The 267,434-nt window shown below is 40.5% G+C and overlaps 2 protein-coding genes across 2 annotated transcripts; both read left to right on the forward strand.

Moving 5' to 3' along the window:
- The first annotated feature begins 69,066 nt into the window (after positions 1-69,066).
- LOC121518454 (myb/SANT-like DNA-binding domain-containing protein 2) lies at positions 69,067-78,099 on the forward strand. The gene is made up of 4 exons (XM_041800765.1): positions 69,067-69,498; positions 72,816-73,071; positions 73,150-73,213; positions 75,948-78,099. Exons 1-4 carry the CDS (start codon positions 69,067-69,069, stop codon positions 76,834-76,836), a joined length of 1,641 nt encoding a protein of 546 aa, XP_041656699.1. The 3' UTR covers positions 76,837-78,099.
- Positions 78,100-93,913: 15,814 nt separating this feature from the next.
- On the forward strand, positions 93,914-239,742 carry esama (endothelial cell adhesion molecule a). Its single transcript, XM_041800606.1, has 7 exons — positions 93,914-94,332; positions 226,066-226,217; positions 232,809-233,010; positions 233,089-233,244; positions 237,285-237,407; positions 237,568-237,703; positions 237,819-239,742. The coding sequence occupies exons 1-7, from the start codon at positions 94,266-94,268 to the stop codon at positions 238,357-238,359; spliced, it is 1,377 nt and encodes a 458-aa protein (XP_041656540.1). The 5' UTR covers positions 93,914-94,265; the 3' UTR covers positions 238,360-239,742.
- The last annotated feature ends 27,692 nt before the right edge of the window (positions 239,743-267,434 follow it).

A 267,434-nucleotide genomic window follows, 5' to 3' on the forward strand; every position in this document is an offset into this window, starting at 1 on the left:
AATGTCTCCATACTTTAGCCGCTGCTGTATATTCATCAGATAACATTACTGCATGCATGCCTGTGTGTGAACGTGCATATGGATGAAACTCGCATGCCTTTAATCATGCTGAAGCATGTTACAGCCTCATGCATAGTCTACATATCATCATTGACGTGCACGTGCGATCGCTGCAGCATGGTCGCATGTGGCGCCAGGACGCCCCGCTGACAGCCGCAGTGTGACTCCTATTAACAATGCCCGTCCCCCATCAGGGCCCTGTCCTCCTGCTTCATCAGGGGGACAATGGGAGCCATCCCAAAGACAAAGTTGCCGTGACGACCCCGTCCCGTGCCCTATTCCTGGGGTCTTTTCCGGTCCCTCCTCATTTCAGAGGGTCTTCCATTCATGGGGTATCGGTGCCAGCTACCCGGCCGCACATATGGAGACGAAGGGGAACAACACATACGAAGTATGGAAGGAAGACAAGTGTGATAGATGAATAGACACTACTGTCCTGTTAATGTCTGTTTGCCTTATAATGAATACGTTATTTATTTCCCATACAGACAAAGATTTGATTTCTCTAAAACAGTCGTGCTGAAACACGTGGTCTGATCTGTTCTTCTTGAACTGGTATGCACACTCACACTCAGAAATTCCGCTCCAATCCCCTAAAGAGCAGCTTTCCACCTCCTTAGTCAGGTCTCTAGCCGGGAGATTAACTACCAAAGAGAAGAACCCATCACTCCACATTAAGAGTCAGGAGAGTTTAAAGACGTAAGAAGAAAAGTTGGAATTCCCCTCTCCTCCTGTGACCGGCATATTAATGTTTCTCTATCCTCATATTCATCTGAAACAAAACCTCTGAGAGGAGAATCCGACAATATGGCAAGTTATACTGGAGGTTTGGATATGAGCAATAAGGTAGTCCCCATAGTTAATATAAAAGTAATCATGTATTGACCATATTCACTAAAGGAGTGCATCACTTTTGCACTTGCTAAACCTGTGCAAATGTGAGAAAAATGTTGCGTATCCACAAAACACACACAAGGAGAAATCAATGCAAACTGCACACAAATTGCTCAGCAAAGCAAACAGCTTCCTGGTGCACCTGTCCCATTTACAACATGTAAAGGTGAAAATATGTAAAACTTCACACAGAATATCTTCCTTTCTGTGCAAATAAGCCTTATTGCAAATTGCAATTTATCTGCAAAGGCTTGCACAAATTGCCACAGGCAGTGAAAGTGACGCAGTCTGTGGGTATTTGTCATTGGTGCAAATTTATATTTGGATTTTTACAACAACAGGGCAAATTGCAAACTCTGTGCAAATCAGGGGCACAGTCTATTGAATCTGGTTTTATGTAATCTTTCAACTTTATTTTTTTTTATTTTTTTATCCCCCTGCACGTTTTCATTTGTTCAGATTTTCTTCCAAAGCAGGTTTTTAATTAATGTTATATTTAGGTAACCTGACACGTCAGATAGATAGATGTTCGATATATCTTTTGTGTGGATAAATGTCATTTATCTGGGGTAGGTCACGTACAACATGCAACTCAAACCCACCTGTAACGATTGCAAACTCTTGTCAAAGAAGTTCAGGAGAGGAGCAAAAATATCTTTTCTGTCAAGAAAAATTGTCAGTGTTCTTTTCTCTTAATTTCATGAAGAAATGTGCTCAAGTTCTGACTGCTGATGTTATGCTATAGCTACCCAAGCTAACTGCTACACCGGTGCACCATGAAAATAATTTTCATGTGTAGTTAAATCATATTTAATCTAATTGTTTAAATTATACCAAAAGAAAATAATAACGAAAGATAACTTCATTGTAGTGGGTAACTTTTATCCATTTTAACAATAATGGTAGCAAGACAAATCAATTTAATGAACTCTACCCAATAACATTGGGTATGTTCTGCCATGTGCAGCTCATTTCCTGACGTTCGCCAAGGAGGTTATGTGATCAGGTGGGTTTGTTTGTTAGCAACATAACTCAAAAAGTTGTGGATGGATTTTGATGAAACTTTCAGGAAATGTCAGAAATGGCATAAGGAAGAACTGATTAGATTTTGGGACTGAGGAATTTTTTAAAGGATTCTGTACTACTGGGAGATAGGGCTAATGGGGGTGGTCTGTGCTGTTACCACTTTACACCAGGAGATAGCGGACATGAGTAACTTCAATCCCAGCAGCATTTTTGGGTGTGTTTCTATTCAAAGTTTTAGAGTTTATAGAGTTTGAAAGGCGCACGCCTGGTCAAGGAGACGAGTCGGAGTGTAACAGAGAGAGAGAGACAGTGAATTGTAGTGCAAATACTCACAATGCTAGGAGGAATAGAGGAATATTCACCCTCTAACAAGACTTCCAGTTGTCCAGTGAGGCCATGGGTGACACTGTCAGTGCGTCTGTTGGCACCAGCAGGCAATGCTTCCACCATGACAGTCCACCCATAGTGAAGCCAGTGCTTTGCCTCACCATGTTTCCACCCACAGGGGAGGGAGTAATCGGCAAAATCCGTGGTGGGGTCACATGGGGACAGATCCAGGAATTTTAACAAGGGTTCTTCACGGAGGTCTACACTCTCTGAGTGCTTTTCTAGTTCTGAATGTGGTAGAGGAGGACTTCCTGCTTCATCATGCACCTTTCAATTAAGTTTACCTACATAAAGTGGAATGAATGTTCAAGATTAAATTATGATATGGTTTAACTTATAAAAGTAAAATTAACAGCATAAATGTTATTTTAAACTTATTTGGTTTTACAATATGCTCCTGGAAGTAGTTAGTATTTACTCAGTCAGTGACACTCTGTCTTTAGAAGTGTCTGTGTGAACTTTATATGACAGGTGTGCTATTTAGAGCCTTTCCCAGGTCAGAGTTCACCTGTCTGCTCTTCTGTGTGTTGAGCCACTCAGGCTTCATGGTAGTACCTCATCTGAATGGAAACAGAATACAAAATGTTATTGTGTAAAGCCAATTCAAAAATTGCGCAAGATGATAAGTTAAGTAAAATTAAAGAGTAAATATTACTCATCATTATAAAGTAAAACATTGTAGAATGGAAACCCAGTTTATTTGGGTATTTTGCTGTTGTTTATTTACTTAAAATATCAGGTAAATTTTACACAGTTAAAATGCAAATTGTGCAAATTGTTACCTCAGTTTTACTGAATAGATTCAACTTTTCTATAGCACGACAGCCAGTGCTATTGATTTTAAGTTGCCTGTAGCTGCCGCCTCGTTCTCCTAAAATGAAGCTGATTGGTCAGAACCACTTTCTGATCTGGCACAAAGTTGTAGATGGAGCTTTGCAAGATTGGTTTCCCCAATGACAGTCTGATAAATCCATCTGTTTTGCAAGGTTAAACAAGCAAGTGAATCAATTTTACTCAATGAAGTTTAATAAGTTAAAAGTCAGGTTTACTTCATGTGTGGTGTAATCTTTATTTGCATAAACATTATTAGAACACTTGTTTGCAATTTGGCAACTTTTTAAGTAGTTGTACAGTTTTCTTTTTAAGCTGTGGAGTTATAACGTGCACAAGCATGATCTGCATACTGCCGGATGGAATCAAGGCCATTTTTTTTAAGTTTACACCCTGGAACCCTTTTTCAAAACTTTGCATTTTAAGCCACCTAAAACACCTCCTTCCAAAACAGCCAAAACTCAACAACGGTTGCCATTATCAAGCTGAAATCAGGTCAAGGCGTCCTGACTTTTATGAGAAATTCCCTTGACAAGTGGGCCAGTCTTTGCACCCATAAAATCAAATGTCCTTATGCAATAAGTTACATATCCTGCTGTTAGTACACTTATATGTATCTATCCTATGGTTTCATAGTACAGACCCAGATCCTGATTCTTAGGCTTTTAAATTCCCCCTTTGTTCAGTTTAATCCAATACTGCATTGACTCTTGTGTTCTTTTAAAATAAAGCTAACCTCAATGTGCACTCTACTTTTGTTTATCTGAAAATACAGACACAATTTAGCCAACGGTGTCTGCACAAGAGCCCTCATGTTACACCCATTACACAAGAATTCACAGACTATTCTCAGCATTGTTAGCACCTGGTTATAGTATGTTTGAAGAAAATCAGATGAAGCTGTGGATCATAGCTCATACATGGTGATAATGTTGTTGCAATTATTCTCAGCCCTAGATTGTCGTTTTTTTTTTATTTCTGCCATAAACCAGCCATAATGAGGCAGCGCTGAAGAGCCACTACTAAAACTATGTGTATGATTGCACGCTCTCTGCTTTCTCTCCCCAGCCACTCATCACTCTCTGATAAGACTCTCCTCAGCCTTGTTATCATGACGACCGTGTTTTTGGTGAATACACTGTCAGCTCTGCTGGGTAAACATGTTGCACAGTGAAAAAGTGCATCTCAGGTAAAAAAGATCCCTCACTTATCACTAAGGGTGCTAGTTTTGTCATTTTCTGTTTCATAAAAAATAAGAAAATTTCTGTGCATCTAGTCTCAAACACACCCTTTAGTAATGGTTTCTCTGCAGTTAAAAAGTGAGAGCATTTTGTTATTCAGCTTAAAAACTATTCTTTTAAAGTTGAGCATAATTATCATTTTAATAAGCAATCATTTGAGAGGAACCATACAGAAAAACAGGTAGCTGCCTGTGACCCTAAAGAGGCTTTTGTCATCTGCATGGAGACCTCTATTTAAAGCATGAAACCAAATTTCATGCAAATCCATCAAACAGAGGGCTGAATGGTGGCCCAAACAGTGTTTGGCCTTACATACAAATGTAAATGCAGGGATGGATGCAGATGGGTCATTAATGTCGGCATCCCGTTAGATGGATGCCTTTGTGACCCTATGACAGTTATTACCAGATACTGTCCTCTTTGAATTCCAACACAGATATAAATATGCAAAACATTAAACAATCTAACACCAGGGTTGTAGGTATGATTGCTTGATTCAATAGTTGCTTCATGTTAAGGTTTAAAGTCACACTTTAGCTTAAAACTGTGAGAAGGATTATCCAAATTACTACAAAAAAAAAAGGATAAGTATTTTCACTTACCCCCCGTTCCACTGAAAGGCCCCGAAAGTGATCAGGCTGTCACTGTTTGGGCCCTAAAGGTGAATGTACCTTCTCTATTTGGGCCCTAAAGATGATCCAAACTGGTCCTAAAGGTAATAAGACCCCTGCTGTAAGATCATGGGGCCCGAAAGATGATCATAGCTTTGTTGTTTGGGATCTCAAATAACCATACCTTTGCCATTAAGGCTCTAAAGTGATCCAACCTTGTCCGGTGTTTGGGCCCTAAGGTGATCATACCTTTGCTGTTCAGGCCCAAAAGTAATCCAGCCTTTGCTGTCCAGGCCCTCAAGTGTTACAGCCTTCACCGTTTAGGCCCTAAAGTGATCATACCTTTGCTGCTCAGGCCCTACAGTGACCCAGTCTTTGCTGTTCAGGCCCTAAAGTGATCCAGCCATTGCTGTTTAGGCCCTAAAGTGATCCAGCCTTTGTTGTCCTGGCCCTGAAGTGATCAGGCCTTCACCATTCAGGCCCTAAAGATGATCAGAACTTTGTGGTTCAGGTTCAGAAGGTGATTGAGTCTTTGCTATTCAGACCCCAAGCTCAGCAGACCACCACCACTCTAGCCCCATTATTTTTAAATTACTTTACATTTGTTTTCTTGTCTTCTTACATCTTATGTGTTTCATCTCAGTTGTAGTTTGTGAACATCTCCATTTCCATGGCTCTGGTTAATTGTCCTGTACTGTTATTGTCTGCCTGTGAAGCTTCTTGCAACTTTGGTTTTAAAAGCTGATTTATAAATGAAGTTATCTATTATGATCATTACCATTGTTGTAGGAGGAGCCCAAAGAGCTCTTATTTGTGAGCAAAGCCAAATGATCCAGTTAGCTAAAAAGAGACGGTGTTCAGCCATTACTTTAAACAGTTTCACGTATAGAAACATTCCGACAGGAGCAGAACAGCTGATAGATGGAGACTCATTTGATCAACACACAGGGATATGAATATTCCAGAAATAAAACTGGTGAAAATGTTTGAAACTGCATCTTTAATGAAGGCGCTGAATCATATCATGCAAAAGCTATGACCGTTTTAGATTCATTAAACTTGAATCACAGCCCCCTAGCCCATGCATGTTTCATGAATCTCACTCTTTTTTTTGCACATTTCATCAAGAACATTTTCTTTCTAAAAACATTCTGATGCATGAGCCTAATTTTTCATCTCACTCACAGAAACTGGGGGGGTGTTTGTGCTGTTGCCTTGGCATCTGTAGCTGTATTTCCAAGGTAACAGGGTCGTGTTTGTGCTGTCCAGAGAGAAGCGTGGCAGCTCATTGTCACATCAGCTGCTTTGGCTGTCAGAGTAATGACAGGTCGGGGGTCCTATTCCCCTCCATGAGTGTCAGCCGAGATGAAGTGTGGTTAATGTCTGACTCTTCCTGAGCAGCGAGACGAGATTCCTCCCAGCACCTGCACCAAGACGGGCCTGGTGAAGGTAGTGATGTGCCAGTAGACGCCACACCGAGGTGGAACATCTGGTCTGCTCATGTGCACGTCTGGGGTCTGCTGCTGCAGTTTGCCCCTTGGGAACCTCTGAGTCGGGGCAAAGACAGCCGGATACTTCCCTTGCCCCTCTCTCCCAGCTGGGTGTTGGGGAGTTAAAGGTGGGCAAACAGCCAGCTTCAGCGTCGTCACCAGGCTGCAGGTGTAGCTCACTTCCCCCCCGGTCGGACTTACTCACACAAACTGCCATCAGGAGATGAGCTGGCAGTAATTGGGCTGTGTTTTTTTTATATTTTTGGCAGTAAACATGATGTGCCGCTGACCTGGACCAGCGAGCAGTTGGCAGGGTCCGTCATTAGCGCCGGGTTTCTCACCACTGCCCATATGCCAAAGTGCCATAATTGGTGCCTCAGTCCTATGCATTTAGTGTGCCGGCCAGAAGGACAGGCCCCCAGAGCAAAATGGCCGCTGTCTCCCTCTGGGGTGCTGTGTCCAATCACGCCTCTCACAAACCGGCTCTCCAGGAAACCCTGCGGACAATTTCCTCATTTCCTCCAATTGCCTCATAACTTCAAAGCCGACTTCAAAGCGTTCGGACTGCCCCGCTATCATGGCTGAAACCTCGACAGCCGAGCCCCCCAGGAGAGCGAGGAGGAATCCTTGTCGGTTATGGATCTGTTTCTTCTCATCGACCGCAGCAGCATTTGTGTCAGGTTAGGAAATAATACACATTTCATCTGCTCAAAGTGTAAAGTTTATTAAATCAGTGATGTCAAATGGTATTAAAACTGCAATTAGATCAGAAAGATCGTCTATCAAGGCTGATTAAATCCAAAAATATTAAATCAATGTCTTTCTAAAACCATAACCTATCTACAGCCTGGTTTATTCTTCTGCATCTACGTTGTTCCACTGCCAACACTGAATACTTGTGCATTGATGGCGGCTTTTCCAGGTCCAGTTGCCACATTTCCTACTTAGTGACTGAAACTAGCTGAACTATGGAGTCACTATTGTTGCAAAACTCATAAAAAACCAACATCCTGAGAGATGAGAGATAGATTTTTATTTTAAGTTTTTATTGAAACCTAACCTGATGGATGTGTTTCACACATCCATCGGTAAACCTCCCGTAGTCAGTCTTTGGGAAAGGGCAGAGCCTTTGAAAAATAACTCTGAGGGTGACTGGACCAATGTTTTGTCTGTCACATCTTTACGGGCCAATCAGAGCAACGAACACTTGACGTCATAAGTGTGCACCACTACTGTGAAACTTGTGTCATGTCAGTACATGACTTTTGTCATTTTGAAAAGCAAAGAACTCACTGCTGTTCTTTGTTCTTCTTTTAATGAAGAAATGTCGTCAAGTTCTGATAAAACTGACGCTTTAGCAGCATCCACGCTGATCTCTTCTGCCGTTACTGGACCAGACTCTTGTCGCCGCTTGCTTTCATCACGACTCTGCCGCCCCCGATGCTGATTTGTCCTGTCACTTTCTAACCGGGCCCAAACTGTTCAGACAGGAGCTTTGCATGATTCTAATGATGGTAATTTAGACTCTTTTCAGTGATCAGCTCATTTGGCTCAGCTCAGGAAGAAGAATCAGCTCTTTCGGCTCCAAAACGGCTCTTCATTGAGGTACCTGTTTGGCTTCATTTGACCTGCCAATTTTTGCAATGTTACAACATATGACTGATATTTGTTCAGATATTATACCCCAACTATCCCCCATTTTTCAAAATTGATGAAAATATCATGTAATTTTTTTTTCAAAATGTACTCTCTCCCCAACACACCTTGTGAGTGAAATCTGCTCACTGGTTGGGCTGTATGACACACCTGACGTAAAACATGAATGTTACACCATCAAACATGAGTCCTTAATGCAAAGTGTGCCTGTGGTAGGGGAATAAAGATCATACCCACTAATCAATCAAACAACATACAGACAAAAAAAAAGATAATAATAGTTATAAAAATGTAAAAATGGCTCTCTAACGGGATCTGGCTCTTATCGTTCATGTAAAACTGAACCGGGGCTAGACGACCGCCTGTGTCATGAAGGGGTCGAAAGTTGGGCTGGTCCAGGCCTGGATCATAGCCAGAGCAAGGTTGAAGCAGCTACCTTGGTCCTGTGCTGAACTGGAGTATGCTCCCATACCTGACCTGGACCTTGGTCATAGTCAAGTCTAAAAGTCCAGACCAAATGGCATAGGCGTGAAAGCAACCTTAGTGACTATAATAGAGCTACATGTCTGGTTGGGGAGGCTTCTGCATCTTCTCACTCTCATTGGCTGATGCTGTTACTCCATTGGCAGCATCCTGATCTCGAATTGAAAGCATCAAATGTGTTTGATACCTATGATTTGAGGGGAGGCATTAAGGCAATCAAGAGCGGGAAAATAACAGTATTGATGCCCCACATTGGGGATGATTTGGAGAAATAATCAGTTGCAATAAGCCATGAATTAGGCCACACCCCTTTGATGATTTGGGAGGAAATCAGGCCCAAAATCAGTCAGTGTGTAACAAGTTTGTAACTATTAACTGAATCAGAGAAGAACAACATGTGTGCTGATCTGTAAAGAATGACAGAGGTTAAGCAAGTTAAAATAGTAGCTCATTTATGCAAATGTGATACACTATATTGCCAAAAGTATTCGCTCAACTGCCTTGACTTGCATATGAACTTAAGTGACATCCCATTCTTAATCCATAGGGTTTAATATGATGTCGTTCCACCCTTTGCAGCTATAACAGCTTCAACTCTTCTGGGAAGGCTTTCCACAAGGTTTAGGAGTGTGTTTATGGGAATTTTTCACCATTCTTCCAGAAGCGCATTTGTGAGGTCACACACTGATGTTGGACGAGAAGGCCTGGCTCTCAGTCTCCGCTCTAATTCATCCCAAAGGTGTTATATTGGGTTGCAGGCCAGTCAGGTTCATTCACACCAAACTCTCTCATCCATGCCTTTATGGACCTTGCTTTGTGCACTGGTGCACAGTCATGTTGGAACAGGAAGGGGCCATCCCCAAACTGTTCCCACAAAGTTGGGAGCATGGAATTGTCCGAAATCTCTTAGTATGCTGAAGCATTCAGAGTTCCTTTCACTGGAACTAAGGGGCCAAGCCCAGCTCCTGAAAAACAAGCCCACACCATAATCCCCCTCCACCAAACTTTACGCTTGGAAAAGTGCAGTCAGACAAGTACTGTTCTCCTGGCAACCGCCAAACCCAGACTCGTCCATCAGATTGCCAGATTGAGAAGCACAATTCATCACTCCGGAGAACGCGTCTCCACTGCTTTGCATTGCACTTGGTGATGTATGGCTTGGATGCAGCTGCTCGGCCATGGAAACCCATTCCATGAATCTCTCTACCCACTGTTCTTGAGCTAATCTGAAGGCCACAGGAAGTTTGGAGGTCTGTACCAATTGACTGCAGAAAGTTGGAGACCTCTGCACACTATGCACCTCAGCACCTGCTGACCCCGCTCCATCATTTTTCGTGGCCTACCACTTCGTTGCTGAGTTGCTGTCATTTTCAATTGCTTCCACTTTGTTATAATACCACTAACAGTTGACTGTGGAATATTTAGGAGTGAGGAAATTTCATCACTGGACTTGTTGCACAGGTGGCATCCTGTGACCCAGAGTGACCCATTCTTACACAAATGTTTGTAGAAACAGTCTGCATGCCTAGGTGCTTCATTTTATACACCTGTGGCCACGGAAGTGATGGGAACACCTGATTTCAATGATTTGGATGGGTGAGTGAATACTTTTAGCAATATAGTGTATGCCTAACATCTTCAGCAGACTCTAATTATGAAAAATGTACATCAATTCCATATAAAGTCCTGCCTTTTTTATTCTACCTTCCTGTTAATGAGAAATGTCTTGAATGTTCATAAAATTAAGTTTGACTTATAGGGCATATCACAGGATTATTCCCGCATTGTCTCTTTTTCAGCTCTCTGAGAGCAATAACCAGGAGTGACAGAGCCAATATGCTTCAGTCGGGGGATTATCCCATCTCCAGAGGCCTAAGTTACACGGGGGGCCACGAGGGGAGGAAGTTGAACAAAGCGGAGCCACACCCCTCGGCCTGACTCTCTAAACCCAGAGCAAACTCTGGATAATTGCACAACAAAAGCACAATTAGCCACAACCCCACGGACATTAAGTAGGCAAAGATGGACCTGTGGTTTATCCCATCAGACATTTACATCTCATGAATTCTCTCCACACACCTTTCCACGTCAATTTAATCAAGATTTATTTTCATATCATTTCATTTTCAGATGAATGCAGATACATGCAAAGTACTCATTTAAATATGCATTAAGTATAACACAGGGCCCCTCCTCCCCAAATAGAAGATAATTTGAGTGAGACCCAGACCACGGCGCTCCCTCGGGTTAGACTCCTTCAGTTCTGAGGAGGAGCGCTGCCGTCCTCAAGAGCTCCTCAGAGTCTGACCCGAGTGCCGAGCTGCAGCCACACTCTGATGTGACCTGCCTTAAAAAGACCTCGCTCCCCTCATATCAGATTGGTCCATATTCTCATAATCAGCGTGTTTGGACCTTCGACGGCCCCGAGTTCAGTCCAATCAGTGTCAGAAAGAAAATATCTCAGAGAACCAGTGAAGAGGTCTGCGTCTTATTGATTGGAGCCACTAAAGATGAGTTATTTGTCAGCCGCAGAATTTGAAGCAGGAGAGAACTTTGGAGCTTGATTGCTTTCCCACAGTGATGTGCACAGCAGACAGCCATCTTCAAAGAGGCCACACAGTCCAGGAGAAAATCAATGGAGAGAGCCAGTCACAGCTTAATAAGAGCTTTAACCAGCACGGCTCACCTGGAGGGACCGAGCCTCCCCTGCTCTTCTCCACCAGGTCCTAGCTCATGAATCTGAAAGAAAATGAGGATTCATTGCACACTTAGAGCTGCATAAATGGTACAAAACTCAGAGAATCAGGCCAATTAAGAAACTATAGCCCCAGTTCCAGAAAAGTTGGGGCGCTCTGTAAAATGTAAATACAGAATGCAATAATTGTCAAATCTCATAAACTCACATTTTATTCACAATAGAACATAAACAACATATCAGATGTTGAAACCATAAAATTTTACTGTAACAAAAAAAAGCATTTTGAATTTGATGGCAGCAATACATCTCAAAACAGTTGGGACAGGATAACAAAAGGCTGGAAAAGTAAGTGGGGGGAGCATTTTGCAACCATCCATCCATCCATTTTCTATACCGCTTATCCTGCTTGAGGTCACAGGGGGGCTAGAGCCTACCCCAGCTGTCATTGGGCAAGAGGCGGGGTACACCCTGGACTGGTCACCAGTCAATCGCAGGGCCGACATATAGAGACAGACAACCAGGCATACTCACACTCACCTACAGTGAATTTAGAGTAACCAGTTAACCTAACGTGCACATTTTATGGTGGTGGGAGGAAGCCGGAGTACCCAGAGAGAACCCACGCATGCACGAGAGAACAAACTCCACACAGAAAAGCCCTGACCGAGAAGCGAACCTTCTTGCTGTGAGGCAACAGCGCTAACCCCTGCGCCACCATGCAGCCCTCCTGCGCCTACAACTGCAGTACTTTAATTAATTGTCAACAGGTTGGTAACATGACTGGGAAAAAAAGGAGCATTTTAGTGAGGCAGAGTCTCTCAAAAGTAAAGATTGGCAGAGGTTTACCGGACTGTGAAAAACTGCATCTAGAACAAAGTCAGAAAAATGTTCCTCCTTTAAATATCACACCTACAGTCCAGAATATCATCAAAATCAGAGTGAGTAAGAGAATCTGGAGAAATCTCAGAGAAATCATGGACTCAAACACAAGTCATAATCTGTCAACACAGTTCACCATGCCATCCGCAAGTGCAAGTTAAAGCTGGATCATGCAAAGAAGAAGCCATATGTGAATACGACCCAGAAACAGAAACACCACCGTCTACTCTGGCCAAAACTCATTTAAAGTGGACTGAGGCAAAATGGAAAACTGTTCTGTGGTCAGATGAATCAAAACTATACAGTCTTTTGGGAAACCATGGACGCCATGTCCTGTGGGCTTAAGAGGAGAGGGACTGCCAGCTTGTTATCCTGGCTCAGTTCTAAATGCATCTCTGATCGTATGGGGTTGCATCAGTGCCATGGCGTAGGCAGCTTACACATCTGGAAAGGAACTATCAATGCTGAAAAGAAGAGGGAGGTTTTAGAGAAGCATATGCTCCCATCCACACCGTCTCTGTTGAAGGCCTTGACTGTCTCTGCAGGACAATGATGAACCACATTCCACATCCAGCACAACAGCATGGCTTCACAATAGAAGAGTCCGGGTCCTGAACTGGCCTGCCTGCAGTCCAGACTTTTCCCCATTTGGAGCAATATACAAGGAAAAATCCAGCAAAGAAGACCCAGGGCTGTTGAACTAGAATCCTTCACCAGCAAGAATGGGACAACATTCCTCTCTCAAACCTCCATCAACTTGTCTCCTCGCTTCCCAGATGATTACAGAATATTGTTAGAAGAAGAGGGGATGCTACATGATGGTTCATATGGCTCTTTCCCTACTTTTTTGAGATGTGATGCAGCCATTAAATTTAAAATGAAATCAAATTTTCATGTCTCGGCTCCAACATCTGTTATGTTGTTTATATTCTATAGTGAATAAAAATTGGTTTATGAGATCTAACAGTTGTTTTGTTTTAGTTACATTTTACACTGTGTCCCAGCTTTTTTGGAAGTTGAGTTTTAAAACTGCAACTAAAGAAAAAAATCACATTTTATTGGTTATGCATTGATCATCATAAATCATTGAGTGCAGTCTAGACCTGCCCTCTTTCTAAAGTGTCTTGACACTGTAGGTATCAGTTGAAATCTATATATCACATGGTTTTAGTAATTTATGACTAAACATAAATTTTAGTGATCAACTCAGGCATTAAAGTGTGAATTTCCTACATATTTTCCCTCTAAAACTTACATTAAAACAGAAATGATAACATCTTTAGTCATCAGGGTCACCATCAGAGTTCAGTGTAGGATTTGTTTCTGATCCACCGATCCTTCCTGGGTAAGAGAGTTTATATGTATACCCTCTGCTTCTCCCCTCAGACCCACTGAGGTGTATCTTTCCTGAAGTGCCCTCCAGGCTGCTAAAACAACTGCATCACGCTCCAGCAGCTCCGTCCCGCCTCTTCTCTAAGTGTGAGCCAGCTGGGCCCCTGTCCCGTCTGCCTCTGTGATGATCCCTACCCGGTAACAGGTAGAACTCCCCAGGTGCTGAGACCTCCTCCCCACTCGCTAAGCTATCAAGGCCCGGTTCCCCAAAGCTGAGCTTCATTAACCGAGGAGGTGGGCTACTACTGGCCAATAATGAGCCACGGAGAGAGCACTGCCAGTGCATGAAAGGCTGTGAAAGTGGGGGTCCGAGGGCCTTTTTTTAAGGGGAGGGGGGTGAATTATGGATTTTAGCCATCTGGCTGAGCAGGAGGGGTGGGGAGAGGAAAATGATATGCCTGACGGATGACTTTAACAAAGATGTGGCACGAGAGAGGGGCGTGTCTGAGATCACAAGCTGAATTATAGTGAGCGTGACTGAGCCTTTGTGTGCTGTGATGGGCTGCTTATTCACAGCTGGGGCAGCCCAAATTGTTCTTTTATATTCTTTTATTCTGCTTTATTGGAGCCAGAGGGGTTTGGGGAAATGATTAACAGACAGAACAACAAGACAGAGCCATTGTCAAGCTTTCCCTCTCAATTTAGTCTCCATCCATTTATTTCACCACTGTCTCTGTCATGCAAATGCACCCAGGCCTGCTTGGTTAACTGTGCAATCTCTGGCCAGAGCCAGAAAATTGGTTGGAATAACAATTTGTGTGCTAAAATGAAAAGGGTCACTTCTGTTATCATGCAAAACATTATCATGTGAGATATTTCTGTAGGAAACTTTTTCAGGGAGCAAAAAGTTTTCAATTTGGCCTCATGTAAATCAGCAAAAACATGACTTTTCTATGGTCAGATCTCCTCAACTTTATTTACAGCATATTTCAAAACAACTAAGGTTGACCAAGGTTATTTACAAAGGTCAAAGTTAAAGCAAAAAATAAGAATATCGGGTCACAGTGGCTGTAGGCTGAGCAAGTAAATCCAGTCATCCCTCTCCTCAGCAACATTTTCCAACCTCTCCCAGAGGTTCACAATGCACACCCAGGCCAGAAGTGATATACCGCCTTCAGCAAGTTCTGAGTAGGATCTCCTCCCACTTGGACGTGCCCTGATAACCCCTAGAGGACCAGCATGCATCCTGATCAGATACCTAAACCACATCAACAGACCTCTATTAGTGTAAAGGAGTCTTAAGGCTCTTGCACACCAGATGCAGAACAGTCTTGCTGCAGACCGTTCATCCCTGGCGACTGCTCTCAGAGAACATTGGTCTGAGATTGTGTATCTCAGAAAGAAAATGCATTCTGACATTTTACAGACAAAATTAGACTGAACTTTGGTGTTGGGTTAGGATAAGGGTTAAGGTAACAGCCAGGATACCAAAAGTTAAAAGTCAAAAATCTTACCTACAAAACTTGATTACACATTTTTAATAATCAAGAGTGTCTAATGTAGCTCTTTTAGCTGTGTAAGCTATGTAGATAACAAAGCTAAGGAGCTACAGCTAAGCTCACAAAGTAGCTACATAAGCTTTGTATCTCTGTTATCTGTGTCGCTAAGTTAGCTTAAGCAATGTGAGCTACATTTGCTAAAGCTCACTTCTTAAAGCTTTATGTGCTACAGATAACAGAGCTACCAAGCTAACATAGCTAAAGCCAAGCTCACAAAGCAGATACATAAGTTATGTTTCTTTGTTTTCTGCGTAGCTAGGAAAGCTTTAGCAACACTTTATAAAGCTCATGTTGCTAAAGCTCACATTGCTAAAGCTAACTTAGCTATACATAACAGAGCTATGATGCTCACGCAGCTAAATCTAAGCTCTCAAAGCAAGCAACGTCAGCTTTGTATCACCGTTATCTGCATAGCTAAGCTTTAGCTAACATGCTAAAGCTCATGTTGTTAAAGCTAACTTAGCCATAGATAATGGATCTAAATTGCTGACTTAACTAAAGTTAAACTCATAAAGTAGCTACATAAGCTACATACACTATATTGCCAAAAGTATTTACTCACCCATCTGAATGATTAAAATCAGGTGTTCCAATGGCCACACGTGTATAAAATCAAACACAGAGGCATGCAGACTGTTTCTACAAACATTTGTGAAAGAATGGGTCGCTCTCAGGAGCTCAGTGAACTCAATCGTGGTACTGTGATAGGATGCCACCTGTGCAACAAGTCCAGTGATGAAATTTCCTCACTCCTAAATATTCCACAGTCAACTGTCAGTGGTATTATAACAAAGTGGAAGCAGTTGGGAACGACAGCAACTCAGCTACTAAGTAGCAGGCCACATAAAATGACGGAGCGGGGTCAGTGGATGCTGAGGTACATAGTGCGCAGAGGTCACCAACTTTCTGCAGAGTCAATTGGTACAAACCTCCAAACTTCATGTGGCCTTCAGATTAGCTCAAGAACAGTGGTAGAGAGCTTCATGGAATGGGTTTCCATGGCTGAGCAGCTGCATCCAAGCCATACATCACCAAGTGCAATGCAAAGCATCGGATGCAGTGGTGTAAAGCACGCCGCCACTGGACTCTGGAGCAGTGATGATGCGTTCTCTGGAGTGACGAATCACACTTCTCCATCTGGCAATCTGATGGACGTGTCTGGGTTTGGTGGTTGCCAGGAGAACAGTACTTGTCTGACTGCATTGTGCCAAGTGTAAAGTTTGGTGGAGGGGGGATTATGGTGTGGGCTTGTTTTTCAGGAGCTGGGCTTGGCCCCTTAGTTCCAGTGAAAGGAACTCTGAATGCTTCAGCATACCAAGAGATTTAGGACGATTCCATGCTCCCAACTTTGTGGGAACAGTTTGGGGATGGCCCCTTCCTGTTCCAACATGACTGTGCTCAGTGCACAAAGCAAGCTCCATAAAGACATGGATGAGAGAGTTTGGAGAGGATGAACTTGACTGGCCTGCACAGAGTCCTGACCTCAACCTGATAGAACACCTTTGGGATGAATTAGAGTGGAGACTGAGAGCCAGGACTTCTGGTCCAACATCAGTGTGTGACCTCCCAAATGTGCTCCTGGAAGAATGGCCAAAAATTCCCATAAACACACTCCTAAACCTTGTGGAAAGCCTTCCCAGAAGAGTTGAAGCTGTTATAGCTGCAAAGGGTAGACCGACGTCATAGTAAACCCTATGGATTAAGAATGGGATGTCTCTTCAGTTCATATGCAATTCAAGGCAGGTAAGCGAATACTTTTGGCAATATAGTATCTCTGTTACCTGTTACCGAACCACCTCTGGGCACCAGGCCTACTTGGGGAGGCGGTCTCGGGCATGATTCAGGTGGACTCTGGCACAGTTCGGATGAGATGTGGATGCAACCAGACATGGGACAGAGTGTTGCATCAGCTTTATGATGTCATCATAAGAACAACACTTCTTTCCACAGCAGCACTTTGTTCACATTTTACCTCAATAAAAGGTGAAAATCTTCAGAATTAAGACAACTAACAGTCTGTTATGGCTCACCTTAAGGATGAATACAAGTTGGACTCAGTAAGAGGAGATGTTAATACAACAAAAGTCTACTGTCTCCTCTTAAACCTCTATTTCCTTGCAGCACGAGCCAATATAATCCTCTGCTCTGCACATAGATACTGTATGTAGATACGTTGCTGGAAGGTGATTTTAAAACATCCATGGTGGCAGAATTTTCTTCTTTGCCAGGCTAAAACAAAAACAATCTTCTCTCAGATCATCACCCAAGTTGTTGCCATGGTAGCTTCTTCTTCCTCCTCCTAGGTGGGTTTGTAAACCAGCTACCTGCATACTGCATACCTGCTGTATCAGACTGAGGACATTTGCAAGTGGGCACAGATCAATGCTGCAAGTGTGAAAGCAAGCTGATGGGCAGGTTTCCCTTTTTCTGCACCGGAGGAACAGTTAACCTGTAGAAATGTAAAGCAATACTACAGACTCACTAGTTTAGTGTTTGAGTCTTGAGTAGTTTGTTTTTCTGATGATCTATCATGAAGTTTTGTGTTTTTCATCGGCTTTGCTCTACAGAGATAATTGATTTAAAATCTATGAGCAGCACTCTGATTGAAAGCACTTAATCAAATGTCTTAGATTCTAAATGTTACATTTATTTGGTGTTATAATCTATGACAAAGCTTTACAGGTAACATAAAGGTTTGATGGCCGCTGGTCTACACCCTTGTTTTTCACACATGCAGGATCAGCTGATTGGTAGACATCAGTGCTTTAACTAGAGTGTGAACATGGGGAAGTTTATCTAGTTAAGACAGGTCTAGTCCATTAAGAGCTTTAAAAGCCAATACCAATTTTAGAAAATCAATCCTTTAATGGACAGGAAGTCAATGGAGGGAGGGCATTATGGGTAATGTGGTTATACTTGGAACTAACTGTGGATGACCGCTCTACCTTAGCTCTTTAACAGGGATGTTTGAGTCAAAGACTAGATGTCTGCTGGATTGTAGTTGAAGAAATGTAAAAAAAGGCATGCTGTAAAAACAGAGAAAAAAATATTGTCCACAAATTTGAACTTGAAATCTACTGTTCCAATCATTTCACATGATCGATGCATCCTTGGAATTCTTCAGTGATTATATATCATGGAAAATCTGTTGATTAATAAAATATATAAGCTAACTTTGCATTTTATTTATTTAAACCTTAAAATGAATATTCCTTATGAGATGCAAACTCTTTTCACAAAAGAGTCCTGGTAAAGATGGCTGCATAAACAGTTCCACCCAAATAACAAACAAGACATCTTCAGCCATCAATCATCAGAGTTCAGCAGTACGACCTGCAAACACGGGTCAAATGATCCTGAAATGAACCAGTTTAGTGCAATGTTTCAGCTCAGGCTGCAAATATCTTTTTTACTTAGCTTAAATAAATTGTTTTTTTATTGTTTATCAGGATCCTCATTAGCACTGGCACATGGCTGCAGCTATTCTTCCTGGGGTCCAGAACATAAAATAGTTTACATACAAATAGTTCATACAATATCAAATGAAATAAAACATACACACACTTTCATCCCAACCTCACCACTCAAGACACAACAAACAAAACACGAGTTGATAGACAATCCTAGATGATACCACATGTGCCTTAAACATTGAAAAGATAATTAAAAAAAAAAAACAACAACTGCAAAGTAGCTTTTTAAGAGCAACAAAAAAGCAAACAATCAAAAAAGTTACAAAATTTTAAAGTACCAAAAACTGTCCTGAAGTTTTAGAGACATTTTTAATCCAACCTTCATCTGTTTACCCACTTATTATTGTTACTTTAACACTTTGCAATATTCACATTTTCATTTAAATCAGGATTAAACATATTACATGTCTTTATGTTGTGCAAATTTTTACATCTATAAAAAAAGTCAAACTTTCTTCAACCAGCTACTTTTTAGTCGTTTTATAATACACCCACTGTACTTGATTTTCTGATATAATCAGGTTGTTTATTCCAGCTTAAATAAATGTAATAATATTAAAAATGACTCTATTTCTATAGCACTTTTAAAAACAGGTACTTTGACAATAAGCAGACTCTAGACAAAATATCATAACACAAGCATAAGAACACAACAAGACTGTATTCTCAACAAGAAGAATTTATTGATGTGTTTTTTGGACATGGTAAAAATACTGGCAATCAAAATTATATCTTGTTTTCTAACTCCCTGATGAGTTTCAGTGGCAAATACCAGTACCAATAATATTCAGGGGCAGAGCCAGTAGCAGTAAAGGCCAAACATGGCCCCCTGAAATTTGATTGGCATTCCCAAAAACCTGGAAATGATTGTCAATGTGCCTTATCAACCATTAAAGTGAGCACTTGGCATTAGTTCAGGCAGGCCATGGAGTCAAGCTCTGCCCAGACCAGCTGACCTAATGCAACCCCTCATCAGCTGACAGCCAGCTGATTTACTCCAAGCACTCTGTTGGCCAATCTCACTCATGCTGCCTTATTGAAACTGCTCCTGCCTGGCCACGCTCTGTCGCTCTCTCTGCAACTGCTCTCACAACCCTCCTCCACCCCAGCTCCTCCTTCATCATAACTCTGACTTAAATCTCTTGGCACTGATGCCTGCTCTGCTCTGGAGTTTTTGCTGCTTCTCTCCCTGCCTTATGCCTTCCTTATCGGGATGGGAAGAACAGAATTGTGTGCTGCCTGCTTGATACTTTCCATCTAGGCTAGTGGGAGGGCAGGGGGATCCTGGAGCAGCCACACTGCCAGATAAATACAGCAGTAAATGCTTATCAATAACTGCTATGAAGAAATATTTATAGCTGCAAATTATGTGTGTTTCCTGACTGAACTAGCCATTTAGGAATAACCGAAGCAACTCTGTCTTCAGGAAACAGTAAGGTCTTAGTCTGTTTTCTCGCTTTCTTGCAAAATCACACCACTAACTACTGGCTTGGCATGCATTTAATTTTATCAAAAAATGACCATTTATATAGATAGTGATCTGCTACAGTGACAAATGAGCCAAATATTTTTGTCCAGTTTTGAATAAATACAAGGTTTGAAGGCTGGTCCAATCTTTTCTTTATTTCTGCACAACATGAAATCATTTTTTCAACCAGCAATAAAATGCCCAGCATTTTTCCCGTAATTCCTAAACAACATACTTGCTCATACTTCAGGGAACTGCTGGACTCGTGCAGCAGCCGCCAAGTCTCCCACCATGCCCCTCCTCCTCCTCCCCCTTCTTGTTATGATTCTTCCATCTGCTGTCCATTTTGCAGCCCACCTCTTCTGGCCCTTGAGGGGAGGGGGTTTGGAGGGGAAACCGGGACTAGCTTAACAAACCCCCTCACAGGGCACCAGTCCCCGCTGCCTCTCTATAAACCAGACTGGATGGAGTTTTCATGGCAATTAGGATGGAGAGAAGAGTGGCTCTTTTCCAGGCACCCAGTGGTCTTCCTCCTCCTCCTCCTCCACTGGTACCAACACTCTCACATCTTTCACACTGAAGCCATTAGCACGCCGGCCCGCTGGCAGGGACTAATTGTCGGCCTCTCAGGAAATGACAGTGGCTGTGATGGTCGTGGCGTCATTTAGAGGCTCCAGAGATCAGACAGAGTTTACAGCAGGAGTTCACTCCAGCAGACAGACTTATTTACTAGGAGAGTTTAGGATGTTTGTCCCACTAAACTTACTTTGATCTTCCTTTTACACGTCTAAATGACCCAGATCTGGATTATATGAAGAGCTGGCATCAGTATTCAAGCAAAACTAGAACTCAGGCCCTACATCAGAAGTTAAAATTTAAAGATTTATTGAGTTGAGACATCAAAAAATACATCAAAGCTATAACATTTTTCCTCATCTTGATCCTTTATTGACACGCTGTTGCTCAGTGAAGTCCTGGAAGTTACGGCTGTAAACCCTGTGAATAAACGGCTTTTTTACGGTGATAACTGAAGACTTTCCTCGAGTTTTTAACTAAGAGAAGTTGTTTTTTTGGGGGGGTCTGTTTGTGCTACGTTTAGCGTTAGCACCTTAGCTAAACTTTAGCTCTGCCGTCTCAGCAGGTGAGATTTACGCGCTGCTGTTGTCCTTGATCGCTTTTCTCCAAAGCGTACAGACAGGCAGACATTTCCAAAGTCATCCTTCCTTCATATAAAGTCCTCATGACCTGACTTCTGAGGTGGAGAACTGTAACTGAAAGACGTTTCAGCGATCCAGCTACTTACCTAGCACCTATGGCTCCCATTTAAAGGTAAAAGGTCATTGCAGGATTACAGATGCTAAGCCAGATCATGGCGCAACAGGCTATGATAACGAGTGGAGGCTCAGTGAACTGATCTCTAACGTTAAAACCAGACCAAAGACGATTCATGCTTCATTTTTACTGATCCAGGGCTCTACGGACTGATGCACTTTGACCTTTGACATTAAGATCCATTAACCGATCCATATCAGTTTATCGTTACACCACTAGTAATCAGTATTAGCTAATCCCATTCAATCACATCCATAACCATTCACACCCCACAGATGAAGCAGAGGGGGCAAACTGGGGTCAGGTGTTTTACCTATCAACATGTGACCTCTGGGGAGCAAACCCTCAACCTACCGGTTCACACTACCAACTGAGTCACAAGATTTCTCTTGTTTTGTGTCCAAAGTGAAGAAGAGTTATCAGTGTCTCCCCTGTATGGAGCATCGTTCTCATCCTGACCAGGGGTAGAGCCAGTGGTAGCCCAGGCTACCTGAAGTCTAACCCAAATCCTTAACAGGGATAAACTATTTGCTTTGTTAGCCACTGAAATAATCTATATAGTCTGTTTGTAAATGTATTCAGTGACCAGTTTTACTAACTGTAATACACTAAAGGTGAAGTATATTGAATTGGCTCTTGGTATAAAAAGTTTGGACACACCTGTGGAAGCCATTTTTTATAGTGCCAATATAAATACACGTTTGACTGTGAATGCAAGGAGCTCAAAGACTCTGAACCAGGGTCTGGGTTGGACCAAGAGAAAAAACATCAAATGCTGCTTACCATTAACCTGAGAATCTTAATAATAAGACCGTCAGTTTTCCATTTTAATTCATGAGTAAGATTCTCACTGAAGGCCTGTGATACATGGATTAGAATACAAAGAAACCCAGAGACCCTGCACCCAATTAAAAAAAGCTAATTAATTCACAGAGCATTTCATTGAGATCATTAGACAGTCTTGTTAAGATTTGATGCTTGATCAGCTCTCAAGCTGCAGCCTGTTACTGTGGACAATCTCATTATGCATCTCCTCCAAAAGAAATCATCAAATTAAAGAGGAGTGCTTCATATCATCCTTCATTTCATTTCATTTGGTGCAAAACGGATTTCTGTTCTCCAGCTTAAAGTCCTAAAATCTGATGGTTAATATTCTTTTATCGGCTTCATTTACAGGAAAAGGCTGTATCATGGGTTCATAACTCTCCTTTGGGATCAATCACAGCCTGGTCTGGTGATCAAAGCTTCATAAATGACTCTGTGGCTCCTTCAGTGATATTTCTGGATGTTGTCCTCCAAGGAATGAAGATGGAATGAGCATAAAGTCATTTAGACTAGACTATGATGGTGAAACTAACAGAGACATTATAGGCCTAAAGGAGACAGTTGTATTCATGAGAAAACCTGAAAGTCATTGTAGACTTTTTAAGAAGTGTAAAAAAAATAACCTGTAAGATCTACTCAATTACATTAAATTATAATTTGTGTAAGAATGGCTCGCTCTCAGGAGCTCAGTGAACTCCAGTGTGGTACTGTGATAGGATGCCACCTGTGCTACAAGTCCAGTCGTGAAATTTCCTCGCTCCTAAATATTCCACAGTCAACTGTCAGTGGTATTACAACAAAGTGGAAGTGGTTGGGGACGACAGCAACTCAGCCATGAAGTGGTAGGCCACATAAAATGATGGAGCGGGGTCAGCGGGTGCTGAGGTGCATTGTGCGCAGAGGTCGCCAACTTTCTGCAGAGTCAATTGGTACAGACCTCCAAACTTCATGTGGCCTTCAGATTAGCTCAAGAACAGTGGTAGAGAGCTTCATGGAATGGGTTTCCATGGCTGAGCAGCTGCATCCAAGCCATACATCACCAAGTGCAATGCAAAGCGTCAGATGCAGTGGTGTAAAGCACGCCACAACTGAACTCTAGAGCAGTGATGACGCGTTCTCTGGAGAGACGAATCGCACTTCTCCATCTGGCAATCTGATGGACGAGTCTGGGTTTGGCGGTTGCCAGGAGAACGGTACTTGTCTGACTGCATTGTGCCAAGTGTAAAGTTTGGTGGAGGGGGGATTATGGTGTGGGCTTGTTTTTCAGGCTTGGCCCCTTAGTTCCAGTGAAAGGAACTCTGAATGCTTCAGCATACCAAGAGATTTTGGACAATTCCATGCTCCCAACTTTGTGGGAACAGTTTGGGGATGGCTCCTTCCTGTTCCAACATGACTGTGCACCAGTGCACAAAGCAAGCTCCATAAAGACATGGATGAGAGAGTTTGGTGAGGATGAACCTGACTGGCCTGCAACCCAATATAACACCTTTGGGATGAATTAGAGTGGAGACTGAGAGCCAGGCCTTCTCGTCCAACATCAGTGTGTGACCTCACAAATGCGCTTCTGGAAGAATGGTGAAAAATTCCCATAAACACACTCCTAAACCTTGTGGAAAGCCTTCCCAGAAGAGTTGAAGCTGTTATAGCTGCAAAGGGTGGACCGACGTCATATTAAACTCTATGGATTAAGAATAGAATGTCTCTTAAGTTAATATACGAGTCAAGGCAGGTGAGTAAATACTTTTGGCAATATAGTGTATTTAAGAAGCACTGCGGCCCCCGGAGAAGTGACATAATGTTGTCAAAAATTCACATAAATTTGAAGCCAAACAGAATAGCCCATACTGCAAGTGTTAAGACTTTGGTATGAACCATTGCCTATAGCTATCGGCTGCAACTGTTTAGTACAGAGAGATGCTGGATAGAGCTGTGGCTCACCGATCAGCTGACCTGATCATTTCCCTTTCTAGTTCAAGGAATGTTTTTTTCTCAAAGAAATGCAACCAAACCACAACAAGACAAGACAAGACTGATTCAATAAAAGCAGTGCATAATCATTCATGAACATGGATGTGCTTGATGTAATGTTAGCTACACCGTCATGTCCGCAGGTTAATTTAGGAATGTCTTCTAGTTCAGTGTTTCCAATCCATTTATCTTGGAGCCAGCCTTACATGTACCTAAGAAAAGCCACCCCCACCTCTCCCAGGATCCAAGAGAGAAGAAAAAGTGACGCATTGCCACCAAAAATCAACACAGATTTTAATTGTTTAACTGATAAAACCCTACAAAGGCCTATGCATACTTTTATTATCAAAATACTTCTGTATAAACTACTTTATAACTGCTTTATCGTGGTTTTAGTCAATATTTGCAAATCTTATTTTGGCAGACAGAGCCTCATATTCTCCCTAAAGATATTTTGCGCCTCCACTGGGGGTCCCGGGCTGAGGTTCAGAACCAGTGGTCTAGTTCATCCTCACATTTCATGTCTCCTCTCCTGAGCTCAACTGCAGGCTTGGCCTTGCACAGATAGCCAGCAAACTGATTTAGCATACTTCATACATCAGACACTCTGACCCCATGTTTAGCCAAGTAAAAAAAATAAATAAATAAAAATTTACTTAAAATATTTTTCTTTTGACTAAATCAGCTGTTGAAAAAAGTAAACTAGAACATTCCTCCTCTCCATTTAGAAAGTCTAACAGGACGTCTCTTATATTTCATCATCATTCTTCATTATTGCCTTGACGCTGCTAATTTATTTTTGTTAACTTCACAGTAAAGTCCAGACATCCAGGCACAAAGCAAACACTAAAGTAGCACAGAGACTGTTTATTTCTAAGCACAGGGTCTCTGTCTAAGCTGCAGTATTTAAGAATAGAGAGTGAGAACATTTTGACATTAGAACACAAAGAAATCAAGGATATATCTCTTTAGGGACCCTCCACCCAGGAAACTCCTTCATCCCCTTAATACCCATTCACACCCACACATGCACTTACTCTCTCTTGCACAATGCTCTGCATTCCTAATTAATTCACTGAGCATTTCATTGAGATCATTAGAGAGTCTTGTTAAGATTTGATGCTTGATCAGCTCTCAAGCTGTAGCCTGTTTCTGTTCAGCAGACTCTCTACAAATGCATGTGCCTGGGTTAATGGTGGTGATTTATAGATTGATTTTAATGACAAATAATGTGGTGCAACTCTTTACTTGTCATGCTTCTACTAGAACTGGCTCTAATGTTTATTTTTATTCCATATTGGTCATGTTGAGGATGCAAAGTTCAGCAGAACAAACATCCCTGCATGAGTAATGCCTATTACTTCATCCACAATATTGTGTCTGTGTTTAATTCCAGGAGTTTTGCTTATTGTAGGGGTCATCTGAAGGCCAATTAGGTCATAGTGTTGCGTCAAAGGCTGTCCCATTTTGCGGGCTTCTTCCAGTGAAAAGGGCACAAGCTCCCCTAAAAGCCTCAAATGAGACGTTTAGCGGAGCTCTGTCAACCTGCAGGTTATTGTATTATTCTATATACATTAAGTTTCCTGAAATATAAAACCTTGACGTTCAAAACTACAGTGGTGCTGACTGACTGTGTTTGTGTGGAGTATTACCTCCCCTGGCGGGAAAGGAGCCGGAGTTAGCGCAGAAGATTGAGCAATACCGACTAGATATAGTTGGGCTCACTTTCACACACAGCTCTGGTTCCAAAACCAAACTCCTGGAGAGGGCTGGACCGTCTCCTTTCCAGAGTTTCTCAGGGTGATAAGCACCAGGTATAGTCCCCTTTCTTGCCAGTGGCAGAGGGTGAGCCTCTGACTGTGGTATGCACCCTTCTTGAGGTCTCTGGATGGGGTCCTGTAGGGGGTCTCACCTCGTGACTCTATAGTTCTACTGGGGGACTTCAATGATCACATGGGCAATAAGAAAGAAACCAGGTGGGGGTCACTGGGAGAAACGGCCTGCCAAATCTGAACCTGAGCGGTGTTTTGTTGTTGGACTTCTGTGCTAGCCGTGGACTGTCCATGACAAACCTGGTACCAGAGTGGGCCCAAGATCTATGATCAACTTAGTTGTTGTTCCATCAGATCAGAGCTGTATGTCACTCAGGTGAAGAGAGGTGCAGAGTTGTCAGCTGATCATCACCTGGTGATGAGTTGGATCAGATGGCTGGGGAAGCTGCCAGACAGACCTGCTAAACCTAAACAGGTAGTGCAGGTGAACTGGAAATGTCTGGCTGAGGCTCTGTCCATGAGAGCTTCAACTCCCACCTCTGGAAGAACTTCCTGTGCATCCCAGGAGAGGCTGGAGACATGGGATTTGAGCTTTCCATGTTCAAAGCCTTTATTGTGGAAGCAGTTTTAAGGAGTTGTGGCTTGAAGACTGTCTGTGACTGTCATGGCAGCAACCTGAGACCCACTGGTGAAGAATCAGGCCAAAATAGGAGGCCTTTAAGGAATGGTTTACACAGGGTTCTCTAGAAGCAGCTGACAGGTACCAGGTGGCTTGGAGGGCTGCTGCTTTAGCAATTGCAGAAGCAAAGGAGGGAGGCTGTGGGAGGACTAGGGGAGGCTATGGAGAAGGACTTTCAGTGGGCCCAAAGATGTCCGGGCAAACTGTCCCATAATTCAGGAGGGGAAGGGGAGGGCTCTTCGTGGGCTGTTCTCTGACCTGCTGACCCAGACTGGGAATGTTGTTTTGCAGTGGAAGGAACACTTTGAGGAACTCTTTAACCTGGCCAACATGTCCTCCGAGGTGGAGGCAGTCTGATGATCTGGGGGAAGGTTCATCTACTGTATATCCTTACAGGTAGCCAAAGCCCCCTGGTGGCAAGGCACCAGGTGTAGATGAGATGAGATGCTGAAGGCTCTGGACGTTGCTGGGCTGTATCATGCAAAGAGGAAACCATATGTGAACAGGCTCCAGAAATGTTGCTGTCTTCTCTGGGCCAAAGCTCATTTAAAATGGACTGAGGTGGAATGGAAAACTGTTCTGTGGTCAGAGGAAATAAATTTTGACATTCTTTTAGGAAACCACAGACATGGTGTCCTGCATACTAACAAGGAGAGGGACCATCCAGCTTGTTATCTTGGAACAGATCTAAAGCCTGCATCTCTGATGGTATGGGGTTTTAGTGTGTGGGCAGCTTACACATCTGGAAAGGAACTATCAATGCTGAAAAGTAGACAGAGGATTTTAGAGCAACCTTTGCTTCCATCCAACCAGCATTTCTTGCAGGGAAGGCCTTGACCGTTCCAGCAAACAAAGCTGAACCACATACCACATCCATCACAACGACATGGCTTCACAGTAGAAGAGTCTGGGTCCTGAGCTGGCCTGCCTGCAGTCCAGACCTTTCACTAATAGAAAACATTTGGAGCATCATGAAAGAAAAAATCCAGCAGAGAAAACCCAGGAATGTTATGCAGCTAGAATCCAAAATCAAGCAAGAATGGGACAACATTAATCTACCAAAACTGCAGCAGCTGGTCTCCTCACTTCCCAGACATTTACAGACTGTTGTTTAAAGAAGACGGGATGCTACACAATGGTAAACATGGCCCTGTCCCAGCTTTTTTGAGATGTGTTGCTGCCATCAAATTCAAAATGAGCTCATATTTTTCATGAAATCATAAAATGTCTATTTTTCAACATCTAATATGTTTTAACGTTCTATTGTGAATGAAATATGAATTAATGAGACTTGGCAATCACTGCATTCTGTTTTATGTACATTTTACAATGTCCCAACTTTTTTGAAACTAGGGTTTTTATCCCTTCTTCCTTGCTTTATTCTTTTTTATTCTGTTAGTTTCTTTTTTAATGTATATCTGTTGTTTGAGGAGCAGTTTGCTAATAATCTGGTTTGGGGCAGTGTCATAGGCCTAGCTACCAATCAGAAACCATCAGCACTTTAGCCCCGCCCCCATAGATCCTAGGCTTTTGGACAGTGGTACCCCTGAGCAGGCACTTTAAGGGTAGATTTTATTTTCCCAGAAGTAAATTTGGACCCTGGTTCCTATGGTTAAAAAGTTCCTTAAAAGGTTCCTAGTTCCTGGATTTAGTTCCTACTGTTTAACAGTACCTAAAGAGGGGTTGGATGCTAAAACAGCATCAGAGAGTAGACAGTAGAGGAAGGTATGCTTCTAAATGTTTGGCAACAGAAATAAGACTTGTTTGAGACATGATCTATGTTCCCAGTGTAAATAAAACTTCATAAAAGCTGTCAGAGTATGAACACTTAAAGAAAGGAGCTTTTCGTTCATGACGCTACTCAGTGTTTCATCCCTTTAAAGTCTTAACAGGATACAAAGCCTCATACAAAGAGAGCTCATGTGTTTGTGTACCCAGGGCTGTGAGTGATTACTGCTCATAGGAAGGGGCAGCCCTTTAATTAGTCAGGGGTCTCTGGGGGGCCATTACCACGGGGGAATCTTGCCCCTCTTTATTAGCCCATTTTAATATTGACTAAGTAAAGAGATACACAGAGAGGGACCGTGTTGTGTCCTGAGACGGGACACCAGCTCATGTGAATATGCATGCTGGGACGTGGGCCGGGGGAGTCGGGGGATGCAGAGAGGTGTGACGGGGTGATGGACGACTGGGGCCGGGCATCATCTGGGGTCCCTCACACCAGAACAAAAGAGGCCGCAAGTTCCATCGGACGTAATAAAGAGACTGTGGAAATGTAGATCAAACAATGAAGAGGAGAGGAACATTTCTGTAGAAAAAGGAGGTGAAGGGTTTGGAAAGTCTGAAAGTATTTCAGATGGACAAGAGTTATTTTAGCTGCTGCAGATTTATTAAATATAAGAAAAAAATCCCAGGCGATGTGCTGGGGATTCTTTTGTCTTGAGGGTTTGGTGTGAAGTCACCATAAAATTTAAAATAAGCTCTCTGAACTTGCTCCTTTCCTTTTATTATATTCTAATATAATCAATCATGGTTGCAAGAGTTCAGGCTGAATATTCTTTATGTCTGGTATTCATAAGGATACCCTTCAGTCAGAGCCGGCCTCAGGCATCAGCAGCATAGGCAAATTCTATGGGCACACTCCATTTCATTGTCTCTTTCACTTGGACCTGCACCTGCAGCCCCCTCATTCAATACCCTTATGACAAGGTGTGCACAGGGGAGATGTCATAGTTCAGACTGGCTGAAGAGGGTCATAGTGTTTTTTTGTTTGTTTGTTTGTTTGTTTTTTAAATGTTTGCACTGAGCTAAAAGTATCAAAACAGAGAGCTTTGTACCAGAAAACAGTAAAATTACCCCCAACTCTGTTTCTCTAATCTGGCACAGAGCCAGGCAGCTGCACTGTAACCAGAGTTTACTGTAAGGTCAGGAGGCAGGCTAATTCTTGGAGTGCTTGTCTATTTTTCACTTGAACCAGATGCAGCAGGATCAAACATCTTACCTGCTGAAGGTGTGTTTTAATTCACATTTCACTGTCTTTAGTCCTGGATGATTAAAAGAAGCAGACTGTGGCTCTCTCTACAAGCAGAAACTGTTCAATCTCTCATGTCTGTTGATGTTTCAGTTAGGGCTATCTCCTGCTATAGGCGGACTATGCAAATGCATAGGGCCCCACAAGCCACTAGGGGGCCCCAAAGCTGAATGTTCATTCTTATCTGATGAGAATTAAAGGGGACATATGCAAAAATCACTTTTCTAACAAAAATATATGCCCCTGGCCTGTCCACAATCCCCAGTACCAGAACACCCCCCCCCCCCCAGGTTCGTTTGGCCCTCCCTGCTCGGAAGAAGGTTCCAATCTCCACATCCATCAAGCCACATCCATTTCCTGAGAGGGGCGGAGTCAGACAGCTCAGTAACATTTAAAGCTACGCACACAGAAACAGCTAATTCTGAGCAGGGCTGAAACAGACGGGCTTTTAGACATGTAAAAATCAATCCTGGAGTGTTTGTTCAGCAAAAAACTTCACAGACATGTTTTTGGGATCTCCGAAACCAAAATAAACTCGCCAAAAAAGGGTAAAATATGTCCCCTTTAAAATGGCCTGTCTTTATCTCTTATATGCTCAAAAATAAATGCAGGGTATCAGAATAAAATGAGCCACAATGATTGTTATTATGCAGATGTACGCTATGTTATCGTCCACTGAAAGTTTTTTCCGATATTTGCCACTTAACATTACTTTAGGATTACTGATGATGTATTTATTGAGTTTAGTGTGTATTTTATTGGACTAAAATACATAACACTAGTTATTTATTAAGTTACTAATAAATATTTAGCCTGTTGTTGATTATTTTGGACTATTGTGGCTGTGGATTATTGCTCTGAGTGGATTATTAACTTTTTTTTTTGAATCAAAAGAACCCTATTATCACAAACTGAAGTAAGTGTAATGTAAACGCTGCTATATATGACTGTTAGCTCTGCCCACAGAAATAAACATAGGTTAAGAGCATAAACCTTTTAATATGAGAGGTCATCATGTCTATAGCCTGTGCACTCATGAAGTGTAGTAGATTGTGACCTGTTCGTTGATTTTCTAATTAGGAATCTCTCCATCATGGTTTCACAAACTAGGGGCCCCCAGACAGCATCTTGCATAGGGCCCCAACAAAGCTTAAACAGTCCTGGTCTCAATGATATAGTATAGTGAAGTATCCACTGATGGACACGTTCTATCCCAAGTCTGTCATAATAAAAACTTTCTTGGTAATCATCATTGTATCATCATTTCTGTAGCAGTTTACCAACAAAGACAGAGACTTAACTTCACATAACTCAGAAAATTAGATATGAAGAATACCTGAGGAGTTAAATACAGGATGAGAAAATCAAACTGAGACTTTTAAACTCTAAAGCAGTGATACTCAGCGTGTGGCTCTGATCCACATGTGGCTCATTTGTGATTATTTGTAGCTCTTTTATGTCTTAATTTGAAATATTATTCCCCCAGAAACCCTTAGAAAGGAACATTTTACCTTGAAAATTACCCATTGCCAGAAACATTAATCAGTTTGTTTCCCACACTTACACAGTAGGCTTTAATTGTCAAACTTAATTCTCAATCTTAATTTTGTCTGCATATTTCCATTGCCCTTATTTGCATTTTTTTGCTACTTTAATTCCATTTTTTACTGCTCTTAGCCCATTTTTGACACTGTTATCCACCTTTTTGCAATGTTTTTGCCCATTTTGTGTCGCCTTTTTTCCACTTTTTGCCCATTTAAGCTGTCGTTTGCAGTTAAATGCCATTCATTTCCAATTTGCCACTCTTTTAAACTTTTTGGCCATTTTCCACACCTTTTTTCCTGATTTTTGGCCATTTTAGTCGTTTTTCACCCATGTTTTTTGACACTTTCTGCCCTTTTTTGCCACTTTTCTCCCAGTGTTAGTCGCTTTTCTTCATTTTTTTGCCACTTCTTTTCAACACTTTTCTCCCCATTTTGACACTTTTCTCCTGCTTTTTGCAATTGTTTGCTCTTTTTTTACCACTTCTCACCAATTTTAGCTGCCTTTTGCAATTAAATGCCACATTTTGCACATTTTTCACATCTTTTTTTCTGATTTTTGCCCATTTTACTCACCTATTTTTTGTCACTTTTAACTCATTATTTGTCCACTTCCCACCCATTTTTGCCACTTTTCTCTCTGTGTTTCCCACTATTTGACCATTGTTGCAACCTTTAACTTATTTTAACCTCCACTTTTCACCACTTAGATTGAGGGTCTTGCAGATGTGTTTTTCAACAGTTTGGCTCTTTGGGTGAGCAGGGTTAGTAACACTGCTCTAAACTGTCTATAATGGCATAAATGTGATTGTTTGTAGCCACTGAGAGAAAAGATCCATTAGAGCAGACGGATGATTCCTCCAATCAAGCTGTAACTTTTATTTTTAATTTGAGGCTTGTATTTCTCGTGAGTGGGCGTGGCCTTATCTCACTCAACCGACACGCCCACACCATCCTAGAGCAGATATTACTGCCTCATTGTTCATGATTTTGAAGTTTTATAAACTTAGAGATGTTTTTTCATGACTGAAATTTGGCCTGATGGTTCATAGCACAGTTGCCTGTCATACAACAAACCCAAATACAATTTTTTTTTATCACTTTACAGGGACTTAAACTTCAATATAGCCGACTAAATACAACAAAAATTTGCATGTAACTGGACTGTTAGTCAGGGACGTCCCTAGGTTTAAATCTCATCTTCTTTCCTATTGGATTACAAGTCTATGAATCCTGTTGTACAGTCAGAGTTTCTTTGTCTTTGGAGGATTATAGCATTCATTTCACTACCTTTATATAAAATGACTCTGAAAAAACGATCTAGCACAAACTCTTATCCAGAGAATTTCAAATTAAGGTTTTAGATTTAGCTGTGCTAGTAACCATAATTCTTGTCAAAGTCACTTTTTCCTCGGGTACCAAAGTTAGAGACGGGTGAACTGGAGAGCAGACACTAATTCCTGCCAAGGACAGACTTGATCTCTTCCAATTTCATCCCCACACCTCTCTGAAAGCTCCTTTAATTAAAAGTCAGACTGGAAAATGAACACATTTCTCTCCCTCTCTCTCTCTCTGAAGTAAATATTCAAATGTCATTGTTTTCGGACTCAGCTGCTCATTTCACATGGAGTCAAATGAAGAGCAGTGTCACAGCGGCTGGCTAATTAGCCGCCCTGATGCATGTGTTTTAGCCGTGTTGTTTGGGAATAGAGAGATTACTGGATTGAGAGCCATATGTTGTTAAGCAGCGACCTTGGAGAGACCAGAGACACATCTCTCTCTGCTAAAGTGGCTTCACCGCTGTATCAAGCCTTTCAGAAAGCTCCCGAATGCAATTACAGCCAGGGATTATGTCCCTTACTCCACACTGGGATAAACTCAAATTGGCCACAGTGTGTGTTTAAGTGTATGTTTTTGTGCATGTGGGAGTGGAAAGGCTTGTTATTGGCAGCTGATCCTCCCTCAAGGCTTCTGTTTCATCACTCTGACCTCCTGTTTGGGCTGCAGAGACGAGTAAACACAGACGAGAGCTTCATACGCTGTTTTCACCAAAGACAGAGAGTTCCTGCTGTTTTCAGATGTGACTACAGACGGCAGTAGTAGTCTACTCACTTAACTTTGGTTTGAATGGTGTCAGAGCTAGAAAACCACAGCTGATACCCTGAGGATTCTTTATGAAGGAATAATAAATATAGGTAGTATGAAGTATTATGACAAAGAGATCCACTGCATGGATATAGTTAACATCCATCTGGGCTACAGGCTTCAGACGGTGTTTGAATAGGGCAGGATTTCCAAAAACATCTCAAAGGATGACTGGACGAATGTTCTGTACGGCACAGTCGTTAAAGACCAATCAGAGCAGCAAAATGTGTGACGCATTGGGCATGCAGCCCAAGAGTTAATCCTAATATGTGCTCAACAGACAGTTTCAATCATAGTTCACTATCAGAGGAGCAGGTTGAATCAAACTCAAGGAAGGGCAAAAAAAATAATAAATAAAGCTTCTGGCACCATTCTTCTTCTTTATTCAGTCTCAGTCCGGGCCTGATTGGAGATTGGAGATTAGAGATTGGAGCTTTGCAAAATGGATGAATGAATGCCTGATGACAGACAAGGAATCTGGCTAATGCATGTATGGGAAAGACACAAAAAGTGAATTATTTTCCATCCCATACATGCAAAATGGGGGGTTGGATTATCAGAGCCTGGGAGAGGCAAAGATTGGATGAAACAGTGATTTTTTTCCATTTTGATTTTTTGTGCAGCTTCAGATTGTATAGAAAGTGCAACATCTTTGTCCCTGAGGGTAAAAACACCCCAGTAAAGACTGCCATAGAAATGTTATACATTAACTCACTGAGTGCCAGCCCTTTTATAAAATGGAAAGTGGACCTGCTCCGCTCACTCGGCAGCCATTCCTCAGAGTCTGGGTCGGAAAAGTCCGTCTCTGAAGTGTTGTCGCTGTATGCATCCAGCTGGATAGCGGGTGCCTTTTCTCTCCGACACACGGGGGAGATCTCGCGGTGTTCTTTAGCCTCTTGCCAGCCGAGGCAGATGAACGAACGCGCCGATCGCTGGATTCACTGTCGGTTTCAGTGAGTAACCGATTTCTCACGCAAAAGTTTGAAGTTTCTTCCAGTGCCCGCTGGCGAAACTGGCCTCTTGACTCCCTCAGTTTTCTGGGGGGCATTTTGTGCCAAAAACTGAATATTTTAGAACTTTTATCTTAGATTACCTCCATCCCGGCGTCTCCACTTCCTGCTCTGACCTCAGTGGCTTTGATCTACCGTCTCTTCCGTGTTCTGACTACGTATCCCAGAAGCCCCAAAATTACTCACAGGGAGCGTGAGAGCGCCCCCTTGAGCCAGCCGCCAAAAAAACACTTTGACGTATATATACGCCAATGGCACTCAATGAGTTAATCTATCTCTCCAGTTGTTTTTTAATGAATACTGTTTGTAACTTCGGTACTCACATACAAAGCAAATGTTCACTTTTTTTCTAAATTTTAACTTTTCAAATGCCATTTTGTGTTCCTAGGATTTTTTTTTTTTACTCTTTTGGGCTGTATTTTTTTGTGGATAACTTTGGTTGTGTTGATGCATATGGCATACATTTTGCCAAGGGTGTGTAGATTGAGAAAGGAAATTTGTAATTCTGGGAATAAAAATGGTGATAAACAGTAAAAATAAAGTTTTGAAGGGATTTCAACACCAATGAATGAAAAAAACAGAGAGAAAAAGAAATCAAACTTCAAAGAATGTGTCAGTGGGGTAAAAACTACCCTTAGGTTCACAGGTGTGACTATTTTTTTAAACACTGTATCAAAGTCTTCAAAAATTCCTGGAATAACAAAATCCCCCCCACAATACAAACCCTCATCCAAAAGAATACCTTTTGCCTCAAAACAAACAGATTTATCCACAAGAAACAGTCCAGAAGGTAAAAATACCTCCAGGGGCACAGGAAGGTTCATTCTGTGTTTATCTCTCTGAATAAACAATTGTACTGGTTCAAAACCAGAAATGTTGGTATGATTGATTATCAACACAACATCTTCTTCCTTTAATTGAATTATTCGTTTTCACAAGTGTTAAATTAAGAATATGGAACTTTTGCCCTTTGTCACTGACAATAAATGTGACATGGCCTCTTGGTAAACAAAGTCGCTGATCCTGTACTATGTGGACATACAGATGCATCTCAAGAAATAGAGTATCATGAAAAGTTTTTGCTCTGATTTTATTTCAAAAATTGAATCTTCCATTTGTTCTAGGTTTATCTTAGAAGACGTGAAATACCTCAAGATGTTTTTTGTTCTAATTGTGATGATCGGATTACAGCTCATGAAAATAATCAATCAGTTAACTTTTATTTATACTGGAGATTTCATTGAGGAGCATTACAGAAGAAAGTTAGAGAATACAAACCAATAGAAACAGAGGAGAGACTGACGAAAGGACTTTGATGGTCACACTTACAGAAAACAACTACAGACACAAAGTTGGAGGTTTAAAATAACATCTCTAAAAAGCCCAAAAGGTAAAAGCTTGATCATCTTAAGCAGCTGCTGTAACCTGTTCCCTGAGTCAGGAGCAGAAAAGGAAAAGCCGGTCTTTCCCAGGTCTGACCTGACTCGTGGAACATTCAAAAGCAGAGGAGCGTGTGTGACAATCGTTTATAGAGAGACGGAGAAGCTCAGTGAGGTATGATGGTAATTTTACTAAAACGCCACTTTACAAAACATTAGAATATTGTGGGAAAGTTTAATTTCTCAGTTATTTCTCTCACTCTGGTTCAGTACACACAACCACACTCATGGAGAAGACTGCTGACTTTATAGTTGTATGGAGGACAATCTGACACCCTCCATGAAGAGGGTAAGCCACAGAAGGTCACTGCTGAAAGGTCAGGCTGTTCTCAGTCTATATCAAAGCAGATTTATGGAGAAAAGTTGGTAAGAAAAGGAGCACAGGCAGCAGGGATGAGCTTAGCCTTTAGAGGATTGTCAAACAAAGCAGATTCAAGAAATTAAAGCTGGCTCCGACTAATTCAGTCAGATTTTGGCCAGACTGCATCATTGCAGCTCATCGTCAAAACTCAGGCTTGATCAAATGGTTCCAGCGTGACATAATTAAAGAGGAATCCAAGACAACGCCACAACCTCGACTCCACGGGACAAACATGTCTGGAATTTTCTTTCATTGTCGTTTAGTTTGACACTCTGACCTGACGCCTAACAACAGTAGAGTATTTACTCCTTATCTTTGCATCATCATTCACAAGAATCCCTACTTTTCTTCCTCCAGGGATCTAATGAGTGCAGTTTATTTTATTTATGTTATCACGAGCATACCTTTTAAGTTCTATCTGAAGGAGACAGTGGTGTCATCAGCATACGATAAACGGTTGGGATCACTCTCGTAGTGTGGCCAGGCTGTTGGCCAAAGCAGGACAATCTTTAGGTGCATAGTCTAACATGGTGCTGTTGTGAATGAGCAATCCTGTAGTCTGAGCCGGCCTTTAGGGGAGTCAGTGGATCAAGAGCCCCCACACAGACTGGTCCAGGAAATGGACCACGAGCGTCATGTTCCTAGTGTTGAGCCAATCCTGAACCCCAGACCATGGTATAGGCATCTCACCTGGACTAAGGAGACAAAGAAATGGACCGTTGTGGTCTCAAAGTCCTGTCTCCAGATGAAAGTAAATTTTGCATTTAATTTTTAAATCAAGGTCTCAGAGTCTGGAGGATGATCAGGGAGATACAGAATCCATGGAGCTGGAAGTCCAGTGTCCCTAGTCTCCACAGACATGGTTTCAGGTACCATGTCATCTGCTGCTGTTGGTCTACTAGTCTTTATCAAGTCCAGAGTCAGCACTACAAAGTAAACCACAGCCTTGTTGGTCACGTTTCTCTATGCAGAAATCCCTACTAGCCCTCGAACAGGAGTTGTCCACTAGTGCGTGATGTCATCTGCAAAGAAAGAAGGTTAGATTCTCCAAATCAGTCCTCTGTCTTACTTTTTCTCTGATTAAAGATCCTTTTTTACCAACACCTCCTGAGTTTTATGCTGCCTCTCTTCCCACTCATGAGCTTGGTCTTAACAATATTTCTCTGTTACTTTAAACTGCAGCTGTGCTTTTAAATGTTGTCCTCTTCTAGGCTGCCTTTTTGGGAGGAAAATTATATTTTCAGGGACACATGAAAATGCACTGAAATATTTCACATTGCACCTTTTCTTTTGTGATCTCAGTGCCACATTTTTAATGTTAAAGGCAACAAAAGCAGGGATGTGACCTTGGAGGAGCTATTGCTAGGCGTAGCATACTCAAGATCTTTGTATGCTGCAGATCTGCTTTCATTTACATTCTGTAGAATTATTCCATCTTATTTCTATGTCCACGCCATAATTATTTGATTTTGGCACTTAGGGCACTTTCACATTAGGCCCAGTTGTTTCGAACTGAGCCGCGGTACGTCTGCATTCACACTACCCAAACGAACCGGACTTTGGGCTCAAGTGTACTCGGATCCGGGACCAGGCCCCTAGTGTGAAAGCACCCTAATTGTTCCTCCTGTAGACATCTGGCAGAGTGACCTGGTGTTACATCCTGACCAGGAAAAGTCTGATCTTTGAGTTTTTCTTTAATTTGAACTCTAGTCATCATTATTCTCCTCGATTCATCCTCTAAAATGTCTTTAAAGTCTGGACTTTGGTATGTTTCAGAGACACGGAGACCTTGAAACACAATAAAGGTCATAAAATGAAATCCCTGAATATATTTGACTCTTATTATCTCTTTGTTTGACAAAATGTCGCTGATTTACCTGAAAGAGAAACATCTCCTCGTCACCTCTGTGCTCCCAGACACGTCCACTACAGCAGACATCCAAACCTTTAATTCAACAGAGGAATAATGAGGCAGAAAAAGGTGTGTGACTGTCACTTTCTGTGACTGTGTGCATGCGTCTGTGAGTGATGAGCTCTGGGTGTGTGTGTGTGTGTGTGTGAGCAGCGTCCCTGCTGTGAGCCTAATTAAAAGGCGCTGCGTGCAGAGGGGGCAGCTTTGGCGCCCAACCGAGTCCCTTTATACCCCATCTTTCCTGCCTCTCTATCCCCGGCCTTTGATTACTGCCGAGCGCTAATGCCCCTCGATCGCTGCTGCACATGTGACCCGGAGAGGCTGAGAGAGAGAAGATGACAGAGATCCTTCCTCCTGGGTTTGCTTTAGAAGAGGAAAGTCCTGTTTCATCAAATGATTGTCAAGCTGAAGGAAAAAAAAACTAATTTTTAGGAAAAACACTGCAGGAAAAATGAATAACTTCCTTTAATTACCTGGAAGGACTTATCAGGTGTTCTAGATACTCAGATATCCCTTTTAATTAGTTAAGCTTTCAGTATGAGTAAGTATTTTTATCCCACTGCAATTAAATAAAAACAATCAGTTCAGTAAGAGCAGAAACTGTAAGAGGATGTGCATAATTTTGTTTAATCTTTTTAAGTCAATTTCCAGTTTGTTTATCAGGACCTTCACTGATTTATCTTTGGAAAAGAACACCTAGTAATAACATTTATTCACATGTACTTTATTATGGAGTTGCCCTGTTATGCAACAGCCTCCACTCTTCTTGGGAGGCTTTCCACAAGATTTTGGAGTGTTTCTGTGGGAATTTGTGCCCATTCATTCTGTAGCGCTTTTATGAGGTCAGGCACTGATGCTGGAAGAGAAGGTCCGTCTCAAGATGTCCAAAATGTCTTGGTATGTTGAAGCATTAAGGTTGGCCTTCACTGGAGATAAGAGGTGTAGCCCAAACCCTGAAAAAAGCCCCATACCATTATCCCTCCTCCACCACATTTCGCAGTTAGTGCATTGCAGTCAGGCCGGTAAAGTTCTCCCAGCAAAATATGGATGAAATGAATGACTGAATACATGAACAGACAGAGAGTTTGATCCATATCCATATAGGCCTCTATCTTGGAGCATAAATGACCCTCTAGGGCAGGGGTACTCAAACGTTTCAGCGTGCGCCCCTCAAATTAAAGGTGCCAGAGACCGGGGACCCCCACTGTACCTGAGGGTGGTTGAACACAGACATGTGAGAACAAGCTCTGATCTTTGAGATAGGAAGGGAGAAGCTACTTGGTAAGAGGAATCTGCTTTTGGTTGTTTCAGTTGGAAGTAGGTTGTTGGCAGTTTTTGCTTAGGCTGAACGTGTTAGTTTCACTCTCTCTGCAACAATAGGTGAGGCAGTTGACGCGTGTGGCTCCCTCTATTGATTGCTAAAAGTGTAAACTGCCGGGGCGGAGTTTCACTGTAGTCCAAGCTTTAAGAGAGTTTGAATCTAAATTTGCCAGCAGAACAAGCTCTGATCTTTGAGATAGGAAGGGAGAAGCTACTTGGTAAGAGGAATCTGCTTTTGGTTGTTTCAGTTGGAAGTAGGTTGTTGGCAGTTTTGCTTAGGCTGAACGTGTTAGTTTCACTCTCTCTGCAACAATAGGTGAGGCAGTTGACGCGTGTGGCTCCTCTATTGATTGCTAAAAGTGTAAACTGCCGGGCGGAGTTTCACTGTAGTCCAAGCTTTAAGAGAGTTTGAATCTAAATTTGCCAGCAGAACAAGCTCTGATCTTTGAGATAGGAAGGGAGAAGCTACTTGGTAAGAGGAATCTGCTTTTGGTTGTTTCAGTTGGAAGTAGGTTGTTGGCAGTTTTGCTTAGGCTGAACGTGTTAGTTTCACTCTCTCTGCAACAATAGGTGAGGCAGTTGACGCGTGTGGCTCCCTCTATTGATTGCTAAAAGTGTAAACTGCCGGGGCGGAGTTTCACTGTAGTCCAAGCTTTAAGAGAGTTTGAATCTAAATTTGCCAGCAGAACAAGCTCTGATCTTTGAGATAGGAAGGGAGAAGCTACTTGGTAAGAGGAATCTGCTTTTGGTTGTTTCAGTTGGAAGTAGGTTGTTGGCAGTTTTGCTTAGGCTGAACGTGTTAGTTTCACTCTCTCTGCAACAATAGGTGAGGCAGTTGACGCGTGTGGCTCCCTCTATTGATTGCTAAAAGTGTAAACTGCCGGGGCGGAGTTTCACTGTAGTCCAAGCTTTAAGAGAGTTTGAATCTAAATTTGCCAGCTGGGGCGGTTAGCGGCTGTGCACAATCAACTCAATTGTGCACATCTGTGGCATATCTCTCTATATAAGTACACAGACTGCGCTGAAGCGTCAGCGTAAGCGTCAGCCCAATTGTGTGAAGACCACATTGGGTAAAGACCACATTGGGTAAAGACCACATTGGGTAAAGACCACATTGGGTAAAGACCACATTGGGTAAAGACCACATTGGGTAAAGACCACATTGGGTAAAGACCAGCGAGTCTACCTGTGCGAGTCCACCGAGCAAGGCCACCGACAGGCAGCACTGCCTCATAACAGTCTAACGCACCCCAGCAGTCTAACGCAACATGTGCAACCAAAAAATACAAGTCATATATGGGAACAGAAAGAAGCACAATAGTTACAGAAAACGAAACCTGCATAATCTATCCACTTTGCAGAATGCCTCTTTTCCACAACCTTTTATCACAGTTGGCCTCTGGAACTGCCAGTCTGCAGTTAACAAAGCAGAATTCATCAATTCCCTCACTAAACTGTCTAACATTCAGGTCCTAGCCCTGACAGAAACTTGGGTCCGTCCTGAGAACACTGTAACACCAACTGCTCTATCAGTTGATGCAGTGTTCTCTCATACACTCGCTCTTCTGGCCGAGGAGGTGGCACAGGCATTATTCTCTCTCTCATAGCTGGAACTTCAGCCAGTTCAAACCCTTGGACAATAACACCTCATTTGAATATCATGCAGTACAGGTCACTGCCCCAATAAAGGCTTACATGGTTGTGGTATACCCACCTGGGGGTCACCTGGACAACTTTATTGTGGAACTGGACATGTTACTCTCAGACATCCCTGATGATGGCACACCATTGGTTGTCATGGGTGACATGAACATCCACTTGGATAGAGCCCAGGCTACTGATTTTATTTCACTACTGTCCTCCTTTGACTTGAAACTGGTTCAAACGCCTCCTACACACAAGGCTGGTAATACACTGGATTTGATTCTAACTCGCAATTGCTCCACGGCTAATTTGAGTGTAACACCACTTCACCTCTCTGACCACTACTTCATTCAGTTCTCACTTGGCTTACCTGAACTTCAACAATCTACTACTCAGTTAAGATCATACCGCAGAAACCTTCAGTCACTTGACCCAACACAGCTGTCTGACGAGGTCTCAGCTGCACTAGCCTCATGTAACGAGTCCTTCACACTCACTGTTAACGAGGCCACAGACACATTCTGCTCCTCACTGACCTCCTCTCTGGACAAACTCTGCCCTCTGGTGTCTAAGCCTATTCGTAATACTCCACCTTGTCCCTGGCTCACTGAGGTCATCAGAACCCAAAGGGCAGGGCTCAGAGCGGCAGAGAGAAAATGGCGTAAATCCAAACAAACCACTGACTTGAGTGCTTATCAGCAAAAACTGTCCTGTTTTACCTCTGCTCTAAAATCTGCTAAGAAGGCGTTCTATCAATCAAAGATCTGTGCTGCCACTGATGCACGCAAACTCTTCTCTGCTTTTAACTCGCTCCTCTCTCCTTCAAACCCACAACCCTCCAGTATGTTGACTCCAGACATGTTCGCCTCCTACTTCACTGACAAGGTTTCTGCCATCCAACCAATTCTCTGAGCCTGTCCAACTCAGTTTTCTGCCACCAGCTAGTGATGCATCACTTAGCTCATTCTCTCCACTAAGTGAGAGCGAGGTCACCAGGCTTCTGCTTGACTCTAAGCCCACAACCTGTCCCTCGATCCGATACCATCACATCTTGCAGGCGATTGAGCCCACAATCAGCCCTGCTGTGAGTTGTATCATTAACTCCTCTCTGTCCACAGGTGTTTTCCCAGCTGCTTTCAAGCAAGCGCGGTTACACCACTGCTCAAAACCCACTCTCAACCCAGCCCTGGTTGAAAATTACAGGCCGGTCTCACTTCTCCCATTCCTATCAAAAATAATGGAGCGCACAGTCTTCAACCAGCTCTCAGAACACTTGCAGAACAATGATATACTTGATAAGAATCAGTCTGGCTTTAGTCGTGGCCACTCTACTGAAACTGCACTTTTGTCGGTAACGGAATCACTTCGCTTGGCCAGAGCAGCTGGTCAGTCCTCAGTTCTCTTACTGCTGGATCTGTCTGCTGCCTTTGACACAGTAAACCACCAAATCCTCCTCTCCACACTCTCTTCACTTGGTATCTCAGGATCTGCCCTACAGTGGTTTAAGTCCTACCTCACAGGGAGATCTTTTAGAGTATCATGGAAGGGAGGAGTGTCTAAACTGCATGGCTTATCAACAGGGGTGCCTCAAGGGTCTGTGCTTGGTCCCCTACTTTTCTCAATATACACCACCTCACTTGGTGCAATCATCCACTCCCATGGCTTTTCTTATCACGGCTATGCAGACGACACACAGCTATTCCTGTCCTTTCCACCTGATGACACAACTGTCTCAGCTCGGATCTCATCCTGCCTTGCTGATATTTCTAAATGGATGAGGGAACGTCACCTTCAGCTCAACCTGCCCAAAACTGAGCTCATTATCATCCCAGCCAGTCCCACTATTGAACCGCAGATCAATATCCAGCTTGGATCAAATAATCTCTTGCCCACTAAGACAGCCCGAATCTGGGTGTCATGATTGATGACCAGCTAACCTTCAAGCTCCATGTGGCCTCGGTCCTGCCGCCGCCTCTACAACATCAAGAGGATCAGACCCTACTTGACAGAGCATGCTACACAACTCCTAGTACAGGCTCTTATAATATCATGCATTGACTACTGTAACTCATTACTGGCAGGCCTACCTGCATGCACTGTTATACCTCTGAAGTTGAACCAGAACGCAGCAGCACGTCTGGTCTTCAACCAACCCAAGAGAGCTCATGTCACGCCTCTTTTAATCTCTCTACACTGGCTTCCAGTTGCAGCTTGCATTAAATTCAAAACTCTAATCATTGCTTGCAAAGCAGTAACCAAAACTGCTCCTGTTTACCTGGAGTCCCTCATCCAGGTCTACACTCCTTCTCGCCCACTACGCTCAGCCAGTGAAAGGCGCCTGGTACTTCCAGCTAATCAGGCTCCTAAGTCAATGCCCAACTCTTCTCCTCTGTTGTCCCTAAGTGGTGGAATGAATTACCCAACTCCATTCGATCTGCAGACTCCCTCTCTACTTTCAAGAGAAGGCTAAAGACCCAGCTCTTTAGAGAACACTATGCACTTAGCTAGGCAATTCTCTACTGTTGTCCCCAGTAGTAGATTGAGTCTCAGCCAGACTATTCCCCACTGCTGTCCCCAGTGGTTGAATGAGTTTCCCAACTATAGTGTTCTCGCACTGTCCTGCTCTACTTCTGGGATTTCTTTGCCCAGCTCTTTGGGAATGATCCAGCACTTGGTACTTGGTAAATAGTTGTTGTGAAGCCTAATGAATGGCAATTAGTGATCCCACATTTTCCTTGATTCATTGTTGCTGTCTAAAAACAAAAAAAACAAAAAAAACAAAAAAAACACAAAAAAAAAAAACCCAAACAAAAAAAAAAAAAAAAAAAAAAAAAAAAAAACTACATAAACAACGTATATTTTAGGTACTCTGCCTTAAACTCTACACGGCAGCACTTGCGTCCAATTGAACCTGAAGCACTTGATGGCACTTACTGATGTTGTTTCTTCTTGTCTAGATCATTGCTTGTGTTGTTCTTGCTCTCAAATGTACGTCGCTTTGGAGAAAAGCGTCTGCTAAATGACATTGTAACATTGTAACATTGTAACATGAACATTCAAGAAAAGTTATGTGCAGACAAGGCATATAAGGGGGATCAAAAAGAGACATTCTGGGGCCCACCCAGCCAAACTGGGGGTCTATGGAGTCAGTAAAACCATGGTCCATCAGCTATGATACCCATATTTGATTTTTTACTTGAATAATAACCACTCTTATCAAAGCAACAAGTATCATTTTTCATTCATTTATGCCTCAGTATATAACCATCTTAAAATTGCAAATCCCTTTTCAGAAAAAAAAAAAAAAAAAAAAAAAGTAGAACGATAATGGGTAAAAAATTGCAAAATTGGCAGAAAGGGTGGTGAAACAGGATTTTATAAGTAGCAGAAATGAGTGAAAAGTGGCAAAAATGAGTGGAAAAAGTGGTGAAATAGGATTATAAAATGGCCAAAAATTGGTTAACTGTGGCAGAAAATTGGCTAAAAAGTGGCACAAATGAGTTAGACTGGCAACAAATACTGCAATGTGGTTAAAATGGGTGTAAAGAGTGGTGAAACATTTTAATTAGCGGCAATAATGGGTCAACAGAGGCGGAAGTGGCCGGAAAGTAGTAAGACTTGGAAAAAATGGGCAGAAAAAGTGGTAAAAATGGTTTTTAAGTGGAAAAAAATGACTTAAAAGTAGAAGAAATTGGCAGGAAAGTTTGTGAAATAGAATTAGAAAGTGGCAGAAATGGGTCTAAAGTGGAAAAATATGATATAACTGTTAAAATTTAGTGGGAAAATGTCATGAAAACTAATTAAATAAAGACAAATTGCTGTAAATTGTGCAAAATTGATGAAAGTGGCAAAAATTAGGTGGGAAAAGTTGTTAAAATTTGCATTAATAAAAACTTTCAACATTAGAACCCATTAATCGTTTGACACACTTTTCAGCTCCAAAGTGAGGAAACTGTTAGCCAGGATGCTAGCACTAATGCTACTGAAAAGACACACATGCACTGATGTCATCAATAAATCACAGCTGGAGAGGGTTCGCTCTCTGGGTCTATCAGGGGCCCAGATAAATCTGTTGGCAGGTCTGTGTGCAGATTTAATTTTTACTGATTTCTGGAACAACCCTTTGATTCAAGCATAAACCAAATGACCGACTTTTATTTTACATGGTAATTATCTCATGCATGTATTTTCACAATAATGGGTAAATTGTGCCATTTTTTCTACGGTGACCCCCTCTCAGTGTCTTGGACCCCCAGGGGGGGACTGACCCCTGTGTTGAGAACCATTTCTCTGGTGCTTGTGTGAGTTTATATGGAAAAAAAAAGACATTTGAAAAAAAAATTACCTCTTTAATGAGCAGAACTTCTCTCATCTTATTTTGTGTAATCTTGAAAATACTTTGAATGATTGATTGATTATTGATCATTTAAGGCAGTGGATCAGGAAGAATTCCTCTTTTTAATGAACAACACCAACAAAGGTAAAATCCTCTCTCTGTAACACTAAAGGGGGAATAAACACATAAATCCTCCTCTGCCAATGAAACCAATCACAGCTGTTTAGTTTCAAACATAAACTTTAGAGTCTCAGCTCATTAGATGTATTGACACGATCAATACTGTTAAAACGGCGGCACTGAGGCGAGGCTCACCATCTGCCTGGTCACCTCGGTCTGCTGACAGTTGGTCAGAGACCTTTGACCGTGCATGCTGGGAAATGTCACCTCATAAAAGTCCCTGATATTAAAACAATGCTCCTGGAAGATTCGATTTTACAGGCTGGATGAGAAACACAAATATCTCTAAATATATCTTCACCAGTAGAAATATCGCTCAGGATGTAAAATGTTTTAGTTACTTTTTAAAGGTCTGTGAGAATTTCAGGTGAAATGTTTTTTTACATCAGTTTACCAGATTTACTGTAGGTTTATTATCTTATCAAAGTAGATTAGTTGGATCATCAGTGTAAAAGTCATCAGCAGATTCAGATTTATAAGGTGAAATAAAAAACTCCTGTGTAGAGGAGCGTGTATATGGAATAGTTACAGTTTAATAATAGAGATCAGATTTGACTGTGTCAGTTTCAGCCCGTTAGCGGGCAGAGGAGTGGGGCGTCATTGATTTACCAAGGTCAAAACTGAACCACTTTTATCCTTTTATATTAGTCACATTAAAGATGGATTTAGTTTGAACTCACAGGATATCATCAGAACATTTCTTTACCTGGTCATAATTTGAAAAAGTCCTTTGGGTGACCTGAGCGAGACGTGAATGTTCAAGAATAACAGCGTGTAGTTATTCAGTAAAGACGTTAGCATCGCCGACGGCCCAGCCAGTGACTCTGAGGGTGAACCTCAGTCAGGAGGAGCAGATACAGTCTCTGAGCTGATGATTTATAGGTTCTCTGGCATTAATTGAATCAATCTGATAATTCCATGTCCTTCCTCTGTACTCTGAAATCTTTACACAAAAGATCAATTTAATTATGTCACATTAAATAAGAACAAAGCCAGCTAAAAGCAAGGCGTGAGTTCATACTGACTCATGTCTGACAGCTAATAACTCATCCTTTCCTTTACATTACTGAGAAAAGTCAATGCAATTTTGTTTAAAGTTTTCCACTGACGTATGCTAAATGTCAAAGGTCTGAAGTTTATTCTTGATTTATTCATGCCTCCTTTCAGGTGAGTTAGACTTTATTAAGGATATTCTACATCTCATTTACAAAGGAAAGCTGCATCCCTTCTCACAGAAAAGGCCAGAGTAAAACAAACAAAAGATAAAAAACATCTGCAAGGAAATGTCTGTTTTAAACCTCCAACTTTGTGTTAGATTATAGCCTGAAAAAAACACCGGTCAAGTTTTCACAATCAGTATCCTTGTCTTAAAAGGAAAAAGTCCCAGTAACATTAAAAAAACATTATCTTCTACAATAATGACTGTGATTTGTTTTACCTGTCTGAAAATCATTATTCATTCAAAGCCAGCAGCACACAAGATCATTTGAAGCCTAGTTTGGGCTTAGTTTTATAATTCCAATTATCAATGTTCCTTCTAATTTTTAAAAGTCCTGAGCAGACATTCAACTCCCCTGCGTGTCTGACTCAGCAACTGTGGGCGACATCTGACGCGTACGTCCACATGGCAGCACCATTCTTCTTTGCTAAACTGCTCAAGCTCTAGAAGCACTAGAATCAGGCACAAACAGCCTTTTTCAAATCCAGCCAAAAATCCTCTGTTGGATTGAGGTCTGGGCTTTGACTCAGCTGCTCCAGAACAATCAACTTGTTGTCTTTAAACCATTTCTGTGCAGCTTTCTCTGTCTGCTCAGAGAAATTGTCTAATCGTCTTAATGGAAAGCCGTAGTTCTCTGTCAGATTGCATAAGATTGTTTTTCAGGATTTTCCAAAATTTTGCTGCATTCATTTTATTCTTTACCTTTACAAGCCTTCCGTTGCCAAGAAGCGTCCCCACAGCATGATGCTGCCACCACTGCTTCACAGTTGGGATGGTGTGTTTGTGGTGATGTGCAGTGTTTTAAGGGTCTTGTCTGATGGCCAAAAAGCTCCACTGTGGTCTCATCAGACCACTTGACCATAGATTCTCCCACATGCATTTTGGTGAACTCTAATCCAGACTGAATCTGAGTTTTCTTCAACAGAATTTTTGTCTTTCCCACGCTCCCATAAAGCTTTGACTGGTGAAGAACAGTTGTTGTCTGCAGAGTCTCTCCATCTCAGCTGCTGAAGCTTGGAACTCCTTCAGAGTAGTCATAGGTGTCTTGGTGGCCTCTCTCACTAGTCTCCTTCTTGCACGCTCACTCAGTTTGTGAGGACGGCCTGATCGGCAGATTCACACATGTTCCACATTGCTTCAGTTTCTTGATGGATTAAACTGAACTCTGGGGGATGTTCAGTGCATTGGAGATGTTTTTTTTCTATCCATCCATCCCCTGACTGATACTAAGAGTTGGTGGGAGTGTTCTTTTGCTGTCATGGTGTAATGGTAGCCAGGAATGCTGATTAAACAGTGACTGGACCTTCCAGACACAGGTGTCTTTATAGTACAATCACTTCACTGCACTCAGCTGACCCTCATTTCACTAACTGTGAGACTACTAGCACCAATTGGCTGCACCTCTGTTTAATTAGGTCAGTCACTTTAAAAGGGCTAAACATTTATGCAGTCACTTATTTACATTAAATACTTTTATTTAATTGACATTACCTTGTAGAAATCTGTGCTCACTTTGACATTAAAAAGAGTTTTTTAAATAAATTTTTTGTGTTAAAAAGCCAAATTATATTGACAAAGATTCATTTATAAAATCAATAAAATGACAAACATCTAAGGGGGAAAATATGATTTATAGGCACTGTAAATATGCACTCAAATATGGACATTTCACTGCAAATATTCTACATTCTGTAGCTTTAAACAAGATTTAGAATATTAAATGAAACAAGCATGAGTTGAGCAATAAAAACAAAATAAACATATATGATATAATATGAGCTTAAATGATTCAGCACAGTGGGAAATAAAACAAGACAATAGTTTAGTTTAAGGTAAAACAGAACAACACACTTTCTGGTCTTGAGGGAAATTTTCTTTGACCACACTGAGCATCAGTATGGGATATGTAAATATATATTTACATATATTTACATATGCTATGACAGGCTGCCATTGTTTGTTGGCACGTGAACGTCTTTAGGAGTATTTCATCTCTTCTAACAGAAAACTTTCTCTCTAATGATTCATCGTCCACAGCAGACAGTCTGCAGTCCTCAGCTCGGAGGTCACCTGCAGAGGCTAATGCTGTATTGAGCTGTGGACAGACTGAAGGTCAGGAGGCCTGAGAGCCTCAGCTGCTCCACACCTGGGCTCCTGGGTGGGAGGAGGTGGGGGAGTGATTGGATGACTCCCCTCCAACATGAGTAGACCCCAGCTTACCTTAATGAGTCTCCAACCTCTGACAACGATGACCATTATCAAGCCTTCATTCATTCATGTCCACTGTTTCCTTTGTCTTCTCTGACACCTGACATTTGGAGGACCTCAAACCCACGCAGCCTGGTTTTATTACTCTCTCACTCACATAACAGAGGGTCTGATATGAGACAGCATCTGTTTTCCATCTGCATGAAATATCAGAAATGTCTCTTTCACAATAAAAGTCAAACAAACCAAACAAAGGCTCCATATTTAAATGCGATTTATGGATTTCATTTGTGATGACACTGCAAACTACATCATCACAGACCAATTATTTGCTGCTGGATTTAACATTCATGAGATGTTAATGAGCTGAGAAATGCCTCTAATTCAGAAAGCTGTCTGATATTTAGACTTAATTGGATAATGGTGCACAGCTGCTGACCATTTTAGGTTACAACAAAACTTTCAGCTGCACCAGTTATGAAGCATTTCCTCTTTACTGGATGTAGAACAGCTTTAGAAACATTAATGGGTGGAAAAACATCAACTGTACAATCCATAGAGCTGAAATAATGTTACAGCAAACAAAGATCATGAACCAGTCAAGACAAGAACCTCCAAGCCTGCAGAGACGGTTTGATTTTTAAGCATCCAAGGGTCTGCACTGTTATATGCTATTGTGAGTATAAATTTAGAATTGTTTGCAGTTTTCAGATTTACAAAAATAATTCAATAGAAATTACAAATATAAGTCAAAAGTTACATCTTATAAAAAGTTGACCTTAGAGATAAATATCTAGAATGGCATTGATAAAGTGGCTCCATAGTGCAGAGGTTATTACTGTTGTCTCATAGCTAGAGGGTTGCTTGTCTTAAGTCTTTTCAGTTGTGACTGAGAAGGAAATATTATTTTCACAAGATATCCAGTGAGGTTGCAAAGGAAAGCTTTTTGTGATTACAAATATGTGTAAATGTTAAAAAAAAAAGTCTCTGTAGGTGGATACACAAATTTACGACGGAGTATAAGGGCCACACAAAGAGAAAAAAAAAATATATTTTTTTTTTTGATATAACAAGAATAAAGTGGTAATATTACGAAAAAAAGAATTGTAATATTATGAGAAAAAAGTTGTAATATATGAGAAAAAAGTTGTAATATATGAGAAAAAAGTTTTAATATTATGAGAAAAAATCGTAATATTACGACAATAAAGTCGTTATATAATGAGAAAAAGTCCTAATGTTACAAGAAAAAAGTTGTAATATTACGAGGAAAAAGTCATTCATAATATTACCAGAATAAAGTCATAATATTACAAGAATAGTCGTAATATTACAAGAAAAAAGTCGTAATATTATGAGAAAAAAGTTGTAATATTACGAGAAAAAAGTAGTAATAATATGAAAATAAAATATTACAGTCTGCCGAGGTGCTGCGGATCTACAATGCGAATCTATTGTCCTGATTCTGATAATAATTTGAAGCTGATGTGCCAAAAGATGAAGTATTTCCCTATTTGTGAAACCAACACTAAAGTATAGCTTCACAAGATGCTCAACATTGTTCATTTTAACGGAGGTGGCGCCCTGGCAGACTTTCTTTCTTGTAGTAGTTTATTCTCTTAATATAACAATTTTTTTGTAATATTACGACTTTATTCTCGTAATGTTATGACTTCATTCTCATAATGTCAAAAAAAATAAAAAATAAATAATAATTCTCTCTTCGTGTGGCGCTAATACTCCTTTGTACTAAATCTACATTAACTTGGGATTTGATCATTTCAAGTTTGCACTAAGTCACAGTGGTCAAATTTTTCTTAGTATTTAAAATGTCTTCAGTTGTATCGTAACGGTAACACAGGAGCCTGCACAAATTAAATGCAGAAAACAGAAATGAGCCTTATACACAGTACATTTTTCTTTAAAGGGGATATATTATGCAAAATTCACTTTTTTCAGGCTTTTCTAACAAAAATGTGTACCCCTGGCCTGTCCACAATCCCCTCAAGTACCAGAAAAATCCACCCCTGTTTTTAACAGTTTATTTAATTTGGAAGGTGCTGTTATCTTGCATCTTCTTCCTCTCATTTCTGTGTGTCTTCTGTGTTTGCACACAGCCCTGCATTCTCATGCCTTTATATGGGTATAAAGGGGCGTTCCTCTGCGCTAATTAGGAGGAACACACATGCGCCTCTAGCTTACAACCACCTGGCGTTCATCAACTCAGGAGCACAGATGAGAGCCACTCAGCGGCTTAAGAAGACGTCATGAATCCCATGAAGGATTTACTTGGAATCTTTCTTAAGAACAAATTAAAGGGGTTATATTTTACTCCTTAAAGACAAAGTGATATTGTTCTCAGAGATCTCCAAAACATGCCTGTGAAGTTTGTTGCTGAAAAAACACTCCAGTATTGGATTTTTGCATGTCTAAAAACCCCTCTGTGTCAGTCCTGCTCAGAACGAGCTGTTTCTGTGGCTTTAAATGTTACTGAGCTGTCTGACTCCACCCCTGACCACGCCCCCTCAGGAAATGGATGTGGTTCTCCTGATCCGAGGCAGAACTTTCTTCCAAGATGACATGTGAGGGGAAAATCTGAGAACAATCAAACAATGCATCCTTGATTTAAAACGTGACCATGTTAAATTATGCATTTTGTAAAACTATTTTATTATAAAAGTTTTACAATGATAAGAAATAAAAATGCACAGATAGCCCAGTGGTTAGGTCGCCCTGGTGGCCCAGGTTCAAGTCTGGCCAGTGTTTCTTTTCCCACACTTTTCTGTCATGCCTTTCTAAGGTACCCCCCCCCCCCCCCCCAAATAATCCAATCTAATCTGATGAGTGCAGAAATAAATATTTTATTTTCTTGTATCAGCAATGAAATAATTTTATGAGTTACTAGTTTATGAGTTATGAACAAATCAGGGATAAGAACACTGGTTCATGCCAGAATAGTCTTGGGTTTTAAGAACAAATTCCTTTGACAGAACAGAATGAGGCTCTGTCCTGTGCCAGTTTAAAGATTTACACTCTGATAGACGGATTTGGATTAAACATAAATTAACTCTTACCAGGACTGATGTGTTTTCTAAAATCATTTTTATTCAGTTCAGTTCATCCCTGCCGTGCATCTCTCCTCTTTCTGCTTCTCAAGAGCTTGACCTTGGATTCCCTCACTCCCCTCCCCTCATTCTCTCTTCAGAGGCGGGGGGCGTGACATGACTTTGGCCCTGACCCCAGGGCCTACCTGGATGTTTTGTTTGGACCGGGTGGAGATCAGATGTTTTTGGTCATTACACCGCCTCTCATTAGGTGTCCCATCTCGTCCAAACAAACCTAATGAGACAGTGTTTAATGTCCAAAGCCCCCCACCCCCGATCCCTGATGTAAGCAGGGTGTGTGTCAGGACGCGTCGGGCCAAATTACCCCGACGTCTCGTTCAGTGAAGGCACCTGGGCCCACTGTCGCTCGGGGGGAGGTGAGCTCAGGGGGGAGAATCCACTGAGGGGCCGAGGCCGGGCCCAGCTGGAGGAAGTTAAAGAGCTAAATGCTGATTGGGGTTTACTGGATGAGAGGCCGTTTGGGTTTAGAGATCAGGGGAGTCAGGGGGGTCTGATGAGGCTTCTTTTGTTTGAGGACGTGTGGGAGAATCTACCAAACAGAGCTGTGGAAAATTCCAGAGTTAAAGAGAGGATATCCATGTAGTGTTTAACCTCTGAAATTTCATCCATGTTAGATTGGCTGCACACAGAATCATTTTCAGATCTGAACCAAGCAGCATCCTAAAAAATGAAGCCAATGCGGAAGTGCAAAAAAATTGCTTCCTCCTGTCATCACCACAGAGCTCAACAGTTACAGCTCACTTTTTCGAAGACTGTTAACTTCACTCGTAGCAGCCCACAGCTGAAATTCATTCCCCACCAATCAGAGACGTTGCTGTTACTCTTGAGGATTGTGGGTAATGTAGTGCTGTTGCCCTGAGATCAGGAATAAACCGTGTCTTTCTTAAAACCAGATCAGTAATATACTTGTTTTTTATCTTTTACATGATTTTGTTAAAAAACAAAAACTTAAAAATTTTTATGAAAGTTTTGCACCAACATGTGCGATCATCTAATCAGACACGTCCCTATAACATCCTAGGATTGTGGGTAATTCACCGATATTTTTCACCACAGTTTAAATGATTTAAATGGTGTGGAGTTGATCAATATCACAATCGCTCAGTCCTGCAGACCTCCTAGCGAGTCTAGAGGAGTCTTGTACTGAGCTAAAAGGCTAGCTGAGTCCCCTGTCCATATAAAAATCCTCATTTTGTCACAAACTTGCTTTGACTTGAAACAGTGATGAACTATAAACTGAATAAACGTTGCTGGGTGTGTGACCAAATGCTGATGAGTCGTTCATAAATTAGCCTGTTTCACGAAACGTCTCTGTTATGTTAGCCACAGTAGCTAGCTCCCATTTGAGTGCCAGTTTCCTGTCCTCCATCTTTTGTTAGTATGAGCCAAATGATCTGGATCTCTAAAAAGACAGATTTCCATGGCAAACCTGGACTAAACCAAACCAGACTGCTTTGGTCTCTTTAAAGCAGAACAAATTGAAACTGCTTCCGTCAAAGTTTATGAGGTAGTGGAAATACATCTTTAGAGCAATCATTTCTCGTACATTTATGTTGGGTTGACTTGACTTTTTTGAAGTTAAACCAGGGGTTTCAACCCTTTTTCCTTGGAGCCCCACAACAACTCTTATCTAAGGAAATAAGCTAAACTCCCAGGACCCACTCAGTGAAACTTAATATCAATTTTAATTTTTTTCATCGACAAAATCCAAAATTAAAAGGCCTTCACAGACTTGTTCTGTTTTCCATTATTACAGCGACATATTGAAGGAGTTGTAACTTTGCATGTTACCAGTGAAATTATTGGTGTGACATTACCTGATCTGTCTACAACCGTTTGTAAGAGGGTGAACTCTAAGGCTCAGGACATCATAAAGTGTCCTGATCATCCTTTCCATGTAGAGTTTGAGCTCTTAACCTCTGACAGGAGATTTAGATTGCCAAAGGTTAAATCCAACAGGATGAAAAATTCATTCATAACTCAAGCCATTACACAACTGAATTTAATTTTTAAAAATGAAGAGTTATGATGCATTTTATTTTCATTACAATGTAATGATGGCTGCCTTCAGTTGTCCTTCAAGGTATCTGTGTACTTATCCATTTCAGTGTTGTTTCTAAATTTATGTGATTGTGATTCCTGTTTTATGGTTTTACCTGCCTGCAAAGCAAATTTCCCTCAGAGGACAATAAAGTTGAAGTTGAAGTGTCTTGAGGCTGTGGGTGAGCAAAGAGCATGGGGGCAACTTCTGTAATTCTTCTTGAACACTTTAATGGCTCGCTTTAGCTTAGCATGACAAACTTTTTCTCTCGTGTCCACAGGAACAATGCCTTCACGTCACTACATGTCTTAAAGCTGTATCACTCCACTAGCTGTAACCACAGGCAACCTTAAAGGGAAAGTGTACCATTTAAACTAATTAGTACCTTTTTAAACCTCAAACAATGAATGTAATTCAAATTTACTTACATCAAATACTGTTAATTACCGTACATGGTCAAAAAAAAAAAAAAAGAATAAAATAAAACTTTCTAAAAATAAATCTCATCTTACAGTATTAGGGCCATTTTAAAAAACAATAAAGACGATCTCTTGATTTACAAAAATAAACTCAAAATTCTCTAGTTTAAAAAGTTGAGATATAGAGTATTTTCTTAACTTTTAAAGTAGTAAGTGTATGTGAACTAAAACTTAGGGTTTTTGAGATTACAAAGACAAAAATCTGACCACAGTTTTCACTTTGATTCCTTGCAAATGTTTGACTTTATAATGTTGATAATTCTGACATTATAAACTCAAAATATCTGACTTTCTGATGTTAAAATTTAAGATTTCATACGGAGTCCAGGAGATGACATGAACCTGTTTAATTTTTTAATATGCACATGTGATTTAGTATCTCACACGTACGTTTTATTATCTCCCGTGTACGTTTTATTCGTATCTCACACATGCGATTTCTCAGTATCTCACACACTCACAAGATACTAAAATGCGTGATTTGGTATCTCGCATGTGCATTTGAGTATCTCGCACATGCAAAATTGCACGCATGAGATTTGAATAAAACGTGTTCGCAAGATAATAAACGAATGTGCAAGATACTAAATCGCATGTGCTCGATACTAAAACACGTGTGTGTTAAAAAAATTAACATGTTCATGTCACCTCCCAGGCTCCGTACTTTTATACTCTGAAATTGCATTTTTTTTTCATGTAAATTTACAACTTCTAAAAACTACAAAATTCTGAGTTTGATTTCTTGTACATATTCAACTTCATTATCTCAAAAATGCTGAATTTCCTCTCAAAAAAATAATAGGTCCTCTTCTGTTTTTATTTTGGCCTTAATTCACTGTCGTACATTTTGTTTTAAACAGGATTTTAATAAGATACATGCACATCTATATTTGACTAAATCAGAGCAGACAGGGCCCTGGGCATGCCCTGAGATAGTTGTACACAGCTCAGAACATTACCTTTTTAGTGACATTTTTCTATGCAGAAATCACTACCTGCCCCCCAGAGGATGTTCTCTGCTACTCTGTGACGTCATCTGCAAAGAACCTATCGTGATATCCTCACTATTAAGAACAAACTCAACGTGTGGAAAAATTTAGCCCACTCATCACTTGTTTCTTTGTTCTCTCTGTTGACACTTGTGCCAACGTGGGTAAGGAACAAGCAAACAGGGAGATGATAAGGCATCAGGAGAGTCAGACAGGGATATTTTTTAAGAGCCTGTGAGCCTGCTTTACAAATTAGATACAATCATTTATTAAGAACATCCAAAAACTTTAATCTATGATAAATGACAAACTAACGGTTATATGTTGTGACTATTAGACATTTTTAGGGTTCTGTGACTTTTTTTTCTCATGAAGCATCAAAAACGATATGATGATAAAATTCAAGATTAAGCTATTTTTAACCACTGGTTGTTTGTCATTAGTGAGTCTTTTCCAGACTGTAAGAATGAACCTCGTCCTCCCGAAGGGGCTCACTGAAGTGTTGGTTTTAGCAGCCTGGGACGGGAACATGTTTGGTCCCTCAGGACAGATTCAAGCTTCTCCTGGAGGATCAGGAGATGCTCCCAGGCCAGATGAGATTTGTAATCCTCCAACCCAGTGGACATGCCCTGAAACCATGCAAAGTCATGCACCCAGGAGGCATCCTAATGAGAGACCAGAACCTCTTCAGCTGGTTCTTCTTTAATCAGAGGGGGGCACAAGCATGGAGTCAGAGATGGGAAAATGACGGTCAACTTGTTAGCTCAGCCAGCAGCCTGAAAGAGCGTGCTGGAGGTGCAGCATTGACACTTCAGAATCAGTCTGTTTGGTCTTTGGTTGTTTTTTTTTTCCCTCACAACTCTTTTTAAACATATGAGTCGTGTCTACAGCCACCATTCTTTATTTGCTGACAGCTATCATTTTCCTCTCAAAACCAGTGTAGTCCAGCATTTACAGCGCTCAGCATCCTGTCAGCAGGAAAAGCCACAGGAGTCAGCTGTTTTATCACTGCATTCACAGTACCCTCAAACATGATGGAAAAGCATGGCATTTAAAAGGTCACCTCTCTCTCACTGACCAATCAAAATCAAGAAGGGGCGGGGCATCTGATAGCATTTTTGTCAAAAGGAATGGCAGAGGAGAAAATGATGCTACTCCTCTTTTCGATGGGGAAAGTTTCCACATCTACAGCTGCTGTTTATGTGAGGACAGGATCACTTTGTTATGTTTTTGTCTTTTTCTTTGTGATATTTCAGTGAATAAAGGAGAATTAAGAGTAGGGGTTCACAGAGTTTCCGCTAAACTTTCTTGTCACCAGCCAGTGACCAACAGTCCTCAAAAATTTCAGCCAAACAGAACAACTCTAGCCGCAGAGAGGAAAAATAGGAACAGAGCAAAGAGGGGAAAATGACTCACCCATCACATGCAGTTTCATACAGTTGCACAATATATGCCAATGTTTAACACATAAACAACAATAGCACTTAGCTTCACATTAGCACCGTTAGCTCCAAGTTAGTTGGATACCATCCTACACTGAAAACACCAACATATCATCCAGTCAAATAACCAACCAGTGCTCTGTTAACTAGACTCCACCTTATACTCTGCATAACTAGTAAAAATTGAGTCTTTCCGTCAGTTGCCCAATATTAACATATTAGTGGACTGGTGATCTCAACTGTAACCTCCATTATAACAGTAAATCTAACCATGGTGGTTTCTTTTGAGTGGTCCTGAGCAAAGACAAACTTTCCTCCGTGGTCAGAGCAGTCCTTTCCTTATTGATGGTTCTTCCCACACTGCTGCTGCTGATTAGCCAGGACACCTGGAGCATGAACACCCAGCTACAGGGAAGTGAGGTGGTACTCTATCCAATAGCCCCAAGCGGTCCATGCCTTCTGCACGGCATGATTCTGTGTTGAATAGAGTTGCATGTCATCCGATATAGGTCATAGGTAGATTTACCCACTTGTTGAAGTCCACTGCAACTCTGCTCGGCCATAGCCTGTCCTAGTTTTGGCGTGTGTTTATGCTTTTATTTAACCTGTATTTAACCAGGAAAACCTCATTAGGATTACAAATCTCTTTTTCAAGAGTGTACTGGCCAAGGTTTTGGCCAGGAAATATTGCGTAATTCTGAACTCTCTTGGATATTGCTTTGTTTGATGCCATCTCTCTCTGATCTCATTAGCCAAGCTGTCTACGTACGCAGCACCACATGGGAAGGAGGTTGTAGTAAAATAACTTTGAGTCTATATTAAAGGATACTTGCAACACACCTTCAAGGTTAAACAGTATATGAACTGTTCTGATTCACCATTTACTTATTTGGTAATTATCAGTCAATGAGTTCAGTCCAAATACCAGCAAAATTAAATTTGGGATCCCAATGCCCAGTGCTCAAAGGCTGTTGTCTTTAAAGCTGATGGTTCAAATCTGGCCTGTGAAGATCGTTCCCAACTCTATCTCCAGCTTCTGACTCTCCCCACTCTCCCATCTCTCCAACAAAGGCATAAATTACCCAGCGGTAAGTCTTTACATTCTCTAATGTGCCTTGGTGATTCATCCTCTAACAGCAGAGAGCAGAGACGTTATTTCTACAATGATGACTCTCTCAGTGATCTTGGGATGACCGTCTACTGCCAACAGAATGAGGGAAGCAGCTCATGTCATGGTCATTTCACAGCTCTCTGCTAATGATGCGGTCAGAGCAGACATGATGGGAACGAGACGACAGAGAGTGATGGAAGATTTGAGAAGCTTTCTGCAAAACTGACAGCTAGTTCTCACAGACTTCATTAGAAGCAGCTACATTACCAGCTGTGAAACATACAGATAATCACCAGTGCTGTTTCACTTTATAAAAATGTCTAAAACAGCCTTTAGTAGCATGGTAATCTCTAATGTGATATAATGGGAGCTTGTCTGGCTGTGGACCAGGAGAGCTCTCAGATAATGGCTTGTTTTAGACTCATTCCTGCAGCACATTGGATTCATTATTGAATTAGTGTGCCTGACATGACAATTTAGAAGAAGTAAAACCAGAGAGTCCAGGCCAGCTGGAGAATATGTGATAACAGAAAACTTTTAATAATTCAATTATACATTCACAGAGACACATTGAGATGCATAGAGGCTCAGAAGAATGGCTGAAAATTGAATCTGATGAGGGTCAGTGTTTCCTAATTCCTACTCCATGAATATTACATTCCTGTAGAGCATTATTAAGGCCATGCAAGGGAGCTAAGGCTTAGAAATCATTACACAAGACTTTTGAGTATGTATGAGTAGAATCTGCCGTATTCAATTAGCTGAACTGTAAAACACTGTCAGATTATTTTACATAAGAGGACAGGAGTAGTGGGCATCCAGCAGGTTATTACAGCAGGAAGATCTACAGATGAAGCATCACTCTGTCTCTGCTGTGGTGGTGTTATCTACCTGTGGTGGGAAATAAGTCCACCACTGCTCCTTATTGTCTCATTTCACTTTAATAACTCACAAACAGCTCAGTGGACGAGTTAAAAGTAATCGACAATGTGTGTTAGGAAAATTCCCTTATTCCCCTTTCAATCCATAACAAATTCCTTTAACCTGGTTTAGTAAATGTCAGTTTTAACTCTACCAAAAGTTCCTTATTTCCTCTCAAACTGAAAGCGTGTCTGCATAATCATATGTAAGTTTGTACGATTCAGTTACTCGCCCTTAGATTAAACTACAGAAATCCAAAATGAATCCATAATAGAATTATTCAACAAAGCAGCATAAATTATCAATGACACCTAATTCAACAAATTAGAGAGAGAGAAAGAAGATGTGTGGTCTTAAAATATCTGAGTCACTTGTGGTTTCACACGTGACCTTAAAAATCGTGGACTTAGACAAAGGATGGAGAAGAAAACTTCAGCTCTCAGCTAGAAAATGGCCAAACGGCAGTCGCGTGGGCTATTGCGTAGGTGAAGCAACTGCACCGGATATAAATGGACACAGCACAGTAAATCAGCAGCACTCAAGCAGAGATAACAAGACAACAAATGCAGCTTTAAATGAATGCAAATGAAACTGTTCTGCCCAGATCAGAGCCTCTAACTGATCAAAGTGCATAACTAAAGCTTGATGCCCAACAGGTCCAGAAGTAACCAGAGGTCAGTCCATTAATGTTCCTTCCACTGTGCCAGCAAGTTTAAAGTCTTATGGTATCAAGATTCAGCTTTAAGGCCAAAACACACCAGCGTTGGACTAGTTTGTTGCATCATTTGACGCGGCTCAATTGCCCAACACACACTGACAGCAGCTACCACTGCTGGGCCAGGTGCTTGCAGGTGGGGCCTCCTGTTAATTCTACTCTCTACTACTACTGCTGCTCAGCTTCTACGGCAGTCAAGATGGACAAAATAGCTGTTCTCTTGGTGTAACACTCTACCACGTGCGCCTGGTGGTGTCACGAATAGAGTCGTGGCCCAAAGTGCCACAGTGAGGCGTGTTCACAGGCGTCGGGCTGCCGCTGGTATGGGCTTGTATTCTGAGAATAACAGGGTCAATCGTTTTGATGCGTAGTTGATGGCGCCAGTGTGTAATGGGCTTTATGATTAGAGCAGGGATCGAATCGTCCTTCTGACGTGGGAGAAGAGTTGTATGTCTTTCTTCAGATACCGGTGGGCTTTCTGCAGGACCTCTGTCCCAGTAATGTCAAAGGAAGAAGTGTTTGTACTCAACCGGCCGATAGGTAACAGTGCTAAAACTTAAAGTGAAACTGGGAATATGAAGTACACAGCAGAAGGAAACTGCTCTGCTGCTTGAAAGGTGGTGGGATGGTCACCTTTTTTCATAAAGCTTCTCAGCAGATGGAGGCATGAAGTTTTCTAAAAACCTCAAGTAGACGGATGACAGCGTTGACTCTGGACTTGATAAAGACCGGTGGCCCAACAGCAGGAGATGGCACGGTACCTCAAACCATCACTGACACTGGAAACTCAAACCCTGGACTTCAAGCACCTTGGATTCAAAGGCCTCTCTGATCCTCCTTCAGACTTTGGGGCCTTGATTCCAAATTAACTTTCATCTCAAAACAGGACGATGGACCACTGAGCAACTGTCCTGTTCTTTTTCTCCTTAGCCCAGGTGAGACACTGATGGCATTATCTATGGTTCAGTAGTGGCTCCACATTAGCAACACAACACCTGTAGTCCATTTCCTGGACCTGTCTGTGTGTGGTGGCTCTAGACCCACTGACTCCAGCCTCAGTCCACTCCTTGTGAAGCCCTCCTAAGTTCTTGAACCTGCTTTGTTTGAAAATGATTGTGATGATTGTGTGTACTGAACCAGAGTGAGAGAATAAAGGTCCAGGAAACCTTTCCAAATTTGATTTTCAACAACATTCTAATATTTTGTGTGGGGGTAAATAAATGGTTACTTTTGGAGTCTTTTTTAACAGAAATGACAAATGACAAACCACTGAATAACGAGTCAACCAGAAATGGATGCATTAATGTGTCTGTCAGATTTTTCTGATTTGAACTAACGCAGGTGTTTTCCTGATTGTGACGGCTGAAGCATCCTCAAATTCAAGGTGACGGCCGCTCTTCAACTTCATAATCATGGTGTCACTTCTCACATGTAAAGTAATGAGTCTGGGGGAGTGATGGACTCAGATACGCCTAAATGAAAACACTCCAGGGCATCTCTGGCTCTGTCATTAATACTGAGGATCATCGGCAGCAGATGTGACCCAATCAAAGATAAGCATGGAGACAAGAATCAGTCCATCAGCCCACTGAGGGGGATTCATCATCCAGACCTTAGCAACACAAAGGTTGACTTTGAACCCTTTTTTAATGCATTCAGGAGCATTATCTCCTTTATCTGAAACCCAGGGGTTTAATTTTGACGTAGAGGATGCCCTCTTTCTGTAAATTATCATTTTAAGTGTGCTGTTGTTGATCGCTCCTGTAACAAACTAAGTAAAAATGATCATCTTAAGTATACCTTAGATGAAGAGAAAATCAGCTTTCAACAAAAAGGACCTTCACGACTTTGACTCCGCTCCCCTCCATCCATCTCTGTCAAATCCAGTCTCTTAGCAATCAATTACGTCTTCACATCGTCCCTCTGATGTTTGATCCAGGATTATGATCACAGTCACTCTTTAATAATGAGAAAAGACCTCAAACTTCACATTCATGAGCCGTTCACTGTGCTGAAAGGTGAAGTAAGTGTCCTGAACATGTGCAAATAAAGTCCCAGCTCATTAGCTTTAAGTTATGTCTGTACATGTCCCCAGAATATCACGGCCGTCTCCTGATGGTACGCAGATTAACTCACATCCTCGCTGTTTTGTCCGATGTGCTTTCAGGAATATCCAAGCACAGATGAGGCCACAGAAGACCTGACCTGGTGATTCTGAGTCTGACTGCAGTGAATCCTGGAAAGGTTTTCCTAACATCGTCAGCATTAATCAGTGAGATCCCAGCTGATATAGACACCATGAGCAAAGCATCTGGTTAGAATTAAGTTTATTTTGAAAGGTCATGTCTTCAGTTTAAACCATGACTGTTCAGAACAGATCATAGGTGAGGGGAAAGTTGAGCTCCAGTCCTGGTTTCTGGATTAGTTGGAGTTTCTTCTCTTAGTCCTGGTTTCCCCCTCGAATCTGTACTAAATGGGTGGTGATCTATTAGGCCAATTAACTGGACGAATGAAGCTCAGTGTGAGTTCAAGCAGAAAGACAGTTTCATTTATCCTTTTATTCATTAGTCTTAAAGGTCCACAGGCTAATTTTGCTGTTTTACTAATTATTTTCTTTTGTGAATATATACCATTCATAAAATGTTTACCATGCTCATGTTTGGAGACATTTTTTTCAGCACAATTTCAACTTAATGTAATCAAAACTATTTTTCAGCTTAACCATACGATATTAGATATAGGACCTCCAAAAACACAAAAAATTAATTGTATTTTTTGTCAATTGTTTTTTAAAAATACAGTATGTATATCAAAATGAGATGAAGTTGTCATTTCAAAAGTTATAATTTTAGAAAATGTTGTAAACTCAAGGTCTTAACACACTGGGTCCGTTATTTTCAGATCAATTTTTTCAGATCCGCAAAAATGTAGCACACTCCGACCTTGCGAACTGGGCCCTATGTGTTTTTATTTGCCTTTACTGTGAAACTTCATAATGTGGGAAATTGTTTCGTATTGTGAGCATGTGGCTCTGTCACTCCTTTAAAATCTTGCTGGATCCATCCTAACAGAGCTTCATACAGCACCCGCTCATGCATCATAGCGCTGAGCCAAGTTGGAGAGATGAAGAGTCAGTTTTTAATTCAGCCTCTGTTATGACCTGTGAGTAGACTACAAACTTCTGCACTTATCTGTTATGTTTCCATATCTGATATCCACATAATACCCTGGCAAACTGCAGTGTTTGCAGTGAGGTTTTGGTGCGAGAGAGCGAGCGGGGAAAGGGTTGGGCGGGCTTGAGCGAGCAAGAGAGAATAAAGCAGCAGGCACTGACCTGAGTCATCAGTCACCCATCTATCTGTTATATTTCCATGGTTGATCCACTAACCTGACACGCCAGATGGATTTGTTTCACACGTCCATCTGGGAAAGCTTCAGTAGGAAACGTTTGAGAAAAGGCAGAGGCTTTGAAAAAAACTCGGAGTGTGATTGGGTGAATGTTCTGTCTGTCACATCTCTACGGGCCAATCACAAAAATAAAACACGTGACGTAGCCGCTATCGAGCTGCGTGTGCGCAGCTACTGAGGAAAAACGTGAAACATTGCAACTGTAGACATGTAAGTACTCAACCTTTGTCGTTTTTGAAAAGAAAACAACTCACTGCTGTTTTTGTTTTTCTTTTAACGAAGAAATGTCATCAAGTTCTGCTAAAACTGGCGCTTTAGCAGCATCCACGCTAATCTCTCCATAACTGCACCAGCTCCTGCTCCTGCTGCTGCTTGTCTACGTCACGACTCTGCTGCGCCTCAAAGTACTGCCCCTCATCGCTGATTGGTCCTGTCACTTTCTAACCGGGCCCAAACAGTTCAGATGGGAGCTTTGCAAGATGGATTTGTCAGTGAAAAACAAGGAAACGGGCATATTTATCTGCTTTGCAAGGGTAGATATCCACATAATAAATGAGCAAACGTTGGTGTTTAAAGTGAGCTATGATGAGAGAGAGAGAGAGGGGAGAGAGGAGGGGTGGGGAGGGGTGAGCAACCAAGGAGGACGCAGTGGGCACTGTTGTGAATCATCACTCACTCATTTAAATGACTTGGACTGATGTGAAATTTCACATAAAATCGAGCCTGCTCTGAAAAAAAAAAAATATGATAGACTAACATTTCGGCGTCAGAGAGCAAACATGATGATAAAAAAATGAGCTGGAGTTTCTTTTTAAACGTGCGGAAAAATTCGGACGAAATAAACGGACTCAGTGTGCAAAGGGCTTTACACAAAAGTGGTAAATTACATATATCAAGCTAAAAATACATATTTTTTACACAGAATATCCATGTATCTATAGGTGTTTTGTCCACTAATCAATGCCCAAGTTTTTTTTTTTGTTGTTGTTGTTGTACTTCAGTATACAGAGAGCAATGTGGCAGTTAGGCATTTTAAGACTCTGAGGGCTCCACAAACAGTGCAAATTAAACATTAAAGAGATACATCAGTGAGCTAAAATCAAGCTAAATGCATAAAAATACAATGATACTGAAGAGGATTGGGGCCAATTTTGCAGACACAATTTTTTTTTTTTTACTCGTGAGAAAAACGTCAGGATTCTGAGGAAAAAGGCAGAGTTAAAATCAGTAGACATTTATTCTGACTTTTTTTCTGACTTTTTTTCTCAGGATTCTGGGTGACAGCCTATCCCAGCTGTCATTGGGCAAGAGATGGGTACATCCTGGACTGGTCGCCAGTCGGTCACAGGGCTGACATACAGAGACAGACAACCAGGCACCCTCACCACTCAACCTAATGGGCATGTTTTTGGTGGTGGGAGGAAGCACCCAGAGAGAACCCAGGCAGAACATGCAAACTCTGCCCAGAAAGGCCCTGACCGGAAAGCGAACCAGGGTCCTTCTTGCTGTGAAGGAACAGCGCTAACCACTGTGCCGCAGTGCAGCCCATCCTGCTGCTGTCACATTTTAAAACCTGCTCTCCTGTCTCTCCTCCACAGTCTGTTGTTTCAGTGCGACCGCAGCAACCCTCCTCCACCCCAGCCACCTCCTTCGCATCTCATCTGTGTCTGTTTCCTTTGTGCCATCCTACATCCCTTCTTTGCAACCTCTAAGTTATCTTACTAGTGTGTTTGGCTCCTCAGAAATCCATTCCTCATCTTATCCGACTCCTTCCATGACCACCACCAGTAACAAGACCCCATGGAGGGGTATCCCATTCCACTACCCCTCAAGGCAACAAAGACATCACAATGGATCTATTTTAAGACATTTCCAAACTTGTAAAATAATTTTTGTTCAACTCAGATTAAGACTTTCCTGATTGAATTGTCTTTGTCCCAGTTAATATAGTTAAATATAATATTTAGAAACTATACGGACAGAGGCAAACTGGATTTAAGAAATGACAATTCAGGAAAACAGTGGCAACATCCAGCAATATCCTAAGAAGAAGCCACTTAGCAGATTATCACCTTGCAAAGATTCGTGAAGATGCGGGCCGGGCCCAGAGACTCTTCTAGCGTGTTTTACTAGCCATGTAGTTCAAGCCCAACATGCACCACATTTACATAGAGGCTACAGCCCACATGTAATCAGTTCTGAATAATAAAAGTGATTTCTGACAGCAGAGCTGACAGCTGCTGACTGACATGAAAAGGCCCGGCTGTCCACTGTTTCCTGTCTTTGACCTTTATCGGACAGCTCCGGTGTAGAGGAGATCCTGCTGTCCCTTTGGCCAGGTCAGGACCTGAATGACCACACAGAGTCAGAAATAACAGCAGACAGATGGCAGAGCCGGCTGGATGGTCTTGTAGTCCCTGAGGGGGGCCAATCAAACATTGTCATGAAGAAGATGAAGTAAACAATGACACAATCCATCAATGGGACCATCAAATGAGCAATTATACACTCCAGATCAATAAGAGGTCTCACTCAGAGCTCGGTGAGGACTTAGAGAGTCTGTGTTCAGACTCTTTGATTAATAATGTCAGAAATATGAAGTCCTGAGAATAAAACAGCCATCAATCAATCTTTTTGTGACATGGCACGGGTCATAAATCAAATCTAACTCTGAGTGTGAAACATAAATAAAGTTTTAGTATTTCTAAATATTTTTAAAGATCTCCCCAGAGAAGATTCCTAACAGCCAAAATGTGCAGCAAAAAGGCAGATTAGTTCATTATGTAAAGGTATTATATTATTGTTTATATTTTCATCTAGTCGCATATGAGGCATTTAAAAAATGAAACTGATGCTGTAGTATAATTTTATTGAACATAAACATTTTTCAGTGTCTTTCTCCTTTAATCTCCTCTCCTTCGACATCAACACGCCGCTGCATTCAGGTCTTCACTGATCAAAGCAGAGCAGTAGGTCTTCTTCAGTCTCAGAACCTCTTTTCTTATCTTCAGACTTTAAACGTGTTCCTCTGAGCACAGATCTGACGTTAGGAAAAGGGAAAAGTCTCAGTGCTAGATCAGGTGAATAGGGAGGGTGATCAAGCACTGGGATTTGTTTTTAGGACAGAATCTGCTCAGTGGGGGCTTCTCTCTGTTTTTTAGAACCTGTTTGTAAAAGTGTTGATTCACTGCTGACCCTTCTGAAACCCTCTCCTCCTAAAATAGCCTTAATGTCAAAGAAAACATCAACAAGGCCTCAGATTTGGCCTAGATTGTCATGCTTTCTTCATCCTTGGTGACGATGGTGTTTCCCAAAGCACTGGCTGCCATTTTGTCCCAGGATGGTATTGGAAGATTCAAGTTTCCTTCAGTTTGTTGCATAATGTCTCTACGAATGTGCTTTTGTGTTTTTTCTTTTGATCAGGAGTTTTGTGAAAATGTTGGTACACACTTGTGTCATGTTCAAATTTTCATGCTGGATGTAAAGAACTGTCTCTTTATCCATGGAGACCAATGCTGTGATTAATCATGATTAATCACGGTGTTTTTTTAATAGTTTAAGTAGATTGTGTTTTTTAAGTGTTTCATTTTTATTCTTTCATTTCTATGTACAGCACATTGAAAGTGCTGATCTGAGTCCTCATCGATACCACTATCAATACTTTCTATTTTTTGGTGGAAAGACAAAATAAGGGCAGATATTTAAACTACAAGTGGTCTTAGCTGAGTAGTGCTAGAGTTAAAAAGCTACGATTCAGTCTGTCACATCTGTTGTTCATCCCTCAAATATAAACACAGATTCACACTGTATATATGGAAGCTTTATGTCACATTTAAACACATAGAATACAGTCGTCTAATTTACTGAGGTTACCTGAACACATCATATTATCCGTCTTCAGCTTGTAAAGTTTGCTAATGAACTTCAGTTTTGCCAATTCCACGTCACATTTCTACACTGGATCAATATTGTTAACAAACTGGACTTGCTGAAAGTTTTGGAGCACTTTTCATCATTTATCTGAGCAGCTGAAGAAGAAAACTGTCCTGAAGCAGCTGAAGAGAGCGGTATGACCATGGCTTGACCCCGTGTTGTTGTTAGCGTCTTTGCTAACATTTGCAAAGATGTGCTTTGCCTGAAGGTGGAATTTCAGACTCGTGCTTCAGTGTAAAGACAGTTCATCACTGCAGCGTGTACCCACAGTTTTGGTTTTATCTTCACTAATATTCTCCAGCTTTTTGAAAAGAAAATTACCGTTAAGCAGACCTGGGTCTGTCTCCTCACTCATCACTGCTGGCTGTGTCTGACCTCTCACCTCTTCACCCCCAGGCACGTAAACATCCACACTGGAGGACTACGGGAGCAAGTTTTGGTCAAACTTAGTCACATGATTTAATTGCATTTTTTTTTTTTTTTTTTTTTTTTTTAAAGACGCCACTTTTTGGAAACTTACAGACCAGAGCTTTAATATATTACACTAGGAAGGACTGTTAGACTATGTGATTTTATCTGCAAAGCCTCATCATTGTATAGACATACCTGATATTATTTATTTTGTGGCACAGTTTTGTTTAGTTATTTTAATTAAATTTTATGTGTGCTTTTTTTTATACTAAAGTGGTGTAATCTCTCCAATCCAAAAGTGAAAAATTGGTTTAATCATGCATATTTATCATTATTAAGCTATTATGTCATAAAACACAAAAATATATTTAAGATAATCTTAACCTAAAGTTATTTTAAATACTTTTTTTATAACGGACATTGTATTGTGTGGTTGGTTCCTGGATCTAAACCTCTAAATTTCATTTCATGAGTATACAACTGTCACAATTTTTGCATTTTTGTTCTGTTATATTTTCAAAATAACTCTAGGATGTATTCAGAAAGAGGTAAGAAACCTATTTATTAAATTTTTTACTGTTACAGTAAGCACCAGACGGTGCTGTCACTACTGATCATAGCATTATTTCTCAAAAACAAAAATACTGAAGCATTAATTATGAAGTTTTGATGTTGTTCTGTTAGGGGATAACAACTAATGAATCCCCAACTTTAAAACCAGTTCAAATAAACGTATGCCTTTACAAGAAAAATATGATTAGAAATAGAGAAACACCCATAAAATATCACATCTAATATTTAATTTAAAAAATAGAAAAATGGCAGAATAATTGAAAAATAAATCTGTATGTAGATTTAAACAAAACCTTAAAAGCTTTATAACATCACATTGATTTCTGCTTAAAACTTTTAGTTTCTTTTAAAAAATTTGGAAGAAAAAATATTATTGAACTGGGAAAATTCACGGATTAGAGTGGAATAAGTTGTACAAATGTGGACCCTAGGTGTTCAAAGTGCAAGCATAAAAAAATTAAGCACTATTCTTTTTTCTTTCAGGATATTTCCAACTTTGTTTTTGCACCAATTTGACTTCAGGACATCATGTGTTTTTAAGTACTTGAACAAAGTTTAGTTACTATACTTAGCAGTTCATAGGGATCCCAGATAAATTGGAGATATCAAAAATGTAAACTCGTGACTCGGGAGATTAAGGGGGCTGTGGGGGCTCCTTTGTGCTTTAGTGAACGTAGCTACGCCCCTGTCTCTTACACATTAGGGTCTGTGAAGCATCCTTTCTTTCTTTGTTTTTGTTCTTGGTTTTTTGGCCTCAGTCTTGGTTTATTCGTGTGTTTTCCTCTAGTGTCTCCCATCATGAACCTCAGCATCAGCAGCCCTCTGATCCACGCCGTATTTTCTCCGTGCCTCCGTTTAAACCCCCTCACGTCACCCTCCGTCCCCCTCCCCTTAGCAACAGAGCCAACATGGCGGCGTCCAGCACCGCGGAGCTTTCTCCGGAGGTAACGACGCCGTTAAAGATCCCCAAAACCGAGGTGCCATCCCCAGAGTCCGAGGATCTGAGTGACAGTAACCAGTACCAGTCTAACCCCTCCACCCCGAACCGGTTCTCTCCTCTGAACGTGGGCTCGGGCTCCGCGGGCCGGACGGCGGCCTCTTCCTCCTCCAACAGCTTCACGGCGTGCCGGGGGATGTCGTGGACACCGTCCGAGACGAACGCCCTCATCGCGGTGTGGGGTAACGAGAGGCTGACGGAGGCGAGGATGCAGCAGCTGGAGGTGGCGGGTACCGTCTTCTCCGGTAAGGCTCCCGGTCCGGCCATGTACGAGAGGGTGTCCAGAGCCCTGTCCGAGCTGGGCTACGAGAGGACCCCGTCCCAGTGCAGGGAGAGGATGAAGGTAAACCAGGACACAGAAATGACCGTTATGTTAGGCTACATCCTCCAGCTACAGCATCTCTACCTGACATAATGAAATCTACTGATAATAGTCCACCAGTTCTAGTCCACCTGTTCTAGTCTACCTGTTCTAGTCCACCTGTTCTAGTCCACCTGTTCTAGTCTACCTGTTCTAGTCCACCTGTTCTAGTCCACCTGTTCTAGTTCCTGTTCTTGGCTCCCTGTAGGGCTGACTCTGAGCTAGAGAGGATGAGGGTAAATCAGGACAATGACTGTTACATGTCATGATGTAACATCCTTCATCTGCAGCACCTCTACCTGTTCTAGTCTACCTGTAGATCTGGCTCTGAGCTCGAGAGGCAGCTGATGAAGGTTCGTAGAAAGCTGTAATTCAGACTAAGTATAAAAATGTGCATTTTAGCACGCTGTCTCAAAGCTAAAACCCTGTCAGTGCGTTGACTGATGGGAAAAGTAGGCTATTCCTGTAACAATAGTAGCAAAAATGCAGTTTGCAAGGGCTTTTCGCGTATCGGCAAAAATCCAATAATGTGCATCCCTAGTAAATGGCTGATTAAGTGGTTTTACTATGTCTTGATCTCTAGTGAATCATCCTTGCGTCGCTTAAACACAGCACTGTATTTATAAAAAGATTATCATTATTATCATTATTGTTATTATAAAGCATGCTTGTTGGTCCCTCTCACGTGAGGAGGTGCTATGCACAGTCTCCCTTTCATACCCCAGTCTGACAGTGACATACCTGTGATTATCTATAATAATAGTAATAATAATTATTATTATTATAATTATTATTATTATTATCATTACTTTATTTGTACATCACCTTTAAAAACAGAGGTTTACAAAGTGCTTTGACAATAAGCAGGGATACAAACAAGACAAAGCATCATAACACAGATAATACAAGAAAATACAGAACCCCAACACAGAAGAACCCATTAAAATTCAGCTAGAATTATAACCACAACATCATAATAACCCAGCAAATACATTCAAAGCACCAGAAGGGACATGATAAAAGTAGGAAACTGAAACAAAAGCCCAGAATGACTTACATGAATCCAGGAAACACACGAACCCAGATGCATAAAGAGAGACCTAAGGACCAGAAATGTAAAACATAAAAGATCATTTAGAAGTGGTGGAACAGAATAAAAGATAAAACTGTAAGAACAAACTAAGATGAGTAGTGATTATTGGATCAGAGTACAACAATAAAAAGGTAGAAATTGTAAGGTAATAATAATAGTAAATAAAACTCAATTTAGAAGACTAGAAGAGCAATAAGAATCAAATCAAGGTATTAAAGCTCTAAGATAAAATTAGAAAACTAAGACAAATTAGAGGCAGAAAAATTTAAAGAGAAATTACTGGCCAAAGACGGAGGAAATGGAAAAGACAGAAGATCACAGCCCTTACCTTTTAAGGGTAAGCGTATGATAAAACCTTTATTTTCTTCAAAATGTACTTGCTGTATGCCTGATAACCTAAGAAAATCAACATGGTAGGTCAGTGTTGCAGCATAAGCGACTGCCACAGCAGATCCCATAAAGGGACAAATAATAATGGCATATGTTTTGTCTCATTTCCCAAGTTATGAAAAAGTTTTTACATGGCCACAAGATACCAGTGGCTTGGTGAAAATATGTGAAGACACCAAGGTAGAGACAGCATCTTAAATGTACAAGCAAATTGCCGCTTGTGTTTCACATTAGGAGGAAATAACATAAGCTGATGTGCTATTGACTCCTGTTTTACACACAGTCAAACAAATGTCAAGTTTGCACTCACCAGATTACAGATATGACACTGGCACATCATACTAGCTCTCTCTTTCTCTATGATGGCTTAATGTTTGATGAGCTTCACAGAAATCCACCTGTCAGGCATTATTAGCAGATATTCAATCACGAGTATAAGACACTGCTCTCGTCAATAAAATAATGCTTGCTGCACTGGTTGTTAATAGCAGCAGCCAAGAACCAGTGAGGGAAAACTCATAAATGGTCAATAAGACAATCCCAGAAATATGTGCCTTAAATATCTCCCTTGTGGCCAGCTGCAGTGTTGGTAAAAAGGACTGATCAAACTCTTTGAGGCTATAGAGTTTTACATTTTTAAGAAAAAGTACAAATGAAATGATGAAATTATTATTATATGTTTAAAAGACCATACCGTTTATTTCATTCTGTTTGTTTTAGTTTGTTAGGGACTCCTGGTGTATTGTTAAGTTGGAGGTCTGCAGGACTAAATCATTTATGAAACTGATCCCTTCCCTGCCAGGAAAATTAGATAAACCATGGGAAAAATCATTTTTCTGCAAAGTGTCAGAACTATATCTGAAATATGTAGAAAAGTCCTGGTGAAATCTGCAGAGTGCAGATCCCACTAGAGTTTTAGTATTTCCACTTTCCTCTATTTTCAGTGATAGCCAACCTTCATTTTCACTTCCTGGCCCCCATCTGGCTTTTTTACGTCATCAAGATCATGTGACTGCAAAAAAGCTATTGGAGCTAAATCAGAGAACGCTATTCTGTTGTCTTAGCAATTTCATTGGTTAATGGTTAAGCCATTGCTCTTATATATTCTATTCTTTGAATGACTCAAATTTATTTTTGCCCAGTACCAGGCTACTCATCATAATCATGATTCATTTATACTCACTGAAAGCTTTGTTTTCAGGAGCAGTATGTCTTCCCTCTGTCTTCTAATCATGCCTGAGTTCATCATGGATTCAGGGAATAAACATGGCTGCACACCTTTCAAGGCAGAGATGGCAGAAACCTGAAATTCATACCAAGCTAGCCTGACGACCTTAAATGGCCTTGTCCCAACTTTTGTGAACATTCTGCAGACTTCAAATTCAGAGGGCATTTACATAAAAAAAAACACATTTTACCAGTTTGAACATTAATATCTAGTTTTTTATACATATATATATATATATATATTTTTTTTTTTTTTTTAAATAGAAATTATAAAGTATTTTAAATTTCTGTGTTCTGCTTTTATTCATATTTAGTGTCCCATCTTTTTGGGAATTGGGGTTTGTGAACTTTCTGGAATTTTGGTTAGGCGACGGGTTTCAAATTTGAATATAAAATATACTAAAGCTTTTGATCATTTATGTAAGATATCATCAAAAAAAACCAAAGCACCCTAAAAGTTTGCCTCTGTAGACATAAAAAATGTTGAAAAGGAAATTTTGTATTATCCCTCCTACATTGCTCTCCATAACTCCCCCAACAAAGTTAAACTGAGGAAAGTAAATCCTCTATCCATCCCGATCACATCCAGACCCTGCGGCGCTGCTACAGCCGGGTGAAGGAGCACGGCATCGGGAAGAGGAAGAGCAGCTACACCATCGAGCAGCTGGAGAAGGTGTTTGGTCAGGGAGGCTGGGACTCTCAGAGCTGTGCCCCCGTCCTGATCAACAGCAGCGGTCTCTATCAGGAGATGGAGTCTGACGGCAGCACGCTGGAGGACTTCTCCCAGGAGGACTGGTGCAACCAGGTGTTGGACTCGGCCTTCCAGGAGGGAGACATGGAGACTGGTGAGTGTGTTAGCCTGCAGCAGGATTGAAGGCACATACAGGAATTAATTTAAACTGATGTGAGTGTTTTATTTTTAGAAGAAATCCAGATGCCTAAACAACGAGCTCTGCAGATCCAAGCTGAGCAGTCAGAACAAACACAGTAAGTCAGTGTATGTCCTACAAGTTCATGCTGTGAGTTTTTAATTATCAGCACACATTTATGCACAAAAGCCAAGACTGTAATGTGTCTAAAATTACCCTGATGGGATCAAATCAACTTTATTTATAGAGCACAGCTGATCCAAAGTCCTTAATTTTGGAGTGCTTAACGGAGCTCCATGAAACTTTTCCTGCTTGTTTTGTTTATCAAACTTTAAACCTGAGTGACACCAAGGTTTTATGGAGAGGAACAGTTGACCAAGATGAGGGGAAATACTATCAGTGAGATTCTGTGGACCAAATATGTTTACCTATTTTTTTTCTTATTTAGCTGAATGAAGTTTGTGGTCATCCAGGATTCTATGTCTTGACAGTTATTGAGGTTGTGGTTTTTGGTTCAGGGGAAATGTAGATATGTTTATTGTCTACATAAAGGTGAAAATGGATATTGTGTTTCTGGATTTGACCTTTGGGGAGCAAATAGAAGGAGAAGAGCACTGGGCTTAGTACAGAACCTTGGGGGACACCACAGAATAATGGGGCAGGAGAGGATGTGGAGTTGTTGATTGGGACACTGACCCCCTTGGATATTTTACTCTTTAATTGGGTTTTAAAAATTAGTCATCGTCAATATGTAATTTGGCTTTTTTGACAAAAAATTTCTTTAATGTCAAATTGAAAACAGATTTCTGCAAAGTAATGTCAATTAGACAAAAATATGTACTATAAAAAGTGACTGCATAATATTCATAATATTCAAGCTGACTGTTCTAATTTAACAGAGGTCCAGTCAACTGGTGCTAGTAGTCTTACAATTAATGAAAATGGGATTACCTGATTACAGTGAATGTGTCTCAAGTGATTGTAGTATAAAGACACCTGTGTTTGGGAGGTCCAGTCACTGGTTAATCAGTATTCCTGGCTACCATTACACCATGAAAACAAAAGAACACCCCAAGCAACTCAGTGAAAAGATTATTAAGAAGCTGAAGTCTGGAGGTGGATACAGAAACATTTTCAAAACTCTGCACATCCCCAACAGTTTAGCTAAATCCATCATCAAGAACACGTGTAAATCTACCAACAGTAGATCAGGCCGTACTCACAAACTGAGTGAGCGTGCTAGAAGTAGACTAGTGAGAGAGGCCACCTACACACCTATGACTACTCTGAAGGAGTCCCAAGCTGGGAGAGACTCTGCAGACAACAACTGTTGGCTGGGTTCTTCACCAGTCAAAGTTTTGTGGGAGAGTGGAAAAGAGAAAGACACTGCTGAAGAAAACTCTGATTCAGTTTAGACTAGAGTTCACCAAAAGGCATGTGAGAGACTCCATGGTCAAGTGGAGGAAAGTTCTTTGGTCTGATGAGACCACAATGGAGCTTTATGGCCATCAGACAAGACACTATGACACTGCACGTCACCATAAAAACACACCATCCCCACTGTGAAGCAGTGTGGTGGCAGCATCATGCTGTGGGGATACTCCTCTGCAACAGACCCTAGAAAGCTTGTAAACGTAGAGGGTAAAATTAATGTGGCAGATATAGGAAAAACCTGGAGGACAATCTTCATCAGTCTGCAAGAGAACTACGGCTTGGTAGAAGATTTATTTTACAGCAAGACAATGACCTGAAGCATACAGCGTAAGCTGCACAGAAAGACAAGGTTAATGCTCTGGAGTGTCTGAGTCAAAGCCAAGACCTCAATCCAGGACTTGAAAAGGGCTGTTCATGCCTGATCCTCATGCAGCCTGACAGAGATTGAGCAGTTTAGCAAAGAAGAATGGAGTAAAATTTCAGCGTGCAGATATTTGAGCCTGATTGAGACCTATCCACACAGGCTTAGTTTACATTAGATATTTTTAACTGACATTACTTTGTAGAAATCTGTTTTCACTTTGACAATAAAGAGTTTTTGTATTACTTTTTGTAAAAAAAAGCCCAATTATATTGATCATGGTTGATTTTTATAAATCAATAAAAGGGAAAAAATCCAAGGGGCTGAATGCTTTTTATAGATACTGAACACTTGACAACTCGGTCAGACCAAACACCTGCTGGGACTGAAGGGTCCGGGTTCTGTCTTTTCTAGAATTGGATGAATGACTATATGTATGAACTACTGATTATAGAGAGATTGCCAGGACCAGTGGAACCAATGACCTCCTTGAAAAGTTTAGTAGGGTTAGTATCAAGGAAACAGGTTCAGGTCTTTATGGAGATAATATGATTATGTTTTTGTAATGTATTCCAATTGACTGAGAATTGCAGTGTTTTCCAGGATGATGGCTAGACTATCTAACCTTGCAAAGCAGATGGATACGCCCGTTTGCATGTTTTTCGCTGGCGAATCCATCTTGCATCTTGCTCTAAACCGTTTGGGCCTGGTTAGAAAGTGACAGGACCAATCAGCAACGAGCGGCGGTATTTATGGGTGCGGCGGAGTCGTAACATAAGCAAGCAGCAACAAGAGACCGGAGCAATTTTGATGAAAGACATTAGCGCGGATGCTGCTATAGCGTGTTTTATCAGAACTTGAAGACATTTCTTCGTTTAAATTAAATATATATGAAGATGATTTCTGTCCATAAACATACAATGCAAAATAATTCAATACATAACAACATATTCTGTGTTCGAGTAAAGGATGCATGCATAAAGTGTTGAAATGCTCTGGTAGATTGCTTTAAGTGTTTTGTAATTTAATGACATTATAATGTTTGTGTTTCCTGTAGAAAAAGGGACATGATGCAGACCGTGATGCGTATCCTGGAGTCAGTCCAGCTGAAATGGGAGCACTTCCAAACGTGGACCGAGTTCTCGCGGCTGCACCTCTCAAACAAACTGGCCATCTTTGGCGTGGGCTACAACACACGCTGGCGTGAGGATGTGCGGTACCACTACGCTGAGATCAGCTCTCAGGTTCCCCTGGGGAAGAGACTGCGTGAGTATTTCAATCCTGAGAAACCTGAGGGCCGAATCATCATGACTAAAGTCCAGAAGATGAACTGGAAGAATGTTTATTACAAGTTTCTGGACATCACCATTAGCGAGGCGCGCTGCCTGGAGCTGCACATGGAGGTGGACTGGATCCTTGTGTCCCAGTCCAAAGCTGCAGGCTGCAGCAAAGGCTCCTACCACTACCTCCTCCCTGGGGACATCCCCAAAACGTTTGGACTCTATGCTATCGGCTATGAGGAGGACACCTCTCAGACCTCTCCTCAGAGCGAGAGTGGAGACGTCAGCTTACCTCAGTTTAAGTCAGAGAACGGCGTGCAGAGTCAGGGTGATGGCGAAGGATCAAGGAGAGTGGACAGGACTGGAGCTAAAGTCACGTACTGTTACCTGGGGATAGCTGAGGACAGGACCATTCAGCAGTGTATATTCCAGCACTTTCAGGGTTCAGGTAAATACTACGTCCATGGTGAGCCCTCAGCTGTGACCCGTTTCCTGCAGGAGAACTGCAGCTCCAGTCAGGAGGGTGAAGACTCGTGTCAGCGTTCCTCCATTTACATGAAGTTCATCGAGGTGGAGGTGGACTTCCTCTCTGCAGGCTCACTGGTGGAGTGCCTGGAAACGGCTGTAGGTTATTCCTTGAAATATAACAGCAAAGAGACGCTGTAGACTACGCTCAGTGTCTCTGATTAAATGTCACTGAAATTATAATGAAGTCTTAGAGCCAGCGAGGCAACATGGAGGAAGGAAAGTCCTCTCTGCTTCATTGAAATGCGGCATATTTTGCAGCTTTTTCAGCTGTTGACCTGATTAACCATTAGATCTTTAATGAGACTTGCGTGAAAGACTGTTTACAGTAAATGTACTGTGCAGAAATATTGGAACAGTAGCGAAAGTATAACAGAGCTTTGACCTCTAAAAAGTAAATATCATTATTTTCAGCTAATGTGCACTACAAAGGATTCGCTGCTTGTTTAGTGTAAGATAAATGTTGCCTCATCAGGGAGAGTTAGGGTTGGAAAGGTGACTACTGCAGTATGCGTCTGTCTACCTCAGTAGGATGTAGCAAACAAGGCAGCGAGGGACCACGGAGCGTTTTATTCTGAAACTGCCTTTTTTCTTTGACTGTTGAGGTGTGGACCTGAATTCATGTATGTAGGAGTGATGGCTGATTTATGCCTTATGGAGCGCGGGTCAGTCTGCTGCAGCTAGAGATGCCGCCATGAAAACACAGGTTGAAAAAGTGAAGTTCTAGTGTTTCTGATTATTTCTTATGTTTGTCCATCTGCTTCAATTCAGCTTACAAAATAACACAACCAGCTTCTGCAAATCTATAACCATTACACAGCTGTATACAATGCTTTAACAGGAGCTTGAATCTCGTTTAGGACATACAGATACCGAATGGTAATCCTTAAAGACCCTGTAAAGTGAAATCCAAAGGTTTTGTTGGAATATGGTTGCTGTAAACATGTGAAAACCCTGAGATCTTCATGTGACTGAATTCTGGATTGAGACTGTTTTTTTTATTTAGGAACATTATACATTTTTATAACCTTTTAAGAACATCAACGATGGAGAAATGGAGGCCATATTTCAAAGAATGTTGGCTCTCGTCATTCACATAAGGAGCCAGCTCTTAGAATTGGATCATCCAAGAATGGCAGCTCCCCCATGACTTAACATAAAGCTGTGGTTCACAAACTTTGTTTGTCAGGCCCCCTTTGGCAGATATTTTCAGGCCCCCCACCCCTTACCCCTCACTATACATATCAACCTATAAAAACATGTAAATGTACAAACACACCGCTATTCCCAACTTTTGCAAATTCTTTTTTTTTTTGTTTTGTTTTTTTTTTTTTGAGAATTGATTACAACATAAAACTAAAACATTTTAAGTTTTAAAATTCTGACTCTCCGAAGATGAACAGTTTGCCGAAAAATATTACAAGACAAACATGTCTAAGATTTTTAAGTCCTGTAATAATTTCAGGAACTTATATATATATATATATTTTTTTTTTTATTTATTTATTTATTTTTTTGAGTCTCGGATGCAGATGTGAGACTGACAGTCTCAGGGCATTTTCAGTGTCTAGCTTTGGTTTGTTTTTTTTTGTCTTAATTGAAGCAAAAAGCAGAAAAAAACAATGGATGCTGTAAAAGGCAAGAGTATGGCCAAGGCTTTCAATGACATTGTTGAATCTGAGGTGACATCAACGAACTGCTCCTGTTTCTGCAGTGTTGAAGTTACCAGCTTGTGTTGCTTAGCCCTGCCTTGCCTCACCCCCCTACCATGACCTCGCGCCAGCTTTGGGAACCACTTACATAAAGTAACATAGTCTACTTAGCGCTGTAGTGCATTGGACCTCCTACTGACGTCAGTATAACCTGATTAAAGGATCACAAAAGTCCTCCTGATTCAGTCAACAAGAGCTTCAACCTCATTCGGTCAACAGAGTAGTGCGAAAATCTCCCAAGGAAGAGCATGGAAACAAGTATCCTACAGTAAGGTCATCAGAATTAATAAATTAATGATTCATTCAACAGGAATATTAAGCCTTGACTTTAGACTAAATGGACTAATTTACAAAACTGACCACTAGATTTTTTGCTCCATCAGCATTACATTTTCATAAAGCTGACATCCAGTTGGCCTGCTCAGCCCTACGTGCACGTGAGCCGTGCTGCACACACACAGTGTGGCACTGAAAACGCTCTGCACTGTGTGACAAGGAGGTGGAGACAGTGCTTTAAATCATTTCAGGTAAAACAGAAGGTTACCTGCACTTCTTCATCTCTATTCTCTTTACATCCATGCAGGATCTTCATATTTGCATGGCTCTGCACCCTCCTATCGTGTTTTCTCTTACATGCATGTGCTGCATAGTGAGCTTCATTAAAATCTAAGTTAACAGATCGTCCGGTATCATCTCAAGCTTGCAAGCGTGATTGAAAGACTAAAATTCTGTCAGACATAATACTTTAAAGGAAACAACAGTATTTATAGCACATATTAAACATGTTTGAAACTCTTTGCACCCACAAATAAGGCAGAAGAAGCTTTCAGGTAAAAGATTTTCAGTTCTAGCTGATTAATACTGTCTCTGGTTTTAGTTATTTATTCAAGAACTCAAAATTTCTTTCAGCAGTTAGAAAGAGTACAGCTGCTTGTCTGTTTCTGTGATTTGTTTCATTCCTGAGTCACATTATCTAGGGAGGAGGAACAGAGTGTGAATAATGACCAACTATTTCTCTCTAGAGTGTTAAGAAATTCACATGGCCTTTAAATACGTTTGGTTTTATTTGGCTTGCAAACAGAAATAACATCCCAGCATAAGTTATGGAATTAAAAGTAAAAACCAGCACAGGAAATAAAGGCTGTGGCACAGTTTTCAGGTGGATATTTGTTTAAATTTAAACCAGAGATGGTCATGTGACCTGTTGCTTTTTTTTAAGGATTCTTAAGTGGTGACATAAACATGCGTATCTGTGTTCACTACTTTGAAGCACCTCTAGCTGCAGCTGTGGGATTGTGGGTAATCTGATATCACAGATGCAGTGTTGATGAGTGGCCAGCTCCTCAGACAGACTGATATTTAAACACAGCAGTGTTGTAGATACCACATAGTCGTGCCAGTAAGCTCCATACTAACAGGTTTAAACCATGAGCACTGTTCTATGATGTGTTGTAAGCTGCATCACTGACCAACAATCAAAGTGAACTCTTCACCATGAATCCTGAGGTTATGTGCAATGTGCCAGAGACGGACGGAGCAGAGAAGAATCACTGGATGAGAAGTCCATATTGAATCTATGTATATGAATCTACCTTATAGTATATAAATATCTATAATATATATTTAAGAAAATCAGTGTTCACAGGCATTCCGGCTTTTGCAAACCTGCGGTGTTCATTTGTTTGGGTAAACCGTATCTAAAGATGAATATTTTATATTTTATTGGTTGGCACTTTGTCTTGTTTGTGATTGTTTGGAAGTCACTGTCTCGTATGTTTACATGTTTAAAACAATAAAAGGGAAACTCACTGTCATTGCCAAGCTGTGAAAATGTGTTAGTGTGATTTTGTTTTTATTCAGGGATTAAAATGTTCTAAAGATGCATGGGTTTACCACCATCAAGTTTTATATTAGACATTTATCCACCATAGAAGAAGAATCTGTCAGACTTTGATAGGCTGCTGGTTCCTCTGGTAGCATCAGCAGGATTTTAGTTTTGAATTTGTCAGAAATTACACATGTAAAATACATATAACATATGTTTGAGGAGTCCTTCAGGTGAAGCAGGCAGGAGGTGCAGTGAGGAGCATGGAGGAGGAAGATGCAGGTATGAAGGGGATCAGAGAAGACCAGAGGGGAACGGTCAGCCCTAAAAATGCACAGGCAGCTCTCCAGCTACAGTAATGTCCATAAGTATTTGGTCAGAAAGACCACTTTAATCGCTGTGCTAATATTTACAACCATAGTTGGTATATATGGAGCTTTAATGCTATAAAACTCAAGAGTGCATCAGAGTGAGCCTCTCGTAGATTTTTTTTTTTTTTTTTTTTTTTTGGTAATAAAAAATTGTAAACAACTGTATTTCAGACATTCATGCTTCATCTGTAAAAATATATTTTTAACATTTTTTTATATTTTTATTTTCTTTAAACATTAATCTTACCCCGGCAATCAATTATTTAGTTTCAGTCAAGGATGTTATAGTTAACTAAAACTAACAAAATAAATAGTTAACTGAAACTAAATAAAAAGTAAGCTAAACCAAAAAAAAAGAAAAAAAAAAAAAAGAAAAGAAAACTAAAACTAACTAAAACTGTATTGTGCATTTACAAAATTAACTAAAATAAAAATGGAGACAAAATATCCTCAGTTTTAGTATTTGACAAAACCAGACTGACTGGCACTGACACAGAAGACGGGGGAATGTAAAATGGCTTGATCTGATTGGTTAAGACTTCACACGGTGGTAGTTTTATGTCTGGAGTTGTATTCAAACTTCATCATTAAATAAATAAAATGATAAATTAAGAGTAGCCTGTTTAAATATGTTATAGAAAATGTACATTTTTCTGTAAAAATTTAAACTAACACTAAAACTAATAAAACTAAACTGAAATCAAAAACAGAAAGTGAAAACGAAATAAAAATAAAAACTAATAAAAAATCCAAAACTAGTATAACCTTGGTTTCAGTAATAACTTTTTGTGTCATACCTGCAGTACCTCTAAAGTCCACCAGAGGGCAGCAGCCTGCTCTCTGGAAAGCACTGCTCTATGGGAAACACCAGTGATCACTAGAACTGGACAAGAAGGTAGAAGTGTACCGTGATAAAAGTCTGGAATCATGTTTGTTCAAAGCTACCTGAACATCAGGACAAGAACAGTTTTTTTTTTAGTAATAAATTCTTATAGAAACCAAATTTATTCTGAAAAAAATAATCAAATGTGGGTTCCATTGAATCAGTTTTAATCTTTGATGTGCATAATCTTGGTCTATAAGAATTATCTTTGGAGTCTAAAAACCCTGCTGACAATACCTTAGGGGGGTCAATGTACTGGATTAATGGACATTTATAACAGGAAGGACCTCAGGAGGGTTCTGGATTATCTAAATCATCACTACAAAGTGAGTTTGAGCTTTCAAACCTCAGGTTGTGTTCATGTGATAAAGACTACATGATTCCAGTTTTAATTTATTTCCAGTTTGATTTATTTAATAAATGACAGTTGGCGTTTAGGTTGCTCTTATTTATGGCTCATTTGCACATCGCCAAATTGCACTCTGACTGATTTTACTGTTGGTTTTGTGTATGTTGTTCTTTATATTGTAATTGTTTTCAGTCTTCTTAAAGTCTTTGTGCTTGGGTCTTATTTAACTGACATTCTTGTCTCTGTTGAAGAGAATCTGAATCTCATGATTTAAAATGCTTAAAATAAATGCTGCTATTGTAGCTTTGGAAGTGTGTGTAGTTCAGTGGATGTAAGTCCCAAATTTGACCACAAGATGGTGATAAAACTAAAGCTGAAAAAATGACTGCCACTGCCAGTGCAATAATAAAATCCTGATTTATAAAGCATTAATATGTAAAAACCAAAAGAATACAATGTTTTGTATGTGAAGCTGACTCATAATAACTCATAGGATCCTCAGAGGGAGTAAAAGCCACAGTGACAAAGTGCATGTCTGAGATTATCAGTGAGTACAGTCAGACAAAAGCAGTGACCTTTCAGAGAGCAGCCCTCTGAAACCAAAACAAATATCTGCTTTATTCTTCAGTGTAAGACTCGATCATAAGACATAAACCAGGGTGGCCCAGACTAAAGCCTGCAGGCCAAAATGCAGCTTTTTTTTGCTTCTTAATTGTTATTCAAACAGCAAATTAAAAGACAACCTTCATTAGAGTACTTCTTAGTTCTGACACTCAGCAGTGCTGCTCTTAATCTATAAACAAACATTTTGACAGGAAAAAAATCATTTAAGGACTAAACTGAGACAACAATGTAAGTTGTGATCATACTGGCCCACAAATAATAACAATATCTGGATCATAACACCCTGATGAATAAAGACAAAGGGATTATGGCAGCTATAGCAGCAGGGATGGTATTCAGTCTCTCTGCTGTTTTTGTCTGAAGGTCAGATTTACAAAGAACATCACCTACAATTCTTCTTCAAACATCAACACTCCCAAAGTTTGGCATTTTTATGCAGTTTGCTCTCCCTTTTTGTCTGAATGTGGAGATGAGGCGTCCACCAGCAGACCAGCCCACTACAGCTTTCCTGAAATGTGATTGGCCAGTCAAAATCCTGAACAATGATTGGCCGTTTGCCTTGTCAGCCATTAGTGTAATTACTACTTTTGCCAAGGAGGTTGTGTGATCAGGTGGGTTTGTTAGTTTGTTTGTTGGCAACATAACTCAAAAAATTATGGACGGCTTTCGATGAAATTTTCAGGAAATGTCAGAAATGGCACAAGGAAGACCTGATTAGATTTTGGGACTGATCCAGATCACCATCTGGATCCAGGAATTTTTTTTAAAGGATTCTGTACTATTGGGAGATAGGGCTCATGGCAGAGGTCTGCGCTGTTACCACTTTACACCAGGAGATGGCGGACATGAGTAACTTCAATCCCAGCAGCATTTTTGGTTGTGTTTCTATTCAAAGTTTTGGAGTTTACTGAGTTTGAAAGACGCACGCACGGTCGAGAAGACGAGTCGGAGCGTAGCAGAGAGAAAGACAGCGAATTGTAGCGAGAATACTCACGATGCTGGGAGGGATAGAGGAATATTCACCCTCTGCCATGACTCCTAGTTGTCCAGTGAGACCATGGATGCTTCCCCCATGACAGTCCACACGTAGCGAGGCCAATGCTTTACCTCATCGTGTCTCTACCCCACCGGGGAGGGAGTAATCGGCAAATTAGATTTAAGGAGTCATCCAGATCACCGTCTGGATCCAGGAATGTTTTAAAGGATTCTTCACTATTGAGAGGAAGGGCTAATGGTGGAGGTCTGCACTCTCTGAGTGCTTTTCTAGTTCCTTTCGCCACGACAACCCATTGCTCATTAATTTTTGCAACTTTGAATCATTTTTCCACTTTTTTCCCTCTTTTTCTCTACTTTTCTTGCCATGTTTCTCCTTCCTCTGGCATTTTAACCCATTTTTGCTCATATTCATCCATTACTGTCACTTATTTTTGCTCATTTGAACCATTTTGCCACTTTTTATTAACCCTTTCTTGCCACAATTAACCCTTTCTTGCTGCTATTTGCCACTTTTCTCCCATTTTGCCACTTCTCTACCACTTTTAATCCCCTTTTGTTGTTTGTAACCCATTTTTGTTGATTTGACCCAGATTTTGCAATTTCTTCTGCTACTTCACTACATTTTTTCCCTTGTTTTTTACCTCCTTTTTTTACACTTTACTTGCCACTTTTAACCCATTAATGTTGCTTTTTTGCCCATTTCTGCTACTCCTTTTTTGCTACCTTTAACCCATTTTTTCCACTTTTTGGAACTTTTTTTTTTTTTTTTTTGCCACATTTAACACATTTTTCTTGTTGTTAACTGTTTTTTTTTCCTCAGGCATGTAAATCATTTAACATTATTCATTCCTCCTACAACCCCAATCCCCAAAAAGTTGTGACACTTCGTAAAATCTAAACAGACATATTACCATTTCATGAAAAATATTAGCTCACTTTGAATTTGATGTTTGTTCTATTGTGAATAAAATATTGATTATCTTTGCGTTCTGTTATTGTTTGCATTTTTCACAGCGTCCCAGCTTTTTTGGAATTTGGGATGTACAGCCTATTGGTGTCACTAAATTTAAAACACTAAAGGTGAGGTATATCAGTGAGTCCAAGTCATCTTTATATGTTGACATAAATGTGGTCAGCCCTGCTGTAGAGCTGTGTTATGACATGTCAAACATGTTACATTAAAAACATGGAGACTTTACAGTCTTAGAGACAACAGAATAAACAGAAGTGCATGCATATATCACTCTCAGTCAATAATTAATGCAACATTGTGATGTTCACTATTTTATTTACAATGTAGGTGAAAAATATTCCAGACTCAATGGCAGAAATTACACATACAGGATGTAAATCAATATTTCATGACCCCCTCCTGTTGTATATTTGATAAGTCTGTTTGCTGGTGTTTACAAAGAATGGGAAATTCATGCAGTTTAATTTGCTTGAAGCAACAAGAATCTTCCCCTGATATAAATTTGAATTAGTGTCAAGTCAACAAATAAATGAATTTCATTAAAATTACTTCCTTTTTCACAATCTCTCGAGTCTAAATGAAATATTTCTTTTAGAAAAAAATATAGAGGTGGGAACCCCATGGGTTATAACCTCATAAATCCAGATTTAACACGTGCTGAGTGGACTATCTAGGACACTGACGATAACCTCCTAAGCCAATATTACATGTCGGTTATGTCAACACATCCTGTGGAGTATAATCTGAGATAATCTGATCATGAAGACGGCAGATTCTCACGTTCTAGTCCTGTTTTATCCTCATACTTTATCAAAGGAATCCCTCACTTCATAAGCAGTGACAGGTTAGAGGAATATGCAGCCATGCAGCAGGGGATAGAGTGATTCAGGTGACATATAAATCAGAGAGTCTGCAGTGGAATAAGTCTTTATTTGGGTCCAGCTGCAGAGCAGGAGAGCGTCTGATGAATAACAAAGCATTGAGAGAAAATCCTCAGTCAAACTCGTCTGCAGTCTGCAGGGAGAGCCGCTCTTTAGTTCTCTCCAATAGAAACAGCAAACACTGTGAAATACATATTCATGTGTTCCTGCACCATAAACCTTTGTTATATCTGCACCCTGAATGTGAATGCAGCTCCGTTCATCAACGCAGAACTTTGCATGAATAAAAGACACAAGTTAAAAAGTTTAAACACAACCTTAAATAACACTGAAGGTGTCTGATGAAGGACAAATATCTCAGACATTTATAACAATAAAGAATATTTACAGTTAATGTTGGATAATGTATGCACAAGCAAATGATCCTTTATGTGAGTTTGAACAGACGGACGTCTCTGCAGAGCATTTTCTGACATTTCTCTATCCTGTAAATTTGGCACAATACAGAAATGCAAACTTAAAGAAGCTTGAAGAGTAAACGTGATCAAATTCTTATAAAAACTTAGAAAGTAAGAGCTAATCTGTAGCTTTTTTCTCGTGCATGTCCACAAATAAAAGTCATAGATCTGTTGACTTCATCATTTCAGAGGCATCGTGGCCGCATCAGACTGCATAGTTTTTCTCTTTTGCAATGGCACCATGTCAGACTATGCAACATATACCCTGCACTCTCCAGACAGCCAAGACAATAAGAGTGATCCTGACCGATGTGACTGTCTTTGTGAGTGTGTACAGTTGTCAGGAGGGCAGATTAAAAAGTGTCAATCAGGTACAACAGAGGAGCTTTATGTGATGCTGATGCTCGTGTCCCTGTGTAAGAGGACAATATAGAAAGGATAGCCTTCAAATGCAAGAACTTGTGGAATTAACATGAAAATTCACTGACCACTGTTCATTTTTGAACAGATTTTAGATTTCAATTATAGCTTTTAAGGCACTTTCTGGTACATCATTGATCTCCTCTCACCTCATGAGCCTGGTTGTATCCTGGGGTCTTCTGGCGAGGGTCTGTCGACCGTTCCACCATCCAGGCTGAGGACCAAAAGGGATCTGGGCCTTTGTAGTCCTGGCTCCCCTCTCTCTGGAACCATCTGCCAGAGGAGATGAGAATGGAAATGTTCATATCCTCTTTTTAGTCTGTCTTGAAAACACATTTTTATAAGTGCACTTTCTCCAAACTTTATCTATTTTATCCATTTATTACTTGTTTGTAGTTTTAGCTGAGTTTGAGCTTATTCAGATAAAAGTTCAGGGTATTATATTTAGTCTAGAGGCATTCAGCGGAACAAAAGTGGTAAAAATGAAACCTGGTATCTGTAAGCAGGCCTGTCTAACTCACTCTAGGCAATCTGTACCATGCCAGGGTGCATGTGGGCCTGAAGTCCAGTACGTTTGACCAGTGTGAGTACGCTCTCCACGCACGGCACGGGGCCAGGGAAGCTTTCCGAGGAAGACAGCAGTTATCTGTCAACAACTTCAAGCCCAGTGTTGATTTTGTCCGCTAGTTTTAATTTAGTCCTAGTCTAAGGATTAATGATTCATTTTATTTTATTCTCATTCTTTATAGTTTTAGTCAACTTTTTGTCAAACATTTTGTTCAGTTTTAATCTATAAACATTTTAGTCTTTTAACTGTCTGAAGCTAACAGAAATGAAAAACACTCACATTAAGGACTTTCATTATTTCTTCACTGTGAAATATACTGAAGAAAATTCTGACATCCCTCTGTCCCCCCTTCAGGTCAGTATTTAGTAGAGTCACCATTGGCTGCAATCACAGCACTGAGTCTATGTGAATAGGTCTCAATCAGGCTTACACATCTGGATGCTACAGTTTCTCTTTGCTTCTTTGCTAAACTTCTCAAGCTCTGTCAGGTTGCACACGAATGGATGAGGCCCACATGTGCAGTCTTGATAGACTTTTATCACCCTCGGTGATGCGCCAACATTTTATCCAGCTCTTAGGACATCCACAGCACAACTAGGGGCTCACGGCAACCCTGCTACATGCTCGAATGGTACCCAAGGCCAGTGGTTCTCAATGCTGGGGTCAGGATCCCATTGGGGGACACTGAGAGGGGGTCTCCAGATGTCTTAAAGAAACTAGGATGTTTTTCTACTTACACTGTTGCCACGTTACACCAATTTTGCCAGATTTCAACCCGTTGTCGTCACATTTTCCCACCAATTTTACCAACTTTAACCCACTTAAAACCCATTTTTTAAAACCCTTTCCACCACATTTTTTCTGCCTGTTTACCCATTATTGCAACTATTCACCCTTCTTTACCACTTTTTACACCACATTTCACAATCTAATATGCCCATTTGGAGCAACAGTTTAAGCCATTTGCACCTATTTCTGCCTCAGCTAACCCTTTTTGCCAGTTTAAATCAGTTTGTCATCTCATTTCACCAAATTTCCACCTGTTTTTGCTACTTTAATGCCATTAAGCCACTTTTTTAAATCCACTTTTACCACTTAATATGCCCGTTTTTGCCATTTTAATCAATTTTTGCCATCTTTGGTTATCTTTTGCCACATTTATCCAATTTTTGGCACTTCTAACCCATTTCTGCTACTTTTAAACTCCAGTTTCACCCCCTTTCCTGGCTTTTATTGCCATTATTAACCCATTTTAGCTATTTTAAAGTATTTTATTTCTGTTTTAAACAAAGGGATTAACATTTTTAAGAGGGCTATTTACTACACAAATGTTTCTTTGATACCAGTGGTTATGATTCAGGTTAAATATAAAATTCCACAGCTTAATTTTATAATGGACCATGATTTTGCTGGCCCCCAGTTTGGCTGGGCCAATCCCCCCCCTTTGGGTGACCTTGCATCCACATGCCTATTCTTGAATGTGCACGTCTGTGTTCAGCCACCTTCAGGTACAGTGGGGGTCCCCGGTCTCTGACACCTTTATTTTGGGAAAAAAAAATAGGTTGAGAACCCCTGCCCTAGGCCATGCACCCCACACTTTCAACCCTTACCCCTAAGGGGTAAGGGTTGAAAGTGTGGGGTGCATGAGGCTAAACATGGCAAACCTTGAGAAAACCTTGAGAAACATTGTAAGGCACACAAAATCCCTGGGATTTTCTGCCCTCTACAGTCAAATTTGGGATATAACAGTCCTACATGCAGTCCACTTCAGAATATATGTAAAAACTTCTCAAAACAAACTTCTCATTCAACACTTAAAAGTCATGTTATCATGATCAAAAAGGACCAAGAAACACTGCTTTAAACACAAAGACATACATTTTTACAGTCTCTTTATATACTTGCATTAAGTTATTAGTAGTTTTTTATTATTTTCTTTATGAAGTGGTTGTGCAAATTCAGCCTACGACCCAGCAATCTAAACTAATGACAGATATCTGAATGAGGAGGGGATATGTTGATGATATTTGACTCCTTTTCTCCTGAATTCCCTCTTTCTTTGAGAAATGAAAGCTTTATTGATAAGATCAGAAGTAGAACATCTCTACTAGTGTTTCATGTATTTAATTAGCCGAGAGTGGTCTGTTTGTCCTCCAGGTGTCATGTTTGCTCATCATTGGTGCAGACTTTGTTTTGGTCTGTTTGGATTAGTCGCCTCGTCCAGAATCCAGTATTAGCCTCTGTGCCCTGCTCAAATTATTTGTGCAGAAAATAAAAACAGGCGTGTTTTGACAGCTTCCCCGTGCATGCTGCAGCTTCCAGCTGGAGGGCCAGATGCAATTTCAAACAACACAACAAAATCCCATCCCCATAAGGCTGGAACCCTGCTTCTTTGGATTTAATCACAGGAATAACCCTCGTTCACCTCTCATAATTGAGCAGTCCTCCTGCATTAGACTCACCACTGTTGCTGAGGCAACTGGGCAACCTTGGAAAATGAAATAAAGGGGTCTGAGCACCTCCGAGCGCAGGTCAGTCCATATTTTTACATCAGGAGGGTGAGCTCACCTGGGGAATTCATGTCAAGCTGAGTCCGGTCCGCTTCTGCTTTCAGACCCACACCTCTTCACACATGAAAGAGCAGCAGCTGAAGATTTGAGAGGGAGGCTGGGGAGAAGGATGGAGCTTTGTTGTGTGGCTTTGGAAATAGGCTTATTGTTGAAAAAGCTTGAGCCGGGGTATTTGAAAACTGGCAAGTTGCACACGAGGATGCATGCTTTGAATTTAATGATGAGTTCCCTCCTCTTTATTTATTATAAAAGCAAACAGAGAGGATTTCAGGACAATTTCAGCACATTTGAATGAAGAGTAGACGTTTTAGGCCAATTTTGTTCATTCTTAGTCCTTTTTGACACATTTTAAGAAAAACTAGGCATAATTTAAAGCTGCTGATATAAATCCTAATAACATTTATCAAGCTTATCAAACATGACCTGCATCTGTGCATACATCTTAAATGATACAATAAATCCCATGTGTTACCTTGAGAAGCATCCACAACAGTCCAACAGTCTGTTTTGAATTGCTCCAGGTCTAACTCCTCAAAACCAAAGTGCTTCCATATGACAGAGGTAATTTAACTCTTTATGCCTTTAGACCTTTAACATCTGACGTCATACAGTCTGTTCCATCTGGTCCCTCCTGGATGGCATAAGAGCCGTATTACCCACTGGAAACTGGTGCTAAACAAATACTCCTGCTGACGAATTCCCTCTCATGGTCAGTGTAGTGCACATTTTGGACATGAAAAGTTAAGAAAGCTTAAAGTGTAAAAAAGCTTTTTCCATAGTAACAGAAGTGCTGAATGGGCTAACACTAGCAACAGCAGTATTACAGCTGAAAACGGGACTGTGTATACAGGCCGCTGTCAAGCAAACAAAATGTTGAAAACACAGAGTGCTAATGAAAGCCTCTTTATTTAGCCTTTGAGAATATTTAGACACTTTTTCCAACAATATTTTATTGCATTATCAGTGCCTTAAGATACAGCTTTTCAAACATGCATCATATCGATCGAGATACAAATTTGCTGCTTTTGTCAACAAAACCGACAACAAAATAAGTTCACGTTAACAAACCAAACAATGCTTTCTGAATTATGCTTTCGTTTTTCGTTCATTTTTCCGTCATTCCTTTTTTTTGTCATTTGTTTTTTTGTCGTTTTTTCCTTTGTTTTTTTGGTTTGTTTTTATAGGTTCGTTTTTACGTTTGCTTTTGGATCATTTAATGTTGTTTGTTTTTTCGTCTTTTGTTTTAATTCGTTCGTTTTCTTATTTGTTTTTTTTTGATCATTTTTTAGTTTTCCGTCGTTCGTTTTATCGTCATTCGTCTTTCTGTCATTCATTTTGTTGTTTGTTTTTGGTTAGTTTTTTTGTTGTTTGTTTTACCTCTTTCGTTTTTTTTCATTCATTTTCTCGTTCATTTTTTCGTTTGTTTTGTCAATCATTTTTTAGTTAGTTTTTCTGTCGTTAGTTTTCCGTCATTTATTTTTCATTTCTAATTTTTGCATTCATTACTTTTGTTTGTGTTTTAATTTTTCGTCCTTTAATCTTTGGTCTTTTCATCGTTCGTTTTTTTGTCTTTCATTCGTTTTTCTCGTTTGTTTTTTTGTTCCTTCATTCGTTTTTCGTTGCACGTTTTTTTCGTATGCTTTTTCTACAAATCAGTGATCTATACACATTTTAGTATATGTTTGCATTAAATATAAAAAAAATGTACTAGTTTTGTCATGATCCAGGTTTTGATTTATTATGTTTCTGAGTTTTCCTATGGTTATCCTTTGTGTATTCTGTGATTTCTAGTTTGACTTTGTATTTGGTTTAGTTCTTAGATGTTATCTGTAGCCCTTGTGTTTCCTTTGTTCAGCCTTTAGTGTTATATAGTCTTTGTGTTTCTGTGTATTTTGGGCTTTTGTTATTTTCCATGTGTCTAGTTTTTTATTGTATTAAGTTATTCCCTGTGTTCCATGTTTAGTTTTACTCCCTGTGTTTCTTGTGTAGTTTATTCCCTATGCTTCTTGTTTAGTTATTCCATGTTTAGATTTACTCCCTGTGTTTCATGTTCAGTTTTTCTCCCTGTGTTTGAGTTTCCCTCCTTGGTTCTTTGTATCCTCCTGTGTTTTCAATGTTTCTGTAGTTTAGCTTCTTGTGTCTGGGTTTCAGTCCTTGTGTGCTTCTTGTGTTAGGTTCCATGTTTCCTGTTTTATTTTGTAGTTGCCTTCCCTTGTGTGTGTGATTCCAGTTTTGCTTCCTGCCTGAGTTTCCCTCCACTTTGATTATCCTTCACCAGTTTCACCTGTGTCTGATTGTCCACACCTGTCTGCCATTGTTAATCACTCCCTGTGTATATAAGCTCTGTGTCTCCCTGTGTCTGTGTCGGTTTATTGCAAATGTCTTCCCTGTGCTTGTTACTCCTCGTGCTCCCTGTGGATTTTGCTTTTGTTGGACTTTGTTTTAAGTAAGTTTTGTTGATGGCTTTTCCTCGTGATCCTCAGTTGCTTTTTCCTGGACTTTAGTTTGTTTAATTAAATCTTTCTGTTTTATCTGCATTTGGGTCCTCCCTTTTGAGTTTTTTGCCTGAACCCCTTGACAAGTTTAGAGTAAAAGTTGAAATACATTTGTACAAGTTCAGAAACAGCATTGTCCACACAAATCAGTTCACATCACTGTATTCTGACAGTATCTTGAGGTCACATGGAGCACAAGGACCCAGGCGATTGCCTACCTTTGCTTATTGTAGTTCTGGCTTTGATTTATAGTGCTGTAGTGGTAAAAGATTTCCCCCCCTTCCTGATTTCTCATGTTCTGCATATTTGTCACACTTAACTCTCTCAGATCATCAAACTTATTTCAATATTAGACAAAGATAATCTGATTAAACTTAAAATGCAGGTTTTAAATGATGATTTCTTATACTAAGGGGAAAAAAAGCCCTCTGAACCTGCCTGGCCCTCTGTGGAAAAGTCATTGCTCCATAACCCTGATAACTGGTTGTTCCATTCTTGGTGGCAATAACTGCAAGCAAACATTTGTGATAACTAGCAGTGAGTCTTTTACATCACTGTGGAGAAATTTTAGCCCACTCTTCTTTACAGAATTGTTCTACTTCAGCCACATTGGAGGGTTTTCAAGCCTGTTTAAGGTCACGCCACAACATCTCAATCAGATTCAAGTCCAGACTTTGACTAGGCTACTCCAAAACTTGGATCATGAACACTGGCCTTAACGGAGTCAAGTGAGGCCTGCAGGTCTTAAGATGGTCTGGGTTCTTTTGTGACCCCCTGAATGAGTCGTCGTTGCACTCTTGGAATCATTTGGTAAGCCAGCCACTTCTGGGAAGGTTCACCACTGTTTCAAGTTTTCTGCATTTGTGGATAATGACTCTCACTATGGTTCTCTGGAGTCCTAAAGCCTCAGAAATGTCTTAACAACCCTTTCCAGACTGATAGACTTTGTTTCTCTTTAGATGGCACCATGTATTGCTTTTTGGGATCTTTTAGCCTGCTTCACTTTGTCAGATGATTCTGTTTAAGGGATTTCAGGATACAACAGGTCTGCCAGTGATCAGGTCTGGGTGTGGATAGTGAAATTTAACTCAGATTTCCAAAAAATGTGGTTAATCACAGTTAATTCAGGATTTAACAGGGGACACAATTATTTTTTTCACTTAAGGCCAGGTAGATGGGGATGCATATTTTTTTTTACCTTTATTTAATGAAATCATCACTTAAAAGTTGCAATTTGTATTTACTCAAATATCAAAGTTTGCTTCATGATCTTAAACATTTAAGTGTTACAAATAGCTTATGCAAATAAGAAAATTAGGAAGAGGGAAAAAACTTTTTCCCAGCACTGTCTATCAGTAAATAATCTATCAAATGAAGGTAAAAGTGAATGATATTTAAACGATATTGGGCATTTAGCCGTAACCAATAATTTCTGTCCGTTTTTCTTGTGAACTCAACTTATTTTTGTCGTTATTTCAGGATAACACCAGTTTTCTCGCGATAACGACTTAATTTTTGTGTTATTGCTGTGTAACAACGTCTGTTTTCCTGTGAAAATGAGTTGATTTATCGCGTAATCACGGGGAAACAGAGTAAATAATACAGGGCCCTTTACGGCTTCCGTACCGGGTACACGTTCATCCTTTATATGTTTGAACTGGTATTTTCTTTCTTTCTTTTTTAATTTCTGAGAAAATTAAAAAGTGAAACAACTATTTGTGGTCCATTTTTATTCCCATTTCGCTCTTTCAGGATTAAATTCCAAAGTTCCTCCAAAATTAGTCGTGTAAGTATTAAATACCCCTGAACATACCGCGGTTTAAACCAGCACAGGTGTACGAGTCAAGAAATATAACACATATGCTGATTTAAGCGGATGTTTTGCGGTCTGATTTCAAAATAAGAGTAGGTTTCCACTAGAAGCAACGTCATAAGACGTTTCGGTCAAACACATCCTTTTATTTTGAAGGTAAAGACCGGAACTAGTAGCTAAATAAAGCTAAAACGGACAGTAGCTCACTCGTACTCTCTCTCTCTCTCTCTGTCTCTCTCTCTCTCTCTCTCTCTGGGAGAAAAAAAAGGACACAGTCAGACTCAGGATGAGAACTTGCGGACTTGTCGGCTTCCCGCTGCCGTCTCGCTCAGGAGGAGGTAGCCGCGCGTGAGCAGGACACGAAGAGGAGAGCTGGAGGAGCGTCCGTGTTGGAGCTGTTGATCTAACCTGCAGTATTTAAAGTGAAAATTAAAGAGAGACAGAGGGACTGGTCGGGCTGCGGGATCACACGGCGACCACATTTCCTCACCTGAAGTGTCCCTTACCTTTGCTCGGCTCGGTGCCTGCCGGAGACTGAAGGAGAACCGGCTCACAGACTTGGAGAGCTTTGCCTGAGGCGACGGAGCTCATTTATAAGGCAGAGAGAGAGAGAGAGAGAGGCACTATCAGCCATGGAGGTCTATAGCACTTCGAGGAAACTTATTCTGCTGTCTTTGACCTTCCTGTGGGGGCTCTCAGGTGAGTACCAAAACATTTATTACGCTTTTTTCTTTATTTACAGATTTCTATTCACCATACACCAAAAACACACACGCAGTCTCTTTAGTTTAAAGTTTTGGACTTATTACTTCTACCAAGGTGACATTTGATGGTTTTCCTCACTACTGTTGACTCTAGAACAGTTTTCTCTGCGAATTCAGGCGGTTTTTTCATCTCCTGCTGGTTTTGTCAACATGAAGAACATTTTTTCAGCCCCTCTCTGAAACATACCCTCCATATCTGGAGCTGGACACCATAGCTGGGTCAGTTATTGTTACATATCTACATCAATACATTATCAGTGGTCAGGACTGGACCAAATATCACATCATGATATTTTTCAGCTCAGTGCTGATGGATGTGTCTGCCTTCATGTTGTGTAAATGATTACATCGCTGTTATTTGAATTATTGGTGGTATTAAAAAAAGGAATTAAAACTTCAGTCATATTTTAGTCAATAATAGAGAGAGTTCTGTCTAAACTACACAAATGTGTTGCCAAAATTTAGGAAACTTGGTGGAACTGGCAAGAAGCAAACAAGGGTTCCTAGATATAGGGTAAGACTAGGGATGTACGATATTGACTTTCTTGTTGATATTTACAAATTAATTTTAGCCAATGAAGCCTAACTTTAAAGTTTAAGCGGTGAGAATGAAGATTTCAGCTGACGTAGATCAGCCCAGAGCTAATTTATCAGTGCTAAAGCTGATATTTACAGTCAGAGTATTGGTTTTTAATATTTACATAATTTTCACATCTGGAGTTACTGTCTTAATATCTGATTTGATATCTGCCTATACCAAAGTCAGGCTGATAATAGTGTTAGGGATGCAGATATTAAAATCTTGCTGACATTTATGTATTAGGCTATTAAAATCTGCCTTTATCAGATGTAAATATTGGCAGTATGAACAAAGAAGTAGGCGAAGTTTTCAACAACAACAGACCTACAGTTGAATTATTTAAATCAAAATCCCAAAGTACTATAGCCTAATACTTCAGTAACAAGTCCACGGTACGGTATCTGTTGTGGTCAAAAAAACAAAAACAAATGAAGACTTTGACACAAAGTGACGTTGGCATTTATTACAACAATTGCAATATTACAATGTATGCATTCAGCTTAACAATATAAATGTATTCTTTGGCTCCAGTGTTTACTAACCTTCTAAAACTTTCATTGTCCACCACTGAAAACAGCTGCAGGACTTTGGTGATATATTCACCCATACATACTGTGATCTGTGGAGCTCTTGCTCTGTTGTGAGGAAGTGGGACTTAAAGTTAACTCTGCATAATTAGACAAAGTCACTTTATATAATAGATATTTGACTCTCTGACATGTATATTGAACAAATAAACTCACTAGACCTCTGCATTTTGAGTGCATTTGAGCTTATACGCTCTCTAGGAGGACGTCATGTTTTGGTCTGCACTGGTAGGGTGACGTCACCCAGCCAGAGCGCTCCTCAGCGTACTCCTTCACCAGCTTTCAGACTGACAGACCATGTGAGGGCTGATTCTCACAGCATTTTGAGATTTGAGGTCTTGTCTATTTTACTGGCACCATGAACGGTTATCAGTCAAAATAAACAGGAAAATGATCAATGTAGATTGACATTTACCTTGCTGTAGCACGTATGTCCATCCACACTGGTAGAATATGTTTGAAATATGTTTATGGATGACGCTGATGAACGTCACCAGCTAGAATGCATCTGTTAGAATAACTGTTCTCCAGACTTTTACCATTCATGAAGCTCACTGTTTCCACACGGTACAAAATGTGGCAGTTTAAAATAACACAGTATGGAAACACATCCAGTTTTTGCTTTTCAAAGTAAAAGCCCACTTTAGCAGTTCTTTAGAGAAATCCAATCATCCTGTCATGTTTTAAAATATTGATTATCTTTAAACTTTAGACCCTTGCTCTTTGCCAGTTCCACCCATTTTTCCAAGTATCGCCAAACTTTTTTCAGCTTACTTTATACATTTTTCAAATATGTTGGTCACACTTAGTGGAACTGGGCCGGACTAACCTGTAAGACCTTCAATGTAAACAATACTGTCTTAACCCAGGGGTGTCCAAACCTTTTCCACTCAGGGCCACATACAGACATATATAGGAACGTTGGGGCCACATTGATTAAGTCAGAAGCAGAATAAAGGAGGAGCTGGGGTGGAGGAGGGTTGTAAAATCAGCTTGCAGAGAGAGCAACAGAACATGGCCGTGCTAGAGCAGGTTAAATAAGGCATCTGATTTCAGGGGGTGCTGTTTGGCCCTACCCCTACCCAACCCCTGGAATATGATTGGTACTGCTATTGCTACCAAAACTCATCAGGGAGTTAGCAAACAAGATATTATTATTTTGACTGCCAATAATCTTACCATGCAGAGTGATGTTTCAGTTTAGTCACAAAAACACTTTCTTCAGTTCTTCCTGCTGAGATGTTTGTTTACAGAATTAGCATGCTAGCACCGTCTTGTGCTGAAACGATGAAGTACAGTGAAGCACAAGCTGTTTAAATGTTGGCAATATTTCATTTATTGTTAGAATTGCTGCAGGCCAATCAAAATTGGACCGCGGGCTGCATTTAGGCCCCAGGCCATAGTTTGGACACCCCTGTATTAAAACCTTCAACCCCTCGCTCCTCAGTTCCACCCACTTTACCAACATGTTTATGCAACTTTGCTCTCCTTTGGTCAAAATTATGATTGAAATCTTAAAGTTTCTGTACTTTTTTATACCACTGAGCACTGAAAAGATGGAGATTTGACCATTTTTAAACACTTTTGAGTATTTTGACAAGACGAACAGCCGAGGCCTCACACTTATTCTCCAAACTGATAAAGATCAGCGAAGCCAAAACGCTGCCTCACCCTGCTTCTTTCTGATTCTGGGAAAAGTGAGCAAAATTTGGGACAACAAGTGACCAGTGAGGCTGGACAGATGTTAATAAACCAGGCTTTTTGCTTACTGGATACCGGGCGTGCTTTAATACACAGGTGTCAAAATCAGGGCCAGGGGGCCAAATCCGCCCTGGAAACAGTGAAATCCGGCCCGCAAGATGATCTCATATTTCTGCTCTAACTGGCCCATCAGTCTGAGGTCTGCAGATTTCCTCAGGTATATAAAATATAAAAGTATCCCTGATGATTTAAGATATCCTAAGTAAGTCAAAAATCTGAAAATATTTAGATAAGAAGTCAGGAATGTGGGAAAAGAAATTAATTGTGTTTCAAATTTTCAATTTAGCATCTCACAATTAGGATTCAAACTTCAGATTTTGACTTGAAATTTCATACTTTGAGCATTTCAACTCATTATTTTGACTTCTCATATAAGATTTTGAGTTTTAAGATCTATAATTTAAAATTTTAAGTGATATTTTGACCTTTTTAACAAATTATTTTTTATTTTATCTCATATTTTCAACTTCAAACTTTGACTTCATAATCCCATAGTTTGACCTTTTAGACTAACAATTTAAAATTTTGAATCATATTTTGACTTCTTTCTAATATATTTGCCATTAAAAAACAATTTTTCAATTTTAATTTCACATTTGTAACCTTTTTGAACTAATAAATTTACTTTTCTCTTTTATAGATTTTAGGTCAAACCCATTTATCATTAGTGCTAAGTTTTATTTTTTTTCATATTTTATTACCAGTGAAACAAGGTTGACGGTTTATGGTTAAAAAGGTGACCCTGTTAGGCCCTCAGGTTAGTCCTGAATCCAGAGTCCGGCCCCTGCTGTGACTGAGTTTGACACCCCTGCTTTAATGCATGCCAGAAGCTTCTGTACCACCCATAATATTTGAACGAAGCCCCCACCCCATACAATGTATGCTATGTGCCGCAGTTTACAAATTCATAATAATAACAAAGTATTGTCCAATGATGGGCGTCCTACACTCCTTTTTGGGGGTACCCTGCTATCAGACAGTATGGTTCAGTATGGTTTGGTTTTTACTAGAATAATTAAAAAAGTATAATTCTGCTATTGTGAAAGCCATTTGTTTTTTTAAGGATGCACCACAGCATTAGTTCAGCATCAGTCTTGGCTTACGTGGGCCATGTTGGCAAACATCGGCCATCTGGTGTACCTGACTGCAGAATCAAAAAGATTTTTTATTTATTTATTTATTTTTATACTGATGTATTTTCATGGTCAAATATCAGAGAAATGTTGGCATAGTGGAAGTAAAAAAGTAGAGTGTCAGTATTAGCCATAAATTTAACAACCAGTGCGTGTCTTTAGTGACAACAGAGATGTACATCCTGCATCGCCATTGAGCTAAAAACACAGGAAGGTGATTTTGTTCTACCCAGCCCTAAAAAGTACATTTTCCCCGTATTTCCTGCCCCACTTATAAAAATACCTCACTGCTTGCTGTCTTCATAATGAAACTGAATGGATATTTTCACCACATGGTAAAGACTAATGAGCCAAAGAGAGAAAAGGTTTGTGTTTCTGAAAGTGTGCCAGAGGATGAAGAGGTGGAATTAGAGCTGAACACCTGTTTGTTTTTCACAGGATTTAAAACAAGTGTGTTACACATGATTAGTATGTCTTCCAGGGAAGAATAATCCCTTTATAGCCGCAGCAGACAGACACTCTCTCTAGCAATGTATTAAACTCCTACTTCCACTGATAGCTGTACTGTACAGGCAGCCTACTTTTTCCCCTGCCATCTCTTTGATTTGAAAAATTGGGGCACTGTGCAGCTGCATGGGTATTTTACAAGTGTTTTAAGGAATGAGAAGTTTTAAATGATTAATTCAGGTAAAAATTTTAACAGCCGCATCTTGAGGGGAGCATAATTTTACACATTATGAGATTATTATGATTCGTCATGGTGTTTCATAAGATACTTAGACAGAGTGAGTTCTTGAAAGAAGTTTCCCATGTGTCCTCCGAGGGCTTCCCTTTAAAAGTCACAGATTTGAGAAGTTTAATGGGAGGAATCTCACGTTTAGTCAGGTGAACCTCTGCACCTGATCTGTAGCTGAAGCACTGCTCAGACAGGGAAATCCAAGGGCAACAGCATGGCTGATCGTAAACTTTAACAGTAGTCAGCCTCAGAAATGATCGTCAGGGTTTAATGTTTGCATCTTTGATTGTTTTTTTTCCCTGGAGCTGAATAATCCGGGGAGGGCTCCTCCTCTCCAAACCAACCAGATCCTTCTGATGAAAGCTGGTAAAGGCGTGTAATTCAGCAACTTTCATGTTAAAGAAGTCACTCGTGTTGTTGTAGAAATCACAGTTTAAAAGAAGCAGAAACATTTGTATGGAGTCGCCTGCTTGTTGGAGGAGCTGAGCTTCTTGGAAAGTTAAAATTCCTTCTGTGATTTATCATTCATAAGGTTTTTAGCAACAGCTGAATAAAACACTCACTCCTCGCTGATAGAAATGGATCTGTGATTAGAAATCAGTCTAGCCAGGGCTGTGGGATATGAGAAGGTATGTGGTGTTTCTGTAAAAGTGTGATGATGGGGCTGCACGCCGGTGAAGGGGTTAGCACTGTTGCCTCACAGCAGGAGGGTTCCTGGTTCACTTCCTGGCCTTTCTGTGTGGCGTTTGCATGTTCTCCCCGTGCAGTGCGTCTAGTTTTAGTCATCTTGATGAAAACTAAACTTAGTTTTGTCAGTGTTAGTCATCACAGATCTATTTTTGTTAGTTTTAGTCTAGTTTTTGTCATGAAAAAACGGCTGTTGACGAACATTTTTAGTCATAAAAAACAAACAGCCATAAAAATCACACCCTTTCTTGCATCGACTTCAAATTAGTCATTGTGAAACATTTAAGCATGACAGTGCCTCTGAAAAACTGATAAAAGTGCATCCTCATTCGTAGAAAATGTGGTGCTTAAACAGAAAATCGTGGGTTGGGTGCAGCTTCAGCTATTTTCGGGATCTTTAGTGTACATGAGAGTTCATGACTGGACTGTAAAAGTGCATAACTCAGATTTGACTCCACTTTAAATAGCAAACAGAGATTCCTGTGCGTCCTGTCATGCATTTTGAATATCATTTTATCGTCCGTCATGTCTCCTACCGGCTCCCAGCACCAGGAGAGAGGAGGTTTTAGTTTGAGGCAGATATAAATGTCTCCAACACTCTCTCACGGAGCCTCCTGCTCTCTGATGGAGGAACAGGAGATATCCATTTAAGTCAGGAAGCTCCATCTGCTCCAGGTGAGTGCGTGTTAGCTCCCACAGACAGCCGGCTAGCTTTCACTCAGCCTGTGAGACATGAAAGCCGCTCGTTCTGCCTCAGTTTGCTTTTGGCCGTCCTCGGCCCGTGTGTGCTCTTCAGCTCTGTTGCCAAAACAATCACATGCGCTGACACAGGCAATCTCAACGCTGCTTCAGGGAGGGGCAGCACCTGAAAAAAGCTCCCACACAGGCCGCTGTGATGACATTATGGTTCAGACACCTTTAAGGCATGTTGGGGAGTGATAGCTTGTAATGCCCCCCAGTGACTAATCTGGACTTTGAACAGCTGCTGTGATTCAGTGTCACAGTCCAACGGGACAACAATACGAGCGCAGCGGCTGACCTTGACCTCAGCGTTTGACTCACCATCAATCGCCCCGCAGGTGTGTCCTGAAAACACCGAGCCGTCCTCATGCAGAGAGGAAGCCTTCATGAATAGCAGCCGGTGGCAACAGGAAAGCCGAGCGCTCCTCGAGTCCCCGATGGAGCCGAGTCTGTTAGAGCAGGAAGTGAGCAAACATCCTCCGACAAACAAGACCAGGCTGAGTTTGAGGTTCAGGCAGAATCTGGAGCAGAGGAGGACGGTGGCAGAGAATGCTGAACACAGTCGACATATATGATTTTAAATCAAGAGCTCCAGTGAATATTGACTGTTGGATCAAAAAGCTCAAGCATTTGCAACAGAATTTCAGTCAGCGCAGCTGTTAAAATAAAATATCCAAGCTAAACTCTTACAGGATGACTTCAAAAGTGGTCAAAATCTTCTTTGCATTCAAAGGATGCACTAGTCTAATACTTCCCCTTCTTCCTGTCTGCTAAGCAAACCCAAATTACCCCAGACATGCACAAAAGGTGTCACTACATGGCATGACCACTGCCTGGCCTCTCGCCATTAAAACAGTAGAGTGCAGATTTATGCTGCTACATGGATGCAAAATAAGAAGCACATAAGCTGAATAGAGCAAAACTCATACATCTGGCACTTTAAAGAAATTTACAAAGTTCAAAAAATTGACATTTTGTAACATAAAGATCATCAAAAGATAAAATATGAAACATATTTTAGTGCATACTTCAGTTTTGTGCTGTCCAGTGTCCACATTGAAGCTTCCTGCCCTTGTTTTTTCAGTCACTTCCTGCCGATGTGCTCTCTCATATTTTAAAATGATTATGGCGATACGCGTCGTCATCATCAATCATTGGAAACTTGTCCAAACGTGGGTGTTTTATGTGATCTTTAATGTACTACTGATGATGAACTCTGTCAAAAGAGCAGAAATATAAAAACAAAGCTAGAATGAGGCAGGGCAGAACGATGTGTCTGGGAGAGCTGCAGGTGTGAGGCAGGGCTGGTTTTAGTCATTTGGAGGCCCAGGGCAAAGACCAATATGAGGCCCCTCCCCTTTAGCTATAGAATTAATATTGACTGGAAAAAAATTAGAAAGCATCTCTTTTATGTTAATAAAGCCACAGGACTACAGTAAATGCCCCAGTGTGAGATTCAAATACTCCAAATAGCCAATCATTTGTTATGGTTTAGCTCATTATCTCTGATCTTGCCAGAGTTTCCTCAGCTGATGTAAGTCTCACCAACCTCCAACTTACTCGTTGGGAGGTTAAATCATCTGAGCTGGTTGTGTGGCTCCCAAATGGCTCTGAAAAAGTGAATTGTGTTGCACTTTTGTGATATATTGAAACATCTGAAATTCTCCTCATGGGAGCGTTAACACTTTTTGGCAATATTTGAGAGGTTTTTCGAAATTCAGGTGTTTCCATTACCAGTTTTTTATTGCGCTATTTTTGATTCTGCTTATTTCTAAGGGTAATGGAAACACAGCTTCTGTTTCAGTAAAAAGCGTGTTTATTAAAGGGCTCGCCTTTTAGCTCAGTACAAGACTCCTCTATACTCTCGTTTCCCAGGAACAGTCCTGCAGACCCAGGAGGTCTGCAGGACTGAGTGACTTGTGTTATTGCTGCCTCCATGCCAGGTAAATCGGTTCAACTTTGGTAAAAAAAAATCCCTTTCTTGTAGGGTGTAAGGATCTTGTTCAATTTATGTAGAAATTTTCAGATGATATTTGCAGCTTAAAGGTCCATTTAGAGCTGTAAAGTACTAACTTTCCTCGGTTCCCATTCATTCCTAATGGTGGCCCCATTCCTGGCCCCTCAACAGACCTTTGGGGTCATGTCATTGTTGCAAAGTCACTGACACTTACTAGAATTTAACTTACACAGAACATGCTTTAACGGGTGTAGAAAACCTTTAGTTTTCTGGTAGTTTATTCCCTGGGTAAAGAGTATAAAAACTCAAAGTCTTCTCACCCTGCTTGATTCTGGGAAAGGTGAGCAAAATTTAGGACACGTTAACAGTGGGGCTGGATGGATGTAAATAAGGCTTTATACTTACTGGTGAACTACCAGTACACATTAGCTTTGAAACTACCAGTCCAGGATGAATGAACTTCTCCCCGACCCTGTCCTGAGGGTTCAGATGTCAAATTGTCTTCAGTGCACACAGAAGTGTTTTCCCACTTTCCTTAATGCCAAGGATTACCACAGAATACCTAAACTGGATGCTAATGCGCTGTATAAACAGGGTTGTAGTTGTTGCTGTGTTTGCTATGATGCTATTAATGTTTTAAATGCGAGTCGGCTCCGGCCTGATTGTTCTGGTCTCTGACTTTAAGGGAATTGCATATAGAGAGCCAGTAAAGAGAGGGAGCAGTGAAGCCGATATTTTATAATGGACTCTGAACTCAGACAAACATGGTACACCTTTAACATCACACCAATAGGAGTCTGCACAGGTTTAAAAACTGCAGACGTGAGACTTGCACCATGTCTTGGCTCAACATTCTGGTTGAAAAATGAGCACCTATATAAATTAAAGTCATAACGGCTAAAATAACAGAACTGTGATTTTAGCTTCAAGCTAACTGAACCTGAATGCGCTCCTCTCCTCTGTTGTGAAAAGCTTCACTGAACAGTATTAAACTCTGCGTCTCCGTCTCGTGACGCCTCGATCATCGTCTCAGTAGCGTGTGTTTGGATCAGCTAATTTGATTACATTAGTCCAGGTTCAATAGGCACTGTGCCTCATTAAGCGCCTTATTCTAATTGCCTGAGTGAATTTGCCCCCCTGTTTGTTCTTAAATCCAACACTCGCTGAAATATCATCTTTTATCTGCTGTTTTCTCTCTCTTACAGGGAAGTGTTTGTGAGAAGTGCTTCTTATTAAATCTGTGCTTTCATTGTCAGAAGTGTCAGATAGGTCCTCTTGCTTGTGTTATGAGGGAAGTCTGAGTATGAACACAGAAATATTCAGTTTGTTTTTCAGGATGGCCACTTTGAAATCCCTCCTATCAAAAACCCTAAAAAAAGTCTTAAATCTGTTGATAAACAACATGGCAACGAGCCCAGGTCTCATTCAAAAAAAAAAAGACATTTACTATGAAAAGATCCTGACCCACCTTAGAAGCCTGCAAAGACATTTTCAGTTCAAGTTGTTGTGGATAAGGAGGACTACTGACCTTGTCCCTGTGACTTTTCCACTTTTCCTTTTTGCATTTTATAACAAGTTGCCATAGACCCATCTCACAATCACATTTGAGGTTAGATCCGCCACCTTGAACCCAGGGTTTCCCACAAAGTTGATGCCATTCTTTGTCAGTATTGGCAGCCATCCTGCCCCGCCTCTTCCTTCATGTTTTGTTTTTCCATTTCTGCTCTCATGAGGATGCACCAATAGCATCACTTAGCTTTAAAAATATTTCACACGTAATCATAATAGGAGAAATGCATGCAAGAAGGTTGCTGGAGTACCATCTCGCAACCATCATCCTAGACTGGGGCATTTTGGCAGCAAGAAGCTGCAGAAAAATGTTGAATCAGAAGCTTGAATCTTGATTTTTCAGACACTGCACATGAACTGGTGCATTTGCAGGAAGGAAGTATTGGTAGATGTCTCTGCTGTGCATACTGATTATGATTAAAAATATAAAATCAAGAAAATAGCCAGCCAGCACACTTTAATGACTCTAAACAGGTACTGTCATTGTGCAGGAAACACTGCTGACACCCCTACTGGAAACATCCTATATTTGGCAAAGTCAGGTTTTTCTAAATGGTCGATTAGCTGTGCAGTCTGATCAAAATGTCATTGGTTGAGCAATGGTAGGGGTCGGTGGCTGAACAGACATGAAGAAAAGACACGATCAATGTGATTTGTAGTAACTGATGGGAATTTGTGATTGCTTTACAGTAATTACACTCTAAAAAACTTAATAAAGGTGAGACCTCAGCACAGTTATGCAGAAAGGTGCAGGAGTTTGTGTCATAGCTGCTGTGCTCGTGTGTCCTCTTCACTCTCTGTCACAGCCTGTCCGGCTTTTTCATTCACAGGTTGTCAAAGATGTTTTACCATCTCATAAAGATGCAGATGTCTCCTAGTCCCAGTCCCGACACGTGGACTTATTTTTAGTTCACCTTGGTAAAAATTGTTGCATACAAAAAGGGTCTTTACCCGAGAAACCTTATATCTCAGGAAAAGAGTGCTGACATTTTCCAGTACGACATATTTCTAGTGTAGATTTTTTTTTAGATTATCTTTATTCATAAAAAAAAGTCTGGAAGTTGCATTCATGGAAACATTACAGACTGAGAAACATTTGAGGAATAAAACTGAGAAAAATTCAGCAGTCTATCCCGGGAATATATTATGTATAGACCTGTTTCAGAAGTAGTTTCATGAACAGTAGCTTTATTTAGCTTCGTGAGCTTTAGCTACGCAATAACTGATACTAAATAAGCCAATGTAGCCAAGTTAGATTAAGCAACATGAGCTTTACCAAACGGAACTGCATAGATAAAGCATAGCTTTCATAGCTGCCTCCAACCTTAGCTTAGTTAGCTAAGCTTAGTGTTAGCTACATTTGCTACACATCTCTGTATCACATTGCTAAGTTAGCTTCAGCAATGTGAGCTTTCGCAAACAGAGCTAATGCTAACTAAGCTGCGTAGATACATAGCTGCTTTTTGTGCATAGCTTTAGCTGTGTTTGCTACATTAAATATGCAGCTATCTTATCTGTAGCTAAGTTAGCATCAGCAATGTGAGCCTTAGCAAATGTAGCAAAAGCGAACTTAGCTACATAGATTTGTAGCTGCTTGTGTTTTTAGCTTTAGCTGTGTTTGCTATGTTAGCTGTGAAGCTCTGTTTTCTGTAGCAAGCTAAAGGAATTTAACAAATGTGGCTAAAGCCAACTTAACTACATAGATAGAGTATTTGCATATCTGTCATACCTGCTTTGTGACCTTAGCTTACTTGTATTAGCTACATTTTCTATGCAGCTCTGTTATCCATAGCTAAGTTAGCTTCAGCAATGTGAGTTTTCGCAAAAAGAGCTAATGTTAACTTAGCTGCGTAGATATGTAGCTGCTTTGTGTGCATTGCTTTAGCTGTGTTTGCTACATTAACTACGCAGTTCCATTATTTATAGCGAAGTTAGCACCAGCAATGTGAGCCTTAGCAAATGTCGCAACAGTGAACCTAGCTACGTTGATATGTAGCTGCTTGTGTTTTTAGCTTTAGCTGTGTTTGCTACATTAGCTTTATTTTCTGTAGCAAGCTTCAGGATCATGAGCTTGAGCAAACATAGCTAATGCCAACTTAGCTATGTAGATACTGTAGCTGTTTTATGACCCTAGCTGTAGCTACATTAGCTATTTAGCTATGTAGCTCTCTTAACTATGTGGCTAGTGCAAATGTTAAAAAACACCGTTATTGATTTGCTTGATGAGACAGTAACATGAAACATCAGTAGAGCTTGACATTAGAGCTACATAGCCAACATGCCGTTGAACTGCTGAATATTAGAGGGAAAGATGTAGTGGATATCATCACTGCTGGGAATTTCTTCAGCATGATGCCGCAACATCCTTTCCTATGAGGTATTGCTTAATTAAACAGGGAAAATGTGTGTAATTTAGGAAACATAATTTATGTTGTATTCAGAGATTTTCATTAATGTGATATGATCAGGATAAGATGATTGTAGAGTGAAGGTAACACTGAACTGTTTTTTCTCTTTTTCGGTGTATTTTTGGGGTAGAGCTTCCTCCATCTCTGCTCTTTTAGCCGAGGGTCCCCAGTCAACTGCAGCTACATCCAGGAATTATCCCGGACCCTAGAGGGTTAATTGTTTGTCAGCTGGCATGGTTGTGAGGACAATGGTGGAAAGGTTGACGGGTTTGCATCAACACTCGGTCCTCTTTAGTGGAAATCCAACAGCCCCAATCCAGACTATTTATAGATGTTCCCATCTCCTGTAAAACTGTGACAGAGTGCCCTGAAATGAGCCACTTCTTCACTCCTGACATTAGCTCTGTGTTGTAGAGGCGGGGGTGTGAATACATTTACATGAGAGCACACGATAAGACAGACGTCCTCTATCAACGGACCCTCCTTCATGGAAACAAAGTAGAGCTGGGTCTTATCTCTGGTCTCGAGTGTCGTACAACCACTCTTCTTTTCAGAGTCTCCGTCAGGTATAAAGAACACCTTCATTTCTTTTCAAGGTTTGTCTCTCGCTGGACTCTACCTGTTTAACAAGGTCAGTCCGTGTTAGCGTCAAAGACGGCTCTAGGGCTGGGTGATGTGGACCAAATCCTCATATTTCTTAACTGAATGGGGATGCAGTTTGACTCTTTGCCTCTGAAAATAAAATTTGGTTGTAAAAACACCAGAATAATAAGCCTACAAACCATACTGAAACCTGGCTGCTGTCATGGCAAGACCTGGACACACAATATTCGAGAATTTTACTGGTTTTAATGACAAAAAAAGCCTGCAAAAAAGTCAGTATTTCTACATGCAGTTCAAAAAGGACTAACTGGACTTTTACATTGTTGTAAACATGTTAGTCTGACTGAAATCATGATAAATCAATTTTTAGAACTCAGACTAGCACACAGAGTTAATCTGGTTGGAGATCTATTCGTCCTGCATGAAAAAAATTAAAATTAACCAGACTGACTGACTCGTTTGTTTTCTGAGCATGCTCCTCAGCTTCTCTGCAGAACTTTGACCTGAAAGTCCAACAGGAACATAGTGCATAACACTGCAGGCCTGGTAAATTCCTAATGGACTTGACAATATATTGCACTTATCTAGTCATCTGAATATTCTTTTAGGGCTGCAACCATTCACATAGTTTCTATGGCAGATTCCACTATTTCATATTAAAAACTGTTTTTGTTTAATTTTAGGTTTTTGGACATAAATGTAATTTACTTCCTGTTTGGATAAAGACCTTTTATTTTTAAAGGAAACAAGGAACTTTTTTGCTAGATTGTGTCATGAAATTAATCCTGGAAAAAGGAACTTGTTATGGATTGAAAAGGAAAAAAGTAAAGAGTAAAAAGGTAAATGTTGGCTATCAAAAGGTGTACATGACTTTGACTTGTCCACTGAGCTGTCTGTGAGTTGTTGTTTTTTTTTTAAGATTGTTTTGGGGGGATTGTTTGCATTTATTTGGACAAGGACTGGGCAGTTTAGCGCAAATTATATTTAATTGCAATATGGCCTGCTACAATTTCCAAATCGCACAATTTGCAATATTTCTTTAACATGAAATGTGTAAGAACACCAGTTTAATAAATCTAATTTTTGCAGCTTTAAGATTTTATGCACACTATGCAAACATTTAAGGGTCAAATATTTCATAATGGTGTACAAAAATCATCCTTTTTGTGTTTTAAGTATGTTTTCCTTAATCAAAATGAGATACATAAAAATGATAACTCCCTTCAAAAAAGCAAATGACATCACATTTGCTATATGCGCAGAAATGAATAGTTGGTTCTATCTAAAATTGATGAAGCTTATTGTTTGTTCACAAAAGTCATACCCCATGTTGTGAGCAGCTGATAGCCAGCTTCACCTCCTCCACCCCAGCTGTCTCCTTTATAGCTTAAAGCTTGTTGCACCCTCATATTTAGATTCATGCTAGTATGGATTAATAGCTTCGGAATATCAAAGCAGCTGCTTGAGTAACCCAGGGAGCTTCTTTAGAGCAGAATATTACGATCCTATGTCAAGTTAAACTGTAGTAGATCCATTTTGCAGTAAAATGGTTAAATGTATGATGAGTGTGTTGGTTGAATGTAGGCTGTAAAATGGAATGATTTATTGCTTGAATTTTAAGACAAACAAGACATGGAGAGACGTGCTCCAAACTGTACTGTGACTGGGAATTGATTCCCAAACCAGTGCATCACCACTTTAGCCCATATGAGCACCTACTCTAGAGCTATTCACTCGGCCAAACCGGCACCCAAGTCATTAAGGTGAAATGAGACCTTAAGGAGCAGTGGTGGACTTATTTTGTATCAATGTATCAATGGGCGGGCAGCCACGTATGTCGGTCACGTATCACTCCGCTACGCCAATGGGGCATTATTTATACCAGTATTTTTCAACCTTTTTTTAGGCACGGCACATTTTTTGATTAAGAAACATCCCAAAGCACACCACAAGCCAAAAATGTGACAAAATGACACATTAAGAGTTCAGCTAGCTTTGAGAGCTCTCTCAGACACTTTGTGGTTTTTCTCATTAAAGTTGCCTGTTTCTCAGTTTGTTGCAGGGAACAAAATAGTCAGTGCTCTTGTTTTGAAGTGACAGGTGTTTCGTTTGGAATTAAGGTATTTCCTCACACACCAAGCATAAACGAGTCGGTACAGTCAGACCTTCAGTGAAAGTAAATCCAGATGTGAGGTGACTTTGGCTGTACTGCCTCCAACTCACTGCTTTTGTCTTCTCTTGACCACCACTCACACTTGGCATCTCATCTGGGTTAGAATTTTGACCAGGACCCCGATCAACATTGCTGTTGCATTTTTAGCACCGCCACCTTTATCATGCATCATTCATTCTGTTATCTTAAATGAATAAAGTAATTACTGCGGTCCTTACGGCCCCCCACTGACATGGAGGAGTATTACTCTTACCAGCCACCACACTGCTGGCACAGGTGCTGAACAAGTACATGCCGTGACTGAATAATGTATTTTTTGAACCTAGTTAGTGAAATTGGATATTTTCCCAGAACACCTCTGTGATTTCTCATGGCACAGTAGTGTGCTGTGGAACAGTGGTTGAAAATCACTGCTTTATAACTCCTGTTTGCACCACAGCACAGTGCATGCATCTAACATTGCGCATTTAAAAGTATTGCGAAACTCCTTCCCATGGCTGGTATTGATACTGGGTGCAGGGGTTAGCGCTGTTGCACCACAGCCAGAAAGTTCCTGGTTCGCTTCCCGGTTAGGGCCTTTCTGTGCAGAGTTTGCATGTTCTCCCTGTGCACACGTGGGTTCTCTGCAGGTACTCCGGCTTCCTCCCACCACCAAAGACATGCTCGTTAGGCTAATTGGTGACTCTAAATTGGCCGTAGGTGTGAATGTGAGTGTGCCTGGTCGTCTGTCTCTATATGTTAGTCGTGTGATTGACTGAATGTACCCCACCTCTTGCCCAGTGACAGCTGGGATAGGCTCCAGCACACAGCGACCCCCGACAGGATAAGCAGTGTAGCCCTCATTATAAGCAGTATTGTATTATCCATTGTCTGTTTTCAAAATAGATCAATAAACAGTATATTGAAGACTGTATTTATTTCCCAGCTCTAGAAAAGAGCATGCTCATTTGTTTTCCAGGTGTGTCAGAGTGGACGTTACTTATTTAACAAGGTCAGTCCATGTAGCTCCAGCGGCTGCTCTGGGATGTCAGAGGGGTTAGAGTCAGCGTGGTGAATGAGAGCGCTATTTTTAGCTTCATGTATTATTTTAACACAGGGCCACTTAGGACGCTGATCCTCTGAATGCGTCTCTCAGCCTGGCACACTGACATACTCTATATATGACACATTGATTTCCTGTTTCACCTCCCATTGTTACGGTGACAACTGTTCATCCTAAAATATATTATACATCCCAGAGGGCCGTGTGAGGCAGCGCTTCCATCTAACAACCACGGCCTTATCTCTAATTGCCTATTTCTTAGAATAATACCAAATGGATTGCAAAGCCCCTTTGCTCTTTGAGCTGGGATTAGAGCAGTTTGAAGGCCGCGCTCCTCATGTATGTGTCCCCGGCAACTGGTGCAATTTTGATTTGAGGAAGGAGATTGAGGGATTTATCTATACGTAATGACACAGAAATACAGCGGTGCAGTTTCTCCTCCCTGGCCGAGGCAGTTTGCCGTCCAATCGTCAGCCTCTTGTAATCCCGTGTATTTACACCCACTGGTGCTGTGTACACGGCCCAGCACAACAAGAACCTGCAGGGAGATTAGTATAGGTTAAACCCTCACAGTGATGGATAAAAAGAGAGCCAGCACCGTGCAGGAGGAGTGAAAAATCACTGTAGCCTCTCCTTTTCAACATTTTTCCTCCTAACCTCATGAAACCTCCCGCCGTCAAAAGGTTTTATCACACAGTGATGCTAATCCTCCAGGTCTGAGTTACTCATACTTAGCCATCCTACATTTAACCTAAAGACGAGAAAACAAAAGTTACATAATGAGATAAAAAGGACTAGAAACAGGAAAGCTACGTCAGGGCGGCAGCTGGCATCTCTGTGTGGACCATTTAGGCTCTCTTTGACTTCTTTGCCAATCCTTCCTGTTGTTTTACAAAGTTTTAATGGCACTTCTGCTCTTGGAGTCATTTTTATCTCTTACTATTCAATTTGTGGTCACTTTGAAACTCTTGTTATGAAGCTTAAATGTCTGTAGGCAATTTGTGCATCATTTTAGTGAATGTATACCTCTTTGTATTCTGTTTTTGTTTGGATATAGCTTTTTTTTGCAATTTTACCCTTGTTGGGGGTCAATTTCTGTCTTTTTATGATCATTGTGGTCATTTTAAGGGTTCTTTGCTGTAATTTTTCCTCTTTTGTTGTAATGTCTCTAATTATTGTGGTCTTTTAAGGTTTTTTCTTGCTATTTTACCTTTTTATGTGTTCATTTCCTGTCTTTCTGTAATGGCCGGGGTCATTTTGAGGTTCTTTCTTGTCATTATTCCTCTTTTCGTGGTCAATTTGTGTCTTTTTTGGTCATTGTGGCCATTTTGTTTTTTTTGTTGCTAGTTTTTTTTTTCCTCTTTATGTGGTCGCTTCCTTTCCTTTGAGGTCATTTTGGTAGTTTTGGAGATACTTTCTTGTCATTATTCCTCTTTTGTGGTCAATTTGTGTCTATGTGAATCGTTGTAGTCATATTTGAGGATCTTTGTTGTCAGTTTTCCTCTCTATGTGGTGAGTTTTTGCCTGCTTTTAAATCATCGTAGTCATTTAAGAGGTTTCAGTTTGCCTTTACTCAAATTTTTTAGTCTGTTTTTATCTATTCGTAACCATTGAGGTCATTTTTTTTTGCTATTGTTTTTTTTGTTATTTTTTACTCTTTTTGTGGTCAGTTTATGTCTTTTCATGATCATTTTTGTAATCTTCACTGGCAGCCATTGTTTACAGACCAGACCAGGCCCCTGTTACTTCTGCTCCACCCTCGAATGATGCTGAATGGTCTGGCCAGTCCATCAGCTTAGCAAGGTTGATTTTTGAGTTAACTCGAAACTGCTTTGGGTCCTGTTAGGGATGCACATTTTTTGCATATTTGTATGAGCGAGGCCGCCCATGAAGGGGGGAGCTTTATGGGGCCCGGCCAGATGCATATCCTTTTTTCTCACCTGAAAAACCACTCCTATCAAAACAACAAGTACTTTATTTATTGATGCTGTAGTGTATACCATTCATAAAAATGTGAATCCCTTTTCTTAAAACAGATGCAAAATGGTTTAAAAGTGGCAAAAAAATGTGCAGAAAAGGTGGTGCAAAGAAATTGTATAAGTTTCAGGAATGGGCTAAAGTGACAAAACTGGGCCAAAGCAGCAGAAAAAGGCAGAATTGATAACCTTGCAAAGCAGATGGGTTCGCCCGTTTCTGTGTTTCTCACTGGTGAATCCATCTTGCAAAGCTCTGATCTGAACCGTTTGGGCCCGGTTAGAAAGTGACAGGACCAATCAGTGACAAGGAGTAGCACAGGTAAACAAGGGGTAAACAGGTGTTTTTCAAAGGCTCTGCCCTTTCCCAAACGCTGTCTATGGGAGGTTTACCAGATAGATGTGTTACATCCATCTGGCGTGTCAGGTTACAGAATAAAAGTGATGCAAAAGGATTCAAAAGTGGCAAAATGGGTTCAGAGTTTGCATAACAAAAAGTGAAATGTGGTTAAAAGGTGCAAAAATAGACTAAAGTGTGGTGAAAGGGGATTCAGAAGTGGCAAAATGGGCATAAAAAATAGTGCAATGTGGTTAAAATGGGCAATTATGGATAATTAAGTGGTGAAAAGAGGTTAACAGTTGTAAAAATGGGTTAAATAAAGCTGGGATGTGGCAGAAAAAAAAATGATTGAAGGGTTTAAAAGTGGTCAAATGTTGTAAAAAAGTGGCAAAAAATTGTTTGAAGTGGCAGAAATGGGATATAAATGTCACAAAAATGAGTAGAAGTGGGCAAAATATATGCAAATTTGATGAAAAGTGACAAAAACGGGCAGGAAAAAGTGGTTTAAAGGGGTTAGAAGGGGCACAGATAAATGTTTCAACATCAAAACCCAGTCTGATGCTTTTCAGGTCCAACATGAGGAAACTGTTAGCCAGGATGCTAACACCAATGCTGCTGATCCAACACATGTTATATTCTATATTATTGTTATATTATATTTTATTATTATATTATATTATATTATATATATCTATCTGTAAGTCACAGCTGTGGAGGGCTTGTTCTCTGGGTTTGTCCAAACAACTGTGGCCAGAGCCAGGGCAGATTTCCTCAGGTATAAAAATGTAAACTTATCCTTGATGATTTAAAACATCCATGTTAAGTCATAAAATCTGAAAAAGTAAGGAGTAAAAATATTTAGATAAGGTCAGGAATGTTGGAAAAGTAAGTAGTGTGTGTTTTAATTTCATATTTTCAATTTTGCATCTCACAATTAGGACTTTAACTTGGGATTTTGACTTTTTATTTCCTACTTGGAGCATTTCAACTCGTAATTTTGACTTCTCATATGATATTTTGACCGTTAAGATTAAAATTTTAAGTCATATTTTGACCTTTTTAACCAATTATTTTGTATTTTCTTCTTTTTTCAACTCCAGACTTTGACTTTATAATCCCATAGTTTGACCTTTTAGACTCACAATTTGAAATTTTAAATCATATTTTGACATTTAATTTCACGATTACAAATTTTACTTCATATTTTGACCTTTTAACTCATGATTTTGACTTTCTTTCAAATATATTTGCCTTTAAAAAACAATTTTGAATTTTAATTTCATATTTTGACCTTTTTGAACTAACAATTTTACTTTTCTCAGATTGTGAGCCTTTAAACTGATCTTTTTAACTTTTTAAATTTCAAAATCATGTATCCTCAGTACTAGGTTTTTCTTTCCCCACATTTCTCTACTGGTGAAATGAGGAGAACAGTTAATGGTTAGAAAGGTGACCCTGTTAGACCCTTAGTAGTCCTGAATCCAGAATCCACAATCCCTGCTGTGATTGAGTTTGACAGCCCTGCCTTACATGGGCAGATGAATAATCCAACCAACAAAATAATCATAATATTGTCATTAATATTCAAAATAACAATAATAGTGTTAATTATTATTATTATTATTATTATATTATCAGCTGCAATTCTAATAGGAAGAAGAAGGAGAAGAGTTAACCTTCATGAAATGAATGGAAGAGGAGAAAATGTACTATTAGTGTATGGGGTAATGAAAACAAAACAAAAAGAAAACACATATTTGGATCTATTTCTAACCATTTTATTTATGTATTTAGTAATGTTGCATGCATTAGTAGGAGCTGAATCTATGCTCTTTGTTCATTTCTGTTTCTCTGAGGTTATTGTGCCCTCTCAGTGCATTGATTGGATTTCAAAAAGGACTCTTACACTCTGAAGGCCCTGACACATACAATTATACTGCAATCTTAACACAAATTAAAAAATACTTCAGTTAAGCCTGGGGTCATGTAAACACCTTGATCTAATTATCTCACCTTAATTAAAGTGACATTGGCAGGATTAATGTGTGATTAAAGGATGTGGAGCAGTGCAGCATTAGCCGCGTATATTAAAGTCTACCGTGACCTCTAAAGACCGCGTTTCATCCAAATCATCAGAGCTTTGACAACTTTCTCCTCCTGCCCTACATTCGCTGACTCAGTCCTATTTTTAAATATACACAAACATTCATATTTTTAGTCTGAACATGACATAAAGTGTGGGAAAGCAGCGGAGGAGAAACACAACTGGAAACTTGTTGCTGGGAGATGTGTCGCTGTCACTTTTAAGAGCATGAAGATCAGAGTTTGTGAGTTCTCCTCGGAGCAGACGCAGAGAAGCTGTGACTTAGAGGAATTTATGACACCCGTGTTGTGTTATTGTGTCGTTTTTTTGGGGGGGGTTTCTGATGTCACATCTCCATCCATGCACCCAGGAGGAAGAAGGCCTCCCCTCAGGGGTCATGAGAAAGGCACTGGGCGACTTTCCCAACGTCAGCGGCGCGCTCTTAAAGAAGCAGTCACACATACTTCCTCCTGTCTTCATCCCTCTCTTCCTCTTCCCTCTGTCTCTCCCTTCTTCCCTCTATCAGCCGGCACACATGTGACTGTGCGGCTGTAGTGTTGATATGTTTCCTGATAGAAATCTCTGGTGGATAGTAAAACGTGCTTCTGTGTATTGTTTGGCATGTGGGCCACATAAACAGAGCCGTTCCCATATGCTGTTTGCCTTTATGCATTCACAGACAGTCATAATTCCCCTCCATGTGTATAAATAAATGCTGGTGTATATTTATAGACACATTATCATGATGGATGCACGGTTTGTGCCGCGTTTCAGTAAAGACATCTGCCTCTGAATGGCACTGACACTATACGTCTGCAGCGTCAGCCTCTCGGCAGACGTCTAATACAGGGTTTCCTGTATTCAGACACCGACAGTTCTCTGCTTAATGACTATTTACAGCTCGCAGCACGCTGATCAGGTGGTTCCCAGTCTGACTGTGAGCTGGGTTTTCTCCCTCTGCTTTCAGACTCACTGCTGATGTCAAAAATCTCTTCTCCCATCTGCCTCAGTTCTGAGAATAATAGTAACCACTAATGATAACCAATAATAGGTCACTGACGTGGAGCCAGGCAGCTCCTGCCGACAGAAAAAGATCCTCGTTAGAGGATAAAGACCAAATGTGGATTCCTGCAGCTGCAGAGAGGATTTATATTCTCAGCTTCCTGTTTTACTCTGCAGAAAGATCAACCATATCACTCGACATGTAAAGATGCACTGAGTTGGCTGACACCAGCTAGAGATCTGATAACACAACAGAGCAAAAACAAAGGCATGGCCGACACTGAGTCTGAGCGGTTCATTTAAATTTTGATGAAACTGAAATATAGCATACTACAGTTTTCGATTTGCAGACACTGCACTATTTCTTTGACCTGAAATTTTGTGTAGGGGCTGCACAGAGGTGCAGGGGTTAGCACTGCTGCCTCACAGCAAGAAGGTTCCTGGTTAGAATCCCGGTCAGGGCCAGAGTTTGCATGTTCACCCTGTGCAGGCATGGGTGCTCCAGCTTCCTCCAACAGACCAAAAACATCCTCGTTAGGTACTTTGGTGACTTGCAAACTAAACCTTGATGATTAAAAATATCCTTAAATGATCAAATTCAGAGTCAAGAGTAAAAACAGTTACATAAAATTAATTTGTTTTATTTCCAATTTTCAATAGTGCTTCATACAATTAAACTTAAACTCAGGATTTAGAATTTTTATTTCAGATTTTGACCTTTTCAATGCATAATTTTGGCCTTTTATCTCTTATTGTGACCTTTTAAGTCATCATTCTGATTTTTGCTCTCATATTTTGGCCTTTTAAACTCACAATTTTTAATTTCATCTCTTTTTTTACATTTTAATTTCACAAATAACAATTTTACCTCATATTTTGAGCGCTAACGCTCATGATATTGAATTTGATCTCATGTTTGGAGCTTTTGAATTTACAGCTGTGAACTTTGTCTCATATTTTGATCTTTTACGTTTATGATTTTGACTTTCAGTCTCATATTTCTGCCTTATATATTATTTTTTTCTATTTTAATTTTCTTTTAATTTTGTGTTTTAACAGCTGCCGTGCTGAAATCAGTGTAGGACACATTTATTAAGCCAAATCAACATGTGCTGTGATATGTATTGCACCGTGAGGCTCAGAGGAACACCCAGTCTTAATCCCTTACCAGTGTGGCACTTGAAGGGGACATATTTTGTAAAAATTACTTTTTCAGGCTTTTCCAACAAAAATATGTGCCCCTGACCTGTTCACAACCCCCTGAAGTACCAGAAAAATCCATTCCCTCCCCGCCTTTCTTTCTCCACCTTTCAGAAAATGTGTGCTGAAACAAGCCGTTCCCAGATTTTCCCCTCATGATGTCATGTGTGGAGTTAGCCCCACCCCCACATTCGGTTGGGCGTGGGCGTGGGGCTGGTGCTGAGAGGAGGTTCAGGAGAGCCACATCCATTTCCTGAGAGGGGTGAAGTCAGACAGCTCAGTAACATTAAAGCCACAGACACAGAAACAGCTCATTCTGAGCAGGGCTGAAACAGAGGAGTTTTTAAACATGCAAAAAATCCAATACTGGGGTGTTTTTTCAGCAACAGACTTCACAGGCATGTTTTGGACCCTCTGAGACCAATATAAACTTGTCTTTAAAGGATAAAATATGTCCCCTTTAAAATTAAAAATGTTCCATAAATGAAATAGGATGATTTAGCTGAAACATTTCTGGTAGATTATCTTGTGGTCCCAGAGTGACTCCAGAAGTGGGGCTAATAGCCCTGAGGGGAATGACAAGGTAGTTCAACAAGGCTAGATTAGAAAATGCATGCTCTTTGGCACAGATAACAAAGCACAGCAACATTTGTGAGAGCATTTCCATGGAAATACACACTAGCTGTCATGACTGCTAAGATAAATGGCAAATATAAGTCATAAATCAAACTCTGCTTCAACTGTGCAAAAATGAATTTCACAGCGAGAGCAAACAAAAAGATATCCATTTAAAAAGTCTTACCCTGTGTCTTGTTTGAAACTGTGTCCCTTCATTTTAAAGTGATATACTTTTAAAAAAGTGCAAGTGGTTAACAGGTATCAATACTAGAGGTATGACGATTCATCAATGTATATGGATATATCGATTGGTTGATTAATGATCCAATCAGATCAATGGGAAGCCAAAACATCGATCTAAATCGATACTTCAAGCTACACTTTTGTTTTGAAATTGTTTTGAAAGTCCATAATGGTGCTTTAGAGTGATCTGAGGATGTGAGGAAATAAAAATGTTTGGTACTGAAGATGTTTCCTGTTATATCAACATGTTTTAACATAAATGCCCATAGTTATTTTCCTCATTTAAAGGTAATCAGGAGTCTTAGTTTAAAGAAAGTAGACAACAGTTACCACATTGAAAAATGTTTCTGCAGTGAAAAGCAGGTCTTTGTTCTTTTAAAGAAATGTTTTTATTAAACTCAGAGATCGGTCAATAATTTAACTATAGTTGTTGTTTTTCTGTAATTATGTGAAATTTGTGCATAAAATCGCCTCATATTGATCGTAAGCCCCTCTGTCAAATTGAGTCCAAATTGTATTGTGGGAGATTTTGTGATATCGGAAGATATCGTATCATTGTCCAAAATATTGATATTGTATTGGGATGAAACCAGTGATTTACACTTCTAATCTATACCATAAGCTGAATCATTTTGGACATGATGGACTTTTCCAATGCTGTCGTCATGGGTTTAAACGCATCTGTTGTGTTGCACACATGAGGCATAATGGATGCTGCTGTTAGCATAGCAGAGTGATATCTGACAGACAACAGCTCAGTCTGAGTCCAACCATAAACATGTTTTGCTCCAACCCTAAAGAGCAGCCTGCTATCAAGCTACATGTCACATGTGTCAGAGTACCATGAAGTACAGCAGTGTTCTCTCCTCTCCAAGATGAATGTCTGTAATAACAGCAACATACAGCGAGGGTGCTAGATTTGCAGAGTGTCTCTGCCAGTCTTTCTGGGGCTTTAGCACAGACTGTGAGCTGTGGTGGATTAACTCGGTTTGACTTTAGCCCAGCGCCGCAGCGATTATTTCATAATGACTAAAACAACAGTTTGAAGGTGTTTAAACTCGCTGGTTTTGAGTCCATGATGGTATAAAGGAGGAGGCTGTGGTGTTAAAGGTCAGAGAAGCAGCTGTAAACATGGTACCTCTAAGAGCTAAACTGATAATATACTTACTATTTCCAACAGGTTTTCACAATAAAAGTCTGTAGTTGCTGTTGCTTGAGTGCTTTTATTCTGAACATCCATATAAGGAATTGTGCTGTTTGTATCATCCCGACAGGAGAGAAATGGCACTTACATGTGCAAACAAAAAACAACCCCATATTTAGTGCCTTTGACTTCTAGTTTTGTTGCCATGGTATTGAAATATGTATAAATGTTTGGCCAATTTGTTCTAGTATCTTAATTGAATATACCCTTTAAGCCAACTAGGCAACTAAATCTTTATACATTTTCTCCCCTTTATAACATCACTGAAGCAGGAAGTGCCTCCTCTCTTTAATCTATAAAAGGGCATATATCCTGCTATCTGAATGCTGTGTGTTCAGGGAAAACTAAGTCCTCCCTTTGTTGATTCCCCTTTATTTACAGTGCTTATGTTATGTGTTTTGTAAGGGTCTTCTGGGGTGAGGGTTTGTTGAATTCGTCCTCACCCACAGGGGAGCAGAGGCACTCAAACTGGGGTTATGAGAGCCCTGGTGTTGCTGAAGGCTTCAGTGTTGCCTCTCAGTTAGCCGAGACGACGTGACTGCTGTGAGCGCACGCAGCCTCCTTCCGGTGCTGCTGACAGATGTTGGAGCAGAAGTCAACAAACACACATCCTTGTGACCTGTCCTTCAAAAAAAAAAAAGTTAATAAAGCTGTGGACAGACGGGAATTGAGGGCACGGGCTTAGACGAGATAGGCTGTGCTAAATTATTCTTACTTGGAGGTACTTATGAGGGGGGGCAGTGTGTAAGCGTGAGGGGGCGTTGGAGGGTGATGCATTTACAACTTCAGGGCCGCTGACATAATCCTGGCCACTAAAGCCACTAAATATGACCCTCATGACTCACACTTCTTTTATACATCCACAGACGATTCACTTACAGGCCTGTTACTTCTGACTTCACTGGAACTGATTTCATTGTTTTCACTTCCTGATCTCAGAGTTCGCTTGTTTCTGTTAACAGCAGAAGAACTGAATGTTAAATGGGCCGTACTTAAATAGCACTTTTCTTTTCTTCTGGTCACCCCAAGACCTTTTGCACAACATGTGACGCTAATCCACTCACACTGATGCAGAAGGCTGATACGAAGAGTTCCCATCAATATCGACCAATCCCATTTACACATGCTCAGTCTCAGATGGCTCAGACTACAAGAATTTTCTGGGACAATTTAGTAAGTTAAGCTTTTTCACTAGACTGCTCTCATTGTCCTGATATACATATGCAAGAGCCATGATTCCAAAAAAGTTGGGATGGCATGTAAATGTGAATTAAAGAATACAGTGATTTGCTAATCTTTTTCAACCTAGATTCAATATTTAATGTTAAAACTGAAAAAAAGTATTACTCTTTTAAAATATATACTTGGATATACTTTGGCTTAATCTGATGCTTACAACATGTTCGGAAAAGTTGGGACAGCAGCATGTTTACTCTGTGATCTATCACCTTTTCTTCTAAAAACACTGTAAACGTGTGGGGACTGAGGGCGCTGGTTGTTGTAGTATTCATAATGAGAATAATAGGGGAGGTAAAGTGGTAGAAGAGGTAAGCCCTGAGCGGGCTCTCGACTCTGGTATCAAGCACCTGGTCCAGCAGGGGCTGGTGGGGAGCTTGACTGGTGACACGCTCTGCAGTTGTGCCAAGCCCGCACCATTTGACACAAGGCACTTCTGCAGTGCCAGTGTGTTTTGGGCTTCTGTCTAATCTGACTCTCCAGCATCATCAGGATCACATGACTGCAAACAAGCTATAAACCTGTTGATGGTTGTTCTTTGCTAAGAGATTTTTACATATTTACAGATTAATTTATGGCGTACATTTTAGAAGAAAATAAATCTTCTGAACTTCCCTCAAATATAGGACTGACTTGTAAATTCACCACCAAAGAGAAATGTTCTCTCTTTGTTTTCATCTTGTAGCCATAATCTCTTTTCAGTTTCCTGTTTGCATTCCTTAACCTTTACAGTCTGTCGTGTTGTTCTGATTTATTAATGTGTAGCTGTGATAAATCGATCAGTTTGTTGATCCCAGTCAGGCACATTCTGATGCATCTGATCTGCTAAACACCCTAAATTCCTGTTTAAATGCTCATCACCAGTCTTGGTCAGTTTTGGCCTCGGTCTTGACCTGAATGCTCAGCCCATTTCTATCCCCTAATGAAACCGCTGCCCTCTAGACGCTTAGTAAAAGTCCAGTTTATGTGTCGCGTTTCAGAAGCAGCATCCTAAAGTAATCAGTTTGCATCTATCATCCAGTCCAATCTTAAATAGCATGGTCTGAACCGAGGACGTTACCCTTACCTTTTGCCATCTAGATGCCACTCTTGTTGCCTAGCAACCTCCACAGCCGCACCACAACTAGCTAACCTAACTAATATCTTTGTGACTTAACCTGTTATTTCAAAGATAATTTTAAATGTCTAGGCCGTGTTTTGATTGTAAACGTAGGTACTGGTAGATTGAGCAGGAGCCAATTACATACATTCAGAAGTCTATTATTCTACAGCTTGAAAGTCAGCCAGCTCATTTGAATTGGCACACAATGAATCTTGGGATACGTACGGCCACACAGGATTCACCAGAAGGATCTGTAGTTGGCAAAGGTAGGATGTAGGATAGGGTGTTTTTGTTGGCTGTATTTAAAGGAACCCCAGAAATGTCCCAACCTCAGGTGTGCTGCTGGGATGTCGTTAGTCATTCAATGGTAGACTCGGGACATTTGAGGGACGGGGCGAACAAAAGAAAAATAAATGGCCACCTTGTGAGGCATTAGTGTGCAAAAAGATGGCATATATTTGTTGTTAAATAGTTCAAAATCCTGGTTAAGCCTAAATGGTTATGAGCTATTTCTCTGTTTATTGAAGAAAATAGACCAATGAGGATGTAAGATTTAAATTTAATTTGGATAATGATGCTCTGCTTAAGCAGTTGTGGAATGAACTGTATTTTGAGGAGCTTTTTCAGTGGGCGAAGAGCCATTTATCATTGTCCAATGGAAGGGCGACCTGGAGGGCACTTTGTCATGTTTTGTCCAATGGTATGGCCCTAAAGAGAGTGCTTTAACAAGGCTGTCCACTCGTAGGGTAATAAAGAGGGCACATTATCGTGTTTAATCCACCCAAAGTGTACTAGAGAGGGCACTTTATCATGTTTAATCCTCTCAAAGGGCACCAGAGAGGGCACTTCAATCATATTTTATCTACTCGTAGGGTACCAAAAAGGACAATATATCATGTTTTATTCACCTGTAGAGCACCAGAGGGGTTTATAATGTTTTCTCTACTCAAAGGGTATCAGAGAGGGCACTTTATCAAGACTGTCCACTTGTAGGGTACCAGAGAGGGCACTTTGTCATGTTTTATCCACCTGTAGGTTACATGAGAGGGCACTTTGGTTGATGTTTAACAAGCTTTTTACAACAAAAAGTCTGGAGTTATAAATAGCTCAGGGCTCCGAGGTTTAATGACACTAGGATATGATTTAAAGTATAAAAAATTTTGATCACAATTTGTCATTAAAGATGTGGTTGTGTGTCGTGACTCTAGACCAGTTAAGAATCACTGCCTTAGAGGGCTTGTTTTTATGTATTGTCTACTGGAAAGTGCATGCTATCACATTTTATCGACCACTGCTGCTGAACAAAACAAATCATTACAAAAAATAAATCAAAAAAGTGTTTTGACACACATTTCAGGATTAAAAAATGTTGCATTTTCTGCGTGCATATTTCTTTTTAATCAAAACATCCATTAATTGCTCAGCCTTTATTTCTATTGCGGTCTCCTGACAGGCTGAAAGCATGCACTGCAATGAGACTGTAATGTTTCAACCCCTTTCTGCTTTCCTCTTCAATGTTTGCATTGAGATGGTGAAGGAACAAGGAAAGAGGGAGATGAGAATGCACCAGGAGTGTCCGACAAGGATGTTTCCCTGATTTATTTCACTTTCCTTACCCTGCAGAGGTTGTTAGCTTGTTTAGCAAAGTGGAGATAGTTGTGTATTAATAATATTCATGTCAGTGTTTTAAATGTTGTGCTCTGACTTGTGTCAATGTGGTCAAAACTCTTTGACTCATAGAGAAACTATGAGAAACAAATATTAGACAGATGCAGTGTAGAAAGTGGGAGTGCAGTGCAACACTGTATCTGTTACTCACATGCTGTGAGGACTGAGGTCTGGCCAGGTTGTAGGTGGTCTAAGGCAGTGGTTCCCATAGTGGGGGTGGCGGGATGCCTTCCAAGCAACAAAGACTATTTTTAAATGGTTTTAAATTGTGTATTTTACACATTTCTTTAAAAATATATGCATAAAATTGGTTGAATTAAAAATTTAAACATGGTCATTTGTTAAGATTTTTGCTGAAGTCGAGGCAATGTTTTAAAAGTCCTGCACATGGTGATTCTTGAATGCGCATGGATGTGCCACAACCAATCTTTGGGACAGTGGGGGTCTCCAGTCTTGGTCTACATTATCTTGGGGGTCAGGGGCTGAAAAGTTTGGGAATCCCTGGTCTAAGGTGTGGTCGGATTCTGTGTCTTCAAGCTAGAAACCCACTGGCCCTTGTGCCTGACTACTCCTCATTTTCAGTCATCCATGGACATGGGACAGTGGTGTAGGTAATAAAATAAAAGATGTATATAAAGAATGAGCATGGTGTTCCTGTAAATAAACTGCTACTGTATGTCTCATAGAGAGCTCAGTCTGCATGCTCAAATAGACTAAATTAATCCTGCTTTTAAAGAGACAGCAGCTGACACCTGTGTGCAGAGCAGAAAATCTTTGTCATTAGCACAAGTCTAATTACAGCGTCTCAATAAAAGCCAGATGGAGTAATAGTGTTTGAGGTGACAGTGGGAGCAGGCAGCTCTGTGGAAAAAGTCATTATAGTCACACTATTAAGCCGAGGCCTGCAGGGCATCGGAGCTGTGTTGGTGTTCTCAGCCAGGCAGAACGAGAGAAGAAGAAGAGCTGTTAGAGAGACAGAAGGAGGCTGGTTCCTTCAGACGACACGGAGGGAAAATATCCCCCTGGATACCTTCACACTGGTTAATATCATTCATCTTTACTGTGAGGTTCAATACCCAAGGCTCCAGCGGGCACGTTTGATAAATGTCTGTTACCAGACTTTCAGATATAGTAACTTAACCCATCTACACAAACCACTCAGACCCCTTTATAAGCTCACTAGCTTCATTTAGTTACCTTCAAATATTATTGAGTTTGGCAATTTCCTTTTAGCCTTTTGCTCTCACAGCATGCCATGTTGTAAAAATTTGGTAGTTTTGTGATTTCTGTTCATATATTTGTAATTGGAATGCTAAAGGGGCACAAATATTGGTATTAAGTGTAGTTTCCTTATATTTTTGTCAGCAGCCATTGGTTTTAGACTCTTATTTCCCTTCATCTGGTTAGAAGATGTTAGATGCTAGGAGGCCCACAGGACTATTTGTGATATTGATCACCTCCATGCAAGGACAATCTGTTAAACTGAGGTAAAAATCACTTTTTTGTAAAGTGTAGGGATCATACTCAGTGTATATGGAAATTTCTTGATGATAATTGCAGCATAGAGATCCAGTGGTTAGAGCGGTTAAGTACTAACTTTCCTCCGTTCCCTAACCCCCTGTGGACATCTGGGATCATGTGATTGCAAACCTTATAGAAGCTCATTGCATCCAACAAAGGGAACAAAAATCATCTCCTTTTGTTGAAATTACACAATTTTTTACCCCAATTACAAGAAGAATATCTCATAATTACTTCTTAATAACTCGCGTATTATTCCTTTAATTATGAGATCCTGATGTCATAATTAGGAAAAAGGGATTTATGCATCATATCTTAAGAACACTTTTAACTGCACAAATGTCCGCTCAGACTCAAGGATGAAAGAGATTTTCAAGGTCAAAGGTCATAATTGTTCAGCACTTTCCAGTAATAGAGATCAAACATGATTTAAAGATTTCCTTTTAGCTTCAGAACAGATTTTTGGTCACTTGTTGGTCTCACTAAAGCACTGAGGGATTTTGATCAATTTGGCTCTACCCTTCCCCTGGTGGAGGACGGACTGACGGGGGTTTGAAGATCAAAGATCGTTCTAATGACGGTTCACTGGTCTAGCATCAGGACCCACCAAACCCCAACTCTTTAGGGACCCCGACCTGAGCTGCCAAGGCAAATGCTGCTGAAAACAAGTGTAATGACATGGATTGACTAGATCAATGATGATCAACTGGTGGCCCGGGGGCCACATCAGGCCCCCCACATCTTTCCATCTGGCCCGCAGAACATGATGTTTGAAACACATACATATCAGTCTGTTCTTGAAAAAAGCTGCCATTTTCTGTGTCAGCCTTCGGTTTCAGGGGTTTTCAAAGTGCTGCTTTCCTGCTTGGGTTTTTTACTTAACACTACAGAGCATATCAGCATCAAACCCAGTGATGGACAACCTGACAGCCACAGAAATATTCAGCTAAAATATCTCAATCGCCCCCTTGTGGCTGTTTGTGGAACAGGGACTGTTCTCACTGTTAAAGGAAAAACATTCAGCAAAAGTAAAAATATTTGAACAAAAATATAATAATTAGAAATTTTTGATTTAGTCTATTTGAAAGTTCGGCCCCCAAAATGCCTGTCAGGAATCAAGCTGGCCCTCATACAAACGCAGTTAAAGACCCCTGGACTAGATGACTATACATCAACAGTTGTAGGGATTTGCATGGTATTCCAGCACAGGGGTGTGGATGTTAACCTGCAAAAAGGATGGAAGGCTGGTGGACATTCTGTAGTCAAACTCAGCGTTGTTACTACCAGTGGGCTAGTCGTCTTATACTCTGGGTTCAGTAGTATCTGAAATTATTCACCTAGGAACATCACTAACAAATGCACTCACTAAGTTAGGAGTATTTGCAGTGTGCAAATAAGTCTGGATGCATAAAATCTAAGAAAATGACCATGTTTCTAACCTGAAGAATTACCTCAGTAAAACATTTCTTCATCATTATATAAGGTCTGAGTCTTCTTCAGTACACAGTGGATTTTATTTTGTAAATTATGGTCCCATTCAACGCAGTGATGCTTCCAGACCTGTAGACTCAGCCCAGCGTCTGAATTTGTTGTCTTAAGGTAACTTTAAAAATGTTGATGTTCAGAGACTTTCTGAAGACTTGCTTGCACTTTGATGGGACGATTCATATCTCATGTTGTATGCAATATTCAATGCCTATTGAAAGTATTCACACCCTTTCGATGTTTTACCTTTTTTATTGATTATAAACCAGTCACGGTCAATATCATTTGGCTTTTCTGACAAAAAAAAATCTCTGTGATGCCAAAGCGGAAACAGATTTCTGCAAAGTAGATTAAATAAAAATGTGTAATGTAAAACAAGTCACTGCATAAATCATCATTTAAAGTGACCCACCTGAGTGCAGTCTCAGTTTTAGTATAAAGACAGAGTCTGGAGGGTGCAGTCACTGGTTAATCAGTATTCCTGGCTACCATTACACCATGACAACAAAAGAACACTCCATGCAACTCAGAGAAAAGGTTTTTGGCCATCAGACAACACGCTATGACACTGCACATCACTACATGAACGCCATCCCCACTGTGAAGCGTGGTGGTGGCAGCATCATGCTGGGGGGATGCTTCTCAGCAGCCAGCCCTGGAAGGCTTGTAAAGGTAGAGGGTATGAATACAGTAATATGAAGGAAAATCCAGGAGGACAATCTTAATCAGTCTGCAGAGGATTTATTTTCCGGCAAGACAATGAGACAAAGCACACAGCGAAAGCCACACAGAGATGGTTTAAAGACAACAAGGTAAATTTTCTTCAGTGATCAAGTCAAAGCCCAGATCTCAGTTTGATGGTGAATCTGTGGCTGGACTTCAACAGGGATGTTTATGCCTATTTTTATGCAGTCACTTACTTCACATCCATTCTTGAGATCCATTTTCACTTTGACATTAAAGAGATTTCTTGGTCATTCTCATCTCAACAAAGCCAAATCATACTAACTATGATTGATTTATAAAATCAGTCAAAGTGTAAAACATCCAAGGGGATGAAAACTATTAATATGACTCTTCAGTCTTTACTTGTGACTTAAATACATCTGAACGGTTGTACCAGAGCAGAAATGTCTCCACCAGATTTTAAAAACTGTGTTTAACCTTGAAAAACAGATTTGTGTGAACTAGTTTGGCAAAGACAGGAAGTTAAAGGATGTTCATAAATAAAGTCTCAGCTCAAATATGAAATCCAAACATGTATGAATAAATATTTCAGTGTTCAGACAGCAGTTAAAATAGATTGCTTTGTAATTTAATTATAAAATGGCGCTCAAAGATTTGGACATAAATCTCTTAAGCCTTCTTTTCAGTGATCCGGACCCTCCGTCATGGTGACTTTCATTTCTCCTTGAGGACAAAGTCTGGTGGTCCAACAGCGCCCGGTCGTCCTCTCCATTACCAAATTTCCTGGCAGAGAAAACTTGTGATTCATCGTTCATAAATAAGGTCGACTTGTAGAGATGATGATTGGCTGAAATCTGCTGTTAAAACCAGAAAACAGAGCTGCTGCTGCGGCCGTCGTATGGACAGAGGATGAGCGTCATCGTCTGCCATCATGATTAATGACTCCACCGTTCATCCAGGTAATTTAAGGCTCCATTTAGAGGCAGTCACTCAAAAATAAAAGACTCTTTTAAGAGAGAATCTTCAGATGATAAACCTTTATTAAAGGATGGTAAGCCACAGTTGACTGCAGCCTCACTTTAAAGGCTGATAGAGGAGCAGCGGCTCCATTGATCGTGGGACTTGTTTTTTGATGGCAAAGCTCTGTAATTGTTCCTGTAGATTCCTTCAACCAGCAGTAACAAGCTCTAAAAGGACAAAAAATGAGAAGAAAAATAAAAGGCACCAGAGAAAATTAAATAAACATTTGATTAAAAACAGGCACCCAAAGATTTGGGTGTAAATCTCTTAAGCTTCCCGTCAATGGCAAAACTTTCCCTCCTTCACCATGACTTTGATTTCTCCTTGGAAGAAAGTTTACAAGTTACACAGCTCCAGTAGTTTAGTTTGTAATAATTAGTGTTTGATTAAAGTCACATTTAACAGGGATGTGAATCTCTTAATATCTCAAATCTTGATTCCCTATTTGTAACAAAAGGTGTTTTTTAAAGATCTACTCCAGTCTGTTGTCCCGAGAATCTGAAAGTTGTGATTTGACATTAAAAGCTCAATAAAACTGTGTTTTTGTTTTACAGCTTTCATAGTTACCATGTTTTTACCAACCATGGAAACATGCAGAGGACACCTTAAACCAAAGAGGCTACATTAACGATTGGTGCATCCAGACATATCAGGTGACTGCACTTTTGTCCGTGCATCCATACTACTGTATGCATTACCAACTCACTTCAGTGATGACCTGATATCAGGACTTTGCCCGCCTCTTATCCAAACAACAGCCCATGCATCATTTCTGTGGCTGTCTAGCTGTTGCTTGACATCTCTGCATGCTGTGTGCAGTGAAGCTGCTGCTGATAAGAATGAATGAGTGGGTATCAGAGCCAAGAGGCTAGCCCTGCCTCTTTAGCAGTTTTCTCCTTGTATTTTGTCATACATGCCTTTAAAGGACACGGTGTTTTTTTATTTTGCAAATAAATCTTGTTGGGCAGTGGTTAGACATGTACATGCTGTAATGTGTGGTTCATGGACGAGCTAGCTCTAAGAGCTGGCTCCTTTTGTGAGAGCCAGCTCCTGCTAGAGAGGTGGTTTCTGTTAGGTGATGGCAACTTTGAAGTGTCTCATGATCAGGATGAGACGTGATAAAAAGGGGCAAAAACTGGTTAAAAGTGAGGGAAAGGGGTAAGAGGCAAAAAAAATGGGTCAAAAGTGGCAAAAATGGCAGAAAAGTGGTGGAAAGGTGTTAAAAAGTGGGACGAATGGGTTATTTTGAATTTATAAAATTTGAACTTCAACATCAGATCCAAACTTCACACACTTCAGCTCCAAACTGTTAGCTACTGTGAGCTAGCACCACTGTTAACACACTAGCATTGTTGCTAGCTGTAGTGGTGGGCGTATCGATATTAACAAAGTACTCATTTGGTACAGAGTACTTTTTAAAAGTATGGATATTAGAGTGCTTTAATAAAGCGTCTAACCATGAAACTCATCCGTTTGTTTGCAGTCATTCTCCTCTGTTGTGCCAAAGGTCTGCTGCTGCACTGCAGTCACATGACTGCAGGCCAATCAGATAGAGCAAACATGCACATACACACTCAGGGCATCAGCACTCACTCTAAAAAACTTGAATTTCCACCTCTCCAAGACATTAATGAAGCCAGGCTTTTTGTTTGCTCAGATTGCTGCAGAATGTCTGAGCTGACAGGGTCTTCAGTGCATGCCAGTGCACTTTGCACCTACACAGTCAGTCCAACCTGGATGACGACATCCTAGACCACCTCTTTATGCAGTCTGAGATATAAAGCTGTTTTCAGTACACACTGAAGTGAGTCCACATAAATCTTACGAGATCACCCCTCAGTATCAGAATGCCCAGAGCGGCTGTTAATGCAATGTGTAAACAAGTGATTATTTTGTGCTTAACTTTCATAATATTTGAATTTGAATAAAGTCTGTGGCCAGCTAACAGAACAGTTTTCAGGAACGGTCCAGAGGAAATCTGGCGTGATCATACATCTAAAGCCTTTACTGTTGATGAGGCTGTCAGAGGGCCGGTCTTTAAAGCAGATGATGGATCAGTCCAGTCAGAATCTCCTGGGAGATCGGTAAAGTGTTGGCATGGAGTTCTTGGATGTTTTAACTCCAGGTGTCTTATGATGTCAGCTCACTTTCATTTTGCAGACTTAGCATGTTGAATACATCATGTCAGGCTTTGTCCTATCACAGGGACTGTAGAGAATCCATCTGAGGCACAGATGTCCAACTCAAGGCCCGGGGGCCAAATGCGGCCCAAGGTGCAGTTTTACCCGGCTTGCAAGATCACATCTTATTTAGAATTGGCCTGCTGCTATGTGGTCTGCAGATTTCCTCCAGTATAAAAATGTAAATTTAACCTTGAAGATAAAAAGAGAAAATCCTTCGTAAGTCATAAAAATCTGAAAAAGGTTAAAGTAAAATAATTAGATAAAAATCAGGAATGAGGGAAAGAAATTAATTTGTGTTTTCATTTCATATTTTTATTTTGCATTCCAATATTGTTACTGAAACTTGAATTTTTATTTCATATTTTGACCTTTTAAATTCATAATTTTGGCCTTTTTTCGTATATTGTGACCTTTTAAACTCCTAAATTTGACTCTTAATCCGATGTTTTCACTTTTTAAACACTGATCAAGAATTTTATCTCATATTTGACCTTTGAGAGTCACAATTTTGAATTTTGTCTTCTATTTTGACTTTTTAAACTCTTGATTTTGTAATTAACCTCTTATATTTATCTTTTAAAAACCTTATTTTGATTGTTTATTTTGTATTTTGACCTTTAGGACTTATAAAGTTTTCTTTTTATCTCAGATTTTGAGCCTTTAAACATTTATTTATTTATTTATTTAGCATTTATTTGACATGGACACAGAGTAACACTGATGCTGTGATATTTAACCACTTTGATTTTTTTTTATTTTTTTTAAATTTTTTTTAGAAATCATAAACTCATTTATCATTACTGTTTAATTTCCCCCATAATTCATTACCTGTGAAAACAGGGATGACAGTTTTCAGTTAAATCTTGACCCTGTCAGCTGCTGTGATTGAGTTTGACACCCCTGATCTAAGGGATGCTTTCAATGAGAGGAATATCTCACTGCCTTGTAGACCAGTGGTTCCCAACCTGTGGTCCAGGGACCACTAGGGGGGCGCCTAAGATTTCAGGGGGGGGCTGCAGGACCCTGTCTGCTCTGACATGGTCGAAATTAGATGTTCATTTAAAAAAAACATGATTACAAACCAAACGTACGATAGCGTATAGGGCCCAACCTAAAAGAATAAAATAAAAGGAGAATCTGTAGATTTCTAATCAAAAAGGTCAAAAAAATTTTTGGAAAAAAAAATAATTTTGAGATTATAAAATCTTATATTTACATTTCAGTGTTTCAAAAGTCAGGAATTTACAAGAAAAATCAAAATTTCTGAATTTAAAAAGTCTTTATTTGACCTTAGAACTCATTTTATTTTTATTTTTTTAAGGTTAAAAGGTTTTTAAATCCTAATTTTACAACAGTGTAAAGTCAAAACATTTACAAGAAACTAAACTAAAACAGAGGTCAGATTTTGACGTTTGGGCTTTATAATTTAAAAATCCTTCAGGGACGTTTACTGCCTTTAAAGTCATATAAAATGTATTTTTTTAATGAATTAATTTTTTAAACTTGATTTTTTTTTCTTGAAATCAGTCTTTCTTTTTTCAAGACTGATCCTAATGTGCTGTAATAATCATGGATAGTGTAGATCTTAAGTTAAGTCTTTACAGGTCTGTTATTTTGGGATTTTGTCAGTGAAAACAATTTCAAATGATGTGTAGTTTTTCTGAGTGGGTCTGAGGGGGGCTTAGCTTTCTTAGATGTGAGCAGGGGGGCCCTGAGGAGAAAAGGTTGGAAACCACTGTTGTACACAGTCCTGATAATAATTTAGTGCTCTGAACACAGACATGCATCACTGATGCTGAGCGCTACGTTAGCTACCTCTGAGACATCTTCTCTGCATCGATGTAGCAAAGCTGCTGGAGAGGTGCATGGAAGGAAACAACAGCAGAGGGTTTTCTGTGCTCAGACTGGAGAAAATATCCACCAGTTTAACAGGATTCTGACTTGAATGAATTTACCCCCTCACCTTTACCACAAGCATGGTCTTTAGAAAACTTGAAGCATGATGAGCGGCCATGTTTTGTGTTGTAAAATGACTGTTTTTGCCAGTGTGGTCTGATGGTTGTAAGAATGATGTAACATCTGTCTGTGCTTTCAGAAATCATCCTAATCTCTGCAGAGATCCTCTACGTTGTTGTCAGACATCTCCAATCAGTGTGAGCCTGCCAGTGACATAAAACGAGCTCTTTTAGCAGACGTTGATCAGGTGGAAGATTACGTAGCAGACGTTACAGCCTCTATGAAGAGATTTACTGCAGCCATGTCACTTTTTATACCTTCTAGTCACAAAGAACATGCTATATATAAAAAATAACAGTGCTCTGGTTAAAACAGGCAGGAATTACCCCTCTGTTGCTGTTGCTCTGTGCCCTCCTGCACCGTGAGCCCGTTCATTAATAAAATCTGTCTTTGTGTAGTGATGGAGAGACTGAATCATCTGTTCGAACATGCAGCTCCTCTTTTGTGCTCACAAACATGCCTTCTATCAGCGTTATTAAATCTCTTCCTCCCCCTCCTCTTTCTCCTCATCGTCTTATTTTCCTCTTTATCGAGACGTCCAACCCTCCTCCTCCTCCTCCTCTGCTTCATCTCTTGTCTCCTGGGGGTTTGCAGCTCCAGCATCTCATCAGCATCAGTGTCTCAGGCCAGGAGGGTTAGAGCCAGGGTGCTTTGTTGCACACCACTGTTTGTGTTTGTGTTGGATAGGCCTGGCCGATATGGACCCAGAATCAGATCAGGATATTTTCAGCTGATGTGCAGCAAACATCACATTTACGTTCCTTTTTTGGTAAAACATTGAAAATTATGGCCATGTTTCTTAAATGATAAACACTGATATGATTATTGTTAGAAACACTCAAACAATAAAACAAAAAATAGACACAAAATTAAAGCAATAGAAATCCACTATTGGCTTAGAATTTTATTTTTTAAATATCAAAAATTGCAAAAGAACTCCTGCAGACTGGCTAGATTGCACAAATATGTTGACACATTTGGTAAAGTGAGTGAAAGTGTCGATGGGAGGGTTTCACTTCCTCCTCACAAAGAAGTTCAGTGCAGTCGACCTGCTTCTTCATGGCTATTGACCAGAGGTGTGTTGTTTTTCTCAGAACTTCTTTTACTTTTCAGGAACCTAAAATGCTGTTGTCACGTAAAAAGAAGAGAATCAACAAAGACAAGATTTATATTTTATGATAAAATCCTTTCCAATAAAAAAGCCGTTAGATTCAGGCACAGTTTAGCCACCATCCTGTAAAAAACTTAATTTAGCACCAGCGCTTGTTTTAAGTTTGTGACGGCAGTAGAAGTCCCAACCCCACGTCATCGTCCATCTACAGAGAAAGTTTTTATATAAACTCAGAGTGAGCAGCACAAACTAAACCCAGGAGTCTGCCGCCGGTAGCTGTACTTTAAAGAGAAAAACAGTTTTTTAAAAGTCAGCATCTGTAGAAAAATCTGCCTCAGTATTGGAGATAATTTAGAAAGAAGATGCCAGTAGAACAGAGAAGTACATGAAACAGATGTAACTTCTTCACATAATGCATGTGTGCCTGTCCTTTGGAGCAGCAGAGGACTGAGCTACTGAATGCACCCAAACCTGTCTTGTAATTTGGTATGGTAGGCGAGCCCACCAGTGAAAGGGAGAGCTTTTTGGGGCCCATGGAGGTGAGGAAAATCTTAGTGAGTCTGTGGTAACCATGTTTTTTATTTTAACTGAATAATAACCACTCTTATCAAAGAAAGAAAAAGTGATTTATATGTATTAATGCTGCAGTGAAAGATAGCATTTTTTTAGATACAAAACTATTTTCTTAATACAGAAATATAGTTTTTGGTAATGTGTACAGTGTGGACTGGGCAAATTTGGAAAGTAAAGTCAGCCTTTATAAGCCATGGTGTGTCGTAGAGAATGATGTAGAAGGCATTAAAAAAAATTGGTTAAGACTGGCAAAAAAGGTCAAATATGGGTGGGGAAATGGTGAAAAATGGTTCAAAGTGTCAAACATGTAACAGGTGTCTAAAATAGGAAAACCTGGCAAAATGGGTTAAAATGGGCAATAATGGGTTACAATGGCAACAAGTGGGAAAATGTGTAAAAGGGGGGAAAAATTGCAACTGCTTTATCAAAAGTTTTTTTAAACATTTAAGGTAAAATGAGATAAATATGGTTCAGATGTGGCAAAAATGGGCAGAAACAGTGGTGAAAAGGGCAAGAAAAGTGGCAGAATTGGTTTAAGGTGTCAAAAATGTAAAGATTTAGGTAAACATTGATGAAAAGGGGCAATGGCAATTACATAGGCAAAAAAGTGAGAAAAATTTTTAAAAAGTGGCTTAAAATGGCAGCTTAGATAGCAAAAGTGGTAATAATGTTGAAAAAAAGCTTAAATTATCGATGGAAACATTGGAAAAAAGGGCTAAAAAGTATCCAAAATTGGTTAAGAAAGAGGCACAAAATGGGTTAAAAGAAGCCACATCGGTAAAAGAAATGTCCAAAATGTGATAAAGCATTGCAAAACAGTGGCAATAAAAGATGGCTTGAGTAGTGTTTGGAGTTAAGAGGTAGCAAAAATGGGTCAAAAAATGGGCGAAAAATAGGTGAAAGAGGCAAAATACAAACACATTGGTTTAAGTTGTCTAAAATGGAAGGATTAAGGCAAACATTGGTTAAAAGGGGCAACAATGGGATTATAAAGGCAAAATTGGGCAATAAATGTCCAAAATCTGGTAAAGAATGGCAAAAAAGTGGCCAAAATTGATGGTTTGAGTCGTGTTTGAGGTTAAAAGGTAGCAAAAATGGGCAAAAAGTGGCAACAATGACATACAGAGGCAAAAAGTGTAAAAATGGGTGAAAAAGTAGCAAAAATTTCCATCTAGATTATTGAAGGGTTCAAAAGTGGCAAAACAAAATGGGAAGAATTGTGAGAAAAAAAAAATGGTTACAAGTGGCAACGAAGGGTAACAAAGGCAAACGTGGTCAAGTGTTTATCAAAAATGGCAAAAAGGTGCCAAAAATGGATCGCTAAAGTAGTGAAAAGGGATCAAAAGGTGGCAAAATGAGTTAAAAGAGGCAAAACTGGGTCTAATGTGGCAAAAATGGGCAGAAACATTGATGAAAAAGTGGATAAAAAGTGGCACATAAAGGTTATTTTAACACCAGAAGCCCAATAACAGCTTGACACTATTTAGCTGACAGTGAGGTAACTGTTAGCCAGGAGTTAGCACCAATGCTTCTGATCCAACACACATGCATTAATGTCACTAAATCCTAACCTTTGGCCCATTCTCTGGGGTTATCAGGGGCCCAGCCAGCCCTGTGGGCAGGCCTGATGATAGGTAGGTACTGGAGGTGTTTGGATGGGTGCTATGATGGAACTGGATTTTAACACTCATCCTAATCATCAGTTAAAACACACTTTGAACACTTAAACAGATGCTGTCATTGGTTACACCGCCATGGGAGGGTCATGTTCCATTATTTACCTGGCTGTCTTTATATGTCAAAGCAAAGCATACTGATGACTGGACTCAGACTGAGCTAGTCTGTCACATATCCCTTTATTAATCTTCTTTTATTCTCCTTGGTTTAGGTTCAGCTGTCAGTGGCGTTGTTTTGCCTCACTACAACACAACATGTGTTTAAACCAGCGGTGACTGTGTTGAAACCATTTAAGCAGAAATGATTCCAGTGATGGTGTTAACATCCCTGTATAGCCTCCACTCTCCGTAACTGTTTAAAAACACATGCATACCTGTATATCCTTAATAGAATATATATCAGCCAGCCTCAGTTGAATGTATAATCAGTTTGGGCCTTTCTTCATGATGTTGGCTCCTCTCTCAGACTTCACATGGTGTCTTCACTGGTCCGCTCCTCCCTGGGTGGTGTGTGCAATTATAAGCTCTTATCTATTTTTCTGTCACACATAACTACACTCCGCAGAGAGCTCTCTTGATGTCATTATCTCCAATAACGGCTCAGAGGTGCAGCCCCCCTCTCTGTCTCCGCTCCTCACCACGCTCCAACATATACAGTATAATTGCTATTTATTGAAAATATCTCCCCCTCAGTGCTCTCTCTCGGCGACTGCAGCCTCTCCCACGGACGGGCAGACGAGAGAGTGGATGTGTTTTAATACGCGGCTTATATTCTCAATATGCAGGAGGGGGAAACTCAGCCAACAATGTCATAATTGGATTTCTCTTTCTTCATTTTCAGTCCAAGTGACAACAGCCCTCAGAGAAAACATGTTTTCATCTGATTAAGTGCCAGAGAGTTTTAAACAAACTCTGTCACACAAACGGAGAGCCGTTTTCACAGCAAGTCTTTTCTACAACGGCTCGTCATCATTAGAAGACAGACCGTGGCGTTTGTCCGTCTGTGTGACCAACGCCTAAAGGTGTTCAGACCTGACCCTCCATCATCAACAGGACCGCAGCGTTAACCTGTTAGCCTGTGGACACGCTGATTCATGCTGTAACCTGATATAAAGGCTTATCTGCTTTAGCTGTCATTTCTTGGCTCATTACACCCTACTAATGAGTGATTAATCCAGTTTTTCCATTATGAGTTTGGCTTCCCACGATCATGAAAACATTTTGTTTATAGATTTCTCATGTGTGATGAATTAAACACACCCTCCCCTCCTTTTAACTCAGTGTAAGCTCTGCTTCTCCCTCCAAAACAGCTTTAGTTTAAGCCTGCTTTATACTTCTGCATTAAATCAGAGCTGCAGCTATACCATGCTGGCCTACACTATTGTGAGCCAAAATTACTTGTGCATCAGGGTTATGGATGCACTGTAATGGGTTTTTGTCAATAATTATAAACTAATTTTAGCCGATACCGATATTTAAAGTAGTTAGGACCTAAAACTTACAGTAAATCCTTCAAAAACTCACTTTAAGGAATCAGGTAATGATGAATAAAGGAAATGACTTTAGCTGACATAGGTCTGTTGGTCCAGCTTTAAACTCCACCAACCTTTTTGTTCATACGGAGAATATTTACAGCTGATACAGGCCCCGTCCACACGGAGATGAATTCAGGTGTATACACAAACGTTTTTCTGTCACACGGGAACTGCGTTTTGGGTGACTGTAAACGATACTTTTTGAAAACTGGTCCCAGAGTGCATAAATCCGTGAATGACTACGTTTCATCTCCGTAAGGACGGCTATCCGCATCTTTCTTGAAATGATAACGTCACACACAGCGCAGCTCCCTTAAGGCGCCTGCGCGGGTCCAGCAAAACCAACAATGGCGGACTACACGGTTGTGTTTGTGCTGCAGAAGCTGCTGAGCTTATTATGGCTTTTACAGCAAAATCTGATGCTCCTTTACCACCACGGCGAAACGCACACACTATATGTTCTTAAATCCAACGTGGAGAACAACCAGAGGGGCAACTAGAAGAAAGTTTGTGTCAGTTTTCTGTGATCTTCTTCTTCTCTTTTGGTGCATTTCTGTGGCAGCAATACAGCGCCACATACAGGCTTGGCATGTGCACTACAGCGTTTTCAGTCGTTTCAGTGGTTCCATGCTTATATGGATATTTCCTGAAATGATCCCGTCTTCACTGAAAACTTTTTCAAAACGAAACGGCAATATAAAGTTTTTGTTTCTGTGCGGACAGGGCAATAGTCCTTTTGCAGATGATGTCATGTGGCAGAGGAGAGCTCCCCTTGGAGTAAGAAGTGATTGCATGACCAAAAAGGCCACGTTTTCACTGGTTTTCAATGATGCTAATCATTCAAAGTGCAAAAATGAAACAATTCTTGATTATTAAGCAACTTTTGTGCCCTGAAAGTTGTGAAATATTCAGGCATTTTTCTTTAAAAAGTCTAAAAAAGTTCACCACTCCCCAAAAGGTTGAGTACTGGATGTTGAATCAAAAAATCACAGGCAAAACAGAAAAATAAGTCAGGAGGTCTGGATGTCTTTCAAATGAAGAAGGAGGATGTACTGAAGTTCCTCACCGCAGGAACCCATCTGGGAGACACCAGCACGGACATCCAGATGGAGCAGGACGTCTACAAGAGAGGAAGTGACGGTGTGTACGTCATCAACCTGAAGACAACCTGGGAAAAGCTGCTGCTGGCTGCCAGGTGTCTAATGAAGGGCTTAGGCCCGGAACGTCACATATGTGGTGATAATCTTCATTAACTGAGCTTCAGAGCAGCTTCTGGTCTGCAGACTTATTTTTCTGTTTTGACTTTAAAAAGTTTAAAGACTCACAGAGAAACAGCAGCGGGCATGAATTAAAAAAGCCTCTGTCTAGAGCAGATGTGTCAAACTCATTTACAGCAGGGGCCAGATTCTGGATTCAGGTCTAGCCTGAGGGCCTAACAGGGTCACCTTTTAACCAGAAACTGTCAACCTTGTTTCACCAGTTATGAAATATGAAAAAAGCCCAGCACTAATGATAAATAATTTTGGCATTTACAAAGTTAAAAAGATCAGTTTAAACATTCTGAGAAAAGCACATTTATTAGTTCAAAAAGTTCAAACCTCTTGTCATACATTTAACCATTTCATTACAAAATGGATATACAGTTTTGATTAGTGAAGGAGGCTCTGCTCAAAAGATGCTCCCTGGGTTCAGCAAGCACCATGCTTTGACTTTCCAGTGATCACAGATAGATACAGTGCTCAACAAATGTATTAGACCACCTGTCATAAAAATGAGAAAACATAAAAATTTTAGAAGTTTTTCGAAAACATTAAAAAAAAAACATAAAAATGTTATTGTTACTTATTTGGCAAACAACAAACTGAAACAACTAAATAGTCCTTTTTCACACATAACCAAAAAACTTCATATTTTGTACGGCCTCCTCTGGCCTTGATAACAGCTTGCATTCTTGCTGGTATTGTTTTTATGGACTTTTCCACAGTCTCTTTTATTATTGAGTTCCAAATAGTTTCTAGCTGTTCCCACAGACTTGCTTTAGATGAAACTTTTGTGCCATCAATCTTTGAATCTACTAAATCCCAAATTTTTTCAATAGGATTCAAATCCGGACTTAAACTTGGCCAGTCCATCAGTTCCAGTACTCTAGATTCTTTTTTCTTGCTCAAATAGTCTCTGCACAGCTTTGAAGTATGCTTGGGGTCACTGTCTTGTTGGTATATGAACCCATGACCAATCAGATTCAGTCCAGAAGGGATTCCATGATGCACTAAGATGTTGCGGTAGACGTTCTTGTTCATGATACCATCCATTTTCACTAATTTGCCCACACCGTATCCACAAATGGAACCCCATACCATAATGGACTCTCCACCGTGTTTCACTGTGGGTGCATCTGGCATCAAAATGTTCTCCAGCATTTCTGCAGACATAAACTCGACAATGCCAACCCAACAGTTCAAGCTTGGACTCGTCCGTCCAGAGTACCTTCTTCCAGTCATCAACAGTCCAGTGTTTGTGCTCCCTGGCAGATCTGAGGCGTTTCTAGATGTTTGCAGGCATCAATAATGGCTTCTTAGCAGCTATTCTTCCCTTTAAGCCTTGTTCTGTCTGTTGTCTGCTTATGGTCATTCTGGAGACTTTCTCAGACTCTGATCTAGAAGCATTCATCTCTGCCTGAAGATCAGCAGTGGTCTTCCTTCTGTCTCTAATACTTCATATCTTGAGGTGTCTGACATCTGCCTCAGTTAACTTTGGTTTCCTGCCTCTTCCTTGGCGCATTTTGTAAGTGCCAGTCTCGGCAATTGACCCCAAAGCATACTTGACTACACTGTGAGAACAATTTATGTCTTTCCCTGTTTGTCTCAGAGACCATCCAGCATCATGAAGTGCTTTAATGTGGACTCTTTCATTTTCAGTGAGCTCTCTACGTTTACCATTTTGAACAGGAATGAGGAATTTCAAACTGAATTCACCTTTTTAGACCCAAATTTGAGCCGGCTCACTGGGCTTCTCTGAGAAGTCAGAAATGAATCAAGCATAGCATTCAAGCACTAAAACTCATTTTTCTGTTCAGGAATGCAAGTAAATAACTATAATTTTACATATTAATCAATAAATAATCATGTGCTTTCCTGTTTTTTCATTTTTTTTTTTTTGTAAATCAGTAAATTTGAAAATTCATGGATAATAATAATTATATTTTAGCATTAAAAATATCATTTGGGTTAAAGAGCTTCTACATATTGATGTATTAACCATTGCAGAAACATACAAAATGATTTTGGTAATTACCAATGCTGTTAATTTAGGGCAGCTGCGACATAAACCTTACTTTGGGTGGTGGTCTAATAAATTTGTTAAGCACTTTACATTTATGACAATGCGTATTGAATACAATAAAACTAGATCCAAAGTGATGTATCTACAGTAGTATGAATCCCCAATAACTCTCCTACTGTTAGAGGGTTAAGAGGCTGACTTAAGTGGGGTATGCACATGGCACTGTTTACCTGAACACAGTGGAAAAGCAGGCTGATGTAGTGATGTAAGGGCAGCCCTGCGTAGGTGCAAGCTTTGGCTTTTTCATGTGTAATATTTCAGCGTAAACCCAGGAGAGAAATGCAACAGTGAATCATTTCATCATCTGAATCTGAACAAAGCTATAGGTGTGCAAGCACCACTCCCTTTGGATTTTCATCATTACTGTTATTCAGAAAGCCCTGGAAAGTTAGCTGCTGCTCCCTGAGGTTTTATCACTGTGACATGATTTAAAAATGTTAGACATGATCAGCAGGTAAAGACATGGAGAGAGAGAGAGAGACAGATATTTCTGCTGTAAATCTCAGCCATGCATCGTCTCCTCTCTAGGATTATCTACTTTTTAATCTCTTAGACATACAGATATATCCCTAACCCAAACTACAGCTGCACTGTCATTGTATGGAAATAGACTGCTAGCGGAGGCACTCTGTATTTCAGTTTAGGGTTTATTTCTGTCATCGCTGGGACATTCTCAGCCGTCAGCGCTGTAAATCCCCGCACTGGGAAACCATTGTTAAAACTCTGAGTTGTCAACGATCTGTGAAGACTTGATCAGTTTCCTTTTAGTGGATTTGTGACTATTTTCTGATTCTCCAGTCAAGAAGCAGAGTGACAAAAAACCAGCACAGGAGAGAGGCGAGTAACCCTGACAGATGTTGCCTTTGCTGCGTCCTCTGCTGCCAGGAGAAAAACCCACACATCACCCGTCTTCATCCATCTCTGCTCTCGTGTTTTCAGCAGCTCCACTGTACACGGAGGCTCTGTCGTACTGTACAGCCGCTCAGAAAGCCCCCATAATCTCCCCCTGCACATGTGTTTGAAGAGGTGGAAGTCTCTCAACTGAATGCAAAACAGGATCTTTCAGGATTAAGTCCAGCTTTTGAGGCAGTTTAGCTTATTGCTGACTCGGTTTCAGAGCAGCAGACATGGAAAAGCTCGCCACTCGATCCACAAAGTGGCACCGTTTCTTTTCAAAGTCTCACTCCGACAAACCTGAGCGACCACAGACAGAGAGGCACTCAGCTGAGAATCATCGATGTTTTGATTGGTCATTAGTCATTGGTCATTACTTTCACTGATTTCCTGAGGCAAAGCGTCCGTGAGGGTCCATTAACCCCACACTTTAGGACTAATTAGGCAAAGCGCTCTCTCTTTGAGTGAACACTGTCACTCGTTGGATTGTTTGTGTGGATGTATGCGTGACGACCTGAAGGCAATTTGTAGTCTACATTAGGCAGGCAATGAACTCTTCATGAGCTATTTGTGTATTCCCAAGAAACTCAAATTTCCATATGAAGTGGTGTAAATATGTAGGAGGATGTAAACCTTTAAGGAACTAACCTGCTGACGGCCATGTTTTCAGTTTCTGTTGATATTGATCCGTTATTGACCCGTTTCAGCTCACAGGCAACAATAGCTACCAAAGTTCATGGCAGCTAAATCTCTTCTATAAATAAATGTGTCAATGTTATACATGTTTTCCCATCAAGAAAATGTAAGTAAACACATTAGAAAACATTCTAAAGACAAAAATTCAATTTCTGTATACTTCCTGTTACATGGCGTGGTTAAACTACCTATACACCAAGGACAGAGTGGTGACAAACCCGCACAAGAACACTTGGACCTCAATCAAGGCCACAGAAATTTAGACTTCTTTTGTTAATTTATTAAAAAAAACCTGAAATCTCATGTTGACATACAGTGCATTCAGAAAATACACTATATTGCCAAAAGTATTCTCTCACCTCAGCATTGAATTGTCCGAAATCTCTTGGTTTGCTGAAGCATTTAGAGTTCCTTTCGCTGGAACTAAGGGGCCAAGCCCAGCTCCTGAAAAACAAGCCCACACCATAATCCCCCCCTCCACCAAACTTTACACTTGGCACAATGCAGTCAGACAAGTACCGTTCTCCTGGCAACCACCAAACCCAGACTCGTCCATCAGATTGCCTGAAGGAGAAGCGCGATCCGCTTTGCATTGCACTTGATAATGTAATGTTGTCCTCTTCTTGCATCCTTGACTGATTCAAAATCCTTCCATACAGCCGATTATCCTGAATAGAGTTTTGTCTGTCAACCCCCCACTAGTTCCTGTAGATCTCATGAATATTTATTATATATATTAGCCATGTGCAGCTTATGTAAAACAATAAACCTGAGCGCTGAGCAGGAAGGAGTATGCCCTCACAAAAAATGTAGGTCATAGAAAAATGACTCGAAGTTTATATTAGAACTATCCAACCCTACCCGTAACTTCTTTAGGAAATAAAATATGAAATATGTGATAATTTGCCATTTGCCATAGCAGTTGGCGTATTTTCCAGCTGGAGGTATTGGACGATCATATCTTCATCTGCTTGGCAGTTACGCGTCATAATGTCCAAAAAAACAATGTCGGCTAACATAAACCCAGCGTCTGTAAAAAAAAAATTTAAAGGCTGTTTAATGACATCTATTCAGATTAGTTAGCGTAATAATATAAAACTGTATGTTAATATCTACTAGCAAAAACAAAGTTTTTTTAATAGTTGATCATCACGTACATATCTTAAGTTTGTGACGATTTTTAAATCAGCTGTGAAAGCCCTTTGTCGTTTACCACATCCTCTAACTTGTTGAATAAAATAAAGTTAAATTGAAAGTCATGGCAAAATAAGAAACGTTCACTTTTCAAGTCAACTTTCATTAGAATGCATGGCTTAACTGGCGAGAGTCCACCGCAGTAATGGCGGCTAGTCAACTTCCGGTTTTTCTCAGGATTCGTCTATAGTGTTTTCTGAATGTTTGTGTAATGTGCATAGTATCTTTGCTGGGGCAAAAAAAAAAAAAGAAGTTTAAGAAATATGGCAACTTCTGCGATCGGTAAATTGCAGCAGGCCATATTGCCGTTTAATCTAATATGTGAACCCAGCCCTAGTCAACACTTGTCCATCCTTCATTTGGCAAATTGATTCAAACTTGAAACTTTCTGAAAAACACATCCCAAAAATGGCGTTGGTGTAAATCAGCTGCGTTTCCCTCCTTTATGCAACATAACTAGCCTAGCAGTTAGACCTACTTTTGACTGGTGCGCTCCACAGCAGGCTAAATAGTCAAAAATAACAAAGCCCACCAAGCAAGAGGGAGCATGTGATTGGTCTGCTTTACTGTAATATATATTCTCTCACTGAATGACCAGGTCCTTTAAAAAGTTGTAGAGGGCACACCAATCACAGAGCTGGATCCTGCCCAGCAATGGCAGAGGCGGAAAATTATGATTGGATGAATTATTGGTCTGCTAACCAGCATACCGAAAAGGCCATTTTTAGTTTGTTTTTATAGTTAAATTATGAAACAAATAAATAAGAACTGATGACATTTCAGATATTTACTGATAGGTACTCATGCCGTCTAATAGCAGCTCTAATGGTTTCCCTCTAAGAAACATCCCAGTAGTCTAAAGGAGAACAATGTACCAACGGTTCATTTCTCGTTTCTAGAGGGCTAAAAGGAGAAAGGATGAAACATCTGTGGTTGTTTCAGCGCTCAGAGGGTTCCTGTCAGAAGGTGTAGCCATACTCTCAGGCTCATATATACTGTACGTACATACATGCTCACTACGGCCTTATTAAATGTCTTCATCACACTGTCATGTGAGATGAAAATCCTCATTTAGATGCAACATGTTTTCGGTCCCTCGTGGAGATTCACTTTATTTTCCCTCACGCCTTTCGTCCTCCCCCGTTCTGTTTCAACGACGCTCCCGCCAATTCCCTCAATGGGATCACTTTAATCATGATGGCAGATTCATATATCCCCACCCCCTCATCTTAACTCACATCCTCTGGGAGGACAAAAGGCAGGCCTTGTCTGATCTGTGATCGCTCTCTCCAGTTCCCCCCTGTGCTCATGCCTCCTCGCCTATCAGATCATCAGGAAAATAACTTTACAGATTTGGTTTAATAACAATGTTGGCACGCATGCACGGCCCACAGAGGAATTGTGGGTGGTGTCTCATCTCCCCTCTTGACACCAGCTGTCAGCCGCAGAGACATCACACCGAAGAGACGATCAGAACTCCCCTTAAACGCCAAAACTTGTCGCTCATCTGTCTTTTACCTCCTCCCTGCGTTAAAAATAGACCACAGCTGTCAAGTGCCAACCACCTTTTTTTTCTGTCCTTCTCTCCGTCTTTTACCCACTTTCTTCAGCCGTTCATAAATCGCTGGCTGCAGCAGATTTCTGGTCATTACTGACCACCTGACAGACCCACGCACGGCTCCGGTCTCTGAACTGTTTCTCATTTAATTCTGGGTCAGTCACTGCTAATGTCAACCTGTCAGAGCAGCAAATAAAATAACATGAAAATCAATTTCAACCACAGTTCACCGAGGTGCAATTACAAAGGTTAGGTAAGGGAAGTCTATTTATAGAGCACCATTCATATGAGAAGCAGTTCAAAGAGCTTTATAGAGATAAAACAGAACATTTATAGCATTTACAGACAGGAGGAAGACACTGGAAATTAAATATGTTATAACATAAGATTTAAAGTTAGAAAAAATAAAGACTTTACAAAATATATGAATAGTTTAAGATAAACTTGTACTGGAGAAGTCCCCAGGATGTCTCCCTGCAGATTTAGGCTCACAGTTTGCTCAGTCTGTCATGCACAGCATGAAGCTGCCCTGGAAAGTTCCCGCTCACAGTCCAGGCCTGAAGCTGCCCTAGTGGTTTTATCTCCAAAAAGTCATGTTTTAAAAATTCCTTCCTTATTTTGCATTTATACCAAGCCTGATTTTCCAAATCTCAACCCTTTTCTAATGTGTCAGACTCCATATATGGTGACATATAATGACAGATTTATGATGTTTAGTGTCCAACAAGATAAGCTACACAGCACACTACAGACTAACAGACTCATTCACCAACAACTAGAGTCTCAACTCTCTGAACTCCAAATCTTTAACAGTCAAACATGACTGTAGAGGAAACAAGCTAAATGTGGCTAGAGCTGTTAGCTTCCAGCTGAATCTGTGGTAGCAGTTTCAGCCCAGCTCCTCTCTCTAGGCATGTTTTACAGGACACCTATGAAGGCTTGTGATGTTGCCACAAATCATCAAATAGCTCCTCCATGTCTGACATCCATCTGACTTCGTGCTTTATCATTGCTGTGGCTGTGTTCGTTGTGCTTCCTCTTTAGGTCAGCCTGCTTTCTGACTTGTCATCATTCTTTTCCACTTAACAATCCAGCCCATGCTTGTTCAGCTTTCCTCAGTGTTTCCACCACACAACTGGATTCCACATACTGCTGGTGCTGGGTTGTGGGTGTGCGGCACTTTGCGCTGATCACCATCACCATCGCCCTCTGGAGGCGCTCCTGGAGTGCAGTGCAGCTCTGAGCTTGAGACTTGAGATAACAAGATTTTAGGAGAACTACAAATGTATAAATTTGTTCATCCTCAAAATTTAAATTGTGTGTTTGAAGGACTGAAGATAAAGATCTTTTTAAGGTTAATTTGCAAAAATATTCTAATTGCAATTTTCTTTCTCAATATTGGAAATGTGATTTAATATGCAAATATTATTAGGGTCCTCATCTTATATAGTTTTCAACAAATACAAGCAATAAATTATTCTATATTTAACCAGCATTCAGCCAGGAACACTCTGGTCATACGTTTAACCATTTTTTACTTAGCAGATGCTTCCTGGGTTAATCAGCAGCATGCTTTGACTTTCCATGACGTGCATTGCTAGAAACTCCCATATGGATATATACTTTTATGACAATGTGTACTGAAAATATTAAAAACTATTTCAGAAGCAATTAACCCATAGTAGCATGAACCTGAATATGAGGGTACGTCATACTTAAAAACACTGCTGTGTTGAGAGAAAGAGCTGTGATTGGCTGTGGGAGCTGGGAGCTGATAATTGGTATCAGCTGTTTACAGCTGGGCATATGACTTCTGTAAACACTAAGCTTCATCAATGGATAGAATGAACTAAGGTAGAATGATTTAAAAAGGGACATGTAATTACAATGGATTTTGCTCCTATTGAAAATTTGATATCAGTTGCTTTATTGAAGGGGATTATCATTTTTATGTCATTCTCATTCTGGTTAACAAAAACATGCACAAAAACTGAAAAGGAGGATTTTGCACACCATTCTAAAAAAAAAATTGACACTTGGATGTTTGCATAATAGAAGCATTGAAATGGTATTTAGACACATTTCAAGTTAAAGAAATATTGCAGCTTCTTTGATTTGTAAATTGCACTAGGGGTTTTGTGATTTAATCTGCTTTGCGATTAACTGCCCAGACCTAGTAGTGGCTAAATTTCATTTATGAACATCTGCAAATTGGATAACAGTAAGAACCCTTACAGCCCTTTTTTCATCCCTAATGGTGCTGCAGTAGCTCTGTGACCCACTGACTGACCAGTAAGCTGCAGCTTGAGCCACAGGATGAGACGTAATGTTGATAAACTGATGATTTACTAACAGAACCCAGTGCATTGTGTTGTATTTTGAAGTTTACCAGATGTTTTGCACACTCGCTGTTTGGATCAATCTGCTCGACGTGGGTTAACAGATACAGTCTGGCTGCAGCCTGCACTGAAAATAGACCTCAGGCAAAGTAGGATTTAGGGATTCATTGAAGAATGACTGGAAGGCGTGCAGTGGAGTTGCAAAGATTGCCTAGAAAAAGTGTTCTTCATGAGTTAGTTACATGGAATTCAGACCAAAGTTATCAAAAGCCCAGTTATGGGACGGTTCTGGAGACTAGATTAACAGATTTTCATGTGGTGTGGTGTGTTAAGAGTGATTTTACTCTCCCTGATCTGATCAGGAGACTATCAGAGCTGCTCTGATTTAAAAAAAAAAAAAAAAGTGAATGCTTAATATGTTCAGTATTTATAATCAGAATTCCTGCTGTGTGGAGAAACACAGAGGATGTTTAAGTAGCATTAGCAGGACTGTTATAAAGAAGAGAACAACAACCAATCAGGATACAAGCTGACTCACAGCCATGGTGATCATAGTAAACAGATGCTTAAAGTTTTTATCTTTAATCAAGAGTAAATTAAGCTTTTAACAAAGCTAAGGTTTGGAAGAAGCCTTAGTGTTTGCTTTCTTACTAAAGGTGTGAATCCTGTTCTCACTGTGATTCTTCTACTCTCTATAAACTAGCATCTTTGCATGCCCCCTCCTCTGGTTAATGCACTAATACAACTACAGTGCTGTGAAAAAGTATTTGCCCCCTTTCTGATTCCTGAGTATTTTACTTATGTATCACACTTAAATGTTTCAGATCATCAAACCAATTTTTATTTTTATATTTCACAAAAACAACCCAAGTAAATACAAAATGCAGTGTGGGGGGGTGGGGGGGAGTACAAACCTATCTGGCCCTGTGTGAAAAAGTAATTGCCCCCTGCCCCTGATAACTGGTTGTTCCACCCTTGGCAGCAATAACTGAAATCAAGCATTTGTGGTAACTGGTGATGAGTCTTTCTCATCGCTGTGGAGGAATGTTGTCCCACTCTTCTTCACAGGATTGTTTTAACTCAGCCATACTGGAGGGTTTTCCAGCATGAACTGCCTGTATAAGGTCACACCACAGCATCTCAGCTGGATTTAAGTCTGGACTTTGACTTGGATGCTTTAAAACCTTGATTTTGTTTTGAGCCATTCAGAGGTGGACTTGCTGGTAAGTTTTGGGTCGTTGTCCTGCTGCATAACCAAAGAGTGCTTGAGCTTGAGGTCATGAACTGATAGCCGGACGCTGGTCTTCAGGATTTTCTTGTGGAGACCAGAATTCCTGGTTCCATCAATTATGGCAAGTGGTCCAGGTCCTGAAGCAGCAAAGCAGCCCCAGACCATCACACTGCCACCACCATGTTTGACTGTTGGCATGATGTTCTTTTTATCAAATGCTGTTATTTTTACTACAGATGTAACGGGCCGCACACCTTCCAGAAAGTTCAACTTTTGTCTGGTCATCAAGATGTTTCTTGACAAATGTGAGACGAGCCTTTGTGTTCTTTTCTGTCAGCATTGGTTTTGGCCTTGGAACTGTCCCATGATGCCATTTTTGCTGAGAGTCTTCCTTATGGTTGAGTCATGAACTCTGACCTTAACTGAGGCCAGTGAGGCCTGCAGGTCTTTTGATGTGGTTCTGGGTTCTTCTGTGACCTCCTGGATGAGTCGTTGTTGCAATCTTGGAGTCATTTTGGTTGGACTACCACTCCTGGGAAGGTTCACCACTGTTCCCAGTCTTCTCCATTTGTGGATAATGGCTGTGACCGTGGTTCACTGGAGTCCCAAAGCCTTGGAAATGTCTTTTTAACCTTTTCCAGACTGATAGATTTTAATCACTTTGTTTCTCATTTGTTCTTGAATTTCTTTGGATCGTAGCATGATGCATTTCTTTCTGAGATCTTGTAGCCTACTTCACTTTGTCTGACAGTTTCTATTTAAGTGATTTCTTGATTCAACAAATCTGGCAGTAATCAGACCTGGGTGTGGCCATTAAAATTAAACTCAGCTTTCAAAGAACTGTGGTTAATCACAATTAACTCAGACAGGCCAGATAGGTTTGGATTTTTTTCTTCCCTTAAAAAAATACATAATCATTCAGACACTGCATTTTGTATTTATTACTTTGATTGTGTTTGTGAAATATAAAAATTGGTTTGATGATCTGAAACATGATGGATATGCAAAAAAGTCAGGAATCAGAAAGAGGCAAATACTTTTTCATGGCACTGTAAGTAAAAGTGATAAATGAACAGTCTAACATTTTAGGAACTCCCTACATCATGAAGTGTTAAAGCAGAGCAGACAGAGGGGATTAAAAAGAAACACAAAAAATGATCAGAAGTTATCACATTTTAACTAAGACGTCAGTTAACTCAACATTCCTAAAAAGCAATGGTTTGTCCTACAGATGAAGCACAAAATTCTATTATTTATCCAGCAGATTAAACCAAACAGTGTGGCCAATCAACATCTTCAGGAAATCATTGCAAAATATTTTCATGGAGTATCATAACATTTCCAAATTCCATTTCATTTGCCCCATAAATAGTTTATTTTAAGGCAACAATGATTTGGTCCATAAGGTAAACTTGTATGGTGCAGTGTGACATTCTGTACTTCTATAAAAGCCTTTTAATGGATTGATTTGATTTGATTTGACCCTGTATTATTAAATTATAAAAAGTGATTCACCATGAAACACAGTGGGAATTTCCACTCTTCTGAACTACCTCTGGTGTAGCCAAGTTTCATGTTTGCTCTGAGCATCAACACGTGTGCACAAAGAAGACGGAGTACCTGCGTAGATTCAGTCGATTGAAATTTCCTCGTCCCCCGCCAGTGTGGATTTACTTGTGATGCAGTTCAGGCTCGGCCTGTCTAGATCAGAGGCTCGCAATCAAAGTGAGGGAGGAATGTCCGCTGCTTTCATGAACATGGATGTGATCAAACTGATGTCCTTCATCACTCTCTCCATGATTCTGCATCAAAGTTCACAACACCAGTTATGTAATCGATATCCGGCGTGAGCGGTGTGATAAGACGTGTCCGCTGTGGTGTTCCTGTGAAAACCTCTGAGTGGACGTATACACCACATCCACTCTCAGAGAGTTTTTACTGTGATTGTTATCAGAGAATGAAAGCTCGTTTATCACACTTTGATGAATGGACTGTGTTAATAGTTTAGTAATGCAAATGTGTCTCTGCATGTTTAGCCTGACGTCTCATTAATTATAAACCGGCTCACCAAAGTCACTTTTAAACTATTGTCCTGATAACTTCCTGTTTTCTAAATGCCATGACCTCATAAAATGAAAGCATAATATGCATTTTGTGTAGAATTTCTAACTGTGTCAGGTGAGTTTTAGACATACACTATATTGCCAAAAGTATTCGCTCACCTGCCTTGACTCTCATATGAACTTAAGTGACATCCCAGTCTTAATCCATAGGGTTTGATATGATGTCGGTCCACCCTTTGCAGCTATAACAGCTTCAACTCTTCTGAGAAGGCTTTCCACAAGGTTTAGGAGTGTGTTTATGGGAATTTTTCACCATTCTTCCAGAAGCGCATTTGTGAGGTCACACACTGATGTTGGACCAGAAGGCCTGGCTCTCAGTCTCTGCTCTAATTCATCCCAAAGGTGTTTTTTCGGGTTGCAGGCCAGTCAGGTTCATCCACACCAGACTCTCTCATCCATGTCTTTATGGACCTTGCTTTGTGCACTGGTGCACAGTCATGTTGGAACAGGAAGGGGCCATCCCCAAACTGTTCCCACAAAGTTGGGAGCATGGAATCGTCCTAAATCTCTTGGTATGCTGAAGCATTCAGAGTTCCTTTCACTGGAACTAAGGGGCCAAGCCCAGCTCCTGAAAAACAAGCCCACACCATAATCCCCCCTCCACCAAACTTTACACTTGGCACAATGCAGTCAGACAAGTACCGTTCTCCTGGCAACCGCCAAACCCAGACTCGTCCATCAGATTGCCAGATGGAGAAGCGCGGTTCATCAGAACGCGTCTCCACTGCTCTAGAGTCCAGTGGCGGCGTGCTTTACGCCACTGCATCCAACGCCATGGAAACCCATTCCATGAAGCTCTCTACCACTGTTCTTGAGCTAATCTGAAGGCCACATGAAGTTTGGAGATCTGTAGTGATTGACTCTACAGAAAGTTGGTGACCTCTGCACACTATGCACCTCAGCATCCACTGACTCTGCCCTATCATTTTACATGGCCTACCACTTCATGGCTGAGTTGTTGTGTTTCCCAGTTGCTTCCACTTTGTTATAATACCACTGACAGTTGACTGTGGAATATTTAGGAGTGAGGAAATTTCACGACTGGAGCTCCTGAGAGCGACCCATTCTTTCACAAATGTTTGTAGAAACAGTCTGCATGTCTTTTTGTTTGATTTTATACATCTGTGGACATAGAAGTGATTGGAATACCTGATTTTAATTATTTGGATGGATGAGTGAATACTTTTGGCAATATAGTGTAAGTCAGGTAGTGGGCCTCTCTGAAGGAAGCTTTTTCTATTGTCTTCTTTGTGTAGCTTTATGCCTGATGAAGAGAGAGAGAGCAGGGGCTGAAGACAAAAATGAGTGCTGCTTGTTGTCACTGGCTGACATGCATGTTGTGCCTCCTGTTTGAGGATCCAGGTGGAGCTTTCAGTATCTTTGCATGCATGTCCTTCATATTTCTGCACTTTCTCAGACACTGTGTGTGCGAGCATGAAAGCTTTTGTTGCACATGCAAACAGCTTTACAGCAAAGAACTGTCACAATGTAAGTGAGTGCAACTCTTCCTCATTACCAAGGATTATAAATCATGAAAATTATGAATGAAATAAAAACATTGGTTTTGTGTTTAGTAAATACGCCTCGTGAGGTCCTCTGCTTGAAACATAAGTAGTATTGAGAGGGAGGCCACAGAGGTGGTTGATGCTGAGCAGTGCTGGTCTTCACTCCATGGAAATGCCAATATGTTGGAGGGTTTCCATGTTTGGATGATTGAACTTGCAACCTTTAAGAGCGTCCATGATGAGACATAACATTTACAAGAATTAAGAATTTCTGTCTTTGAAAACTTAAGGAATTAGCTGAGATGATGGAAGACCTCAACTTGAAAAGAATATTTAAAATGGAATAGAGAGTCAAGAAATTGTTTTTTTTTGTTGGAAAAGTTCTGTGATCATGTGACTGATCCATGGTATCCAACAGCCAACCCAAGCAGAGTTTATATCCTCAAACTACATCCTCTGACCCTTTAAGGGCATCCTCATTAACTTAGAATAGACATTTTTCCTTTGTGCTGGCATCAAACGGCAGTGCTGTAAAATAATGGATTAACGTATTTCCATATTGTTAACTGGGTTTGACATAAAGAGGACCGGGTTATAATTCTACCCGATTTAAAAACATAACCGAGGGTATTTGCAGCTATTATGCATCTCTTCCTCTGTCTTTGTTGGAGATGAGCTGAACTTTGTGCGTCTCTCTGCACTCCCGCATGCCGCCGTCTCATTACCAGCTGACTAAATGAGAGTAGAGTGACACCGAGAGCGTTGAGGTTGATTTGTCCCAGCCCGGTTTAATTTGTACCCAGCAGGGTGATGTCAACCCAAGGTTATGCACGCTGAGGTGGTGCGTGACACCACCCAAAGCTTTTCAATAAATCATAAAGGCTCAGAGAAGAGAGGCTGCTGGTGTGGGGTCAGAAAGAAGCTCAGAGTATATTAAATATTACAGCAGATGTGATTGGAGGACCAGGTGAATCACAGTAAATGGTTTAAGTATAGGACTCATGATCCAGCACGCTGACTTTACAGGTGGAGGTGGATCAGTCTGTAGAGAGGTTCAGGTCATCAGGAATTATCTTACCTGGATATGAATTACTTTCAGGTGTAGTCTTAGCCAAGGTTAAAGGCTTAACAAGACAGATTCTGTTTTATGAAATTATGTCCTTTTTAGCCCAGAGCAGTGGCTCATCACCACCAACTCTTGAATGAGAAATTGTAAGCCAAAAAGTGTTGCAGTTTAGACCTAAGATGGAACAAAACCTTAGACGTGTGTGTACATTTTCTTCTAATAATGTGTTTGCTTTCGCTGTTTTTAGAGATCTTGAGAATCAAACATGTTGTCTTGGGAAAACCAGTTGTATTATCCAAAGAAAAGGACATAAATATGTCAAAATCTGGAGGAAACAAACAGTAATTGAAATAAACGTGGATGTTTGTCTGCTTTAGGCTTCCATACATCCAAAACTATTTGCTATGATGTTCTTTGACCCACTGATACCCACTCAAGGCTTCAAAACCCAACCCACCAGCTGACAAACACTGCCTTACAGTATGGAGTTACCTGGGTTAGCATTTAGATAATCTCTATTGATAGATTCTACATAAAACTGTAAAATCTCAGCAAGGAGATGGTGGTTTCCAGCAGGTTAAGTCCACTGGTTTCTATTCTTAGTAAACTGTAGTTCAAGTTGTATCGACCAATCAGGTGTGAGAGTAAAAAAAAAAAAGCGTTCCCAAACTTTATAGTAAGTCCCAAAGATTAAAGGAATAATCCAAAGTAAAAATCAACAGGATATGCGTAATTAACTCTCTTAACAAGGTCACTTCATCGTTTTATATTGTGCTCAAGGTCAGCTCAGAAACATGACTCTTAGTTGAGAGTAAGTATCATGTTTTGATGTGTTCAGTTATAAATACAAGACAAGAAATGTCAATAGTCTTATCAATGAAGACTTGAGTGTCGTAGGAGTTATAGTAAGAGTATCAATATCAGTTAAATGAACATTCCCATCCCTAATACTCTAATATTGTCTCTTTTTTGAAAACGTCTTGGTTTAGAGGCTGCGGCCTTAAAGCCTTAATTGATTGAATTTAGCTTTGGCTACTGTACCAGTGAGTTTGCGGCTGCTTCTCTGACCTCATTTGACAACACAGCCTGCTTTTTTGACTCATCAAAACCTTTAAACAAGATGATCCAAGACAGGCTTACAGAGACAGTTTGCAAGGCCTCTCTGTTGGTGACTCGCTGTATGTTGCTGTCATTACAGTCATCAAACTCTGAGAAGATAAAAGCTCATATGCACCTGTTTATTGTGCTTGAATGCAACGGCACAGGTGAGGAACATTTGGTTTGTTACCTGGCTGCTTGTAATTTTAGTGCAAAACATGCTGATGACTGGACTCAGATGGAGCTGTTGTCTGTCACATATCACCCTGCTTGAGCATGCACTAGATGGTAAATGGACTTGAGCTTGTTTAGCATTTTCTAGTTTCCTGACTACTCAAAGCACTTTTACCCCGCCGGTGCCACCTACCCATTCACTCCACACACTCATACAGTGCCAATAAAAAGTATTCACTCTTGGATTTTCTATCTTTCATTGATTTTATAAATCCATCATGGCCACTATAATCTGCTTTTATGACACAATTTCAGTCAGTATTTATTCGAGCCACAGTCACAGCACTGAGTCTGTGTGGATAGGTCTCAATCAGACTTGCACATCTGGACTCTGCATTTTTTTCTCCATTCTTCTTGGTAAATTGATAAAGCTAACATATTTCCTATATTTTGCTGCATTCATTTTACCCTCTGCCTTTACAAGCCTTCCAGGGTTGACTCCTGAGAAGCATCCCCACAGCATGATGCTGCCACCACCGTGTGTTTGTGGTGATGTCAGTGTTGGGTGTCTTGTCTGATGGCCAAATAGCTCCATTTTAGTCTCATCAGACCAAAGAACTTTCTTCTTCTTAATCATGGAGTCTCCCACATACCTTTGGTTGATCTCTAGTCCAGATTGGATCTGAGTTTTCTTCAACAGTGACTTTCTCTTTGCCACTCTCCCACAAAGCATTGACTGGTGAAGAGCCCAGCCAACAGTTGTTGTCTGCAGAGTCTCTCCCATCTCAGCTGCTGCAGCTTGTAACTCCTTCAGAGGAGTCAGCGGTGTCTTGGTGGCCTCTCTCACTAGTCTCCTTCTTGCACGCTCACGCAGTTTTTGAGGACGGTCTGATCTAGGCAGATTTACACATGTGACATATTCCTTCCATTTCATGATGATGGATTTAACTGGGTTATGAGTTATTTAGAGTGTTCTGTTGTCTCAATGGTGTAATGGCAGCCAGGAACACTGGCCCTTCCAGAAACAGGTGTCTTTATACTACAGTTACTAATTAATGTGGTCACTTATTTTACATTATATTTTTGTTTAATTGACAATACTTTGACAATAAAGAGGGGTTTTGTCTTTTTTTGTGTTTTTTGGTCATTTAAGGCCAAATTATATTGACCTTAATGCCACAACTTGTAGAAGGACAAAGACAAGGCTGATGTTTTAAGGACTAAAACGTTCAGGCTCCTCTCTGATGGACTGCTTCACCTGAATGTAGTTTGTTGTTCTGAGCATTGAAGTGTTCCTCCTCTCACAAACCTCTGATAATCCCTGCTTGGTCAACACTTTTCAAATCTTTCTTATTTATGACTCACTTAAGTCATTGAAAGTCTAAGCTTCAGAATCTTTGCAGTTGGATTTTTCCTAAAGAAGATTTTTAAAAACTTGCAAAGAAAAAAAAGCAACTTTTGGACCAATTTAAAACTTCCCATCACTTCTCTGAAGAGAGCTATTGGTTTAAAAGTGGGGTTCATCAGGAGTTGTGGGCCTAGTTTGCTGAAAAAGTATCTCCGTTTGAGTGAAGGTGACCTCTCGGCCGAGCTGTTCACGTTTTTATCTGAGTCCGATAAAAGATGTGATGAAAGGCATCTCGGAGACGATGAGACAGAAAACGAGTTAGAGCGAGAGAAAAGAGAATCCGAGAGGCTGGAAGAGGAGCCAGACGACGCAAAGAAGATTTGGCTGCGAGTCAAAAGGTGGAGGAGGGAGGGCGAGGAGGGGAAAGTGGAGGGGAGCGAGCACAAATGAAGAGTGCGACAGATAAAGCCAGATACTGAGCTGGAGATTTAGCTGTTTAATCGAGTCGGTGAGGATTAGAGGAGGATTATGTAGGCATAGCGACATAGCAGCAAATTAGCCCGGTAGCTTTAATCTGAGAGGCGGACAAAGCCAAAGCACTTGACCAGCGTGTGTGTGCGTTTGTGTTGTACGTAATGAGGTGACATAGTTTATGATGTCTGTTAAAACACAGACACGTGAACTTATCCACCTCTCTGCTGCTGTATTATCATAATCACATTACTGTTGCTATTTATAGACAAACCCAAACCTCTCTGCTACACTTAAAGCTAAACTACAGTCATTCATGAGGAAAATTCATGTTTAATAGTTTTAATTATACTTTACAACTGTGTTAGAAAATGTGCATTGATTATATTAAAGATATAGAACATGAGCAATGAGATGTTTACACCTTAAACCCTGCAGGGAGATTGTTTGCATAATGCTACGTAACACAGAGCTTAAATAAAACTAGAAGCTTCTGTGCTCACTTACATTAGTCTAAGAATACTTCTCACTGCTGCTTGAAGCTGCAAGCTCACAACAGTTGACCCCAGCTTTCTACTGTGATATCTTAAACATCTCTGACCCTGTTACTACCAGGCATTAAGAGATTTATCTCTGATCTGGTCATTCAGATACATAGCGGTAATCCTTAATGCTCTGTGTGGATGCATCTACGTGAGGACAGAAGACGGTTTGAGTTAAAAAGCTATGATTCAGTCTGTCACATCTTTTGTATATCCTTCAGATATAAACACAGATTCACACTGTATTTATTGAAGTTTCTCACTGAAAACAAAAACACAAAAAAATCCCATTTTTATGTAACATCTGAACACATCAAAACATATAATGCAGTCGTCTAATCTACTGAGGTTACCTGAATGCATCATGTTTTCTGTCTTCAGCTTGTAAAGTTCGCTAATTAACTTCAGTTTTGCTGATTCCGCCGCAGATTTCTACACTGGATTAATACTGTTAACAAACAGGACTGTCTCAAAGTTTTGGAGCACGTTTCATCATTTATCTGAGCAGCTGAAGAAGAAAACTGTCCTGAAGCAGCTGAAGAGAGCGGTATGACCATGGCTTGATCCCATGTTGTTAGCATCATTGCTAACAGTAGCAAAGATGTGCTTTGCCTGAAGGTGGAACTTCAGACTGGTGCTTCGGTGTAAAGACAGTTCATCACTGCAGCGTGTACCCACATTTTGGTTTTGTCTTAACTAACATTCTCCAGCTTTTTAAAAAGAAAACTGCTGTTAAGCAGACCTGGGTCTGTCTCCTCACTCATCACTGCTGGCTGTGTCTGACCTCTCACCTCTTCAACCCCAGGCATGTAAACATCCACGCTGGAGGACTACTGGAGCAAGTTGTGGTCAAACTTAGTCATATGATTAAATTGCGCTATTATTTTTTCACGTTATGCTTTCAAGATTAATCACAAGTGTTAATGTTAACAGTCCTACTATTTATATTATAGAATTATTACAATACTTACATTTTTATCAGCTACCCGACGTTTCAAGTCTCTTTAAGTCTCATGAACAGTCAGAAGAGCGCTATCTGGACCAGGGTTCGAATCCGGCCTGTGGCACTATTTCCTGCATGTCTCTCTCTTCCCTGTTTCCGACTCTATCCACTGTCCTATCAAATAAAGGCCAAAAATAAATCTTTGAAAAAAAAAAAAAAAAAAGAAGAAGAGAGCTATCTCCTGGGAGCGCAGATGGTCAAGTGGTTTAAGGCGCTACCCATGTGCATGGGTGGTCGGGTTCGAGTCCGGCCTGTGGCCCTTTACCCTGTGTCACTCCCCACTCTCTTCCCTGTTTCCGAGTCTGTCTACTGTCCTTCCTCTATCAAATAAAGGCGTGAAAAGGCCCAAAAATAAATCTTTAAATAAAAGAAGAGAGCTATCTCCATTGTTAACAGGTGATCACTGTCAGCCCCTCCACCCTTACAGTATAAATAGCCTCTATTAATAATAATAATGTCTGAGGTATCACAGCCACTTTTCTCAGTCTAGTTTGTTTTAGGCTGACCTTCCTGTGAACCTGCTGCATAAGATTGCTGGTAATGGGTCAGGTCTCTGTACAGGGTTGATTGTACAGATGCACGCCCATGACAAACCATTTAAACCAAATAGACAATCAGGCATGCTCACACTCACACCTTCGGCCAATTTAGAGTCACCAGTTCACCTACAAGCATGTCTGATGTCGTGGGGAAGGACATGAAAGAACCCACACATGCAAACTCTGCACAGAGAGGAGGACCAGAAACCTGTGAGGCAAGAGCGTTAACCCCTGCACCACCGTCCAGCCCTGAGAGGATTATAATGTTAGAAACTGTCCTTATATCTGTGGTTTCCCATGTTTTACATTAGTTAAGGTTTGAGAATCAGAGAAATCAGTCGGTCTGAAATAACCACAGGGCAAACATTTTAGAGATTTTACAGACATGTTAAGTGTTAAAGATGTTGTGACCTACAAAGTCAAAGATGCTCCTGTTTTTTATTCTCCTCCTGTGAATTCATTTTATCTCATCATCCACTTCCAGGGCTTTTTTACTTACTTAAATTTAAATTTTTACAATGCGCGTGGGAAATTCCTGAGAAAATTCCTTCTTAGAAGAGATGCTTTTAGAGCTGGCTGAAGTGTGAGCAGCAAACAGAGCGGGACAGCAGGAGTTACCTTCCAGTGAGGAGCTAAAATGAAGTGAGTTGCTGGGTCCTGTGAGGAGCTCTGTCCTGATGAAACCTGATCGGGGCAGGTAGAGCAGGCAGCGTGAAGGCACAAACAGTCCACAGAGTCCAGCAAACACGCTGTAACCAGCACTGACATGCTGCAACACTTTAGATCACACTAAAGTGGACTCACTGTGGCTGCAGCTGCTGTTCTAATGAATCAATCATACACTTAAATGACTAGGATGGAATAATGAGATCATATTTCTTTTAAAGCATGCAACAACTGCCATTTGGTTTTTTCCCATCTGTCCAAACCATTTAAATGGATGACTGACTTTTCTAATTCCCGGCTGTAGCTCTCTCTCTCTCTCTCTCTTTCTCTCCCTCACACTGAAACTTCACTCTACTATATTCTATGATATCAGCCATTGAACAACCTAGGGGCAAAATTTTGTACTAGCCACATGACTCAAAGATCGGACTGAAATGTTGGGCTCTCTCTCTCATTGTGCATCACGGCGCTGTGACACACAAGCTTGTGCAAATCACCTAAATATACAATGCATTCAGAAAGTGTTCAGACTTAACCTTGCAAAGCAGATGGATACGCCCGTTTCCGTGTTTCTCGCTGGCAAATCCATCTTGCAAAGCTCCCATCTGAACCGTTCAGGCCGTTTAGAAAGTGACAGGACCAATCAGCAACCAAGTTTTTTTTTCAAAGGCTCCGCCCTTTCCCAAACGCTGTCTATCAGTGGTTTTCCGGATAATTGTGTGACACAAATCCATCTGGCGTGTCAGGTTACACTTTAGCAGCATCCACGCTAATGTCTTCCACCATAATTGCTCTGGCCTCTTGGTGCTGCTTGCTTACGTCACGACTCTGCTGTACCCGAAAGTACTGCCCCTCAACTCTGGTTGGTCCTTTCACTTTCTAACCTTGCCCAAATGGTTCAGATGGGAGCTTTGCCAGATGGATTCACCAGTGAGAAACACGGAAACGGGTGTATCCATCTGCTTTGCAAGGTTAAATATGGCCTGCTGCAATTTTCGAATAGCAGAAGCTGCAGTATTTTTTACCTACAATTTGTGTCAAAATATTAGTTTAAAACTTTTTTCTGCAGAGATGTTATGCATTACATATCATGTAATCATTCAAGTGCCATTTTTCTTTAAAAGGTCTAAAAAAAATTCTACTTTCTTCATTTTTTTGTACATTTTTGAGATTAAGTATGAGGATGACATAAACATGATCACTCCCTTTAATGCAATAATTGTTATCCAGGTTGCAATACGAGTCAAAATCATCACAATTAGATATTTTTTCAAAATTGCTCCGTCCAATAACTCTATTATTGTGTTGGTTGTAATACAGAATCATTTATTGCTTGTGGTTGTTGGAAAATGCATAAGATGAGAAACGTAAAGACTAAAAATCATAAGTGACAACTGAGGGAAAAAAAAAATCATAATTTGATTATTTTCTTAAATTGTTCAGCCCTAATTCAGACCCTGTTTTTTCCCTCAATTTTGTTTCACCTGCAGCCTTCAGAATTCATTTTTGCTCTCTGTAATATACCCTCAGAAACCCCAACTTTCAATTCTAAATATTATTTATGAAGGAAGCCAGGTACCGGTCATCATCTGCCCAACACCATCCCAACAGTGAAGCATGGTGGTGGCAGCATCACGCTGTGGGGGTGTTTCAAACAGTTGCAGCGTCAGTCTGCAACTTAAGAAAATTCTCAAAATTGAAGGGGTCGGACACTTTCTGAATGATGTCAGGATGGATAGATCCTGTGTTTTAGAATCATCTTCGCTGCTTTTATGTCATGGAAGTTAAAGACCATTTTGCCCTGACTGTAAATTTTCACGATGAATGAAAAAATAAACCCATCGGATTTTTTTTTTAATCAAATTTTGGATCTGAAAAACACAACCAGAAATAAAGGAATCAGTATGCTAACACCTTTACCCTTAACTCTTCTGAAAATATGTCAATATGTATTGAAAATGTGATTTTTCCTAGTCCTCCTCACCTGTAAATGAAAAAAGATGGGCCGAAGGAGAGCAAACATCTGAGTTATAACTTATTAATGCTTCAAATATGTGTGTAAGTGTCTGTGTTCGGAGGGGGGATGGGATTATGGGGGACAGGATGGAGTTGCTTACATAAGAGCTCATTTCCAGCCTACAGTAGCACCTCGGACACTTTCGCCGTCCTCGTTTTCTTCAGCTGAGTCCCTGAAGCCTGCAGAGCGGCGGCTGCCCCGACAGGACTCACAGACCAGCTGCAGACATCATCTCGTATTTGCACTCAACCCGGCACAATCTCTGCACCAAGGGGCTTGTGGGTAGATTTTTTTGTCTCGAGTCCATGCCAGCGTAACTTATTCGCTGCTCGAGAAAAAGCTTGTGTTTGTTTGCTGCTCTTCTAACCCAGTTTTCTTCTCCTGTGGAGGCCCGAGAGGTGACAGAGGAAATTTGGGGAAGCTGGAGGAACAATCAGAGCAGCTTTTTGTCAGACTTCCTGAGGGCTCTGAGCGCTCACACTGTGTTAGGGTGATCGAAAGGTTACATCAGCTGATGGAGGATCTCCCCTGGCCACATGTACTAGAAGTTCAGGAGGAGATTTGATTGTCTGTTTGGGAAATATCTCAATATGTAGACGGAAGTTCCTCTGATCATAACTTCAGTCAGCTACACAAACCAAGATCTCTTCACATGGGACTGCACTTAGCATCTGAACCCTTTTGTTGCCTTAAAATTCTGTCTTTTTCTGCAGCTTCATTAAACGTAGACCCAAAAGCTCCTTACATCGCAAGATATCTACCTATATCAGCCTTTCAAAATACAAAGAGTTCTTTAAAGTGATGTACAATGGTGTATTTAACCCATTTTTATAAACATTTACAGATAAAATAAGTTCACATGAAAGAAATAATAGTGGTGCAGGTGTGCACGAAGGTTTGCAAATCTGCCATAAGAAGGCGGAAGAAGAGGTAACCATGGTTACAGCTATGGAAGACATTTGTTTTTGCTCCATGAAGAGAGTCCATCCTGACACAATGACCCTCTTCCTACTTCCACATCTACTGTGCAACCCAGAGGATGTTGTCTGGATATGATGCTTTTTAAAGAGTCAGGAAACGTTAAAACTGACGTTACAACTCTAGTTTCTGAAGTTGTGTTCAGATACCCAGCACACCAAGCCTGAGCACACATAAATTGTGCCCAAAACCACCTCCTGAGGTGGAGTGGGGCATGATGCGAGTACAGTATGCATAGATTCACACTAAACCAAATGAAATTGGACTTTTCAGTCAAGTGTACTTGGATCCGGGCCTTGGTCTGTTATATGAATCCCCCTCAAGTGTCCTCTACAGCTCTTTAAATACACACTCAGAAACACACACATCACTCATGCATTATTGTAGGTAATATGTCCACTCAGTGCTGCAGTATACGTGAAGATTACTTGTGTTGTTCTATTAGCCCTGTTTATAACCAATTATGAAATGATACAGCTTTTACCTCAGTATAACCTCCAATTTCCACATGCTCTGCTTGTGCTGCCATCTGACCCAGATGCACACTGTGGAGCAAACCACTCCCTTTCTAGCCAGTCTTTGCAGTTCCACTTGCTCTGGTCTGTATCTGGGGCATCCCAGATGTGCCACACCACTCCACTCTGCCTGAGATTTTTACTAGGTCTATTTTAAGTGCTGGTCACTGCCAGGCCATGTCAATCTGTGTGGAGCAGATCAATCTAAATAGCTGGGAAAGGTGTAAAGTATCCAGTAAACCCTGTTGATATAGTGATGACAGTAAATCATCACTACATCAATATTATGCGCCATCCTGTGGCACAAGCTACAGGCACTGAGCCTGACTCCATGGTACCATTGACTAAGAGTTAACTTTTGAGGTGGAAAACCACTCCTCCTTTGTAGCAACATAAACTCACCCATGGTCCAAGCAAATGAAAATATGGAGTCATTTCAAAATGAATCAACCCAATAAGGGCAAAATAATGTGTTGTTTACATACTCTACCTGCATGAACTTGTAGTTCAAGCATCTTGTAATCTCAAGTCTTCAGCTGTTCAAGATCATGCACCACCAGTTGGTGCAATGGGCTGCACACCTGGAACCCACCAAGTCCAGGTATGTGGATTTTTGGTGTAACACTGTACTTAAGTGGAAGGGGTAGCCATCCTGCTCTACTTCATTTTTATTTATTATTTATTATTATCATTATTATTTATTTTTAATTTTTGGGGGTTTTGCTCTTTTCGTGTTGTTTTTACTCTGTGTTTCATGCAGAAATGTGGTCCAGTTCTGATAAAAGCTGTTATGTTACATCCAGGCTTATCGCTGCTGGGGCAGCTATTGAAAACTGCTAGTGTAACTAAGCTCCACCTGTAGCTACCTCCTCGCTCTTCTTAAATGATGCTGATTGGTCCAAGCAGTGTTGGGTTCAGCACCAACGATGTGGATTAGAGCTTTTAAAGATGGATTTGCCTGATAACAGAGATGGAGTCTGACAAATCTGTCTGCTTTGCACTGTTAGTAGGACGGAGCTGGACCTGGATACACATGGGCTGTAATGGAGGTGCCTGGGGTGGAGGAGGGTTGCAGTGGTTACACTGAAACAACAGGCTGACTGCAGAGGGGGAAAACACAGATTTTAACTCTTTAAGCGCTAAAGTCGCAAAATTGCAACAAGCAACATTGCTGAATTAAACAGGCTATAGCTGCAAATATGGTGCCTAATGTTGCTACTACTTTACAACAGGAGATGGCGGACATGAGTAACTTCAATCTCAGCAGCATTTGTTGGTGCGTTTCTGTTCAAAGTTTTGGAGAGAGATAGTTTGAAGACGCGCTGCCGGTTAAGGAAATGAGGAAGTGGTAGAAGTGTTTGAAGTCAGTGCATAAAAGAGAGAAAGAGAGCAAACTGTAGCAAGAATACTCAATGCTGGGAGGAACAGAGGAATATTTGCCCCTCTGATGATGACGTTCAGTCGTCCGGTGAGCCCGAGACTGCTGGTGTGTTGGAGCCACAGGGACTCCGTGCGAAATCAGGGGTCCACTAGCAGCACATACCGAAGCTGAGGCTTTTCCTCACCGTGGCCGGGGTGGGAGCAATCAGCGAATGCAGATGAGGGGACTTGTTGGGGGTTTCAGGAGTGGTCAATACACAACGTTCGGTCGTCCGGTACGACCGAAACTGCCATGCATCTGTGAGCAGACTCCGCGAGTCAGTGCGCCATGAGAGTCCACAAGCAGCACATACCGAAGCCGATGCTTTTGCTCACCGTGGCAGGTGTGGGGACATGGTGGGGGTTGCAGGGGTGGTGAAAACACAAATATTGATGGAGGTAGTGGGAATAAAAAACACTGCGGAGGTAGGGGAAGACGTGGTAGAAGCTGCGGTGGTGGAGGCCGCCTGGTGATGTCAGAATATGCAAATTAGATGAGTGAATTTACTTCCATCACATACTTTGGGTCATACTGAAGATTTTTCTCATTTACAGTATGCTTTTATCTCTAACCACTTTCAAGCTTCTGCCTTTTGAAATCTTGATATCAAAATTGAATATTTTCTTGAAAAACTGTGGTGCCCGAAGGGTTAAAATATGACAGCAGCAGGGTGATTGGATTAAGAGAGGCAGTGGTCGAATTTTATTGGCCCAGAACTTAAGTAAGTAGACACCCAACAGATGATTACCAGAGATGGAGATGGCGGATGGGAAAAAATGAAATTTGGCTCAAACTTGTTGATGAATTTCCCAGAATTCTGTGCATCCATGACTACACCTTATGCATATTAGCAAGCATAATGAATCTAAAACAGCTCCAAAATAAATGCTGAAGGTAACACAGAGGCTGACTGTGGAAACGACAGTGATGTTTGGCATTAAACTCCTTTACCTCATAAATATGACACAAACAGAGCTATGTCATTTATAAAACTTAGACCCATTTGCCTGGCCGGTTAAACTCTTGTGCAACTCAGCAGTTGGAAGTTGAATTTTTAATCCCTTCCTTCTCTAGCTGGTATCTCTCCCTGTTACTTTGTTTTTTTAAACACTTGTATAGGACACATGATCACAGGATGAGAGCCGTTTATTTAAGCTTAACTTCCTCTCTCTTTGCTGTCATGGCCGAGCGTCTCTCTCCGTCTTATCTCTTCTGCTCATTTGTTTGTCAAACAGTTAAACAACATGGCGGGGTAATTTCTGCCACCCTGGGGACCCTGTGGGCAGATCAAGTCTGAGCAGCTCACTTCAGAGGCTGGAGCAGGATATCAGTATCACCACTGCCCACCACGTAATTACTGCCTCGTCTCCCAGCGGACGCTCGCTGTCACTGGGTGATCTTTGTCTATGAAGTGGGGGGGAGGTGGCATAAATGGAGTTTCAGGAGGGACCGAGACGTACCGGAGAGTCCAGAGCTCTGTTCAGTGGGAGGAGAGCGTCCTGCATTATGCATGGTGGTTGTTATTTTCATCACATGGTGCTGTCAGGCGTCATTGTCGTTCCTGCTCCGTCAGCACAAATTGTGTTCGCAGATTGCACTTTTGGCGTCCACTTTAACCCTCTCCCGCTCCTCCTTGCTCCATTTTCTCCACATCTTCACTTTAAGTCTCTGGGTTATGGAAAGCGGGAGGGCTCGGTGGGGTCCATTAACTGTCCCTGTGTGCAGAGAGGCGAGGGTCCCGGTTATAGGAGGGCGATAAGACGAGTTGGCCTTCACTGTCAGGAGAGAAAGTGGCCCCGCTCAGGAGCCCCATGCATTATTTCACAGAGAGAGAGACAGCGCAGCACAAAGGCACAAATACCAACAGACGCAGGGGTGTCTGCAGGAGGGCTGTTTGTGTGAGCGTGCATGTTTGTGCTTGTGTTTCCGTCAACGCTGCTGAAGCTCACAGTAGGAAGAGTCTGCTCTACCCTGATGACTGTGATTTTTGCAGATGTGACTTAGTGAAGTTTTAAGGATTATTTCTAGGGATTTTATACCTTCATTAAGAGGAAACGACAGTGGAAAGAACCAGAAACAGGGATGAGTGGCAGATGACATGCATAATGGCTAAAGGTTGGAGTGGAGCGGGGGGTGGCCAATTTGAGAGCTATCGCCTCTTTACATGCAATGTGCATGCAAACGTTGTGCCCTGTAAGACCTTTGGTAATGCCATGTTTGTTGGAAATTAAGTGTTATAAATAAACTTCATGCAAAACACAGATTATAGAGTGAAGCCACAGGAAAAGTTCATCTATCTCGGGTATTTTTGAAACAGTACAAGCAGATTGCATTGCAAGTGCACAAGAAACTCTATGTTTTAACTGACTGAAACCTCAGTAAACTTCTGCTTATGGACTGGTGGTCTAAACTGCACATTGCATACTTTGTAAATACAACAAAATTTTAATTTTGTTATCATAGACCCATTTATGCTGCATTTATCTGGATTCAGGCAGAGGACAGCAGGAAAAAATGCATGCAACTGAAACATGCAGGACATGCCTTGCGATAATGAAGTTGCATTGCAAAGAAAGAACTAAATTATAGACTTTGCTCACAATATTTTTGTTTTCAACTGGACTGTAATGGTTCAGAGGTCACTGCCTAGTTCATAACCTCAGTTTTGGGGTCACAGTTCAGAACAGGTTCGGTTCATCAGGAAGCATAAAGTCCCTGATTTAAAATTCTGTGTTTCCCTCAGTTTTAGGTTTCCCTGACAGTAGTTCAGCTTACAGTTTGTTTCATCTAGTGTTATTAAGAACTACCTGTGATAGGATGAGACATGAGGCAAAAGAGGAAAACAAAACAAACGAAAACTTAAAGCAAAACAGAAATGAATATCCTAATACAGTGCTGTGCAAAAGTATTTTCCTCTTCCTGATTTCTCTACTTTATTTTATTTTATTTTTTTGCATATTTGTCGCACGTTTCATGTTCATTAAACCATTTTTTATATTAGACAAAGGTGACAGTTTTTAAATGGTGATTGCATGTTGCAACCTACCTGGCCCTCTGTGAAAAAGTCATTGCACCCCTAAACCTAATAACCTGTTCCATCTTTGGCTTCAACAACTGCAAGCAAGCATTTGTGTTAACTGTCAGTGAGTCTTTCACATCACTGTGGAGGAAGTCTGGCCAAATCTCCTATGAAGAATTGTTTTGATTCAGCCACACTGGATGGGTTTTGGAGCATGAACGGCCTGTTTAAGGTCACATCACAGCATCTCAATCAGGTTTAAGTCCAGACTTTGTCTCGACCACTCCTTAACCTTCACATTGTTTTTTTAAGCCATTCAGACGTGGTCTTGCTGGTGTGTTTGGGATCATTGTCCTGCTGCATAATCTGAGTGTGCTTGACCTTGAGGTCATGAACTGATGGACAGGCATTCTTCTTCAGGATTTTCTCGTGGAGACCAGAATTCATGGTTCCATCAATTATGGCATGTGGTCCAGGTCCTGAAGCAACAAAGCAGCCCCAGACCATCACACTACCACCACCATGTTTGACTGTTGGAATGATGTTCTTTTGTTGAAATGCTCTGTTTGTTTTACTCCAGATGTCTAATCCACTACAGGCTGTTCCAACTATCACAGGTAGTTCTTAATAACACTAGATTAAACAAACTGTAAGCTGAACTACTGTCAGTGAAAAGTAAAACTGAGGGAACCAGAATTTTAATCAGGGACTTCATGCTTCCTGATGAACCGAACCTGTACTGAACTGTGACCCCAAAACTGAGGTTATGAACTAAGCAGTGACCTCTAAACCATTACAGTCCAGTTGAAACCACAAACATTGTGAGGAAAGTCTATAATTTAGTTCTTTCTTTGCAATGCAACTTCACTAATGCAAGGCATGTCCTGCATGTTTCAGTTGCATGCATTTTTTCCTGCTGTCCTCTGCCTGAATCTGGATAAATGCAGCATAAATGGGTCTATGATAACAAAATTAATATTTTGTTGTATTTAAAAAGCAAGCAATGTGCAGTTAGACCATCAGTCCATAAGCAGAAGTTTACTGAGGTTTCAGTCAAGCTGAAAAATAGAGTTTCTTGTGCACTTGTAATGCAGTCGCATGTTTTTGGAGCTTCACCCTTCTAAAATGTTCAACTTTTGTCCGGTCAGCCAACAGAATATTTTCCCAGAAGTCTTAGGGATCATCAGGTTGTTTTTAGCAAAATGTGAGACGAGACTTTGTGTTCTTTTTGGTCTAGGAACATTCCCATGATGCCATTTTTGCCCAGTCTCTTTCTTGTTGTTGAAATATGAACTCTGACCTTAGCTGAGCCAAGTGAGTTCTGCAGGTCTTCAGATGTTCTGGGTTCTTTTGGGACCTCCTGGATGAGTCAGTGATGCACAGGTTTTCTCCATTTGTGAATAATGGCTCTCACTGTTGTTTACTGGAGTCCCAAAGCCTTAGAACTTTGTAACCCTCTCCTGACTGATAGATGTCAGTGACTTTACTTCTCATCTGAACTTAGATGGCACCATGATGTGTTGCTTTTTGAGCTGTTTGCCTGCTCCCCTTTGTCAGTTTGTTGTTGATTTTTGTATTCAGCAGGTCTAGCACCTCCATGTGGACTCACCTATAGAGCATCTTGTCCTGCAGCACAGGTGTCTTTCCTGTTTTCTACCTGATATATGTAGTTGTTATTTTTATGCCATATCTTGTTGATTGTTGACAGCAAATGAACTCGCACTACTATTTTCTTTGTGTGTGTTTGTCTTAAATCGAGGAGTGGTCAGAAACAAAGCGGAGGAGTAGAATATGTGGCTCCTTATGGCCAAAAAACCTAAAGGATGATGCTAAAAATGCTAATTGTCCATCCATAAACCATTAAAACATGTCTTTTACTTGTATTATCCAGTCTGTGTCATACTAAAGACCTAGACCTTATCAGACATACGATCACAAACACACACACAAAAAGAAAGAGCAGTCTTATTTTCATTTTTTAACAGTTAGACTTTGACTGAGATTTCCAGTGACCACGGTCTTCTTTGTGTCTCTTCTTAATATTTTAGAAGCCCTTCATGTTCAAACGTGTTTGTTCAGGTCGCTGCATAAACGACCCCGATGCTCCGAGCTGTCGTCTGTCTCTGGTCGCTGAAGGCTCATTTCCTGGAAGCTAACTCATTCATTTGAAATGAGAAAATGATGCGTCATTAGGTTGTGGCTGCTGTGGCGATTTAATCTATAATTGAGGATGAAGCAGTGATGTGGAGGTCGGTTTAATGACTAACTCAGACAGTTATTCCTTCCTCGTCATCAGTCTCATTTCAAATGTTATTTGATGATGATGGAGTCCTTCATCTATAAAGCTTGACCACTTAATATTGAATCACCTCCTCATTCACTTATTTATGCTGGTCATTTGGTCAGCACATTTTAGATCATGCTTTCTGAGCTTAGGACTCAAACAAGATCTGTGTAGCTCTTCTCAAACGTAAAGATTCATTCAAATGTATAAGGGTGTTTAGCATGAAAACATTTTGAAAGATTAGGAGGAAATCCCTTCTTTAAGTTGATCATTAGAGTTTAAAAGCCAGAGAAGTGGTTCATTTTGTGCCTCTGCACTGAAACGCAAGGGACCGTGCATTATTTTCCAATAAGCCCATCAGTCTAGCGAACAGAATACCTCAAGAATGTTTTGAGGGATTTTCTTCAAACGTGGCACAAATGTTCACCAAGACACAGGAGTGAATGTTCAAAGTTTGAGGTAAAAAATCAACCCAAAGGTTTTCTGCAACCAATATTGTTCTTTTGTATAAATTATATAGTGTATTCCCCTCTGAGACCAACATATATGACAAGAACCACACAGGTATTAAAAAATGTAATAATTTTTGAACAATAAATCATAGCCACTTACTTTTTTTCCCCTCTAGAAGCCCTGTTTTTTATGTTCAAATAGGCAATATCTGTGCCTTCATGGTCTTTATGGAAGATTTTCTAGCTAGCCTGTAAGTTTGGTGACTCTACAGGGTCTTTAAAGACTAAGGGAGCCTTCACATTAGGGGCCCGGATCCGAGTACACTTGAGCCCAAAGTCCGGTTCGTTTTGTTAGTGTGAATGCAAACGAACCGCGCCCGGGCACCAGGCCTGGGCCGACTTGGGGAGGTGGTCTCATGAGATGTGAATGCAACCGCACCCGGATACGGGATAGAGTGACATATCAGCTTTATGACGTCATCGTAAAAACGAAACTTCTTTCCACAGCGCAGCAGTTTGTTCAGATTTTTCCTCTATAAAGGACAGAAATCATCAGAATCCAGTCAATAAACGGTCTGTCGTGACTCACCTTACAGATGAACACGAGTTGGAGTCAGTGAGATGAGGTGCAACGGCAATAAAAGTCTCCTGTCACCTCAAAACCGCTGTATCTGTGCAGCGCCAGCCCATTTAATCCTCTGAGCTGTAGTAGATGTACAGATACAACGAGCAAAGTTGCATCTTGAAAAGTAATTTTAAATCATCCATGGCTGCAGGATGGACTTTTTGCCAGGTCAAAACAAAAACAGTCTTCGCTAAGGTCATGACCCCAGTGGTTGCCATGGTAGCTTCTTCTTCTCTCTTCTCCTTGGCCGGGTTGTAAACCAGCTATGTGCATACCGCCACCTGCTGTTTCAGACTGAGTAAATACGCAAGCGGGCCCAGGCACGGTTCGATGTTGCTAGTGTGAAAGCAAGCCAGCAGGGGAAAGGGGACGGGGAGGAATCGCGCTGCGGCGCAGTTTAAAACAACTGAACCTAATGTGAAAGCGCTCTAAATCTACACCAGTAACTCTGATATTAAATATCATTGCAAAATATGAAATAAACTTAATATAGATGTACATGAGGGTGTCATCATAACGGACATCGCATACCTTATGTGTGTGTGGTCTTAACACTTGAATGTGGTTAATAAGTTAGTAAATGTGTGAAAGAGCAGACAGACTACAGCTCCTGCTGTCACAGAGCGGTTATTAAGTCATTAAGAGCACAGCACAGGTCCAATATTTGCACACTTAGTCCTCTCTAGTTTCAGCCAAAACACACAGAACTCTTCTTTGACATTCTTTTGTCATTTAGAATAAGAAAACATGCCTTAAATTATTGCTTTTGATAGTTGAAGGCATAAAACGCAACAAAATGGCTTTTAATTGCGTTGTCACTGCTGTTTCTTACCTACCGCCATTCAATCTAAGGGCTTGTTTTCCCCCATAATGGGGGCGTGGTCACACTGGAAAGCAGGAGGCGACGTTGCTCTGCTCTTATCCATCTGCTCCCTGCAGATGCTGAAGACTGGAGCTTTGTAAGGTGAATTTTCTTAATGACAGACACGGCCTCTGATGAATCTACCTGCTTTGCAGGGTTAGTCCTGCATGTGTCACATAACGAGAATATCACAAGAACGCTCACGATACATCAAGGATTGCATGCGAATGCACAGTGAATCAGTAAGTTTATTTACAGCCAAACTGTTGAATAAGGAAGAGTAAGCTGCTGCCTGAAGCTGCTGTTCTGTTGCTGTACCTCATTCATATTATGTGCATATGTAACTTCCTGTTCCCCTGGAATAGCACTGTTGAGTATTTTATTTTTTCAGGTGTGTTTCACCTGTTAGTCTGGACTATGGTTCATTTGGAGGTTGTTTTCATGAAGGATCGGGGTTTGATTGGGCTATGATTTCCTGCTACCATCAGCGTTAATGTATTTTTTGATTGAGTGCCCCCTGGTGGTAGAATTTAGAGGCAGTTTTTAATCTGGAAAAACTCTATTATTAAGAGGGTAGCAGGCCAACCTACCCACCAACCAACCCAGGAATTTAAAAAACCATAGCAATGACTGAACATGGTATGATGGGTGTAATAAAAGTTTGATTCTAACACATTTTTCACCTGAACCCTTTTCCATCAGTTCAAACAAACCCTCCGGTTTGTTATTCAGCAGACCTTGAAGCAATGCTGCAGATTTGGCCCTCCTCATTCCATTTATTCTGTCTCCAACCTGCTGCTGATAAAGACACGCAGCACAGAGAGAATGGAAAACAGAGGTGTGAGATAAAGAGACTTAAACTGAAATCACAGACAGGACAAAGATTGGAGCTCTGTGTCTCATTGTGCAGGAAAGCCTGTGTGCGTCTGTGTTTGTGTATTTCTCTGGCTACATAAGTGTGTGTTTCTGCGCGTCACATCCTAGCCTACTTCCTCTTTCCCCTCCTGACATTTCACTTCCCGTCACGGCGGCCTGGCGTTCCCAGATAAGGCCTTCCAGCACATTCCTCCTTCCTGTCGTCGCTCTCCTCTCTATGCTGCTCCAATTCCAGCACGCGGCGATCAATCCCACGATAACTCTCCGCTAACAGAATAAACAAATATATTCTCTCTTTAAAAGATGCAAGGCTGTTGGAGAGGCAGCAGGTCAAAAATAACATTTTATTCTGAATCTGGTGAATAACGATGGAGAGTGGAGTGAGTCTGCAGATGCTTCAGATCGACTTGTTGTGACCGTTTGTAGTCACGTCTTTCTGAGCGGCGTTAATTGAGCCGCTGAAGCCACGCCCATCCTTCCTTGGCCATCTGACTCCACACTGAGGGGTCTAACTCCTGCGTCTCGTGTTTCTGCTCATGTGCAGCAGCGTACAGGTGCTCTGTAACAGGAGTCCCCCCACATTGTCTATTGTCCTGGGGGGTTGTGGGTAGTGGAGCGGGCTGCGGAGCACACAAAGGCTCGATTTATAAAAGTCTTACCTGAAGAGAGCGGAGGTTTCTCCTCTGCTGTCGCTCAGGATCAAACAGAAGCTGCTTCGTCTCTAACAGAGAGAGAGGGACTGTGTGGAGGAGATTTGAGTGAAGTCCGTTCGTCTAAAGAAGAGACGCCAGCATTATGTAACAGACGACTGAAATGGAGACGGGGGGTGTTCATTACCTGCATGTAGGACATTTCAAGCCAGGAAAATTCATTCCTGAGATGAAACTCAAATTGGAGTTTGGCTCTCCTTCATTTTTTAAGCTTCTCTGAATCGGTGCTCATAGTGGACATCCTAGACCAGATTTAAGACAGAACAGGGTCAGATTCAGGAGGGCAGACGACAAAAATGTGACATTTAACAACCTTTAAAGGTCACTTTTTTCTCTTTTTTAACTTTACTTCTCCAGAAACCCTCAACAGTTCATTATTAACAAGGTTTTTGTTAGTTTGTTTGTGTAAAATGAGTTGTAGCCCTGCAGCGCCCCTCTGGAAAGCAGTCAGTGTTATCATGTATGAGTGAAGGTCTGCAGGCATCATGATGGTTATCATGATTCAGAGTTTAATCCAGTATTGTTGATGTTCTCTCCACTGTTTCTCCTCACATCCATTAGGCTTTGGTAGTCCTAAACTGGTGAACTGAAATTCAGATTTTAGCCTCTGTGTGTCATTAGGGTGTCAACTGGAGGGTTGGGACCCAAAAGTGGGTCGCAGAGCTTTCTTTTCAGTGGGTCACACGTGTGGGAAAAAAGTTGAGACAAAAGTCTCTGCTGCAGCTTTGCTTCCATTTCAGTGAGGCCCTGCCTGTTAGTTTATGCACATAACACCACAGATGGTGGCGCTAACGCACCTTTGCCACTAAACATTCAATGTTAAAGGAGGAGAATAGTGTAATGGAGGGTTGGACAGTATCTGGAAAACCAACGTTGTCATATGACAAAAAAAGACACAGAAGACAAAATGTTAAATAACTCTTTAACCAATAATCACAGCCACTTATTTTTTTCCCTCAATTTTGCCATTCTGACCTCATATTTCCACATAAAGCGACTGCGCCGCTATCCCCATACGAATCGTACTGCGGAGCGAAACGCTCCCTCTCTACTCTATCAGAGCACTCCTACTGCCGGCAGCGGTGCGTCCCTTGAGCGCCACTCTGATTCACTTTGTTCGAGATACGCTGCAGGTCTGTTTTCAAAATACAACACGATGCACAGACTCACGATAGTAAAGCATCACTATAATATCAACATTAAATTTCATCCTGCAGCGAGAGGGAAGTGTCACAGAGAGGTCAGTGTCACAGAGCTACAACGGTGCCATTGACGAGGAAAAGTTAACTTTTAAGAACATTTAGCCAAAAAAATTTTACATAAAACCACAGATCCTTTAAGAAAAAATTAACCTTTTAACCTCCTAATGTACTCACTCAATGGTAGAAGCAATAATATCATGGACTTATACTGGGAAGGATGATAAATTAACCCCAAAAGGTAAAATAGTCCGCGGTTGACTGCCGACCAGTCCAGGGCGTTCCCCACTTAGCCCAGTGACAGCTGGGATAGGCTCTAGCCCACCCGCGACCCCAAACAGGATACGTAGTATAGAAACATGGATGGATGGATGGTACAGTAGTCCACTGTTGACATACTTTTCTTACGTTAAACTCGCGGTTCTCCCATTATCTCTGCCTGCTGATCAGTGCTACGCGCCACGCCACAGTGCTTTAGACTCAGTGTCTAAAATACAAGTATTAAACTGTTTTTGTCATTAAAATGCTGCTGGTTGATTTTATTTTTTTGTTCCATTCTCGCCCTCCTCCCTCCTAGCTTCTGTGACCCCCACATTGTCCCCTAGTGACCCCCAAGAGGGTCAGGATCCCCACTTGAAAAACACTGAGCTGAAAAAGGACATCAACAAAACATGGAGCAGGAAAGACACAAGCTCAGTACTGACTTTAACTTCCTGCTCCTCTGGAATAGCATCAACAGACTACTACTACTACTATTATTATTATTATTATGATGATGATTATTATCACAGTTATTATTATTAGCTGCTCTTAAGGCCAGGTCTGACTGCTTCAGGTTAATATGGGGCTGTTTAAGTATCATCAGTGAGCTGCTGCTCTCTCTCTCTCTGTCATCGTGTTTGTTTTAGACCCAGGAGCTAAAGGCGTCCTACATGCGCTGAGAGGGTTGTTGTGCGTTCTGTGAAATAAAACCCTGGTATCACTGCTTCATAAACAGCTCAGTTCTGATCAGGACAAGACTGTGATGAAAATAAGTACAGCTGCTCCGTTAATGATGAAGGACTTCCTAGAAACTAGCTCCCTGAGGCTGATGTGGACTGACAGTGATGGCAGTTGGTCTCATTCAGAGAAGGACCTCTGCTCATTCACTAATGTGGGGAAAGTCGGTCACATTGTGACTCTCTGTTCTGTGTGTGGAGGACGCAGCGGCGAGGACGTCTGCTCCTCTGACAGAACAAATCACATCCATCCTCACGTCACCCCATGACTCACCTGTTATCATCTAAAGCTCAGGTTTTATCATTTAAACTTCTCACCTGTGGGCTGAACGATGATAATTTATTTTTTTAATAGACTGCCAACAGAAATAAAGAGGAGTTTCATTATTAACATAAGTTCAGGAGGATTAGTTCAGTCGACATCCGTTCAAAGTGGAGTTTTCTGCTCTTATTGTTCTGTTAGAGCGTCCTCTTTGGTGTGTAGCCTCCTTTCTGCTCTTTGTTCTGTGTTTTGTAGTCTTTATTCTCTGCAGGAGTCTTTCTCTGCTGTTGTTTCTTATTGAACTTCTCCTTTCTGGTTAAACTTTGATGGAGTCTTCTAATCTTGAAGCATAACCATAGAAAGTCTGAAACACTTAAACATGGCCTACAGATGTTAGCATCAGAAAAAAGATGACTGCAGGCAGCCATGATAACTTATATAGAGAGATTTATTAATCCTGCAACAGTCCAGTTAGAGCTGAATCAAACTGGAAAAGGGACATGGTGAAAAAATATGGGAAGTTTTTGTCAGTAAATGTAGTGTGATCCTTTCCCAGTTTGTGAGCATTTAAATTTTACAGTCATTACTTTGTTATTTTGGACTTTACAGGAGCTTTAACCTCATTTACTACACTAGATAGTGCAGTCAATCACATGTCCCAGTGATAAATTATGCCTGTGTTAAATATTTTAATCATCTGGTTAAACACACTGTATGTGCGACTCCAATTCCAAAAAAGTTGGGGCGCTGTAGACAATGTAAATAAAAACAGAGTGCAATGATTGTCAAATCTCATAAACCCACACTAGAACATAAACTTCATATCAGGAGTTGAAACTGAGACATTTTACCTTCTCATGAAAAATAATAGGTCATACTGAACTCCATGGCTGCAGCACATCTCAAAAAAGTAGGGACAGAGCTGGGTATACCTTTGTCTAGCATCCCCTCTTCTTTTAGAAACAGTCTGTAAATGTCTGGGAAGTGAGGAAACCAGCTGCTGGAGTTCTGGGAGAGGAATGTTGTCCCATTCTGATATAGCTTTCTAGCTGCTTGACAGTCCAGGGTCTTTCTTGATGGATTTTTCCTTTAATGATGCTCCAAATGTTTCCTACTGGTGAAAGTCGGGACTGCAGACAGGCTAGTTCAGCACCAGGACTCTTCTATTGTGAAGCCATGCTGTTGTGATGGATGTGGTATGTGGTATAGTATTGTCTTGCTGAAATAGCAAGAGACATTGTCTGGATGGGAGCATATGTTGCTCTAAAACCTTCATCTACTTTTCAGCATTGACAGTGGCTTTCCAGATGTGTAAGCTGACCACACAATAGGCACTAATGCAACCCCATACCATGAGAGATGCAGGCTTGTAGACCACAGAACATGAACAGAATTTCAAATTTTGATTAATCTGACCACAGAACAGTTTTCCATTTTGCCTCAGTCCATTTTAAGTGAGCTTTGGCCGAAAGAAGATGGCAGGGTTTCTGGATCCTGTTTACATATGGTTTCTTCCTTACATAATACAGCTCTTACTTGAATTTGTGATGGCAGCGTGAACTGTGTTGACAGACGGTGTTTTCTGGAACTGTTCCTGAACACATGCAGTCGTTACAGAATCATGCCTGTTTTTAATGCAGTGCAACCTGAAGGTCCAAAGATCATGAGCATCCAGTATTGACCTTTGGCCTTGTCTCCTGCATGCAGGGGGACATGACATCGAGCCTGCTAACTTTTATCCCCTTCATATCTTTTCTCCTGCTCAGTTCAAAACAAAGAAGCCCTGCTCAGCTCAGCTTCCTGATGAAACTGTACATACAGTAGTTTGGCCACAGAATCTTTAGAAAGCCACTGAGTTTAACGGGACTCCAGTTAGCCTACAGCATACTTGGACCACTACTACGGTGCAGAGATGTTGTGGACTGTTTTGTGGTTCATTCAAGAACTTTGCATTATATTCCTTTAAGTGAACACACTTAAAGGTCACGTATTCTACCCCTTTAAGACAAGTTAATATTGGTCTCAGAGGTCCCTAAAACATGCCTGTGAAGTTTGTTGCTGAAAAAACACTCAAGTATTGGATTTTTGCATGTCTAAAAAAACTCATCTGTTTCAGCCCTGCTAAGAACGAGCTGTTTCTGTGTCTGTGGCTTTAAATGTTTCTGAGCTGTCTGACTCCGCCCCTGACCACACCCTTCCCTGGAAATGGATTTGGCTCTCCTGATCCGATCAGGCGCGCGGGCGGAGTCAACTGAACCTGGGGGCGGGGCTAACTCCCCACGTGACATCATGAGGAGGAAATTCGAGAACGGATAGTTTCAGCACACATTTTCTGAAAGGCAGAGAAAGAGGAGGGGGGAATGGATTTTTCTGATTTTTGGGGGGATTGTGGACAGGACAGGGGCACATATTTTTGCTAAAACAGCCTGAAAAAGAGTATTTTCCATAATATGTGACCGTTAAGAAACAACCTAAAACAGCATCATGTCAATCCCTTGATATAAAACTTGACTTAAACCTCTAAATCTTTCTTGCTCCTAGGGCACCCTGGTTCGATGGGGCCCTAAGCAGCTGGTTACGTGGCCTATGCTTTAGGCTAGCTCTGGCTGCATGGGAGGTGTCTGTGCTGCTGTTGGTCAAAGTCAGGTAAAGCATGTTGTTGACTCAATAAGGATGACTTTGTGCCCCTTAAACAGGTTACACTGCCCCCTATTGGAAGTCACTGTGCATTATAAAGCTTAGTAGACTGGTGTTATTAGCATAGATATCAGCCAATCACACTCATTGTTCAATCATGATTGGTACTGGCTGTGAAACTCTGATCAGGTCATCCTGTCTTATAGTTACTGATGTTAAAAACATGTTTACTAAAAAATCAAACTGTCCTTGTTGCTTTAGCATCTTTTAAATGTGCAGATAGAAATCCTTCAGCTCCTCTCATAGCTCCTCTATTAGACTATGATGAAATAAAGTGTCTTTATGGCAGGCTGATGGCCTTCCCTGTGATTGATAACTCTTCAGGACGGAGTAACAAGGCTGTATGTGTAAACTGTAGCAGCAGAAGATAATATTTCTCTGCTGTGAGTTTGATTTCCATCAGTGACATGTTTACTGTCACTCACTTTATTTATAGCAGCCAGAGAAGTTTGATCAGGTACACGTGTTAGCAGGTGGGTGTCAGTATGTTAGAGTCTGACTCCCCGTCCGTCTGCTGCCTCCACCCCTCCACCCTCCACCAGATGTGCTTGTCTCTTCTGGGATTCTTACCTTTAGCGCTGCCTTTGAACACTGATAGGATTAGCAGAGTCGAGGCTTAGCGCACAGTCCTTGCCGCTTCGCCATCTCACCCAATCAGCTGTGAGTGCAGCGGAGATGAGAGGCAGAGCTTCCATGCCAACACCTCTGTCCACACGCTTTTATGTTAGACACACTCATAGGATGGTACAGGCATCCGTACTGAGCATGCTCACAACACATCAGAGCGTGTTGCTCTGTCAGATGTTATCGGTTTATGAATGAATAAAGCCTAAAGTGTCCCTCTGTGTTCAAACTGACTACTTTCAGATTCACAGAGCCAACGTCTACATGCTGCTGTCTGCGTCAGTGAAAAGCTAATGTGGCATCATAATAAACTGATGAACTCAAGCAACATTGCACCTCTTAGCAGACAAAAAGTCCACATAATGGTCTTATGTTTTGGTTTATGATTACACCAAAAAAGATGCATCAAAGATTTTAAAACAAATGGTAACAAATAAACCCCCATCCTCGGGTTTTAACAGTATTTATCTGTCCCAGGCTGTCACAGTCTGGGAGTCACAGTTTAGTGCTAAAGCAAATACCCATGAAAAGGCAATCACACCTGGCAATATTTGTGTACCCCTCTAGGAGGCAGTAATGCTCTTAGCTATTTACTAAGCACTTTAAGACAATTTAAGGAAGAGGAAGAAGGCACAACAAAACACTTGAAGAAAAAAGTTAGCTTCAGCAGCAGCAAGACCTGCTGAAAAAAAGTCTGTTGCACATGCAAATGCAATTAATACCCAATAAACAGCTGATGCGATATGAATCTGCTTTTATTATTTTAATGTGATCATCCCACAAACCTTATATATTTCCCTCAAATGTAATCGCAGTTGCCACTGCAAGTGTAATAAATTTCCGACAAATGTAAAAACTATGACATTTGCAGGGATGTATTGTTTGTGAGGTGGTTAAAATCCCTGGCTTTAAAGTTCTAATCATTTTCTGTTCTGTAATATGAACATGAAAACTTAATGCTTGTGATTATTGTTGTCTGCCAGTGGTTTCAAGTCAGCTTACGTCACATCAAAAAATATAGTTATTGCAATTTTTGTTCGCCATGAAACAGGAAGTAGTTTTTCCCAAGCCTTTACATGAGCCATGAATGTTAGCAGTTAACCCCGACAGTTTCACTCTTTTACTATAACTTCAAATCCCTGTCCACTCAAACTTTGTTTTTGGTCTGAGGAAGCTTGCGCCCTGTATGTTTATGTTAAAAAATGTTGTATTAGGGAGAGCCAGCACAGCCTTAAGTCAGCTCATACTGCTAAATGTCTTATAATTCATGACCATTGTGCACTAATTATGTGCTCACCCTGTACGGTCAGGTTGTCGTGCATGAGCTGAGTCCTCACACTGTACAAGTGAAGTCAGTCGGACTGTGACAAAAATCTGTGGAGTTTCCTTTGGAAAAGTCTCACACACTGAGGAGGACGTCATATCCAGATCTCTCTCTCTCTCTCTCTCTCTCTCGCTCTCTCTGCATTAGAAAGTCAATCCTGCTGTTTGTCATGATGATTTAAGACGCTGTCTGACAGTTTACGAGGGAAAATATACCCCAAAGTTGAGGATTCTGCTCGTGATTCTGCTCTCACTGTTTGGGTATCTGGAGTCGTACAACAAAAATCTCAAACATGTCAGAAATCCATCCGACCAGTAGGAGCAGCTGGTCGGGCCTTGGTTGGCCATCGTTACCCTCTGTACACAGCACAACAAATGACACATGGTCCAACTGAAAGTCAGTGCTGACTTCCAAAGTGAGTCGTGCAACTCAGAATTTGTGGCTGTAATGAATGAAATTCACAGTGTGTGCCCCCAGCTTTAGCCTGTGAGTCTTGTTTACTGCAGAAAAGTTTTGTTTTTGTCAGCTCTCTATGGCTGTAAGTTTACTTCTATTTGGATTGGATGAAGCCCCTCTGAGGGCTTGAATCAAGGAGAACCACTTGATTTTGCAGAATTTTGCAAGGTTTATATCAATCCTCTCCTGTTCAGGTTTAAATATTTTGTGCTCTTGCTGTTCTTTGAGGCTCTGGAAAAACTTCCTGTTTCACGGCGAACTAAAATTGCAATGACTACGTTTTTTGATGCGACGTGAGCTTGATCTGACCTGAACCCACTGACAGTGACCACAGAGATGACCACAACTTCCACATATCATGTTCACATTACATTTGTATGACGTTCATACTGTTTTGAGAGACAGTAACTTTTACGGTCCCACAAAAGTAATAAATCCCAGAAAATGTAAAATATGTTTGCAGTTGGCAAATACTTTTACGTTTGTGGGAAACAATTACGTTTCTAAGATTGTTACATTTAAGGCTACAGATGTGTATCATGATTGCAGGTTTAACAGGCCTCTGAATGTGAGGCAAAGAGAGTTGAAGACATTAACGGTGTTGATACATTTCAAAGTCTGCCCCCAGATATGTAGAAGTAGAAAACACTGGCTACAAGAGTGTATTTTAGTGCTCTGCTCAGGCTCCATTACAACATCCCACCCTGCCTTTGCATGAAGTAATCTGAGTCCTCTGCTGATTTCGCACTGCACCAGCTATCTACTAACAACTATGTGACTGTGTCACAGCATACTTCATAAATCATAATTATGATGCAATGCTCTGAAATGAACTTGCATTTTTTGTTGTATTTATTTTGTCATTTAGCATTGGGCAATATTGGGCTATTCATTGCTTTGTTGCTTTTAATTTTGCCCTTTTTTGCTGTTTTGTCCCATATTTAATCAGCTACAGGCTGTACCAACTATTACAGGCAATTCTAAATAACAGGACTATGCTGCTTTTTTTCCTGATGAGCCCATACAGAACCAGGACCACAAAGCTGAGGCACAATCCAAAGTGTGAGCCCTGTTCAGAGTAGCTGCTGAGGTTGCTTTGGATCGATCTGAGTGATTGTTGCAGGCTATGATGGATGGATCCTCTGCTGGTCGGGTCTTTGTCCTTTCTGAAAATTACACCAATAATCTAATCTTATAATTGAATGTTGTTTCAATGCATAATTAACCTTTAGATTCAGCCAGAGACTGTTGTTGCATCTGTTAATTCTAATGCCCTGTCTGCATCTTTGTGCATGCAGACAAACTTTTCTTTGTCAGTCTGTTTCTGACCCTGAACTTGTTTTATTTTCTGTCTGAGTCAGAAAACAGCTGACCTGTTTTTGAAGCTGCAGCGTTGAAAACCCTGAAACATCCTTACAAACAGAGATGAGAGCAGAGTGTGCAGATCTCCACTCAGTGTGACCTTTAAGGGTTCAGATCCTTCAGTGTAAGGCTGTGAGGAGTGTCGCTGTGTGCTAATGTCTGTCATTGAGTCTGTAATAAGAGCTATAGTAAGATAATTATAATATAACAAGCACAACAATAATTGCAGCATAAATATAGGTCCTCTCCTCCGCAGTTAGGTCTATGTACTCATACATGTCTGAGATGAACCCCGCTGAGCCACACCAACATACAGCCATAATTATAATGAGGCACACTGTCTATTATTATATCATAACAAACATAATAATGACATATGAGGCACACGTCTCTTGTGAACTCAGTCCCTGGAAGAGGATCAGGGTTTTGGCTTCAAACATGGTACAGTCGAGCTTTCTGTGTGTTGCCAAAATTATTTGTGACAGCCACAAAACCCGGAGGACCGAGTGATAACATCAGAGAGCTGTTAGCTGAGCCAGAGAGCTGCAGAGCTACGTTTAGGCGCTGATTTATTGTTTCTAAACAAGACGTGCAGGTTATACATGGCAACAGGAAAGATCTGGGACTTTTCCAGCCGTATGACACTTCAAATCCAAACTTAAAGAGTAAATAAACACTCAGAGCACTCTTTTTTCAGAGGACATCTACAGATATGGGTATTTGGTTGGGTAGTTGATCAGTAAAGATGCAAATCTGGACATTTGAGTGCAAGTCTATTCTTTGTGTGAGAAACAAAAATGATGACCGCTGTCTATGGGTTGAAACACAGCAGAATTTTTCTGTTGTCTTATCTGGAAGCACCACAAGCCCAACAATTATCCCCAACTATCCAAAACATCATTGGCCCTTTTCTGGGTGAAATTGTTGAATGTAAATGAATAGAAGTAGATTGGAATGACAGGTTCTTTTAGGGATTTAAAAGCTTTAAAAAGTACAGTATTAGGAGCCCAAATCCAACGGCCAGTGATTTAACTTGAAAATGCCGGCTTTTCTGAGTAAGGATTGGCATAGTAACATCTAGGAATAAAACAAAATTAAAGGTGTATATGACTGTCTGCTCAGACTCTCTCCATCAATCTGGACAGTCTTCACCATCTTTTGACTGAAGATGTCATAGTTTAACTTCATTGTGTGTATGTGTATTTCAGATTTGAAAGATTTAAAGCACTACAAGCCCAATACACTCCGACACCGTCCAAACGATCGCCCCTAAACAGCGCACTGCATTGCAGTACAGCACTTTATGCCACTGCTCTAGTCCTTGCAGCCTGCAGACTGTTTCAAATCTCTACTGCATAGATATAGTTCCCATTCATCTGGGAAAACTCCCCTAGAAAGCGTTTGGGTAAAGCAGGGCTTTTCAAAAGTTTCTTAAAAGGTGATTGGAAGAATGTTCTGTCTGATACATTCATGACGTGCCAACCAGAGAGACAAGACAGTTGTAAGCTGGCTACTGCCGCCTAAGATTGTCAATGGTGGATTCTCGGTGAAAAAAATTGATACTGGGAGTGCAGATGGTCGAGTGGTTCGAATGCGGTTCGAATCCGGCCTGTGGCCCTTTACCCCATGTCTCTCCCCCCTGTTTTCTCCCTTGTCCCCCTTCCCTGTTTCCATCCACTGTCCTTCCTCTATCAAATAAAGGCTTGAAAAGCCCCGCCCCCCCCCCCCAAAAAAAAAATTGATACTAAGGTCAGTCATGACACTTGCAAAAACATCTTCTCTGCTATCAAAACGTGTCAGTGTGGCTGACCAGCAGAAGAGTGAAAACAACTTTTCCTCAAGGAAAAGCTTTCAGTGTGGCTGAAGAAAGAAATTTTCTCCAGCTGTGACAAAGCTGATGCTGTGGCTAAATCCAAGTTAATCACTCCCCTAGCAGGCATTGTAAATGTTCAAATGATGCTGATTGGTCTGAACAGTTTGATCCAACACAGTCGTTGCGGATTGGAGCTTTTCAAGACGGGTTTTCCTGATAACATTTAGCGCCATCTCTTGTTGCAAGTGAAATGGTATCAAACACCTGGTGCAGCAGTGGCTGGTGGGAAGTTTGACTGTTGCAGCGCTGCTGTCTTTGCTATTTGATGCATCCTATGATGCAACTCGACAGTCCAGCGCTGGTGTGTTTTTGGCTTTGGTGAATGAGTAAATATTAAACAGACAAACAGACTACAGTTCCTGCTGTCACAGAGTGACCGTTGACTTAAAGTCAGCAGGAACACTCGTCTGCTCTGCTCTTTTCATTGGCTGAAACTAATCAGCTGTTGGGAGCTCCACCAATCAGACGTAGCTTTGACACTGTGGGCGTTATTATTGGTTGTGTTGTTGATAATATACAACATGTTTCTTCTTCATTAGCATTATTTTCCCACTGAAATCAAACAGTTTAATTCAGTTTCAAGTTTCATCCACCGTGTCCTAACTTGGCACTACACAAGCAAGCATAGACTGAATCAGCTTGATTACATTGGGTCATATTGTTGTATCTTGACAGTGATGCAGTACAAAGCATTGTGTTTTCCCCCGTCAGGCCATTCGTATTTCCTCTCTGTCGCTTACGTTGCGACGGACGTAGAATAAGGAAAGAGGGAGATAAGGTATCAGAGGGTCTGACAGAATATTTCCTTGATTTTCATTCACTTTCCTCCCTCACAGAGCTTGTTAGCTTGTTTTACAAGGTGGAGAAAGTCGTGCGTTAATAATATCATCTCTGTGTTTAAAAAGCAGCCAATACTCTCACCATGGAGGCAAAACTGTTCGACTCGAGGCTTTTAAAGTCTCGTTCATACAAAACGCTACACTTCCATTGGTCTGTATTGAAAAGAAAAGGGCTTGATGTCAAAGTGTTTACAAGGCAAGCTGAGAATTGAAAGAATTCAATATTTTACAGAAGCAGCGTGGACAATGTGTGTGAAATTTGGTGTGACAGGACGTCTGACGCCCGCATCCTGTTGGGACAAGGTGACAGAATCATGGGCACCAAATCTGACTCCGTAGGGTTGCTGATGGAGTTAACTTCTCTAAGATCACACATTAACCTTGTTGTTCTTAAAACAACTTAGATAACACACAATCTTGTATTTTCCATATGAGCTTAAACTAAAAATAAGTCAACTTCAGCTGTTCAGACGAATGCAAACGTTTTACAGGTTCTCCAGGGTGTCTGCAGGCTTTTTAAAAGTATTAAATGTTTTAAATAATTTTGTAGCTGTTTTCGTTCTTTTATTTGTAAAGAAGATGTCGGCTAAGTCTACATTTAGCACTAATAAGATTCAGATGGAACCTAACCAGATCCGATGTCGGTCTGCACGCTTGTTTTTAATGTTCTGAGCCTCTGAACAGCATGAACTTTCTGGACTGACTGTGCAGACTAGCAAATTATTTTAGACCTATATTGACTCAGAACATGGCTCAACAAATGGAATTATAATGTAGAGCATCTCTGGGACTCTAAAGGTGTTCTCTGCTGATTTTTGAGTTTATTGCTAAATATTAAAATAACAATAATATGGGGCTGCATCACAGGCTCTCTCTATCTCTCCATTATGCTCTATTTAGCAGCATGGCATGATTACAGAACAGCCTGCCATTGGCTGACAGATCCTCACAAAGGTTTAACAATACAACAGTTAGTATTCAAGCTAGCAGTAATAAATGATCATAATTGGATTAAAATGGATAAAAAGTCATTCAATATCATGTTTACTGGTGTGGATTTAATCATTAAAGTCCCCAAAAGTCACACGAGTTCCAGGCTTGCTGAAAACGCTGCCACACAGGATTCAAAAGCATCAATAACATCAACAGGAAAGCACAACGGCTAGCTTCAAGAGGAAAACATGTAAGAGGCAATGATTTATGGTTCAAAGTTATTTAACTTTAGATAAACTGTGTCACTTGTTGTCGTGTATGACAGCGACGGTCTGGAAGGCATTTTAACGATCACATTCAGAGAAAAACTGTCACACAGCCTCCATTCTCTTCTGCTGCAGTGGGTCCTTTGGTTCTTCTTCACTGATCTATAAACGGTAGCGCGTGCATGCAATGTTTTCTGGCAGCAAAGAAGAATTGATTTCCTGCTTATAGTGCTAACTTTTAGCATGGCTAAACAAGCAAAATATAAAGTTAAACCAAACGGCATGGGATCGGTGCATAAACATGTGTACTCGGCGACGCCAATACCTGCATTTTAAGCTGCATCGGACGTATTTCTGGCACTGGTATCGGTATCAGAACAACTCAAATGAAATGTAAGTTTTCTAAAAAGTGGTTTGAGCAAAAGGCGTTGAAGCTGAGGCTGAGGCTTGTTAACATTTTACAGGATTTTGCAAACCGGAATTGACTTTACAGTGAAGCTTTGGAATGGTGTAATACTAGAACAGAGTCTGTTCATGTTAGCGTTGCTACTTTGCATGCTGTACTAACAAATACTATCAACTTTTCTCTACTATGTTGTCACATTATTATCCAAGAGTTTGAAATTTGCTGCGTGGGCTCCACCAATGAGAGGCAGGATTGTGGGTACCTCAGATCTTGAAAACATGATGTTTGTCTTAAATCATAGTTGATAACAAATGAACTTCTCCTGGAGCATATAACATTATTACCCTGTTTAAATAGACTGAAAAAGTGTAGCAGGTTATGTTGGGCTGCACCAATCAGAGACATCACTGGGGTGCTCAGGGATTGTGGGTAGTGTAGTTTTTTTATCTCAACATTGCAAATAAACCATGTTTTTTTTCTCAAAATAAACATTATAATGTACAATCCAGTGTTTTCACTGAAAGTCAGAGTTGCAGCCAAATGCAGAAGAGTGTGAGTAAAGCAGCCTCAACCAATCAGAGACATCACTGGGGTGCTCTAGGATTGTGAGTCTTTCCCCAAGATTGCACATTAACCATGTTTTTTATTATAAGGTTGATATTATAGGCTACTAATGTCATCTACAGGAGCATATGTCATCATTTGACACCCAGGTATCTCAAAGTAAGTCCTCCTTGGATGGTTATGGCATTATAGCTGGTAATCTAATCAGATGAAGCAAATTGGACTGAATGATGTGGCTGATAAGGGACAGCAGGAAGGACTGAGTCGGTGCGTTTGTATCTCACCTCCTCCATGACTTACTGTGTGTAGAGATGCCCTTCAGTCAAACCCTGGTGTTTCGTTACTCTTTAAATGTCACTTCTAAATGCACCGTTACATTATGATGAGAATAAGCCGCCCTTTTATCACAGCTGAAGACTTTAACCAGCTTTGCATGAATGAAACAGAGCCCATTCATCAGTGTTTTGTTTAAACATCATTGACAAGAAAACAGCTGCCCTTGTTTGCCTTTATGCCTCTTAGAAGAATCAAACAAAAGATAAATCCCCTTAAACTTGTTTTCAGGCTGCGATACAAAAGCCGGGTTTAAAGTGGCTCCATAAAGGAAGATTTCCATAATAAAGACCTTCTGACATTTCTATTTTAGGTTTCAGTCCTCTCCCAGCTCAGAGCTGACACCGGGGATGGTGTTTTTTTCCGTAAACAATTCCTCTGAGTGTAGAGATTTGGTTTTATCAGAGACGGATGTCCCTCTGAATAATCCATCCTCAGCAGCTCTTTGATAACTTGTCATGAACACTCAGGGGACTGTTCCTGCTGTTTCCTCCAGAGGCTAATACTCAGTAAATACCACTGCCACGCTGATTTAACGCTAAATCTTCAGGTGTTTTTTTCACTTCTCTTCAACTCAGATCAACTTTAGACCAAAGAGAGGACAGTTTCCATCGCGCTGAGGGATATTAGAGAGTAAACAGTAAAATAAACATTTCCTCTGGGGACGGTGAACTTTGCTGTCACTTCCCGCCTCAGAGGGCTCTTTTGTTTGTTTTTAGAGGTTCTCCCCCACAGGATCTCTGTGGAGCCGTTAATTAGGATATGAAACGTCCTCTGAATGTAAGGAGGAGAGACAGGATGTTATCAGAGGAGATAAAGTATGGTAGATGTGACGGTAAAGACTCAAGCACTGATTGGATGTTCAGCCGACAACTCAGAGCTTCTTTGTTTCTCATTAAACCATCATGTTTTAGAACGTTTGGCTCTTTTAAACTTTGAATCCTAAAGTCCAGGATCCACCAGGAGATTTTAGAGCCCATCATGCTTCTGCAGACAAGCTGTGTAGAGATGCTGATTTCCTTTTCCTGAAAAACTTGGCACCTGTTCACAGTGACGCCAGAAGTACTCGTCACTTATTTCCTGACTGTGGTATTACTGGGATTGACTGGCCGACTCAACTGGCCTGACCTGAACCCAGTACAGCACTGGTACTCAACTGGTGCAGGACTACAGAAGGGGGTTGCAGAGTTGTCTAAGGTAGATTTGACACCTCTAGTTCAGTAGATCTGGTCTGAATCAAGGACCAGTTTGGTCTGTGTTCACATGAGGGGAGATTTACAAGTGGACCAAAACCTGCAACCATTAAGGAAAAAGCTCTCTGATTGGTCAGTTTCTTGTGGTTTATGATACACCATACTGGCATACAACTTTCACACTTCAACCCGAGATAAATACATTTGAAATGAATAATTCAGACTCAAAAGTAAAGCTTTAATATATAGTTACATTTAAAAAATGTGTGAGGAGTGGCCTTTGTTTATTACATCATATTACAAAGATCTTAATCAATGTGATAATTTCACAAAAGTACATACTTTTCACTTATTAAACAGACATTTATCAGAACCAAACCAAAAACAACTTCTTCATTTACAAGATTGACAGAATCAGCGAGCCTCACTGCAGTGTGTGCATCTCTCTACCAAAGTGTGTTTCACATTGTTTTATTGGTACATTGATCACTGATCGTGTTGTTTCTCCAATAAAACATCAATTAATCAAGTGTTCATAGCCTCCCTAGGAGTGATTCCTCATAAACACAGAGACATCTGACCCTCTGGAAAGATCAGAGCTATGATAGGATGAGACCTTCAGCACCACGGACAGTGCTTCGTCTCAAAGCCAATGAAGGATCCTGAAACAGCGTTTTTTAAGGATACTATGTTATCGACCGCCATCAGAGATTTTTCCAATGTTGAGGATCCTCGAAGTTTTTCCAAGGATTGAGTCCTTTCAACAGAGCATTTTCAAGGATTGAAAACTACCCACAATCCAGTGTGCATTGTTTTCTTCTCTTAAAAAAATGTTATGACATCCAAGTAAAGCTGGACAGGTAAAAGAAGCATCATTGAATATGATGATATTATATGAGGAAGGAAAAAACAACCTACAAAGAGGCTTGGTCATTATTCACCTCTCTTTACAACCACCTGACCCACAACCAACTAACCAGGTAGCCAGCCAGCACACAGCCAGTCTCCTAGACAAATATGCAACCAACCAACTAGCCAGCCAATCAGTAAGATAAGTCAACCATATCACTGTCCATACAACCGCCCATCCAACCAAATCACCAACCAGCAAAACCAGCTAGCCAGGCAGAACACAGCCAGTCATACAGACAGACATCCAACCAAACATACAACCAACAAACCAATCAACCAATCAGCCAGTAACCCAAACATTCAAGCACCCAGCAAGATAGCCACCCTGCAAACCAACCAACCAACCAATCAACCAGATCAGATCATCTATCAACCAATCAACCAACCGTCCATCCTACAAGCAAGCAGCCAGCTTAAGAGTCAACCAGCCCTTGAGCCAATAAGCAGGCTGACCAGCCACTGAGTAATCATACCAGCCAACACACAGAAAACCTACCAACCAACCAATAAACCCCCAGGCCTACCAGTCAGCCAACAAACAGCCAGCTAGCCAGGAAATCAAACAATGCCCCCCCCCCCCCAAAAAAAAAAAACATTCTTTTTAATTCCTCTGGCTAGGGTAGCTGGTTTAACCATTTGTGATCTCACCACAAACAAACCGCCCCAGAGTACGAATGGACCCAGACCCACCTTTTTTTAAGCAGTCTTGGTCCGATTGTTCAGTCCACATCAGAGTTTGGTAGTTTAGCTTTCACAGCAATGCAAACAAACCCAAACCAACGCTGCAAGCAGTTTGTTGTAATCCAACTAAACTGGTTAGGTGGGAAAACACCCTGAAACAGCATAAAAGTACAAACCCAAATTCTCAAAAAGTTGGGACACTGAAAAATGTGAATAAAAACAGAATAATGATCTGCAAATTCCCCCCTCCCCCCATTTCAAATGAATACAGCACAAAGACAAGAAATATAATACTTAAACTGAAAAAGATATGGATTTATGCTGAAATAGATGCATGTTTGTGACATGTTTCAAAAAAGTTGGTACAGTAGCAAGAAAAGACTTAAAAAGATGTGAAATTGTACGTATAAAAATGTATGGTGGATTATGAAGCACAAAGTACAACAAAGGAAAGGAATCAGTGTCTTCAGTCTCAAGATGTTTACAGAAGAAAAACTGAAGCAACAAGCTGGTAAACAACTGTCCCAACTTTTTTTAGAACCCGTTGCAGGCATCACATTCATGATGTGTTTATCATTCCAAAAAAGGAGAAGTTGGTCAGTTTGAACATCAGATATCTTTGTTTGTGCTGCATTCAGCTGTGTAAAGGCTGAAAAGGATTTGAAAATCACTGTATTCTGTTTTCTTTCTCATTTTCCATGATATCCCAACTTTTTCAGAACTGGATTTAGCAACTCTAAGATATCCCTAAACCATTTTCTGTGTTTTAGAACAGTTTGAGCTCCAATAATGAACGCTACGGAAAGATTCTAGTCTTTAAACATGTCTCTAATGTGGGTGTCTGCTTTTATTTTTGCATCTGTGCTTTTAGATTTACAGCAAACATCTTCAGAGTGTTATGACCTACTGTGGGAACAGAAATGTTTTCATAGACCATAATGAGGTCCAGTCCCTCATGCAGGCCTGTCCCACGCTCTGTGTCATCATGGTAAATCTCATTTTACAGCCCGCACTGCACCTTTATTTTTAGACTCATTATCATTAACCCAATCTGCTGTCCATGTGTCATTTCCTTTTTTAAAGACCTGCTGCAGTCTAGTTTGGGTTTCTTTAAAGGTGGTTCATAAATGTCATCAAATTCACCTCAGTAGTATTGAGAAACTTTGCCTGATATTAAAGTTTCTGACATAATTTTATTCAGCTTTACGGCCTCAAGTCAAGGTTCTTGAACTCATTACAGTTTAAATGTAAAACAGTGGAATTTCAAAATGGAATAAAAAAGGTGATGAATCACAATTTTCTGAAGAAATATTCTGATTTAAGTGATGAATTGACAGCCTGGGCCTGAATACTCTTCACAAATCATTGCCTAAATATTTACCAGATTGCTGGGAATTAACTGTTGGATGCTAAAAACTTCCTGGGAGAGGACCCAAAGATTTTCTCTTACTATGTGTGTTTCATTTTAAAGTCGTTTGATGAACAAGGGGGAAATGTTTTTGACCCTCCTTCTATCTGGCTATCTATTTGTGGAAAGCCTTAAAGATTTAGTTTAATTCATTCACTACTGCAAGTCAGTTTTTTATTTTGAAACACCACCTTCATGTTGCAGATCAGGCTGTAAAATATGTAACACACTGACCCTCACTTTTCAGATGTGCATGCGGCAGAAATCTGGTTTACAGTCATTTACATGCACAGATCAGCATTTATCAATCAGGACGTGGACGGGGGGACACGCTCAAATCCCACACCAGCTCTCAGCATGTGTACGCACATTTTTTAAGTCAGTGTAGACAATCTCTACATTGCTTTTAGAATGCTGCAGCAGTTGGCTGATATTTTGGTTGTTTCTTATTTGATGAGAGATTATATCATAATCATAGACTCTAAAATTGAAATATGTACATATAGAGTATGTCTGTCTGTGTTGATTTGCAGACCACACCATTGCTCCAATTGTCCTGGGTGTGCTGGTTCAAAACTGGTGCCATTAAAAAAAAAAAAATCATAGATATGTACAGATTTTTTATAAATCCAAAAATGCTGCGCCTCTCACTTCAGTTTGCCCTCCTCCATCACCACCCCCCATTACGTCACTTACCCTTTGTAACACATACACTCACTCTCAATGCCAAGGAGGAGATCACCTCTGCTTCTAAACATGCTAAAAGACAGAAACTGTGATGGCCTCATCAGTCTGGTTTTTCTTTATCACTGAGAGAGTAAGGGACAGAGGCGGAAAACAACTGGACTTTGTTGAAACAGCCACAAGGAAACATATTTGGCACACCTGGATGAGATGATACACCTGATCCCTGATAGAGTAAGCTCTCTGTGGAGCTCTTCTCCATGCTCATATTAAACAAGTCAACACAGGAGATGTGCCACACATTGATGTTAGATATCATGGTTTATTAGTTGGTTGTAGCTAATGATGCTGCATACACATGTTTGAATATGATCCTGTTTCTGTGTAAAGCTTTGTTAAAGCTCTAATATAAAGTATGCACTCTAAATCTTTGTTGATAAGCTAAAAGGCACTGCTTTAATGCTTCCTTTATGGTGTTTTAGGTCAATTACTGCACATATGCACTGGTGCACAGAGACGCTGAGCCATTACGCAGTTAATTGAAGGAAACCCCCCCTTTCAATGCAAATTGGCCTAATTGCAATAAGCATCTAATGGCGATGATTTTTTTTTTTTTTATTTAACCTTTATTTATAAATTTCATTGAGAAAAAAAATCTCCTTTTCATGGCTCACAGCCTCCATGGGACACCGCATAGTTTTACTGCACCCCTGTGAGCTTCCTTTGGTTGATTTATTTTGTGCTTAGGTAGGGAAAAGCTGGCAATTAGCTTGCAAAAATAAAGTGCAGCCACTTCCATTTACGTTTCTACAGCAGCCATAATGTCACCGTTATGTGTCATGGTAACAGCATGAATAAAGATTAGTCTGCTGTCTGTGAGAGCTGATGGAAATGCGCTGCAGTTTTTATGACACACAAACTTTCCAGAGATCAGGAAACAATTTCAGTTCTGTATAACTTAGAGCCACAGCCTCCTGCAGAGGGCTCTAGTTGGTTTGAAAGGTAACCGGGCATTTCAGGCTTTCTTTCCTCTCCTTTAGAGTCTCATTAAGAGCGAGGAGTGAGCGGAGTATCTCTGCTAGCGTATCTCCATCATGAGGGGTCCTGAATAGGAAGTGTTGGGTGGAAATCTGTTCTGGCAAAACTGCTGGCTGCACCTGAAAATAAAAGACAGAGCTTGCATTAATAGAGGCTGAATTGTTATGACGCATAAGCTGATCAGGGTGCAGATGGCCTAGCGGTTAGGTCATGCCCTGTGTATGGAGGGTAATCTTCTAAACGGCACAATCTGACCTGCGGCTACTTGCCCACTAATCACCTACACTTTCTTTTGTCCTGCCCTCTACAAATAAGGTAAAAAACCCGTAAAATAAACCATAACAGATTAGGAGACAGGCTGTTAAGGATCAAAGATTGATCTCACTCCATCCTGTGTTTCAGGGGCATCTCCTGCAGACTGAAATTAGTCTCTTTTATTGTGTAAAATCTGAAATCATCAGCTGCCTCTACAGAGAAACACACTCACACAGTCCAGCCACGGAGACAAAGTTTCCACCTCAGTCTTTCCTCTTTGGCATTTTGGGTCAAATTAGCATGTAAAGCTGTTTGACATCTTCAATTAGCATCGCTACACGGGAAGATAACCCCATCCACTCTCCCTCCTCTGTACCCCCCATCCCCCTCCACCTCCACCACCATACATTATCAGTCTGTGTGTCGAAACAAGATGAATGCCTCCTCCTCCTCTCTCTGCACAGTCCTTATCTTTGATTTCAAGCTCCGTCTTCCTCTCTCCTTCCTCGTCTTTCTCAAGGTTGTGCAAGACTCAGCTCTTAATTATGAGAAAACACACTTGGGACACCAAAGAGGAGCATCCTGAAAGACATAAAATGAACTTTAGCGATAATTCTTTAAGAGGCTGTCAGAATCTTCAGGAAACTGTAGATAAATGTAAAGAAAAGTTAATGAGGATTCTTAGAACGATGAGGAGAATCTTTACTGTGCGTCTTCCTCCATAACAAGGCAGGTGGATTTGTTGCACACAAACTGAGCAACAACATTAACATCTGCTCTCTCTAGTTCTGAGAGAAAGGAGGCGGACCTGAATGCAGGGTGTGCATTGCACCATGGGAGGACCAAATGGCGTCATTATGGACCGTGTCCGCTCCTTCAGTGCTAGATAAACCGCTTTCATCTCCCCCAAAAAACGGCTCCTTCTTCCGCTTTTGTGTCTTTAAAGTATCGCTGCACACTCCCCAGGGCCGCTCGAATTCCTCAGCTTCCTCAGCTTTTTGTGATGAAAGCATTTTGTCAGAAAATCGGTTGAATTAAGATGAAAGTTTGTGTTTTTGATCACCATAACTAATCAGTTTTACCTCTCAGAGCTCTGTGCCGGCTGTGCAGTGGAGAAAATAAATAATGGATCGTGTGTGACGCTGAAAAAACAGCAACTAAACAGCAAGACCACAAACTCTGTACATGATGAATCTCTCAGTTTTAATCATTTTTAAATTCAAACAGATCCTTGATTTATTATGCATCCCCTCTTTTGTAAAAGGGAAGTATTTTAGGATTTACTCCAGCCTGTTGTGCACAAATGCTCATTTCAGAATGGATGCATGGTGGCCATGTTCTCACAGTTTGGTTTTTATTTTGGCCGGCACGTTAGAAAGTCAGTGGTTTCAGACTACCTGCATGAATACGTCTCACATGCAGAGTCATTTTTAAGTGGACTATTAATCCCTAAACATAATCCATAAAGCTCTTTTTAATAGAATACTGTAATTTCCTGATTTGTTTGTCTCACCTCATGGCGTTGTAGTTGTTCTTGTGCATATCCATTCCTGTCAGACACATGCATCGCTCTCCACTTCAACGACTACAGATATGTTCTTGCAGTACGAGCCATTAAGGCTGACAAAGTGTGTTTGAAAAATACCAAAAGTAGATGCAGAGAACAGACGGTTCAACAGGGAATGGACAGAGTAGTTTGTGTTTTTTCTGTTTGTGCAAGACCTGTGTGCTTACTCTGTTATGACTGCATATTGGTGTACAAGGAATAAGACTAAAGAAGGCATTAACACCATGATTGTGCATGGGGTGGTTGGTTTGCTGAGCAAGAAGGAGTTCTGAGCATCTGAGCATGCGGACAAAAGTCTTTTAGTTCTTGGGCCTCCTGGTCTTACTGAACTCTTGTGAAATCTGGATGTTGACTGATGGCCAGACTGGACTCCTTTGAGACAACTTCTCTTTGGTGACGTTGTGAGGCTGTGTCTAATGCTGACGTACTCATAGAGGCAGGGATGGGATTCAGGAACAGCAGTTGAACTTTTATGGGGAAACTGGTACGTTTTCCCAGGCATGGTCAAGCTCAGTGCATTCTGGGGGTCGACCATGGAGGAGTCAGCTGGGAGGATACCTGGAGAGATAAGGCATTGGACCAAGGTTGTATGGCGAGGTGTCGATCTGGCATATACGCCTTTACCGGACCTGACCTGACTGTAGAACCCAAATTTCAACCAAACTCAGTTAACTGACTGTATGGGAATATCCCCAGTGACTGTTGATTCTTTACTTTTTTGAATTTCCCCATTCATAGACGGCGTTTGTTAAAGGCCAGAGCCTTTGAAAAAAAACTCGGAGGGTGATTGGATGAATGTTCTGTCACATCTTTACGGGCCAATCAGAGCAACAAAACACATGGCGTTGTAGTCACTACCGAGGTGCACCCCTCCTGAGGAGTGAACTCCATAGAGGATTATATAACATGAACCTAGCGACTGTAGACATGTCAGTACATGACTGTTGTCGTTTTTGAAAAGAAAACATCTCACTGCTGTTTTTTTTATTCTTCTTTTAACAAAGAAATGTCATCAAGCGCTTTAGCAGCATCCACGCTAATTTCTTCTGCCATAATACAGGCCTCTTGTTGCTGCTTGCTTACGTCACGACTCCACTGTGCCCAAAAGTACTGCCACTAGTTGCTGATTGGTGCTGTCACTTTCTAACCAGGCCTAAACTGTTTAGACGAGAGCTTTGAAAGTTGGATTCGCCAGTGAGAAACACAGAAATGGGCGAATCCATCTGCTCTGCAAGGTTACTACCAAGGTGCAACAGGGCAACACCACATGGTTGATTGTTTCTTGCAGCAGATTGACCCAAAAAAAATTGTGCATTCAGTTGTCTAGTTTGTAGCAGCCTTAGCAGCCTTAGCAGCACAGCCGACAAGCCAGCACCAGCACAGTCCATGCTCCAACTGTGTGCGAGTTTTAGGCTGCAGCAGGGGCTGCAGGTGCAGAGGGTGGACATGCAAGCAGCAGGTTTGCTGTGCTCAAACTGGCTGCTGGAGAGAATTTAAGAAAGAAAGAATGCTTTAAAAATCATTTTTTGAGTCATGGAAATTAATAATTGCAATTCCATTTTTTCAGATATATTAGGAATGATCCACGCCTCAGAGAAATGAAGCATTTGTGCTGTTATACTCAGTGATCATATAAGTGTTTTCACACCACTCGTCTCCTGCAGAATCCCATATCTCCGGGTTTTACTTAAGCTGCTGTCAGCCTCCTACCACGCCGCCACATCTCTTTAATGACATCCACACATACACACCAACGCGGTGGGTCACTGGAGACCACACGCCCTCGTCCATCTTCCCTGACACAACAGAGTCATAACATAATGTTTCCCATCTTTTGATTAAAGTGGAGAAATGATACCTCGATTCCCAGATTGAAGGCTGCTGCTTTCTGTGTCAACGCTACATAAAATGTGCGTGTGCGTCTTGTAAACGCACACACATCTATGTAAGGTCATACCGAGGAGGAGGAGGGGGGTGCTGTTAGAGTAACCCTGGGCTGAATTCACCGTGATCCTGGCCCTGTCACCCGTCATCTGTCCGTATCTGCAGATTGATCTCCTCAGCTGTCGGTCAGATCTAACGTCCTTACTGTATCTCTGCAGTCTGGTAAACAGTCACATCCACCCTCACTGTTGACACGTTTGTTGTGTATGGACGTCTTTGTCCTGCTGTTGGAAAAAGAGCAGGAAATGTGGCCTCACGTTTCTGTGTTTTATCAAAGTCACACTGATTAACCTGCAGAGGCTCCACACTTACAGGTCGGACCAAATAGGATATTCATCACTGATTGGTCCAGATGGTGGCTTGTTTCTTTTTTTTTTTTTTAACAAGGACGCACTGACTTCTGCTTTGTTATGTAGAGCGTGAATTCTTAAAGGACACATGAAGCATCTTGAAAGCACAGAAATAGTCTCACTGCCGCTGCATGTGCTGTGTAAGTCGTCTGCCTTTTTGAATATTCTCTGGAGAAACGTAAAGGTAGAAGGGAAAAATGCAAACTGATTAGTAGTAAACACACTACACTGAGAGGTAAAATGGCTTTAGGTTCATTTGTAAGCAAATAAAATTCAACGTACAATGTGCAAATTTAACTTACTCTGTGAGAGTGTGTCTTTCTGAGGGGGATTTGCTGGTCATTTTGATATTATTCTTATATTCCTTTGGCTTCCACCATGGCTGAGTACAGTAGGAAAAAGAAAGCTTTAGATAAAATCCTGTAGTTTTAAAGCTCAAAAATGAACTTGTCCTTGCGTTTTTACACAGCCTTCACTTTAAATAGACTCACAACTGCACAAGTTTGTGAAGATGTGCATGTGCAATTTTACTTAATATTGCAGTTTGCAATTATGATATAATACATGGGATAACACCCATGGTTGCACGGCGGCGCAGGGGTTAGCGCTGTTGCCTCACAGCAAGAAGGTCCCTGGTTCGCTTCTGAACAGGACCTTTCTGTGCGGAGTTTGCATGTTCTCCCCGTGCATGCGTGGGTTCTCTGCAGGTACTCCGGCTTCCTCCCACCACCAAAAATATGCTCATTAGGTCTATTGGTGACTCTAAACTGGCCGTAGGTGTGAATGTGAGCATGCCTGGTTGTCTGTCTTTATATGTCAGCTCTGGGATTGAGTGGTGACCAGTCCTGCCTCTCGCCCAATGACAGCTGGGACAGGCTCCAGCCCCCTGTGACCTCCAATGGGATAGGCACTATAGAAAATGGATGGATGGGTAATGCCCATGTAGTTCTGTTGCCTCACATGAAGAAGGTTCCTGGTTTGTTCTCCGTTTATGGCCTTTCTGTGCAAAGTTTGAGTGTCCCGTGCGTGCATGGGTGCTGCTCCAGATACATGCTCATTCAAGTTCAGGGTGTACTAGTCATATTATAAAGGAGCTTCTACTTTTTGAAAATACTTTTTACTTTTCGTAATCACTGGTGAATTGGTGGCTGGCTTTGGGTCACAGGCAGAGGTGTCAAGTAACAAAGTACAAATACTTTGTTACCTTACTTAAGTAGAAATTTTGGGTATCTATACTTTACTGGAGTAATTATTTTTCAGCCGACTTTTCACTTCTACTCCTAACATTTTCCTGAAATTACCTGTACTTTCTACTCCTTACATTTTAAAAATAGCCTTGTTACTCCTATTTCATTTCAGCTTGTTTTATTCTGGCTTGTCGTTGTTCAGAAAAACACAAATAAAAACCCCAAAACCTGTCCAGATAAATTGCGCCGCCCAGATAGTCATCATATCTTCCACTCCATGAAACACGTTAATGCTCTGTAGTACACATATATGGTTCTTGAATGTATTTGCATTGTACTGAAATGCGTTCATTTTCGATGGGCATAAATGCAGCTGAAACAGGTACATCCCAAAATTTTCAACATTAACATATTAATATAACATTAAAGCCATTATGGCCTTTAGAAAAATGTTTTTTGGGGAGGTGGGGTAGTGCACTGTAGGCCCCTGTGGTGCAGCCTAAGCTTTTGTCCTTAATGGCATTTCTTTCCCCTTACATTACTTTTACTTTCATGCTTTGAGTAGTTTTGAAACTAGTACTTTTACACTTCTACTTGAGTAAAAAGCTTGATACTTCAACTTCTACAGAAGTCTTTCTAAACCCTAGTATCTGTATTTCTACCTGAGTAATGAATGTGAATAAGTGTTTTTTGGGCTTTTTCAAGCCATTATTTCATAGAGTAAGGACAGTGGATTGACTCGGAATCAGGGAAGAGAGTGGAGAGAGACATGCGGTAAAGGGCCACAGGCTGGATTCAAACCCGGGCCGCCCGCGTACATGGGTAGCGCCTTAAACCACTCGACCATCTGCGCTCCCAAATGTGAATACTTTTGACACAGGCTGAGAGCTCAGTGTGTTAAATAGCAGGTTGCAAGCTTGAGTAAAGTCCAGTTAAGACCAAATATTCACAGCTAGACATGTTGAAACTCATAACTGTTTGTGACAGGTCACTCTAGCTGCGTTTCCATTATCCCTAGAAATGCGTAAAACCTAAATAGTGCTGTGTATTGGAAACACCTGAATTAAAAAAAAAAACCCTCTCAAATATCACTAAAAACTATTATCTGTGCCTTCATCTTTTGTTCGACATGATCAAGGCGGCCACTGTAGATGGAATCATAACCGTGCCAACACGCGGCAGGTTTTGTGCGTCCAGTTTCCTTGCAGCGGAGTCTCGGGAGATGAGAATTTACGAGATTGTGAGGCTCCAGCCCAAAACTCCCTTCAATGGAAACACATGCAAAGCATAATTGTACTTAGTAGAAATTTATGAAATATCACTTTTATTTTGCAAAAAACTGTGATGGGAACCCAGCTACTGTCATTCTTAAAGCTGCAGCCATAGCCAGTACAGTTCAGTAATGCAACACTGGTCTGAACTCAGCTTTACATCTCGGCACAGCTACTGCAGTTTTTGGACTTTTCTGGTCCTATAGGAGGGCAGTTTAGATATTTTAACCCTTGGAAGACCCCTCAGTTAAGATTGTGTTGTGAATTTATTCCAGGTTTTTAGGATAAATCTCAGCATTCTCCATCCCTGCTGTAGTCGTGATGCAATTTCATTGTTCTGTTTTCAGAAATGATAAGAAAACAGTTGTTACTGTTTGTATTTGGAACAATAACCCCTCTGACATTCTTTACATAAATGTTAGGACAGCGTGAAGAGAAGGTCAGTGCACAAATGTGGGTGTAGTTGTTCAGTGGTTCAGAGTATTAAAGCTTGTCTGTATCTGAGTAGGGGGTCACTTCCTGTCTGATTCGGCCTCCTGGACTTCACTTTACATGACGACCAACACAAACAGGCTAATCCTGGAATAACGCTCCGTCACTGCGCTATCAGGACGCCCAGCTTTTTCCTGCCTGCCATCAAACACACAATGCACAGGAAGTGAGTGTGCATATGTGGAGAAGCTGAGATATTTCTGTGAGCTGCTTTTCTTTTCTAAAAATGCCTTTTCCCACTTAGATTTAGACTTTTGCTAAGTTAGCACTGAGCTAATGAGCGTGTCTTCTTTTTTTTTTTTTTTGTATAAATCTGGATTGAGCTGAGGTGCCATTGTCTCCGTCGGCTGATAACACCGATCATGTTGGATGGCCAAGGTCGGCTTTTTATCAGACGTTGGTTCAATAAAAGCCTTGAGCTCTGCCAATAGATGGATAGTCGGTGATTTCTCGTCTGCAGAAGTTCCCATGGTGTCTTCATCTGATGGAAAGTAGCTCCAATTAAGCAAAGCTGAAGGCTCAGCTGCTATCATGAACCTACATCACACTGAGGCTCGAATACTGCAGCATGAGAGAACAGAGATAGAGGAGTGAGAACGGAGCTGAAACTGTCCACTTCTGGATCTTTCTCAGCACTGATGAGCGAGTTTAGCACAGAAAACACTGTAATGGTCACCTTTAGCTGCATTTAGAGGGAAAATGTTTATAAGTAGTGAGACCATACCTATAGTTACAACAGTGCTGTACTGATTTCTATTCTGATTTAATTAGAGAAAAAGACCAAGGTGTCCATATGTTTTATCAGAAAAGCGTTTGCTGGCAGTATGTTGTTGGGGGCCGATAAAAGGTGCTGACTGAAGGATTCATATTCTGCTCCTTTGTTGTCCACTAATTAGCCATCTATGATCAATTTAAAGGTGTTAAGCTTCTGCTTTGTTACAAGCAGAGAGAAGTGGACATGAATCACCCATAGATCCCCAGTGTCAAAAGAGGAAGAGCTAAAGACTGCAGTTCATGGAGTACAACTTCCCAAAAAGAGAGCCGCAGCCCCCTGGTGGTCCTTGGAGGTGGACAAGAAGACTTCATCATTTAGATTAAACACAAAACAGAAGCATAAATGCCTCTGTTGTACAAGAACAAAGCCAAAAAACAACCGTACAGATCCATTTGTACCTTACAGTTTAGAACAGCAGCTATGAGTGTGTGTTTTAGTGCTCTGCTCAGGCTCCATTGCAACGTCCCATCCTGTGCTGTCCTTTACTCAGTTATCCAAGTCATGATTTTGCACAAGTAGCCACTGCACCGGCTGACAGCTATGTGACAATAATGACAGATTTTCCATCCGTTCCTCCATTTTCTATACCGCTTATCCCATTGGGGTTCACAGGGGGGGGCTATCCCAGCAGTCATTGGGCAAAAGGTGGGGTACACCCTGGACTGGTCGCCAGTCAATCGCAGGGCTGACATATGAGACAGACAACCAGGCATGCTCACACCTATGGCCAATTTAGAGTGATCGATTAACCTAATGAGCATGTTTTTGGTGGTGGGAGGAAGCCGGAGTGCCCAGAGAACCCACACCTGCACGGGGAGAACATGCAAACTCCACACAGAAAGGTCTTGACCAGGAAGCAAACCAGGGACCCTCTTGCTGTGAGGCAACAACGCTAACCCCTGCGCCGCCGAGCAGGCCCATGGCACATTTCATAAATCATATATATGACTCATTGCTCTGATATGCATGATTTTTAGTTTGCAATCTTTTAGGGCTGTCAAGATTGATCACATTAATCCCAATTAACTATCCACTAGGGCTGAGCAGTTTATCAGAAATTAGATTAAATCGTAATATGTTCTGCTGCAATTTTCAAATCGAAGTTGCAATATTTCTTTAACCTGATATTTGAGTCAAAATACTGGTTTAAAACTTTTTTATTGCAGCAGAGACATCATGCATTACATGTCATGCAATCATTCAAGACCCATTTGTTAGAATAGTCAACAAAAATTTCGAATTTCTTAATTTTTGTACATTTTTCTGATTAAATATGCATCTGACATAAAAATGATCATTTCATTCAATACAGTAATTCATATCCAATTTGCAATACGAGTCAAAATCATCACAATTAGATATTTTTTTCAAAAATTTTCAGCCCTAGTTTTATCTTATATTGTGTTGCTTGTAATATAGAATGATTTATTGCTTGTGTTTGTTGGAAAATACATAAGATGAGGAACGTAGAGAATAATTGCATATCAAATTGCAATATTGGGGAAACAAATCACAATAAGATTATTTTCCCAAATCGTTCAGCCCTACTATCCACAGTTAGTGCATGTTATAAAAATTAGGATTTATTGCAGGTGTTATTGTTGCTTTCCAGAAACTTTGGTTAAGTCCTGTCAGAGTCTTCCTGCAGCCACAGTGATGTAAGTAAGTCACCACTGCTCCTTAATGTCTCATTTCACTTTTAAAGCTCACAAACAGCACAGGGGAAAAGTTAAAAGTCATCTGAATGTTGTGTTACTGAACATTTACCTTTTTCTCTGTGTTCTTATTTCATTTTCAATCCATAATAAGTTCCTTTTTCTGTGGTTACTTTCATGTTAAAACGTTAAACACCTATCAAAGCAGGCCTGTATCCAAACTAAAAGTCTCTAACCCTCAGTAGAAAAATCCGTATTCTGCAAACCAGGTCTAAATGCAAAATAATTTAATTCTTTAATGCTATAAATGGGGTGCAATTAATTGAGATTGACTATAGAAGCCTTAGAATTTTTACATTGAACATCATGTGTTCAAAACACATAAAAGCCTGCTTTGCTTTATATGAAGCTTTTTGTGAACTCCAAGCAGGCTTTCATGTGTTTTGCACTGAGGAGAGGCTTCCTTAGCCACTCTGCCATAAAGCCCAGATCAGTGGGGGGGCTGCAGTGATGGTTCTCCTTCTGGAGCTTTGTCCCAATCTCCACACAGGATCTCTGAAGCTCAGTCAGCGCTCACCTCTCTTATAAGATTTTTCTCCCCTGATTGCTCAGTTTTGCCAGGTGACCACCTCTGGGAAGAGTCCTGGTTGTGCCAGACTTCCGCCATTCTTCCAATTCTGGAGGCCACTGTGCTCGTGGGAACCTCCAGTAGAGTAGAAAGATTCGTAACCTTCCTCAGATCCGTGCCTGACAACAATCCTGTATCTGAGCTCTGCAGGCAGGCTTGGTTTTTGCTCTGATGCATTGTCAGCTGTGAGGCCTTCTATAGAGAGGGTGTCTTTCCAAGATTAATGAGAATAAAAATGAATTTAAACAACTGTAGCATCAGGCTGCAACATAAGGAGACCGACAAAAGTTAAAGGGGTCTAAATACTTTCTGCTGACCTGTACTTGGAGTCCAGTCTGTTTGCTTTTCCGCCTTATTTTTATTTATACATTACTGATATCTCATACTATACTTCTAACTCCTGTGTGCCTTTAGTGTTTGGACACAGCTCTGTAGTTTTATGCCCTTATATGGGCATAATTTTCTCTTGCTAATCAGAAAAAACAATGAGCTTTCTGTTTACGAGGACACAGCATTCATCAATCTAAGAGCACAGGTGAAAATATGATCTAATGCTGGCACATCTGTTACAGAATCCTAACATTATGTTTGATTAATGAGCTAGCAACACTTAAATATGCCCAACGTTGAGTTTGCAGTGGTAAGGACATTTAAAGCCTATCAATCCTGCTTGTTTCTCCCTCCCAAACATCTGTTTTATACCTCATAGGTTAAGTGTGTTTATGGCTCAGGCAATCAGTGCATAACTGAATCGTATGCATACATACAGGATGAATTCAGCCCTTACACTGTTTATTCTACAGCCGGAGAATCAGCTGTTCTGTCAAGGTAAACAGTAAAATCACTGGTAGGTAGAAAGCCGCCTTCACTCTTTCTGCTGACCCTCCTGGCCTCATCCTCTCTCTGTTTCACCAATTAAGCTGACACTCGCCCTCCTCTCCTCCCTCTCCCTCCCCCCGTCTCTCTCCCTCGCTCTGTGAATCCAGCTGATGAGCGGCTGGTAGTTTTACACTGGAGGACAGAGACGACACATTCCTCTCTTCAACAGCCGCTCCGCTGCGACTCCGCTTTAATTATACTGGAAAAACGAAACCGCACAGTTATCAGATGATGAGCTCCGCCTCGCTCCCTCACCCCGAGCCCTCTCTGTGAGCGAGAAGCTCTGTGAGTCTGAGAGAGTTGCATTTCTGTCTCTGTGAGGACAAAGTCTCTGAATGTGAGCAGTACGGCTCTGAAAAATATCCAGTGAGCACTTTTAGAGCCTGTCTCTTACTGTGGGTACTACTGTCTAATTACTGTGTAGGGCTGTCTAGTAAAACTCAAACGATGTTGACACCAGTTTGGATACAACAGCAACAAAACATGAAGTCTGGGGTACCCATTTCTAGTTGATGTCTTCTTTTGGATCAGAAAATGCAGACAAACTCCAGCTGTCTAGATCCTGCAAAAACACTGGCAATAGTTTGCAAAGTTGAAAGTGTTACTGGCTTTTTAGCAGGGCAACTAGTCAGCTTTTGCAATCCACTGAATCGGCTACTGGACTTGGACTTGTGGCTGGCTGTGCCAGCATTATGTTGAAGCCTTGCACCTTGTACACCAAGAATAACAGCCAACAGGACTGGATGGTTTCTGGGCTTATAAGACCAGAAGGTAATGACTTCATCAACTACTGACTAGACAGGACATCAGCCTCTGGGCTTGTTGAGACCCCTATAATTAACTAATCCAGTCTGATCACCACTACACCTGTCCAGCTCTTAATAGAGGGAGGAAGGGAGGGAGATGGATCACTTCTGTATGCAGCTAAAGACACCAATGTTTAGCATTCACTTAGTTTCAACTCTTTTAGAGGGATTAATGTGAAACCTGATGCAAAGAACATTATTATTTATTTATTTTTTATTTAGAATCATTAAACCAGGAAAGCCTCACTGAGATTTATAATCTCATTTACAAGACTGTCCTAGCCAAGACAGACAGCACATTTAACAGAAGAGACACAGTAGAGTAAAGCATCAGGATATGATTTAGAATAGATTCCTGGGACAATCATTAAATACTTGCAAATGAATTATGATAAGTCTGCTCATTTGATTTTCTTCACTTCCTGCCGTGGGTTTGAAACGTTGTCAGAATGTCAGAAGTGATGAGGGTACATAGAAACAACAGTGCAGTGTTTACTGTATTTGAATGATATGTGGATATAATGTATATCTACTAAGTTAATAGATGGGTAATCATGATGTTGAGTCAGTATAGCACACAGTTGTTAAAAAACAAATAGACTCTGGAAGGAAGTTTGAACTGCCTCATCTTTGTGCTGCTCAAGTGTGATGGACCAAGATTATTCTGCTTCCCAAGCTCCCAGTGTAACATCCAGCTCAGCTACCCCTTAACACCTCAGAATTCTGGGTAAAATTTGTCAAAAACAACGAGGAATACCTAAAATAAACTGACAGTGCCTGAACTGTTTGCACAACCACAAACAGACCGACTGTAGCTGCTACTGGTAATAAATACACCGCTTTCCACGTTATTATGCAAATGACGTTTTTCTCTTATTTTCCTAAATATTAATGCAAATGACAGTCAGGATATTTTTAAGTCATCAGCCGTTAGAGCATAATTCAAATGTTTTTGAACAAACTTCATAATGATAACCGTTATTTTTTTTTTTTTTATAAAATCCTCAAAATGCACTGTTCCACATTATCAAGCACGACAGAGTTTTAAAACATTTTATAGGTTGTAAAGAACTGAAAATAGTCATTCATTGAATTTGCAGCATTAGCTCACAAGCAGAAACGGTTGCAGTGGGCCCAGAAATACATGAAGACTCATTTTCAAACAGTCTTTTTTACTGATGAGTGCTGTGCAACCCTGGATGGTCCAGATGGAGGAGTAGTGGATGGTTGGTGGATGGACACCACGTCCCAACAAGGCTGTGACGTCAGCAAGGAGGGGGCGGAGTCATGTTCTGGGTCGGATTTATGAGGAGAGAGCTGATAGGCCCCTTTAGGGTCCCTGAAGGTGTGAAAATGACCTCGGCAAAGTAAATAGAGTTTCTGACTGACCACTTTCTTCTATGGTACAAAAAGAAAGAGCAGTGCCTTCTGTAGCAAAATTTTCTTCATGCATGACAATGCTCCATCTCATGCTGCAAAGAATCCCTCTGTGTCATTGGCTGCTATGGGCATAAAAGGAGAGAAACTCATGGTGTGGCCCCCATCCTCCCCTGACCTCAACCCTGTTGAGAACCTTTGGAGCATCCTCAAGCTAAAGATCTATGAGGGTGGGAGGCAGTTCACATCAAAACAGCAGCTCTGGGAGAATATTCTGACATCCTGCAAAGAAATTCAAGCAGAAACTCTCCAAAAACTCACAAGTTCAATGAATGCAAGAATAGTGAAGGTGATATCCAAGAGGGGCTCCTATGTTAACGTGGAATTTGTCCTGTTAAGATGTTTTTGATTGAAATCGCTTTTGGTTTCCATAAATATGACCTCCTAATGCTGAAAATTCAACAAATGACCATTTTCAGTTCTTTACAACCTATAAAATCTTTCAAAACTCTGTCGTGCTTAATAATGTGGAACAGTGCATTTTGAGGTTTTTACTTTTAGAAAAATAACGGCTGTCTGTATGAAGTTTGTTCAAAAACATTTGAATTATGCTCTAACGGCTGATGACTTAAAAATATCCTGACTGTCATTTGCATTAATATTTAGGAAAATAAGAGAAAAATGTCATTTGCATAATAATGTGGAAAGCGGTGTAATAACTCTCATTATGAAACAAAGGCCTGTAGATGACTGTAGCTGGATTCACCACAATGAACCCCAGTGGTAACTACAGTAATATTCTGTACCTACAATAAAACGGCTGCTTCCCCCTAACGCTTCAACAGACAGACATCACCTATGGAAAGGTGGCACATAGATGAACCCTGTTCGCTGTCCTGGATTTTCTATCAGTATTACTGGAGAGGTAATAAAGGAGTTAATGAAATAAAGCACATTTTTAAACATTTTTTCTGCATTATTAATGAGCTTGAAAAAATAATAAAAGCAACTTTTATTGTGGAGAAATTAAAATGTGAATTTGAATCATCCTGCATTCATATCTACTGACCGCATGCCAGTCTTTCTATGGCTGAGCCTGATGACATCACAAGAGAGGCGTGCACTTCCCTTCAACCCAAGTCCTCATTGGCTATTGAAGGCTGCGGACAGAGAAGGTCCTGATTGGTTAAATGAGGTTTCAATCTAAAGATCAGAGGTTGGCAGACATTTTCCTCTAGCATTGCTAATAATGGATATTATTACAGCAGATACAACAGACTACTGAGAACAACAGTGGAATATTTAAAATCATACAGCACCAGTGCATGGATCTTTATGGGTGTAATCCTGTTGTGGGGCTAAATATTTGCCTGGATTTAGATTGTGGGGACTCTTTCTGATGTAGCAGAGCTGTTAAAGGTAGAATATTAATCAGAAGAGCTTCTAATGGTGAGCTGTGTCTCTTTTCTTATTGTTTGTAGCCCTACAAACACATTAATTGTGGCTGCTGTGGTGTTTTTTATCCTGGTATGGTGTACATGGTCAGAGTCCAGAGAGTCAGAACTTTCTGGTGTATGGCATTTGGTATCCGTAGGAACAGTCATTTTGTAGATAACTGCATTGTTTAGGGCACTTTCACATTAGGCCCAGTTGTTTGGAATTACACCACGGCGCGATTCCTCCTCCTCCTCTTTCCACCCACTGGCTTGCTTTCACACTAGCAACATCCAACTGTGCCCGGGGGCACTTGCGTATGTATTCGGTCTGAACCAGCAGGTGGCGGTATGCATGTAGCTGGTTTACAACCCAGCCAAGGAGGAGAGAGAAGAAGAAGCTACCATGGCAACCACTGGGGTCATGACCTAAGCAAAGACTGTTTATGTTTTGACCCAGCGAAAAGTCCATCCTGCTGCCATGGATGATTTAAAATCACTTTTTAAGATGCCAGCAAATTTGCTCTCCGTATCTGCACATCTACGTGCAGCTCAGAGGATTAAATGGGCTCGCGCTGCAAAGATACAGCAGTTTTTAAGGTGACAGGAGACTTTTATCGCCATGGCACCTCCTCTCACTGACTCCAGCTTGTGTTCATCTGTAAGGTGAGTCACAACAGACTGTTTATGAGAGGATTCTGATGATTTCTGCCCTTTATTGAGGAAAATGTGAACAAACTGCCGCGCTGTGGAAAGAAGTTTAATTTTTACGATGACATCATAAAGCTGATACGACGCTCTGTCCCGTATCCGAGTGTGGTTGCATTCACATCCCATCCTAACCGTGCCAGAGTCCACTTGAATTGCGCCCGGGACCGTTTGCTTTCACACTAACAAAACAAACTGGACTTTGGGCTCAAGTGCACTCTGATCCAGGACCAGGCCCCTAGTGTGAAAGCACTTTTAAAAACATTTCTGCAAGGGTTAACCTTCATTATTGTTCAGCCCCATAGAATATGTTGTATTCATTTAAAAGCAATCCACTGTTTTTGTTTCAGGGATAAATTTCACATAGCAGGGAGGAAAAGCTGTTAAAAGTGCACTACCAAACAATAACCAACAGTTATTCCTAAATTGAGACCAACAAGCGAGTTTAAGAGGTGGGCGGAGCTAAGCAGTGAGTCTCTACCTGTCATCTTTTGTGTTTGTTTTGATTTAAAGCCTCATGGTGGCGCTGTTAATCTTTTACTCTGCGTATAAATGGCCGGGTTTTTGTGCCTGACTTGATTTCATGCAGAATCTGACTTCAGTAGTTTGTCCCTTCTCCCCTCCTGTCACTTCCCTCTCATCTATTATTCATCATTAAATGCTTTTGTTCTGCCAGTGTTAAACTCTAATGTCACTCATAACAACAAAGACTGTGATTCACAGTGGAAATACCCAGAAAATCCCATCTTTTCTGTGTCACAGTAAAAGTTCAACTCTGGATGATGACGCAGGTTAATGACAAGTTTCTAGTTTTCTTTGTAAATATATTTAAGGCAGTGAAGAATAACCCACTTTTTAATATTTTAATACATGTTTCTAATTTATCTGATTGAGTCATTCCCATAGACAGTCTCTGTATATTTTATTCTTAATGTGAGCCTTGAAATATTCATTCAGTGTATGCACGTTAATGGGTTAAAGAGGAAAGAGGTGAAAATGAAATCCTCTCTTTTTATAGCAGCTGAAGTGTGATGTTTGGTGTTACACTAAATAATTCAGTGCGAAGACTTCTGTTAATGTGAATACTTAACTAGAACAGAGCACTAAAGATATATTCTACATTATATTCTAGGAAGGGAGGAGAAAGGGAATTGTTATATCTGATAATACTGGAGAATTTTTAATCTGGAGCTTGGTGAAAAAGCAGGAAGGACACTAAACCTTCACAGAACTGTTTGCAGCATTATTTCACTGAACGGTCACATGATATGATTTCAAACCAAATGCCACCACCTCTTTCAGACATAACCTGTTACACAGACATCATGCTACAGCACCAAGTCCTTTCAGAGTGACTCCAGGGATGGTAACTGAGACCTGGTTCTCTACAGATTAGGGGTTACACCCACACACTGACCAGTCAATAGGTCATTGGATGTTATCTCCAGATCAGCCTAATCATGGGCAGTGTCCTCATTGCTTCCTCCTGGTGGTCTAGATAAGATTAAATATAAATATAACACAGTTTTTACATCATTAGAAATTATTTTAGCCTAGTTGTGTTGTACCCAGACAACATTTGACTGATCTGACCAGGAGGCACCTGTCTATGGTCATATGACCTCTGAAAAAATACCTATGAACTGGGGTTTGCAGTTCAATATAGATCCTAATCAATAGGATCCACTTGTTCTAACCTTTGTTGTGTACAGTGTCCATTTTGGACACCCTCATATCTCAGACTCAGGTGTCAGATCAGATAAAAGTGGAAAAAAAACAGGTCTCAGGAAAAAGGACTCAGGAAAGGGGCACAAGGATTCAGGAAAAAAGGCGCAAGTACAAAGGAAAAAGGCACAAAGACATGGGAAAAAGGCATGAGGATTCAGGAAGAATGCACAAAGACTTATGAAAAGGGCACAGGGACATAGAAAAAAGGCCGAAAGACTCAGGGAAAAGGCACCAGGTCCAGGTGTCAGGAAAAAGACACAGGTCTCTGGAAAAACATAGTCAGGTCTTAGTTGTTACGGCCAACTAGTCCAGGTCCTAAATCAGCAGAGAAGTCCAAGACCATCTCACTATCACACCGTGATTGTTTGTTTCATGTCTCTTTGATGAAATGCTGTGGAGGTTTTACTCCAGATGTAGCTGAACACACACCCTCTAAAACGTTCAACTTTTGTCGCACCAGTCCACAGAATATTTCCTCCAAAGTCTTGGGGATCATCAGGATGTTTAAAGTCCAATGTGAGATGAGTCTTTTTGTTGTTTTTGGTTCTTTTGTGACCTCCTTAATGAGTCATTGATGAGCTCTTGGAGTCATTTTGCTAGGCCGTCCACTCCTGGGAAGGCTCCCCACTGTTCAAAGTTTTCTCCATTTGTGGATAATGGCTCTCAATATGGTTGGCTGGAGTCCCTAAGGTAGATAGAGATAGGTGTAAATGACTTCATTTCTCATCTGTTCTTGAATTTCTTTAGATGGCGCCTCTGTTTCTTCCTCCAAAGCTTGCACAAAGTGTGGATCATCTCCTCCCCCCTTGTGCATCCACATCAATGAGGCCAAACTTCTCAGGGTTGTAAATATCAGCGCTTAAAACGGCTCTGTCAGGGAGGCTTTTGAATGAACTCCTAATTGGTACTCAATCATGTTTAATCCTACTTTGATGACAGAAGCTCCACCAATCAGGAGTCAGATCTGGTGAAATTGGGATAATCCGTCCCATGAGGAGCTCAGCGTTTATCTCACAGAGAGAAGACAATATCTTGTCTCCACCCGGCCTCCAGAGAGGGACGAGGACGGGGACATCTTTGAAACACTGAGCTCCGTCTCATCGTCAGATTATATCATCGGCTCCCTCCTCTTCTCTGATTCTGCTCCTGTCATCCTCTCAGCTCTTCACTCTCACTCTTTAATGGATTTAGAGTCACATTCCTCCACAGCTCCTTCTTTAAATATAGAAAATATTTCAAATTACTCAATCTTAGAGCGTTCTCCATCTCCTCCTCAAAGTCGCTGGTATCACTCTCAGGAAGTGTCCAGCCCACCACACCCATCTTTCCAGCATGAAACACACCAGTTAAGGTCACGCCCATCAAAGTCAGCTTGTCTGCTGCTTCATCTGCAGCAGCCCCGCTGAAGTAAACAGGCTCAATCTGAAGAGTTTCCTGTAATTAGGAGATTTACACACGCTAACACACACACAACAAACTGTTTTCATCAAGGGGAAGGACTGTCTCTGTTGTGCCTCCATGGTGCGCAGTGGAACGCCAGCAACTCGTGTGGGCTAAACACACGCTTGGCTCCGAGGTTCAACACTCAGCCGAGGCTCACGTGTCAGCTCCATCTCCTTTTTTCCACACTCATGTATCAGCTCCTGTCCTCTGCATACTCCTGCACACTGTTTTTGTTTGTTTGTTGTTTGTTGTTGTCGTGTAGAGGACTCTGTGGTTCAGATCCTTCCTGGAGCTACCAGACTGCTCAGACAAAAAACAGACGATTTTGTGTTGCAGAGCATCAGGGACGCTCGTTTACTGCAGCACCAGTCAGTCCAAGGTTTCTTTGATGTTACCCTTACACAATATGGACAAAAGTATTCGGACACATGCTCATCACATCAACAGAGACTGTAATGACAGCTGCATTAGCCTCCACTCTTCTTTGAAGGCTTTCCGCATGATCCTGGAGTGTTTCTGTGGGAATTTGTTCCCATTCATTCTGTAGAGCATTTATGAGGTTAAGCACTGATGTTGGACCAGAAGCCCTGGCTCACAATCTCTGTTCCAGTTCATCCCAAAGGTGCTCGTTGAGGTCAGGGCCCAGTCAAGTTCTTCCACACCAAACTCATCAAACCATGTCTTTATAGTCCTTGCTTTTGCACTGGAGCAGTCATGTTGGAATAGAAAGGACCTTCCCCAAACTGTTGCCACAAAGTTGGAAGTATAGCAACATTTTGGTATGCTGACGCATTAAGATTGGCCTTCACTTGGGATAAGGGGGCTAGCCCAGACCTTGAAAAACAGCCCCATCCCATTATCCTTCCTCCACCAAACATCCCAGTTGGCACAGTGCAGTCACAGGTAAGGCTCTCCCAGCATCTGCCAATTCCAGACTCACCCATCTGACTGCCAAATGCTTTATATGACACTCGGCATTGGTCTTAGTGATGTGAGTCCTGCATGCAGCTGCTCAGCAATGGAAACCCATTCATGAAACTCCTGTTGCAAAGTTGTAGTGTTTACATTACTGCCAGTGAAAGTTCAGAACTGTCCGGCTATGAAATCAGCAGAGTGAAGGCGACATTCATGCGTCATCATCATCATTAGCGGTTGTTGACCCCGCTCTGTGATTTTGCATTGGTCTTCTGCTTTGTGCCTGAGTTACTGTTGTTCCTTAAAAGGATATTTCAGGATTTTTGAAGTTGGGCCTATGAGGTGCTTGGCTATAGTAGTAGCATTAGCCTTCAGTGATTTCTGTGAAGGTTGCTCCTGTGATTATTATGAGCTCAGAGAGATTTGCCGCATAGTGGCTTTAGATGGATCATTTTATCTGTTTTATAGTTAAAAACTTCATAGTTTAAGGAGTTTTACATAAAAATGGGCCAAGAAAAGATGTTGGCTTGCCTGTATGCTGTGTCGCAAACATACTGAGCACTTTATTTCTCCCAAGAAAACCCGTGTGTCAGCCATAAACTTACAGCAGCTTTCGGCATTTCTTCTGCCATGCACGGATTATCCTCTGATCAGCTGTGTGGGTCTGCAGGCTTCTACAGGGATAATTCCACCACACCGAGCTAAAACAGAGCTAATATGAGCGCTTTGACTCGAGTGAAGATGATGTGTTGTTTACTGTGAATACAAGGATATTTGTATGAACCGGAGTACCCCAAAGAAGAACTTATACTGATGGAGCAGAGCTGCTCTGATAGAGAGCAGAGAAACTTCATTTGAAAGTTTCGAGCAGGAGAGACCCCGAGTTACCTGGTGGTGTGGGAAATGCGAACCCATGCTCCGTAAATATCCCTTTAATGCTTCCACTTTCTAATAATATCACTTACAGTTGACTGAGGAATATCCAGCAGGGATAAAACTTCCCCAACTGTCTTATTGCAAAGATGGTGTCCATCACAGTTGAAGTCTCAGCTCTTCAGAATGACCCTTTTAGGATCACAAACGTTTGTAAATGGAGACTGGATGGCTAGGTGTTTGATTTTATTCACCTGTTGCAACAGGTCTGATTGAAACACCTGAATTAAAGGGTGTGGCCATTTACTGGTCTCTATTTAGTGTACCTTTAGGACCACATGAGACCCTGGCAGGCCTTTAACTTCAAAAATGGGTGCAACATCTGCAGGTTTTGGGCAGCGGTATGTTTTTATGCATGCATGTTTGCATGGTGCATGGGATGAACATGTCTTGGTTTAGACTCTTTTGTACCACATGGAAAAGTTGAAAAAGTTGTCCTAAAAAGTTGAGCAGTGGCCCAGGCAATGGCCAGCAACCTGAGCATGAAGTTTAGGGCAAAGGCCAAAATGTACAGCTAATGCCGAATGATTATTGTCAATTATTATTGAGTCTTTATTTTTTACAGAGGTTGGAATAAAGATATTAGTAAACTCTAGAATTCTATGCAGTTTTTGGAGGTTGTTTGGAATAAATCCTAGGTTTTAGAGGGTTTTTTTCTAGGCGACTGCAGGTCCATATGGGTTAAAAGTGCATAATTTGTTCTTTAAGCAACTCCATCTGATGATGGAAACCAAATATTCAGCCATAGATATTCTGATAAGCTGTTGTCTTTCACTTGAACCTGAATTAAAGATGAAAAATAAACAAAGAAGCATCCTTTTAACATGTGGTTGATAAATGTTAGTCAACCCCTGCTTTAAGCCCACCACCACGTTTCCAAATATACATCTCTAAATGGTGACATCCCCTCCATGTTCACATTCACCTCCAGAATAAAAGAAACCTGAATAAAAGGTGTGCATGCAACCATGAAACACCTTGTTAAATCAGACTTAGTGAAATACCTCCATTATGTGCAGTCAGAGCCATCCAGACCTCATTACTCTCTCTTTTCTCTGCACACTGAGCGCGCTCTCTCTCTCCATCTGCCCCTCCATCAGTCACCACGGAGTATTTAAAGACAATCTCCATGAAGCCCGCGGAGCCGATCTCAGACCTGCCACAGAGGGAAGATTAAGCATCAACCACCAAATTAAGAGTAAAGAGCCCCCGTGTCCTCGTTCATTTCTCTATTCATCCCTCCATTTTCCATCTCTCCATTCATCTATTCATCTTTTCCCCCGGTGGTATGCATCCTCCTCTGAGTCAGGGAGGATTTCTGTCAGGAAATCTTCTTAAAGCAGCACTTGGCAACATTTTTAGGAGGGAAAAATGTGCCAGAGTGATCAGCCGCGCTAATGAGGGGATGATGATTTGGCCCATTTTCCCAAATGAAATGTGTCTGTCTGGAGTCGTGTTTGCACATCAGAGAACAAAAACTGCTGCTGGAGACAAAATACTGGATTTGGTTTTACAAAACCGTGAGTAAGCAACCGTATTCATGCAGAACTCATCAGAAACAAGCCAATCTCTGTTTCTTCAGACCCCACAAAGACACCAAAAGAATTAGATTAGCATTTAGGAGAATATGTCTTCTCAAAAGTGTTTGTAAAACACACAGCTACAGCTGGGAAGCAGATATTTTACACCATTCATGTAAGGAGGTTCAAAAGACTGAAAATTATTCCAGGGCAGTCCCAAAAACCAGATGTCTTCTCTGGCTGTTTAGACGGCAAAAATGATTATAAACCATAGACTGAAAAAACATGAACACGGTCTCCACAAACAAGCAAGTATGTCACTTTAGGTAAAAGGAAACGATGCTTTATCTCTGCTGCAATGTAGCATACAAGAAACAACACATCAGCATCAACCTGTCAGCAGCAAAATGGAAACATGCTTTAGCAACACAAATCTTCTTAAATTGTCAACAATACTGTAATCTGTCTGAGTCAAAACGCAGGTCTAGCTAAATAATGCATATAAAATATAACAGGTAGGGGAAGTAGAGCCTATCGTTTACAATGAGTGCTGACATTGCATTTTTATAGAGTGCCTTAATCATTTTACAAAGATGTACATGGTAACTTTGGTTTCTGCTATAGCCAGATAGAAAGCAGAGGAGACATTTTACAGCATTTATTCATTTATTTGCACAATGCTTTGGCAATGCAAACCAGTGTTGTAGTACTCGATAACGGCTTTAAGACAAGTGTTAATTCCGTTGACTAAAACTATGACTAAAAATGTTCGTCCACAGCCTTTTTTCCGTGACAAAAATTAGAGTAAAACTAACAAAAATGGATCTGTGATGACTAAAACTGACAAAAACTAAGTGTAGTTTTTCCAAGATGACTAAAACTAGACTAAAATGTGATGCAGCTTTTGTCTGACATTCAAAATCTTTGATATTTCTCCAGTGTGAGTAAATCTGTCAAAAAACAAAGCAGCTGTAGAAAGCAGGGAGCCCAGGTTTGGCGAGTGCAGAGAACACACTACCATGATTTTGTACCAGATTTAGGCAAGAGAATAAATGCTTTGGCTTAAAGTAAAGACTAAAATGTGAGGACTTTTTATGGACTAAAACTAGATTAAAACTAGATAGAAATTACTAAAATGTGACTAAAACTAAAATGCATTTCATTTAAAGACTAAAACTAAGGCTAAAATTAAATTATCTGCCAAAATTAACACTGCCCAATATCATATTTTGAATATCTTTGTCCTGTCTTGGACTCATGAGCATTTTTACACGGTCTTGTCTCGGTCTCGGACTGGCAGAACTCGGGGTTTTCCATCAAAACCTGTCGAGACCAGCACTGATCTGCTACTCTTCGACCTCATGAATGTGATAATAAGGAGAAGCACTAGCCAGAACAACAAATAACTACACCTGTAAGAGCTCCATCTTATTTCTCATCAAAATACATCCGAACACTTAGACTCATTCACCTGACAAATCTAGATAAACGTCTCCTTTTCAGATATTTAAAATAATTCTGGACTTCTCACTGGTTTTTCAATACGTACAAGGATTTATTTTTTTACAAGAAGTCAGTTGAACAAATTTGTTAAGGTTTGAGACTTTGGCATGTTGTGCTTTTGAAAAAGTTGCAGGCACCTTGTTTTTCTATCCATTTTCTATACCGTAGGGGGTCGCAGGGGCTGGAGCCTATCCCAGCTGTCATTGGGTGAGAGGCGGGGTACACCCTGGACTGGTCACCAGTCAATCACAGAGCTGACATACAGAAACAGACAACCAGGCAATGCTCACACTCACACGTACAGCTAATTTAGAGTCACCAATTGACCTCACGAGCATGTTTTTGGTGCTGGCAGGAAGCCGGAGTACCTGGAGAGAACCCACGCATGCACGGAGAGAACATGCAAACTCCGCACAGAAAGGCCCTGTTCGGAAGCGAACCAGGGACCTTCTTGCTGTGAGGCAACAGCGCTAACCCCTGCTCTGCCTTGCAGCCTTCACCTTGTTTTCATCTGTCAAATTTATTAAAAAGAAAACTAAATTTAAAGAGAGAACGCTCTTTAACTGTTCAACCTTGTCATGTTTTCTTTTAAATTGATTTTTATGGTCTTGGTCTTGGTCTCGACTCAATCTCATCCCCCAAAAGTCTCGGGCAAGTCTTGGTCTTGGATAGTGTGTTCTTGAGTACAACACTAATGCAAACAGACCTTTTTATGCAAATAAAGCTTGATGAATTAGATCAAATTGAACTGAATTGCAATTACGATTGAAATTAAGCAGAGAAGAGAGACAGCGATGTCTCCTGGTCCCTGCAGACCATTGACAGCCTCACACCTCTGCACACAGACACCCATAAAAAGACCTAAATGAGAACATTAAAAGTACAGGCAGAGACCCTTCTGCATTGTTAATGATAATTACAAGAAATTTATTTGTTCAGTGGCCTGGGTGATGTGGTCTAAAATGTATATTGCAGTATTTTTCTTTCCGTTGACAGTAACAGGTGTCACTACCCCCTTCTCTCCATAAAAAAGGCCGTTCAACTGATGCCGGAGCAAAAAGATTAGGTCTTTCGATCCATCCAGTCTGACTGCAAGGCTGAGATCAACCACAGACTTGGACTCGCGCCCCAGTCTTGCTATACTCTTGTGAGGCCTGGACGCTGACTGATGCCCAGAGGACTCCTTGTGACATCTTTGGGTATCATTGGCAGGGCCTTGTATGTTTTTTATGACTAACAATTTTCATTGGTTTTCAATTAACCTTGAATATATACATACAGAACACCCCTTGTCATCACCTTATATGCAATCAGTCTTGGTTGTAAGCCTCAACAACATTCCATTCCAAATTATCAAAATAAAAAGTGCAGATTCAGACCATACTCCAATAATACGATAGCAGTAATGTTATAACAATAATGATCATCCAGCCATCCATTTTCTTCTGCTTATCCGGGGTTGGGTCACGGTGGCAGCAGTCTCAACAAATCAACCCAGACATCTCTCCCCAGCAACATTTTCCAACTCTTCTTGGGGTATTCCAAGGCGTTCCCAGGCCATATGAGATATATAATCACTCCAGTGAGTTCTGGGTCTACCCCAGGGTCTCCTTCCAGCTGGAAGTGCCCAGAAGACCTCCACAGGGAGGCGACCAGGAGGCATCCTGATCAGATGCCCGAAACACCTCGACTGGCTCCTTTCGACGCGAAGGAGCAGCAGCTCTACTTCGAGATCCTTCCGGATGTCCGAGCTCCTCACCCTATGTCTAAGGCTGAGCCGAGACACCCTCCTGAGGAATCTCATTTTGATCGCTTGAACCCATGATCTTGTCACAGCATTGTAGAATAATGATCATAATACAATAGTCTTTAAAAAAAAAAAGTTACGTGCATTCAAACCAGTGATGGCAGCGTTACAACAATCCGTTTGGAGGCAGGAATTTTACCAATAACAGTATTGGTACCAGTTTACCATCCAGCACTACCAGTGACTCTTGTAATGTGCAGGTTGGAAACCAAAAACAACTTGTTTAACCAGTTTGGGGTGTCAGGATGTAATTTTTTGTTGTCATGGTACTACTATCTGCAGGACAAGATTGGTAAAAGCTAAAAAAGTAATATTGGATTTACTGGTGCAAGAATGGACCGCATCCTCTTATCACAGCCACCACTTTACTTTCTGAGGAGTGCTCAGATTAAAAAAGCAACACTCTGAGATACGTTTTCATTGTGACTTTGAAGCAGCTCTTGCAGGATGGTGGGCCTAAAGTGACAGCCAGCCTGAGGCGACTATTTGAATTCTGAGGACTTCAATACCCAAAAGTCATGTAGCATGACATCAGACGAGCCAGCTTGTTCTTTGTAGTGAGGAGCCGCTGCAGAGGAAGTGAAGAGCTTTCTCCGATTAGTCTGGACAGAAAACACTTCACACTACAGATTTACACTGCACGCTTACATGTGATTGCATCACTTCCTGTGCAGGGAGGTGTGTTCTCGTTAGTGACAATTGTGACACATAACAAGAGTGCTAATTAGGAGATTTGCCAGATTTGTTTTTGTCACACAACATGTGCAGCATGTGGCTGTAAAATCTCTGCTTTCCAGTGGTAGCCTCGTGGGTGAAGAGTTGCGTGTAGATTTCCTTCTCGCCATGTCATTCGAACACTAAAACACACACACAGAGGAATCCAATCAATTTTTCAGAATGTGCCACACACCTGCCACATTTCAGCATCGCATGCTCTCTGACAAACACGAACACAGAGGAAGAGCTAACAGCCAGGTGACGCTGATTTAAATGGACCTGGCTGCACCTTTTTCTCTGTGTTGGTTTGTTTCAAAGAGGAGAAGATGGATCCTGTCTGAGGGAGAAAGATGGGAGGAGGAGATGTGAGGTGACACTGATGGAGAGTGTCACCATCCTTTTGAACTTTTTACTCTGTCATTGTGCCGAAAACAAAGAAAAAGGACTTAGTACATGTTAAATTCAGAAGCAGCAGGAGGTCTGTTTGGCCTGAAGTGAGCAGGTAAAGTGAGCAGTGAGAATGAGTAAACAGACATCTGCATGTGCATGGTTTCACTAAGAGTCAGCAGCTTAAAGTTTAGTTCACACAGTTTGTTCTTAGTTTATATTCGACAGTCTATTCTGTTTGGCCTTGGCCCTACCTGGACAGCTAGAAGGGGCATACTGCAGTACGTCTGCCTTGTCTGCCAATTCCCTGCTGAAAATTAGGTTTCAAAAACATCTTCCTTCCTGTGGACAAGGCCTTGTCTAGTTGGAACTATTATATATATATATAATATAGAAATCTGTGCCCAAATAATGTTCTCATTTCTAGGTATTTGAAATTTGCATTGCATGAAAATTAGGAGTGGATGGTTCTTGAATTTCCTTCTGGATAAATAAAGTCTATCTTTCTTCTGGACTGTTTGTCAAATCGGATATGCGGATGTTTCCAAGCTCATTATAGCCAATACTGATATCAAAACCAATACATAAACATATTTTTTTAAATTGTTAAGTGTCTCCTGTGCAAAGAGAGACTCATTCATGTGGAGCTGAGAGGGGAGTGAGGAAGCAGACAGTAGTTGTTCTGTTTTGGGCCTTATTTAAAATGTTTGGGGCTGACAGTGGGCCTTCCTGAGTGTGTAGCCCCCTAGGCAACCACTTAAACCTGATGGCACATTTGTATATTTTCCAAATATTCAAGTCTTATGAATGATTTATACAGCTGATATGTATGGTTGATACACTATATTGCCAAAAGTATTCACTCACCCATCCAAATAATTGAAATCAGGTGTTCCAATCACTTCCGTGGCCACAGGTGTATAAGTTAAAGCACCTAGGCATGCAGACTGTTTCTACAAACATTTGTGAAAGAATGGCTCGCTCTCAGGAGCTCAGTGAATTCCAGGATGCCACCTGTGTAACAAGTCCAGTGGTGAAATTTCCTCGCTCCTAAATATTCCACAGGCAACTGTCAGTGGTATTGTAACAAAGTGGAAGAGATTGGGAACGACAGCAACTCAGCCACCAAGTGGTAGGCCACGCATAATGACGGAGCAGGGTCAGCGGATGCTGAGGCGCATAGTGCGCAGAGGTCGCCAACTTTCTGCAGAGCCAATCTCTACAGACCTCCACACTTCATGTGGCCTTCAGATTAGCTCAAGAACAGTGCGTAGAGAGCTTCATGGAATGGGTTTCTATGGCCGAGCAGCTGCATCCAAGCCATACATCACCAAGTGCAATTCAAAGCATCAGATGCAGTGGTGTAAAGCACGCCGCCACTGGACTCTGGAGCAGTTCTAGACGCGCAGTAGAGAGGCGTTCTCTGGAGTGGCAAATCGCACTTCTTCATCTGGCAACCTGATGGATGAGTCTGGTGGTTGCCAGAAGAACGGTACTTGTCTGACTGCATTGTGCCAAGTGTAAAGTTTGGTGGAGGGGGGATTTTGGTGTGGGCTTGTTTTTCAGGAGCTGGGCTTGGCCCCTTAGTTCCAGTGAGAGGAACTCTGAATGCTTCAGCATACCAAGAGATTTTGGACGATTCCATGCTCCCAACTTTGTGGGAACAGTTTGGGGATGGCCCCTTCCTGTTCCAACATGACTGTGCACCAGTGCACAAAGCAAGGTCCATAAAGACATGGATGAGAGAGTTTGATGTGGATGAACTTGACTGGCCTGCACGGAGTCCTGACCTCAACCCGATAGAACACCTTTGGGATGAATTAGAGCGGAGACTGAGAGCCAGGCCTTCTCGTCCAACATCAGTGTGTGACCTCACAAATGCGCTTCTGGAAGAATGGTGAAAAATTCCCATAAACACACTCCTAAACCTTGTGGAAAGTCTTCCCAGAAGAGTTGAAGCTGTTATAGCTGCAAAGGGTGGACCGACGTCTTATTACACCCTATGGATCAAGAATGGGATGTCACTTAAGTTCATAAATGAGTCAAGACATATGAGCGAATACTTTTGGCAATATAGTGTATATCAGCTATAAGTATCAGTGGAAACTGAATTTTAGCTTTTTAAGCTAATACCTGCTAATTATGATAAACATTATTCTGCATCCCGAATGAAACAGGTGCATTTAACATCTCACAGACTATTCAGTGATTCAGTTCACAGTTTATTAGAAATATGATTACACTCAGTGTGCATGTTCAGGAACAATACTGCTTTTCTGAATACATGCGTCATCATTATCATATGTAAGGCGACTCAGAAGTTCCTTTATAGTATTTATAGGCATTATGTCCCAGCAAAATATGACATCACAGTGTCCCTTGCAGTGTACAGTGTTTGTTTGTACCTGCTGCTTCTACTCTGACATTTGCATGAAGAGGACAGCCTACCCTCAGGTTCTCTTCTGCCTTTCTGTCTTTAGGGACATAAACGTGCTGCACACTTCATCTAAACTGGGAATTCATCTATAGATGTGCAGTCTTGTCTGTTTTTCTATGTGGCTGGGTCAAAAGCTTGAAAAAAGTTCTTGGTATTCTAAATATTCAGTCTAGCCATGGCCTCACACTGTCCTAACTGCTTTTCAGTCAGGAGAGACTCAGTACCAGTTTAACAATGATCTTTAGTGAATAGACTCCATCCTGATGTCTGCATGAACTTGAACGGGCCCTGAGGCTGACAGCAGGATAAGATACCCCCTATGGAGTCCAGACACTGGTGGTGGACACTGATGAGATGAAGGAGCTATTGGGGGATGCAGGATGCACAGAGGAGCTGGACCTGGACACCAGGTGGTGGCTGGGGTGGAGGAGGGTTGCACTGAAACTACTGTGAAGGAGAGGACAACAGATTTTAAAATATGACGGCAGCAGGATGATTGGATTGAGAGAAGTCCTGACAGAATGGGACTGCCTCAGAATTTAAGTGAGTAGACACCTGTACCAGCTGAGGACAAGGGGACACGTGAGTGAGGGACTTTTAATTAATGAAAGGATGAATGGAAATTAAACTTACGCTAAACTTCATGTGAGGGTCAGACATCATATTGCATCAGGTTGTAAATCTGAATCTTCCCTGCGCTGTAGTTTTACAGTTTCCCCCTAACGTATCATCTAGTGCTTTTATTTTGCATGCAGCAAAACAGAAGTGTGGTGCCTTTGTGTGAACTGACAAATCATTGACAGCTGTGAGCTGAATAGTTTTTCTCCATATTAGAGTATAACTTTTATTTTTGGATATGGATATTATAAATTTACCATTATGCTCATTAGTGTTTAACAACCTAACAAGCTCTGTTGAGAGAGTAAAGTGAAAGAAAACACCAAGAATATCTTCCTGTAGGACACTCCCGGTACCTTCTCATCTCCATCTTTCCTTGTTCCTCATCCATGTCAACACCAGCAACAGAGAGGAAAACAGGAACAGGGTGATGGATGCTCTCAGGCTGTCAGGATACAACAATACTTCATTCATTAGATTAGACTGTTTTTACTGATTGACGGCAGTACTTCATAATAAATATATAATGCCATTGCAGAACGATAAACTAGGGCTCGGAAAATGATTTTAAAAATGAGATTAAATTGCAACATGGCAGACAGTGCAATATTTCTTTAACCTGATATGTGTCAAGAACATAATTTTAATACAGTTTTTTCAGCAGAGATGTTATGATCTACAAATTATGCAAACATTTAACTATGTGTTTTATAATACTTTAAAAAAATCCTACTTTCTTGTTTTTGCATGTGCTTTTCTCAAGAATGACAAAAATAATAGAAATTTGCAATACGAGCCAAGAAAATCACAATCAGATATTTTTTAAACTCATTCACCCCTAGTTTAATTTATCTTATATTGTGCTGGTTATAATATGGAATATTTTTTGCATGTGTTTGTTGAATAATACATAAGATGAGGAACCTAGAAATAATCAAATATTGTATTGCAATGGCAATATTGGGGTAAAATATCCCAATTAGATTTTTTTTCCCAAATGTTTCAGCCCTACTATAAACTCATCATTGATGTAGTAGTTGACCAACAATATAAATTATGGGCATTTATATTTGACTTCTTCAAAAATGTATATCTAAAGTTATGATGATATAAAAACACAATTTGAAGTGCAATAAATGAATATAAATTTATTACACAATATATGAAAGTATATGGTCATACATATATCTTTTAACTGATAACATATTTAAAACCAGATAACAAAGGACACAAAGCTCCAAATGTGACTTTTTAAATACCAAACTGGAAAATAATAAACAAAAAGGTCCAGTTTTACAACAAATATGAACACTGGCAGAAATGCCATAAGATGGATGACAGCGTTCCTGTTTCAGCTGGCAAAAACGAAGATTTCTGGCTTTGGAACATGAAGGAAAGACTGGAGGGAGTTTAAGCAATTAACCAAACATTATATATATATTTGACATGGGTGTAGACATTTTTTGACCCAAAGTAGACATCCCTGAAGAAAAAAGTCTACGTAGTGTACCTTTAGATAAATCTGTAGGAGATGAACTGAGTCCACAGGAGAGTTGAGAAGGTTAATGATGGATCAGAGAAGGAAAAGAGCAGAAAGAGTCTGTGAGGAAACATGGATTAAAAGTACTGTCTAAGCTTTGTCTCTCTCACCGCGCCCTCCTGAGTTTCTCCTGTTTTCCTTTTATCATATTTATCATAAACAGAAAGGAAAACTCTGTTTATCCAGAGTGAAAGAATTTCCCACCAGATCATAGAGTCAAGCCTTTATTTACAGCAAACATGTGTGAGCCCTAAGAGCATAAACAAACCTGTTCTCTCACACAGCTGTACTTTAACTGACCCCTGTTATATTAAATACTTCTGAAGGAGAATTCACCCATTAGATTATTTATTAACAGAATAAACACACAGAAGGTTATTTCACCTTTGGGTCTGTGTTAGGAGGATGTTTTTTGGCTCTCTGCTGCCCCCTTCTGGCTACACTCTATCTAATGGTGCTGGTGAGAACCTGCTGTGTTGATAAAGCTGCATCTTTAGACCTCTTGAGGAATTTAGAGGGTTGTTGTTGCCTCTAATAAAATCAGGAGTTCAGGATGGAGCTCCTCCTCCTACATCTCCCTACACGTAAATATGAGGACATTACAGTTTGCCTTTCCAACAACATAGTGGTCATTTCTGCTCTTAGAAATGATTAGATTATAGCCCAGAACGCCTGTTGAAATTTAAATAATTCACTTAAAATGTTAATACGTAGCTGAGATAATTAGCCTAAAAACTTTCAGGAATTATCAGGAAAATTATTATTATTTTTCTTTTCCTTTTTGTATTTTTCATGTGAATTTGGAGAATTACTTTGGATGTTTGGGAGAATTTGAAACATTTCTGGGTTTTTTTATTGTAAATTTTGGAGATATTTTTGCAGTTTTGGGGGAATTTGGTTAGGATTTCTGGGGGAAGGGGTGTCATGCAAACTTGGGAAATTTATTTGTAAATATTTGGAGATTTCAGGAGTGGGAGTCCTTTGAAATTTTCAAGAATTTTCATAGAAATTTTAAGGGGCTCTGTTTGGATATTTTGGGAAATTTATATCATTTGTATGGAACTTTTGGGAAGGTGTTTATGAATTTTGGGGAATTTTAAACAACAGCCGCGTTTCCACTCATGGTCTCATTTTTGAGCGCTGACGTTCTCAGTTTTACTGTCTCTTTTGTCGTACACCATTTAGAAGTTAATGATTGCGAGGGTCCTCTTTTTTTTTTTTTTTTTTTTTTTTTTTTTTCTAAAAAAGTTTCACTGAAACTTTTGTGGTTTGTTTGAAGAAATGTAGGGATACTTTAAATGGGAAAAAATGTCTAAACGATTAGAATTTTAACTGGAATTTAGGTCATTTCTTTGACATCTTAGGGAAGTTGTTGGATAGAAAAACATCCCATAAATTCAAACCTCTTAGTGTTGTTGATGTCTGGCCTTGACAGTGCTTGTTGTCCTTTATCAAAAGACACTGGCATCCCTCTCTCAATGCCTGACACCGTTCCTGACCGACTGAAGACTGACCACCTAGCCGACACTCAGCCAAACTCATCCTCTTGAACTGACAGTGCTGTATTTTCTGTAGAAACAGGACTTTTCTGGTTAATTTCTACAGTATCATAGATAGGTGTGCATTAGCTGGCTAAAGGGTGGAAGTCAGATTGCTTGCTATTTTTTCCTGTTGCTGACTGAATGAAAGAGTTTGCTTCGAAGTGCAAAATTCTGACTTGTTTCTCCTTGTAGATGTGGAAACACTCTGCTTTACTTCTTAGAAAGTTGCTGGTCCATCGGTGTCATTGCCAGTTACAAAAACTGCAGCAGAATCTTGGACCACGACTGTTCCACATGTCTGTGGATAGCCCTGGAATAGACAGAGTTGTTCGTTTTTAGTTTTAGATGATGTAAAACATTTGCATCTCCAATGCAGGATCATAGCAGTGATGTGCAGTTGCCCCCCCCTTGTGGCCCAATTGTCGAAGAACGCGTGCTAAAGTGCCCTCTTTGGAGCCAAAGCACATGCTAAAGTGCCCTCCTGGTTGGCAAAACACACTAAACTGCCCTCATGGGTGATTAAAAAACACTTAATTGCCCTCTTGGCTGGTTAAAACATGATAAACTTCCCTCTCGGGTGATAAAAATGCATGCTTAAGTGCCCTCCCGGTTGGTGAAACACTGCTGTTGCAATGACTTTTATGTTGGGCCCTTTTTTGATCTATATTGAGCCAGAACTATATCTCACAGAACCAGTTTGGATTATCTGGTGCTAATATGGTGTTAAAATGCACTAGAATACAGGAAATGGCTTCTACTTTATTGAAAATGTTCTGGGGGTAGACCCCCAGACCCCCTAGTGATTTATTTATTCATTTCTGTGTTCTTCACAGTCCAACGTTGAATCTACTCAGTTCTTGTGAATGCTGATCCCAACTACAAACTAACTTGAGTAGTCTGTCTAGTTAGTCTGTTTTAAGGCTATATAATGTGCCATTTGTAGAACATATAAACATGTCTAAAGTGCCCTCGAAAACACGCCAAACTTAGTGCCCTCTTCAGTGGCGAGAGTGCGCTGTATGTGCACACCACTGGATCATAGGACAGCATCTCTGCAAAAACAAACATCTATCTGTTGATTTTACTTAAAAATATAACAGTTATAATTCTCCATATAAACCGTTGTATTTCTCTTTTATAGATGCAGCTACATTGATCTGTAGGGACTAAAATCAGTTTTCCTGTCTTCTCTTTCTCCAGGCGTGTGGGCTGACCTCCAGATACCTGAGACCAGTATAGATGTGATCAAGGGTCGGATGGTGGTGCTGAAGGCGTCCTACAGTCCTGTACCGGGCGGAGATCCGAGCACCAACACAATCCTCTGGAACCTTGTGTCTGACCCTCCACAGATGGTAAGAAAACTCCAGAGTCTCACTTCAGTGGTTCATAGTAAAGTGATCAAATCTGCTGAAATCTCGTTCCAGTATCCACATCATGAACCCTCCGTCCCGGGCCGTCTGTGGGTATAATATGAGGGATTACAGCTACAAAGGGTGTTTGTCTCTTCTTATACTGTTAATCTGCCAAAGCTCTACCTTTATGAAGCCTCAGAAAATAATCCAAGACAAAAAGGCTTTAAGCTTCCATACAACCGTTGTGTTATTTCTTTACTGCTCTGGTATGCAGCTCCCTTATGAAAGGGTTTCTACAGAGTCACTGGGGTGCTGTTGAAGAGAACCCCCAAAAAGTTGGGGCTATGTGGAAAATGTAAATAAAACAGAACTGAGTGATTTTCAAATCTCTTAAATCTGTATTTGATTTACAATAGAACGTAAACAACACATCAGATGTTTAAAATTAAAACTATTTTACATTTCATGATAAAATGATAGCTCATTTTGATTTGATGCCAGCAACACATCTCAAAGAAATTGGCACAGAGCCATGTTCACCATTGTGTATCAACCCCGTCTTCCTTTAGTAACAGTCTGTAAACATCTGGAAAGTGAGGAGACCAGTGAAAGGAGTTTTGTCCCGCTCTTTTCTGATGCAAGATTCCAGCTGCTCAACAGTCCTGGTCTTCTTCCCTAAGGACTCCTCTTAGCTAGATGTGCCCGAAAGACCTCCAAAGGGGGGCATGCGGATAAGATGCCTGAACCACCTTAACTGGCTCCTTCATGAAGGAGCAGCAGCTCTACTTCTAGTTCTCTCTGGATGTCTGAGCTGCTCCCCCTATCTCTAAGGCTGAGCCCAGACACCCTCTGGAGAATACTGATACTGGCCACTTGTATCTTCGATCTTTCTGTCTTTTATCAGAGTTCATGACCATAGCTGAGGGTTGGGAGGTAGATCGACTGGTAAATCGAAAGCTTTGCCTTTCATCTCAGCTTCACCACAACAGTCCAGTACTATGCCTGCAGTAGTGCTGATGGAGGGATTATATATCCTGTCTGGTCTGAGGAGACCCCAGGATCCCCCAGAAGAAGTTGTAAAGTGTCTAAGGGAGAGAGAGTTGTGGGGAGGAAGAAGAAGGATGATCAACAGGACATGACATCTGTATTTTCTGAAAAGAAAATCAAGTTTTGATTAATCTGACCACAGAACAGTTTTCTGTTTTGCCTCAGTCCATTTTAAATGAGATTAAGATTTATTTATGGGTTTTTTAGTGCCTTTATTTGATAGAGGAGGACAGTGAATAGAGCCAGATTCAGGAGAGGGACATGCGGCAAAGGGCCATGGGCAGGATTTGAACCCGGGCCGCCTGTGTACATGGGTTGGACCTTAGACCACTAGGCTATCTGCGCGTCCCAATGTGCCTGTTTTTGATGCAGTGGCCCCTGAGGGACTGAAGAGCATGAGCACCCAGTATTTGCTTTGTCCCTTTTGCAGAGAGATTCCTCCAGATTCTCTGACTCTTTGATGATGTTATGTACTTAGATGGTGGGATACTCAAAATTTTATTTTGAGGAATATTTTTCTGAAAATTTTAAGATGCAGTTTTTCACAGGTAAGTAAACCTCTGCCCATCTTTAACTCTGTCTCTCTAAAGCAGCGGTTCTGAGAAAGGGGTCCCAAGATGCCCTAAAAGATGCCATGTTACACCCATTTTGCTAAATTTTAACCAGTTTTTATCATTTTTTTCCCACCAATTTTGCCAATTTTAACACATTTTTGCCACTTAGAACCCATTTTTTCCCATTTCAGACCCTTTACAACACTTTCTTTCTGCCAGTTTTTACCACTTCTAAACCAAGTTTTTCCACTTTACACCTATTGTTGCCTCTGTTGACCCATTATTGTCTCTTTTAACCACTTTGTACATCTTTAACTCCCATTTCAACCATATGTCACTATTTGATATGCTCATTTTTGTCGGTTTATCCCATTTCTCCCATTTTCTGCCAGTTTTCCTGTCTTAGTTAACCCTTTTTGCCAGTTTATATCAATTTTCATCCCATTTCTTCCAATTTTCCTCCAATTTTTGCCAATTTAACACCATTTCAGTCACTTTGTAATTCCCCTTACCACTAACTATGCCTGTTTTTGCTGCTTTAACCAATTTTTGCCACTTTATGCTTATTTTGTTTGCCAATTTTATCAAATTTTTGCCACTTCTAACCAATTTCTGCTATTTTAAAAATACTATTTCGTCACCTTTTTCACCATTATTAACCTATTTTAGCCATTTTTAACCATTTTATTTCTCTTTTTAACAAAAGGGATTTGAACCCATTTTTAAGACGGATATCTGCCACACAAATGAATCAAAAATATACTTGCTTCTTTGGTGAGAGTGGTTATTTTTCAGGTTGTCTGCACAAGACTCTAGATTGTGTATAGCTGTGTTCAGCCACCTTCAGGTACGGTGGGGGTCCTCAGTCTCTTGCACCTTTATTTGTGGGGTCCTGGGCTAAAAAGGTTGAGAACCCCTGCTTTAAAGTAATGGCTTTATACCCAGTTATGCTAGTGACCTGTTACCAGTTAACCTAACTAGAGCTCTGTGTGGGACGCTTTTCTTAATCCCACTCCTGCAAACTGAAGTGAAAGGCACAACACTTTTGGATGTAAATATATTAGTTGTTATGGCACCATTTTTGAACAGGTACACTCAAGAAGTTTTCTGAGAGGTATCAGGGACAATTGGAGCAACTGTGTGGCGTGCAAATCAACACAGACAGACACATCGCCAATTATAGTAGTAAGAGTAAAATGCTCCTCCAGCCATTTATCGTTAGTACTTTTTCAACCTTCTGTTACCCAGTCCCTACTTTTCTGAGATGTGTTGCTGCCATCAAATTCAAAATGAGCTTATGTTTTTTATTAAATGGTAAAATGTCTCAGTCTAAACATCTGTTATGTTGTTTATGTTCTATTGTGAATAAAGTACGTTTATGAGTTTTGAAAATCATTGCATTGATTTTATTATTTACAAAACATCCCAACTTTTTTGGAATTTGAGTTCTCCTTTCTTATTTTGCATATATGACCCCATAAAATCCGTGTACTATAGTGAGAGAGTATTTGTGCATCAGAGTAAAAACAGTCCCACATTCATCCCGCTCAGATTATGTTTAAATTCAGTGTTGTGGTCAAACATGAAATGAAGCCGAGGGCTTTTGCGTAAAAAGCCGTCTCTGTAAATCTCCCTGGTTATTTCACTCATTATCTAGAGACGTGGTCATGACTCAGCTTACGTCTCTGTGCGGCTCAGATTATTGAGCTGTGCAGATGGACGACCTAAAAGAGGATCATAAATCAAACAGAAAACAAGAAAACAGAGCACACGGAGCTGGGAGAGACACAGTTGATTAAAACTCTCTCCATCCGGTGCGTCACTGTGCCGTACAGTCGATCGTAGCCAAAAAAGATGAATCAAAAGAACAAACTGTCACTGCCTCAAACACACCTTTATAGCACAGTTACGTGTGCTTACAGTCATATCCACTCCGTGTTCAGTCCAGCAGCTAAACAGACGTAATCCTTTCTGACTAACTTCTTATTCAAAATAGAAAAACTGGCTCCGGCTCATTTTCTCCAACTTAAAATAGTTTCATCAGGATGTTTTTAATCATTGACGAGTGAGACTTTTCCTCAGTCACTCCCTGTCTGTCAGCTGGTTTTTGGCCCTCTGATGTTCTAAATGACTTTTTAGGAACTCAGCGTCACTTTTTGGCATTGTAGTAGTTTTAATTTTTACATGCTGCTTAAGTCACCCCAGAATAAATAACTCAAAAAGCTAAAATTATGCAAGTCTGTAAGGGTTATAAAAGGTACTGCTTTTGTAACATCTAATAAGATACGGTAGTTGTGTAACTCTGGGTTATTTCATAGATGTTACATGCAGGGATCAGATCTCTATTTGTAGAACATTTGTAGCTGATTTTTGTATTTTTGGGAGGTCATCCAGGCTCCCAGTAGAGGTAATCTAAGGACACTTTATTTATCTCTATGAACAGATATCTGCTTTATGTTGTGATGCAAAAGCCAACTGGTGGCAAAGTCTGTCAGATTACATGAAAATCATTGACTTACACAGCCTACATAGACTGGTAGAGACTAGAACAGTGATACTCAACGTGTGGCTCTGGAGCCACGTGTGGCTCTTTTGTGATTATCTGTGCCTCTTTTATGTCTTAATTTAAAAATATTAGTCCCCCAGAAAACCTTAAGAAAGGGAAACTTTTTTCCCCTTTATACCATTTTTTGCCACTTTTCACCCATTTAGGCTACCTTTTGTCATTAAATACCACTTTTTTCCTACTGTTTGCCCATTTTTTGTCACTTCTTTTGCCACTGTTTCCCTATTTTTTGCCACTTTGTTCCAATTTTTGGCCCTTTTTCACCTTTTTTGCCACTTTTCTACCTTTAAACTACCTTTTGCCATTAAATACCATTTGTTTCATTTTTTCCCCATTTTTGCCTCTTCTTTTTGCCATTTTTTCCTATTTTTGCCTCTTCTTTTTGCCCTTCTCCCCCAGTTATGCCTCTTCTTTTAGCCATTTTTTCCCCACTTCTTCCTCTTCTTTTTGCCATTTTTCCCCTTTTCACCATTTTTTGCTAATTTAAGCATCCTTTTGCCATTACATACCACATGTTTCCTATTTTTTGCCGACTTTTGCCACCCTTGACTGCTTTTTACCCATTTTTGTCACTTTTCACTCATTTTTTGCCAATTTTGGATCACTTTTGCCACCTGTAATCCATTGTTTTGCAACTTCTCACCTATCTTCATCCACTTTTTATCCCAATTTTCACCCATTTTTGCTGCTTTTCGACCATTTTTGCCATCTTTAACTTATTTTTATTGCTACTTCAAGCCATTTTTGCCGCTTTTCACTGCTTAGTGTGTGGCTCTTGCAAAGGTTATTTTTCAACAATTTGGCTCTTTGGTTGAGCAGGGTGGAGTAATACTGGACTAGAATAATTTATTGCCCTTACAGGAATGGATTAGGTTGTTTAAAATCATATTTATAAGGGTACATTTTTAAGAATATTTTAAGAATTTATAAGAATAATAAACAAAATGGCTGACACCAATATAAATAGTGTGGATGCCTGTTTTTAATGTCCTGGCCCCTGAGGGCCTGAAGATCACAAGAATCCAATACTGACCTTCAGTCTAGTCCACAGGTGTCAAACTCAAGGCCCGGGGGCCAAATCCGGCCTGCAAGATCAGCCGATCTTTCTATTATAACTGGCCCACCAGTATGAGGTCAGTAGATTTCCTCCAGTAAACATGTAAACTTTACCTTGATGATTTTAAATATCCTATTAAATTATAAAAATGTGAAAAAGTAAAGCATGAAAGATGTTAGCTTAAAAGTCAGGAAGGTGAGAAAAGAAATTAATGTTGTTATTTCATATTTTCAATTTTGCTTCTCACAATTCTGACTTAAACTTATGATTTTGACTTTTTTCATGTTTTGACCTTCGAGATTCAAAATTCTAAGTCATATTTTTACCTTTTAACCTTGTGATTTTGACTTTATATCTCATGCAGTTGCCTTTTAAAAACATTATTTTGCCTTTAAACTTCCTGTTTTGACCTTTTGAACTATTAAGTTTGACTATTTTATCTCAGACTTTGAGCCTTTAAACTTGTCATTTTTACTTTCTTTATCTCAGAATGATTTTTTTTCAGTGTTATTTATATTTTTCATATTCTACCAATGGTGAAAATGAGGGTGACAGTTTATGTTTCAATGTTGTTAGGCTCTTAGGTAAGGTCTAAATTCAGAATCCGCGACTGACTTTCCCAATCTTGGCCTAAATAGTCCGGCCCCTCAGGACTTCTCATCTGGCCCCGGACTCAGTATGAGTTTGACACCCCTGGTCCAGTCCCTTGCTCACAGAGATTTCTCCAGATTCTCTGCATCTTTTGATGATTTTATGGACTGTATGGTGGGATATTTAAAGTCTTTACAGTCTTTAGTTCAGAGACACTCTCTAAAATGCTGCTTTTATGCCCATCTTGTTACTGATCTGCTGCCAGTTAACCTAATCAGTGGAAAAATGCTCCTCCAGCTGTTTTTCATTAGTGTCAGTTACTTTTCCAGCCTGTTCTTGCCCCCTCCTTACTTTTTCAAGAGGTGTTGCTGGCATCAAATCCAACTGTTTCAACATCTGATGTGTTTTTTGTTTTCTATTGTAAAAAAGGTTTTGCAAAGCACTGCTCTCTGGGTTTATTTGCATCCTACACAGCAGCCCAACTTTTTTGGAGTCAGGGTTGTATCTGACTATTTGATTCATAGAGTAGAAATGGAGTTTCATGTAACTTTGAGTACTTTGTCATGCATTCACCAACTGTCAGACAAATTCAAAGCAATCATTGTTTCATGTGCAGTGGATGTAAGGCTGGAAAATCCCTCTGAACCTTTGACCCAGGATCTCTGCAGCACGCAACAGTATCCACATGGGTGTCTGTCAGCTGGTTCCACAGGTTTCTGCATCTTTTACTACCTTGTAAGTTTATTTCCAAGGTGTATTCCCTGTCCTTTTCCCAGGTCATCTCCTTCACCAAAGGCTCCATCAACGTGGGCAGCTCCCAGTTCCAGGGCCGTGTTGGTTTTTCAGTCAACATGCCGTCACGGAACGTGTCGATTTACATCAACAACACGCAGGAGTCCGACTCAGGAAACTACCTCTGCCATGTCATCATCCCTGATAATCCTGGTTTCACAGCTAAACTCACTCTGGACGTGAAGGGTAAGAAACATACCAGAAAACACCAAATATCTGCATTTTCAGCTGCTTTATAACTGAAGTTTAATGTTTCTGTCTCAGTGCCTCCTGATGTTCCCAAGTGCTCTCAGTCAGGGAAGGCAGTGCTGAAGGGAAACGTGACTCTCAGCTGTGGGTCCAGCTCTGGGAAGCCGAGGCCGCTGTACAAGTGGAGGAAAACCAGTCCCACCTCTGAGGTCTTCTTCTCTCCAATGCTCAGTGAGTGCAACTGGCACAAAACCTGATTGTTGTTCTAGATCAGTGGTGCTCAACTCTGGAGCCACATGTGGTTCTTCTGTGATTATCTGTGCCTCTTTTATGTCTTAATTTTAAATATTAGTCCCCCAGAAAACCTTAAAAAAGGGAAACTTCTTTTGCCCCCTTATACCATTTGTTGCCAATTTTCACCCATTTAAGCTTCCTTTTGTCATTAAAAAACACTTTTTTTCCGACTTTTTGCCCGTTTTTGCCACTTTATTCCAATTTTTGGCCACTTTTCACCATTTTTGCCACTTTTCTACCACATAAGCTACACTTTGTAATTAAATACCATTTGTTTCATTTTTTCCCTATTTTTGCCTCTTCTTTTTGCCATTTTTCCCCATTTTGCCTCCTCTTTTTGCTAATTTTCCCGTTTTCACCATTTTTTGCCCATTTAAGCATCCATTTGCCATTAAATACCACTTGTTTGCCGATTTTTTTGCCCATTTTTGCCACCCTTGACTGCCTTTACTAATTTAAGTCACTTTTCACTAATATTTTTGCCATGTTTTTGCCACTTTTGGACCATTTTTTTTGTTACCTGTAACACATTTTTTGTAGCTTCTCACCCATTTTTTTTCCACTTTTTATCCCTATTTTTCCCATTTTCACCCATTTTTGCTGCTTTTTGACCATTTTTGCTTTCTTTAACTTATTTTCATTTTACTTCAAGCCATTTTTGCCACTTTTCACCATTTAGTTTGTGGCTCTTGCATAGGTTTTTTCATCAATTTGGCTCTTTGGTTGAGCAGGGTTATGACTGTTCTAGATCATGTTTCTGACAGACTTAAACATTAATGACTTTCTTCAGGTTCTAGAGCCTGGCCAGTGTAATGAAGCCACTTTTACACCCATTTTAGAGGAAGAAATCACAGATAATCACTATAAAGGCTTCTAGACAGATTTTCTTCTGAAAACAGAGGTGGTTTCACATTAGGCACCCAGCCAAACTCAAGTAAACAATCCCAAAGTCACAGTCCTTTGTGAGCACAAGCTGACAGGACTCATCTGTGAGTAGAGCTGCAAAGGCAATTGTAAGCGTCCCCTGTCTTTTCAATAACTGTTGTATCCATGCAGCTCAGGCTCACGTTATCCTCTGAGCTACACAGAAGACGTTGAAGTCTTTGTTGGTGTTTTAAAATAACATCATCCACAGTCAGCCGCTCTCTGCTATTACGAACTCTGACCCGGTGCTTTGCATTGTGGGTAACAGTAGGCGAAGCAGACTGGTCAAATGCATACTGTGAAATTTTCCCGAATAAGTACATCACCGGAGTATTTTTGGCAGACTGCAAATTTTGGGCGAATCAGTACACACTGCTAGTATAGTAGGCGAATTCGAAAATGGCCTGTCTTCCTAAAGTGGTGCCACAGTGTTTCCTCTTCTTCTTCTTCTTCTTTGCAGATTTGCAAACCAACTCCATGCACACTGCCACCTAATGTAATGAATATTTACATGCAAAACTGTGATTGGGCATCAAACAACGTCACTAATGTGAAAGCAGACCAGCAGGAGAGAGGGGGAGGGGGAGCAATCATACTCTGGCATGGTCCAAAGCAAACTTTCCTGGTATTAAAATGCTCTAACAGACAGATGTGTGTTTTCTATCAGGACAAGCTTTGATTTGATGAAATTTGGACCCCAAAGCTAAGTTCAATTTGGTGGATGTGAGCACAAACATACTGTACTCCTACATTTTGATTCATGTGGATTGGGAGGGTTCACAGGTAGACTCAGATGGGGCCAGCTCAGGTAATCAACCCCTTTGATGCCGAACTGTTTGAAAAATCACTGCAAAAAACCTTGTATGCCCCTATAGTAGATAAAGTGCCCCTTTTGGTGCCATCTATATGGAGACAATTTGTCAAAATGCCTCTAAAGTGTCCTCTAAGTGGACACAATTTGACAAAGTGGTCAATTTGGTACATCTTTCGGGACAGAATTTGTTAAATTGCCTCTTAAGTGCCCTCTAATTGAAAAAAATGGACAAAGTGCATCTTAAGTTCTATCCAAGTGGACAAAATTTGGTTTATTGCCCTCTAATTGGACAACGCATGACAAAGTGTCTCTAGATTGCCTTTTAAATGGAGAGTACATGATGAATTGCCGCCCAGGGTTGTTTTAAAGTGGGCAGGATGCCCTCTCAGTGGGTGAAAGCATACGTCTATAAGTGGAGAAAATGCATTGAAGTGCCATAAAGTCCTTGGTGTAAAGTTTATTTTCACTGGCATCCTCCTTTGTGTATCTGGTCAATCATTGGTTAAAGATTTTTTTTTTTTATTCTTGGTCTTTTTTTTACAGAGGTTTATTGAGTATAATCTTAATAAATTAGTATAATCATAGCCAGGATTTTTAACTGTTTCACAAGAAAATGGTAACCCTTCGAACCATTGTTCTCCACTGCACACAGTAGGTGCCCTCTTTATCATTTTCACCTCCACCCCTCAAACATCCTGAGTCTGGAACCATGCCCGAGTACAGGGCACTCAGCCAGTAGAGTTGTAAAGCCAGTTTTTAATGTCTACTGTCCCTTCAAAACCCGTTGTATCTGCTCAGGATGGACTCAACTCATCCTCTGAGCTGCACAGTAGGAGCCAATCCCATTTCTACCCCTTCCCCTTGAAACAGAGGGGTAAGGAGTAGGGGTGAAAACCCCTCCTTCGGAAATGAGACGCCACTTGATTGCTGTTTATCATCACACATTGCCGATAAAAAGCTGCATCATCAGAGGGGGCAATAAAGCTTCAACCATCTCTCTCATACTGTGGATCTCCATTTTGATCTTCTCTATATCTTTAAACAGTTAATAGCCCTGATTTACACGTGTACATACACTATACTCCCATCCCTAGCAGCTAAGGATGGAATATATGAGAAAACACAACTGTTGTATACTCTATAATTATTTATAAATGCTAAAATATTTTTACAATTACATTCCTCCTTTGTAGTTCACTGCACCATTTCACAAGCGAATGCATTGCATGGTGGGAAATTCATCATACCCCTTTGTTTCAAGTGTGATCCAGTGTTAATTTTGGCAGCTATTTTTAATTTTAATGTCTTAGTTTTAGTTTTTAAATGAAATGCATTTTGGTTTTAGTCACATTTTAGTCATTTCTATCCTTTTTAGTTTTAGTCTAGTTGTAGTCGATGAAAACTCAAAACATTTTAGTCAAGTTTTAGTCTATAAAAAGTCCTCACATTTTAGTATTTACTTTTAGTCCAATTTTTTTTTTCTTGCCTAAATCTGGTACCAAATCATGGTAGTGTGTTCTATGCACTGGTCAAACCTGGGGTCCCTGCTTTCTATAGCTGAGAGGCAGAATAGATTCAGCTGCATTGTTTATTGACATACTTACCCACAGTGTAGAAATATCATGGATTTTGAATGTCCTATTAAAAAGACATTATATTTTAGTCTAGCTTTAGTAATCTTGATGGAAACTACACTTAGTTTTTGTCAGTTCTAGTCATCACAGATCTATTTTTGTTAGTTTTGGTCTAGTTTTTGTCATGGAAAAAAGGCTGTTGACGAACATTTTTAGTCATAGTTTGAGTTGACGAAATTAACTCTGGTGTGATCCTGAAAAATCTTTCCTTTCTCTTCCTCTTTCTTCTTCTTCTCAGTTGATTTGCAAACTATGTGCATACTGCCACCTGCTGTATTGGACTGTGCACATACATCGGTGTGTTTTAGCATTCAACGGTGGTGTGAAAGCAGAGCAGTGGGGGAGATAATTGTGCTCTGGCACAGTGCAAAACTATTCATGCCTAATCTGAAAGTATCAGGCCTTTATGATGTACAATTTCTCCAAGATGATCATGTAAATGTCTTCAGGTTGAAGCTTTCCTAAAGAAATGGCTTTATTTTGGAAAATGTCACATTAGAAATTAAAAGGTGGCGTCCATGTTTCATAGTTTTTGGTAAATTAAACACTTGTGATGTGTTTGCATGATGCTCACCTGTATTTTTTGGTGTTTGCTGCTCTTTCAGATGAGAAGAACGGAACTCTAAAATTGAGCAACCTGAGCAGCAACATGTCAGGGAAATACGTGTGCACGGCCAGCAACTCAGCGGGGTCAGAGAGCTGCTTCATCAACCTGGAGATCAGATCCAGTGAGTCACTCTCAGCAGTGCAATGACACATTCAAACATGCCCTGAAGCTTTGTTTCTTTTTTAAAAAGTCATTTAAGAAAACTTAGGAAGAGTATTCATACACACATGTTGCAGTCATTTGTGCTTTGCTGACAGTTTGTCCCATGTCTCTTCCTGTAGCCAACAATGGTGGGATGATAGCCGGTGCTGTTGTGGGCTCCATAGTTGGCTTGATCTTGCTCCTCCTCCTCGCCTGGTTCTTTTACCTGATGAAGAGACGTAGAGACAGCGAGGACGACATGGCCAATGAGATCAAGTGAGTTTAAATCAGTAACCATTACTGTTTTTTTCCTTATTCCTTCTCTACAGTGAGTTCTCCCAGTTTAGATTTTACGCCTCTGATTGAGCTAAAGTCCATGTTTGCCCTGCAGGGAGGACGCTCAGGCTCCAAAGCGCGTTTCCTGGGCGAAGAGTGGCATGGGCTCGGACATCATCTCCAAAAACGGCACCCTGTCCTCCATCGCCTCCAGCCCCCACCACAAAGAGCCCCCCCACCACCACCACAACAACCACCACCACCACCTGCAGCAGTACCCTCAGCGTCCCCCCTCCGACACCGCCTCAATCATCACCGCCACGGGCAGCACGGCCGGCTACAGACCGTCCCGCCACCACGGAGCCTCCACCCCGACCCACTACAGCTACAACAACAACACCACCCTCCCCCGCGACCAGCCCGTCCCCTCTGAGGCCAGCACCAACGGGAGCTCCCTGCCCAGACCGGAGCGCTACACCCAGCTGCCTCAGGCCCAGGCCCTGCCGCAGACCTACGGCCAGCCGCAGCTGCAGCTCCAGACCACGCCAATCCCACCGCCGCTGCCCACGTCCACCGTCACCGCCTCTAACATCGCCCGCATGGGAGGGGTGCCCATCATGGTGCCTGCACAGAATCAAGCCGGATCTCTGGTCTAACGCAAAGACAGACGCGTACTGTCCCTTTAAGACATCAAAAGGGTCTTATTATGTTTTTTAAAGGGAACGCTTCGACTCCTATTTAGCAAAAATTACATTTTAAAAAGATCACGATGCTTTCATGGCGAGACTGCAGACACGGACTGTCTCCTTGCTTTACATATACTCAAATCTTTTATATTCTGTATGCACTGTATACATGACCAACTATGTATGGATCTAATTTTCATACATTTGCCCTCTTTTTCTACTTTATCTAAGCATTTCTAATGTTTTTTTATTACCTATCTTTTAAACATTGTACTCTATTTTTCTTCCTGCCATACTTACTCAAACAGAACACCAGGAGGCTCTTAAAAGCCTCATCTTCATCATCATATTTAGGTAAAATCTACCTTAAAGAGTTCAATTTAAAGCACATACATTTCAGTACGGTTCAGAGGAGAAAATGTAGCTCAGGAGGAACCTAGTGAGGCCTGGTTTTTACTAAATTAAAACCTATAAATGAGAGTATTTCTGCAGAGAGAAAGATAAGAAGACAATATACATATGATCAAGTATCCTAATCCTTTTCTTGGCTTTACTTCTGTCAGCGGTTCAGCTTATAAAATGCTCTTTAAACACAGATTAGGGAAAGCTTCTTAGGATATCGAGCACCATCCAGAGCTGCAGTTTGGTGACTTTGCTACACCCACACTTGAGTTGTTAGAATTTTAAGTTGCCTGCACATTAGAAATTGTAAATATGATATTTATTTTGGTTGATTTTGGTCCATACGGCAGCCTGTGTGGGACATTTTATTGAGTTTATATATTTGCCTGCAACACTGGATACTGAACCAAAGATATACAGTATGTCACACTTTGTTATTATTCATTTAAACTTTGTTTTATAGTTTTGCTTAAAGAGGAATGTTTGATTTAATGTGATAAGAAGCTTTCAGATTCACTGCCAGAAGCTTAAAGTGCATTTTAAACACACTTTAAATCCACTTTTGATTAATATCTCCTAAAAATCCTTTACAAAAAGCTAAAAAAAAACATACAAATAAAAGCTCTTTATTGAATTTAATCATGTTAATGATATTTTACCATTTTAAAGAAGATTAAAGGAGAGAAATAAACAATCTTAATCCATCATGTTTTATAAACTGGAGATCAAAAGTAGATGTAGCCTCTTGGATCTAGAGATTTTTTTTCTTTTTCCATCATTATCTGGTTTTATTTGGAGCCAGGAGTGACAGGAGTGAAAAAGACCTCCTGCTAACCTGGCACGCCAGATGGATTTGTTTCACACATCCATCTGGAAAACTTCTGATACACAGCGTTTGGAAAAGGGCAGAGGATTTGAAAAAATTCGGAGGGTGATTGGATGAACGTTCTGTCTGTTACATTTTTACGAGCCAATCAGAGCAACAGAACGCGTGACGTAGCTGCTAACAAGCTGCGCCCCTACCGAAGGAGTAAACTCCCTATAGAACTGCATAACATGAACCATGGCGAGTGTAGACATGTCAGCACACGACTTTTGTCGTTTCTGAAAAGAAAACAACTCACTGCTGTTCCTTGTTCTTCTTTTAACAAAGAAATGTCCTCAAGTTCTGATGAAACTGGCGCTTTAGCAACATCCACGCTTATTTCTTCCACCATAACACCGGCCCCTTGTTGCTGCTTGCTTACGCCACGACTTTGCTGCACCCGAAAGTACTGCTCCTGATGCCGATTGGTCCTGTCACTTTCTAACAGGGCCCAAACGGTTCAGATGGGAGCTTTGCAAGTTGGATTCACCAGTGAGAAACACGGGAACGGGCGAATCCATCTGCTTATAATCTAGACGTGATGAGATAAATGTGTAAAATTGTCCATGTCATTGATTGTGTAAAATGGATGGACTTTAAGAAATTTTTCTAATATTAATATTTAAAATATACATATTTCTTAGACCAACTTTAGGGACTACAAGTAAAAATAGCTTAAAGATGCACACTGAACCAGGGAGTCCTCTTCCATCCTGTTCATTATATTTTCTATAGTAATATTATGGTCACGCCTCACAGTCAGGGTTTCTCTAACTGAGTCGCTAACTTCACTCATGGTGCAAAAGCCTCTTTTACCCAAAGACATTCTGGGAAAACTCTGCAGATTAAGGAATAATTGTCAAATTATTTCATTACAGTGACAAAAAAACTCAAAGTGATTGTGTGCTGTTCACTTACACTAAAAATGTGTTCTATTAACTCTGAAATATAGATCCAAAATAGTTGTTTGGAAATTGTATGTTTATACAACTCATTTTTGAGTGTCCCTCAACCGTCTGAAAGGTGCATTTTGACCCAGAAAGTGATGTTTAACATGGTTCAGTCTATTATCTCTGCTATATTGAAAATGCTCCCCACAGTCAGAACTTCTCTAACTGAGTCAGTAACTTCACCCATGGTGCAAAAGTGTTGCTTGCCCAAAGGCATTCTGGGAAAACTCTGTTGATTAAGCAATGATTGTCACATAATTTGAGGACAATGCCAAAAAACACTTCAAGCACATTTTAATTAAAACTAAAAATATGTTCAACCTACTTGGAAAAATTTAAAGAAGCTATTTTAGTTGTTTAAGTGAACACAACTCATTTTTTAACCACCTTTACCTGTGTGGTAGACATATTTAACCATGATCATCTCCAGTTCTGCAGTGGGGTTTACCAACATAAAGGCTAAAATAGCCCTGTGTTATTTTCTACAGTACATGGAAAGAAAGCACAGGTGGAAGAATTGACAACCATCAAAATACATATGTCTATCTAAAGCAAGTTTGGAGAGCTTGTAAAGTCAGTTTTAGTTGCTTGGAAATCCCTTATAAAGCATACAATTATTTTCCTTCATAACATGTCTTTTGCAGTGGGAGCTACAGGTTAGCATTAGCAAGGGTCAATGTTACCGACTGGAATAATGGTTTTTAGCCATTAGGTCTCAAATGCATGTCCGGGAAAAAGTTGGACAGAAGCCCTAAGTAGACTAATGTCATAAATTTTATTTTACTTGATTGTTTTTACAATGAATATATTTTTATAGTTTTTTGTTTGTTTGTTTGTTTGTTTGTTTGTTTGTTTTTAAATCAAAACCTCATCTTATGTATACTGTTAATTTTACCAAAGCTAAATTTAGCAGAAAATGTAAGGAAATTTGTGTTTAGGTTAAATTATTTCTCTGTTTTAACAATTTTTCTTTCCAATACATCTTATACTGTAGGAAAGTCCTGTTTATTTCCCTTTTAAATGGGGCCACATTTGTAAGGAACATGCATTTGTAGGATGTTCAGCAGAGCTGAGTGCTATTGACTCTTGTTTGTTTGGTGGATTGAATGGTTGAAGTCTGAGGAAACAAGACATATTGGCGATTTAACAATTGATTTATTGAACAAACAGGAGCTTCAGAACCAGCCACAGCCACAACACCTCCTCCTAAAGCTGGTCACCAGCCTGGTCACACACTGCTGTAGGATGGCATCCCATTCTTCAACCATCATTTGTCAAAAGTCAGCCACAAGCTGATCCCACGAGTGTTCAATGGGGTTGAGGTTAGGACTGCTGGCAGGACATTCCATCCTCTCATCAAATGCTGGCTGAAGAATATTTGGCATAGGTAGAGAAGATTTGGCAAAGTTTTCATGGATGCAACCCACACTCAGCTCTGCTGCTCATCCCACTAAGGCATGTTCCTTACAAATGTGGCACCATATAAAAAGGAATAAACAGGCTTTCCTACAGTCTAATATTTATTGCCAAAGAAGTATTGTAACCACACGCAAATTTCCTTACTTTTTGTGCTGTTTAGTTTTCCTATTCTAATGTGTTAATTTCAAACAAAAATTTGCATAACAGGTGACCAAGCTCATTTAACAGACTCGGACAGTAGACAATAACAAGACTAGGACAATTCTATATTAATTATTCTAATAATATAATTAATGACTAAAATAAAAAAATATATAAAATAAGATATGCATGGCTGGTAAACCTGCTAGCACTAGTTGTTTATTTTGACACTAATCTCAACCGTCTTTGTCTGTCGGTTGATTTCAAGTTTGAAAAACAGTTTTCAGTGTAGCAACTGTTGTGGATTAGCATCAAAATACAGCTTTAGTAGCCAAATGGCCAACAAGGCTCAGACTTTGTAGAACTTTTTAGTCTTTAGAGACAGCGACGGTCTAAACAGTCCAGTAACGGCTTCACTTGCGACACCAAGAGGCTACATCCACTTCTTATAAACCGAATATAATAAAGCATTACTGTTGGCACCAAACTACTGAACAAATCTCTGAATTTTGGCTTAAAACATTCTTTTCCCATGTAAACATATTAAAAAAGATAATTGCTGGTTTGTATTACACTGCCATGACTTTAGCTGCAGTACCTTCAAACTGCTGCATAATGAAGAAATTATAAAAGGACTATTTTAATGCATATATGTGTTATTTTTTGCCACTACCCACTAATACAAATATCTGGATCTTTAAATAAAATGAGATATATATATATATATAATAGAAGTGCTTATATAATCTATTCTGCTGTATTGTCGTTACACTGGAGCATCAGGATTTTTGAAGTGTTCACAGAAAGTCAGAATAACAACAGCTCTAAAAAATAAAATACAATTAACAGAGTTTTATTAACATCAAAGAAACCAAACTCAACAGAAACCATGCCAGATTGTGGTATTTTTATCTAAAACTTTGTAGTTTTGTTGTTTTAGAGAAGGATGAGAGAAGTTTTAAGTGACGAAGATATATGATGGTGAAATATTGAACAGCTACATTTCATAGAGCTTCAGTTTAAACTTGTGAATGATTCATTTAAAACGTGATTTAAAAATGTATCTGAGACAAGCCTTTATTTTTCTACAGTCATGTTTAAGAGCACAGGAGCAGAGATGTTAGCTAGTAAATGTTCCTTTCTCTGTCAGTGAGTGATAAACTCAGATGGATTGTAATAAAAATGGTGGCCAAACTCCTGCTCATGTAGACAGCGGGACTCAGCCGTGGACATTAATGTGCAGATTATCCTCCATATTTGTGTTCATGGAAAATACTTTGTATGAATATTTTCAAATAAAACTGAAATTTTAAGTTTTGTGTGTGTTCATTTTACTCTGGGGAGATTTCAATACGGATATCTTTTGTCCTTTTAGGCGATTCTTTCTGTTGACACTGTTCACAGGATTCATCAGTAAGCTTTCTCTGCCTATAAAAACTATTCCTTTCCTTTTATTGACTTTATAAATCAATCATGGTCTAAAATTTTACTCCATTCTTCTTTGCTAAACTGCTCAAGCTTGTACAGGGATCAGGTGTGAACAGCCCTTTTCAAGTCCAGACACAAATTCTCTCTCAGATTGAGGTCTGAGCTTTGACTCAGCCACTCCAGAACATTCACCTTGTTGTCTTTAAATTCTGATTAGCTTTCCCTGTATGCTTCAGGTCATTGTCTTGGTGGTAAATAAAACTCCCTCTTAGTTCTCTTGCAGAATGAATAAGATTGCCCTGCTGGATTTTCCAGCATTTTGCTGCATTCATTTAAACCCTCTACATTTACAAGCCTTCCAGGGCCCACTGTCAAGAAGCATCCCCACAGCATGACGCTACCACCCCGTGCTTCACAGTGGGGATGGTGTGTTTCTGGTGTTGTGCAGTGTCATAGTGTCTTGTCTGATGGCCAAAAAGCTCCATTTTGGTCCCATCAGACCAAAGAAGTTTCTTCCACTTGATCATGGAGTCTCCCACATGCCGTTTAGCGAACTCTTGTCCAGATTTAATCTGAGTTTTCCTAAACAGAAGTTGTGTTTCCATTACCCTTAGAAATGTGCAAAATCTAAATAATGCAATAAAAACTGGTTATGGAAACACCTGAACCTCTCAAATATGGCTAAACAGTTTTTATGCTCTCATGAGGAGGTTTTTCAGACATTACGATAAAGAAGTATATTGCAAAAGTGTAATGGAAATACTTTTTCCTCTTTGGTCACAGGACGTGACATACGGTGTCACATGACCCGTCATTCAGAGACAACATGGCGGGGTACGTGTGGATAGAAGAAGAGAAGAGACTTTTCTTAACATCACACTTATACCCTTATACGTAGCTTTTGCCATACATATGGACTTTGCTTCCGAACTACCATCTGTTGCCTCCATCTTTTGTTCAAAATTATCAAGGCAACTGCTGTAAATGTAACCAAAACATATCAACACACAACAGGTTTTGAACGTCCAGCTTCCCTGCAGTGGATTCATGCAAGATGAGACTTTACAAGAATTGCAAGACTCATTCCCAAAACTCCCTTCAATGGAAACGCATTCAAAGCGCAATTGTACTTTGTCGAAATTTAAGAAATATCGCTTTTGTTTTGTGAAAAACTGTAATTGAAACCCAGCTAGTGACTTTCTCTTTGCCGCTTTCTCATAAAGCTTTGACTGGTGAAGAACCTGGCCAACAGTTGTTGTCTGCAGAGTCTCTCCATCTCAGCTGCTGAAGCTTGGAACTCCTTCAGAGTAGTCATAGGGGTCTTGGTGGCCTCTCTCACTAGTCTCCTTCTTGCACGCTCACTCAGTTTGTGAGGACAGCGTGATCTAGGCAGATTTATGCATGTGCCATAGTCCTTCTATTTCTTTATGATGGATTTAACTGAACTCTGGGGGATTTCAGAGCCTTGGAAATGTTTTATATCTATCCACTGACTAATTCTTTTCAATATCCTTTGAGTTAACTGGAGTGTTCTTTTGTCTTTGTGGTGGAATGGTAGCCATGAATACTGATTAACTAATGACTGGACCCTCTAGACACAGGTGACTTTATAATACATCGCTTGAAACAGATTGACTGTACTCAGCTCAGAAATGAAGGGTGAATCAGGCCTGTTTCACTAGGAGAGGAAACTAAAACTCTGAGTCAGTTATGTTAACTGAGACTGTGAAGTTTTCCTGGTCAAGAACAGGTTTCTCATCAAGCCACAAGTTTCTCACCATTTCGTCCCTCTTATACGACCAGAAACAGTTTTATTTCAACATTCTTTCACTCAGTCATTTGGTTTGTGTCAGGCATGACATTCAGTTTTTCTGAATAAAAATCAATGCTATTTTGCATGAATATCAGGGGTGGAATCAGGAGAGATAAATATCCGAAGCTTAGCCCAATTAAGGAAGATCTAGAAACATGCTCCCTAGAAACAGCTTATCAGGCAGTTTTATGCTGTTTTCAAGCAATTTTAAATACAAATGTTGACTTAGAATGCCAATGAATCCTCAGAATTTTGGCAAAATTAACTCAGTTATATCTAAAAAGGTCAAGCTTTAGAGCAAACATGATTTTTTAAATGTAAATATTCTCATAGTGTCGTAATCCTTTTGAAACCAACACATAAGTCATCAATGATTTCCACTTCTGCTTCCTGAACAGGAAAATGAAGTATTTGTTTTAAAAGTTAGATTGAAAAAAAAAAAGGGTCGAGGAATCAAAAAAAGTTTCGTTGGTGCTTGATGACAAACAAAAAGAAAAATTATGAAGTTCTAGAAATAGATTTAGTGATGAAAATGCTAAAAATGTTCAGTTTAGTGATGGCCCTGGCCATACTGTATTGTGGCTTGGTACTGGTTGTTTTGTCTTTGGCTCCATCTGGTGGTGGAGTGATGGTCGGTGGTTGGAGCCATCCGCGACTTGGATTGCACCTGATGGGAGTTCTTTAAAGGAACCCTGCATGATCAGACAAGTTGATCTTGTTGGATAGATATTTGTATCTCTCATGTACATATTGAACTAAAAAACTCACAAGATATCTGCATTTTGAGTCATTTGAGTTTATAAATTCACCAGGAAACCGCCATGTTTTGTTCCCGTTTGGTCCGCCCTGGAGCCGTCACGTCACAGTTCCGCTGTGATCCTCTGCAGTAACCTGTTTCAGACTGGCAGCCAGTGTTAGGGCTGCATCTCAGAAACGCAGCACGTCTCACGCACGGAGAATTCTAAAATTAGAGGTCTCTTCTATATTATATTTGTGCCACGAGCAGTTATGTGTCCATCTAGACAGGAAAATGATGAATACAGAGCGATATTTATCTTGTTGTGGCAAATATGTACGTCCACAAGGGGAGAAAATTTTTGAAATCCATTTCTTGATGAACCAGATGAAGGCCACGGGCTAAAATACGTCTGTTTAATAAAGTTGTTCCCCGAACTTCTCTTCTTTATGAGGCTTTCTGTTTCCACACGGTTCAGGTGAAGATAAACACAATACGAACGGACTTCCGGTTTGTGCCTTTCAAAGTAAAAGTCCGCTATAGCAATTCTTTGGAGAAACTCCGTTCTATGTACATAATACTTTTATTTTGAAAAGCTCCTGGCACGCTTCCACTATACACTCATGTAGTCATTTGACGGAGGTTTACTGAGGTAAAACTTTGTAGGAATGACAGAGCTTTGACAGCAGGGAGGCAAAACCAACACGCAGCAAACTCATGTCAAACTCATTGCCAGGTCTGTGTGACAAAACCAGCCCAATGACTGATAAAAACTAGCCCAAAACCAGCCCAATGCTGAAATTCAAAATATTACAGTTAAAACCTCTGCCATACTGCATATATTGCTTGAGTGCCCGCAGACATTCTGCTTTTCTGTGGGTGGCGTGTATGTCTGTGCCATGTTTCATGTTTACCTGCCTCTCTGCAGGTTGTTTTAGTTGTACTTGAGTGTAAATAGAATAGTTTCTCTGCTACAGATATTAAATACTCATACACAAGACACAGGGGCACAATTCCTACTTTCACAGAAAGTACTACTAGAACCCCGTAAAGAAGGGCCAAGAACAGCTGGAGAAGTGAGGAGATGGACATGCCTCATCAGTGTTTGATTAACCTGCCATTTGTTTAATTTAGAAAACACTGATTTCAGTTTTGAGTTTGCACAATGTTATTAAAGAGCAGCTTTATTCAGTTTTTAAGAGGCCTTCATCACAATGAGATGTTCAGAAACTGGCCTAAATCACTTTATTCATATATGTTACATAATTGACAGACAGCATTCTATGTATGAAATGATTCACAAATATATAATGTGTATTTACGTTTTGTGTGTGTGGGGGTGTGTGTGTGTGTGTGTGTGTGTGTGTGTGTGTTTTCCCCAAAACTAGAAAATATGACTTATGCCATTAGTTTAATGGGGTGACGATATCTAAATAAACCTTAAAAGAGTAATTTTGTATTGAATTTGTTTTGCTTCCTTTAGAAAGGTTCATAAATGCTTGTGAAAACTCTTTCATGCAAAACACACATGAGAAAACCCAGGGAGATGCTCTCAGAATCTCTGAAGGTGAGATAATGAGTCAGCAAGGAGAGCTGGAGCTCAGGAGCATAAGCTTCCCACACCTGGTCATCATCAAGGCTAATCAGCCACACACCTGACTCTGCAGGTGAGTTGAATGACTGCCTCACCTGCCTCAATGAGCTGCAGGAGTGAGTATCCTCACAAGCTTAACTACTGCACAACAGCTAGCATCAAGATATTATGTATAATTAAACATATCATCTCTATATAAACAAATCTTGTTGTTTTTCAGTATCAGGATGGAGGAGCAGAGCCCAGACTCTCCTGAACCCAGCTGCGTGTCCATGAAGAGTGACCAGTCTAATGGTCACCTCGTTGACTTCAAACAATCTGCAGATGGAAGGTAAGAATCTATAGAATAGATTGATAGTTATGTTGACATGCTATCAGTGTGAGACCCAGAGGCCCACAGGCAGTGAACTAAGAAGGCCTTATTAAAACCAGTGGATCCCAAATACATCTTTTGTTTCCTGAGAAATTAATTATTTTAATGTGATTTTATGTAAGACAATCGTATGAGCCAATGAGGGCTAGTTTTATAAACAGGAACGGATCTTTGTCTGGACAGATGTTCCACCTGAAGGTAAACCTGGTGTTGGTGAAATGCTTGAATGACAATTATGATTTAATGACATACTGTAGTGTAGGAGCAATGACTTACTAATGTTAAAACAGACATTTAGTCTCAGATTCTTTCAGCAGACATGGTAAAGTTTATCAGTATGTCAGTTATTTGAGGCCAGGAGCAGTACCTCAGGGGCTTAAAGGGCTGGCATAGTCTCTGCAACAGCACAAAACTCAGGTTTAGACCGTATTACTGAAATAATAGACGTGCCCTGTTTAGAATTTCTGTCATAATAATATACGTTAATGAGTTTATGTTGAGGAGTTCTAAAGGTCTGGGGGATTTAGGGATGCTCCCCTCAGGAAATCTTGGGCAAAAATGCTTCATTCAGTCAATTTTTCTGTTCCAGTTTGACAGCATATGTTTTTTATTTCTGTAAAGGGTAACTAATTTATTTTGAATAATATAAATCTGAAACCTTGTATACAGAGATGACAAGAGTCCTCACATTCTGCTCTTAAGTAGAAGTCCAGATACCTGAGTGAAAAAGACTGGTATATACAACTCCTTTACTCAAGAAGAGGTTAAAAAAAAATACAGGCTCTTAAATGTACTTAAAGGTGCAGTCTGTAAAACTGGGATCATTAGCAACATTTCACAGATTATAGATTACAACACCCTGTTGATAAGCGTGGAAACCAGTGGTGCTAAAAAAATAAATGTGTATCATGGAGGACTCCACAGAGCGGATGAACAAAAGACTTAAAGGAATAATTTACTGGTAGAGGTATCAGCTTGTGATAATTCTACCATGTCTACACAGTGTAAAGATGAAAAAAATTCTGAAATCGGTGCTTCATAGCCTGAGATATTCCATGACAAATCTCAATTCAGCCAGAGGATTCATATACTCTAACACCCAGAATGCACTGGGCTCATTACCTGCCAAGGCCACTCCCAGGCAGTTTCCTATTGGACAGGTGTGGCCAGAGCTGCAGGTGGGTGTTTGAAACATAAACAGGTGTCCATGTGCAGACCTGTCAAAGAGGGAAAAGGTGCCTAGACAGTCTGTTTGTTGTAACCAGAGACCTTGGACTAATGTAGATCTAATTTAGGATAAATAAAAGCTATGAGCCTCTGATCTCATACATTTTTCTCAATATGTGTATTTTATGATTCTGAAGCTTATTTAAAATAAATCAAAAAAATTTAATGAAGAGAGGCTAGTGAAGAGTTTAGGGGGGTCAGTGAGTTGTGAAACAAGTCCTGACCAACCCTAAACTATAATGTAGACTTATTAAACCTGTCCACGGTGAGATGTGATTTACTCTATCAGCTGTTGACAGGATCAGTGCAGACTCCCGTGGATGCAGATCATTGAGGTCCAGAAGATATTAATACCAGTTTCTGATCATTTCTGTTATGTCTCATACAAACACCTGACTATAAACAGGAGTGTAACATAAGTGTAAAGTTCAGACTAATTCCTGACGTCTAAAGAGACAGAGGGAGAAGAGGAGCATGAATAAAAACATTTAATCTCTTTCAGACACTGTTTTTAATTAGGTCAATAATATAGGCACAAATAGCCTGTACCATGCTGGAAGGTTAAACATTATTTTTTTCTGCTCAAGTAGATTTTAGCTCATTGTCCATTTAAACAGGAGAGGTGAAACAGGGATAAAAAGACGATGTGCGCTATGACCAAACAGCCGTAGCCATAGACAGTGAACAGGTTGCATCATTATCTGTGCGCTGTAATATTTATCTTCGTTATTTCATGTGAACTTTATCAGAGGTGCATTGTTGTGCTTCTGAGTGGCCCTAATATAACTACATGAAACATGACGGGCAGACAGACTGCTGCAGTGTTTGGATGCATCGCTATGCTGGTGGTCTCTGTGTAAATATTAAACGATGATATTGACAGCAGCATAACAGTTAAACTCCACTCTGTATATTTTACCACGGTGGTTCAGGGCGTACAGACGCGCTGCGCTCTTTGTTCCCACGCTGTTGTCTGTCACTCGTTATCAGGGAACATATCAGCAGCTCTGTGTCTGTGTCAAACATTACTGTCGCTATTAAATTCTGTTTAATCCATATCCATGTTGATTCCTGCACTGTAAAAAATGTCCGTAGAAAATACGGCAAAAGACTGTCAAATAGCAACAGTAAAAGACCGTAAAACAAATAAACATATATCACTGTATAAAATACACAGAATTGCTGTAAATCAAGCAACGGTATGAAACATACATTTTTACAAATAAAGTACGTAATAATTACAAAATTGTACCGTTTAAACGAAAGAAGATTGTGAAAATAAAGGAAAAATACTGTAATCTTCAAGACGGGCAATTACTCTAAAAATTACAGTAGTATTTTGTTAAAATTACAGACTTTTCTCTCATGTACATTTAAATTCACAGTAAAAATCTGTGAAAAAAATTGCAAACACATACCGTAATTTTAGCAGGGACAAGAGGTTAAAAATACTGCATGATCAGAAAAGTTCTGTAGAAAATACAGTAAAAACCTGTCAACCTGCAAAACCTGTGAACAAGCACCAATTTGTTGTTATGTTCACATTTGTTTCTCAGTGCTACACCACATGATGCTGCCTTGTGAAATAAACGGACAGTTACAGTTAATATGAAAACCTTATTGAAACCAAGAATGGTACCAAAAATCATTTTGTTTGTTCTTAATTTGATGGATGAAAGTGGTCAATTATTTTAGTTTAACTGATTTATTGGAAAAGAATGATGTTAATTGCTCTCACAAAGAATGCCATTGCATTTGTAAAGCCATTCCACTTCCTTTAATGCATCTAACACAAAATACATTGATGTACTTTAATATTTCAGTCAATCTTTCAGAACTGAAATTGGATTACACATATTACTGATAGGAAATATAACAAGGTAATTGGAAAGAACTATTTTATATATACATAGAGAGAGAGAGAGAGATACATACTGTATATATAATATGTATATAATACAGTTGAATATATAGTATATACATTATATAAATACAATAGTTATTTTTACTGGTTAAATAACTTAAACATGAATGCAAATAGAATGACAAGAAACCCTCCATAATCAGTTTTAAAAATGAATGGGAACTGTACATATAGTCTATCAAATTGATTTCTAAGGGAAAAAAAAATCTTAAAAAACACAATATGAAACCATGGTTTAGTTTCTGAAATTTTAATTTACTTCTCATACCTTATGTAATTTAATCTAAACTTCTCTTTACCTGTATGTGGGGTTATTTATGTCTAGTAAATACGTTTTGTTTCATGTGCCAATGCTGGATTAACTATTGGAATCTGTTCAATAAAGTTGTATCAATATAAAAAATAAATATATAAAATAATTTTGAAAAACTGTTTCCCGTCGCCATTCAGCCCTGTCTACACAGGAACGTTTTCTATTCTGTCTGTACTAGAACAGCGATTTGGGTGATTAAAAATGGAACAATTTGGAAACGAGCTCCAGAGTGAACAGTTTTCAGTCACCTCCCTCCATGTACACAAACAGTGCTGCTTTCTCGAAATGCGTTTGCGCACTGTGGTTGCAGTCAATTGCCATGCGCGAATACGGTTTCGCGCAGGCGCGGGGAAAGAAGGACCTTATACGCATGCGTGTGTGGTTCGTTGGAAAATCAAACCGCCAACGGCTGCCTGGTAAACTACAGCGTTTTCGTGTCTTCTGTGGAAATATTTCATAAAGTTGCTGTCTGCTCGCAGAACGAGCTGCAAACGAAGATGGAATACAAAGCAGGACGTTGGCGTGTATTAATTCGACGTCACCCGGAGCATCACCCTACGAGCTATTGGTAAGGTATGTAGAGCTTCTTTTGTCGTAGTGTCAAATATTTCTTGAGTTCTTTTCATTCAGTAACACCACGTGTTTATAGGTAGAAGTTAAATGGGTCAGGAGGCATTTTGTTTCAATCCTAGACCAGCCAACATTGCTGTTTGATTTGTATTTTTTGCTGTCATTTTAGCGTGGAGAACGTTTAACACTTGTTGTGTTGGGGACCATAAGTGAACCCCAAGCTCAGAGCTAACTCCGCCCACTTCAGACTTTTGAAAAATGCACCAAAAATGGGCGGTTGGATACTGGGAACACTGGGATGAGGGAAAGAAAAAGGACGGAGTTTTCCAGATGAGGTGGGAGTGACCGTGAGGACCGTGATGTCCCCTAGCCAAAAAGTGAGAGTCCCGCCGCAGCACTGATGCTTCAGAGCGACCTAAGGTGAAGGATTTTTCCCCTTCAGAGTCACATTCATATCTGTGTTCAGAGTCACATTCATATCTGTGTTCAGAGTCATATTCATATCTGTGTTCAGAGTCACATTCATATCTGTGTTCAGAGTCATATTCATATCTGTGTTCAGAGTCACATTCATATCTGTGTTCAGAGTCACATTCATATCTGTGTTAAGAGTCCCCTGAGGTAGGCTTTCCAGCTTATTCCTACCCCTCCATGAATATGGACGCAACTTCCGCTCCGTTCTATCTAAATGGGACTTTGCATAGAAACGAGATGCTAAACGTGACTATTAAAGCAATTTCAATACCAAACTACATAAACTTAGACTGCTTAACCTCAAACGGGATAATATTATTATTATTTCTCTAGCCTCTACTGGAGAGTTCAAATTGATGACATTACTTTAGATAACCTACACGGGCATTTTTAGCTAACTTTATTAGCTTTATATCAGTATAAAAAGATACATTTCTAGTTTGTGGAGTTGCTGAAATTCTCATTTTACAAACTAATCCCTCTTAAATATGGGAATTATATTTATAAAATTATCCATGACTCAAGTTGCCAGCTCTTCAGTTTGGTAAATGTCAAGTTTTGTATTAAGAATTAATGATAGATTAATACTAAAAGAATCACATCCCCGATGCACTTAGACAGTGGACAGCATGTTGTGAGAGACATATTTAACTTTGTCATAATATTAGTACCATGAACATAGCAACAGGTACTGAGCATTACAGAAAATGTGATTAAAAAATTTCAGCTCATTGATTTAACAAAAATGAAGCAGTATTTATTACAGCAAATATTTATTTATTTCAGAACAACCACTGTGGACACTAAATCACTTTAGTAAGCCTTTGGAAAAATCATGTTTTTGCTATTATTGTTACTGTACTGGAAGTTCCACTTCCATTCATAGCTACAGTAGACCCCCAGGAATAATGTGGTATCCACCTTATTTACTTATCTACAGCTTATAATACAAACAATGTGAACATGTGATAACAAAAATATAAATATTTACAAATTCCAGAAGAATTCCTATTGAAACAACTGTGGTTCTTTGTTAGCATCTATACTTAGCTGCTGTACTAGAATACATGTATTTAATGTAGCCTACTTCCGTTTTGGCACCGGAAGTTTCGCCCATATTCAAATTTACAGTAGCGGCCCCAGGAATAAGGGGGATAGTGTGGTGGTGGACTGTGGTGGTCCTGGGCACTACCTGTTGGCTCCAGCACCTCCTAAATGCACAATGGGGATATGTGCACGTCAGTGTCATGGCACTAAAGATTTAATAGCTCACTTGATTTTTGCAGGATGCCACAAAGCTCAAGATTCAGAGAGGACAGTTGGAGGGCTGCTCAGAGGACATAAAGGGTATGGTGTTTCCCCTTCTCTCCTGTTTCGACAAAAAAGAAGACAACCTCTTTTGCCTTGTTGAAACATTCTTGCCAGATGAGGTACCAGTGGAAAGCCTGCCCCATGTATTGTTTTTTGTAGTAGGTGGATCTCAGAAACACTTTAAAGACTCATTTGGATGGTAATGGATGATTTGCTTGTAATTCTTTTCTACTTTTATCATCCTCCCAGGAGCCTCTTGCTAGGCTTCAAGGCAGCTCATGCTATGCATTGACCAGCATTGGGATCCACTCAGGAGTTCCTACAGAGGTAATAATTTTTCCTCTTTAGAGGTAGTTATATGGTATAGTGTAATGCTTGCAAAATGTTTTATTTCCTTCCAGCCGTGTGTATCATATGATACAATATCAGTTATTTTTATAACTGTGTTATCATCACCTGTAACAACTGCTGTCCTGAGGAAGACTGTTCAGGACAATAAGAGCCAAAACTAACAGACTGAAAAACAGCACATATCCCAGAGCAGTTGCAATAATAAACTAGAAAAGCACTCAGAGAGCGCAGACCTCCGCCATTAGCCCTATCTCCCAATAGTGAAGAGTCCTTTAAAAATTCCTAGATCCAGACGATGATCTGGATCAGTCCCAAAATCAAATCAGTTCTTCCTTTTGCCATTTCTGACATTTCCTGGAAATTTCATCAGAATCTATCCATAACTTTTTGGGTTATGTTGCCAACAAACAAACTAACAAACCCTGCCAATCACATAACCTCCTTGGCAGAGGTAATAATAATTGCACTGAATGGAACTGTGCAAAATTTTGTTGTACTTGTGTACAATGACAATAAAGATTCTGGTTCAGATTTTTAGGTTTGATGGTATCCAAATTTTCAAATTTAAAAAACAAAAAAAAAAATAGATGTGCAGCATTTTTTTCTAAACCAAAACTGTTGTGAGCAGAAAAAGCGCAAGGGCGAGCGAGATGACATACAGAGCTGTGGGATCAACACACACTCTAAGTGGAGAGGGTAGCACCAGTCACAGCTTAGTGTTGATTTTAGAAGAACATATAAACACAGCAACACCCGTCTGATAACTGCTTGACAGCTGGATCACGCTACATGTATGTCTGCATTTTGTGTCTGCTGTAGCTTCTGCCACAAAACACAAGGGATGTGACAAGACTTTCAGCTCACGGGACAAGAAGAGATTGGGTCCACTCCTTTTTTGAGTGAATTCAAAAATTGGATAGTACTTTGCAATCAGTGCATACATAAGTGTTCAAAACTTCTAAGTTGACATGATTTGGTGCTTTACCTTGTCTTTCTATTTTTCCTTACTCTTTTTTAAGGTCCTGTTTCTTCTGCTAGTAGTGACTAGGACTCCATTACTTTATACTGTCTCCGGTATTCCACTCTTCTAAAAAGACGCCAGTTATCAAGGATTAATAATGGTAAGCCTTGCACAGCATTTGTACATACCTCAATAAATTCTTTAGATTAATCTTTCTTTAAGCAACATGAAGCCATTTTATGTTTATTTTATGTATTTTACACCAAGCACTGCATTAATCTGGTCATGTAGAAATACCCAGAATACTGCCATGCCACTGCTTTGTCCAGCTTATTCTTAGTGTTCTGATCATCACACCATATGGGGGCCAATACAGTTTTCTGTGTGAGTCATATGTTTTCATTATGATTGATTTAAAATTCAGCGCCCATCATCTTTGTTACAGCAAAATCCTTTTGTACCCCAAAGCATTTAGGGTAAGTGTACCCATTAGGCCCACCAAAATCTAAGTTCACGTATTTTTCATAGATACTAAGATGGTTTATAAACATGATCATTTGTTAGAATGAAGGATTAATCCCTCATTTGAAGGTATATTTATTTACTTATGCATATTTTAAAGAACAAATTAAAGAAATGTTATGAATAAAGTCAAAAGTCTGGCATGGGCTTAATTGGTACCTAAGTACCATTTAAGCCCACGTGTGTTCCAAATAAGCCCACAACCACGTTTATTGACAGAAATTTAAAAAATTATTACATTTTTCAAGTAGTAAACATATATTAATTCAGTAACATGTTATACATGTTAAACACAATTTATTTTTTGAACTTGGCTTTAATGTTTGGCTTGTAACAATGGACCACCACAAACATGACTAAGTAGGCCTAAACCTAATTTTCATTGGCTTCAGTATTTAACATTTCATTGAACATTTTATTTAATATTGACAAAATTTGATTCAATATTGACAAAATAAAAAAATGTGTCTGTTTTTAAAAGTATTAAATGACATTACAGTGAATCAACAATATCTTATTGAACTTGGATTTAATGTTTGGCTGTAACAATGATGATTTTAGGACAGTTGTAGTAATTCCTCTTTTTTGTTGGCATTTTTCTCACTATAAACAAATAATTATGCAAAATTAACTGACATAACAATTCTTCTGGTCAGTGTGTGATCTGTGATGTACTCGTGTTAATGAAGTTAGTATAACAACATCCAACACAGGATTACAGCGAAAAGCTGTCAAACCTCAAAATTTCATTTTTTTCTATTGAAACACATAAGATGGGCTTAAATGAACACACTGGGCTTAAATGGTACTACACTGACTACCAGGGAAATGAAGATAATATGTTCTCACCAAAATTAAACAAATGTTTAAAGAAATGCCTGTAGCCTAAATATGCTGTAAAACTTGCCATCACAGTTATTCCTCTTCTGCCAAACTTTCTGAATCATCAAGGAATTCTTGTTCAAAGTTTTATGTAAGATTTATGTAAAATGAATCAGAAAACACTTAGTTTGTGTACTTATCATTTTTAATCATTAAGCAGTGTCTCTATCAGTAGGGCTACATGTATTGACTAGTGATTAGCTCGCTACGCTAGCTAGCATGACTCATCTTTTCACATAAAACTAAATAGTAAGAAATTACAAAAAACTACCTGTTTATACAAAAAACAAATTAATAATCTCTGAAATTACATAATATGAATGTACTTAACAAGTCAGTGGCTGAAAATGGTTGAAAAGAGGTTCTTTCTGAGGGGTCCCAAAACACCAAAGTTTTGAGGCGACTTTATCTGAGCCTCCTTGAGACTGCACAAATGTAGGCGGGCCTTTTTCAATATCTACAAATGTGATTGGTGTCAAACAAAAACTGACATATAATTAAGAAATTGTGTGATTGGACAAAATAATGTATAGCATAAGACAGGCCCCTCTTTTTTTTTTTTTTTTTTAAATTGACTTCAAAGTCGCAAGTGGGCTTAAATGGTGCCTGGGCTTAATGGGTAGGCTTACCCTAATACAATACAATAATAACTTTATTCATCCCCGAAGGGAAATTATATAGAAATTATATATAAAATTATATATTATATTTACATGTAAAAGCAAATTCTATATTTATTTTGGTGGTCTTACAAGTAAATATATAAATAAAGAGCATAGTTTGCAAATATTTATCTTGTGGTTCAACTACCTAAAATCACAATATAACCCTTATGAATGGTTCATACCAAGGTCTTTTGCTAACACTTGTGGTTTGGGCTATTGTGTGTAGCTTTAAATCAGTGTTAATTTCGTTGACTAAAACTATGACTAAAAATGTTCATCGACAGCTTTGTTTTCCATGACAAAAACTAGACTAAGACTAACAAAAATAGATCTGTGATGACTAAAACTGACAAAACTAAGTTTAGTGTTTGACTAGAATGTAATGTAGTTTTCGTCGGACATTCAAAATCCATGATATCTCTCCACTGTGGGTAATTCTGTCAAAAAACAACGCAGCTGTAGCTCTTCTGTCTCTCAGCTGTAGAAAGCAGGGACCCCAGGTTTGGCAGGGTGCAGAGAACATCCCACTATGACTTGGTACCAGATTTAAGCAAGACAATAAATGCTTGGACTAAAAGTAAAACCTAAAATGTGAGGACTTTTTATGGACTAAAACTAAATGGACAGAAATGACTAAAATGTGACTGAACCTAAAATTCATTTCACTTAAAGACTAAAACTAAGACTAAAATTAAAAATATCTGCCAGAATTAAAACTGCTTTAAATAATGACATCAATTCAAATTTATGTTTAGTTTTTACAGCAATAGCTATGTCACTTTTTTGTGTGGGTCCATATCTTCTTTGATATGTGAAGGAGGGGGGAGCTCAGTGGATACAAGCCTGGGCACCACAGCTCTAAACTATAAAGGAAAAGCAAATTGCAATTAATATGTCATAACTGTCTCATTATAATCAATAACGGAAAAAGTAATTGGCTGTTGTTAGGTGATTGCTGACTTAATAGCTGGCACTTGTGGGTACATTTGCGTTTCTTCACCATATTCTATTATAGAAATGATCTGTATGTACTGTACACACTGTTTATTTTATTCTGTTGTGCTGATTGTAAGCATGGCTTATCAGAGCCTAGTTTTCTCAAATTTACATCTGTGTAGGCATTAAACTGAAGCACTGAATCACTCTAACTTTGCTTTGTATATGTACTTCCTGCAGAGAGGATGGAGCCAGTCCAAAGTAGAACACCTGATGAACTGTGCTCGAGTCTTCAAGAAGATGAAGTTTCTTGGCCATGTGAAGCTTCCCAAGTGGAAGGCCTTCTTCAGTCAAGACTGGACTCATTACTCTTGAATCATTTAGGGGCAAGTGACTTTATGTTTCATCTTCATGCATTACACCAAGGACTACCTGTCATACATATGGACACAAGCTTTTTTTTCCAAGATCTAAACTGCTTTGTGAGTATACAGACAAGTTATCAGATGTGTTGAAAGGTTTTTTATTGCAAACATATAACTGCAGAGTTTCTTATTGTTTATCAGAGAGCTTGAATCTTTTGTTAAAAGTAGGAGTATTAGGGCACTACTGCAAAAATCTAGCAAATTAACTGAAATTTCTCATGTTTTGTCCTGTATTTTTTACAGTAAATTTCTGGTAACCACAGCTGCCAGTAATTTACTGTAAAATTTAAAGTTGGGCAGTATTTTGCTACTACCGTAAAATCTGCAAATATCAGCTGTAATTTCTCATGTTTTGTACTGTATTTTTTACGGTAAATTTCTGGTAACCACAGCTGCCAGTAATTTACTGTAAAATTTAAGTAATTATGATAAAATACCGTTAAACATTATACGGGTCTACTGTTTTTATTACTGAGATAGATTGTATTCAGGTTTACAGGATTTCTGGTGTTTTTAAAGTAATTTACCGTAAACAGGTTTGTTTCATTATCGTTATTTTTACAGCCAATCCCTGTAGAAAATGTTGTAATAGAGCTGTAATTTCTACATCAAATTACAGTAAGTTGTACAGCAAATTACCGTAAATATGGTTACAGTATAACTGTTATTTTTACAGCAAATCCTTGTATAAACGGTTACAATATTGTATTTTTTTAACAGAAATTTACAGTTAAAAAAAAAACAGGTTTGAACTGTAATATTTACAGTTGTAGAATGAAAACACCGTTTTTTCTCATACATTCTCACCGTAATTTTTACAGTAAATCTCTGGTAACCACAGCTGCCAGCGTTTTACCGTAAATTTAACGGAATTTTTTTTACAGTGTGCCGTGTTTGTTTCCTGGTGGTCGCAGCAGGTGATCTCAACATGGACTAATGAAGTGCCGCCCTACACTCAACCCTCTGTGGGCTGGCAGCAGGTCGGCTCAGAGAAAATGCGGAAGTGCAGGTTGTAGTCTAACAGACGTCTACAGACGTCTGAGCCACTCCGCCCGGCGGAGTTTTGGAGGATACATGAGAGGACATGACACACCGGTCATTGTGCATGTCATATACATTTACTATCGATGCACCGCTGTTTGAAAATTGGTAAATTATTCCTTTAATCTGAGTTTATGAAAAAATATAATACATTTATATATTCAGGTGATAAAACACTAGTTTAGATGGGCCTAAATATAAATATTAGTTTCTAGTTTTACCAAGCTTGTTCTGCCAAATGCTACTCGGCTAAATATTCCACACTATACCTGTAAGTACAAAAGTAAAAATGAGTTTTACCATCAGTGACACACAATACCTATTTTGGTAATTCTGCAAAGTGAAAAAGTTCCAGACACACAGAATTCGATAGTTTGCCTTTTTTGATAACGAACCTGCAAAGTTCATTTCTGTAGGGGGCGCTGCTGAGCCCATAATCCACACCCAGTTACAAAACCAACATGAGTCATCTCATTTTAACAAACATTAATTTTTTACCAAGTTTTATCACTCTACAAGTGTTTTTAGCACCTGAAAATATTACTTCCTGTTTCATGGTGGAAAAAAATCGCCATGGCAACCACGTTGCAGAGAGATCGTTAAACTTGGTAACGATTATTCCCCAAATATTTTAAAACAAATTAGATTCAAAATATGTGGGATGTTTTCATTTATTTTAGGATTTATAGGTGGTTTAGTGAAAACGCTGCACACATGCATTTTTGAAATGTTGTATGGGGCACAATTGAGCCAATAGGCCATGGCCACCAACAAACATCGTATTGATCATCTCAGCATGCTAGTAAGAAGTTGTCTGCCAAGTTTTATTGCTTTACACATATCCTGAGCCTCTGAAAATTCTACTTCCTGTTTCATGGCGAACAAGAAATCCCCAGGGCCACGGCTCTTTACATAAACTTATGACCCTTACATATGTTTAAGTTCAACTCCTTGACAACTGCCTGAGAGAATTTCAGCATGATTTAACAGTGACTTTGTCTTGTCAGAGGGTGGCTCTGCACAATTTTAAAAATTTTAAAATATGAATGTGTTCTAGGCTGGTCTGTTATCAGGCACATGAAATTTGTTTACGATACAACATATTCCAGAGTTGTGACTGTCCAGAAGTTTATGGGGAGACAAAATGGTGACTTTTGTGTTTGTTGCCTTGCTGAGACCACACCCTCTGGTGAAAAGTCACAGATTTTTGCACAGACATAAATCCACTTCTTTAAGACATCCTGAAACAAAATTTGAAGTGGATAGCTCCAAAGGACTTTGAACAGCAGCTTGTAATGTAAACCTTGACATTTCCTGTCACCACTAGTAGGTGCTATGATCTCTAGAAAATATGACCATATCATTGTGCGCAGGCATGGAAGCTCCAAAAACACAGGAAGTTTGAGTCAGATTGGACAATGCTGGGTTATTAACAACTTCCTGTTTGTCAAAAAATATGCAAATTTGGGGGCTCGCCACTGCCACGCCTTTTGACTCATGAACATTTTAACGAATATTTTCATTATCCATGTCTCATTTAGATCTTTGCTCTGTCTGTCCAAAGTACAAGTCAATCTGATCAAATCCCTTGGACTAGGACTAGCGGAGTCATGATGTAAGCAAGCAGCAACAAGAGGCCGGTGCAGTGATGGTGGAAGACATTAGCGTGGATGCTGCTAAAGCATCAGTTTTATCAGAACTGCATGTACTGACATGTCTACAGCCGCCATGGTTCATGCTATGCAGTTCTCTATGGAGATTACGCCTTGGTAGGGGCGCAGCTTGGTTTGCGGTTACGTCACGCGTTTTGTTGCTCTGATTGGCCTGTAAAGATGTGACAGACAGAACGGTCATCTAATCACTCTCCGAGTTTTTTTTTCAAAGCCTCTGCCCTTTCCCAAACACTGTGTATGAGAAGTTTTCCAGATGGACGTGTGAAACAAATCCATCTGGTGTGGCAGGTTAGTTAGGGGGTTAGCTATTGAGGAAACCGCCTTCATGTATGCTGTGCTATTGTGTTGACCTCTCAAACTCTGTCATTGAATGTCTTTAAATCTGATATTTTTTTCTACAGAGGTCAGCTGGAAACATCAGAGTTCCTCAATGATCAGTCCAAGCAACATAAAACAGCAGAGAGGCATTTCTGAAGATCACAGAGAAATTCCTGAGGAGAATGGAGCAGGATGACCTGGCTGACCATCTGTGGAACCGTAGGTTTTTCAAAGTAAAATGGAAACTCAGATTGAAGGTGGTGGAAAGATTAAGTGGAGGTTTACATTTACACACTTTGCTTTAATATGAACATCTGATGAGATGTTTTGGATGAAACTGATAGTGGAGTATACACTGCCCACCCAAAGTCACCACCTGGGTTTAACTTATCAGACAGGTAAGAATCTCCCATTGGATAACTACTGCATGGATGATGATATTTTTAGCTGGCAACAAGTTATTTGATTCTAACTGATGTGGTGAGTAGCTTCTGATTTCTTAAACATCCATGTCAGAAGACTCATCCTGTGGTCATGGAAAAGATATTAATCAGTTTCAGAAAGGTGAAATTGTTGGCATGCGTCAAGCAAAGAAAACATCTAAGGAGATTGCTGAAAGTACTAAAAATGGGTTAAGAACTGTCCAATGCATTAAAACTGGAGGGAAAGTGGGGCACCATCGTCTAGGAAGAAATGTGGATGGAAAAAATCTTGAATAAACGTGATCAGCAATTGCTTAAATGTTTGGTGAAATCAAATTGTAAAAAAATAATAGAACTCTCGGCAATGTTCAATAGTAAAGGAAAGAGCATTTCCACATACACAATGTGAAAGGAACTCAAGGGATTGGGACTAAACAGCTGTGTAGCCTTAAGAAAACCACTTCTCAGTGAGGCAAATCACATAAAAAGGCTTCAGTTTGCTAGAGAGCATAAAGATTGGACTCTGGGGCAACGGAAGAAATTCATGTGGTCTGATGAGTCCAGATTTACCCTGTTCCAGAGTGATGGGCACATCAGGGTAAGAAGACAGGTGGATGAAATGATACACCCATCATGCCTAGCGCCTACTGTACAAGCCTGTGGGGGCAGTGCTATCATCTGGGATTGCTGCAGTTGGTCTGGTCTAGGTTACTAGCCCAAAGAATGAGGTCAGCTGACTACCTGAATATACTGAATGACCAGGTATTCCATCAATGGATTTTTTTCTTCCCTGATGGCATGGGCATATTCCAAGATGACAATGCCAGGATTCATCATGGATTGGCCACCAGAGTCCAGACCTTAACCCCATGGAGAATCTTTGGGATGTGCTGGAGAAGACTGCCCTGCGGTCTGACTCTCCCTTCATCAATACAAGAGCTTGGCAAAAAATTAATGCAAATCTAGACATAAAAAAATGTGACATTGCTGAAGCATATCGAAACTATTCCACAGGGAATACATGCTGTAATCAAAGCTAAAGGTGGTCCAACAAAATATTGGAGTGCTTGACTTTCTTTTTGGACAGGTAGTGTATAGTACAATAGGACCCGCTCATTCACATCATGTGTTACATGTTCTTTCAGGAAATTCTGATTCAGTATGCCAACATGAACTCAAGTCTAACCTGAAGAAGTTGTTCCAGTGTGTGTTTGAGGGAATTGCTAAAGCAGGAAACCCAACCCTTCTGAATCAGATCTACACAGATCTCTATATCCCCGAGGGAGGGACTGGAGAGGTCAACGATGAACACGAGGTCAGACAGATTGAAGCAACATCCTGGAAACCATACAGACTGGAAACAACCATCAGACAGGAAGACATCTTTAAATCTCCACCTGGAGGAGATGGACCAATCAGAAGAGTGATAACGAAGGGCGTGGCTGGCATTGGGAAAACAGTCTTAACTCAGAAGTACACTCTGGACTGGGCTGATGGCAAGGCCAACCAGGACATCCAGTTCACATTTCCATTCACTTTCAGAGAGCTGAATGTGCTGAAAGAGAAAACATTTATCCTGATGGAGCTTTTTCATCAGTTCTTTCCTGAAACCAAAGAAGCAGGACTCTGCAGGTTTGAAGGGTTCCAGGTCTTGTTCATCTTTGACGGTCTGGACGAGTGTCGACTTCCTCTAGACTTCCACAAAACTAAAATCCTGACTGATGTCACAAAGTCCACCTCCATGGATGTGTTGCTGACAAACCTCATCAGGGGAAACCTGCTTCCATCTGCTAGTCTCTGGATAACCACACGACCTGCAACAGCCAATCAGATCCCTCCTGGGTGTGTTGACATGGTGACAGAGGTCAGAGGGTTCACTGACCCTCAGAAGGAGGAGTACTTCGGGAAGAGATTCAAAGATAAGGAGCAGGCCAACAGAATCACCTCCCACACCAGGAGATCCAGAAGCCTCCACATCATGTGCCACATCCCGGTCTTCTGCTGGATCACTGCTACAGTTCTGGAGGATGTGCTGAAGACCAGAGAGGGAGGAGAGTTGCCCAAGACCCTGACTGAGATGTTCATCTACTTCCTGGTGGTTCAGACCAAAGTGAAGAGCATCAAGTATGATGGAGGAGCTGAGACAGACCCTAGCATTCAATGTCTTGAAGTGTTTTTTCATGTGTAAGCTGTATGTCTTTGACTATTGTCTCCTGTCTGCAGCATGGGTGAAGAGACCAAGACAAATGTCTCACTCTGTGGGACGATAAATTTTATATTATCTTAGGATGGGGTGTTTAAGACTCTAGGTACCATGAGCAGGCCTGGATTTTGGGAATGTAACACCTCAGTTCCAGATGTATAACTGAGCCTTTTTTATTTGTCTCTATTTCTCTGTTTGTAGTCTGTCTGGCTGTTTGGTCACAGAGAAAGGCTGTTCTTCTCTGGTCTAAGCTCTGAGAGTATCCTGTCAGACAGAGCTGGACCTGAGCGACAATCATCCAGGAGAACGAGGAGAGAAACTACTGTCTAATCTACGGGAGGATCCACACCGCAGACTGGAGAAACTGAGGTACAGACAGAAAGACACGGAGGGATGAACTGGTGCTAGGTACTGAAGTTAGCTCTTAGCACTTTGGCTATTCAGGGCCCTTTATTTTCGTAGGATAGTGGATGGATGCAGTAGGAAACTGGGGGGGAGAGAGATAGAGTGAAGAATGGCATGATAGAAAGAAGTCTATGTCTCTTATTCCATAAGCAGCTGCCTGAAGCCTTCATTATAATCTACAAAGTACAGACCAAGTCTTTACACATAAACCTTAGAGTGCTGCTTATGAGCGTCTGATCCTGTTTAGAAGTGGAGGGAAATTTTAACTTTACAGCCTCATTCAATGATGATACAGCAAACACTGTCAAGCCTAGCTGTTTCTAACTGCTAACTAGCTTGGTGTCTTGTCATGTGGGAGTCAAGATTGGTGTTGCTGCAGTATTTTACTTGTTTTAATTCAGTGTGTACATTTCACGACTCATGTCAAACTCCAGATTTTCTGGTATTTGAAGGAACCCAAAATAATCAAGGATCTTTGCTTTTAATCTCACTGGCAGCTAAGAGATCAGAGCAGTGCAATGTGCTTTCCAATGTGACCACACCCCCATTCGGGGGAAGACAACACCTTCAGATTGAATAGGGGTAGGTTAGAAAATGTAATTAACGATGCAATTTAAAACTATTTGGCTTATCTGGCGCATTAAGAAGGAAATCTGATGGAAGATTTCAAAATGAAAGCTTTCTCAAAAATGCCATTTTCATTGTGATACAGCCCAACTTTAAAATGAAATAAATAGGAAAACAATAGCCCCACTTTAAATTGAAATATTTAGGAAACCCTCTGTTTCCATACACTTATTCCACCTGAGAATGATAGTTGGTGACCCCACAATATATCTAGCACAGTAACAAGGCAATCTGATGAAAGATTTAAAAATAAAAGCTTTCTCAAATATACCATTTTCATTGTGCAACTGCGTAACTTGAAAACGTATTAATTAGAAAATTAACTGCCCAACTGTAAATTGAAAAATTTAAGAAACCCCCTGTTACCACACACTCATTCCACCTTAGGGTGATAGTTGGAGACCCCACAATATATCTGGTGCCATAAGAAGGTAATCTGATGTAAGATTTCAAAACAAAAACTTTCTGATATGTGCCATTTTCATTGTATAACTGCCTAAGTCTAAAATGAATTAATTAAGACAAAAACTGCCCAACTGTAATTTGAAATATTTCAGAACCCCCTGTTACCACACACTCATTCCATCTTAGAGTGACAGTTGGAAACCCCACAATATCTCTGGTGCCATAAGACATAAATCTTTGAAATCTTCCATCAGATTGCCTTGGGACTGTGCCAGAAATATAGTTTGGGTCTTCAACTACCACTGTGAGGTGGAATGAGTGTGTGGAAACAGGGGGTTTCTGAAATATTTCAATTTAAAGTTGGGCATTTTTTGCCTTAGTATTTCAAGTTAGGCAGTTGAGTTATCAGTGTAGCATATTTGAGAAGGCTTTTATTTTGCAATCTTCCATCAGATTGCCTTGGGACTGTGCCAGAAATATAGTTTGGGTCTTCAACTACCACTGTGAGGTGGAATGAGTGTGTGAAAACAGGGGGTTTCTGAAATATTTCAATTTAAAGTTGGGCATTTTTTGCCTTAGTATTTCAAGTTAGGCAGTTGAGTTATCAGTGTAGCATATTTGAGAAGGCTTTTATTTTGCAATCTTCCATCAGATTGCCTTGGGACTGTGCCAGAAATATAGTTTGGGTCTTCAACTACCACTGTGAGGTGGAATGAGTGTGTGAAAACAGGGGGTTTCTGAAATATTTCAATTTAAAGTTGGGCATTTTTTGCCTTAGTATTTCAAGTTAGGCAGTTATCACTGTAGCATATTTGAGAAGGCTTTTATTTTGCAATCTTCCATCAGATTGCCTTGGGACTGTGCCAGAAATATAGTTTGGGTCTTCAACTACCACTGTGAGGTGGAATGAGTGTGTGGAAACAGGGGGTTTCTGAAATATTTCAATTTAAAGTTGGGCATTTTTTGCCTTAGTATTTCAAGTTAGGCAGTTATCAGTGTAGCATATTTGAGAAGGCTTTTATTTTGCAATCTTCCATCAGATTGCCTTGGGACTGTGCCAGAAATATAGTTTGGGTCTTCAACTACCACTGTGAGGTGGAATGAGTGTGTGAAAACAGGGGGTTTCTGAAATATTTCAATTTAAAGTTGGGCATTTTTTGCCTTAGTATTTCAAGTTAGGCAGTTGAGTTATCAGTGTAGCATATTTCAGAAGGCTTTTATTTTGCAATCTTCCATCAGATTGCCTTGGGACTGTGCCAGAAATATAGTTTGGGTCTTCAACTACCACTGTGAGGTGGAATGAGTGTGTGGAAACAGGGGGTTTCTGAAATATTTCAATTTAAAGTTGGGCATTTTTTGCCTTAGTATTTCAAGTTAGGCAGTTGAGTTATCAGTGTAGCATATTTGAGAAGGCTTTTATTTTGCAATCTTCCATCAGATTGCCTTGGGACTGTGCCAGAAATATAGTTTGGGTCTTCAACTACCACTGTGAGGTGGAATGAGTGTGTGAAAACAGGGGGTTTCTGAAATATTTCAATTTAAAGTTGGGCATTTTTTGCCTTAGTATTTCAAGTTAGGCAGTTATCACTGTAGCATATTTGAGAAGGCTTTTATTTTGCAATCTTCCATCAGATTGCCTTGGGACTGTGCCAGAAATATAGTTTGGGTC

This window comes from Cheilinus undulatus, linkage group 12, assembly GCF_018320785.1.
Source record: "Cheilinus undulatus linkage group 12, ASM1832078v1, whole genome shotgun sequence".
In the NCBI taxonomy this organism is placed as follows: domain Eukaryota; kingdom Metazoa; phylum Chordata; class Actinopteri; order Labriformes; family Labridae; genus Cheilinus; species Cheilinus undulatus.

Excerpts from the sequence above, each read along its gene's own strand:
- LOC121518454 (XM_041800765.1), top strand. The coding sequence starts at position 69,067 with ATGGCGGCGTCCAGCACCGCGGAGCTTTCTCCGGAGGTAACGACGCCG. Across the intron at positions 69,499-72,815 it reads AGTGCAGGGAGAGGATGAAG|ACCCTGCGGCGCTGCTACAG; the intron begins GTAAACCAGGAC and ends GATCACATCCAG. Across the intron at positions 73,214-75,947 it reads GAGCAGTCAGAACAAACACA|AAAAAGGGACATGATGCAGA; the intron begins GTAAGTCAGTGT and ends TGTTTCCTGTAG.
- esama (XM_041800606.1), top strand. The coding sequence starts at position 94,266 with ATGGAGGTCTATAGCACTTCGAGGAAACTTATTCTGCTGTCTTTGACC. Across the intron at positions 233,245-237,284 it reads CTTCTTCTCTCCAATGCTCA|ATGAGAAGAACGGAACTCTA; the intron begins GTGAGTGCAACT and ends CTGCTCTTTCAG. Across the intron at positions 237,408-237,567 it reads CAACCTGGAGATCAGATCCA|CCAACAATGGTGGGATGATA; the intron begins GTGAGTCACTCT and ends CTCTTCCTGTAG.